The 288,358-nt window shown below is 39.0% G+C and overlaps 3 protein-coding genes across 3 annotated transcripts; all 3 read left to right on the forward strand.

The window, feature by feature from the left end:
* The first annotated feature begins 19,618 nt into the window (after positions 1–19,618).
* FRMPD4 (FERM and PDZ domain containing 4) lies at positions 19,619–140,576 on the forward strand. The gene is made up of 16 exons (XM_026062920.1): positions 19,619–19,728; positions 67,430–67,590; positions 69,826–69,928; positions 108,744–108,789; positions 118,134–118,238; positions 119,424–119,531; positions 123,473–123,604; positions 125,720–125,839; positions 126,553–126,689; positions 127,836–127,962; positions 130,329–130,418; positions 130,996–131,178; positions 134,547–134,685; positions 135,315–136,376; positions 136,691–137,965; positions 139,240–140,576. Exons 1-16 carry the CDS (start codon positions 19,691–19,693, stop codon positions 140,574–140,576), a joined length of 5,163 nt encoding a protein of 1,720 aa, XP_025918705.1. The 5' UTR covers positions 19,619–19,690.
* A 40,249-nt stretch (positions 140,577–180,825) lies between these two features.
* Positions 180,826–206,814, forward strand: PRPS2 (phosphoribosyl pyrophosphate synthetase 2). Its single transcript, XM_026062914.1, has 7 exons — positions 180,826–180,968; positions 192,034–192,217; positions 197,379–197,477; positions 198,582–198,706; positions 202,128–202,301; positions 205,032–205,191; positions 206,143–206,814. The coding sequence occupies exons 1-7, from the start codon at positions 180,847–180,849 to the stop codon at positions 206,233–206,235; spliced, it is 957 nt and encodes a 318-aa protein (XP_025918699.1). The 5' UTR covers positions 180,826–180,846; the 3' UTR covers positions 206,236–206,814.
* A 7,548-nt stretch (positions 206,815–214,362) lies between these two features.
* Positions 214,363–222,077, forward strand: LOC112964611 (toll-like receptor 7). Its single transcript, XM_026062919.1, has 3 exons — positions 214,363–214,379; positions 214,470–214,516; positions 218,823–222,077. The coding sequence occupies exons 2-3, from the start codon at positions 214,514–214,516 to the stop codon at positions 221,961–221,963; spliced, it is 3,144 nt and encodes a 1,047-aa protein (XP_025918704.1). The 5' UTR covers positions 214,363–214,379; positions 214,470–214,513; the 3' UTR covers positions 221,964–222,077.
* Positions 222,078–288,358: the final 66,281 nt, after the last annotated feature.

Below are 288,358 nucleotides of genomic sequence, written 5' to 3' on the forward strand. Positions count from 1 at the left end.
GGGCAATAGAAATAGATTTAAAAAAATGTGATTAATAATAAATACAGAAGGGCAGTTAAAAGCTTGTCTGCTCTCCCACTAGTAAGACTGGTTTAAAAATCATGTGTTTTTCAAATTAAGATTTTTCATTTTTTTATTAATCTGGTTATCCTTTTCTGCCATTGTATTCTTAGTTTAAAATTTTCCTTTTCTGCTTTCAGACCTGAAAACCACTTTTAGTATCCGAATGGAAGTTTTCATTAAAAAAGTGAGATTCTAGGAACTTCAGTTAAAAGACAAAATGATGAAACTTGGAATAAAATTGTAGGTGTTAGTTCTAAAATAATGAAATCAGGAGGAAGAATGCCAGTAGTGGAAAGACACAAGCATGTGGGTGAACTAAAGTGTGATGGGAAAACAAAGTACATTGCAAGATGTGTATTTGCAATACTTCGTTCACATGTAGCATTTTCTTTTTTCTGCATACCTCCCCTTTTTCTTTTTTACATGCAGCTATATATGTTTATTCATCCAGTGGTCATAAAATGAATAAAGAACTTAAAATCTTTGAGCAAACTAAGCATTTGACAGAGCAAGGGATAAATAAATCATGTTTACATATTTTGGCAGGAGTATAATCTCATATGATGCCCTGTAAACCTGTAGGTATTGAAATGTTCCTATTAATGCCACAGTAGATCACAAAGACCAGTCTGAAAAACATTGCTCACTGCCTACTTGCATTTCAAGTATGCCTGTGTGTTTGCCTGCCATGACAGAGCTGATGAAAGGGAAAATTGCCTTGTGGTGACTTTTAAGAAAACAAGTTTATTTTCTGAACAGTATCTTAAATTTTTACTTTTGGAAAGAAGAAAAAAGTATATCCCCTCAAATATATGTCTATTTGCCTGGTTAGGAATGAACATCCTTTTTATGTTTAAGGTAAATCAGCTTCATGGCTTCAGGACTCCGAGTCAACTATGTTTACCCCAGCAGTAGAGCTGATGCAGTTGCAACTCAACTTGACAGTCTGTAAATGTTTACCATCCAAACAGCAATGTATTGTTTCTTTGTGCTGTCAGTTCTGCAGAACTAATTTTACACTGCATGAGATGTTTATGTAGACAGCAATGTTTCTGGGCATGTACTGTGCTCCGAAGCCTACAATCTGAGCATATACCTGTAGTGACATTCAGAGCTCTTCCTGTGGAGCTGGTGTAGAAAATGAAAGGACCGACTGTGTTCTGGATTTGTGCTGTTCTGTGGATGTCAGCAACTTCATTAAGGTTGCACACAGGTGATGGGGATTATCATCAATCATAGTCCAGGGATAAAATCTGTCTCTGTTGAAATCAGTAGTAAAATTTCCTTTGGTTCAGATGGAATTAGAATTTACCCATGACTTTAAAAACAGGGTTGTAAAGCTGTAGTTGCAACATGTAAGTACTGTCCTCCAAGGTGAATTTTTTAAAAACTGTATACTGTCATTTGAGAACAGAATATAATCCATTACATCATGAATAAGAAATAACAATTTTATATTAATTTTAAAAAGCTATGTATATCTAAATTTATTCTACTGGTTGAGTTGGTGCTAAATTGAAGATCTAAATGTGTTAAGGTATGACCTTTGAAAACAGGATTAATGAAGTCAGTTAGCTGTAATGTATTTGCTGATATACTAATTTATTTTAAAATGCTTAATTCAGTCTCAACTTAATTAAACTTAGCAACATGTTTATACAATCTGGGCCTAGGCCATTTTAAACATAGATTCATCTTTCTAAATCATTGCAATGAGATTTTAAAGATACTGAAGCATCTAAAGATTCAGGTGGACTTCAATGGGAATATCAAAAATGCCACAGTAAATAAGACCGGTTACTAGGCACTTTTTTGCCTGGTTTATAAATAACTAGGCACTTACGAATGCATGTAAATCTCTGAATGTCTTTAAAGTAAGTAAGCTGTCAAGTTCTGTGTTGCTTTGTGCCTTGGAAAGTAGGTGGGAGAATTAATACATTGAAGAAATAAAAATAGCTCCGTGAACTATCAGAGAGTTCTCAGTGATAAAAAAAATCCCAGGCCTTCAGCCTGCTATCATGCAATTTGGGCCAACACGTGGCAGGAAAGACTGTTCTTCATGCAATGGCAGCGTTTATGACCCTGCCCGCAGCAGGCTGCGGCACCTTGGTGTGGCCCCGGGCTTTGGGGAGCCCCGTGCCTTGCTGGTAGCAGCAGCTCCCTGAGCTGGCTAGTGCGGCTATTAAATAATACATCCCCACTACCCTGGCAGCGCAGGGCTCAGCGTGTGCCAGATCAGTCGGATTACCAGCCAAGATTTCAGGATAAAAGAATATGTTTGCTTTGTTCTGTCAAGGAAGGAATTAGRAAGAGATTTGCATCGGTGGAGACATCAGTGCAAAAGGATGAGAGTTATTTCTCACACGGTTCTAAAATCAAACTTGGTAAGGGTTTCCTTGGTTTATTCTATGTTTGGAGTAGCCATTTCAAATAGGATATATTAACACAAGAAAAAACTGACAGGATAGCAAGGATGAACTGTTATCTAATGGCTTCTGTAAAAGAAGAGATTAAGTAACTTAGGACCGCTGCTGGGAGAAAAGCTGACTTGAAACGACAGTTATTTCTTTCAAAGTTTTGCAGCTACCTGCTCTAAGAGATGTGATGAGAGAGCCTTACCTTTGGTGTGATCGCCAGCAACCGTTCTCGGACCGGTGTTCCCCATTCCCACGTGGACACTGGTCCCGCAGCCACCTGCATTCGCCGGTGTGGGCAGCCTGACTTTCCTCTAGGCTGATGGGGACTGTCTCCTCTTGCCACTTCTTCCCGGTGAGGGCTTCGCTCTGAGCAACTGGCCACCAGGAGCTGAGCACTTTTGCTTACTCCCTGCATCTGAAGCTTGCTGACTAATGTGTTTGTCATATTTATTTCTACATTTCCCCCCCCCTTTTTTGGCTTTCTTGCAAATCAGAAAGATGGAACAAATTGCATGTTCTCATTGAATAATCTTTAAACCTATACTTTGCTGGCTTTGCAATACCTTTTGTGCTGAGAATGTCTCATGGAAGCCAAACGTGGTACAGCTGATGGTGAGATTGGGACTAACTAGAGCGGACAGTTTCTCTCCCATACCTTCTTGGGTGTATGTCTAAACCCAGTTTAGAGACTATTTTGTGAAGTCAGTGGGATACAATAGTAGCTGGAACAGTGCATGTATCACATAACAAGTATCTAACTAAATAGATATACATACATCATATCTTAACAGCAAAAAGAAAATGCAGTGAAGGGTAGAGCTGGCCAGGTGACTCTGAGCTTTACAGTAGCAGTTGTTATCTAGGCACTGAAAAAAATGTAAAAATTTTCTTTCACATTGGCTGTTAAATATAGTATTTGTATACACTCTTGCTCTGGTTTGCCTCTATTGATATTATGCAGAATTGCATTCCTATTCATAAGACAATTACTAGCAAGCTCCAAGAACTGAAAGTGTAGCAAATATATGGTTTCAGAGAGCTAAATTGCATCTAAATGTGTGTGTGCATACGTACCTCAGTTGGAACATGCAGTTACAAGCTACAACCAGATTCATCTTTATTACTGTAGGAAATCATCCTGCAGCACTACAAGCTAATGGCAGGGAGGAATATTAAATCTGTGTAAATTCCAGAGTCCCTCTAATTTTCTGAGGGCAGGGAAACCTTCGTTTTCTGCTGCAAGATCTTTAGGAACCTTGTTGTCAGTGGTTCTAAGGAGACTAGCTGCATCAGTTTTGTTTCCGCCTGTACCCTTTTCTGTAGCTCTCACTTGCTGAATGTGAGAGGGTGATGGTTTCTGGTAGCTGTCATAGTGGCAGTGCCGTTGCCTGTTGTTCACCAGGACATATTCCTGCCCAAGTGATTGCTCGTTCATACAGCCAAGGATTGGTGTGAATTGGAGGAGGAAGGATTCGGGGATGTGGCCTTTTTTGTTGTTTTTCTGTTTTTAAGACACTGTTATCACAAAAAAGTTATTTACCCAAATACATAACTAGATGGCTTAATATCTGAAGTTATTAAGAATTTAGCTGGCTAGATTCTTAATATCCTAAGAGCTTTGTATGTAACAAGATCTTTCCACTTATATTTTCTCTTCTACAAGTTGTAAAAGCACTATCTACCTTTAGAGTGCTTTACAGATGATATACCTAGGTAAAGGGAGGGAAAAAAACATTTTACATTATAGGTTTTTGGCTTACAAGTTTTGTCTTCAAAAATTGCTAGGTTAAGAAATACCGATGGAAAAAAAACCCAGGGATATATGCCAAAGAACAGCAAAGAATAGAGTAAGCAAGTTTCTCTCTTTCTGTCTTCTGTTTAATGATTAGTAATAGAATTCAAATATATAAGATTAAATCCAGGTAACTTAGTTTGCAGTTTAATACAGGAAAAATGCATTTTTTTCATACTGTTTTACATGAAATGCTTTCAGCAAGAGTTTGTACTAGATGACCTCCTGAGGTCCCTTCTGGTCTGAATTACCTTGTGATTCTATGAAGTGCACCAGTTAGTAGCCTGCTGGATGTACACTGCATTTTTGCTCAGCCATAGCTTTTGCTGTGGACTGTGTAAAGTAAAAATGGACATAGGTTAAAACCTGTTTGTTTTAGGCAGCTGATACCAGAAATGACATTCAAGTTAAACTCTAAACTTGGCTGTTAATATTAAAGATATGTGAGGTAGGTAATAGCCTTGGGACTACATTGAAGAATGCAGCCTGTAAAAAGAGCATGATGGATGCAAATGATGATTGGGGATGAAATCTGCTTATTCTTCAATGGAATAACAATGAAATATTTTTCATTTTCTTACTCCATTTTTGACAGTTACTCTAACTTGTGTCTCTTGTATCCAAGGGTTGGCAGGACAAAGGAGGGAACATAAAAGTAAAGCATATATTGCTAATGTACTGGAATTACTTAAATCTTTGAATGTTGGATCATCAGGGCATGGATAAAATACTGCTTGGCCACTTCTGATAGCCTGGGAGCAAGAGCTTTGGCAGAATTTAGATTTTCTGAGCCTCTGGGCTCTAGAGGGCACAAAAATGTATTTTAACCCAGTTTAAAAGGTATGTAATGAATTGTCAGTTCTAATATGTTCAACTTCTGGATTATCTAGTGAATAAAATGTGATGTAAAATTTTATGTAAATTGTGGGCTAATATCATAAAGAAGCAGAAAAGTTCAGATTTTTAGTATGGCTTTGTTTACTCTAAAATGATATACTCTAGAAAAGTAGCTGTATATAGAGAGAGATAATTATTAAAATATCCCTAGCATTCCTGTTCCAGCTGCAGACTGTTTTATGATATAATGTTTTAAAAGCTTAACACAAAATGATAATATACTTCAATTTTATTTTTTGTAAATCACACAGTACCTCTATTGCCAACCCACGGTAACTTTAAAAGCTGCCTTTTTTGATTCATGTCGAGAACAGTATTCTCCCTGAGATCTGAAATGTTTCAGTTGTTGATAATCTAAAGCCAAAAAATACCTAATATTTAGATTGATGAAGTAGTATCTAAAAAGTAGCAGATTTTAATTCAAAGCAGACAATCTTAGGAATTGGTAAGCTGATTTAATGATTGACTTTCTGGCTGTGTAGTAACAGTGCTATCAATTTACACCATTTGGAATCAGAATTAGAACCAATTTGACAGCATAGCATATATCTTATCTGCTGACAAAAGGTGAGACCAGGTAATGATAGAAGTGGACCAGCAGGAGCTTAAGGGAAGACTATTAATTCTGTGTTCTGCCAAGTTTTTACAGACTCGAATTTGAAGTAAAAAATCGATGAGAATTGTTTCTTACTACAGTGTATTGTAAGCTTAAAATGTGATATAGAGCATTTCACTTGCTCGGCTCACGTAGTATCTGGTGTTGCCTCAAATGATTTATTTCTACTCTACTCAGACTTAGTTGCACAAGATTCTCATCTGTGAACATTATATTTGAAGTTATTTCTAAGGAAGCCTAGAATCCTAAAAATGTAGTGATCTGCTGTGTATGTTGACTATAGCAGGTAAGTGATATTCTGTCACTATACACTGAAGTCAAGGTGTAATTACAAATACTGCTTAATTTAAAAATCACATGCAAGTTTGTAAATGTTTACCTGTTGATGCACATTTGAGATAACTTTTTTCATTCTTTTGAGTAATTTTCTTTGTCCTGTTTTTCCATGTCTTTGTCCATGTCTGCTTTTTTGATTTATTTTGAATTAAAGTGCATTCAGTTTTCCTGTCTTCCCAGGACAGAAGGTTAAACTGGCTTTACTTTCTGTGGGTGTTTTAAAATGGTAATAAGGAAAAGGTGGCAGGAGGAGCGTGCAGCATAAATATTAGCAAAATGTGATCCTAAAATGACAGAAAAGGTTAGTGTTAGTGGTGTTCATTGTGCTGCTATTCTAGGGCTGATGGGGTTCTTGTAAAATGCTGAAGTTTACCCTTTTCTTTTCCTTTTTTTTTCCCAAGACTAGTTGTAAGCAAAAAATTTCATTCTTTGCTTTCTGTCTTTCAGTTGCAATTTTTTCCCTTTTGCAAGCATTTTCATCCCCTAGCCTGGAACCTGGAAGTTTCTGATTTCCGTGGAGCTTCAGGGTACTACAGCTTCTATTGATGTGTGTTGAGGGGTGGAGAATGCAAGAAAAAGAAGGGGGGTTCCTAAAAAACAAAAAATAACAAAAAATAACAAAAACCCTCATATCAAGATAAAGTTTTCTTACAGTGATAAAAAGTTAAATTTTGACTGTCCCTCAAAATGGCCTTTAATTACGTAATTTCTCAATAGGTTCCTATATAAAGCATAACTTCAAATTTTTATTCCCTAATGTAGAACTATAAATAAGCTCAAAAGAAAAGAAAAAAAACCTTCTATCTTGACAGCAATAGAAATGTAGCTTTTTATGCAAATGATTTGAGAATGTAAATGAATTGCCCCCCACAAAATTTATGTGATCCTTTTCCAAAGATTTTTGTATTTTTTTCCCCCAAGTGCAATCTAGAAAAGTAAATGGTACAGTTAGTATTTTAATGGAGGGATGAATATTTTTTTGTATTTTCCACGTTTTGAAAGTTTTGGTTTAAAGCCAAGTGGAATGATGGGATGACTGGCTGGACAGATGAGGGGAGAGCAGTGGATGTTGTCTACCTTGACTTCAGCAAGGCTTTTGACACCGTCTCCCAGAACATCCTCATAGGCAAGCTCAGGAAGTGCGGGATGGATGAGCTGACAATGGGGTGGATTGGGAACTGGCTGAATGGCAGAGCTCAGAGGGTTGTTGTCAGTGGTGCAGAGTCTAGTTGGAGGCCTGTAGCTAGCGCTGTCCCCCAGGGGTCAGTACTGGGTCCAGTCTTGTTCAACTTATTCATTAGTGACCTGGATGAAGGCACAGAGTGCACCCTCAGCAAGTYTGCTGATGCTCCAAAACTGGGAGGAGTGGCTGCCACTCAGAGGGACCTCAACTGGCTGGAGAGCTGGGCAGAGAGGAACCTCATGAAGTTCAACAAAGGCAAGTGCAGGGTCCTGCACCTAGGGAGGAATAACCCCATGCACCAGTACAGGTTGGGGGTTGACCTGCTGGAAAGCAGCTCTGCGGAGAAGGACCTGGGAGTGCTGGTGGACACCAAGTTGACCGTGAGCCAGCAATGCGACCTTGTGGCCAAGAAGGCCCATGGTATCCTGGGGTGCATCAGGAAGAGTGTTGCCAGCAGGTCGAGGGAGGTGATCCTCCCCCTCTCCTCAGCCCTGGTGAGGCCACATCTGGAGTACTGTGTCCAGTTCTGGGCTCCCCAGCACAAGAGGGATGTGGCAGTACTGGAGTGAGTTTAGCAAAGGGCTGCAGAGATGATTAAGGGACTGGAACATCTCTCTTATGAGGAAAGGCTGAGAGAGCTTGGCCTGTTTAGCCTGGAGAAGAGAAGGCTGAGGAGGGGTCTTACCAATGTGTATAAGTATCTGAAGGGAGGGTGTCAAGAGGATGGGGCCAGACTCTTTTCGGTGGTGCCCAGTGGTAGAACGAGAAGCAATGGGCACAACTGAAACACGGGAAGTTCCGTCTGAACATGAGGAAGAACTTTTTTACTGTGAGGGTGACAGAACCCTGAAACAGGTTGCCCCAAGAGGTTGTAGAGTCTCCTTCCTTGGAGATACTCAAAAGCTGTCTGGATGCGATCCTGTGCAACGTGCTCTAGGTGACCCTGCTTGAGCAGGGGGGTTGGACTAGATGATCTCCAGAGGTCCCTTCCAACCTCAGCTGTTCTCTGATTCTGTGAATATTGAGACTTTTTTCATTTATAAAGCAGAACGAAATACCTTGAACTATGATTACGTGTTTAAACATAGTATTTCAAGAAGACTTGTGAAGTCTAGAGTCTAGACAGCAGATTCTGGTTACCTTGGTACTAAAATTTCTGATGAGTGGACCTCTTACAAACTAGTCCCTGTATTTGTTGTTTTATACCTTATTATACTCTTCTGAAAAATTTATACAATTTTTCTAAATAATATTTTAAAGGGTTTACGGGACATGAACTAAGCTAATGATGAGTGGCTATATCTTGATCCAGGTTATCAAATGTATATTTTGAGGAAAAGACTCTTGGGCTTTTGGAGCTGCTCGTTGAATCGCTGAACAGTGACGCTTCATATTATTTACTAATATCTGGATAGTAAGAAGTGATTTAAATAGCATTTTCTTCAATATTAAGAGATAGCATTTATTTGATTTCATTTATAAAATAGGTTTAATGTAGATTGTCATTATTTAATTTTCCAYCATTTCTTTTTTATTTTCAAAGAAATTGAAAGGGAGAAGGGGAAATTCTTTATAGTTGAGATCTGGGGAACTAGTAGATGCGTAAGTGTGTTTTCCCCTTCTGTCTTCCCCATCATGCTTGCTTCTTAACTAAATTGAAGAGTCAGATTTTTTTGTTCTGCTGCTTACTGAAGGAGTTCATTATGAAACCTGATAAGAGTTACTGACAAAATAAAGCATTAGGGATTTTGGCTTTAATTCAACTTTAGAAAAACAATTTTGTCTCCTTTTTGGCAATTACAGGTGTAAGTGGGTCCTTGTTTGCTGCTTCCTCTGATGTGCTTCACTCTCCTACAGGCTAACCTATCACATTAGGGCAGGAACACCCTGGAAGAGTTTTCAGGTGACCCAGAACACTGCAATTTGATACGCATTTGGACCACAGGCTTGAAATAAGGGCAACATCGTTATAGAAATTTGAAGTTTCCATAGAAATCCTGTCCCCAAAAGTGCCTGAACATTTTCTGAGCTGTTTTTTATAGTGTATGATTATTGAAAATTTGTCTGCTCACAGAAAATGTTGTAGAACAACTTGATATCTTTCCACATTTCATTGCTCATTCCAGTGCCAGGTTCTTTCTTCATCTCAAATCTGTGCCTTTTCCTCTCCTATCTACCCCTGCCCTCCCTATGCAGCTGCTCTGTGTAATATTCTGCTTATCTCTAGGTTCCACTCTGAGCTGATGACTTCTTTCATTCTGCCAGACAAGTAAACAGTCTAGTTGATGAATAAGCATTAAACCTTGCCCATTTCAAAAAGCTATTCACTTTGCTGCATACTTTTTTTAAACACTGAATCACTTTGTGCTTGTTTTGATTGCAGTGGGTGTATTCAGATCTCATTTGTTTTGCCCATTCATGCTACTAACAAAAATATAAATTTTTCTGTGTATAAAAATGAAATTCCTATTTGCTTTTCAGAATGCAGTGCGCACAGTCAAATTTTAATGAATACATACACCTCAAATTTTTATAACATAGAAATGGCCAACCATGTAATAGGTGATAAGAAAGTATATGATGTATTGTTACATGTCTTTTATCTAAAATATAGTTAAACTTTACAGTATTGTCTCTCCAGTGACCTACTCTGTACTACCATAAACTGATTATTAGTAACAATACATTCAGTAACCTAGGCAAGCATCTATATTGCAGGTGTATGGCAGAAATGGCAAAGCTCTTGCACTGTTCACTGAAATAGTAGTGCAATAGCACATGGCTGCACTGTAACGGGAATACCGGCAAGGGGACAAAGATTCAGGTAACAACATGGTAACATTAGAGCAAAAAATTCTTATGTAGGGTATAATTCAGCGTCTGGTAATAATTGTCATTTTGTCAGAGATAAGTGCTGAAGATTGCACTGTATGTAAATAAGAATGCTCATAAAGTTTGTTTACCTGCTATAGAAGGATGCCGGCTATGATATGGTAAGGTTTTCCAATGTGCACTAATTTGAGAGAAAACAAACCTATGTTAAAAATGTTTTACAGAAAATCCAGAAAGCAGTACCAATAATCCACCCACTAAGTGAGAAAGAGCCAAATGTTTCATATACTTTTTGTTTTCTTTTTCTTTTTTTGTTTTTGGGTGTTTTTTTCTGAAAAAATGAGTAAACCTAAGAAAGCCTTAGGTCAAAAATCCCATTAAAACATAAAAGCCATCATGCACACCTCAGTTTTTAGAGACTTTTATTTTCTCGTGCATGTCAGCATGAAGCTAAAGCAACCTATGCAACAGAAAGTCAAAAAGCCTTTTACAAACATCCAAGTCCAAACCATTATTTTCTTTTTAAGATACTTCCTGGTTTTTGCAAAACAAGATTCTGAAGAGGAAAGTAATTTCTTCAGCACTGTGAATCTCTAATGGGGTCAGTGTGCTTTAAATGGAAAGTCGTGGCAATTTAAAAGAAAATATAATGGAGATTTTTGTTTTCTGTGCAATGGGGGCACATCTTTAATAATAATGGAAATATGACATAGAGGGAGAGAAGGAGAGGGAAATGAAGATAAGATATGTCAAGAATTTAAAAAAAAAAGTAAAATGAAGTTAGCAGACAGTGGTGATTGTAGGGAATAAGAATGTGAAAACAGTTTTTGTAAAAAGGAAAAACTCAGCTACTGCTGAGCAGGAGAGTGCAAGTAACAACTATCCTGATGGACAGGAGTTTAAAATTTATTGTGGAAGCAGAGAGGAGAAGGGAATTACCGTGGAATAGGCACAGTGCCTCTGGGAGTGATGAGACCTTCACTTTGTCCCTTGCCTGGGGCAAGTGGAGGTTGTTATTCAGGTCTGGAACAGACTGCTGTTGCCACACATGGTTTCTTTCATCCCTTGTCCCAGTTTGTTATTTGTACATTTGTCATCTTGTCATGTAGATTTTTAGTCCTGGGAACATATTGGGAAAGAGTGGCTATTTGGGGCATCACCACGTGGTACTGAGGAGCTGTTTACCTAGCTGAAGGCAAAGCCATGGGCTCTAGCTACTTCTTCACTGCACTGTTTGTGCACTTATATCTGTGGCCACATTAAGTGGAACATCAGGAGAGAAGCAAAAGAACAAGTGTGGAAGATACATAATAGAAATGGTCTAATTATAGACCATTAGCACAAAGCTTGTGACAAAGTGAGGTTATGTTGTTGTAGTTTCAGATTAAGAAGAGCCGTTCTCCATATAGCCAATAGTGTAATTGGTACAGTGTATGCTTTAAACAACCAGTGGTTTTATTCTGCACCACTCTGCCCTGCTTGTGATGCAGGCAGGAGTGTGGAATAGCATTTGTATTGTGTGTGATTGTGCCTCATCTGTGGCAGAAATTCAGGACAAGCCGTAAGATGAAATGCATGGCAACGTTATTCTGCCTTGGCCCAGAATGTGGCTGTATGTTGCAAGATTATCGAGACAGATAGGTGTCACAGGGAAAAAATATTTTTCTAGCACTTTGTTTTCATGTTTTAATAAATAAGAAAAACAGTCTCAGACAGTGGTTCTACCTTTAATATTTGTCTTAATTACAAACTCACAGCTTCAAGCTCGAGTTGTGGGGTAATATTCCTCAGGTTTCTTTTAACTGAAATAGAGTTTCCAGCAGTTCAAAAATAGCGCATGTTTATATGAGAGTTAAAAACCTCTTAATTCCTCATCCAGCAAAAGACTTAAAAGCATGGAGATCTGTAGTATCTGAAGGGTGTCTGAATTTGTCGGTATCTGAAGTCATTAAAGTTCCCTCCCATACGTGGGTGATTTGTTAGTAGAAGTCCCAGTATGAACTTTTTTAATACAGTGTGATGGGTCTGGAGCAGCTCATTTCCATCTGTTGTGCTTCTGGTAGAACTACTTCTGTGAGTGTTCATAGGAGTCAGTGTGTGCAGAGACAGCAACCCTTTCAGTGTCCTTGATCGAGCATCAAAAAATTTTTGTCCATCACACATATCCTATTGTAGGGCCTAGTGCCCCTCAGAAGAGTTTTGATAGCAGGATGCAATGATTGATCTTTATAGTGCAGCTGTGAAGTCCTTTAAAACTTTTTTTTTTCTTCATTTTTCATATTAAAATGGTAGGATTGAGGTAGGATATAGTCTTCTGAGATGAGTGGGTGAGAAGTAGATTAAGAAAGCAGGTTTCTGTTCCTGAGGCAGTGGAAGATTAAAAATCATAGAGATATTATTGAACTCTGCTTGAGTCATGAACATGTTTCTTACTCGCAGATAGGCATGCCCTGCACATACATTAGGTATGGTGTTTTTACTTTTAAAAAATACTAATACAAAATTTTGTTCTCTGGTGTTTCTATTGGTACCTTCCAGGGATCACTGTAACTAGACCATCTACAGGGGAATGCTGTGGAATCCTGCTCCCCTGACAGTGAACTTTTTGAAGTGCAATGTGGCTTTTGTTTTTGTGGCTTTTCCTTTTATGATAGGGTAGAGGGACTGGCTTCTGTACCAGTGTGTGGGGTGCAGAGCAACTGGCTTTTGTACTACTACAGACTTGAGATGAAGCCAAGGTACATTCCAGGACTCAAAATTTAGAAGTTTTTCTCAGTATACCTTGTACCATGAGCATATCAAGATGTTAAAAAAGATGCTTCCAACATATTTAATATCTGAGTGGTAAACAAGGCATTATACTGCAAATCTTTAGAATACAAGTTCTGTAACTTTAGTTGTGCACTGCTGTTTGCAACTGTGTTGTTCAAGAGATTGCTTTAAAAGAAGATTAGAACATAATCCTTCTACTATTTTGATCCAGCAGAAGTCCAAAGTAAATGCTTAAAAATTTACTAATAGCAAAAGATACCAAAAGAGGAAAAATGCAAGGTATTAGTATTTTAAATGATTTGTATGCAGGGAGATTATACATAGTTTCACATACAAAGATTTTTTTCAGTTATGAACATTTCTATCAGAAACTATACATGACTTCAGCCTTTGCTGGAGTTTGTGAACTAACAGATAATCGTTATATATGTATATATAAGCAATACTGGGAGAAAATAACTCCACAGGAGAAAGGAAAAGGTGTATTTTTTGCATCTTTGTGTGTTTGAAGGGGAGCCCGGGGTTCCTATATAGGGAACCCTTCTTTATTGAGAACTGTATGGAAGACCTGCTCCAACTTGAAAAGTTAGAAGTGATGTCAGAGATCAGATCAATGAAGCAAACAGTAACAAATTGATAGTGTTTACCCAAAAATTCTAAACACTCTTAAGGATGAAAAAGGTCATCTGCCAAATGTAGTTTAGAATTTCTCACTAAAACCGTCTAGGTACTAGGAGCTTGGAAGGTATTTGTGCTTGTTTTGGTGCTGTTCTTAGCTGTTTTGGAAAGCAGTATAGAATGGGGAATAAATAATAAAGTAATAACATTTGCCAATGTTAAGTTACACGGGAATTTAAATAAAATTAGTTGCAAAGGGTTCTTGTGAGGGTGATGTAGAATTCATCTCCAGATTCACATGCTTGAAACACAAATTTTAGTATCTACRTGTGAGTGAGGTGTCCGAGCGCCAAATTAGATTCGGTGAAGATGTAGTCAGTACAGGTAGAAAGCTTGCCAAATTTACGTGTCTACTTTAGGGTGAACTGAATCTCTAGCTCTTCACTGACTGAGAGCCTAGACACCAGAGGTGGTCCTCAACTCCTTCATGAGATGCCTGCATCTAGTGTCTACTAAGGAGGTGGCTCATCATGGTAAGCCATATCCCGAGTATTGTGTGAAGCCTGATCTCCCCATCTCAACAGAGGCACAGAAATGGAAGAATTTCAGAGAAGGCAACAAGGATGATCAAGCCTATGAAAACCTTTGTACAAGGAATAGCTGTATAGATCAGAACTCCTTAGGCTGAAGAGGAGACCGTTAGGGTAGGTGGTGGGTTATGTCAGAGATCTATTGAATTGTAAGTGACATGGAGAAGATAAAAAGGGAGAGATTGTTCATCATCTCCATCACTGCAAGAGGGCATCAAACTGAAAGTGACAGGTGGCCATTAGAATATAGATGGATACCCTTGTGTGCTGGTGTCAATCAAGGAAAGTGTTAATCATGGAACTGGCACTACCATGCCTTAAAAATAAACACATAAATGAATAAATGAAATGCCTCCCCTTCCTGCCCAGTAAAGGATTGGGCTAATCAAGGTAAGAGGGATGGAGAGGTGGGGGTCAACTCAGATGCGTCACCACTGCTTTCCACCCTCTGCTTACAGGAAGGAAGAGATGATCAGGCTGTGAAGAGGGAAGGAAGGGTTTATAAACTCCATACAGTACCTTGTCCATTTTATTTCTTCGGACTTCAATCCCAAGGAGTCAGCAAGGACCCATCTATCCAGACCTATGCAGGGGATCGTTCTGCAAGATAGCCAGCCACCTGAGGCTGCGGCAAGCAAGAATGAAGGCCACTATGATCAGGGCTAATCAGGTTTCATATCATTAGAAAACAAACAAAAACAGAGGGTTTCAAGGTTGCTACTACTTTCTGTTGCAGTTTTAAATCTGTCGACAGAGTGCAAGTTGGGGTCCTCAGGCAAGGGAGTGAAGACTACTCTAGTGATAAAGTAGATCTCCTAACTCTTTGTCCAACTTCGTTTCTAAGCAAACAAGAATTTTGGCATCCCCCATCTGTGAAGAAGGACAGACTTAAACATATCCATCCTTGGGGTGGGTAGGCACTCTGTTATTGTGCAATGAGCGTTATGCCCCAGTAGATGCCACATATGCTAAATAAAGTTGGGGCATTCTATTTTAGCCCAGCACTTTCTGTCTTTGCCTGAGGAGTACCTGAAGCAGGCAGTTTCTGTGCTGCCCTTCATTTTTGCTGCCGTATGGCTACCTGTCTTTGTGAGGCCAGAGGTGGAATAGGTGGAGATGGATATGATGAGAAACTAGCCCTTAGTTTTAAGCTGATCCAATTTATTTGTGTTGGCACAAGAGCAACATGATATGAAGTAGGATTGTCAGATATCGGGAGGATAGGAATGCTGCTTTTGGTGTCACTGCCAGTTTATGCTGTTTAAAATTGCTGCCTGGGAGCTTCATTTCCACTTAGTTCAGGGAAGCATTTTATTTGCAACAAAATTTACAGGGTTGAGCTATAGAGGTGATGTAATTAAAGAGTCTGTCAAGATTTCTACAGCAAAGACCTATTCCTGCAGAGAAATCTCTAGTTGCTGTTTAAAAAGATAAGTTTGGAGCAAAACCACATGCTTATTGTCTGAATCTGTAGATGCTATTTTTTATTTCTATTTAATTTTTCAGAAAATTTAATTTTTTATTTTGGAAGCTTTAAAAATCAAATACTGTCGTTTTCCACTTTCAGTTGAAGCATTAAAGCTATCTAAAATCCTCTGGACATTAGGCTATAATAATACACTTTGAAAATTCAAACTGTTCTAGTTTTGATATTGAAAGAGATAGAAACTGTTACTAGACTTTCACCTCTTGTTAGTACAATAGTTTATACTGAATATATTCTGCGTATTGCACAACTCACACTGTGCTTACTCTAAAGAATGGTCTGCCGACATGGAGTACAGGAAACTTGATGCATGAACACACATTATTTTAGTCATGCCTCAAACACAAGGCAGAAAACAGGCTGAGATTAAGATCTTCACTGTGGCACAGCTATTATATTCTCAGTACAAAGGTCCCTTCATATGACATCTTGGTTCCTTACGTGCCGCTTAAATGATTTTCTGAATTTGTTCAACATGAAGCAATTCAGCAGGTCAGTTTTTCTACATTTGCAGCAAGGATGTCAAAAGAAGGTTGTATGGGATATCATAGCTAAACCACCTTGTTTCTAAGGCTCTGCTGGAACGATGCTGACCAAGGCTTTTGGTGTTGAAGTTGGCCACCTAAAAGCTGTACCTTGACGAGCACTTCAGCAGCTGGGCTGACTGCTCTGAGCAGAGGCAGTGGTGGACAGCAATCAGCGAGTTACAGCCACGGTCCGCAGAAAGGCTTGCTGGAGTGAAAGTCGTGCTTCCTTATCCTTCCGGTAGCTGTGCTGGGAATTGTGCAGATCTGTCAGACTTGGGCAGTCCTGTAGTGTGCTCCTCCTCTCAATTTGCCTGTGAGGGAAGGCAATGACGAACAGTGATCAGACAGCTGAGAGATTGTCCAAGATCACCTGGGTGCCTGCAGGACGGTGGGATTTAGACTGGGATCTCTCATGCACGATTAGTTTCCTCACCTCTGAGGCATTTTCTGCATTTAATGCCTGCCAAAATGACTTCGTGCTTCCCCCAGGTGAAATGCCTGATCTGGTCATGGTTTCCTCCTCCTCCTTCCGTGCCATTGTTTGCGTCTTGTAATGTCCTTTGCATAGAATCCTTGCAGCCAAGCAGCATAATATTCAACAAGTGGATGGAAGCGTCTAAAAGAAAATAATGCAGTTCATTCTCTCATTTCTCAGGCTGTACAGGCTGCTGGGAGTCACCAGCGATAATCACCTCTGAGCTTCATTTATGCAGGAGTGTAAAACCTTGTTTTGTTGTTGTAACATGAACATTTATTATTGAATTGTACAAATGACTACTGAAAACATGCTATGGGCATTTGTTTTTCCCCTCTCTGGAACCACCTCATAGATTTTGCACACATCTAATGCCTCATGTGGTGTCTTCGACCTACCCAGTGTCTAAAATGCTACTTGCTCTTCCATTGATTATAAGAAAGTCTGGAAGACTAGATCAGATGTAGAGATATCCATAGTAAGTAAGCCCAAGTAAGGCAGTTACTACCCTGCATTATATGAGGTTCTGTCACCAGCAATTTTTTAAGGGCTCAAAAAAGCTTTCAGATAAATTAAATTTAGCTTAAAGGCCATTGATGTTAGAATCCATACAAGGATAAGCCATTGGTTTGAATACAAAGAAGAATGGTACTGATCATCATCATTGTCCTGGACTCCTACAAATCATTCGATAGTAGAAGTTTGATGTGCTTTACATGGGAAATTAAATGTTGTCGTACCCATTTTACAGATGGAGAAACTGAAGCACAAAGTTGTGAAAGCATATTGAGTCGAAGTGAAAAGTAGATATTAAATGTATGGGTATGTCTTTATAATTCAGATAAAATAGGTTGCTTTCTACCATGATTTAGCTAACTGCAAAGTATTTAAGATCCCAAGTGATCTTAAGTGTAGTTTGAAAACTATGGATATAGTTAAGCTGTGAACTGTGAAAGACACTGCTTGTGGAGCTTGTTTTGTATACAGCTTATTTTCCATTTTAATGTCTTTTACCCTGTCATTCTTAGATTGTAGGGTGGTTCACTTCTTTTATTCTTTCTTCCTCTGTCAAGCATGCAGAGAGACAAAGGAATGCTTAAGCTCCACTTTACATGAATCTGCATGTAAGAAAATGTTAAAAATACTTATTTTAAAACTTGTTTTTCTTCCTTCAAATGCCTTTCTTATGCATTCCTCTGATTAAGAGTGGGTTAGTTGCATTTATCTGGGGTGATGTAGCACATCTGACATTTATTTGTTTAATCATGAGTAACCTTAATTTTATTAAGATTTCTAGCATGTTTAAATGTTAGATTTAAGCCCTTTCTTATGGCAAATACTAGTGTTTGAATATGCTAACAGAAATGTTTTTCTACTCCTTGATGATAGAGTACTTAATGTAATTGGTAAATCAGATGATATCTAGCACTCCATTGTAATTCTCTTACTTTACATGTAATTCATATCTTGAAGCACCATATCTTTTCTCAGTGGTGATTAATCCTTGAAATAAAGGGGAAGGGGAGGTAGCCAGCTTGTTTTACATGATGCATTCCCCCATTGGCAAAGATTAACTATGTACAACTTTGTTAAGGTTAGCAATTTGCAATGAATTGTTGAGTTGTCCGTACAGACCAATTTCTTTTTTCAAAAAAGTGTTCACCAGGTTACATTACTCTCTGTTTCTCTAAAGGAAATAAGTTCTTATTATCTGTTTTCTTAGATAGAGATACAAGTTCCTTGTTAGCATTTGAACTTACATAAATCTAGGAAGTAAAACTCATCAGTAATATGTTCGATAGGCAGAGAAAAGACAGAGGAAAGAGGAGAAGGCTATTTCAAGACACACCCTTAGTCTGTATGTCTTTGTTTTGCATTTCTAAATTTCAGATTGTATGCAGTGTTGTGTGTTGATTCATCTTCGCTTGTTTGTGAAGCACCCCCAGCTGGTCTTTAGCATCTCTGGTTATCCTGCCTCCTTTTCCTGTTCTTTTTCTCTTTTGGACTGTACATTGTAGATATTCATGCCTTGCTTAATTTTGCTGAAAGTACTATTTGTTGCCTTCTGTACCTGCAATTCCCACTGCAGAAGTAGGAATGTATGGTAAGTTCACGCTTAGCTCCTGAAAGCGTGGGGTAAAACATCAGTGCAAAAATTTGGGTTTCCATGTTGGAAACCATGGGGGACTATTGCTAACTGTGTCATTTTTGTATATGGAGGCAGTAGATCACACTTCACAAAATATATCAGGCTTAGTGGGGAAATACTGTAATTTGGAAGTGCTGCTGAATCTCGCTTAGTCAAGTGAATACTGTAAGCTACTCCTTTATTTAGGATGGTGCAACTTGGCCCTTGCTCAGGACTAGGGGTACTAGCAGAGAGTGCTTGAGCAGAGATGTGGTAACAGTGTATGTGCCTTTTTAAAGTTATCTGGAGGAAGAGATAATGAACAAGTGCAATAACATCTGCATGTCGAATCAATTTAGCATTCATATACATAAGTGTGATGGTTTTCCTTCATTCCCACATATGAAACAAACAACCGAAAAAAGAAAACGGTTGCTAATAGTGAGATAGGACATTGATGTTACTTCTTGTGCCAGTTAGAGCACCCACGTGTCTAATGTGTGCAGCAAGGGTGTTTTGCTAAAACTGTACAGAAAACAGGTATTTGAACAGGGAGTGACAATGAATGGAAACACTCCCTATTCTCTTGTGCTGTATACTATTGAAAATGAGGTCTACAACTGGTGGTGTGTGATAGATTCACCTGTCAAAGGTTTGGGTTCAAAGACCATTAGAAATGTGTGCATCTCACCACTTCCTAGATGAATGTTACAAATATGAGTAGACCTGCTAACCTGTTTTTGTTTGCCTTGTTTTTGGCTGTGTATTTCACAGCTTTGAAAGTACTTGAATGCCACAGTGAATGACATGAAATAAGTAAATCAGAAGAACAATTAGAATAGAAAAGTCACTTTTTTTTTTTTCTCCTTGAAATTGCAGCCACAGGAACAAGTCTTCAGGCTGGCCGCATCCTTCAGGGACCTGGAGCTTGAACCAGGGAACACCTTATGGATGGGAGATGACGGCAAACAGAGATGGAAGAGACTACTTCCTCAAGTAAGTGGTAGTGTGAGCTGTTGTGACCACTAGATTCAGGCTGTATCACAGTGCTGCAGCACTGCTACTAACAGTATTTTCCTTGGAATCCTAATATTAGCCTCAGTCTTATAAAGTTAATGTTGATCTGTTTTGGTTTGTTGCACAGGGATAGCTTTGCCTGTACTTTACTGTGCCTTGTTCTTTATAAAACTGTGTTTTGGTCCTTGGTTRTTTCTTCATTTAGCCAAGAAAACACTGATAATATGAGAACCTGTAATTCATTGAGGAATTACCGCAAATGTCATTAACAAAAAAATTACCCATGCTTAAAGAATAAGGCAAAAGGTTGATTCTGACTGGGACTAACAACTTTCATCCGTCTCTGCCATGTAAGCTCTTTTAGTTTGCCTCATAAGTTCATTATATTGGTAAACAGAAACTACATATCTTGATCCTGTACAGCTTTTGTCTGAATTCTTAGGTTTCTCATGGTCCTTTAGCTCAGGAATTAAAAGTTTGTAAAATAAACGTCAATGTGAATGATTTGATTGTAAACAAAACTAGATTTTCTTTTCCCAGTAAAAACGGTGCAGAATTATTCTTATGAGTGACTTAAGTGGCTTGGATAGAATAAAGTTTCCTATCCCAGTAAATATACTCTATTGAGGATGTGAAATCTCTTTGCTGAGAAGGGGTAGTAGTGAGTTAGCAGAACAATTGCTTGATTTTACAGCATTAGTTGCTTTAGCTTACATTTTATTTTAAGGCCAGCATTTTGATTTTGCTCACGTGGAAGGTTGGAGGTTTTCATTATTTCATTTTTTATGTTCATCAGTCTGAATGGAAGCTTGTAGGTGCTTAAAAAGTCCTGGGTGAGAATCACAATCCTTTCTTGTAACATGGAATAAAAGGATCAAAGTTGTTTTAAATTGACCATTAAAAGTCCTGAATTCACCCAAGATCCTTCTTCTGCAAAACTTGAATTGTGCTGTGTAAGAAGGAGGATCCCTTTTCCTCTCCTCTCTGTCCCTTCCCAATTGTACAGGGTGTTTGCCTTGGCTTGCTGGGAGGAGTGTGCTTTTGGAGCCACAGAAGGTAAATCTGGAGCAGTGTGGTGACCTGCAGGCAACCATGGAAAGGCTTTCAGGATTTAGAGAGATTTTAGACCTGTCCATGTTACAGCAAGTTGCCTGGGTTAATGAGAGCTCAAAGGTGACTTTGAAATGTCATATTCTTCCGTGAATACGTGTTTATCATGCTGTGTATGTCTGTAAGACACAGGGTGCAGTGCTGGGCAGTGTGAACCTGAATGCCAGGCACTATGTCACTATATTAGCATAGGTTTTCTGCCTGAACTAATTAGCCTTGTCAAGAAGAATACATGAGCCTCAAAAGTACTGTGTTAATGTGACTATGCTGCTTCTGTTATTCGAGTTAGTGAAGGTATCTCCACCACTAAAAATTATAGAGATAGATTCAGAAGCTAAGCAATGAGGAAGTGCCGGTGATTCCTGCGTGCTCTTTCCCAGGCTGCGGCAGGTCCGTGTCCATATCGGCAGCAACTGCTCAGGGGCGTGCGTTTTCTCTGCAGCATGTCAGTGAATGCAAAAGGTCTATTTTGCAGGGCTGAAAATTATTTGAACAATAACACTAACTTCTGAGGACAGGCACCGCATTTGATTTTTCTTCTTTCTCACTGGTCACATAATGGGATGCTGTACTTCCTGTGCAACTATAAACAGCTGTGGCTTACAGCATGCAGTGCATTAAGAGTCATTAATTTTGTAATTTGAGAACATTTTCTATCTTGCATTGCATTGCAAATGATCATTTCGTTTATTTTTTGGATGGCCTTTTAGTATGCTAAAGTGTCATATCCTCTTGCAGCTCTCCTAGATGCATTAAAATGTATCGAGGAACAAAATTCCGTAACAAACAGTGCCAAATTGTGCCTTAAGTAGTGTTGTGGGGGAAGGGGGGGGTCTGTTTTGTGAAGGGTTTTTCATGTGTGGTTGTTTTTGGTTTGTTTTAACTTTCATGCTCTTATGAAGTGTTTGCTTCTCATTCTCTTTGGGGCCTTAGTCTTCCTTCCATTTGTTTGTATGTAGATTCCTGCAGCTATAACAGATAATTGTCCATCTTTGCTGGGTGCCCCATCAATGTTTTGTGAATATGTTAGAGTGAAGAGATGCATCACTTTTCCATTTGGTCAGATGAAATATATAAATTTGGTCGAATTAAATATATAAATGCAGCTGGAACTGATCAAGACTCAACTCCAGTACTATCTATCTGATTCCTCCCATCAGCTTTGGAAAACATGAGCCTCCCACATTTCACAGTACAAAAGGAGAGGAAGTGTTGGAGCCCTGGGCCACTCTCCCAAGTCAGGTCATATCCAACCAGTTGCTCCATTTCTCTTTCTCAGCAAAAGCTTCCACCAGCTGTACTGGGCCAGTCATTTTAGAGTGGGTCTCTCTAGTGCTTTCTCTCTCTGATGATCCTTTAGAATTTAACAGAGCAAAACCAGCATCTCAGGATTGAGAGACAGCAGAAACGGGTTGTAGAGTTTAATGTGTTGGTGAGATCTTAGCTCTGGCTTGCAAAATGAATTTAATTAAAAAAAAAAAAAGGATTTAGCAAAGCGAGGTTTGTTGTAGTCCATTTTCAAGGTGCCCAAGGTTGGGTGACAGGTAAAAAGCTCTGCCTCTGAACCCACTTTTCACAATCTCCAAATTGTCTATGGGTGGGCAAAAATTATAAGCTTGATGGTAACTGTCACTTGATTAATTTCATGTTTAATGCTTAAAATACCTAATAAAAGCAAAGTAATGAAAACTTTACATGAATTAAATATACAGCAGAGTTTCAGAGATTTAACAATAAGAAGAATCCTGCCTTTTCATAAGTTTCAAGTGTTTAAAAAGCACTAACAGATGTCCAGGGATAAATCTTGCCCAAGCTTCAGATGTTAGACTGTGAGAGAGCAAGTATCTTCTTGCATTTGCACTTGGGCGACCCTCACTGTAAACATGAAGCCTGGTGCCAGAAGAGCACTTTTCCAGGCAGAGCAACTACAAAGCTGCGTTATTACAAATATGACAAGTGTATGTGCCTAGGTTATTACTTTGTCTCCAAGCAGAATGGGTCTGACCAGCAGCCTAGGTTTTATACCCTTTGATTACCTCAACCTGCCTGACCTAGTTCTGAGTCAGCTCTGTCTGTAGGTGTGACAGTTTATTCCTGCCATGGTATCTCACCTAGGACCATTTCCTTTGATTCTTCATATCTTGACATCTCTTTCTGGCCTAATTCAAGCTAAAAACTGTAATTTATAAAGACTAACTTTTATAACAAATACCTACTAAAAGAGGTACACACATTCATTAACGTTAGTGTATTCTAACATCTTCATACATATTTCTTTCTCTTCCTTTCTGTTAGGAGCCATCTTTTACTCTGTATTTGTATATTACTTAGCATAATAGGTGACCTGGGCTCCTAGACGCAACTTTTAATTCTTTGCAAAGCTTAACAGTATCAAAATGATGGAGTGGGAGCTCCCTACTCTCTGCAGGGTAGGATGTGTTATGGAGGCAAGGGGCAGAGGACAGTTTGAACTCCAAGGCATGGGTACAAAATTGCAGTCAGAGCACTCATATGCTTCCTGAGGACATTAATCAAAGGTCATTCAGGTAGCAGATGGATCATGGGATGGATATCATCTACACACTTGGTATCTAGAAAAAGAGCCTCACTGGGTTATGAAGGCCAGGGATCTAGAAATAATTTCTGTACTAGCTTTGCAGTGAGGAGCCCCTTTGCAAAGGGAGATACCCTTTCCTTTTTCTTTGTGTCAGAGGAAGAAGCCAAAGATGTAAAATCTCAGCTTCYGTACTGTAGCATATTTATTTGCAACTCAGTCTCGCTTTTAGCAGTGACCAGAAGCTCCAAGTGTAGCTAATGCAGAGCCAAGAATTTATCAGGCTTGCAGGGTCTCTTGGTTCTACCTGAGGGTTTGGCATCAAGTTTGTACCCACTTAAATTATTTCATCCTGGTATGTTGCAGTTGTCTGTATTGAAAGTTGATGCAAAGTTTTGTTAGTAAGGCTGAGTATATCCAAACTATAATGCTATCATAGTACATGGAAAAATAATAGACTGCTTTAAGGAGTGGAAAGAATGAGGACTCTGAGGAAGCTGGCTTATATAATCCTTTGGTATTTTGTGCCTGACTTTCTTACCCACTGATATCTTTGAGCAGTCTTGGATGCAAGCTGAACAGTGCTACATATGTACACATGGCATGAGAATACTTACAGTACATCTTTTTGTACCAAATGTTTTAAAGGGCAGAACACTGGCTATAAAAACGTACATCAGTCATGTCTCCAGAATAGTAATGCATATTATACAAAATGATAATCCACCTGGATGCATTAAAAAGCAATAACTTAAAAAATGGAATGAAACCATGAAACTATTTGGAACCGTGCACTGCTGTACTGAATCACCAGCTCTAATCTAACCACACTTACTAGTGAATGATGTCCCTGGTAGCTTACAGCATGTATCTGGGTAGTTTTGAGACGTAGATTTTCATTTTAGCAGAAAGACCAAAGATTGAATATGTTTAGTGATTTTATCAGCAATTCCTCTTCGGACACATATAGTAGTTGTCCTTGTAGTGCCTATGATTTGTCCAAGGAAAAGTCCTCCTTAGCTTTCAAAATGGCTTCTTTTGCTAGCACTAATTTCACTCATAAATGAAACCAATACCTAATTTTCTTTCCTTCATTTTTCACCTCTGGATTTTAGAAATGAAATAATGAGATGACTGTTGACAGTTATGTCAATAGAGGAAGAAGAGAGATCAGCAAGATAGCTTGTCATATTGTCTCAGAGGCTTTTTATAGCCATACAGATTAACAAATTGCATCACACTGAAGGAGAAATAGCAATTCAAATCTTTCATTTGCTTTTGATTAAAGATTTATAAACCAGGTATTACCATGATGAAATGTGCACGAGTTCTGTACAAGCAAATAAGATGATTCATAGCAACATTAACTGCTTTCTACTTAAATAATTTACTTAGCGCCATATGTGCATATCCACTCAACTGCAAGCAGACATATTGTAATTTTGAAACTGTGGAATGAATAGAGAAACCAAGAGAATCTTTATGTGAAATGAAAAATAATTATATAGTGTCGGTGCAAGTGCTTTAAGGCATGAATGTGAAGAGATGTTTATTCTTTCTACTGAAGCAAATTTGGTTTCTTTCGAATCTGTGAAWGCCCCTATGGCCTGAACTAATCAGTGGTAGCTTCCATTGCCAGACAGCACTTTTGTAAAACTGTGAGAAGAACCTTTTATCAAAAGGTTTTGAGATGTCACTATCAATTCATTATCTCTTCTGTACATATGACACAACTGGGGTCATTTTGCAAACCTCTGAAATGCTTTTCTTAAGTTTAGGCCATGGTAAATTAAAGTTTCAAAACTTCACCCATTCCCTTTTAGCTTGCCACTTTTACTTGAAATAGCCTTATGAGATAAGTAATACATTTCAGTATAGGAGGATGGCAGTCATCTAGTGTTCTTTCAGCGTATTTCTGTACAGCACAAGCTGTATTAAGCCAGACCTTCAATATAAAATGATTTGCAATCTATATTTAACTGCTTTAAAGGCCTGTTTTCTTCACATTTATTATATACACTGTGTAGTATGTGATTATGTGAAATTTCTATAACACTAATTTGAATACTAACATGAAAGTTTTACTAAAAGTCTATTTGGTGTGGCTGTAGGGTTTCAGGGAGACCAGGCAAAGCAGGAAGATTTTGGCTGATTTTGTCCACAAAGGGTTTAGCTTCATGGTAATTGAAGCTGGTCTAAGTTGCCACTGCCGCAATCTATTTCCGACGTGTACATTTTTGCCCTTTCCCTTGTATCAGCCTTAGTGCTCATCAGACCTGGAAGGGAGTTAATGGAGGGAAATAAACTGGCAAAAGCTAATAAAAAATCAGTCCCACAAGGAAAGAAATGAATTTTCTGTCAGTTTACCTCCCTTAACCAGTTCTCTGCATGGTCAGATAGAGCTGCAGAATAATTTAGGGTGGAAGACAGCTGGTCCAGGCTCTTACTCACAGCAGGACTAATGCCAAATGATGAGCATCAGTGCTATACATGGGAAGGACTGGGAATATGTGACTGGTGTGAGAACAGGGTTGCAAGAGACATATCTTGGCTTAAGCTGCTCTACAGCTGCACCCTAAGGTGCAAGTTGAAGTAACATTTGCTGTTGTGAAAGGCCTATCCTTTTGTGATTCCTATTCCTATTTAATTCCTAAGGTATTAGGAATTAGGCACTTTGGTATTTTTGTGGCTCTGGTTTCTATCATTCAAATAAATGTCAGGGTCTGTGAAATCAGATTAACTGGAACAAAGTGTAGCCCTTCCTATGTGGTCTCAAAACAGCAGTGGTTCCAGTAAGGTGTAGTTAATTATTTTACTCTTAAAATAAATTTTCACAGAGGTCTGTTAAGTCATTGCCATATTTTTGTTTACAGGACATACTGTTGATTATGTTTACTTTTAACTCTTCCTATTGCCTTGGATGGGATGACAGAGTATGTCTGTGCTATCAGTTTGATTTGCTCCCTATTTCACTTCAAGGATCCTGACCATCTGTACTTGATGCATATTAGTTTACATCTGTTCTCCAGTCTGGAACAAACTGAGCAAACTGCAAAAAATCCCAGGCATGAAATAAAAAGAAGCTCATCCAGACATCAAAGTCTACAGCTTTACCGTTTGGCTTGAAACCCCAGGTTGGTCCCTGGAACACACAGCAGAGCTCGTAGAGACCTACTGGTCCAAAGTCTTTCCAAATCTTATTGTGTTATTATGACCTTGTTACTACACTATTTGAAACATGTCGCAGCATATTTTGATACCATGTGCCTGCTGTTGTTTCCTACCTGTGATTTTGTGTTTATTAACACTGAATTCTTCCTGACTTCTTCCAGATGTATATGGCAAACTTAATTCTTTTTTCTCTAAGCTATGTTATCTTGCACATAACATTATCAACTCTGTGACTTTTGGCGTATCAAGTCATTATCTTTTGGTTGGCCTGGCCTGGCTCAGTAACTGCTAATCCCAAATTATGAAACTCTTGAATGCCAGCTTTTGTCCCATACATAAAACAGAGGTAACATATTTGTGTTCATTAGTAGCTAGTGCTGCATCCTAATACCTCAGTGTACAGTATTTCTTTACAAAACAGCAAAGCCGTAACGGAATACTCTCCTGTACTCAAATATTACCTAAATTTTCTTTTAGTAGTCTTCATCTTATTCTTTCACTGGTTGCTCCACTTAGAAGAGGAAACTTATTTATGCTTTCTGAAAGGTGAGGTTCCCCTGTATGTGACAGGATCCTATCTAGCCTTCCACTCCTCCTGCTATCATGTACCTACAGCTCTCAGAGCTGGCTAGCAGTGTGGAAGGACAGAACACAATCATTGATGATATTAATGACATATCAATCAAGCATCCTGCTTATTAAGGGCCACTAATGCATACCAGATGCAAAAATGAGGCTAACAGCATGCTAATCAGTTTATTTCAAAATAAATAAGCACATAAGAGGACCAGAGATTCTCCAAATTTCTATTGGTATCTCTAGCCTGATCCCAGTCTTCTTGTCCATATGTTCTACAGGATGTATACGTCTATTGTTAGCTTAGTCCTTTCTCAGAGTATTTCCCTGGAGTTTGCTTTGTTGGAAGGTTCTGAAAGCAGTCAAAGGATATAAAGGATATAAAGTATAGTGAAAGCCTTGAATGTAATTACAGTGCTGTTCATCTTCCAGGATCCTGAAAAAGCTGCTGCTGTTTGTACCTTAAAGTACATAAGACTGTAATGAAAGTTGGAAGCCACAGGAGCCACCTTTTACCCTGTAGGTATGATGTTACATAGCACTTCACTGAATGCATTAAAATTCCTTCATCTCTACGTACAGCAAAAAAGTGGATTAGGTTCACTGGAGGATTTATATGGCATTCACAAAAATATGAACAGCGCCACTGCTGCTGTTTCATCCTCCTTCAACCAGGAGTGACAGCACTTTTGTAGGATGTTGAAAAAGAGGGTTCAAATCTTTCTGATTCAGAGTAGGGATATGAATGAAGAAGGTGGCTTGTGTCCCAAGATAGTGCCTTAAGCCAAAGGCTCTCTGCAATTTGCTTCTTTGGGCTTCTCCTCTCCCAGGTGGATATCTGAATAAACAGGCAGTGCAGTCGTGCTCTCTGGCCCACTTATTCCACATCCTTAAAAAGGACATCCAATGAAATTGAATGGCAGTCAGTTTAACAATGATAAAAATAGTACAACCTATATAATTAGCAAATATAACTCTGAGCCACAGGTTACAGTAGTGCCTAAAATGCTTAGTAGGGTTCAAAACAGGATGAGAAATGTACATTTGTAATGAGTCTTCCACCATTAAATTGCATAGAATTAAAAGAAATTAGAGCAGATATAAATTCTTATGTTTCAGACAAGTGAGTGAGTCAGCTGCTGAGTGCCTAGGGCTAGGACGAAACTTCCTGTATTAATCAGGTTATTCTATAATTACAAGGTGTCTTGCACCTACCTCTGAAGGGTACTGACTACTGTCAGAGACAGGATACTGGACCAGACGGACAACAGGTCTGATTGGTATGGTGATTTTCGGGTTTTCTGTTTTTCTTTCTCTTTCCCTTTTTTTTTTTTTTTTAACCTGCCTCACTCACACTGTTCATATGAATAATATGGTATTAGAGAAAGGGTGCTACTATGTTTCTTTCTGACTGCATACAAATTTACTTTCTGTTGCTAAGGATTTGACCTGCTCAAGGACAGACTTGTTTGGTGTGGGGGGGAGTGGGGATAGACAGCAAAAGCAGCAACAGGGATGCACAACTGCAGATGAGTGCCTAAAGGAGATCTGAATAATTAGAAAGGAGAATAAGGAAAATTATATAGCAACCTGTTTGTGTCAGTGGTCTGCCTAGGGGCAACTTGGGCATATGCTGAAAAAGTATTGTTAAATCAGTTGAGCCTCCTGAAAAGAGAAGATAATTTAACAATTGTCCTTCACTCACAAAAAACGTTGCTTTAATCATGCATATGACCAAATGATGTTAATATTGACTAGGATAAATCATTTTTATAATGGAGGGAATAATAGCAAGGAGATGTTGGTTTGTGGGGTTCTTTCATTTTAACTAGAGCAAGGAAAAGTGGAGACTTCACTGGAGTATAAGGTAGCTGAACCTAAGCCAGTTTATGTGCACTGACTCGGGAACTAGCCACAGCAGCACAGCTCATTTCATACGTACTGACTTGCCCTTTCCAAGTCAGCTGTGCATGCATGCACAAAGATCACTTGCTGAATGTGATAAGCAAGAGGGTAGTTCATGCTGAAAGGATGAGAAGAGTCGTATGAAAAGGTATGGATGAAGGTATGACTATTCAGAAGAGGAGAAGCTTTTGTTCAGGAATGCCTTAACTGATACTGTGGGTTGCCTTGATGTATTTGTACCAAAGTGGAGTACAGGGAACCGTCGATTTACTTCAGGCCTCTGTTGCAACACTTGGTGTTTGTGATCTAATCCCCAGTGGTTTCTCCAAACACAAACTGGATGGGGACACCATGAAGTTCAGAGAAGTCTTTCATCCTGAAAAAGTGTTACTCCTATGTGTTTGAAGGTGGATTAGGAAGTGGAATAAAACTTCTGGGAGAGAGCCTGGATAGAAGAAATTTCAGGGTATCCTAACCCAGGGTCACAGTGTATGGAGGTGAGAAGATGAAATTCTGGTTACTCTTTGAGTTGCCATGCTTCAGGCTACAGCTTTCATACGGCATAACCTCATCTTGGCATTATGGCATGTGTATGCATCTGTAGGAGAATTATGTTGATATTCCAGCCTGCCCTTCCTGGGAGTGTAGAACAAATTAATTAATGTAAACAGTTTGTATAAGAATGAAACCAGCCCCAGTTGGAGTCTGATTTTCAAGCACCTCTTTTATAAACAGAGTACAGTCCCTACAGAATCTAGATTGAAAGCATCAAGTTCTGGTTCTGCAAAGCCATACAGGTGGTTGGAAGAGAGGCAGTACTTTCTAAGAAACTATTAAGTCTAATCTGAGGTCACCTGCTAATATCCCCACTGATGCAAACATGGAAACTCTGTAAACAAAAAAGAACCAAATTGGTTGTTAGTCTGTAAAAATAAGAGGGCCTTTTCCAATTTTAGAGCCAATAGGTAGACTAAAACATTTTTTCATTTCCAGTTAAGGCAGAAATTTCAAAACTTCTTGGAACTTGTTTCACTGTCAGACCTCAGAAGTGTGTTGTAAGGGTCATCTTGGCATTGTGATAACAAACTGGTAATGTAAAACACTATAAAGGTAGTATGATACTGCAGTCTGTATGTCGTGGCCTTAGTGGCCACAAGCTTGAAAAAGATAAAGTTGTCCAGCACTCTTAGTGGTGGAGCTGGGACCAGTTACAGCAAAGGCTAGGTGATATTTCCCTGCAGGCCTTCAGTTAAGCATAACCTTTAAACTTTGAAGAAAATGTGCTGGTGTTGGGTTATAGAGTGAAAAACGGTGAGAATTATCAGAGTATATTGGTGCTGTTTAAATGGTACAGTTGAAGTAGACCAGTTCTTCATAGCACATATGTAGAATTTAAAGCAAGTTATCTAATACAGGGTGACATGCCAGGAAATATCATATTGATGATGTCTTTCCAACAGTCATTAATATACTTCTAAGAAACTGCATGCTGAGATACATAAATGCTGACACTGAAGAAATTGTATTTTTCCTTTGGTTTTATTTCTGTCATTTTAATATATTTAGTTTTCTATAGAGAAAATCATATCTAATAGAGTAAGCCTACTGTAAAAGGTGCTTATCTGGATTGTTATTGTAGAACAGCAAGGTACTTTGTTTTAATAAGACAAGTTGATATGGCCAACAAAAGCTTACTGAATTTTAATTCTTACTAGTTTTTAATTACCCTTCCTACAATAAAATACTGCTTATTATATTCAAAGTGCTGAATTCCCAAATACATTCCTAAAAATCCTCGTAATATGTATGTATGATGTCATATATGTGTAAGATTAAAAGGAAGAAATAGTTTAGCTGAACTCAAATTAATCTAGTCACTGACAACACTATGACTCACTGCAATCTATTTAAAGTCATTTTTCTAGAGTTCACTGTGCGGTTTTTACAGAAAAACTTCAATTTAAAATAAACCAGTCAAACTGTGTGGCTGTTCAATTAAATATAACCATGGCAACAAGGATTAAACACACAAGGTAAAGACCTGCTGAGAATGCAGAGATTATTTCAAGTTTCTTACTCCTCCAGCAATAGTCGAATGAATTTACATTTTCTGTATTAAAGATTGGGAGACATAAAATGAAAGAGATTGAAGCGCTTGTGTGGCATCTTGGGACTTCAGAGAATATTTTCCTGACAGGGGAAGTAATTAGCTGGAATTACAAATAGGAACTCAGCAGACAGATATGAGTGTTTGCTCATGGGATTTATTTTGAGTTCCATAATTAAAACTTGAAGATGCATATTATTTGGGGTACAAATAGGAAGAACAAACTTTGCCATAATTTAAGAAATTCAACAGAAAAGTAGAGCCATTTTTCTCTTAATTTTTAAATGAACTTTCTAATGACTGTATGTGTAATGAGGAGAGATGGTTATTTGCAGCTCTGCTATGAGGTAACAATTATAATGTGTAATATGCATATAAAGTTGCAGTGCAAGTAGGCACACTGATACTTAGTGAAGATGCATTGATCAGTCTATTCTAATGTATTTCTGCTTGTCCCCAGTCTATTCTTAGCTTCTTATGTGTGTTTATGGAAAAGATTGTATAGGCAAATCTGCTGGTATTTGGAGTTTTCAGCTTTCTGGTGGGGGGGGGGGGGGTAAGGCAGTAGTTCCTCCAGTTTTGCTTTAGATTAGGTTACAGAAGAACTATTCCAGTCATTTTGGAAGGGTCTTTTAATGCTGCAAAAAGCTGAGGTACCTTGTCTTAACTGGGAGTATTAATCTCTACTTTTGGTTTATCAGCAAGTGTTCAGTGTGATGGGGGATGTTATAATTATGGGCTCTCTGTCCAAGAAATGCCTGCCAATGGTCTTGGGCAATGCTTCTTTTGAAGCAATCTTCAAAGCATTCCTCTTTGCTTCAGGAGGACTTCCTCTGTACTCTTTCCCATCAGCCTGTGAGAAGCGCCATTGAACTGCCCTTAATGTGCAAATGATCTGCAGTTGTTTGTCATGTATTAGGCAGGTGTAGCCTCTGTAATGCCTCTGCTTTACGAACGTTTGGTCAGCGTTTCCATCTCACCAGACATCATTGAGAGCAAGCTGTGTGCTTCTAATCAGTACATACTTCTAATCAGTACATACTTCTAATCAGTACATACTTGCCCGAGGTTAGTCATTGGATCATGCTGTTCTTATTCTTCATGTTGGGATGGGCCATCCATCCTTGGATAGCAGACCTGCTGTTTGGAAGCTGTGTTAGGAGACCTAGGGGGAGATGGGCTCATAACTGTATCTTTTCTGGGGGAATCAGAACTTATCAAACATGCCAGAATGCATTTGCCATGTCCTGTTTTGATCATGGGAGTGTATGCATTCTTTGAAGAGTTTGGCTCCCTGCTCATTTCAAGCGTAATTCAGCTTCCTGATTAATATAAAAACTGCATGTGGTATATATCATTAGTATCACAGAACATTCTTCTTTCTACTGCCTGCTCACCTTGAGCTGGATTGCTTAAACTTAGGTCTCTGTGTGTAAACAGTTGTTTTAGCTGTGCTTTTATGAAAAGACTTGCTTCAGTTTTGGTAGTTGTCTGATGGTCCAGATGTGTTGCCTTTAAGTCAAAATATCTTTCCTTGGATGTTGAGATGCAATTTGTTTTACGCATCTTATTTTGAAGAGCCTTTGTTAAAGATTCATGATAAATAGTGCATTTATATCCAACATTGTTGCATCAGGTGAGTTTCTAAAGGGAGAGATTAATATTGAATACATCTGGTAGGAATTAGTGTGGATTATATCTGTTTAAAGTTGCATTCTGTCCTCACACAAAAATGCAGAGACCCTGTAAAAGTTAGCTCCTGGTATAAGTATCCAGCAAATGTAGAAGGAAGAAGTAATAAAATATTAATGAAATATAAGATAAAATCAGTAGGGCAGGGGTACATGTGGAAGTCTCTTAAGAAACAGCTCATGTTATATAGGAGACCGTTTTTTAGGAGTTCTGTATTAAATGGAGTTGTCCCTGGACTTGGTCAGATGGAAAAGCATAATTTTATCTGGAGTCTAAAGAGATACTTCCTGATTTTCATCCTGTTTAAAATCCCTTTTGTTTCAGGGTTTCTTTTTGCTGCTCTTTTTATTGTTCTTTAATCCAGTTAGTGCCTTGAACTGGACAGCAGAAACTTGGAGAAAAGCCATCCTGATAAAAGACGTTTTGTTTTGGGCCATGAGGGGCTGATTCTGGCAGCTCATAGTAATGACATTTAAGGATTTTGTTGTGTGATTCTTATTGCCAGCATCCTATTAAAATGTATGTTCCACCATTTTAACAGTATACTGGGAAAAGATGAGCTAATGGTCTACCTTTGAAAAAGAAATCATACAAAACCTTAACATAGCTTTTGTGCACTGAAAAATCACAACTTTCCATTTAGGAATCTTTTTAGTTAAAATATAGGCATACATAAATGGGGATTTCCAAGCCTTCGAGGTCTTAAAAAGACTTAGCAGAAATAAGGAAGTGGTTGCCCAGTGTCATACTGTTGGTGGCCAGAAATTTCGAAAGGGCATTGACCAGTGCCTGGTCAGAGGGATCAAAACAACAATATCTTCGAACTCTGTTCAAAACCAGTCCTGCTTGTTTCCAGGCTAGAATTAATTAAAGCAAGTGGGAGCTAATGGACAGATCAGAGGACCAGCTGCTTTCATGGCATGAGCCTTCAGGAATACAGTTCCTGAAGGAGGAACCCTCTCACCTGAACATAATGTGTAAAAGCTGCACAGCTGCTTGCCCCGTGTCTTGCATAGGCAATTCGGCTCTGCATGTTGATGGTGTTCAGAAAAGCTGGCGCCCAGCTGGGAGGAGGAACAGGGCAGGATTTTCTGTAGAGCCTCTCAGAGCAGGAAACTTGGTTGGTTGGCTTGTTTCTTGCCAGTAATCTTCTTGTATGAAAGGCAAACCCTTCCACAGTCTATACTTGGAGTCAGCTGGCATTTCCCTGACATCCTTAGGGAGAAAGGATGCCTCAAGTCCCTATGCTCAAGATCTGTCAGCCTAGAACAAATTTGCTAGATAGTGGTTAGCTTACTGTTGCTAAAACTGGGTTTGAATTTCTTTTCTGATTTAGAGAATTGACTAGTTGAACCTCCAGACAAATTTGCCTGATAGATCATTTTTTTGGTTTATTGTATTTCTGTGTGTGTGTGTTTTGTACTACTGGGGCACATGGAATCTGCCACATAATTGGAGTCCTGTTGTGCTTGATGGTTGTGTTTTAATCAGCAAATGGTAGAAAGTAAGTGTCATTGGTCTCTTTTTGATTGCAATGCTGAAATATAGTAAGATTAAACAAATTGTTTCAAGGATAGGCAGACTGTTTCTCTCTCCCCCCCAAATCTGTGTCAGTACTTAAGAACTGCATGCAGATTTTTTTCTTAACTACCATTCAGTGACAAATGAAAAAGCTAATCGGGCCACGTGTTGCCAGGCTGTGTTGTGCCAAGTTAATGTTGGAAAGTCGTAATGATGTTTTCATGTAAATATTAATGATAGAAAAATGATCTTTCTCTAGAGTCTTTGGCTTGTTTTACATAGATGTCAGCACATAGATACTTCTGTTATATGGAAGAGAAATCTAGTATATGTCTGCACTGAAGACCCAGTATAATATACATGCCCTAATGAGCTTGTAAGTTACTTGGACTGCCTGCTATTCTCAGGCTATCCTAAAGTTCAGTGTGGACTATCTTAAGATTAATTTGGCTTCTCAAGCATGTTTTACAACTTGAGCTGATCTCTCTTCTGCTCTGACTACTGCTGCTGGCATTTGACTTTGCTATTTCAAAATTATTTTAGAATATCTATGCAAGACTGCAGGTACAGACTGTCTTAGGGCTGTATTGTAGGCAGGCTACTGCTTTCAGTAACTCTGAAAATTGTTTTTACTGAAGAGCTAAATGTGGATCTATATCAGACTAATGTGGATTCTCAATGAAGAACCTGAGAGGGAGAGGGGAGAGAGGCAGAGAAAGCAAATGTTTAATTCCTTTGTTTATTTTTGAAAGTATCAGATCCAAGCTTGAGCATGATGGCATAGTGTTATGTGTGAGTATAAATAAATATATATATATATATAAATCCTCTACTTGTACAATGATTTTTACTGACAATAAGAAAAGAATTATAAAATGTAGATCATGATTTAAAAACGACAATTTTTAAACATCTGTTTTATGTTCTATGTTGATGTTTTATATGGTCCCAAATCCTACAGTGCTTTTCATACTCCTGGAAATTGGGGGAGAGATGTCATTAGCTAAATAACCACATCAATAAGGACATTGCAGAAAAGCAAAGAATCTGCAAGGAAAGGTTAAAAGGACTGACAGACACAGAAAGCGTCTTGAAAAGACGCTAGAAAAGAAACTAGAGGGCTGAAGCTAGATTTGCACACATTCAGTCTGAGTTGCTTACAGGAGAGTGTTAAAATGCATTGCAAGTGGCTCTTTATAAATGAAAAGAAGCAAAGGAGGAGTGGGGACCTGTGTAGAGAATGTATGTGAATACAATAAAATGTGTACAGATGTGTTTGAGGATTAGTAACAAAATCTTCACTAGTGATCTAGAAGGATGTGTTTAAAATAATGGAGGAGAAGAATCTTGATTTATTAGTTGAATAACTAACTGAGAGGCATCAAAGTGTTGTCATCAGGGCATGTCAATGGCAAATGCCATTTTAGAAATAGGGAAGTATTGTTGGAGTAGTGCAAAGATGCAGAAAATGCTGTTGGGATGATTAGGGGAAAGGCAAGCCCATTATATGAGACGAGACTAGACAACAGATCCGTCTAATATAGCAAAACTAAAAGGAGGGAATAAACACCAGGAAGAGAAGAGAATTGCTTAAACCAAAGAACAATTTGTGCCAAAGAACTAGGGGGACTATACATGTAGGTCGTAAATGAGAAGACCGTTAAATGTTAGAGCAATGGAGGTCATTCCCAACCTTTCAGTCAAAATACTGGGTTGAATAATCCAAAATAGGTTTATGGTAATCCTTGATAATATTTAAAGCTGATGATGCAGTTGATATGATACAGTGTAAAAAACCAAGGGATTGAAGCTGATGGCAGAAGAGATCCTGTCCATTTCTATTTTCTTATGAGTCAAGTGGCACATTACTTGTTACTTTCTTTAGTATGTACATCATGAAATCTGAGCATCAGGTTTGCAAACTGGGCTTTAATCCACAGCATGCCCTTGGAAGTTTTTGCAGATATTAATGAAACACATTTAATTATCTCTGATACACAGATTACTCAAGGCAATTTAGCTTACCATTACCACATAAAAAGTGGAATAAAGATCAATGTTTTTAGTAAGCATATGTTTAATAAAAGTACTTAAAGAAAATGATATTCAGGGTGATGGTATGATTTGGCCGGGCTTTTAGATACAATATAAATACTGTTTTCTAAATGCTCTCACAGAATGCTGAATTATAACTCTGTTTTAAAAAAAAAATGCTTTCATTGAAAGATAGATGAGGAAATATTTTTCCTCAAGTATTTATTAGTATCAACAAAAAGTTTTTCTGGAAAACATGCATTATCTTCAATCTTACTAAAGTGAAAACATTAAAGTGTGCTGCAAATATAAAGACAAGTTCAATGCATCAGCAATATTTCTTGCTGGCATCTTTGAGTTTTATACTGTTGTCCAGATAAGAGCAGGGATGAGTTATTAATTTCATCAGGATATGTTGGCTTTCCTCTTCTGCCTACCTATATAAAAAAAGTAATTGCCAGTATCTGATATCATTTTTGAACTGCCATTTAGGGAATTTGGTTGCTCTTGTGAACTTCTTCATAACTATGGTAAATATACTAAATGATGTAAGGGCTGTGACATTTTTGAATGAGTAGACTTTTAGTGCCAATAATATAAACGCTAGTGCTTTGGAAATGTGCTAGTTTGACAGTTCTTTAGAGACTCAAAAAAAACATTTTGAATTCATTTGGCTTGTAAATGGTGCAAGTTGCCAAAGCCTTTGTAGTTCAGGCATCCTGTGCGATAATAAAGTTCTTTCAGATAAAGCTACAAGTTATCTTTGGACTTTTTTTTTTTTTTTTTGGAAGACTGGCTTTTACCTTCAGTGTTCAATAACAATAAAATACTTTTCTTGACATTTATAGACAATAATTTCCTTAGAGCAGGCCCATCACCAGCTTGAGAGGTCGCGACTCAGGCCCTACAGTGCCTACCACAACTACCCAGGCAAGAGCTTGTCTTAGTGCACGTTTCAAGGAAGTACGGAAAGTAACTGTTGGCTTTGATGCAAAGTAGTGTCAAAGAAGTGATGCTTTGGGTCAAAGCAACAGACCATGAACGGTGATCATGTTTTGGTGTATATATTTCACTCTTTCCTAACTGAGCCATTCTCTTATTTATCTCCTTATCCTAACACAAAAAGTACTAATTCTCCTTATGAATTTTCATACTTTTCCCTTCTTATCCCATATACTTTATATTTTACTGTTTCAACTGAAATAATGCACCTGAAATAATACTAGTCAAATGTAGAAGATGCTGTTAAGGGAAGCCCAATTGGCAAACCTCATGGGGCAGGGAATTCTTCCCACCCTGGTCTGAGTGTGCCAGGCAGCTCCAGTTCTCCATCCCCAGGTCCAGCCCGCAGAGAGGCTGAGCATATATTCCCTGTGCACACACGTGTGCACAAATGCACACCCTGTATGGACACAGCCAGCCGCCAGAGCAACACATACAGCCCGACAGCACCTTTACAGGCACCACATGAACATAAGCAGTTCTCACATAAGTAAGAACAATGCAAATGGCCTGATGCTGTTCTTATGCACCAGCAAATCAGGCTCAAAGCTTGCTAGCAAATTGCATACATACCCCCTGTGCATGCATACAAATGGGCCTCGCCAGCAGCTGGCCCAGACCCGTGGTTTCCCCAGTAGCTGACTCTGAACCCCAGTCTCTCTGCTTTCTGGTCCCCAGACTGGTGGTCTTGGTGGCAGCTGGCGTACAGGCGTCTTTTTCTACTCACTGGCTCGAAGGTTGCTAGTATGTCACACACGCGCGTACACACGCACACGCGCACACAATAGAAGCACACTTGCGCAGAAAATGATTAGGGCTAGAGTGTGCTCAGAAGGTAGGACAGATCAGGGGAATAGCTTGGCCAGGCAAATGTGTTGACCTGCAGCTTGCCTACATGCAACCGGTCCCTTTTATCCCCTCTTCTGTTTTCCCACACTTGTTCTCCCCCCATCCACCTTCTTTCTTCCTTTCTTGCCTTTCTCCAACCTTATTTCTTCCCAATTAAACAATCCACCCCTAATTACTTTCTCACAGTTGTGACGTATGTACCCGAATTGGTATTTCCAATACTGGTATCTAGGTAACTTCAGCCTTACACAGTATTACTGGTACGGTTACTTAGGCACTTTTGGCCTTGTAAGTTCTGCTCCCGAAAGGTCCTCAGTGTTCCCCTCCAGTTATTTGTGGAATTTGGTCATCTTTCACGTCACTCCCCCTTAATCGCCTGTAAAATCTAGCCATCCCTCATGATGCTATCTAACTTTTGTCACTCCTTGCTCTATTAATTGTTATATCCAGTGATTTCTCATGACATGTCCAGCAGCTCTTCATGGTCTCTTAAATTAACTAATCTTCAGGCCAGGACTACTTATCTGTCTGCCAACCAGAACAGTTAGAGTATTATTTTTATTTTTTATTACAGGTTAAAAAAAAATTTGTATTTTAAAAAAATGTTATGGAATATGAAAACTAAGTTATGGAATAAGAAACTAAACTTATTGTGTAGGAAGTGGCAATTCCGAATTCTATGAATACCCAGGAGTATCAGCCCATCAACCTGTGAAAAAAATAGTGACACAATATGTAATAAGTTAGAAGAAAGTTTTGGGCTCCTTTTTTAATGATGTTTAGATTCTGATTTTACATTATCACTATTGTATTTGAATCCTTTCTAATGGTACTTCAGGAACTGTAGTATTTTTGTTATATGTTTCTCTCATCTTCAGCAAGTGTGGATTGCTATCTAAACCAAACTTTTCTGAAAGTATACACTGCTTATGTATGTTAGAGAATCTTAGAAAACTTGAATGAACTTACCAGGCTTTGCTTGGTCCCATTCCCTTTACGTGGGCCGCTGAATATCTCTCACCTACAGAGCCTTTTTAGTTACCTCTAACTTTCCCACACTTTCACTGTTTGAGCAGAAATTTTTGATTCTCCTTGCTTTCCCAAGACCTAATTGGTATTTTGGAAAAAATCAGCCATTTCTTGGAGAAACATAAGTTGTTTCGCCAATATTCTTTACAAAGTGCTGCTCCCAATCTTTGAGACAGATGCTTGAAAGCTGACCCACACATCACCTTTGAGCCAGGGATGTCATTTCTGATGTTCATGTGAAATTCTCCTGTAAGTTTTTTGAAAATTTTAAAAAATGACATGCTGAGTAAAACATAGAGGCTGAAATCTCCAAAAAAGCAAGGATATGCAGCATGTTCAAAAATTACATGGCTAGAAAGAAGTTATTCCAATAACAGCAGCTGGTCATCAGAATTGAGAGCTGATAAGGGAATCTAGGAAAGTGTAGGGACAATAAAATCTGAGGAGGAGCTAGTGTGAATGAGAACATGTAGATTAGCTGAATACCAGACAGTGACTGTGAAATGGGAGAGGCAGAGAATTACATGGAGAGGAACTGATCTGTCAGAGAGCTGCGATGTGGAAAGATAGAGGACAGAGGAAGTAACAAATGACGTCTATATTTTTTTTTGTATTTTTTTTTGTAACACAGCAGAAATGACTCATGATCCAGCTATGATTCACAATAGTCCTTACTACAGTTCAGTAAAATTTCTTTCCTTGAATTTTGGTCTGGATGCTGTCTGGTTTTTATGATAAATTTCTTGTTTATAAATTCTCCATATTTATGTTTGTCCAATGGATGGGAGCATTTGCTCTGTAACATGAATGTTAATGTTTACCTTGTCGAATGCCCAAAACATAGAGTGAGGTGTGATAAGCAGATAGTCAACTTTATTAAAACGTCTGAGAGTTCAGGAGTGGTATTAGATGAGTTAAATATTGCAATTCGTGGTAACTGGATCAAAGTCTGTCTTGTAAAATAATATTATTTAGTTGTCCTGCAATGTGACTGCTAGTAGGTTGTTCTAAAGTATTCATTTCATGCTGTATTGGTACCTTTCACAGAGATTTTATTCATTTTTTAATTATGTATACCAATGCCATTGGCAAGATGAGGCCACAAAATGAAACCAAGAATATGAGTCTCTTACGTAGACTACATGTATATTATCTGTTACTATAGACCTTTAATTATGATTGTATAAATTCTGTTGTGAATTTAGAGATCATCAATCATTGTAACAAATGAAGAGCCAGATACTCTGCCGTAAGTCAACTTAGCTTCATTAATGTCAGCAGAGTTCCACTGATTTACACCAACAAAGATGACACAGAAGCACTTGTTACTTTTTACTGCCTTTCACATGAGCTGTGCTATTGCAGTGTTTAATGACTCCTAGGCTAACAGTTGATTTTTTTCCCCTCTGGTTCTCTCTGTGCTTTCATCATTTTGTCAGCCACTTGAGCTTTCAAATATCCTTAGTCGGAGTAAGTGTAAAAGAGCATTCAGTGTTGTGGTGTTTGTCTGTAGTTATCACTGAGGCATTTTAATTTCTGCTTTCTAATCAGAGCTAACAGTCACAGTGTGTTTTGAGGTTTTGTGAATTGTAAGCTGGCTGCACATAGCCTTTCTGGTTTAGTTCTGTAATAGAACAAACTTAAATGTTTATGAATGTGCATAGATGTCCTTTTGGTGCCATAGGAGAACCCAAACTGCAAATAATTAAACACCTATGTTACTTAATAAGGCCAGCTGAGTTCATCATGGGGACCTTGCTGTACTTCTTTTAGGTACATTTGTTACAGGTTGGGTTTGCAGGATAAGTTGTTACTCATGAAGAGAAAGACCTAGTCAGAAAATAGGTATCTGGAGGTGAACTGGGCTCTGCTTAAAATACCAGTCAGTTAAACTGGCATTTATTGATCTAGTTGGGACACTTTTAAAACAAGAATCACTGGTAAGATCAGAATTATAAAATGAAGTCCTTTTCCCAGCAAAAGCTAGCAGGTTTGTTAGTGTGGTGGCTGCTGCAATTACTGCTAGTATTGTGTTGGGTATTTTGTAAATATAAGGGGAAGGCACAGTTCCTGCTTTGGCATACTTGCAGCCTAGGGACCTGCCTACATTGCAGTCACAGAAATAGTTCCTTTGAATGCTGTGATTGATGTATCCTAGCCAGCTTTAAACTTGGCTACCTCGGGTACCAGTAAAAATCTTGCCACAGCAGCATGAAGTTTAGGCTAATGTGAAGCTGGGCTCTGCTTTGCTCTGCAATGCAGCAGCCAGACTTTCTACAGCTTGCTAGCTGAAAGCTGTATAGGTTTCAGGCTTCTCACAGCTCAGTGCTCACGTTTTCACTTTTATCAATAGTTCTCTTTAATGATGGATTCAGATTTTAGCCTGACCTCTCTTCTGAGGGAAATACTTTCTAGAGATGTAGTAGTCTTTTCTGCATGGCAGAGTCTCATATTTTTTGTTATGGTTTACAGTTTCTGTAAGAACTTACAGCTATGTTCTGTGAATAATTGTTTTTTTCATCTTGGTTGCTGGTTTGAATCAACTGAAATATAATGCGCGTTACTGTTTCATTTCTTTCTGGTTGCTTTGACCCTCACTGAAACAAAAAGTTCTCCAAAATTCACTTTCTTCAGCACAAAATATCCCGTTCAGAGCTAAATTTACAAAACTGCCTAAGGAAACTGCATCTGTTTTTCAAAGTGGTTCATGTCTATGTACCTTCAGCCAATTTTGTCTTCTACCTGGTGAGGTAAACCCATAATTCCTATTTCCCCTGTTAGAATGCTGAGTGCTGGGCTGATCTCAGTCATGGTGTTACTGTTTCATATTGTGTAGACATGAGTGACACTATCACTGAAGCAGAGGCTGGAATCCAATGTGACACTTCAGATGAGTGTTTGATCCACAGGCCATGGTATTCTTCCTTGTCTCAATGGCTACATATTTTATGGTTATGAACTTACCATCAGAAGAGATTGAGAAGAGGTTGTCTCAAACCATGTTCATGCTTAAGAGACTCTTATGATGGTTAGGAAGCCTTGATTGAACTGTCTTTCCTGAATCAAGATCTTCAAGTGTGTCTTGCTAGTTACAGATTGTGTATCAGCGAACAAGTCTTCAAATGGCCTACAATCAGTCAGCTTGTGGCCTAGTCAGAAATTCCCTCCACAGATTATGAGGATCTATGAAACCTGGAGAGATCTTTGTGGTAAGTACCAGACGCTACAATAAAAATGGCAAAGCATGGGGAAAAAATAGATTTACAGGTGTTTTGGAGCTGGACTACTTTTAAATTCATCCCACTATGACTGGGGGAGAAGAAGAGGAAGGAATGATAGATGTCCGGGTTTCAGTCAAGACACAGTCAGTATGTATGTGCAGGGATGCAGAGTGTACTTACATACCCCATAGCAGAGATGTGTCTTTTTGACTCTCCTCAGGACAGAGAGGAGAGCCATTTACCTGGCAAAGTGGATGTGTATCTGATCCAAAACAAAATTTGTTCTTGGGAATTGGCTGCTCTGAAATAAATCCCACTTTAAAACAAAGACTTTTAGATTGTGTTTTTTTCTTATTGTCCTGAACAGGAGTTTTGAGTATGAACTTTCTCTATCCCAGCACTGTACCTCAGCAGCTCCATGCTAAATCAGCAGGAGGACAGGTTTCTGGCCCTTTAATCAAAAGGTTTCTAGAGGAATAGGCTATGCAGTTGGAGTTACTTGGCCATACTTCAGCTTGCCTATGGGTAGCATTTTTTGTCAGACTTATAAGTAGACTTTACAATGCAGCCTTATCCTAAGTAGGTGGCTTCCCCAGGTACTGCAGGAGCTTGCTTGGTGCCCAGACCTTAGGAAGCTAGGGAAAAGGCTGTCCTTTCCAGCCCCCGAGGGATGAGTCCCAGACACCTTTCTCCTTTGATAGTCTTGAATTCTTGGATCCTCTCCTGGAGGATCTCCCCCAGGACAATACTTTGCCAAGATCAAAATCTGTACCAAAACCCGCAGCAGCTAAAGATACTTACAGCAAATTCCTGATAAGTTTCCTTGGATCAGGAGATACCAGAGAGTCCAGCACTCCTCGAAACTGAAGAGACTGTCCCTGTGGGCACCCCTTTCCCCAACCACCTCCTGGACCCCAGCGCTTAAGAACCATGACCAAACGCTGGTCTTCAAACAAGCGGGGCTGGCTCATGGCTTTCCAGGACTTTGGTTTTGTGAGGGAACTGAAGGATTGCATCTCAGTTGTCCTCTCTTTTGTCCTCTCCTGTGGAGAATAATAGGAGGCAGAGAGAACCTGCGTCACTTTTTATGGATGCTGATAAATCAAGCAAAATCAGTGTTGTGCAAATGTGGCGAATATGAAAATGCAGTAAGATCCATTCTGACCTCTAGAGAAACCTCGTTTACTACAGAATAAGCACTGGTCTTCTGCATATTTTTTTGAAGGTTCTTTTGGAGATGGAATAATTACTTTTCCATGCAATGAAGTGGAACAAAAATTACCTTTTAGAGTGAAGGCAAGAGAACAGTCTGAAATGATTAAAGCAAAGTTATAGTGTAAGTTACTACCTTGTAATAGAACATGTTTTTTTAATAAACCTTTTTCTAAGTTGTATTAAAAGGTCTTCAGTTTTTAATTTCTCACGTGAAATTGCTTATAATTCACTGGTTTATTCAAAATTTAGATCCAAAGAACAATTTTTGCTGAATAAATGTTTCATAAGTCTGTTTGACCCCAAATACTTGAGAGGAATTTTAAATAGATTTCACAAGTAATGTATCTGAACAGTGATTCACTAAGGCAGTTGTATTTAGCCTTTCTCTTTACCTTTTTCATTATAGTATGTACGCCCATAATATATTACCTTCTGAACTCCTGCATCAGTTGATTGTAATGTTTCTGAAGTGATGTTTTGCAGACCCCTCCCCTCACCCCCAAAGTCATCTCCCCTCGCTGTAAAGTGTCCACATCTGAGCTATTTATTTTAGGTTGCCTGCAGGGGAGCAAAATAGTTATCTTAAGTTGTTGGTCTATTTTATATATCTACCTTAGGGTGAAGTTGAACATGTCCTAGAATTGTGTGTCCCTTATAAAAGATACAACATGATGTCAATGATGTCTAGTTCAGTCTAGAGTATGTCTGTTTGGTCAAATGAGTTTATTCGGGATTTTTATAATGTTTTGTGTTTCTATCTTTTAAGGCAGACTTAATGTTGCAAAGACTCTGACTAAAAGCTGTAATGTGGAAACACAGTCTCAGTGGAAGTGTTTTTGGAGTGTTCCAATTGAAATTGTTTTTTATCTGATCGTATAATGACCACTTGAGAAAGGTGTCCAGAGACATACAAACATGATTTTACAGAAGTCATTTTTTCATACTTACCAAAAAACAAGTGCACATCACACAGCTAATTTATTTGGGTAATGAATATGGCAGTCGTCTTCTTTGGGGTTCACAGTGAATGAAAGTACTCACCTTGTACAGTGTCTCAAGGTGCTTAGTTTTTAAGTGCCTTTGCCTTATTAAGGTTATACAGCTCAACACTCAAAAATGGAGAAATAACAATGCTGTCTCTTGTCCTACTATACTTCTTTCTGCTTTTAATCATGCACTACAACACAGCTGTGCTTCTCTGAATACTATGTAGCATTATATATTTTGTACATTATTGTATATCATGCATAATATTCTGTTATTATTTCTTCATTTTCCACATTTGCATTTTTTTTTAAAGTAACCATTCATTTTGTATGTGTGCTGTAAAACCTTAAGGAAGGAGGTTCAGAGCTTCTAAAAGTGTTCATAAGTGGTTATCCCAGGAAAAAAAGCACTCATCCCTGGACATCTGAAAAATCTTGACCTGTTGTTAAGCATATCTTTGTTGAGGTAAGTATATATAATGATAATAAGCTTTCCTATTCTGAATCGACGTATATAGCTAATGACTAAATTGCTTATATATGATACTACTTTTTGTTGCCAGCTTCATATCTTTCCTTAGGGGATATAATATTTGGGAAATGAAGTCATATATACTAAATCTGATTTATTTTCATGTATACAAAAAGCATGTCTTTTCTAAGGAAAAATTGTTTGAGGCAGTTAACTGTAAAATTAATTTATCTAAAACCTTATTTGGCCTATAAGCAGCAGCTTATATACTATCTTGTATTTAATCTGTATTACGTGATTTAATGCATTCTGTTCTGTTTATTTTATGAAAGTACTTTGGGTTGTGTTTATTTGACATATAGAGTAATACAAGCTACTTATAAAATGTTTATCTAAGGTTAGAGATGAAAACCTTATTAGATACTGTAGTGCTTGATATATCATTTGCAGAAAAGCTATATTAAAAAATAACATGGGTCAGATTTCTGTGTGGAACCTCAGTACTTCTGTTTTCCAACACCTGTGAGCATAAGCATGGAATCTGTATGTTTTTATGATAGGTTTCTTAAAGACATTTAATAGAATTATTTGTAGTATTCTTTATCTGCTTGTTCCCATGTTTAGCATATATATTGTAAAACCTTATAGGAAAAAGGAATCAGAGTTATAAATTAGTCATTTTTAAATTCAGCATGAGAAATATTTCTGCAGTGCAAACTTCTGGTTTTGTGTAGGAAAAATTACTTCTTTATAATGGTCATCTATGTGGCTAAGTAAGAGTGTAAGTACAATTTGCTGGCTCAGACTAAAAGTCTGTCTAACCCATGTTCTTATCCCTGATGCTGGACAGTGGTTAATAGCAGATGCTTAGGAAAAGAGTAAAAGACAGGAGCAAGTGTATCATGGAAACTTCCCTCGTATACCTCCCTGTCCTCCAGCAGTCTCTTAGTATGAGGCTTCCTATGCAGCAGGTGTGCTTAATAGCCCATGACTGTGGTTGTATTTTGATCAGAAATGGCTTGACTCTTGTCAAAGGTACTTGAAGGGCCGAGTACTACACAGGTCTTTCTACAGATGGTATTTCTAATAGTGTTGTGCATAGAATGATATATGGGATGATGATAGACTTCGAACCCCAAAGCTTTTACTTCTGTTATCAAAGTTTTTATTGCTATTATCATTAATTTGCATTAAGGCTATTATAGTCTTTCGCAACAAGGTCATATTGTTTTAGACACATTTGAGTTGGAAGCCGCTGTAAATTAAATAGCACCAGGCGATGTTTCCAGTGACTAGAACACGATGGGGTGATACAGCTGAATTGTTAGAATGGTCCTTGGCATGCTTTTGCATGTGCCATTTAACACTTTCCCAAATAACTCCTGGCCATGGGTTGGGATTTAACATGAGCTGTGGTCTGCCCCCACAAGGCTTTTGGATGTGGCCCCTTCTGTTGTGGAGGTTAAGAGATAACTACTGTGAGAATTACTGTGCAGTAATAATACTGGCACAGGCCGTTCTGTGCTGCTTGCTCTCAGTGCCAGAGAACAGCCTCTGGCTTAGGTATTTTATTAGTATTGCCATAGTGACAGAAATGTTCTCAGGCCAATATTGCTTGCATATTATCTGGAAATACATAACAGGGAGGTGGGGGTTATTAGGAGTCCTTTTCTTTCAAGGCTTGATAAAGGATACTTTAAACACACGCTGTGTAAAACTGAAAAGATGCACTGTGGCATCATTCAATCTTGCAAAATGTACAACGTGTGATGTTATCACCAAGCTGGTCAAGATTTTATATTGGTTACACATTGCATAGCAGCACATAGCCACTGTAGCCATCTGCAAAGACGTGTCAGTGGCAGGTTTTGGCAGGTAAGAACAACAGTGCTGATAGGGGCAGATATACTTAAAGGAAAGATTTATCATCTGAATGGGAGAGCGAGACAATGAATGGGTTTGTTCTCAAGGTTGATTTATGTGCCATTGTGTTTTGCTTGGCACCTTATTGGTATAATGAATTATTCCTTAAAAGTTGCCTAGAAGACTTAGAAATTTCTCTAAGGGATGCAGACACGTTTATGTCTGTATTTAGTCTCATGATCAGTTATTCTATGTTTTCAATAAGCATGTGCAAGAAATTTTACTCTGAAATTACTAGTTACCATTCGCAGTTACCTGAAGTGCCTTCTGGTTTCATACCGATTGCGTTGAAGAGGAGAGCCAAGCTAGGGCTCTCTGCTTTTGATTTTTCTATTCCCCAGGAGCAAGGCTGTGGCATTTTCTACATTGTGTATGTGGATGTAACCAAACCATTTGTAACACCCCAGGTTGAGAAAGAAAAAGGCTTGTAGAAGCACATATGTTTCATCTATGTCTCATGTCTGATTTATCATGATCGGTAGCTGATTTGCTGAGTAGAGCAGCCAGGCAATACTCTCCAGCTGATATATTCAGATATTTATGGTTGAATTTAATCTGATTTAAGATAAGGCAGGATAAGCCTATACGCTATCCAGGAATTAAAAATTATGTGTCAGAAAGGCCCTTTCTGAGAAACAGTGAATAAATTTGTACTACTAGTTTTTCTCTAACTGTGACAGGTGTAGGAATATAAGGAAGGCAGTGCTTTTTAGTAGAGGTAGTATCTTTCACTGGGGCGACAGAGGTAGTTTTGAAAAAAACAAGCAAGCTTTTGGGCAACAAGATCTTCAGGTTAAAAATTTGCCTGTTTTTCCAGCTATATAAACTGCTCTACTAACAACATGTTATTAGGCAAATTGGTAGTCAAATTAATTTTTGTGCCCAGAAGCATCTTGGTTTTTTTCAGTTGCTGCAGTTCTCTAACAAAAGATACTACTCCTGCCTAAATAAAAAGGTACTTAAAACCGTGTTTTAAAGCAGCGTGCCTTCCAGCATACCTACAACTTGGTTAGAGGGTGATATATTTGTTACAGGCAAAGTCATTCTTTATAGAGCAGCTGTAAAGAGGTTTCTTCACAAGGATCTGAGCACTCTCCAGCAGTGCATTAAGCGCTGGCTGTCGTTCTTGGGTCGGGTTTCCCCCATGCTTCCTCCGGGATGAGCCCACACACTAGAGTCGTGTTCTGCAGTTGTCACTGGCACAGTGCAGATTTGCTTGTGGGGCTCACTGAAATAAGGGCTCATTTTGATGGTCTATAGTCACACAGACATGAAAATCATTTCAGAGGTTTGCAGTTTCCGCTGGTAGAAGACACAGGCAAGTCAGAAGTGGTCTTCTAGCTTCCTCACAGCCCGATGTGCTTCCACACCACTTGAGGCCCCAGCTTCTGTGGAATAGGTTCTGAGCCCTAATTTGAAAGGACTCAGAGAGCTTGCTGCTGAAGCCAAGAACATCAAATAACAGCCATATCAGACTCGCTGTTTGACCTCAGAGGACACTGTGTTTTGTGCATGGTGCCCAGGCCTCAAAACTGAGTAAGGCAGCCCTGAGGGGAGCTGGCTATCAAGCCCTCTTCTGGAAAGAGGGAATAAAACGTTGGCATGGTGCTCTGAACTCATCAGTGTGAGTTTGTTGCCTCCTGCAGGACCACAGCAATACAGTCTATCTGAACATGGTGTAATTGAGATATGTGGAAGTGTGTAGGGAAGAGGTGATTACGAGAGCAGCATTTTGGATTTCTGTTTGCTGTTTGTGGCATTTGTGGATATCCCAGGAAATGAAAATCTTTTCTATATTCTTCTAAGGCTCTACATAATTTGGGATCTAGGTCATTTTCTTTTTTGAGGTCAGGTCAGTTGTCCATGATTTCACTTTTTTAGCACAGAAACTTGTACCTCAGTTGAGCTTTCAGAAGCTAGTCCAAAATTAGGAGAAACAAAGAACTGTATAAAACCTTGTCTCTGTCCATTCCAAGCAAAAAGTGTACTATTAGCAAGATTAATAGGATACAAGAAACCCAGATAGAGCTTTTTGCGCAAGAGATTTAGTAAATGCTGCCCATGTTGCTTTGTGCTCAACCACCAGCATCATAGATATGCTACAATAATTTGAATATAATTTTTATTAATGAGTTCTGATGTATATGATGAATGTCTTTGCTCTGTAGAATCACCTGCTTTGAAGTTTTTTCTGACCAATTGTTAGCTATTTCCATATCTATACCTGTTGATGAGTTCTGCTTTTATCTTTTAAAGGACATGTCTTTCTGGCTCAAAACCCAGCTATTTTACTTATTTATTTTTTTTAGTTTCCCAGTTTTTATGGTACATTCTCTCATCCAATTTAATATTTATCAGTAGCAATAACTGACTGCCAGGATATTTTCAACATTAATTCCGGGTGTCTGTGCACTGGATAGTCCTGCATTCAGAATTATTAAGCAGACCATGCAGACAGACAGTTTGGCTGTAACTTGTTTGCTCATTTATATACAGAAGAATGGAGATGAATAGCTAATTTTGCTGCAGAGAGTTGCCTGCTCTGAATCCCAAACACTCCATATTTTGTAACTCCAAGAGCCTGATCAAGTCATTATACCGGTCTTTCACTGTTGGAATGGATTAGTTGTTCCAAACCTCCCTTTCTCTCTTCCCCCCAACTTCCAGTAAAAGAGAATTTAAATCATGACTTAGAAAGCAAATTAAATATTTCCAGCATGACTAATTTTAATTTCACTAAAGTATTACACTGGAAGTGTAGTCTTGCCTGAAGGAGCAGAAGGGAAAGTACATACAAAGGCCAAGCAGGCAAGCACCAGTAGGGGGGTCTAGATGTGCATTTTTTTCCCCAGTTGGTCATGCCACATTGTTTCAGTCTAAGGGATTGATTTGACCCCAACGACATATAAAATGCAGGTTTCTGCCCAGCTATTTGGCATTGAAGCTATATTACAGCCTTGATTTTACAAGAGCTGTGAAAAATGGGGATGCAAATCCAAAGTTTACAATGATAAACTGTTCATACTTACTGAGTTGCTTTGAGAAATCACCAATGAATCCCAAGTAAGGCTAACTTTGCAAAGCAATCACAAATGTTCTTGATATCTAACATGTTCATTGTGTTAAAGCTGTCAATAAAGGAACTGAAAGAGTTCTGACCAGGGAAGATTCATATGGACATTCATGTCCTGAAACATATGTAATTGAGCTGGATTTTTTAGTGGTGATTGATTTAGTTTATACTGAAAAGACACATAAACAGTTAATATTGAACTAACTTAGTTACCTCTCAGTAAGTAACAGGGTCTCTTCCTTGTCTGAGTCATGCAGTTGCTTTGACTCTACTACTCAAAAAGTATGGCTTTTAAAGTAATGTCAGTTTTATTTTAAAGTAATATCAGTGGGCCTTTACATCAAGACTTTAATATACCCCTTTCTTCTTGAAGAGCAAGTCACACATTCCCTTCTATGCTCTTCTGCATGCAGGGTTCACTTTTGCCACTATTCCTGCTCAGCCTTTCCTTTGCCTTCATCATCTCCTTCTTCTGATTGCTTTTCGTTGCAGCTGTGAGGAAATGCAAGAGGAAGAAACAAGTTTTATTCTTCCCGAAGACATTCAATTTGTGCTCGTTTTTGTTTCATCTGGCAATGTGTTGTATGCAACTTTAGGGTTGGATTAGTGCTGGGTTTTCCTCCGAGGATTTGAGCTCTACTGTAGAAGAATTCCTGTGGAGAGCAACCATGGTAGTCGTGAGAAGAGAGCATCCTAATGGCTATGCACGTTTGTACCTGGGCTTTTGTGTGCTGGAATAATCAGAGCCCTTCAAACTAAGAAGTTATTTCAGTCTTGTTGTGATGAATTTGCAGGGCCTCACCTACACTGTAGCTGAACAGAAGCACCCTTTGAGTTTGACCAGGAGCATGGGGAATGCTGGGAATGGGTTGATTTAACAAACTGAAGACAGGAATATTTGATGGGTGGAGAGATAGATAATACAGGTTGCCAAGGCCTCCAAATGCTTTTCTGTTTCCCACAAACACCACCTTTGTCTTCCTTGGGCTGAGTTTCATTCAGGTGTTGCTGTAAGTCAGACTGCCAGTAGACTCAGAAAGGAATTAAATACTGATTGATGTTTGTACTAAGCTGTAAGAAAGCATTCTGGTCGTAGAAGAACAAGTTGTTCATTGGCAATCTCTGGGAACATGCTGAAAGGAGGTTACGGAAGCCACAAGAAAGTTTTCCTTGTAATTTTGGCTGGACTGAGACTCTAATGTCATGAGTATAGCATGGAGTGTTCCCTATTAGTCCAGAAGTTTGAGTGTGAATTTGCTTTTGGCAGTAGCAATGCTTTTCCCATGCTGTACACAATTAAGAGGGCTTGAGGATTTTGCTGCTGTGTAGCTTCCTTGTTGTTTCACACTCCACCAGCTCTCCTTGCCTTCCCCTACCTCCTCCTGTTGCATGGTATGACTGTGAGAAAAGTCACCTCAGACTTTCTGTCCCCGAGTTCCGTGGATTTCTCTCTCCTAACAATCTTCATATATGGCTGGTAGTTTGGTACTTGGGTTTTCTTTTTTTTTTTCCCAAGACTGTGCTAGTGTATTGGCTTGTTTTGAGGATGGGATTCTTCTTTCTCAACTGAGTACTCTGAATAGTTGCCAGGCAACTATCTGTATTTTAAAGAGAAAGTTTTATGGTGTTGGTTATTTAAAAATGGTTTCTTTTCCTTATCCTTTTGTCTTAGGAGAACAGGAGACGTATCATTGAAGAGATGTAATGGAAAGCTGAATTGCAGAATATTTTATATTTGTGCTGCAGTTGCAATTTTTCTGTTTTTTTTAATGTTTTATATATTTGAATCATAGCAAAATTAGGAGATAGAAATACATTTTCTAAAACTGGCAATATAGTATAAACAATTTTACAGAATGTGGGTGCAGAAACTTGATTGGGACTTCTTCTAAACTATAGGTAATCTTTTGTTACTTGTCCTATAGCAAAACATAATGTCCTCTGAATCACTGGCCCTTTAGGAGATCTTACTTTTCCTCACCAAAGGATGTATTGTAAGCCATGTCCTACAAGGATGTGAATCTGATTGAAGATGTTAAAGGTTTTCAACATCAGTTCCTGATGTTTATGGAGATGTGGATGTAACAGTGAGTAGAATAGTTATCCATCATTGGAGAAGACTTGTCATTTTGTCTTGCCAGATGTTCTGATTCATTTTAGAAAATAATAAAGTAAGCTTGCCTTTTTTAGTTCCGGTTGTTTTAAACTGAGTGTGAGTACGTATGAGTCCGTGAAATTGTGTGTAATGTTTCAAAACAGAAATTAGAGTAATTGTATTTCCAGATGTGACAGATGTTATTTTTACTCCCACCCCCAAATATGAGTAATCAGTTTTTGAAGTTAAACTCCTTGTGAAAACTGGATAAAACTTTTCTAATTAATCTGAGTTCTTCATTTCTGGAATAATAACAATTTGATTTGCATATTTTGTTAAATAAAAATGTTATATAATTAAATGATGAAAATTGGTTCCATTTATAGACGAGACTTTATGTGATCTGAAAATATAAAGGTTGGTTGTCTGAGTAACTAAAGGTGTGAAGGGATTATTTTCTTTTGAGGAATATATGCTTCCTACATACGCTGACCCCTTTTTTTTCTATTAAAAATTGGTGGACTAAATGTCCAGAAAGTGATTTCCTGCTTTCACTTTGTAAGATACAGCCTGACCAAGAAGTACATAATTTCTGGTGACAGCAGCAAAGATATTATTTTTGTATTTGTAGAAGGGGGGATGAGTGTAAAAATGTGCTTTCCTCAACACACAGATTTGCGGACCTGCCTTGCAGTATCGCTTCCTTGAACAGATGGCATTTGGTCATTACTCTGTAGCTTTTTCTTGTAACAATTCTTTGTATGATTGGGACCATAAGGGTTGGGTTTTTTTTTTCCCCCTCTCCTTGTTGCTGAGCTGGTTGTTTTTAATATACCAAAGCTCAAGAAACAGGTGAGCACCGTGAAGTCAGTTTTGTCCCAGAGGCTGTTGGCCAGTGGCTGGTGCTTGGGAAAAGGCCGAAGCCAAGCGGCAAGGGCTGGCCGCACTCGTGGCAAGTTGAAGTGCGTGGTGGTGCAAAGGGGTTAACCCCTGACGCTGGCAACTGAGCTCCGGACACGCTGGATGCGGTCCTGGGCTGGAGTCAGCTCTCCTCTTTAGCTGGCAACTGGTCCCACGAACATTTTCATGTAATGCCTGTTAGAGCCTGCAGGCATAAACCAACTCTTCTGGCAAAGTGTGATTTAAACAGCTTCTTGGAAATACCCAGGGCCTGACTCTCCTTTTAGCTGAAGCAGGTTAGACTGCTCTGACATCAGTTGAGTTTATAAGTCCAAGTAAATGAAAATAAAGGCCTCCGGTCCCCCCTGGAGCAGCAGGCTCAAACCTAAATAGGCAGGTTTGGCTCAGTTTATCATTCCTTGATGAAAATGCTCTTTACATTTACTTTTATAGGGGCATTTAAAACCGAAGTTCAGTGTGCTTCATGTGAATGTTAAAGTGGGGCCACGATATATTTTGTAAGTGTCGAGGGTTTAACTGATATAATTACACAGAGATTCCTCTCTTTTCATTCACGTGCTATGCCATGCAATTCAACTTCTGCCTTAGGTTTCAACGGACACTATGGTTCAGTGATGCTATGTGAAAATTAAAGTGCTTTGGACCAAGAAGTGCAATATAACTATAAAATGTTATTATAGAATATCCTGTTTAATTGAGACATAGTAAATTGAGGACATCTTCACTGGAACGTTTCCTGTGAAATTGATTTATCCTGATGATAATGACTGCTGCTTAATGGGGGGGATAGTATTGACCTAAATTTAGCTACTGCTAGGTAGTCAAATCGTGTCACAGGTGATGCTTAAGCAAGTATGAAATTCTGCGCTCTTATTTTTTCCTATTTTGTGTTTTTGCAAAAAAAGACTTGATGAGCGTAGTAGAGCTGCAGAAGAGCCTGACTGCCTTTTAACCCTGAACCCCAGCACATTGTGAGCCTTGAAGATACCTGATGCGTACAAGCCAGACCAATTTGTATCCATTTCAGATGGCTCAAATCTATCACTGTTTTTTAACCTTGAAAAGATGCATGAGAAATGAAAATATTTCAAAAATTTAGGGTTTCACCCTTCAGTGGCCAAAGTTTTGCTTTAATTGTGCTTGGTTATCTTTAAGTGCTGAAAGTCTTAGTTTCAGCACTGTATTTAATGTTAGAAGTGCACTGTTGTTGTTTTTCATCACACAATAAATCTTCCAAAATATTTTTGGACAGTTTCAGTTCTGAAATTTTAAAGAGATTTTAATGAGATTTTTCATGGGATTGGGCATTGCAGAGTTTAACAGCTTTTAAACTCAAAAAGAGAGTGAAATATATGTCACTTCAGTAAAAAAAAGCAATCTGTAAAACTCCTCTGAACTCAAAAGTGAGGACTGGCATAGGCTTGGAATTAACTGCAAAATACAAATGCGACAGATGTTTGTGATAAGCTCTTACTGATCTGTTGGAAGGCCTGATTTTTTTAGAGCACTGGAACCACTGCAGGTGTCAAGGTTTTAGTTGTCCTCTGTATTTATGTTCATATCAGGCCTGATGAGGCTGAGACACAGACAGGGTTTTCTGGTGGCTTCAGCTGAGATTAAAAGGAAGTGCGAGTTCTCAACACTTTGCAGAATTGTGCATTATTTTTGTAAATGTCCTTTAAGATGTTGATCAGAGTTCAAAGGTGAGGCTTGTAGAAGTTAGTCATCTATCAGTAGAATTAATTATGGGAAGTTCTGACATTTAGCGTATTTATGCAACTTAACTGTCTTACGTTCTTTGTTAAATGTTTGTTACATGTGCAAAGACTGCCTTTTTCATAAGACTGTGCCAATTATAATGTGACGATAATTAAACTTGAGTTTTATGTGCTCTTGTTAAAATGCAAAAATGCTGTATTAAAATCTTCATATGTCTGTCTCATCAAAATTAAATGCTTATTTAGAAACCTTCTAAAACTTCAGTCTGCATTATCTACAGTAGGGAAAAGAAAAAATCATGAACTAAGTAAAGTGTGCTGGATATATTGCAGAATAAGATTCATTCCTCTGTAATTCAGTCTTTTTTTACATTTTTTTCCACGTGGTAAGTTTGTCATTAAAAATGTATAAAATCTTTATGATAGGTGAAGAACAGTAGACAAGGAGCATGCAGTACTAACAAAGGATATATATACTGAAATGTCTTGAAACACCTTTCTTTTCTGGTTTTACCATTTTGCTCTGCAGATGAGGTATTGGTCTGCAATTGTTACTGTGTAGACAAGAGTTATACAGCTTACTGTGCCTGTTCCTTTCTGTTTTTCTTCTAGAAGAGGTAAAGGTGTATTCTCTGTAGGAAGAGAAGACAGTCCCACTGTGTTAAACTTAACAGGAACTTCACCTAAAAATTATGATTGTTGTTAGGAACAGTTAGAAATGAATTGCTGAAGTAAACAAAAAGTTTGGCAGTATTGGCAGATGACATAATAAATAATATATCAATAATATATGTTAGGTATATGAGTAATATTATTAAAGTTAGGTTAGACATTGACTGATACTTCACTGGCTCAATAAATTCTTGTGTTTTACGTGTGGGATTTTGTGGTCAGGTGTTTGTTATTCTGTTGTATCTATTCAGCCACTGTTTTCAGAGTTTCCTGGGACAAAAGGATCCTGACTTCACCTAGATATACACCCTTCTCCTTTTTGAGTCCCTTATTGTAGTATTTTCTTTCCCTTGCATTCTGCTTTCAAATAAGAGCATTTCACCAAAACCGATGACCTTCGTTCCATAATGTCCAAACTCTTATTTTGGTGCCTTTAGTTTACCTGCTTTATAAAGAGTTTTCACTGTGCAATGCCCGATTTCTTTTTATTTACAATGATTTTAAACTGCTGGAGATAGATAGGGGGATTTGATGTCCTGATTTTCATGACTGCAAGTGCCATTATCATTTTCTTTTTAATTTTTTTATTTATTTGAGGTCGGTGTAAATGACGTGGTTGACCTTTTTCTTTACCTGTAATTAGGGATTTTCTGTCTGAATAGGCTTCCCTGAAGCAGCTGTCAATCCAGTTTAACCTACCTGTCCCAAGGGATCTATTTTGAAATGCCTGATATTTGCCTTTTAACTCCCTTACTTTTTGAAGAAGCTTGCCTGCAAGTTATGAACGAAAAGAGACTATATATTTTGTAAGAGGTACATCAGTAGCCTGATCTTTATTATATATAATATCTGTAATGGTATTTACATAGATACTGTCAGATTTAATGGATTATTAGTTGGGCATTTGTTCTTACAGATAGGTAAATAAAAATTTTTCACAGGCATTAGTGAGAGCATCTTAGATGTAATGAAATTGAAATATGATCACCAACACCCCTAATTTTAAGGAATAGAAAATATCATGTGGTTACTCGGAGTGCTGTCCTTTAGAAAGGTTAGCCACTTTGAAATGAAAAAGTAGACTCAGGAAAATCATTCAGCTGTGTTGTGTTGAAGTATGGGGGATAATCTGTCAGGGAAGAAAGGATCAAACATACCTCATCTTTTTCCTTTCTATATCGCAAGTTTAATTTTCACATGACAGCTCTATCTGGCAGCCTCACCTCCCATCAGTGCAATCTGTCATTCAAGATTATTTCAATTAAGTTCTCTTTCTCATTTTGCATTTGCTGAGGAGTCATAATGGCACACTACCAAATTAGCAGTCAAGAAGAGTAATTCTCTCTATTTGTATGTTGTTAGAAGAAAGGGGAAGGAAAGAGATCATTCCTCTTCCCCCCCGCCCCCGTCCTGTAGGCCTTCTCCAGAATACTTACAGAACCAGAGGACTTGAAGCCTCAACATTAAAAACATAGTTAAAGAACACAAAGATTTGATTTGAGGGTTCTGTGAGTTATTATAAAAATCTTTAAAATTTATTCTGTCTGCCGTGGTTGTTTGTAGAACCCTTTTACTTCACACAAGTTCACTTCTGTTTGGTAGCCAAAGGATGAAAAGTTCTTTTCTTCACTCTTTACTCCAGTTCAGTAGTAGGATTTCTTTATAAAAACACCATGTCTGTCTAAGCTTCTCTGCACCTGAGTCTCCAGGGAAAAGAATTCATACCCTGCATGTGAAACTGGAGACAGCTTATTGTACTGTCACACAGACTGCTTCTCTATATGGGCCTTATTGTTACTCACATTCCTAACTGAGTCAAGTCTTCAACCCATTTCTGAGTGCGAAGAGCTGTACCTGTCAGAGTGATAGAATGGTTTATATCCCTGAACTTTTAAAATACATGGTTGTGGATGAGTATTGAGTACCCACCTCCTGTCTACAAATGGAACTGTTGGAGTGAGGGAGGGGACCCCGGAGTAACGATGAGTCTCAATATGAGTATGGTCGTTCTCCCTTTATTACAGCTTACACAAAGTATATATATCGACAAGCAATACGCATGCGCTAGCAATAGTTACATGATTGGTTACAGTTTCTGTCCATACGTATAAAGCGGATACATGATTGGTGCAAAGTTGCTGATTGTGYTCCATCGACATTYATGGACCCTAGTTYCGTCCAGACTTGTTTACCAGTTTCATGAATACCTTCTTTTGTAGTGCTCAAGGCCGCTATACGGCCAGTTCAGCAGGCCTCAGCAGGTTCGCTTGCCTTGGCCTAGATTCCTTCCTCTACCCCGAAGACGGGATTGCTCATCCCAATCAGATCATGCCCGCTCTCAATTAACCATTCCTCCACATGGAACTAACTCTTATGTTGCTATTTTCACCTGAGAAATGCCACATTTTGCTGAAGAAGCAATGGGTGAAATAATCAGTGTATGTGGAACCACCAAAAGGGCTGGCTTTGGTTCAGGAGCACTCCAATGTAAACTGTGAAAAGGAAGGAAATAAGTAGATAATTCAGAGCCCTTTCCAAGACTTGCTCATCAACTGCCTTTCTGATGGAATGAGAAAGATTAATTCAAAGGATAAACAATGGCTTTTGTTTCTGTTGTAAGGGCTTGTTTTGGTACACTCATAACTGTATTGAGCTGCTGCCAGTCTTTGCTCCAGGTGATATTGTCATAGCTGTGACCAGTGGTTAATAGAAAAGAAGGCTTCAGATGGTCACTACCTGCAGGGTCCCTTGGCTTGGGACTTTTCTGCTCCCTTTTATTCCAATGACTTGAATCTTTCAATATCTGAAGAGATCATCTCTTCGCAAGGTCTTTGGAAGGATGGAATAGGTTTAGAGCAGCATGGTGCATCTTCTCCTTTCTTTCTTTTTTTAGATGTTTAAATAACTAGCTAGAAAATTAATTAATGCATTTCTGCTTTCAGAGGGTTGTTTGTGTGGATCATTATTTATTCCTGTACTGCCATCCTTTTATGTTGCTTTCCCTCCTGCATGGGTGTATGCTAACAGGAACTATGCAGATACAGAGGTGGTGAAGCAGGTGCTTTGGTATTTCAGCTGTTCATGCTAAGCCCAACTGTACCAAAGTGTTAAAATGGGCACATTTAAATCTGGATTCTATCTTTTTATCATGTTACCAGGGTATCCTCACTTAGTGTTTACCAAGATTGACATGTGCATGTCAGAACAAGTCTAATTTCATCAGTTTCACCAGACCAGATTTTTTGGTCAGCTTTCATAATCTAATCAGCACATTAAAATCTATTTTAAATCTATTTCTCCTTCCCCTTTCCTTTTTAAACCTTTCAGTTAGACAAATTATTCACATCAGGTTGGACATAGCAGTTCCTTTTCCTCACCGAGTGAGAAATGCTCGCGGGCCTCAGTGAAGGTCTGTTCTGTTTGCTGCGCAGCTAGGCTAGACAGGAGCAGACAAATTACTGTTGATCTAGTTGGAATGAAACCTGTCAAAAGCAGAACAAATAGGAATTGTTCATTCCATTTTTCAGCGGACACTTTCAACCCAAATTAATTTATTGTGTATTTGCAGTTCAGTACATCTTCTCCCTTTTTCCCTTGCTGTGTCTTCAGTTGCAACAGGGTTTATTGGTGCATGTATAGGAGATAATGAGAGGCTACATTTCAGCTCATTTTTGAAGGACTTAACGTAGTTTACTACTCTGAACAGAACTGCTCAGATCACATAAACAGAAATGTCTTTTGTGGAAAAACAAGGTGTACTTCAGTCTTACGCCAGTAAGTGTGAGAAACTGCTACCTTGGAGGAGTGCCAGTAATTCTGATTCCTGACAAAAACAACTAGCACAAATTTCCTTCTTGAAGGACCTAGACCAGGCAGGGGGCCAAACATCATTCCTCCTGGCGCCATGCCACAAGCACATGCCATACGTGAGAGCACAAGCACAAAACATACGTGAGAGCCAAGGAGCTGAAGGGCTGCATTCAGGGAGGAAACGCCAGTGCCTTGGTGGGGTCCTAAGTCTCTCTTCCAGGAAAAGGCAAGGCTGAGCTGGTTGGGCCTTAGTGGTGTAACAGGTGACCTTAGCCCTGGTTGTTTCTGCTGCCTCGTTCCCTCCCACAGTGGGAATACCTGTGCCCACATAGCTCCCAGCACAGGGGTTGCCCTGGAACTGCTAATGAGATGCATTTGGCTCAGTAGCCTAATACAGCCACGCGGTCTACTATATAAGAATAATTTGTGAACTTCTTTCATGTATGAAAACCTGATCAAGCCCACAGAGAGGGGCCCTGAAGCCAGTGAAGCCGCACAGGTGTGAGTGGGATGCCAGGAGAAAAATGGGACGTAGAAATTGCATTCAGTGCGGTGCATAGCAGCATAACCACACCACCAGGAGCTGTCAGAATACAGTCGATACTATCTGCATACAGGGGCAGTTCAGACACAGTCAGCGTAGAGGTGCTGGTTGGGTATTTCAGGTAGCAAGGAAAGCAGAGGCTGGCATCATGCTCTACTTGAGCAGTAGACATTTCCAGCAGTTAGGTGGCCAGTGCTTTGGGAGCTTTGCTTCTCTTTTCTCTTTTCTCTTTTCTCTTTTCTCTTTTCTCTTTTCTCTTTTCTCTTTTCTCTTTTCTCTTTTCTTTTCTTTTTTCTCTTTTCGTTTCGTTTCTTCCCCCCCCCCCCTTATTTTCTTCCTGTGTGAAAGATTCTAGTCTGAGATTTTTGTTAAGGTACTCAAATGCTGAAACCTCCCCCCCCCTTTTTTTTTCCATTGGAGAAAAATGGAATCCTCTTTTGTGTGCTATACCTCATCTTCTGATATTCATAACTCCTCTCTTCAGGGTTCTTTCATATTTTACCTTCCTATCCTCTGTGTCCATTTCTTTGCCATGGCCAATTTTCTCTGAGATGTTTCTGTGTAATTTCTGCTATTTGGCTCATGTCCCAAAAGCCCCATCACAATACAGCAGGCAGGAAACTCAAAATTCATTGTGAATAGAGCTCTAGAAATGTCTGTGGCCATCCTGAGAGAAGAAAAATAAAAGAAAGCCTCTCTGGCAATTTTTGGATGCAGAACTCAAGCAACTGCTAATCCATAGCTGGGGCCTAAGGCTTATTTCCATGTCTTTGTGGGATTCAGGTAGGGAAGTTTGATTTCTTCCCAGTGTATACCATTCATATGTAGTACATGTCTGAGCAGAAGTATTCACATATTGTACATGTAAAACCTCAGGATGAGAGTGCTACCTGTCACTGCAAAATTTATTCTTAAGTATATTTTTCACAGTGCCTGCCTGAAGCCGAGAACGAATCTTTTTATCCCTCTTAAATTTGTATTCATGTCAGTTTTTCACTATGGTTTTACTTCACTTTGCCTTGCTTTAGGTTGCACATCATGCCTGGCAGTGGAAGAGGGGTGTTTTTTGAAATTTTTTATGTGTCAGATTTCCCTCTATCCAATTTTATCAAAAAGCTGTCACCAACTTCTTTTGAAACCAGCAAACCTTTTTCTTTCTAATTACATTTTTACCATATGTTCATCCAGATGGCATATGCCAGCATTTTCTAGGGTGCTATAAAATGACCTGACTTTAGAGAAGTTAACTACTGAAGAAGCTTATGAAAAAATAGAATTGACACTGGCACAGAAGAACAGTCCTAGAAAGAAAAAAAAATCTGATAATACCTTCCAGTTATATTTTGTACCTGTGATACTGACTTCTGAACATATGTACACGCATACATATACAGTGGCAATATAGGGAATAGGTTGTTTTGTTGAAGGGTTAAAAGTTAACTCCTTTCTGAGCAGCTGGAAATAAAACTTTTGTCTGTGGAATATGTGTAAAATGAACTCTCCAGCTGTGAGCGACTATCCAGTTTGCTGCAAAACAGAGCATATAAAGAGTTTGTCAAGGCACCAAATTCTCTATAGGAGCAGCAGTTTTACTTAACAATGCAATAACTATTTGGGCACTTGGTTTCTAAAATGTCATTTCCAAGTAGAAGACAGATACAGTCGATGCATGATTTTGACACCTGTCCTAGTTCTTAATAAATCTGGGATTTCTGGGAGAAAATAAATTAACTTCAGGTATAGTTGAGGGGTGCCGGGAGCTTGAGGAAGGGGGATTATTTTTCATGTTTAGCTACTAGTAAAAATAAATATCACAAGTTACCATCATGTGGAGAGCTTATGTATTAGGTATTCTTTTTAACTGTCATTCTTGTTGTGATAGTCCTTCCAGGTTATCATGGGAAAGACCATAAAATACCCTCATGCTGTTATCAGTTCCCATAATATTGTCTCAAGTCTCAGGCCATTTTACTTGCAGCTAATTCCCAGAGACAAGTGGTGGAGCGAGAATCAAATCTACTTTCTTTTGTTGCTGTAATAACTCCTACAAGTTCCCAGTTGGAAAGGAAATTTTGAGCACACAACCTGAAGCTTTGAATAGAGTATGAACCCAAAATGCAGTTTCTAGGGCAGGATGGGCAGAGAGAGCCTTGTGGTGTTAGTGATCCGGATGGACACTTGCAAGTGAGTGTTTGTGTGGTGCCCTTGACTTCCATAGGTCTTTTTGAAAGTCACAGCTGCAATCAACAAAACAGAACCTCCACCTCCTAATTAATGAGACAGGATTTTAACAGCTAGTGCTCAACAATTTGAAGTGTTTTTGTTGCTTATGAATTAATTCTTTCTATCAGAAAAGTCCTTATCTCCATCCTCCTAGCCAACTTCCACTCATTTAGTCCATGAGTGGTTTGACATTTCCACAAACTCTCTTCTCCATTATTGACCAAGATTACACCTGCCATGAACTCAAACATAATCTCAATTCAAAATAGAGAATATTTTTTAGTTAAATCAATGTGTACAGCACAGATATAGTAACTATTTCAAAGCTAAGTATTATAAACCAACCAAAATTCAGAGCTGGTGTTAACCTTTGAAGTAATTGAAAAAGTTGCAATATGGAAATGCAAAATGAAACACCAAAATGCAGCCTGTCTCCACACTCTGATGATATGATGCAACAACCATGTGATTATGGTTAAGATATTTTAGTGCTTGTGGACATGGAGCTGTATTAAACTTACCTTGAGGGGCCATCTATTCTGTTCCTTTTTTGGATGTTATTGCAGAATGGAGCTGAAGTTGTTTGGATGCCTTTGCTAGATATTTCCAAAATAATGTTTATGATAATCAGTGTCAATCTATTCATGCAGTGGTTTTCAGTCTCTTGCAATAGTTAGACCCATAAACATTTTACTTTGGAAATGCAAACTCCTGCATAACAAATTTCTGCCTGATGAGGATGGACTTTTCTTAGCTGCCATGTACAAACCTCTTAGAATTAGCTCACTAATCCCCAAGTGTCAGGGAATGATGAACTAAAATCCAAAGGTTGAAAAAGCATTGTGCTAAGATGCTTTGCTTTTAATTACTAATATACATTATTAAATCAAGCCATCATTTTGTTTGCAGTCTGTGTTTAGATATTCCTTAGGTTATACAGTGTATAATTTGTAATGAGAAAAACATTAAGAAGATTTTCAAAGAAAACATTGCTAAGTGATAGCTAATCATCTGAAGATTCAAAATGCTAGCTTTAAACAATACCTCAGACTTTTCTGAGCATGAATTCAGTTATGCATTTGTAAGGTTAGGCTCCACACAGTGTCATGGGCAGCTGAATTGTGTTTGCAGTTGCTGGCTACTTTGGATCAGCTGATCAGTGCTTCCCAATTCCTCTTTCCTAATTTTCTTCCTCTTTCACTCACTGTAGGCCCATTTGTAGATGAGTGTGCTTACCAATTTTATTTGACCTTGCTACGCCTCCGTCCTGTTCTGTGTGTAGGTACACACACACTCCAATGCCTTCTCTCTCATTTTCACTCTTGCCCTCTCTCTTGCATGGAATAGCTGCCACGGAAAGTGTTTGAGCAAAAGTACTTTGAATTACACTTTTGCTATGATTTTCCATAGCTGGTAGTTCATCTGTTGGAAGAGGTTGGTGCTGTTCAAGAAATTCTCTAAAAATTACTCACTTGAATAATGGCAGCTGTCTCCCACCATTCACAGTAAGAGTACATCAGAGAAGATAGATTCTTCCAAAGTAGGGACTCATCTCAGTCATTGAAAATGGTAGGAAATAAGGAGCTCTTTTGAAAAGGTGATCTAAGGGCAGTTTGTGTTTGTGTGTGGGAAGAACAGTTCATCCCAGCCTTTTTCCTTTTCTTCCTTTTTTCCTTTACTGAAATAAATCTTTAGGTATGATCTAGTCACAGCACAATCTAAACACATTCTTACTGTGTTTGAAACAAACGGGAAGTTTGCAGTGTTGGAGTTATTCTTTTAAGATCTTCTGCTGTTTAAAACAAACCTCTGATATGTTGTATAAGATTCCCTGGGGTGCCTGTTTTGAAATAATTGCAAGTCCAAGATTACTTGATTCTATTTTAGAATTCTTAGAAAATTAATTCTTTATTTCAGGAGTTAATGTTTTCCACTGGTAAGGTAGAGATCAAATATCTCCTGTTAATGCAAAGCTCAAATTAGTCTTCAACTATGGTGCTACAGCTGACATCTCAATAATGAACTATCCACAGGAGGAAAAGGGTCTGTCAGCCTACTATCACAGCAAGCTTTGAGAGTATTCATCTCATCTCTTCTGGGGTCATATTCATATATCTTGTTGCTCTCTTGAAATACATCTGGCTACAGTTCCAACATACTGAGTGATACAAGAATATGCGATGCAGAAATCTGTGGAAGTGAAAGATGCAAAGCCTTTTTAGGTGATGTATCTGTGGGTGGATAACCTTAAAAAATCAATAAAACCTGCTGTGTCACTCAGAATCGTGATGGACTGTTCCTTATTTAGGCTTTGAATAACTGATACTGCTGCTGCCGCTACTGCAGTCTCAGTACAAGATGATACAGTGGTTGGAGCAAGGCATCTACTAGCAGAGCTGCTATTTTAAGCAAATCTTAGGTCTCTTCTTAGAATTTGTTATCTGAATTATAGCTGTTGACAGGGTTGGGGGGGTCTTTTTTTTTTTTTTCTCTCTCTCTGATTTAGTTTTCGATCCAGACTAAACAAGCGGCTTGAAGAGGGACGATATGCAATGGCAGGAAGGTAGTCCTCAAAGGCTCAAGCAATATTTGCAAGGTGCTCGTAAATACTGCATTTCTTCTTTGGAGACAGCCTCAGCTTATAGTGCCCTAGTTACAAAAATGGAAACAGCTGTTAGAAGGAAATGATTAAACAGAACATTTTAACTTTGTAGGAAGTTTGGCAAGGCTGCTAACTAAAAGAGATGACAAATGCAGAGCCTTGTCTTCTCTACCAAAGCAAAGTTCACAAGTTTAAATAGATAGTTTTTGAAATACCAGTAACACCTCAGAAAGTGTTCCATTTTTAAAGACAAAATACTTGAATATCTAGAAGCCCAAATTGCAATAGGAGTTTCTGGGGAAGGCGAGGGAAAGAGGAAAGGGCTGAGAGGTCTGAAAATAGATTTGGTGAAGATACTGTGTAAAACTCTCTGGATTTTCTAACAGTTCTTTTGAATGAACATAATAGAAAATGATCTAAAATTAGCTGACAAAAACTGTAGGAGCAGAAGGCAGGGAAGAGGGAATTGTCATATGTGATGCTTTACATAGTAAAAGAAAATGGAATTTCTTTGCTGACTCCACCTAATGCAAATCCTAGGACAGCACAGAGATATTTTCTGTCTCTCCTATTTTTGTAAGGAAGTAGCTTCAGCTATCTCTGATCATATGCATAAAAATACAGGATTGTTACTGTTAAGCAGACTGAATCTAGTGATAGGGACAGAGTTTCTTTGAAGAAAAACCCTAGAAAAATCCAACCACAGGAATGAACTCATGCTGAGAGTTTACTGAGATTCTGTGGCTGTTTTGTGGATAAATAATAAAAGCAGTCCATGGAGAGAATGGAGGTTCATGTCGTGCCCAACATGTATGTGTTGGGGAAAGATTAGAGAAGCTTTTGCATGCTATTGATGCTGAAAACAAATCTCTGAATGATGCCTCTTGCTTTATGGACCGTTTGTCTGGAGTTCTTAGGGGAATTGCAGATGGAAAAGGGGCTAGAGATGAGAGCAATGACTCTGCCCCCTGGCATGACTGCTAAGTGCCATATTATGACATGTTATATCCCGTGTAAGGATTTCAGYGATAAAGAACATTACATGATTCTCAGATTATTACAGTTATTTATGGGGAGACCAACTTTCAAACTGACGATACTGCTTACTGCTGTGGGGATATCTGTCTCTCTGATGTCTTCATGGCTTTCTTAGTTTGGGTGTCTGGTTGTCACCTTTCTCAGGGCAGGAGCCCGCACTCTCACTGGTGACAGGGCTAGAACTACGCTCCCACTGCATTTATCCAACGAGAGCCGGATTTTGTTCAACACCTGCAAATTTACGTCTCTTGAATATAAAGAAGAGCTAACTCTTGGCCAGGCAGCTTTCAACAAATGCCATTCGTGCTCCGTCGAGACAGCAGTGGCTTGATGCAGTGAGCCACAGTCTCCATGCCGTGCTGAGCTGTGCCTGTTGCCTGCCTGTAAGCGTGCAAGCTTGTCAGCTCCCTGAAGGCGTCTGCCCCCAGCAGCCAGGCAGAGGAGGCCAGCGGTCGTGAGGCCTGGCTTGTGCTGAGCTACGAAGGTCTTCCGAGGTTTCCTGAAGCACGTGGGATCAGGGAATGGCATTCTGAAGGGCATGAAAGATTGTCTGTGCAAGCAGCCCTGGGAACTGGTAGCAGTGACTGAGCAGGGAACTCCAGGTCACGGAGTGGCAAATATGAGGCATATTCCTGTGCTGAGCAGTGAACTGTTCGGTATGCATACAGCGTTGATCACATTTCAGTGTTTATTAACAGTAATTTAGGAGTCTCTGTGCTTTTAAACCATCACCTCTTTCACAGATAAGTCATATTGGATCTCTTCGGTTTTCTTTTCTGCTTGAAAAATCAAGATCTTTCCTTCCAGTCATGAGAATTCTGTCTTCTAGGTGCAAAAAGGTATCTTAATCATGACACTGTGGCTGAAAGTACTGTATTTTAGTCATTTCTAATAAAGAATTTTTTTTAATATCTTTTTTGCACTGGACTGAAGTTTGGGGGAACTTCGGATAGTTTACTCAAGCAGTATCATCAAAGCAGACAGGGATACTGGTTCTTTTGATTCTTTGTGTTTAAGTGCCCTCTGTTTTGAACTTCCCATTTGGTTGGTTAGAAACATATGGTTATCTATGATTTAGAGGTAAATAAAATAAAAAGATAAAGAGATAAAGAGCTGTTACCTGTGTTTTCAGTCAGTTTGAGAGGACTCTGCTCTGAAACTTGCTTATTATTTTAGAAAAACAAATTTAAGTATATGTTCTCTCTTCTTGAAAAGGTTGATAGAACCTAATTGTAATGTTTTACATAAAGAGTAGGTCACTTATTATTTTTCCCTTTCAACAAATGAAGGATGAAAGATTTAAGCACAGGTGACAAAGCCTTTATTTCTAGGTGGTTATTCTTTCATATATGGAGTATGATTAAAGGTATACTGTCAAAGAGGGACATCTTTTTAGGTTAATCGTATTGATTAGTATTTAAGATCTGTCAACAGCAGTATCATGTTATGCATAAGAAAATCTAATTGAAAATTATTAATTTGGTTTCATTAGTTCTTACAGTGAGAACATTTCAGATATTCATCTCATATCATAGCAGAAATTGCTTGGCTTGAGTAGATACCACAAAATCATGTTTTAATGATTTTTTTCCTTTTTTCATCTTTTTTTTTTCACAGTCACATGACACAATCAGCCACATTTGAAGATCCTCGATTAGAGAGCTGCCAAATCACCCCTCCAACCCCTCGGAAAGTGGAAATGAGGAGGGATCCAGTGCTAGGATTTGGTTTTGTGGCTGGTAGTGAAAAGCCGGTTGTTGTACGCTCAGTAACACCAGGTATGTTTTCTCCACCTGACCCCAAAAGCAGTCTTGGCACTTCTTAGTGTCAAATACTGGCTGGATTGCCAAATGAGAGAATAGGTGTAGTCATATTACTAGAAAATTATAATGACTTCTATTTTCTTCAAAGACAGTGAATTTATTTGTGAGTATTAAAAATAATTCTGTACATATATTGACTGAGGACTTAACCTACTGAGATCAAATATAGTTGTAAATTTGAGTACTGTTAAAATATTCAGGCAGACAAGGTAATCATGAACACCAGGTAGGATTTTAAGTCTTGTATTGCAGAGCAGTTTCCCAGCTTGCACTCATTTTTGAATTTTATATAAATTTGTTAACAAAAAGCGAGTTTTAGCTTATTGCTCTGAGCCATTTCTGTTGTTTGACTGAAAAAAAATCACCCACTTCATTCAGGGAAAGAAGTTTTTCTCCCTGTTATGTTTTACATTGGTTTGATGCCACCTTCATTGCCATTGAAATCAGTGTTTTCAGGGGATGTATTAAGCTGTGAGATTAAAACATATGTATTCGTCATTCTTTTTATCATCAGGTTCCCATGAGGAGATTTGGGTTCTAACTTTTTTTGAAAAAGAGGGTGGTGATGTTGATTCTTCTTGAATGTATACTTCTGTATATCTGTATTAGAAAAAGCCAGTTCAAAATAGTCCTAAACTTCTTATTTGTAGTGAAAATTAGTGAGGTTTGAGTTTATGGGGTACCAGACCTGGGAATGTTCAGTCTCCTGAATAGTGGGCTCTTGCTCTTTATGCTTGAAAGCTCAGATGTTACGTAAAATTGCCTTGGAGCTAAGGACAGGACTTTGACTTTGCTCCTATTCAATATGTTCTATAGAGCCCCCATAGAGAGCAGAGGAGAGCCAAAATTGACTGTGTAAAATTCTGATGTCATTTACCCACGTGTGTGCATTGATTATGTTTGTATTGCTTCCAGATGAAGTGAGTGTTGTAACTAATATTTGAACTAGATTCACGCAGTTCTTTTCTCCCAGGTTAGCATTATTAATGTAGCCTTATGTTAAAGTTCTGTTTGGGAAAGGTGTTTATATCTATTCCAAACAAACAGGAGGAAAGATGTGTTCAGGACAACATTCTTCTACATGGATCTGTATCCGTTTATGCTGGATTTGTGAGTGAAGTAGTTTCCAAACGAAACAGAGGAAAGGAACAGCATTTGCTCAGTTATTGGGTGAATTTTTTCTGACACTGAGACATTTTGTTTTAAGACTTTAACTTCACAATGGTAATAATTCTTTAATATCATCATTGCAAAGTTTAAGGCAAAAGGCTTATGCCCACTTCTGGGCATTTAAACTCATGCTGGGAAGCAAAATATTTTGTACATTTTATAAAGTGTAAACTTAATATGCATTTTAATAGCATCAAACTCCAAAGTGCATGTATCTGATTACCTAGTTAGGCTAATTTGACAATCTATATCTAAGTAGAAGTGGCAATACTTTTGGATGTATCACTTAGAAATTCTTTTCACCAAGTGGAGGGAGTCTAGAGGAAAACAGACTCAATGACTAAGATAGAGAAAACTTTCTGTCTTAAGATTGAAAGAAGGAGGTTTGTTTCTCCTAGACCAGAAAAGTCTGAGGAGAGACCTGCAAATGACTTTCAAATATATAAAGTGATGTTGCAGAGAGGAAGGGAATTGCATGTTCTCCAGTGCTACTTTGGCAAGGACAAGAAGTTATGTGTTACAACAAGGAAGATCAGGTCTAGACACTGGGGAGAAGACTTCCTAATTTTAACAATAGTTAAACAATAGGATCATCTACAGGAAAAGGAGTCTTCCTCAGAGGTGGTCCTACAAGAAGATTAGATGGACATCAACCAGGAATGAGTAAGGTATGGTTGATTATGCCTTAAAGGATGGATTAGGTGACCTTCTATGGGCCTTGCTGGCCTATTTTTTTTTTTTTTTTTGGTAAGTGTGACTAACCCAGAAAATCAAGTCCTTATTTTTAGGTACCTAAACGTGGTTTTAGAACCTAACCTGAGGAACTTTAGTAGAAACACCTAAGCTACTAGCTTTCAAGATTTTGCTAGTGAGGAAGTACTTGCATTGTCAGAAAAAGTATTGTGTTAAATATGTCATTAGTTGAAGGAAAAAAACACACATAGTATATGAACAATAGTGTGTGTCTGTGCATTTACAGTGGTCTACTAACTTGTGCTTTTTTTTTTCATTTGTCTGTAGGCGGCCCCTCTGAAGGAAAGCTTATACCAGGAGATCAGATCATAATGATTAATGATGAGCCAGTCAGCACTGCTCCAAGGGAGAGAGTCATCGACCTTGTCAGGTAGTTGATGTCCTGTCACTTAAACAATGAGCTCAGTGGCTTATTGCCTGTGCAATCATTTGATAATATAGTAGTCTTGCCTTCTCATCGCTGAGAAAATAGAAAATAATGTTACTTTAGTTATAATGAAGAATGGTGAAATACTTCAGTATTGAAATGAGATGTCCTCATAAATGTCCTCTGGGTAGCTGAAAAAAATATGATATCGGAGCAGCTCCAAAATACTTGGGTATCAAAAGAAGAATAATATTTGCCTGATATTCCTTTTTGGTATGGATTGTTGGAGGAATAATTCTTGGAGCAAGGCAGCTCCAGTCACTGTTGCTCTATTGCTTTTTTTTTTTTTTTCCAGAAATAAAGTTGTGTCACAATAGAGAGTCAGGTCTGTCTTACGTGAAGAGGAAGGAAAAGCAGTTGGGATGATTTTGAGAAAGGATAGGTGCATGTAAATGGTATGTGTTTGGTTGGATATGTGGTAGGTGGGTTTGTATCAGAAGAGCAGGAAGGCCTGTGTAGAGATGAGGCAGGAAACAAGACAAAAGAGAGACTGCAGAGGGTGCAGGAATGGAAAAAAATGAGTATCTGTAATGGGATGCAGGAGGAGAAAAAGGATGGGGGACCAGCAAATGCTCAGAACATATGAGAAAAGGTGCAATGTGGTAGACATAAACTTTGCATTTTGAGTAACAGCAGGTGTTAGAAAGCATATTGCATAGAAAAATGATTGGCAATTCAAAATTTAAATATAAAGATGGTTAAAAATGGTTAAATTTCAGGAGCGTGGTCACCAGAGGCCAGTTTGGTTTCTGTATTTTTCTTCTCTGGTGTTAAAGTTTGAATTGGTGGGTCTAGCTGATTCATGGAAGATGATCGAGTTTTAACTGTGCAGGTACTTCTCAGAACTGGTAGCTGTCTATTATCAGTGTTGCCCAGGCAATTTTGAAAAGTCACATTTGCTTTCAGAAATTTAGTTAGGAGGTGCTGCCATGATAGTTGTACTCTTTCAGATCATAATTTGAGTAAACGTGTACTCAGTTTATGGGGCATAAAAAGCCTATTCAGCAGAGCAATGAAGCTGCCAGCAACACCGATGTCTTTATCTGTGTTGTATGAACAAAATCCCATACATTTTCAGATTTAAAAAAAGTGGTAACCAGCAGGTCAGCTAACAGAAACACAACACATTTTAGGAAGGTACTTTGACACTCCTATTTATGTAATAAAGAGCCCCCATGGACTAAAGGACCTGTCCTATTCCTATTAAATTCATATCCTATGCTCTGCATAGAGTAGCAGCATAAGACCCACCAATGGATCTTAAACTTATTTTTGATATCTTTGTTACTTCATAAAGTCATCATATTACAGTCTTCATTCTTTTCCTGATTCTTTGATATGTAAGCGCTCAGAATTAAGATCTCTCTCTCTCATTCCTCTGTTGCCAGCAATGTATAGTAATAACAACAGGAGAATAGACTGTCTGATTAAAACTGAGACAAAGTGGGTTTACTGTGTGCCTGATTCTCTGTCTGCCTGCAAGTGAGATACTGAATAAGAATGTAGTCCTTCCTAACCATGTTAACTCCATAGGTAGTGTCTTAGCCAACCAGCTACAAATAAATCAGTTAGATGTTTACATTCCAGGGGAATATTTTGGTGGCACTTTTCTCACACTGTAATTCTGCCTCTGCTCTCAGAATATATCTGCCTTTGGGACTTTGACAGAGACAGAGTGAAATGTATTGGGACTGTATATTACAGCATTGCAAATGAAGAGCTTTCTTTTAATTCCAGTGGGGACACCTGGAATGATTAGACACTGTAACTATACAGTCCTGAACCACAGCAGAAGCAATTCTTTGCACCAGTGAAGTAATACATCCCTTCTATGTAATAGGTTTACTTATGTGTAGATGCATCCATCACCTTGCAAGTAATGCTCGCTTTCAGTTTGCAATGTGGATGGAAGCAATTTTGAAATCTTGCTTTCCAGCTAGTAGGAAAGTATCTATGATCAGCAATGAGTATGTCTGATGACTGTAATGGGCATTATCAAAGAATCATAGAAAAACTGAGGTGGAAGGGATTTCTGGAATACATCTACTCCAATATCCTGCTCAGAGCAGAGCTACTGTCAAGGTTAGACCTGGTTGTTCAGGGCCTGTCCAGTCAAATTTTGAATATCTCCAAGAACAGAGATCTCACAGCTGTTCTGGGCACCTGTTTCAGTGCTTAACATTAGCATTGTGAGGGTTTGTTTTTTTTTTTATCAAATTGGAATTTCCCTTGATGCAATTTGTGACCTTTACGTCTTGTCCCTTATCTGCCCACCTCTGAGAAGTGTCTGGCTCTGTTCTCTCTAACGCCTGTAGTAGGTAGTGGAAGACTTAGATTCCTCCCTTAGCCTTGTCAGGTTAAACAAGTCCAAATTCCATAGTCTCTTCTCCTATGTCATGTGCTTAAGCCCCACAACCTTCTTAGAGCCTTAGACCCTCTCAAGTTTGTCAATAGCTGACTCACAGTGGCAGAGTCCAAAACTGGAAACACTGGTAAAGCTGCAGCCTCATGAAGAGTGGACAGGAATAATCACTCAACCTGTTGTCTGTGTTCTTGCTAGTGCATCCCAGTACGCAGTTAAGCTTCACCACTGGGAGGGCACACTGTTAACTCATGTTCAATTTACTGTCCACCAACACCCCCACATTTTTCTGTGGAGCTGCTACCTGGCCCAGTCAGGCCTTACTCTGCAGCATTATGAGAGGTTCATTCATCCCAGGTACAAGACTTGGCATTTGTCCTCATGAATCTCATAGGCATTCTGTCAACCATTCCTCCAGCCTGTCTACATCCCCCTGAACAACAGACCTGCCCTCAAGTGTATTGACCGCTCCCCCATTTGATGCCACCTACAAACTTGTTGAAGATGTACTCTGTCCCACCTATCAGGTCACTGATGAAGACGTTAAACAACATTGGCCTCCTGTAACCACTAGTAAGAGTAATGTCACCGGTAACATGCTGCCAGTTGGACTTCAAACTGCTGAACATTGCCCTTTTAGTCTCCAGTCCAGCCAGTTTTCCACCCACTTCATAGTCCACCTATCCAGTCCATAGCTCCTCAAAGTAGCTTTAAGGGTACTATGGGAGACTGTGTTGAAAGCCTTGCTCAAGTCAAAGTAAACAACATCCACTGCTCTTCCCATATCCATGTGGCCAATCATCTCATCTTAGAAGGAAATCAAGTTGCTCAAGCATGATTTGCACTTTGTAAATCCATTCTGGCAGTTTCCAATCATCTTCCTGTCTTTCTTGTACCTCCAAATGGTTTCCAGGGAGATTTGGTCCATAATTTTCCCAGAAATGAGGTAAGCCATGCTAACCTGTAATTTCCAAGATCCTTTTTCTTGCCTTTTTGAAGATGTGCATGACATTTGCCTTTTTCCAGTCATCAGGAACCTCCCCCAGTCACCATGACATTTCAAAGATGATGGAGAGCAGCCTCACAAAGACATCAGTCAGCTCCCTCAGCACCCTTGGATGTGTCCCATCCAGGCCCAGGGACTTGTGTGCATGCATCTTGCTAAGCAATCCCTAATTCATTCTTCCTCTACCATGGGTAGTACGTCTCTCCCCTGAGTCCTGTCACTAAGCACAAGCGCGAGGGAGGCTTGAAAGCCAAACTTACCAGTGAAGACCAAAACAAAGAAGGCATCGGGTACCTCAGCCTTTTCAGTGTCCTTCATTAGGTTGCTCACCCCATTCAGCTGCAAGCCCTTGTTTTCCTTGGTGTTTCTTTCACTAGTGATGTGCCTGTGGAAGCCCTTCTTTTTGCCCGTCGCATCCAGTACCAGTTTTGGCTCCAGGTGAGCTTTGGCTTTGCTCACTGCAACCCTGCATGCCCAGGCAGCGCTTCTGTTTTTCCTGGGTAGCCTGTCTCCACTTCTGTCTCCTGAGCACTGTCTCTTTGTGCTGGGTCTCAGTCAGGAGTTCCCCATGGGGCCAAGCTGGTCTTGTGCTGTGCCTGCGTACTTTCTTGCAGATCAGAGTGGACCATTCTGGCATTTTGAGGAAGCTCTCCTTGGAGAGCAACCAGCTCTACTGGGCTCTCTGGCCTTTCAGAGCTGCCTCCCACAGGATCCTGCCTCCCATGGGATCCTGCCTACCAGTTCTCTGAATGAGCCGAAGCCTGCTCTTTAGCTTAGACCCCCTTTCCTTCTTTCCCTTGGGAACTGACATTGTACCATTTCATGGTCGCTGCAGCAAATAAATAAAAATTGATATTCCAGCGCAATATTTTTTCTGTGATTGTATTACCTCTTGCTGATTAGGTATATTTTATATTCACAACATGAAATGGTGTGGCTATTTTTGTACTGTTTTCTCTCAAAGCTTTTTGTAAAGTCAAGAAATGATTTGTCTTTATAATTGTAGAGAGTGGGGGAGAAAATTAATCTAGTTTCAAAATACAGACACAAAGATCAGAGTATACCAAACAGAGGAAAAAAATGCAAACTGCACGAGAAAAAAAAACAGATTCTGTAAGTGAATGTACATAATGCTTTAACAAGGTGAGCAAGAGTCAAGAATTTCAAACAAAAGTATATACAAATGTTAGATGATAAGCCAGCCTCGAATGTTAAAAATAGTTTTTAGTGTAATGCAATATTTAATTGATTTCCAAGAAAACGTTAGCAGGAAATGTACTTATGAGAACAGTCATGCTGTTAAAGGAAAAGAAAATGGAAAAGAAAATTTCTGCTACACTCTATTTTAAATTCCCCCCCAAACTGATTCATAGAATCAGTTTGAGGAAAAGATTCAGAACTTCACCAAGAAGGGTATCTGAAAAGTGACAATTAAATCTTTTTTCATTAGGAAAGACCATGTCCCTAAGCAGTACGTTTGCTGTATTTTTAAATTTTCCATAAAATAAATAGAAGCAATTTTTTTCAGTCCTACTCCTRTTAGCTCTAAACTCACTTAGAGCTTTTTACTCTTAAGGAGTTAAAAATAATTAGACCAGTCTTTTAAGAAAGTCCCCTTTGTGTAACAACTTTACTACATGAAAATGCCAGAAGATAAAAGGGAACACAAAATACAGAAATTTTCACATTATCTTTTTATTACTTTTTAATATTTTAATTATATAATTAGAGCGTGCCTTTTAAATACTTATTATTGAAAATAAGCTTCCTTAAGTAGAAAACTGTATTAAAGCCACCTTTATTTAGGAAGATATTTTACTGAAATTTTAAGTGATACACAGACACACTGGTTAGTCCCCAAAACAAAGTCTGGATAGGGTACAGTAGTGGTACTTTGCTCATACTCCAATTAAAGTAGTTGTCTAGGCTCCCTGTGCAGCCTGTGGGGAAAGACTGGCACTTGAAAATGGTGATGCCTCTGTTTTAGATGCCCCTTGTCTTATTTTGGAGTAAACCTCTCCTTTTCATAAGCCTGTGTCTTTGCATTGACTAAAGAAGGAGCATAGTAAACTTACTTAGAATAGTAACCTGACTTCTAGGTTGCTAAATTAGGATAGAGTAATCCCATTCCTTGAAACTGTTACAGCAGTAAATTAGTATTTGGCTTCCTGTGGAATTCCACTAAAAGACTTTAATTGCAAAACTTGAACTGAAAATGGTGAAATTCACTAAGCAGTATTCTTTCTGTTGGCTCTATTTTCTGTTTAAGAGAAGTGACTCAAAAAACTTTCTGAAATAACTCTTGCTTTGGCAAGTTAACATCTTTTTGTCATGAAGATGGAGGATTCTTTCAGTTTTACAGGAGCATTTCTGTTTTAATTTTATATTTCCATAAGACTGGAGAGAAAGAACCCTCCAGGGTTTCAGGCTGCGTGTTGCGTTGTAAGTGCTAACGTGGATTTAATCAATACTGACCCTTCTCACCATCGCCATGGAGTGGATGAGGATTCAGTTGCTGCCACTGGACTCCATGCTGTTCCTGTATCATCAGAGCTAAATGTAGAGCAAAAATGAGCTCAGTGGTGGTGCCTTTCATCTTCCTCTTCTCATAGAAGCTGTAAATGTCAGTTTTCAAATGTAATTTCTACCTCCAGACTTAGACTATTTCATATATTGGATCAAGCAATTTTGGTGAATTTAATATTAAAGACATTCTTTCTTCATCAACATCGTAGAGGAAGAAGCAAGTATATTAAACTATTAGCCATGAAACTGCTTAGCAACCGAGAATCTTGAAAACTGCTTTCCCTGAAACGGCGCTCATGCAGACATTTTCATCTGAAGGTACTCGAATTTACTTCCAGTTCAGTATATAAATCCAGAGGCTATAGCTTTCAGGCCTTGACACTGTGAATTAGTAGTGTTTTGTTGTTTAGATACATTTTGCTGAACCGAGAGACTAAATTCTCTGTAGCTGGTAGGATTTTTACCAGTGACATCAATAGCTACCTAATCAACTGGCCCAAGCATAGAGCTAGGAGTCAGGGTGTGAGAACTCAGTCCCTTGCTGATTCAAGGAATGTTGTTGAATATATATCTTCTACTTTTTGGGGTGTTTGTGCAACATATTTTAGAGACAACTTAGGTAGTTTAAACCAACTGCTGTAATCTAACTGTGATAGCACAGACTCAGCCTTATCTAATTTACCCTTTTTCTTGGCTGCGATGGTGAGGTGCTTCCAGTACTTGAGCTAGTTTATTTAGAGCTAAATCAGATCTCTCTAAATTTTAGTTATTAATCTGTAATATGGTTTCAAAAGTGTTTGCCCACCTTGTCAGAGTTCTGTAAGAGTTAAATTGAGGTAAAAACTATATAGAAATAATACTTGTTATTGTTAAAAGCAGTACCAACTATGGAAATTGTTTTCTTTTAAATCCATTGTATTTGTGAAAGCATGCAGTTTCATATCCTTGCTGCGTTCTTAGCAAAGAGTTGGCTGACATGATTGAGGCAGATTTGGGCTCAATAGTTCAAATGTTAAGAATGCTCAGAACTTAATTTATAAGTTTCTTTTTGTGTTTACCAAGGTGGATACCCCCTAATGTTAGCAAGTTTGTGGTCTTTGAAATTCCACAGCTTGAAGTGTCATCCAGTGGAAGTGTTATGTCATCATCCTACCATGTTACCCTCTGGAAAGAGAAGTCGCTCATGCTGAATTTCAGGTCAGCTGTTCCATAACAAGTTGCTTCATGGTAACTGAGCACAGTGCTAAAGACAGAAATGTGGAGCAGCTGTGCCCAAAACCCAAGCAGCTGTATGAAATGCCTTCTTCAGATGTGAACCAGCAAATGTAGCTCTCATTAGCTTGTTCTGACAAGCAAGCTTACCGCTTCTCATAAAACTAAATGAAAGTATAGGCTTGTCTGCATGGGGGATTTACTTTGAGGTCAGATGCACTGATGTGAAAGTTTCAAAGTAACTGTTTCCTTATAAAAGCATATACAAATGAACATCCAGCTTTTATTTTATTATGAATTAACCCTTCCACATGATGGATTTCCTCTGTATTGCATACTCTGCAATAGATGTTGATCTGTCTTTGTGCTGTGGCTACAAGTAGTGTACATCACAGGATTGTTTCCTGTTGGGATGGTAGCAGAAGGTACCTAAAAACATCATGTCCTGTGTTTGAGGAGGGGAAGGGGAAAGAAGAGGTGTCAAACTACAAACATCTCATGGTTTCTCTCTCCTGACCCCATTATCAGTCTCTTTTTGCACACTTTTCCAAATCAATAAACAATTATTTTGGAGAAGACAGCCTTCCGCATCATACTGTTGGTACTTGAATATTCTGTGGCTTGCATGAATGCCTTGAGCATGTTACCACAGGACAGCTACACCTATACAAGACAAGCACTGTGATATGGAGCAGTTTAATCAACAGAAAGAAGAAAACAAGGAGGAAAACAAAAGGACTGCAAGGGCTTCAGGAGCTTGCTTGGGAAGTGTTGCCTTGTGCAGAATGGTTTCTGGGCTGGGAGGAGAAATACGGACTGATGGGAGAGGATCGTGCTGTGAAATTAGGATTGTCAGCAAAGAGTGACTGTAAAGGGTGAAGATGACAACGGTGCCTTCACCATGATATGCACAGGAGTCACAGAGCACGTTTGTCCTTGCAGGAGCGTGTGGCTGTCCTCATTGGGAAGTTTGCAGCTCCCTCATCCAGCCAGTCGGTTGCCAACTGATTCAGCATATACACATCAGCTGCTGAAGCTATTGTTGTGGAAAGCATTGTCATTATTGAGAAGATATGATATTTGCATGGGTATAAGGCCTGCAATGCTTGTGTTACACCCAAGACATTTCCCAATACCTTTGTCTGCAAGCAGAGGCTGTATTCTTGCTATTTATATTTGTACACAAGATCTTAGCTACAAATGGGTGTTTCTTTGGAAATGGACACATTGTTAGGATTTTCAGCTATTCTTACCTGTTTTCCTTAATGAAATATGGACAATGGTGTCATCAGCATTCCCTTTTATCCTGAGACACGGCTGGACATTAGTATCATAGGAATTAACTTGGTATCTGTTGCCTAAATAGCTTCAGGTTGACAGTGAAATGTGTCTTTAGAAGACTGAAAGGTAGATGGTAGTATCAAGCAGAAGGCAAGTAGTTACTATGAATTATACCCAAACACGTATTTTCTGAAAGATAGCAAAGGTGGTGTCATGAGCTAGGAGGCATACGTGAGGGTTTGATTGTTTTGCAGGTTGTCCCTTGGAGAGCTGTGTCTGCTGCAGGCACCTGGTGTCAGGGAAGGTCAGAAAGATTGTTATCTCCTGTTTAAGGAATGCTGTTTTGGGGGTGGCAGTTTTATATGCACCAGTGCTTGTAGGAACTTTAAAAGATAACTTCAAATATTGTGAGAAAAGGGGGAAAAGATTGTGACCAATTTGCAGCGTGTTGTGTAGCTTCATGAATTTGAAATATTCTTAGACTTTAGCTGTTAGTTGTATAGTAGCTCCTGGCAGCGCCTGTATTCGAAGGGTTTTGTCCATTTCACAAAAATCCATTTCTTTGTCAAATTGGAGAAGACAAAATTAGCCATGTCTTCTTTAAGGCACAAGGAGAATGAATGAGGTGAAAATGAATAGCTTTTAAAATATCTTAACCCATGCAATTGGAAAAGATGAAAGGAATAAATGGCGGTCCAAGCCTTTCTCGGTGCAGATCAAAAAATATTGGGACTTGGCATGTTGAGTGTTGTTGTAATCCCATGTTTGGAGTCAAGAGAGCAGTGTTTTCCCTGTCAAGGTAGGTGTCTGAAGTGGGAAGCAGTGTCTGGGGTGGGAAGGAAATAGGGAGAATATCTAACTGGGAAACAGGTAAAACCCCCTTAGAGAAAAAAGTGTCATGGAGAGGTAGTGGTAACTTATAGTCCCATTGGTATAGTGTCTTGTGTAGTGGTAAGAGGGGCTTTTCTGCCAACTCTCTACTTAATGCGGTGTCTTCTGTCTTGGCCTCCTGGCTTACTTACTCCTCCTCTGCATATTATTTCTTGTCTTGTCTCCAGATATCCCCTCTCTTTTGAGCAAGTTCACCATGTTGTGAAGGTGATTTTAGGAATTCTGTAATGGGAAGTCAGAATTCTTCCCATTACTCTCAGGAGTTCTTGAAGGCAGCAGGACCTTTCTGCTGCTCTCTGGCATGCTGAGGCTATGTCTTCCTGCCTTCCTGAAACTCAGAGTTACTTTTTAGTAACATACATCCTATTTACCTGCCAGGCTCCATTTACTTTATTCAGTACAATGTAATTAAGAATAGTGCCTCCTGAGCTCTATGTGCCCAGAAGGGCATGACCAGCTGTTTGAGGTGGCCCTCCCTCCTAACGTGAGGGTCCAGCTACAGTGATTTCTTTAGAACTTCTGTGTCGTCTCCCTGCTCTGACATTAATATCTGTTAGTCAGTTTGCCCGCATGTAGGGGTGACAGTGCTTGCCATCAGTAACTTATAGTTTGCCTATGCGGCTGAGAAATCACAAAAATACTACAGAGGTGAGAAGCACCTGCATAAATCCTACTCTGACAAAACTTTCCCAGTCCAAACCTTTTTTTGATTCAAATTGAGTGAGATGTCTAGACTTACTACCCAATCAGAAGGGTAGTTAAAATAGAAGGTGAACAGTTTTATGTAGGCTAAATCACTCTCATTAGTCCCCAAACTTACATTCCTCAGTCAAATATTACACTGATTGGGATGACTTTGGGCCACAGTGAAAGGTCAAAGGCTGGAAAAAAAAAACAATTTCTCCTTAAAGAAAAGATCTGAAACTGGTAGAAAATTAAATGGCTAAAATAAATTTACCTTTAAAAAAATACCAAATACTTCAAACGACAGTTTAACATGGTAGTTTTTTGTGGGATTTATTGGTCAGCTCTGCCTTGTTTGATCTCCAGTGTGATGATTGACCAGTGCTAGTTTATTGCAAGCAAGTGTGTGAAAGAAAGCGTGAGAGAAGCATGATTTTAGCTTCAGTTTCAGTTTTGTTTGGTTTGGTTTTTTTAAACTTTTTCCCCAAAGATACTGTTCTCTATTKGGCTTTTTTCTTGACTTGAAACATCCAAGTCTTCACTGACCTACTGGAAGCAGCAATAATAACAGGGGAAAGGTTCATTATGTGTATTTCACAGCAGGTGACTTTCCAAGAATGTTGGTCTTGGTCTTACTTTGTTTTGGTCTTGTTCTGAGAAAACAAGAATAACAAAGAATACCAAAATATCAAAATACAGACTTCAGAGATGAACACAGAATGCAATAAACTCTGACCCCTGTCTCCCTCATAACTCCCATATGCATTTCTTGCATAGTATGTGCTGAAACGGTAATTGTTGTTAGCTTTTACTCCTCTCTAGGCAGGCTAAAGCTTAATGTACTTTACTTACTGTACAAGAGAAAAGTCCTGTAGTCCAGTGTCTTTACTGTTAAATTAAGTAGGTCAGCTTAGCTGCAGGTTTAGTTAAAACCAAATTTGTACAGTTTATGGGTCAAACAAGACTCCAAGAGAGGCAAAGGTCTTCTCGTCTTATACTGTAGAACTTGTCCATTTTATGATGATCACTTGAAACTTTTCATCAGGTCCGTTACTCAGGAAGCAATGTGCAAAAAGACATTTTGTTTTCTAGAGAAGTAAATCAGTTGCTCACACAGTGTATATTTCATAAAAACTGTAGGAGTCATGAGATTTAATCACTGTACTGAAATCTTCATTCCATACGTTGCCTTCCTGCTTTGTATTCTTTTCTGTGCATCTTTACAATGTACCTGAAATTTGAAAGGAAAATATCATATTCCTAACAGTTTAACAAAAATAATAACAACAACTCTCGATTTTAGAGGAGAGCAAAAAATTTAAAACTGCTCAGTAGTTGAGTTTACAGTCCAGTTTCTCTTTAATTCTTTATCTTGTGTCATTGTCTACACTACTCCAATTTTACGTGGAAATTACAGTTTTGCAACTAAAAATATGCCTTTGTTCTGCATTTTATCTGAAATTCTGTTTGTGTTCAAAGCCTTTAATTAAATATTAGAACAAACGCTTTAGTAAAGATAGCATTTTTTTCTTATAAAGTATTGAAGCAATTTCTTAGTGTTCTACACCAATTATAATCATGTTACACTGTCCAGCAGGCTTGTTGAGTTCATTAAAAATTCATACAAACTGGCATGGGTTTAAAGGAGGAAATGTATCACATAATGACATATGACAGTGAAGGAAAACTCAACACACATTTTTGCCGCAATATTTTTCTTGGAGAAAGAAAAGATTGTATTATTTATGCTCTTAAATATGTAGACTATACTGAGAATATGTAATTCTTAGGGCCATTTATTAGACAAACCGTATATCATAAGCATACAATATGTCTTCTGCAAACATGTATATGCGTTTGCATATGTCTGCATATATATGAAGAGAGAGGGGAATGTGCTACATAAAGCTGTTAGAGTCATGGATTTGGGATGTATGCATTACTTAGAAATGAGAGCCTGAAGTTGTGCATCTCATTTTAATCAAAACCTTCTTATCATGGCATTATGTGCAGTTTGTACATCCTATCTGCTACAAGAAAAGTTGCTTTAGAGAGTTTTAAAATATTTATTTGAAATATTTCCTTTATCTCTTCCTAAAACGGTGATAAATAAAATGCCAATTCTGCAATGTCATTGTGATTCTCTCCACTATTAGAAACTCGCTTCTCATTTCCACTTTACTAGGAAAATACATATTAAAATAGTGAATGATGTGAACATAGATTTTTTTTAAACCCTTATCATTTGACTAGTTTTACATTTTTTAGAATGTCAGTGTTCATAGAATATACAAGTCTAGCTATTCATATATGTATATATAATGCTTATGTTTTTGTAAAAATACCAAATATAGTTGATTTAATCACTTTGGGCTGTAACATAATGAGGTTTCATGGACATTTTCCATGAGGGGAAGTAGATGTCAGTGGTATTTTCCATGGGAAATGCAGAAATAAGATCTCCTTGGAGGCAGTGGTCCCCAAGAGAGGCCGTGGGTGTCACCTGCCTTTTAGAAGTCAGGCAGCAACAGCTAGAGCTACAACTCTTGTGAGATGCTGGGGAGTTCAGGAAGACAGAGTTAGGATGCTAGCATGATTCAAAGCAAAGTTGATATTTCAGGCTGACAAACTGAAAGTTTCAGTATTTCACAATATATTGTTTGAATTGGAGCAAAAATAATATTAGGGCAGGTCCCTGTACTCCAATACCATGAAGCAAAACCTTCTCTCAGCTTTCTGGCATTATGATGGTGTACGTGGGGGTGCGGTGGACTCCCTTGTACTCCTAGGGGTTTACTAGGGAACAACTTTGGAGGTTGTATGCCTTGGTAAGCTTCTGCTGAGGGGTTATGAAGCCCAGACCTCGACCCACTGAGGCTTTCTCACAGTCCAAATACGTTGATCTCCATGAAGGACTTCCTGGGCAGTTTCTGAGCTGAGCGCTGCTCTTTCTGTGCATGCCACTGTGGGCTGGAGCGAGGTGAGGATGAGCATGTGGCCCCTGTCAAGGGACAGATGCAGTGTGCGGCACCAGCTCTCCAGGCCAAAAACAAGCACCGTAACAAGTAGCAGCACTGCCTAGCATTGCCTCAGCATGTTTTCTCCAATGACATTTGGGGCCACTGAGGGCTGTAGAAATCCTGTGCTTGCTACGTAGACCTGTTCTGATTCAGCAGCCGTGTAAACTCACTGTGCTGGAAGCTTTGCCTAGTAACAGATTGCTTCATGGCATGGGCTGCTGTAGCCAGCTGAGCAGTTCTGGGCAACGCACTTTGAAGCATTTGGCCATGGCAAAACTCAAATGTAAAAAGGAAGCATACAGAATATGGAAGCAGGGAAAGGTAATCTGGGAGGAATATAGGGACACTGTCCGAGCATGCAGGGATGGGGCTAGGAAGGCCAAAGCCCATCTGGAGTTTAATCTGGCAAGGGATGTCAAGGACAACTAGAAGGGCTTCGACAAGTACATCAGTAACAAAAGGAAGACTAGGGGAAATGTAGGCCACTGTTAAACAGGGCAGGGGCCCTGGTGTATTCAATGCCTTCCTTGCCTCAGTCTTTATTGGTAAGACTGGCTACAGGAATCCCAAATCCCTGAGAGCAGAGAGGAAGTCTGGAGCAAGGAAGACTTACCCTTGGTGAAGGGGAATCAGGTTAGGGATCACTTAAGCAAACTGGACCTACACAAGTCCATGGGCCCTGATGGGATGCACCCATGAGCGCTGAGGGGCTGCCTGATGTCTTTGCAAGGCACCTCTCAATCATTTTTGAAAAGTCATGGCAACTGGGAGAGGTGCCTGACTGGAAGAAAGCAAATGTCACTCCGGTCTCCAAAAATGGCAAGAAGGAGGATCCAGGGAAGTACAAGCTGGTCAGCCTCATCGTGATCCCTGAAAAGGTGATGGAGCAGCTAGGCCTAGAAACCACTTCTAGGCACATGAAGGGCAAGAAACTGATCAGGAATAGTCAGCATGGATTCATAAAGGGGAAATCAGGCTTAACCAACCTGATAGCATTCTATGATGGAATGACTGGCTGGTTGAGCTGCTGGGCTCAGAGGGTTGTGATCAGTGGCACAAAATTGAGTTGGAGGCCATAAACTAGTGATGTACCTCAGAGGCCAATACTGGGTACAATCCTGTTGAACTTATTCATTACTAATCTGGATGATGGGACCGAATGCACCTTCAGCAAGTTTGCAGCCAATACAAAACTGGGAGAAGTTTCTGTTACACCAGAGGGTTGTGCTGCCATTCAGAGGGACCTTGACAAGGTGGAGAAAAGGGCAGAGGGGAACCACGTGAAGTTCAAAAAAGGCAAGTGCAGGATCCTGCACCTAGGGAGGAATAACCCCATGCACCAGTACAGGCTGGGGGCTGACCTGCTGGAGAGCAGCTCTGCGGAGAAGGCCCTGGGAGTCCTGGTGGACAAGTTGAAATTGGGCCAGCAACGCGCCCTCGTGCCAAAGATTGCCAATAGTATCCTGGACTGTATTAGAGCATTGCCAGCAGGTAGAGGGAGGTGCTCCTTCTCCTCAGCCCTGATGAGGCTGTGCCCCAAGTGCTGCATCCAGGTCTGGATTCTCCAGTACAGGAGAGATATGGGCCTACTGGCGCAAGTCTAGCAAAGGACCACAAAGATGATGAAGGGCCTGGAGCATCTCTCGTACGAGGAAAGGCTGAGAGAGCTGGGTCTGTTCAGCCTGGAGAAGAGAAGGAGCAGGGCTCAATGTGTATAAATATCTGACAGGAGGGTGTAAAGAGGATGGGGCCAGACTGTTCTCAGTGGTGCCCAGTGATAGGACAAGAGGCAACAGGCACAACTGAAACACAGGAAGTTCCGTCTGAACATAAAGAAAAACTCTTTTACTGTGAGGGTGACTGAGCACTGGAGCAGGTTGTGCAGAGAGAGGTTGTAGAGTCTCTATCCTTGGGAACCATCAAAAGCCATCTGAACATGGTCCTGGGTAGCCTGCTCTAATAGGCCCTGCTTGAGCAGGTGGGTTGGACTAGATGATCTCCAGAGGTCCCTTCCAACCCCATTCATTCTTTGATTCTGTGGCTGGAGAAAGTTTGCCTGCATCTGGCATCTGTAGGTCTATTGCCAGCTTCGCCCATGTACTTTTCCATGACACTCACTCTTCTGCCAGCCTGTTTAGAGCTCTCTTGCAAATGATCTTGCTGGGGAGAAGAAATCCAGTCTGGGGCTGAGTTTGCTGAGTCTGACTTTGGGGACAGCGATCATAGCCAGTAACAAGGATAAAACCAGTAGGCTTGGGGAGAGCACAGACCCTATGGAAAAATGGCATAGCTGCTGTTTTTCCACAGCAGTACCTTGGCCAAGGTGGGTAGTGGAGCCCAGGACTTGTGAGATCACATTCTCCAGCCTCTGAGCTGAAGGGCTGTGTGAACAGGGGGGGAGGAGCCTTTGGGGAATGGGACTCTAAGATCAGGCAAGACTGGCCAACTCTGGTAAAGGGGGAGATACCTGAGGAGATCGTGCAAGAAAGGTATATTTTGAAACATACAGGGGCATCAAGACTTATATACATGGTCTCTGCATCTCAGGATTAGTCCTGTTGTCCGTTATGCATTTTTTATGGGGGAAGGTAGTCCTTTGTGGTCCAGTATGCTCAGAGAGTAAAGCATGCAGCAAGCTGTTGAGAATGCATGGTGTTTTGTAAACCAGCCTCAAAGAAATCATACAGACCCTGTACGTTGTTGTTAACTGCCTAAATAGATAGGGCTACTCATCAGGGAGGATGTGCAGTGTGATGTGGCAATAACACTGGATCTTCCCACCTCTAGCTGATTGCACTACTATCATGTGGCAATAGCTGGGGTAATAGCTGCCAAATTCCAGAAATTCTTATATTTAGGGTAGGGAATCTAGAAGCCATGTGCTGGCACTGCAAGGCAGGTGCTATTTCCCAGCACAGTGTGCTGAATATGGCCTCTGGTAAGTAAAAGTTTTGCTCCAGAATAAGTGTGGCCCAACTGAAGTGCAGCATGGATGTGCCATTGCTCTTCTGGATGTGCCATTGCTCTTCTGAATTAGAGCTGTTACTGTGGCTGTTCCTGTCTTGATCTGCTTGACTCACACAACTGAAGCTCGGCCTAGGGTAAAACTACCAGTAGCAGTCAAGAGGTAGCATTTCATGCCTCAGCTTGCCACAAGTTAAATAATTCATTAAATCTGACCTTTCAAAATAGTGTGGTGTGTAACTGACAGAATGAGTTGGATATAAAAAGAAAGAGAATATCAAGTGGGAGTAGGTGGACAATGTAAATTTGATATAAACCCACACAATGTCTGCAGTGTCGTCCACTTGTATAGGTATGCTAATAATTGGAGGTCCTTCAGGAAAAGCAGCAAAAATGAGCCAGAAATTGTCCCCTTATGTGAGAGACATAAGAAGCTCTATCTAATTGGTTTATCCAAAATAAGAGCAAGATGGCTCTGTCTGAATGGGAACACCTGAATGAGGAAGAGCTTTGATAGCAGACACCTGTTTGGGTTGGCAGAAAAATACAGTCCAGCCCTGAGAAACTGTAGCTAGAAAAACTGAGGCAGAGGACAGAGACAGTACGTGTTTGGGGGAGAGGCAAATGTCCCCTGGCACAGTCTCTGGAGGACTGCAGTCATTCTCCATTGTTGCAAGTCTTTGAATGAAGACCTTGTACGTATTTGGAAAGATGTGCTGTAGCTCAAGCAGAAGTTAAGGCCTTCACAAAGTACCTCCTATCTAAGGTTAGGAGGCTTGTGTTTTGCAGGAAGTCAGATGTAGATAATGTTTTGCCCTTGGGATTTTTGAATGCGTAGGAGTGATAACTGTCCTATCTCTTTGCAAAATTCTGATTGTAAGTAGCTTAAAAAGCTAAGTGTATCTTTTATTGTGATATGGCTGATTTTCTACAGTTAGAAACCATTCAAAATCTCATCAGCATTCGGATTTACCAGCGTGAAGAGTCTATGCATGTGTGTAAAACCAGTATGCCTCATTCCCAATGCCCTGACCAGACTGTGTGCTTAGTACCTGTGGAATTAGTAGCCCTTAGTGGAAGTGTTTGACTTTTCCAATAAGCTGGCAAAATCGGTAGCCCTATCTTACAGTGGTAACTTTCTGCTTTTAGACTCTTATTCAATGTCACCCCTGCCCATCTTCTGTCTGCATGTGTTTATCATCATGCGGAGCATCTTCCAGAGCCTTGCTCATAGCTGGTGGTGAGGCGTAGTGATATTCTGTCCGTCTGTGCTCTCTTGAGGCTATGCAGGACTCTTGACTTTTGTTGTTGTTGTTGTTGTTAGTTGTGCACTTGGGCTAGTAAGCCATTTACTGAGTGGAAGTGAAATGCAGCATTATTAGCACTTACTCTTCTGATACAGAGTGCTGAGCACATCCAGTTTTGTTGTGTCCATGTGTTTCCTTCAGTTTTTAGTATTAGTTGTTGTTCTGCACTGACATTTGGGAAATCTCTGTGTTGGCAATTAAAGTTCTGAATGTCAGAAACAGGAGAAAAGAAAATTGTGGTAAAGACTGTCAGAAGTGTCATAATCTGATTAGGATTTACTAATTTAAGATTTAGTTTTTAATTGAGTAGCAGTTTATTTACAGTAGGGGTTACTCTTAATGTCTAGATTAAAAAGACAACATGTTACAAAAATATATAGTGTAGTACATTCACTAGCTCCTTTACAGTCCGTTTGTAAAACATTCTAATGATACACTTCATAGATTGCATAGAATTCATAGTCTATTGAGTAAACAGTAAACTTTTAAAAAAACGTTCCAGTAAGTGCTTGTATAAGTCTTTGGTAGATGCTTCTGAACAGTTAAATTGTCTCAAGCAAAAAATATTGGAATTTTGAATTGTCTGCATAGTACTGCCTTCGTGATGGATTACCTATGATCTCCATGAGAGCTTTTCCTTCAGCTGCTGCTTTAGAATAATTACAGTGCTTTTGCATATATGTCATTAACAATGAGGGGAAAAAAAGACTCTTGTGAAGACTGTTCATTTAGATATCTGATACATAAGGCAGCATGATATGAGTTTCCCAGTAGGATACTGGTTGCTGCTCAGTACTGCAGCAGTGATGCACAGGTTTGTTATTTCAGAGAAGGGAATATCATTGTAAACATGGATTTTTTTGTCTAATTTAATTTCTAGAGGCAAACATCAGTGGCTCTTTGGTCAAAAATGAATTTGTCATTGGTAGCTTTTAAACAGTACTGTTATTGTAAGCAGAGTAACAAAAAGTAGCATTTTACAATTATTAAAACATGATACAGTGGTAGTAATAGTGTTGTTTCCTTACTCTGCCAGTGCCTGAGTTATTTAAACAGTCAAGTGAAAATAAAGCAATTCTACAGCTTTGTAAATTAATTATTTTTATTTATTTGAGAAAGATGATGGACTTGTTTTTGTAGACATGAATAAAAATGTCCATTTGATTTTTAGCTCAGAGGCAGCTCTGAATTTACAGTGTGATTGATATTCTACATGTTGACTCTATAAACAACGTGTCCATAACCTTAAAATACTAAAATGCTTACTGACTGCATTCTAGAAATATTTAACTTTTGTTATCTGGCAAGGGGTGCCTGCTTCTTTAAGGCTTTGTAAGGCTCTCTTAATTGCTTTCAGAGGGTTCAGGCTGCTTATGGATTACCTCATGCATTATTTGTAGCAACTGTACCTGTAGTCTGCCAATTTATGGAAGATATAGCTGTCAGATGACAATATAACAGACTTTAAGAAAGCTTTTACCTATTTGATCTAGGGCAGTCCAAGGAGTGGTTTGTGACATGGCATTCCCAGTGGCTACCCACTGCAACCGTTACAGGTCCGGTTCCCATCACTCTACCTCATTCTCCCCAGCTTGTGTCCCCTTCTCGTGAACTGGGTGCCTGCTAAGAACTTTATAAAACACCAGATGAAAATTAGGTATTTCAAATAGGACAAACCTGATTTTAAGGTTAACATTGATGCTATGTGTTCCAGCATTTGGAACTTTGAGGCTATATGTTCCAAAACAAAACATGGGCAAGACACTGCAAGAGTGTTTTATTGCGCTATGTTTTATGGACCCGTACAGATGAAAATAAATGACAAGTGGAAATAAATGAAATCAAGCACAGCTTTTAGAAAGTTTTGTGGAAGTAGACTTTCCCTCAGTAGGATGGTCTATGCACATGCTTACTACCATTTTTTCATTGCATCACGGTCTGGCTGTCCTATTTCCACATTAGCATCTCTGGGCAGGGTGCAAAATATCATGGAGGGCAGCGGAAATGCATAGCTTGCAGCAGCAGCCTTCAACTTTGCTTTTTAGATACAAGAGAAAAAAAACAGTCACTATGTTTGATATGATTACTGAAAGACCATTGGGATTTCTTTCCCTGTATTTCTGTCATGTCCAAGTTAAACCATTAGGCAGTTTTATTATGACTGGTGGCATTCATATGATTTTTTGAAAAGCCCAGACATGCTTAGAAGTAAGAGCCCAGTCCTGTTGGTCGCAGAAAGTGTGTACAGTCATGAACTCTGAAAGGCCAAAAATGATAAAACCAATTAAAAGATCCCCAATTTATCGTATCTGGATTAATGAATTTTAAGTCATGGTGGACTTTGATGCACCATTATTTAATGCATAAGTTTGACAGTACTGAGGTAAAGTTTCCAATATAAATCAGTTCATGTGCTCTTTCCTGAGGCAGTCTTACCATGAAAAGAGGTTTAAGGAGACCATGGAAAACCATGCCCAGGAGAGCCCCTCTTGCCACATCTCTTCTGCTACCTTTGTCCTCATCCCCTTTCTCACAAGTGGCACACATAGTTTAACCATTTACCTGCTGGATTGTAAGAAGTACCTTTATATGCATCATCAATACCTTTTCTTATAATAATAATAGGAAAGTTTTTAAAATCAAGTTTCATTAATTCTCATGTTCCTGTTTTTACTCCCCTTAAGTACATTGGTTTAATTTTCTAGTCCTCCTCTGCCATTACAATGTTAGATCTGGAAACCTGAAGCAGACTGAATCAGAAGTGTTTCCCTATTTAAAACACTGATCTATTAAAATAGAGATTACACAGGAAAACAAAATATGTAGTTACTTGATAGCACTCTTCTCTACAACATATATGGTACTGTGTTTTTCAGTGAAATCATCTTCCTTCCTGGGCTAAGCATTTTATACAGACAAATTTATTAGATTCAGCACTTACAGTTACATTCCATTTAATGAATACTCCGGTGGTGATTGCTGAAGTTCAAGAACTTTGATGAAAAGCAAATGTCAACCAAAAATGTCAGTACTGTGTACTGTGCAACATCAGAACGTGAGCATTATCAAAAGCTTTTATAAAATGAATTACTCACTTGGAAAGGAACAAAGAAATTCAGGAATCACCAGACCAAATCAGATCCGAAGTCCATTTATTCCAGCATTTTGTATCTGATAGGACCAGCTCCAATTGTTTCGCAGAAAGGTCAGAGAGACCACACAAGGACTTATAAACAGAATATTTTCTCTTGGGGAAGATTTATCTATACAATCCCTTTAGTTAGAAAAGGCATTACTCTCCTTTTTCCTCCCTTCCTTTTCTGAACATCCCATAGCAGCTCTGAGTACTCTTGATTGCTTCTGGTCTTTTACTCCCTTACAGTGCAGTGCATCTTCCTACTGGTTCCTCTCCCTGACACACCATGGCCCATAACACCATCTTCCCTTTGCTGGCTGTACATATAGTCAAAGATCTCCTTAATAATATATATGGATCCTTCAAGTGGAGATCAGAGTTAAACTTATCATTTTCTTCCCCTTTCCCTTCTAGGTTCCCCTCTGCAGTGCATGGAAATGACTCTGCATGCAGATCTCACTTGCACTATGCAAAGGGGAAGAAGTCCTCCATTTTCAGAGCATTATAATTTCCGACATGACTTCTTAGTAGATGGGCTGGTGGCAGGCATCATGGGAAGGAGCAGGAACATTTCCCAGCCCCGGACACGGTGAAAAAAGACTACGGGTGTGCAAGGTGCAGCCTCTGCTGCCCTTGCTCCTCCCGAGCAGGGCAGTGTGGAGCCAGGCACCAGGAAGGCAAGAGGAGCTGGAGGCTGAGGGTCAGCCTAGTGGAGCTGCACTTTCCCATGGGGATCCATAAATCCATAAGCCTCTCCGATGGCTGCCTTTGTATAACCAATCGATTTGCATGCAGTCAGCCAAAATAGGTGGTCACCTTTGGAGCACGTGGAATTTTTTGCCCAGGTCGAGGAAAGAAAGAGGTCCTGAGGCCTCTGCGCAGACTGGGAGCTCCCTGCAGTTGCAGTGAGACAGCAGCAGCGGTGTGAATAAAGTGAAAAGTCACTTTACCTCCAAAGCATTTTGCAGAACTTTCAAGTGCATCAGGCTGACTAAATAGGTTAATGATATTGGCAACTGTGGCATGCAGAACAGCTAAGCAAAAGTTAGACATTTGGTCTCACAGGATGAAGCAAAGAACTAGGAGAGTCTATTGTTTTTAATTGATTTTCTAGATGCTGATAGTACATCATTCAAATGTGGAGCTGCTGGATTTTGACAGGCAAGATCCCCTCTTTACATGGCCTTCCTAAAACTTCCCTTTTGGAAATCGGATTTGTATTCTGCAGAAGAGCCACAGGGAAGATACGGACTTGGAAAATTTTCTGGGAAGCTGCAGTTGGGAGGAGGGTGGGGGAAAGACAGGCAGCAAACAGAAATCCCCCCAAACTGTCAGTTTTTTTCCCTCCTCACTTTTTTTTGATGCAGAATATGCTTAATTTTGAGAATCTGATTCTATAAGGAAACTTCTCTCCCCTATCTCTTTCCTTTATATAATTTTGTGGCTGTCGCTCCTTTGTAGACTGAGAGCTCATGTACTGAGCACATCTTTTAGCATCACTGAAATGCAAAAAGATTGGTTTGCAAGATTTAAAAGAGATTTTTAATAGTGAGATCATTCGCTAGAGAATCAGGGATTATTAATTTTCAATTCCTAACTCGTTTTTTTATTCTTCTGTTGCCGTACATACTATGAGGAATTAATGAGAAGCACCTGGCCAGTTTTGTGTCTAGGCTGGGTTGCAAGTGATTAAAATTTGTTATCGCTGATCTGTGACCTTTCTGTTCAGATCTTGTATCCATTCTGTTCTAGCGGACAGCACCAACCTAAAGGCCAAAATTATGCATGAGGGTAGACTTTAACTGTTCTCCTTTCTTACGCTTCAGCCACAAACTACTGACCTGTAGTTCTGGAGAAACTTCATAAGCCAGTGCTCCTAATCTAGCACTTTGCATCAGCACTAAATGTAATTTTAAAATAATGGTTTAATTTGCGTTTTAAAATCACATTCACAGTTAATTAGACTCCAGAGAAATCTCCAGGTTGATCAGAAAAATTACTATGTGAGCACATAGTGAAGAATGTTATGTCCATTGGAACATAGGGGATTTTACCATGATTTCTGTCAGACTGCATTTTGAAAAGTCTATTTTTAATCTTGCAGTTTGACGTATAGCTGTTAAATAACATATATCCTTTGCATGCTAAGTCTTCTGTTGTGCCCCCTTTGAGAATTAAATTTTAATGCATGTCCTTGGAACAAGGAATTTAGTCTTTCACAGATAGATCATTTTCAGTGTGTACAAATGAGCAGATAAGACTTTTGAAGCTATTTTGCTTATCTCATGATTGCAGCTAAGGTGAGGGATAGCTGTGCTGCCTAATGACTTCATCAACTAGCTTTAAATGAAAGTCCTCAACATAAAAACAATGAAATAACAGTATCAACTGTTCAATAAAAGAATGGAATGTGTACCTAAGAGAAAAATTTGCAAGCCCCTGAGCTTGTCCATCATAGGAGTTTTTTATAGGAGAAAAGACTTACTATCTCATTTTTTTCAGATTCACTGAAGATATTTTGTCTGCTTATATGTGAGATGCATGTTTTTATGCATCATACTTGAGTTGGACTTCAAGAGCCAGCCCCACAGTGTCCATAGTGGAGTGTAGATGCCTAAAACCCTGCATGCAAAGCACAGAACTGACTGCTGATCTACTTCTGCATGTGACAGGCCAGGGTAATTTTTCAATAGTAAAATTGCTCACCTACCTGGCTGAAAATTTGTAATATCTAGGGGTTTGAAGTCAGGCCTTTAGCCTGAGCTAGTTGCCTGTAGCTGTTCCAAAGACTGGAGAAACTAATCTGTTTCCAGCTGTCTCTCTTCTCTGATTATAGAAGGTGTGTAGAGAAATATTTTAAGCCATGATACCTCATGCCTTTAAATAGCTACAGGTATGTGGGATGAATCTCACCACTGAAATCCTGCTAGTATGAGTGCCCGGAGTTGTTAGTTATGCTGGCTGGACTGAGCATCTCAGCTGTAGTCTGTCACCTAAATGCATCTGCAATTCAAGGAGTGAGCTTCTCTGCCCTCAGTCCCAGGAACATGCCTGGAATAAGTGCAGCCCATGCTGACAGCACTGGATTCTGCACAGAGAAGATGGTTATTGACAGTTTTATTCACAACTGCAGCCAGAGGCAGCCACAGTGGTGTGCTCTCACCCCTTTATATAATAGCCTGTGCTTAGAGCACTTGCGTAAGACTCTACATCTGCTTCAGCATTTTGTGTCAAATAGTCATTATATAAAATACAACAGCTATGTTGGGAGCAAAGGCTGTGGCCATTCCAGGGGAGCCTCTGTCAGGGTATTGCTCTCTCTCCAGCACCATGAATTGCAAATTCCTCTTTAGCGAGTGGCACAGCTTCAGCAGTTCCTGCCTTTTGGACAGGTGGCTCAGCACTCTCTTGGGAAATAAAAGAACCTTCTCAAGCCCTAGAGGACATAAATGCCAGATCTCCAACTTTCTGGAAAAGTGGTGTAACCAGCTGGCACCATTCTCTTTTTCTCCTGTTTTCCTGGTAAACACAATGTCTAAGGTACTCTGCACTTCTAACATGGATAGCATGCATGCCTAAGGGAAGGTGTTTGAGTCTGTAGATCTGTCTGTAGTTGTCAAAGCCTCCCTATGCATGGCCAGGAGTGAATGGCCAGGGGTCCTTCCAGGCTTGACCTGTGCTGCGTGGTAGCCTGGCTGCCGCAGGGGCCTGAGCACAGTGGCTCAGGCGTTTCTTTCCAACACTGCCCTTCAAGTCATAGGAACAACCTGTGGATTATTTAGGAAACCTGAGAATTTTTTTAAGCTCACTTTGCCTTAATGTGTAAATGTTTTTCAGCATATATTTTATCTACTCTGTGTTCAGCCATCAAAATAAGTCAAAACAAGTTTCAAAATGAAATATCATAATTTTTTATGCAGGAAAGTGGTGATGGTATCTCTGTCTTGATACAAACTTTGTAGGGCAATTGTCTTCAGCTTCGGAGAGGAGATCATCAGTTATGAAGCAGAGATTCTTTTTTTCTCATCAGCCTGCTGCTAAACTGTAAAGTATGCAGACAGTTCTACATTTAAGTTTCATCCTAGAAGAGAGAACACAAACTGCCTTTGTCTTTGAGAAAATCTGACTCTGATGTGAAGCAATTCCTATAAGAGAAGCAATTACTATGGAAAAGATTCAGCCATCCGTGGGCTCTTGTTTCATTATGTAGACAAAATTATTGAGTGCTTCAAGTTCCATGTGGGAGATTTTGGTGACTGGCTTCATAATTTTAAATCTATTTTGAAATAAGAACATCTACTGTTTCGTTGCCAGCTCTGAAGGTACAGCAAGGCAGTTGTACACAAAGGCGTTACTTAAATTACCTGTAAGAAACTTCTTATAATTGTTATGATGTCTGAAGCCCAGGAGGACTTTGAAGCACATGTAATTACCTTGTACAGGTGATAAACTAATGCATTCACCAAACTATATCTTGTTACTAGATCTGGCTGAGATTCCTCTTTTTCTCTGTGTGCATTAGTAAAGCATAAAATGAGATTAGGAGAAATGTTTTGCTCTTGAAGTTATTTTGACTGTGGAGTGAAAACCTTTAAGAACAAGACTAGTGGTGAGTATCCGTTTTATCCCAGAGGACAAAAACCTACTTTTAAGCTGAATTTCTTTCTCCGGTAAGTGTGTATAAACTAAACCTCTCTATCTTTTATGCACCTCCTTCCCTGTTTATTTTAGATTCAGAAAGCAGAGATCTGTTTGTAATGAGATTATTTTATTCAGCTGTAATGTTGATAAAGAAGTGTCTTTTCTCTGAATGAAAGTTATTCTTGAACTGAATAAGTTTCTCTGAGTGATAATGCAGCTATTTATGGCATGCAGCTAAGGAAAGGGTAGGAAAAGAGATGTGAGGAATGGGAACTAAAATCATGCTGTTAGGATGTCCGTACAGTTTACCTGAGCAGCAAATGCATCCTCCATCCTTAGCCAGATTCCCTGTCAGGATATTCTGCCTTTTTCCTGCCAGCTCCTTGGATAGGTAGGGTGCCCGTCCTGTGGTGCCACCAGCCTGTGATGCCTAGCATTGTTACTATTAGAGGGATTAGTTATAAGTAATGTAGGTTCATTTAGGTCTGTTGATAAAAAATAATTCTTCTCAGGACCAACTCCTTTAACAAATTACTCTAGCAGATTAATTTTATGGGTGTATCCACTTGGAAAGCTGATTAAGTGGTTGCTCTGTGAAAAGACGTGTTTTATACTCATAAGGACGACATCAACAGGGTTACCTTTCAGCTGCCATTGTATTAACTAGCAGTAATAAGCTCAAGAAGAACTCTGGCAATATTAGTTCCTAATCTTCATCAGCATTAATATTCATTCAGGAAATTATGTGCATTATTGTGTATTTTGTTCATGTGGAAGCACTCAGTGCAATACGTACTGGAAGCCATTCAAAGCGAAAAGGGGGACAGGCCTGAAATGCCTCCCAGCCAGGATGAGAGATGTCCCTGCTTTCATTTCCCCCACTGAAACTCCACAATGAAAAGGGTAAAATAAGTGAATTCATTTCACTGGGAATTAAATTATGCTAGTCTAAATCTAGTATTAGTACTGTCATTAATTTTACTCTGCTGCTTGGAAAAGCAGCACTGCTGCACACATTGGGTCCCACAGAAGAAAGAAAAGGCTGAGGCCCAGTGGAGGGTAGAGGTAGCAGCCTTGCTCCGCACAGCAGCTGGCGTAGCTCTGGGGTTAGCTTTTCGATTTGACGCTTTGCCACGATCACAAAAGATTTAATATCTCCATACAGCACATAATCTTTGACAAATGATTTTTACATATAACTCTCTTTAGGGCAACAAATGTATGTGTTCAGCAAGTGGTAACTGATCAGCTACAAAGGTTAGCGGAAAAATACAAGTGTATCAAATAAATTATTTAGAAAATACCTGCAAAATCCGTTTAGCAAGTCACCTATTTCAGTCCTTTTTTCTTTTTTCCCTATACCAATATCCATCTTTCCTCCTACCACCTTCTGGCTTGAGTTCTTTGGAGAGTTATGTATTTGCCTCCTCCCGCCTCCAGGAGCAGCTTCAGTACCAGCTCCCGCTCACTGCTTTCCTGAAGAAGAGACACATGTTTCAATGCCCTTCTCTTTGGTCCTGACTGTTGCCCACAGCTTCTGAGGAGCGAGAGAGGACAATGATGAAACTGGTTAATTTTCCCATTTTCGCAGCGTGGCGAAGCTCTACGCTCTAGCAGCAGCGGCCAGCTGGGGCTGCCTGCCTCTACCGCAGAGCAGGGAGGGCTTGCAGCACGTGTGCCTCTACCCAAGTGAATTTTAATTGTGCTGCTATGGATAGCAAAGTACGGACTTGGCTTGACAAGTGTGGGTGTTTTCTTGGGGGATAACCGATGCTGAACAGAGCGGCATCACGTTTTTACTGCTATTGTTACCCGTAGTATCTGGATTAACGTTAACATCGATATGTCTAACTGCACTGCAATTATCTCTTCATCTTCTATGCGGATATAAAAATGGGCCCGTTCATCATTTTCTACTTGGTTCATGTTTGCAGGGTAATTTTCTTTTCCCATTTTCAAACACTCCTTCACCCTTTAGATTTTGCAGTATTGTTGCATTTATCAAGGAAGGATTTCTGCTTAAGTGAAATTTAAGTTATCCCTTAAGTATCACATTTATGTGCACTGTGCATTCACTTTTTAATTTTTCAGTGAGGCTTTTGTTATTGATACTTTGTCCCAATGAAAACGTAAACCAGGTTAAGTACTTCTACTGATACAAAAGGGAAACAAATTGAAGGGTATGAGAGCATAAATACATTATTAAGTGAACTAGCACAAACTTTTAGATTTATTCACTGAAAATTAACAAAATATGCAGCTTTGAAAGCTTGGACAGAGTTTTAAACAGAATAGATTTTTAAAGACATACTTTATTATTGATTTTAACACAATAAATAACTGGGCCTTTGTTTAAAATGAAAGGGGGAGAAAAACCTTTGAATTTTACACATTCTGGATATATTGTATATATTTATGGTGGGGGGGTTCAATAAATAGTGTAATTTAATACAAACAAGTGGTTAACTGGCTGACAACAATTCTGAATCAGTTTCTCCTTGTATCAGTCTACTTTTTAAATATTCTTGTAGTTGAAAAGAAAATTGCAGTGAGTATGTCTTTTTGTGGGGACATAAATGCGACCAAAGAGTTTACATGTGCAGTCTGCTCTTGTCCAAATTACTGTGCCACGTGCTTGGTAGCTTAAAAGGAGTCGCCTGTTCGGCTGCTCATCCAAATCATTATAAAATCACATTTGCTGTGATTTACACTGCTTCACTGGCACATGGATATGTCTTTGGCATCTGACCAACCAATTTTCTATTCCGGGCTCAGTAAGCAAAAATCATTCTGCATTAGTCTCTGCAGCTCAGTGTCCACCAATTGTCTAACTTTACAGATACAATAATAATAAACCCACAAAAACCCAGCCACTGACGACTGAAACTTTACTTAATGAGAAACTGAATGAATCTTTTTTTGTTGGAATATTTATTCTTAAAACTATTTCCGTCAGTCCATAATTATTTAAAATATACTCAATAATAACTTGTTCCATAGCAAAGAATAGAGATAATCTTAGATTGGATCAGATAGCCTGGTTCTGAAAAAGCAGATAGAGTTAAAAGCAACATGAATAGCATTCAGGCATCTGAAAGGAAAATATCATTTTCTCTTTGAATGAATGTATTTTTTTCTTAAGGAACAATAATAAAGCCAATAATATTGAACAGAGAAAAGTATATAATACAGTGCTTGAAAATACAATATGCTTCCAAATTCAAGAGCTTTATCTCGTTTCTGAATTTGTCTTCCTCTTCTTAATTTCTTTTTCTTCATTAGCCTTATTACTTAGAGCTAATAAAATGCTTGTGAAGTACTTCAGACATAAAAATCACTATATGATTGTTACGTATTACTAATAAAAGCCCAAATAACTCTCTAAAACAAGATGCTTCTAAACTATTCAATAGATTCAGGTTAGCATTTAATCAGCCAAATGTATCTGATTTTCTTCTGCTTTTTAAAAAGCATTAAATAAAAGAAAAAAATGAAGAGCTGCAGGAATGAAGGACGTGTATGAACACCTGACTATACATTACTACAAACACAGTGCCCTAACCTCAAAGTGCAAATATCAGTGAAGTACAGATTATGAATAGCAGCAGCAAGGATTTCTGTTGCTTTCAGAACAAATGAAAATGAAGCTCTGACTGTAAAAGATTATGGTTAATCTGTCACATAAAAAAATAAGGTTTTTTCATCATTTTTAGTGATCTTTCCTCTTTAATATGTAATTTTTATAGATCTCTTTTGCAATGTTTTGATATAGGAGTCTCTTCTGTGCAGTTTCTGCCTTCTTCGGCTGTCTTCTGTTTCACTTCCTTATTTCCAAATTCATTTTAAAACGTGTTTTTAGAGTACATGGTTTCCTTGTTTCTCAGCTTTTGTTTTGTAACTAGGCATAAACAACAAAGTTATACCATTGTTTATTTTAGTTCATAGTCTTAATTATTCGTTCAAAGTATTTGGCATTAGGTGGTGCGTTTTATTGAATTACTTGTTTTGTTGTTCTTCTGCTATCTCGATTGATCAAGACTTCACTGTGCAAAATGCTGCTGTAAAGCAAGCCTGTCCAAAGTATGTCCAAGTATGACAAAATCAGAATAGAGGGAGACTCTTGGGAGAGTAGAAGCAATAATGAAACAATATTTGCATTGTATTAATACCGGTGTATCGACGGCCTTACTCTTGCCAAGCCTTTGCAGGCAAAGGAGGGCACCGCTAGAGGCAGGGAGGTTGTTGTCAAAAGCAGCAGCTCCTTGTTCAGTCACCAGTACAGTTTTAAGCTGAGTATGAGCTAGGCATACAGTCACATTTCTGTGAAATTAGCCATTACACATGTCGTGAAGGTTATGCTGGCTTCTTTGCTAACTTTATGGCATTTGCTAAGGAGAGAGAATAACCTGATCCAATGTAAATCTGCTTCATTAAAGCCTAAGCAAAGCGAGTTTCTGAGAATGCTGGAGCTGCTGGACCGTGTTGGCACACTGGCCCAGAGCTTCGCAGTGTACGGCCACAGTGTTTTTCATCTGGCACTGACAGCCTTGAAAGCCTGATTTAGTGTCTCGTCAAACCGTAATCATAGCTGTTGGTCTTTTGCTGCTGATTTTTTCCTGATGCTGTTTGACTAGTCAAAGAATTGTTATTTCTCTTTTAGTCTCTTTTCCCTATTGTCAAGATGTCCTCATCTTAAGTGGACTCCATGCTGCTCTGCCAGTTATAATGAGGAGCAGTAGCCCGGCTTTGATGAAATTGAAACTTTCACTTCCAATGGTGCATGAGAGGTCAGCTGTAGTGAGACTAGAGAAACCAAATTATTAAATAAAAGGGATGATTATTACTTTGTAACATATTGCCAACAGAAAGAGGGACATAAAACTATTAGCAAAGAGAATTTCTTTCTTAAGTGAAAATTTACATTGTCTCTTTTTCAAAGAAAAAAACAATACAAAACCAACAAGCTTTCAGTATGTGGGCATCAGAGTTAGGTTTACTCTCTGAAACATCCCTTTCAGTTACTAGATCAAACTATTAATTGAGTCTCTCTTTTGCACTAAGGTAAATGAATGGCATAACACCAATTTTCAGGGTTTGGAAAGTTCAGCATTTCCCTGAGTTCTGCAAATTTCATTATTTTGTTTTTTTTTACTATTAAGGTAAATATTCAAATGGCTACATGACTGCATCAAGATGTCTAAGCAGCCGCTGAAAATTCAGTAATTCACAAGAAAGCCTCTGTTAATCTAATTCAGATTATTTAGAGAAACATCTGAGAACTGTCCAGGAAAGCATTCAAGGTGTTCTAGCTTTTTTATCTCCCAGTCCCAGTAAAATGAATTCTGAATCCAATTGGAACATCAGAAGCATCTCAAAAAATTTAGAATATTAAAGGAGTTTTGTAATGCCATTTAACGTTTTTCAAATGCCATTTTGCTGTGACTACATACGCAGCCGTAACAGATTCATGGTGGCTCCAGTTTTGAAAGTTAAAATTAAGAAATGACTGTGTAATCAAGATAGATTTTGTAGGCATCTCCACATCTCTGGTGGATGACCTGAGAATCAGTACATGAGGTCATTCCAGTGTTTCAAAGCATGATCTTTCATGTCAGCATTGGATCAAATTTTCTAGAATATTATTTTTTGCCTTTTGCTCTGAAACCTCAGAGCAAAGAGTTTTGGTAAAGTCCAAGTTTCTGGAAGTCCTGGGTAAGTACATCAGTACAAAACATAAGTGTTACCAAGTTAATTGCATGGGTTTAACTTACTTGAGTAGTGTATGCAGTGGGCAGCATTTGTGCGCCTACCAGTTTATGCACATATGCGGTTGCAGAATGTAAAAATAGAATTGCACTTATCTCACTTAGAAGCCCTATCTAAAAGGGATTATTCAAAACACCCACAGAAATGCTGTCTGAAAGTCATTACTGTCTGATGGAAACAACATGATCTGACAAATAAGGATGAGATATTTTCAAGGGAGAGGAACTGCCCCTTTTAAAGTGAGACCACCCTGTTCTGTAAATACTTTATGTTGATAGTATTGTACAGTATCTCTGTAACACCATTCTTAAAGATGTCTCATAAATAGCCTTCTTGGGTCTTGCTTATATTGTGCTTATGTATTACACTTTGAGAAATAACTCTTCCTCAGAGCTACTGAAGCTTTCACAGTTAATAGTAGGAAAACTAGTACTGAAACTTTGGCCTGGATGAGTGGCCTGAGAGACCCATATTATTGCACTTTATCTGCCTTTGATCCTTTAAAACTAATGTGCAGAAAGTCTAATTAGAAGAGGACAGCTGAACAATTAATTAATAGGGGAGTAAGCTCTACACTTAACACATCCATTTTTCTCTGTGGGAGTATAGCATCTTCGTGCAGCATGAAGTCATTTACGCTATGATAGAGTGGCTGAAACATGCTAACGGTTTGACTTGATGAAAGTCTCATTTGATCGGATGCACATCCATGCCCATCTGGCTCTCTTTTTTTGTGCTGGCCAAAGTGAGCAAATAATGATTCTTTTGAAATAAAGGGCTCCAGAGCTAATAACTCTTTATCTGTTATCTACTCCATCTTGCGGCTTAAATACGGGTCCTGTCAGAGGCTGACTGAGAGCTGTCGGATCTATATAAGTAGGAAAATGGTTGCTTAAGAAAAGCCCAATCAATATAGTGTTTTCTGTATATTGCTGACATTCAGAATTGCACTCCACAATGGACCGATGAAATAACGAGGCACTCGTAGGACACAATCTGGTAATGGACTGCAGGTAACGTTGCTAGACAGCAACATAATGCTGCTGTTGATGTTTCTAAACAGTCTTATCAAGATAGTCTTGCACAGTGCACATAGGTATTTATTGTTTGACTAGCATTTTAGTAACTCAGTTACAAAAACTATAACCTTATAGTTGAGAATATAAAGCAACTTGGGGTACTTTTGGAGGGGAAAATTATTTTGGCTGGAGGGGAATGTAGGTCTTAATGAACTACTGAAATTCAGGAACTTCATAGGGTACTTCTGGCCACAGTGCTAATAAAAGAGAAAACAGAGTGAATTTGGTACATGTGCAAGCGTGACAGATGGGCTGCCTTAGAGAATGGAAGGCCTTTTTATTCTCAAAGCCTTTACGGCAGAGGCATCTGAAATGGCATCCCCTGTATGTACCCCTGCAAAAATGCCACAGACCTGATCTGAAGGGACCACTTCTACCAGAGGAAGAGGCAGTAATTCAGCCTGCATACACACTCACTTGTTGGCCCCTTACTGAGACTGCCGACAAGGGCTCCAATTAGTGCCAGTTGCAGACTGTGACGATTTTAAAGATTGACTATGACACCATGCCAGACCTTTAAAAGAAAGAACATTTATAAAAAACACAGTTTGCTTGGACAGTAATTTTCTGTATGCTGTTATTGAAATTATTTGTGTTAGAGTCAGAAGATCTTTTCTCTCAGCTGTGTTTCTGCTTCTGTTTGATCCTGCAGAGCAGTAATAATCTTGCACTTGTATCTTTCTATTTTATGTGGCAGTGGTCATTTTCAACATCCATTACTTGCACAGTTTTTAGGGCTCGGACATTCAATAGGAATCCTGTAAAATTCCCAGATTCTTGTGCAGATTGCCTCCGCCGCTGAAAACCTTCTCATCTTTAATGGTAGACTTAAATTTTACGGACTTTGTGAAGCAGCACAGCTATTCAAATTAATCTGTGAGGTTCAGGAGTTCACAAGTTTAAGTTGCTTGGATGTCACAAGTATTTCACTGCATTGACAGTGAGGCTAAGGGCAGGTACCACCATTAAGAGTAGCGGAAGCAGCAGTTGCCAGTTTTCCAAGCCATGAGTGTCATCCTTCTGCCTTCCAAAATCAGAGACTACAACACAGCCTTCCTATCTCCAAAAATAAGACCTGAAGCCCATGGTCTTTATGTTCTGTACTCTCTCACCCCGGGAAAAAACAGCCCCAGCCTGATGCTCCCATCATTTTCCTTGGTGTTACTCATGTGTCCACCCACAAAGCAAGACCTTGGCCTCACATCCTATCTCCTCTATCTATATACCATGCAATATTATCCCTCCTCCCCAAACTAGGACCCCCCCCCCTTGGAGATCGCATACCTGATTTCATCAACAACTGGCTGATTATCTTGCCTGCTTCGCTCCTGCATCTGTGTCCTGAGATGGAGCTGGAGATGTAAAACCATGCAGAGCATATCCAGTCTTACCTGTGTGGCGTGATGGCAGGATCACCCATCTCTGCCTGTGCACAGGATCTTCCAAGAGACTCACAGAAAAGACTCACTACAAACAGCTGCACAGGCACAGACTGAAATACCACTGCCACTCCGAAGCAGTCCTTGTACTATGCATGGGCAGTGTTTTGACAAAGTTTATTTTTCTGTATTTTCCTAGAATTTACTGGAAAGTATCATCTTCCTAAGGTTGGAAAGATGAGATTCTCCACCTGCTACTAAAATAAACAATGCTTGTCTATAGGTGCATGGAATTCAGAGACCAGAAGCAATCTGCCTTCAGTAACATGGCTTTCAGCCTAGTTTAATTTATTGTACTTCTCACTTAAAAGCCATTGAATTCTAGAAACATTGCCTGTACTTTGTGTGCTGCAGTGTTTCCTTTGGAAAAAGTGTGTGTGTTTTTTTCCCTCCGTGGTTTTTGCTGGAGAAATTCTCCTATACAGAGAAGTTGGACTTCTTAGGGGTCCTTTACACAACCCTAGATCTTTTCATTGCATCAAAGACCTGAGCTAATATTGAGGTCTCATCGGTAACTTTGTACTTACGCAGATTTAAGCCTGGTGAGCATCGGTGTTTAGCTTATACCCATGTGTTTGCACAGCACCACTTCTGTGACAGAAATAGCCTCAGGGAATGTCATAGTCTTCCTGAGAAGTCCCTCTCCACCTGCCCCCTCTGCATTGCCCCCATGTCATGGGCTTAAGTGAATCCTGAGTTTGTTTACCAACTTATCAGGGTTCCCCCTCCACTCAGCAGTGCAGATCTACCCAGATGGGTTCGCATCACTGCAAGGCTTAGAGACACGCAAACGGGAGCTGCATGCTATCAGCAGAGCAGGCAATACAAGTTAAGACAGTCCTACTCTGTCCCACCAAGGTCTCTGCAGCCTCAGAGGTAAATCCAGGCAGATCTCTGGGGCAAGCTCTTCTTCTCCCAGGAGCTGTCACAAATGATAGAAGTCTAGAGAAGTGAAATTCAGAGTTCCCTTAGGTGAAGATAACTACTGTAGAAGAGTGCGGATGTTATGTAAAAATGTATATACAGCTCAAATCAAAATGATCCTTTTGAAATCATTCTTAATGTACTACAATAGAGTGACTTTTGTTTTCTCATGCAAAATCTTTGTTCATTATTGTCTTAATCTTTATAATAATGAAAGACATTCAAATGCTGAATGATTTTTCTTAGCCTGGGTGCTAGAATTTGAAGATGAGTTCTGCTTTGCTTTGCTTTGAATATGGTATTTGAGCTAACCTATTACATTTTGCAGTTAGTTTTTGACTGAGTTCCATTTCCTTATTTCAAAAATGTAGTCTGAATTATAGCTCAAATCATGGCATCTAACCCTATAACTATGAAATTCAGGTTCTTGTTACTTATAGGGAGACCCAAAATGCAATAGATGGCCCTGAAATAGCAGAGAACAAAGCATAGCATTTCCAAGCAGGAGTTTTAGAATTTGATGTCTAGTGTCAGTGAAACAGAGAAAAGTCAGGGTTAAAAGAAAGGTTTGCCTTGACTGTATTCCCTGTGAACGGTATTATCTATTATACATCAGTTTCTAATTAATTATGGAACCTAGGTCTTCTGAGTAAGGGCTGTTATTCTTTTCACCTTCACTGGGAGAGATACTTAGTATGCTTCCTTGTTAAAGGCTTAATAATATGCTATAAATAATAATTTTCCTTTCTCAAGTCTTAAGAGTGAATGCAGGTACTATATCTCCTTCCTCTTTCCTCATGTATTGTGTTTGCGGTAGGACACGTATGAAGAACAGAGCCACCTCGTCCCGTTGTTCGAGGTACTGGAGGTTCCCCCACTCCTCCCACGTAGTCCTCAGCTGCCCCCACATCCCTTGCTCACTTCCAGCTAAAATGGAAGCAAAAGAGAGACAGCAATTTCCAGTTGCAAGTTCACAGACAAAGTCAATGACCGGTATTGTAGCAGAATGTTAACGCCTCATGTAGTCCAAGACCCATAATACTTAGTAACACAACTTTAACCTTTACAATGTTCTGTAATTTGATTCTCAAACCATCTATATTCTCTCCTTGTTACAGCTTAAGTAGCTGTAAGGAGCAGGGAGAATGGACAAATATAATCACAGTGCAGGGTGCTGGAAAGGACAAATACATGAATCACTGAAATTCCCATTGCACTTCTGAGATTTTAGTCTTGTTCTCACCATTTGATTATAATGCTAGGAAATGAAAGAAATGTGGTGATATTTTATTTTGTTGTCGCTGTTAGCTGAGCACCTGAAAAGTCTGCAAGCGTTGTCAAAGCTTAGAATTGTGTATGTTTGATCTTGAGTGAGGTTTGGCCTCTAAAAGGAAGTAAAGACGGTAGTTAAATTTGAAAGAAAAATGTTTAGATCGTGGTCAAATGAGTACAAAAGATAATTAAATGTCTACAACTTATGTATATCTAATTTTTTTACTTTAGTTGTATTCTTACAGGAGGAAAAGACATTTCAGTGGGAAGGTAAATGATTGTTGTTTTGGCCTTTGCCATCTTTCTGAAGTTTGTTAAAAGAACGTAGCTCACGTTTAAGTGTGGTGATGTGCCTAGCTCACGTAATCTGATATCATACATCGACTTACATAGGTAGACATATATTTAAGCTACAAAACTTACAGATTACAGTATACAGTACAGCTCACAGTACACAGTACACTTCATTATTTTTCCATTACTGTGGTAGATGTAATATATGACACAATTGGCATTCTCCAGTGCTGTGCAAGGCTTATCTTTTAAATATATATGGTTTTATAACAGTATTGGAAGTAAAAAGTGATTTGCTATGGTATGAAGTTTTGTCATCGTGAGTTAAGTTTTAATGTGAGTGGTGGAGTCATGAGTGAGTACCGCAGATCAAACAGCTGCTGGTTAAATATTTATTTCCCTTGTAACTGTGCTGTGTTTTGTATGTAGCATGTGTTTTAGAGAAAATGTTTTCTCTAATGATGAGGGGACTATAAATTGTGCTTGACACCTGCTTTGTAAATGTGTATCATGCATGAATTCAAATACTCTAAATGGCATTATTATAGCCTCAAATGCTGAATAAATAGTCCTGGGTCTAAGGTCTTTCCAAAGCAAGTGATTTTCCTGTAAGAAAGTCTCATCCCTAAAATATCTCTTAAAATTAGTGACCTTTTTGATTTAAAACAAAGCTCTTGTTAGTCTAGAATGAATCTTGCCTATACTGGCACTTGGACAGATTTTATCTGAGAATAGTGAAGAGGTGAAAAACATTTCCATGAGAAGTTGATTTTCCTTTTTTAAAGGTAACTCTTTAAGGTAGCTGCACAGCAGGAGGTAAGAATGGTTGTAAAGTTAGAGCAAGTCCATGAAAAACATAAATTAGTGGGCTTAAAGTAATTGAAGAGGTCAGTTGGGCATGGAGTACTTGTCTCAAGGCTGCAGTTTATCCCATAGCTAACAGCTCTGCAGCCTTTTCTGTCTACTCCTATACCTAGATTGATATGGCAATGATATATTGGATATAGCATAGGTATGACTGTGAGAGTCTTGAGATAAATTACATTCATTATTGTATATTTTCAGATTCCCCCAAATATGGTAGGTAGAATAGGAGGAAGTAGAGTGAATCCAGTTATTAGTCAAAAGTAATAACTAAAGAATGGAAATTTCCTTTTTAAAACTATAAACAGTAAAGTCTTCAAGAATAAAAATGAAGAATAATATGGAATAATACAACAGTGGAGATTTCCAGAAATGCTTTCTATAACTTATAGATCTTAAAAATGCACTCTAGGTTTTCACAAAAATCAACACTGTGAATAGAGGTGTAAATATTGTTTCATGATTGAATAAATCACTTCTGGAGTTTAGGTTTGGAACATGATTTCTTAAAATGAAAAAGTAATCATGGGAAGCTCCTTACAGTATTTATAATATTACATAATGGGGATACAATTATGCTGCTTTGTGGAAGAATATTTCATTTTCACAATGTGTAGCTCCTCATTCATTTTTTTAAGCTTTCTAATCTGACTTTATTTCTGTTCTTCCAAACACAAACAAAAATCAAAGCCTTTAATCCCTCCTTTTGAAAAGTCTACCTACCCTCTTTTAGTGTAATGATACAAATATTTTATCTAATAAGAAACAGGTAAAAATTGAAGTTTTACAAATTTTACTGTAGGTAGGGGATAGTGTCCCCTACCCAAATCTTTGACCCCCAACTCTGGTCTCTTGCACAGCTGATGGCTTTGGCAGAAGTAGAATTTGTTAGCCCAGTTGGCCTGCAGGGAGACACCAAGTACAGCCTGATATTCCAGATCAATTTTCTTACGAGTCTGTCAGTCTCTCCTCTATTTTCTTTGCTTGTTGGCTTTTAAATGGCATTCAGTGATGTGAATATGCCATATAAGATGATAATGTATAAGACCAATACAGTGTGATTTATTTTAGTTTGTACTGCTGAACAGTGCAGGCATGCTAAATCAGTTGCACTTCAGTTAGCCAGGCAATATATCAGATAAATAAGCAATTAATTGTGTTTGAAATTAGTAAAACCAACAGAAAATCAACTCTATCTCAACAAAATGGCAACCGACCTTTTCTTACCTAATACTGCCCTCAGAAGCTGTCAAACAGCATAATACAATGAATATTGACTGATTGCTATTTTCCTTCTTCTTCCACTTTCCTGTAATTCTTCCCCAGTCATCCACCACCACCAACTACCCACCAATAGTGAAAAATCTGCATTTATTTGTCATTCAAGTTGCCTAAACCACTTGATCATATTAAGTTTCCCATTTATTTCTTCTCTTTGTCTTGTAAGCCAGTTTGTTTAGAGCTGCTTATATGTTCTGTTTTCACTAGTTTCATCCTAAAGAGCTATACGATTTTAAAGAAGAACCTTTCTTTAGTAATATCATAAAAAAAAAATTTCTAACTAGGCTGTTCCTCAAATATTAATCTTTCTCCACCCACTGGAAAAAGTGAGCTAGAGAAGATTCGGGGGACTAAATTTTGTCCTCATTTTTGCTTTGAAAATACTGCTGTCTTCAGATAAATTTGGCCTTACATTTACAAGAGCTAGGTGGTGTAAAAATTATCTGCATTTGTTAAGTAGGCAACAGAAATATGTAGTTTATAAATGTTGAACCCATGGAATTAATCAGATGTTATTCCATTCTCATTAGAGAAAATCATCATTGCAGTATGTGAGCCTCTCTGACAGCAAATATTTCTGTAGAAACTGTAAAGTTAGGTCAATTCACTTTGTTATGTTGGAAAAAATGTAATTTTTAATATTCATTGTTATTTTGGCATATTATTCATCTCTGTAATTTTCTGTTATGTGATTGTAATAAACATTTTGCCATAGGACCGCACTTTCCTCCTTTAAAAAGAAAAGCTGTTTATCTGTAGTGCATAAAAGTATGAATATTTACTGTTTTACTTTTTTATCTTTTTTGCAGAAGCTGCAAAGAATCAATCCTCCTTACTGTTGTTCAACCTTACCCTGTAAGTATCCTTGGTGTTTTCCGAATTGCCTTCCTAGCAACATAGTGGCTTTTGTCTGCCTATATGCGGTCTGCATCTCTACCTTATCTGTGTAATAAAAGAAAAAAAAAGTGAGATAAGGGCTGTGTCTTTTAAAGGCAATATTTAAGACTGTGTGTTACCATGTACTGCGCTCAGTGTAATACTAACTTAAATAATAACGGTATGTTTTAACTCCTGCCGCTGGAGGCGCGTGGGTGCGCAGGCATCCTGCCCAGTACTCGTGCTGGCACCATCCCCCTGCAGCCCCCAAGGGTTCAAGGTTTGGTCTGTCGCAGCTCCTGGGTTTCCCGGGGGTCCGCCTCGTCGCCGCTGAGTTGCACTAGCATATCAAGCTAGTTTTCCCTGTGTGCGAGGGGAGTCTGTCTCTCTCTCTAGGGCAGCGCGTTTGGCGACTGGGGGAGAGGCGTGGAGGGGAGGCCACTGCAGCGAGGCAGTCTGGGTCGCAGCGGGGTCCAGCACTGGGCCCCACCATGCTGACTGGGGCTACAGAGCCCTTTGCACCACCATTAGTGCTGCGGGGAGGGGGCTTGTGAGCTCTCAGGCCAGTCCCTGGTTGAGGAGGGACAGATGAGAAAGGGGAGAGGCTAAACCAGGGGAGCGAACACATCCCTCTCTCCCCTTGTGCCTGTGCACAGCCGTATGCACCTTGCAGGCTGCTGAGGGGCCTCAACCGTGGGTCAGGAGTGAGTCCGGTTATGTCCCTTACAATGTAACATGTCCATTCACCTCCCTGTTTGCTAGCCTGATATGTGACAGTTTTGATCAATAAGGGATAATTGTGTCTTTTTCTTCCAAGAATAAGGGGTAAGGTGGATTTGATGCAAAGATGTGAAAACACATGCATCTGCTGAAGCAGCCAAAATGTAAATCCTGCAAATGCAACTTTGTCACTGCTGTGTTGCTTCCCTACTACTTACTAGCCCTTCTGACTAGTTTAGAGGTGGCCACATAGGTAAGCAGTAAGTAAGCAGGGATCCGGTAGACCTCAGCCTTCTTAAATGAAGATGCAGACATGATCTGACTAAATAAAGAAACCCAAATGCCTTTAAAGCTAACTGGATTATAGACAGTGATTTTGATCACAGGAAATGTGTATAATATGGAAAAGGTTCCTGAAAGGCTTCTCTTTTTATACAGTTTGGCTTATTTCATCAGTTGATGGGCTTCATTCTTTTCTTTAAATGTCAGGTGAAAAAAGGGCATGTGCTTTAGTGCAGGTACATGTGGCTCAGTGGTTACTTGCTGAATTAAAAGGCAACCATAAACTGTAGTACTGAATGCTTTTGAGGTGTTGTGGCCTGTTATTGCTGTGCTGCTGGTAGGAGAGCAAGCTTGTCTATGCTGAACATAAGGCAAGTTGTAAACCTAAATGAACTGTGCACAACATGTCCAGTGGGAGACATTTCCAGCACAGGTACTGTCTTCCTCCAGCAGTTGCTCTGAAGAAGAAGGTAAGTTGTGACCTGATATCTTTGCTGTTTGTTTGTATCCAACCCCTGTTCGAGGCCTTACAAGGCAGAAGCTGCTTTTCTCCTTATATTGCACCAAAATCTTCTTAGTAACTAAACTATATCTAGATGTCACTAAGCCATAAATGGTATTGAAGCACTGTGCTTCCTGTGAGGAACTGTGTAGGCTGACATGCCCAGTTTATGCATGATATTGGGTTGCCCCCCCTCTGGCGTGCCTGTTGGAGTATAGGAGCCCAATGCTACCTCAGCAGACAAAGCACCCATGTTTTGGGGGTAATGGGAGTTGTAACTCATATAGGCATGAAGATTTTCTCCCTGAGTATGTCCGCAGAGCAGTCAGAAGATGTGATAGTTGTGTGCATATTAGCACCAGCTTTAATTACCCATTTTCATCACAAAGTAGGAATGCTTAGGTGGCATGAACTTAGTGGCTGAGTCTGAACTGTTGCACCCTGCAGATCTCTGATTTTTCTGCTCGTATCGTGCTTCCCTATCGCTGTCTAGACCAAGGGTGTCCTGGATCATAGTTTCCCTCCCTCACCACTTTCAAGCCCAGGTTTTCTTGCAGTGGAAACAAAGGTGTGCATAGGGTTGAGGAGCAGTGGGGATGTTGCCAGTGTGTGAACCCAAATTTAGACCCTGACACAGCGCAGGGTCCCTCAGTTCATGTGAACCCTGTGCTGTGAAGTCTGCTGGGACTCTGAGTTATTCTTCAACATTTGGCTCAAGCTGGACTTCATCCTGCCATAACCTGACTGTTAGTAGTACCTGTGCCGATTAGGTGGCATTCATCTCAGATCTGCCATCCCGCATGTTTTTTCTCATATTGAGATGGAACTTCTTGTGTTTCAGTTTGTGCCCATTGCCTCGCATCCTGTTGCTGGGTTCCACTGAAAAGAGTCTGGCTCCATCCTCTTGACACCCTCCCTTCAGATATTTGATGTTATGCCAGCATGGCCATGCCTGCTGTCTTCTTCCATTCAGTGAGAAGCAGATGTACTTCTGAGCGCACTGGGTCCCTTGACAAATGCATTTTGTTTCAATTTTGAACAATATTTATGTCTTCAAAAGTTATGATGCTTATGTGTTTCCTCTTTTCTTTAGTTTTGCCTCCTCCTTTTTCGCTTTTACCATTTTGCTTATAAAACTGGAAAGATGAAATACAAACCAGACAAAGGAAAACTAAGAACTTTTAAATAAAGACTGAACCCTCTTTTCCATTCCTGGGAGAAATACATCATTAGAAACATTTCATCTAGCTTTCTTCTTGATGGTGAACCTTTTTGCTTCTATATCTGCCAAGATGGATTACAGAGTGCTGTTTCTTAATTGTTTTTATTTATACTATTTAGAGCTTGTATTGTTTTCATGTTTTCAAGTAACCACTCTTTATGATTGCAGGTGAAAGTCAAAGTAATCTAGATATATAGTACTCTGTACTTCACATAGTACTTTCTGAAAGCTTTTGCAGATCATTTTTGCTTAAGTGCATTCATTTTTGTTTAATGGTTAAACTCATTAAAAATTCATTTTAATTATGACCACACCAAAGCATTATACTCTCTTTTTCTTTCCATCAATCTAATAAATCTCTGCTAGGTTAATATCACCACTGCTCATAAGAAAGTGACTGAATAGCTAAAGCACTCGAAGCAGTTTAAAGTTTTGATTTCTAGAATTACAGCATTTGATTATCATTTCTGACCATTTTATTCTGTAAATGGACTATCATTCAGTTTGGTGCCTTATTAAGTTTTAAGCGTTACTCAAATCAAATAACATGCCTGTTTTGCTATCTGTTCAGATTTTATATGTAGAGATCATTTGATACGTTGCTTTCATGATTAATCTCTTAAGATCCTTGGATATAATCCAGGCCCAGTAGAGATCTATGGCAATTTTGCTGTGCGTAAGTTCTGTGATGGAAAAAGGATAAGGTTTTTTTTTTTATTTTACATCCATTTGAAAGAGATATCATAATACAGTTAATGTGTCTGAGAAACAATTATTACAGAGAAACTTCAGTAAATAACAGTCATTTATAAATTGTAATGATTGTGGCTAAACCTGACTTTATTGACAGTCTCTCACTGTCTATTTTTCACTCTGCTTAACCTTCTGGAGTTGTGCAATTAATAGCTAAGCGCACTATATCTAGACTTGGTTGTAAACAAGGGTATGAAAAAGAAACAGGTTTGTTCCAAAGACTTAGAAACCTGAAGTGAAAAAGAATATCAAACTGTACTTTTAAAAATCATTTTGAAGCCAGGCATACGAGCCTTTTGAACAGGATGGTTTTTGACTACTTGGAGTTGAGAAGTTGATGTAGAATGATGACAGTTTTTTCTTTGAATATATACATAACAGCATTTTTCCCAATTCTGTTTAGGCCCTTTGCCACTACATAACTTCCATATGAGCTTTTTGGCATGCTTAATTCCATACGTGGCTATAGTTCTACACACAGCATGATTATAATGTGGTTACTAACGAACATACTAAGTGTGTTGCCTCCTAGAAGTGCAGGCTGGTACATGGCCACTTTCCAACAACCCTTTTGCTGTTTGGACAGGACTCCTCTTATATAAGAACTATGTCGAACAGCCTTTCCTCGTTCATCGGTGTGTGGTATAAATCCCCGTGTGCGCTGCTGCACCTGTCCTTTCTTTCTGGAGGCCCCTTCTTAGGCTGTATCAATTTTTCTAGAGTGTACTTGTACAAAATACACAGTCTGTTCAGCAGGAAAGAATATGTGAAAATCCTGCGTAAAATTTCGTGTTAATTGTTTTAGCAAAGTGTTTCAGGCTCTCCACCCTTCACCCTGTCTGCCTTTTTCTCATTCTAGTTCTTTCTTCCTCTCTTCTGCCCCCACAGTTCCTGTTAGGTCTCTTTTCCCTCTTTGTTAGCCTTTCTCCCACCTCAGGTGCATTATCATTCATATATTCCTTCCTTTTTGGTGCCRGGGTTTGTCTGGGCCGAAGGTTGCTTCATTCCCAGAGGTCCTCCTTCTCGCAGAATTTGCTCAGTAGGGCTTCAACTAGTACAGCAAGGCTGTCTTTTTATGTACTTCTCTGCACTTAAGAGACATCACTGATCTATGAGAAGCAGCCATGAATGTAAAGGAGTAATCCAGAAATATAAAGGATTGGAGCTTGACGAGGAGGATCTCAAGAGGCCAGTGAAGAGGATATCATGGAGGACCTCCACATTTTATAAACGTAGAGGTAGATGGTGCAGGCCCATCTAGTCAGAAGACAAGGTGACATGTCCACACATTCCACAAAGTCTGAAACAGATCTGTGGTTTCACTCACGGCACTTGGAACAGTCACAATAAACCTGTCGTTTACTGTGGATGGAACTGATTGAATTTTTGCAGTTCCTGGATTAAAATAAGGTTTGGCAATTTCCCACCTTGGAGGCATGTGTTATACGTGTATGTGACTAATAATTTGACTGTGATTACCCTCTGGCAATAACAAAATATAATCGTGTCTGGTAGATCACATTGTTTAGGAAAAAAAAATGATTTTTTAAGAATGATCAGAAATCTGATCACTACTTCAACAATTAAACTTGTGCCAAGAGTTTAACAAAGGAACACTACTGATGCCGATCTGTCAGTGCACTGTGGTGATAACAAATTACTGCATGGTAAAATTTCTCAACATCATTACTTCCCTGTCTCTACCTGCTCTTCTGCAGTGCTCTTGTGAGCCAGTCTAGTTGTTTCAGCCTTGCTCACAGACATGAATGACAATATTTAGTTTGCCTTTGGGCATTATGTACTGTTCCACTTAATAAATTTAATTCTTCCTCTTGTTCATGTTTTATTTGCTTGCTAAATTTTGCCTCACATAATTGCCTTTAGGGATGGCCCAAAAAATCAACACATTTTTGCAGTCATACAATTTTTCCCTGTTTCCTAACAAATATAATATTTCATAGCTAACTAAAGACTAGTTTTAGGTAACAAGGTTTAAACTGATTGCGTATATACAGTCTGTGGCTACCTAAAACTACCTTATTTTAGTCTGATTTGACACTCATTTTTAGAAAGCAGGTTTTCCTTACACCTTTATGACTGTCCCATACTGCTGCCTTGTTTTACTTCTTTATGTCAACTCAGTAGTATGCTATCCTCTTCTAAGCTGCTAAATCCTTCTTTTTCTTGAGCGTGAGGAATGATTTGGTTGTTGCAACAGCCCTACCAGTGAGAGGACTCAGAGGGGCTTTTGCAGCAATATAAACACCATTTCACTTGGAATCGCCTCAAATTGCAGCTGACCTGCAAAAGTGGGCAAAATACTGAATGTTCTTGTTTTCACTGTAAAAACAGTTTCCCTCAAAATAAAGCATATAATTTCAAACAACTATCTGAAAATGGTCTGCTATAATGCTGCTGACAAAAGTTAGATCCAATTTTGAGAAGTCCAAAAAAATGAGAAAAATACCGTTTTCCAGAAAGCCTCCCCTTGTTGCTAGCAATCTCTCATGCTCTGACCCTGCTGATGGGATGCCCATAGATTATGATTACAAGTAGGGTTCAAAGAAGGATCTCAGTTTTCACTGTCATTTCCTCCAAACAAATCTCTGTGCAATGCTTCATGTCTCTTGTTAGAAGTTTCTCTAAGTAGTGCTGAAACGATCAGCTGAAGTTTTACTTAATTCTGTGTAAACTAGTAAAAATTATTCAAATTCCTGATAAATTTGAGTTTTAGCAGAAAACACTATGTAGGTCACACATTGTAAAGTTTGTATTTTTTAAGTATTTTGACTTGTTATCAAAATGTGTTCCCTCATTTTGCAAAAGTCACTCTAATTAAGCTGCTTTTATCTGTGACAATGCAAATACTTTACCTGCAGTGATAAACGTACTGCATTACTGTAAACACCTCCCGTTTAAGGTCGTCAGCTGAGAACAATGGCTTCCTTTTGCCTAAAAGATGGCATATCAGAAACAAATGAACCTGCCGCTTGGAGAATAATGTATTGATAGCATTCTTAGCCTAGAAATGATAAGACATTCAAATATAATAGAGCAGCAGATGATTTTGCTGATGTTTTGTTAGATAGACAAGTAAGTTTTGATAAACAAAAATAAATATTTTGCTTAGGTTTTTTCCCCGCTCTTTGGAAATAGTTCCTTTCTCAAAGAGAAAACGTCAAGTGCCAAGTTAATGCAGATATAGAAACAACGGAGATTGTGTAGTTAAATGTTAAAGCTGTGATATTATTCAAACCTTTAGTCAGCAGAGACTATTCTCCCCAAAACTTGGCACAGCTGTTCTAGTTTTTGTTATATCCCTGGTTTTTTAGAAAGCAATTTACTTTCAGGTGTACCCAGAGTGTCTTGAAAGATGCCTAACTCCTATCCACTTTCCCTTGTGCAGGCAGGCAGGGGTAGGAGAAGTGAGGAGGTAGGGAACCTGCACATTTTATCACAGGTGATGGCATACTCCTCTTGCTATGCAATAATGTTAAACCTTGTTGCTCAAGGAGGTTCCAGGGACCTCATGTACGTTTAAGCTTTTAAGTTGTGCTGGACTCCGATATCACATTTTGGGGATAATTTAAGTGTTTATTCCCCCCACACACTGACTTTTGAGGTTCTAGAGAGCAAACGACAAAGCTATATAGCGGTCCACCAAATTTACTGTATGGGAAAAACCTTACCAGAATCCAGAAGAAAATTTGGCAGTCTACCTCTAAAGAGAGGCCAGGCTGGTGACTCATCTGTGACAAGAGCAAACAGCTGTAAGAAGCCCCTTCCAGCAAGAAGAGTACCTGAAAGATACTCCTCTTTTCACCTGCCCTTGCCAGTGAGAGCCAGTCAGCCTATTCCTGTAGCTGTGCTGTCCCATGGCAGCAGGAATAGAGAGATTGCAGTCTGTTATTTGGATATCAGATCGAATATGCCCCTTACACACTGCAGAAAGGGAGCACCATGTGGAGAGGGGGGAAATCAGAAAGGGCATGTGTGCAATGATCTTAATCATGGTGTTACCGCAGACTATCTCTTTCTAGGTATTCATCTCCAAAGTTCCGTATGTAAGCATGCTGCATTACCATATCCTTGTTGTACCTTCTCACTGAAGAAGAACTTTTGTTTTTCTATTTTAGTTTTTTTCTTTTCTGCCATTTTTTCTGATCTTTTGGGGCCCTTCTGTGTTTTTCATCACTAGTTTTGGAAACTCAGCTTGGTTTGATCCCATATTTGAATTTTCTTTCATATACTGTTACTGGTTAAAAAAAAAAAGCACCATATGGTCGTAGCTGTTAGAGAAAAGATAAATAAGAATGAACTGGAAAACTGAGGAAGCATTCACTTCTATTTCTTGGTTCTGTTTTGAAGTCCAGGAATTATCAGATGACTCTAATATTTCCTGGAGTGTGGCACCTTGCGTTCCTTGTTTATTGGTTGATATTGAGCCCATTGTAATAGTTACCACATTTTCCATGTGATGATAAATCAGTGGCATATAAAAACAAGCTAGACTTCATCCTTCCAGTTTCTAAAAACTAGACTTCTCCATCGCAGAAAAGTAACTTTTTACACAGTCTCAGCAGAGATCAGAGACTACAAGAGCACATGGCCTGAACTACTCCTTCACTCCTTCAGATTGTTAGTCATGTCCAAATTTTAGTGATGATGACCAGACTTGCTGTGTTGACAAGAATTGCCATCATGCTGCATTGATAATAGCAGGTTGTTGCAGGATTGCCATTGATGCCTGCACCAATTTCTCACAGACAAACAAACCAACGCAAGTTGGTACTTGCAGTATCCAAAACTACTGAGGCCACTCCTCAGGAGTTAGGGTAAGATTCTGAAAATCCTAATTCACGTCTTACTGAAATAAATGGACCAAAACCCGGTCCAGAGGAACCCAGTGATTTTCAGTGAAGCCAGAATTTCTTCCATTGCCCATTATCATGGCTGTGGAGTTAGGTGATGCCAAGAGTTCTGTATTTGTAAATGACCTGAGAATAAAACCACCTTGCTTCTGCTGCTGAAAATGGAAATCCTTTTGACTGTGTATATTTAATTTGTTACTTAAAATAGCTTCATTATCCCAGTTGTTAGTCAAACTCCCCATGGGGGGAGAGATTTTCTTCCAAGGGCAGAGCACTTGATCATGGATCAATCCAATGAATAACGTAGTAGGTAAAAGTCAGCTAAGTCCCAGAAGAAAATCAGGAATGATTCTGGTTGTCTAATCCTTGAAGTCCCACAGGTGTCTGATCGGTTGTAACCAAGCCTTTCACAGGACTTGTGTAGAGAATGGAGGACAACCTTGCTAGTCTGCACGGTCCTTTTGGTGGTTATAACCTGTGCTTGGAAGTGAACTGATATAATGAGATGCCACTGTACTTGGAGAGCTCTCAGACACTTTTTTTGCAAAAACTGTGTGTATATGTATATGTAGTGGATCATGGATCATGCCAAAATTTTCCATTTGAAGTTTGAAGAAAGGGTCACTGGCTGGTCACTGATCAATGTTCATTCATGCAAGCAAGTATGGTTGACAGCAGTCATTGACAAAGCACTGTAAGGAATTTGTATGTATACTGAGAGCCCTTCTCATTGCTCCAGTCTGACTGTGGGATAAGTTTCAGTATGTGCCATATGCATCAGTGGTTACCTCTATGTATATGTTTGTGTATATATATTATCTCAAGGAGCATTCTTCTCATTGAACAGTATGCAGAGTATTGCTCTATATGTGGAGTACCCAATGTGTGAGAAACAGGGTAACTAATTGAAAAAGGAAAGATATGTTTTAACTTGAAATTATGTGATATATCTTGTCATCATTTCTCCTTCCAGTCTCCTAAATCAGCATTTATTAGTGCTGCAAAAAAGGCAAGATTGAAGTCCAATCCTGTCAAAGTGCGCTTCTCAGAAGAAGTAATTATCAATGGCCAGGTGTCGGTGAGTATTCAACTTTTTAACCTCAGGAAGGACTGAGCATTTCATCCAAAGGTAAGCTTCAAGGCTGGAAAGTAAGGAAGATATATGGTAGGAACAATGGTGATAGGCTTGCGAAAAACAGAAAAGGATATTTCTATTTCTGAAGTTTTAGAAAGGTCCATTTTTTAAATCTTACAAATTGGGCCCCTAATATTGTTAAAAAAAATTGTCCCTTTTTTAAAAAAAAATTAAAATGCTAGTGAATATGCATTTTGTGGAGATAGCACACATATATCTTTCCTTATAGTCTTGATAATGCTTGCTTGTTTTCTCAGGGCATTTTTGTAAATGGAAAATCCATCAACTCAAGAGAAGTAGCATGTCAGGAAAACGGATTAACTCTACCTTACAGACATCTTTAAAATTTGGTTTATCTACTTGAACTTGTTCTTTCCAGCTCTCGGAAAAGTCAGCCTTGTTATGAGAGCCACTGAACTCCTCCTTAAACATGAACTTCTTTCTTGTTTTCATAATTTGCCAGAAAATCATTCTGCACTGATGCCTTTGTTCAACTCTTTCAGACATGAAATGATACTGTATTTTTTTCAAAAACAGATTTTGCTCTTTTTGAAATACCAAAGCCTTATTTGTTTCCCTTCCTTTCTGGGTATATTTTACTATTTTTTTTGAATTGTCACAATTAAGTAGCAATATTATACATTAGTCTTCTTAAATTATGCCAGATTTAACATCCAGCATTAAGGAAAATGTATAACATCTTGATTTTAATTTTTACTAATGATTCTGATGTTCCAGTTTTGTAGATTAAAGACACTAGATAGCTCACTGTATTGCAGAGGCACAGTAATCCATTTTTCTATTTTATTGAAAATGTTTCAACTTTAGGGGTAGAATCTATTGTCAGAGGAACAGTATTTAAGGAAAGAAAATATTCCAAGTCAGTAATAAAATGTATACAAAGAGTTATTTATTCCAAGTAAAAGACAGGTGGTAGATGCAGCTGTAATGAGCATGGCTAGAATATTATAGGGCATAGCTAATTCTGCTTTAAATTTGAGTCAACAAACTCATTTTCAGATGTTACCTTTTCATCTGTATGATGCCCTTCTCTATAGAACGCAATTTCAATTTCCCTTGTAACATGTAAAGTGGAGTTGTAATCTGATTCACTGATTTGCTTGGCAGGAAACAGTTAAGGACAATTCACTTCTTTTCATGCCAAATGTTCTGAAGGTGTATCTTGAAAATGGACAAACCAAGTCTTTCCGTTTTGACTGCAGCACTTCAATAAAGGTAGGCTAAATCTACCAAATCCCATAATATGCAATGCTCAGGATGCCAATTAAATATTTTGCAAGACCTTTTGATAATTGTAATGTATTTTGAACCCTTTAAGATCAGAATGACTAGTGTGTTCAATTATGGCTGGATTCATAGTTAAGAAATAATGTTTCATTCTATTTCTCTGATGGTAGCATGCATTGTATTGTGAATGAAGAAAAAGTAGGAGTGATCATTTTAATGTGCCTGGAACACAATTAAAATTGCATGGACCTATCATTTTGATATGCTGCCAAATGATAGCATGATTTGTCAGCAAAAGTGAGAAGCTAAGAAGATTAAGATGTTGGTTGCTAATTGACTGTCATCTAACTTGTCATCCAGTGAACTTGGGATGGGATATTGTAGGGTGATGCTGGTGATAAATTGCTCATCTCAGTGTATTGTCCTCTATACTTTCCCTAACACATTTCACGTAGCGATTAAACAAAGCGGTGAAGCTCTGACCCACTGCTAAGGCTACTAGGGTGGTATCTGTGATATTCTGTTCCATTTAGGTTCCTAAATCAAAGTCGTCGTTGACGTGTGTGAGTGCCTTGGAGTAGTACAGTAAGCATACGACTAGCACTGTTGGGCATGTTTTTATTCTCTCAAGCATTTTTGTTTGAGTGAGTTAGTTTTAACCCAGATCAGTTACCAAATCTAGTTCACCACATGGCAGTGTGCACGCTTGTGACTATGAGAGAAGAGAGATACATGGGTGGGAATGAGCAGCAAAGGCTGGGGGATGCAATTTTCAGCTGCAGTGCCAACTTTTGCTGGCTTTAAGGGATTGTAAAACTATGCATATTTCAAGAAATCTTGCTTTTCTGCTCACTGTGATTATGTCATATGCTCAACCAGTTGGAACAGCAAGGAGAGCAATTCACTAAAGTAGAAATGGGGAAATTTACTCCTGTCTGTAGGTGAAGGAACAAAACAGATATTAAAGTTAGACTGAAAAAGAGGCTGCAAATTTGGTTTGTAATTCATACATACACCTTAGGCATAAATTGAGCCCAAGGAATGGATACAAGCCTCCACACTAGAGCCATGGGATACCRAAGTCCTTCAGTCCATTTGGGAATTTGGTTGGGTGAAGAATTAGGAGACATGCTTCACACAGAGGTTGAGGTCTCCATCCCCTTCTAAGGCCCCTGAGTGCACTTCCCAGTATTTTATTTTATGAGTGTATAACCAACCAATCTGTTCCAGGATATTTTTCCTTGGGGGGCTATTCTGTGGCCATCACATTGTACTAGTTGTCAGTAGTTCTGTCATGGGTGTGTCGTGTGCTGTATAGCCACATATCTAACCTATAGTCATTTGCAAAGAAACCCATGCAGCTCACCAACTCAGTTTTACTAATGTTGTAAGCCTCCTTTGGCCTTAATCATTCTCACTTTTTGCAGAAACAATTTTCTGTTCATCTAATTCAAACTATTACATATTCCATAGCTTGCACAGCTCTATATCACATATATGTGTGTATGTGTGTCTGTATATCCCCAATCATGGATGGGTGGGTGCGCATTTTTGCTTTTTCTTCTAAACCTGAGCAAACTAGGCATGCCCCAATTGAGTAAAGGCAAATAGTTTTTCCCTGCCCCTAACTGTCCGGTCATTCACCACTTAAAAACAAGGGTGCAACCAGTGGCTTACCTGCAGTCCACATGAGAAGCAACACCTGAACTGGTTGATTATAAGTTATTGGATGAGAAGATAGGTTGGGGCTGTATGCAGCCCCAGGGGGTCAGTCCCCCATGCACCAGGACAGGCTGGGGGCTGGCCTGCTGGAGAATAGTTTTGCAGAGGAGGCCCTGGGGGTCCCAGTGGACAACAAGTTGAACGCAGGCAGGCAATGTGCCCTCATGCCAAAGACTGCCAATAGTATCCGGGGCTGCATTAGACAGAGCGTTACCAGCAGGTCAAGGGAGGGGATCCTTCCCTTCTTCTCAGCCCTGGTGAGGCCGCATCTGGAGTGCTGCATCCAGGTCTGGATTCTCCAGTACAGGAGAGATATGGGCCTACTGGAGCAAGTCTAGCAAAGGACCACAAAGATGATGAAGGGCCTGGAGCATCTCTCGTATGAGGAAAGGCTGAGAGAGTTGGGTCTGTTCAGCCTGGAGAAGAGAAGGCTCAGGGCTCAATGTGTATAAATATCTGACAGGAGGGTGTAAAGAGGATGGGGCCAGACTGTTCTCAGTGGTGCCCAGTGATAGAACAAGAGGCAATAGGCACATACTGAAACACAGGAATTACACTTGAACATAAGAAATCACGTCTTCACTGTGAGGGGGCTCATCACTGGCACAGGTTTCTCAGAGAGTTTGTGGAGTCTCCATCCTTGGAGATACTCAAAACCCAACTGGACACAGCCCTGGGCAACCTGCTCTAACAGACCCTGCTTGAGCAGAGGGCTGGACCGGATGATCTCCAGAGGTGCCCTCCAACCCCAACTATTCTGTCATTTTGTGATTCTGTGTTAGCAAAAAATTAATCTGTTTGGGTAATTCAGTGCCTATGTATTTTAGCAACATATTTAAAAGGTCCAAGATAGCTAGCAACAAATAGTGCCTTTTATAGTGCCTTATTACTTCCTCTTCAAAAATTCCTTTTAATACCATATTTCTTCATGTTACTGTTATACCCCTTGTCTTTGAACAATAGTTTAGGAGTATAAATAAAAGTAGATTTAATGCATAAGCAATAAATTCACCATTAGTCAGAACAGTGTAATATTAACCTCCATTATTTAGAGTGGTTGCTTGCAATCCATTAATGCTTTTATTTTTTACAGCATACAGACTTATCCCCATCCCCCTACACGTCTTTCATCCTTCCACCAATTTGATGTTGATTTTCCATAAACACACTGTAATTGTTCAATTAATCTTCCTAACTTATGTTAAAACACTTAGATTACTATTCATCATGATCTCCTTAGTAAATCTTATCCATCTGGATCCTTATGTATATCTAACATTCTCTTGGATGGATAGAAATGCTTTAATCTTTCACCATAGTGTGATACTATTTTTAAATGATGGGTTATTATACATTTCTATCTGCTACAGCATTCAGCAAAACAAAAGATAATGGCCAGATGATATTAATACTCTACATATATATTTACAGAGCAGTATATGAAAGTAAAGTATGGATTGGTTGAATGTTTTTGTGAGAAGATTTGTTCAGCTGTTATTTTAGAAACAATTGTTCCTGAATTGATTACTCTTAGACGTAAGCCAATGGGAAAAAGCCTAATTAAAATTCTCTAAAAATAGGCTTTATAGTGTAAATTAAAATGGTTCCTGAATTTAAAGCTGCTGTGTGGCATAGGTATCATAATTGTTGACTTTTTATCAGCATTTTAAATGCAAGTGTGTTAATAAATAAAAGATCAAAGTGTGTTTTTAAAAAAACCTTGCTGTAAGAATGAATAAAGGCCATCCGTTTAATATTTTTTTGGCCCATCTTAATCTGGGGATGGCTTTGTCCTTATTGCTTGGTGGCCCTCCCTCAGAAATAAGTGGATAGAGGAAAGGCAAGACCCTCTCTCCCTTGCTGATGGATAGGTTTCATTTCCAGGCGGACTGAGGGGTATCATTTACAGCTCACATAGTATAATTTGCATGTTAAATTGCACTGAGAACTGTCCGTTCACAGTAATTCCATGTATGTATTTTTCACATGCACGTTTGATACCAACTCCGAGATGTTTGAATATAAAGGTGCTGATTCTCCCCTGGGTGAATGTGTGTGATGTCCTTTACGCTTGTGCAGAACAAGTGCGAAACAGTACCATCCTGACCTTTAACCACTGGGCTTTCACCATGTGCTGTGTATGTGCAGGGTGTGTGGCAATGAAGAAACTGGGTTTAATCACATTTTATAAATCCTTTGTTAATTAGGATGTCATCTTAACACTCCAAGAAAAGCTTTCCATCAAGTGTATCGAACACTTTTCACTGATGCTGGAGCAGAGGGTTGAAGGATCTGGAACGAAACTCCTTTTGCTGCATGAACAGGAGACTCTAACTCAGGTTTGTGTAATGATATGTGAAAACAGATATTAATGAGACTGGTTAATCAGTAAATTATGCAACCTTTTAATTACTTAAGTGAGTTAATTGCAAGATTTATCATTCAATACGGTGAATGAAAGACTTAGTACCAATACATAGATGTGGTTGTAAGAATCAGGTCCTCACAGAATGATCATTTTCCTGTTACATAAGTATCATATTTCATGGCTTCATTGAGCCATTAAAAAGTGTTTAAAAGTTCATTAAAGATCATACTTAAAGCTAGGAAATATTTATTAATGCCTTTTTCATATCTTATGTGGTACACCTAATAAACGTTCTGAACAGCTCAAAAATCCATTATAACAATTCTTAAACCATAGTCTATCAAAATTCCTTAAAAAATGTATTTTGATCTTTGATTCCTATCTGATTATACAAATGTGTATCTGGATAACAGGAAATAATACTCTTTCTGATGAAGCCAAGTTTGGCGTGTTTACGCAGTGAGACATTATGTCAGTTCTGTGATGATGAGTTGTGATACACAAAACGTTTGTTGTGACTTTCCTCCTCAGATCAGGGAGGAGAATTAGGCTGCTGACAGCCCAGCTCTGACTAGAGTTAAGTCACTTCACTCTTCCCAACAGAGGACCCTGATTTTAGCTGCTTATCATTATGCCAAACTGTTTAGCCTGTAATTTTCCATGATGTTTCTGTATTACAGGAGAATGTTAGTATTTTTTACATTTCACCTAAATTTTCCAAAGAAGAGAAATGAATTCTTAGATGAGATGGAGAACAATAATTAAATTTAAATGTCAGAATTCCTTTGATCGTGTAACTAGAGTCTGTGTAACAGTATGAAAGAACTTAGTTTATCAACTAGCAGTCTTTCGAGCATTTTCCAACTTTTGAACATTTGACTTTGCCATCATAACATTCTTTTCTTGTGGTTATAAGCTATGTATTGAATGTACAATATTGAGAAGTACTCAATACTGGCTCCCCTGGCCTAGCTCTCTCTCTTTGAAGTAATTGGTAAAATTCCCATTGAAATCAAAAGGATCAGAATAAGCCAACACAGAGAGCTTTTGAAAATCCCATCCTGAGCTGTTATTTATGCATACAGAGTATGCCTAGATACTTAGGAAGGAAGATAAAGACGATGTGGGATAAGCATACATTCTGAAAACTGTGGGTACAAGACAGTCACTTCATTGAAGATTTTAAAACGTATAGTTTTATAAGTTAAAGACATTGATTATAAAGTATACTAACTCTCTAACTACATTAGTCTAATTAAATAAACTGCATAAACTATATTAATTCTGAGGGTTTCTTCCTTGAAGTTCCTGTACAATCAGCAATACTTTAATTTGCTATTATAATGTTGCTGCTGACCATGACTTACGTTAGTGTTATTGGATTGCCGCCCTTTCATCCAATTATTCATTAGCTATGTGGTGGTCCCCTGTGAATATACCCAGATTATTGTATTACATTTTTAACAAAGATTTTTGCTGACCAACAAGCAAAGAAGTCTTTTTCATTCCTTAAAGCACTGGGAGAGGTTTGTATCGGTCAGAAGGCTAGGGGCAAATATCTTAATCCAGAACAACCCAGGAAAACTGAAAAGACAAAATTTCTCACAAATTGCATAATGGATTAATACAATCAAGAGAAAGTGAGAATAATAGCTGCCAACCTGTCCTTCACCTCCATTATCAGTTAGTTTGAGAAATAAAATGTGACCTCTCCCCAAAAACTTTGTCACCCTTCTAGCTCATGAGAATCTTGATCCTGCTGAAGTACACCTCATTTGTTGGATAACTTTCATTAAGGTCTGTGTCATCTGTCCTTTTGTTCTGGTTTTGAGTAAGTGAATTCCATTGCTTGGAGAATGAGTTGTGTTGGGCAGTTATGACTATATAAGTCTTAAATTCTTTCCACAAGATTATATATATATGATGTTTTTATGTGTAATACTTAATAAAGCGCCCATTGCAAAGGTCTGTTGGACAAAATTGTTTTCCTTGCTATCAGTGCCTCTGGAGCAGGGTCAGAAAGTTTAGAAGTACAGATTGCATTGCAGTATGACCAAGCTCTGATGTGATTACTGTACAATCCTAGGTGACTCAGAGGCCAAGCTCCCATAAGATGAGATGTCTTTTCAGGATTAGCTTTGTCCCAAAGGATCCCATTGATCTTTTAAGAAGAGATCCAGTCGCTTTTGAATATCTCTATGTACAGGTGAGTGAAAGTGCAGCCATTGGTAACGTAAAGGCTAATAAAAAGATGGTTGTAACTGAGTGTATATATAGATTTATATCTTCACGTAGAAAAATGTGGCTGTAGTAAGTCCTCGTTTTTGTTTCTGCTGTATAAAACTTGGGGAATGTGCAGATCTTTATTATCAGGAAAGTCCCCTTCCTTCCATAGCAATGCTTTGATATCCCTCCAAAATATATTTGGCTTTCAAAGATAGTAAAGCCAAAATAATTACTAATACTTATTTCTGCTACTATAATATCAGGCAGAAATGATGTCTGAGAAGTAACTTCCAGTAAAATGGATGAGAAAGCTGGTGTACGAGCAATGTAATTCTCCTTTTCTTGGGTGTTTGAGCAGGCAGAATCCTGCTATCCTGAATCCAGATACCCTAACACCCTCCCAACAGTCACTGTGAAAGAGGATTACTATTCTCCTCAGGAAGGATGAAGAGAGAGAGAACTTAGATCAAAATGTTCGTGCCTTCTGCCCTTTAGCAGAAGTTCTTGTGTTCCTTAGACATATCCATCTCCTGTGAGCATCTGACATCTCTAAGAGCTGCAGTCTTAACTTCAGCATGGTCCTGCTATTTAGGGTTTGGGTTTACTCTTCATGTTCCTTTAAAAAATGGATTATAATATACTTTTAGTGCAAGATTTTTGAACTTGATGCTCCCTCTACTGGTTCTTTGGCAGAGCTGTAACGATGTGGTTCAGGAAAGATTTGGACCAGAACTGAAATACGACATTGCCCTGAGGCTGGCTGCATTACAAATGTATATTGCAACTGTGACCACCAAGCAAACTCAGAAAATCTCCCTCAAATATATAGAGTAAGTTGAGAATAAAGTATGTTCTTTAGAAGTGAAGCATTAGGAGTAACTTATAGATTCTCTAAGGTTGGTTCCTTAATATATCTACATGTATGCACCAGCTTTAGGTTCCTTCTTTGTCACTGGAAGTGATTCAGGTGTGTTAAGAGCTGTAAGTATGTACTATATGTCTACCTTTGGCCATCTGTTTAGGCATGTGAAATAGCCTGTAAGTGTAAATAAGTTTAACCCACTTGCTGTCAAGAATTTAATAGTCATATCTAAGTTTAAATGGTCTGAATTGTAAGGTTTTAGTACAGAGATGGTTATAGTATGATTCAGATGATTTCTTGGTTTAGAAGACCTCAGGTTCTTAGATTCCGTCTTTATCAAAGAGGATTTCTTAGATACAGAAATATCCGGTAATCAACTGTTTTATGTTTTCCTTATAATTTGCTAGAAGATCCTAAAGGGCAAACATATGTGTATATCTGCTTGGATTAAAAAAAATACCTTTTCATTGTTACTTAGTGCTTAATTCAATTGCAGAATGGAAATAATAACTTTAAACACTCAGCCTTGTAGTTCATCCACCTTACTGAGTATCATGTTATATTGTTTCCTACTAATGAATCAGCAGAAATAATTACTTATTAGTGAAGAGTCATTCTTCTATCAAAAGGGGTTCTTAAAGCAGAACCAATTTGGATTAAAAGGTGGGGACTGGTTTTTTTTTGAGGAGCAAAAAGAAATGCAAGTGACAAAGACCATGTTTGGCTTGCTCTAAGAAACTAGAAAATTAAATGAAGTCTGGCATTATGTTGTTAGATCTTCTGCAATTTTAATTTTATAATGGTACTTGCGTATGTAATGATTAAGTGGTGCTTAACAATAAAGCCTAGATTTTAAACAGGCAAACTTTAAGCTTCTTTTCCGAGTGATAGGATTGGGAGAGAAGAGAGATAATATATACACATTTTAAAGCATCTTCTTCATAACTAATGTATAGTTTGAATATGGAAAATATTGCATTATTGCAACACCCTGGACTTCTTCAACTCTCCCTGTGCTTTCAGAAGTTCATTCACTTGGCATCACGGCCACCATAATCTTTAGATAAATAATCATCACAGGAATGTGAAATTAAATATATGCCTTTTATTGCAGAAAAGAATGGGGATTAGAGACTTTTCTTCCATCTGCTGTGCTGCAAAGCATGAAAGAAAAGAACATAAAGAAAGCACTTTCACACCTTGTCAAAGCAAATCAAAACCTAGTTCCTCCGGGTAAAAAGGTATTACATTTACATCTTAATGGAAAATATGTTTTAAAGACCAGAGAGGGTGGTATGCATGGGAAACATTTAAAATTAGTCCTTTGGAAAAACACCTAGCCATTATGTTTTTGGAGAATGTAGACAACTTAACTTTTGGTGCTCATTACGACGTAGCCAAGAACAATTAAAATAATTAATTATACCCCAGCTAAACCATCTTATCTAGAGAATGACAGAAAACTGGTTATTAGCACTCCACGTATGATAAAGATTATATTTTTTAAATTCATTTCATGCTTCCTATTAATGGGAGACTTGTTAGGAAAGTTATCGTTCTCTCTCTGATGCTCTGATCTGAGCCACACTGACTTATGAGCCTAACATGAATGCTGTTTTTCAGGATTGTTTTCAGTTATGTTGTAGATAGACACCTTGTGCTGGCCCAGATCTAACTGGATAGATGATGTTCATTACAGTAATTGACCTTCCTTGTTGTTGTAAAATGCTTTTCTTAGCACTGAGCTTTCACAGATGGAAGAAAATGTAGAAGACAGCATCTCTGAGAAATGCCTTGGTTACATGCGTACAGCTGAGGCTTGTTTTAGACACCATATTGAAATTCCTTTATGCAAACCACCGAGACTCTCTTTGCAGTCCGTGGAGAGAAACAGGCACTTCGAGGGAGCAATTCATCCCATCCCACATTAGTCACCAAAAATAGGTCAGATGACTTGTGTCCTAGAAATGCCTATTTCTCTCCTTTGGCTATAAAAAGAATCTAGAGTGACTAGTTGAGACATAAAATGAGCTGAATCCTGCTCCATGCCACTTTCTTTCTGAATGGCAAACACCCAAAATACGTAGTGCCCGATCTAAGGTTCACTGTGATCAGCAGAAAACCTGCTTGGAGTTGGTGAGTTTCCAGTTGCCTCCACCTGGGAGCATAGATCTGTGTGTTTAGGGAAGGAATGCCACCTTTTTGACCCAAACGACACTTGTCTCTTGTACTGCTGAAGCTAAAGCTAAGTAATGTCAATTACTTATTGTTTATCCTGGCACTGTAAGTTTGGTTTTACTTTGGAAACCATCACTGCTGCAGAATTCTCAACGGATGCCAGTGGCCTACAATATTGATTCTTGGTTAGAACAGACATTGCAACAGTCCCTTCCTGCAGCACACTTTGTTATTTTTGTTTTCTTCTTTTTGATTTGAGCTTTTGAAATACATCGTGTGCTTTCCTGCCTTGTTAGCAGGTAGGCCTCAGAAACAAAGCATCTGGTCTCATCGTTACCTTTTAGTTCACCTGTAGGTATTAATCTGGGAACCAGTTTCCTTCTAGAGTCTTGTTTTCCTCCACAAGAAGGAGAAACCTGTCATTCTTAGGATTCTCCCTTTTTTACAACCTCTATGTATTTCTGCACCAGCTGAACACCTATCGAAGGTCTAGGCAAGGCATTCTCCGTAGGCTCTCTCCTTTGGATTCATTTCTTCCTTGGAGTCTAGAAGAACCTAAATTTAGGGGCTATTAAAATGCTGTTCAAGGCCAAATACATTCTTGGATTGGAAGTCTAGTGGCTGAAGAGAGAATAGCAGATGAGATGAGCTTGATTTATCAAATCATTTAGAAATCAACATTTAAAGGTTTAGCCCAGCAACATAAAAGTTTTGCATCCAAATTGTTTGGCTGAAATGAACTGTTTGTTTGTTTCCATTCAGTCTGATAAAATATTTTGCAGTTCTTGCTTTTTAAGTAGGTGATTTAAACTAGGAGGAGAAAAAGGAAATAAGTTATGGCATGTATTGCATGATATGATTATCTGTATTCGTATACTGTATTTGGCTTTCAGATTTATTCCCTCTTAAGTATAGTGGAAGAGCTTTATTTTGAGAAATGAAAAATGCAGTAATGAGGTGGAATAATACACCATATGCCACAAGTACCTAGCAAGATGAAATACACACTGCTGGCAAATGCAAATTCTTTGTTCCCTTTTTCTGTATTGGTACATAAAATGTTAAAGAAATGGTAGTAATTATGAATGGAAAGCTGCTGTCTACTCTTTAAATCCCTCAATGAACAGATGTTTAATCTGAGTAGTTTAACATTTTCCATTCATTGGAGCAGTTATGATGTTCTTGCAGGCCTTGTCTCAGCCCATACTGAAGTCCTGAGTGTGTTTTAACTAAACAAATAAGATCTTAGTTTTAAGGATGAAACTGTCTCTCCTATCTGGAACTCAAGCTTCTAATGATTTAGTTTCAGACTCTGAAGAGCTCTTATTGCAGTCCATTCACCTTACACTACATAAATATGTTTTCCTTATGAATTCAGTAATGTGTTGGTTTCCCCCACTACATCTTACCCCTGGTTCTCTTTCCTCAGCTCTCCGCTCTGCAAGCCAAGGTGCATTATCTCAAGTTCCTCAGTGATCTACGATTATATGGAGGACGTGTTTTCAAGGCAACATTAGTGGTAATATTTCTCTTGAAATATTTTCTCTGTTCTCTTGATTATTTTCTCTAAATGCCTTTCTGCAAAAGCTGGACCATGACATTTTCTTTAGAAGCTTAAGTTCTATTCATACACTGAAAAAATAGTTGCTAAACTGAACTAAATCACTTCCTTTTTCTTTTCATCTTGAAAATAAGACTCCTGGTACGATTTGTATTTTGACTGGGGATGTGGAGATAAGTAGCATCTATTCAGCAAATACTGCCCTCCAATTAACTATAAAATACTAAAATTATTAATCTGGGAAACTCCTGAAGACAAAGATTTTCTTTTAACAGAAGCAGCCTTTATGCGTCCGTCCATTCATCCATCTAAAAACTACAGTACTGCCAATATCCAAGAGCAGATTCCTTTATTTTCTGAATTTAATTATGTACACTCTTGTATATTTGATCTTCTTAGAAAACATGTAATAATCTTTAGTGTAGAAATACCATGCAAATGAAGCCTCATGAAAATGAAGGAAGGCAGTGGTAATTGTTGTTCCTACGCAGTGCCTAGCATGTTTTTACTTTTGTTTTTTCTTTTTATGCTAAAGCAGGGAGAAAAGCGTTCAGAAGTGACTTTGTTAGTAGGGCCACGATACGGAATCAGCCATGTGATAAACACCAAAACAAACCTGGTGGCTCTCTTAGCAGACTTCAGTCACGTGAACAGGATTGAGATGTTTACAGAAGATGAAAGCAGTGTTAGAGTTGAGCTGCATGTCTTAGATGTAAAAGTAAGTTTGGTGTTGATTTATACTTATGTAATGTCAAAGACAAAGTAACATTTTTGTCATTTTTATTTAAGTATTTGATCAAGCTATACTAACTGTTCTGAAGATTTTCATGCCAGTGATATTCTAGAGGTGCATTTTTAGCCCTTTTTTGGTCAGAGTGCATACAGAGTATTCCTTAGGCATTTGTGAGGCCTATGGTGTAAAAGACTGGTGCTGTACAGGACTTGTATTCTGTTTCTGGTTTTTCTGTTGGCTGATCTAGGGCAACTAGCTTTGCTGTTGTGTTCCTTGATGTCCATGGTGGTAAGAGGTGATGATGAGACTGACCTCCTTTTGAAGCTCTTTGAGCTGTATAATAGACTATATTATTGCTGTTAGAGAATGCCAGCTACATCAGACCGGTAACACTGCAAGCAACCACATAGTGGTTACCAAAGAAATAACCTGTAAGGAGGCAAATTTTTTTCTTAGTCCCTGTAATTCCAATTAAGTTCTCTACCCTACATAATGTATTCATGGATGTTCTCCTTCTGCCTATAAGCATTTAATTTCTCTTGAATCCTACCTCTTTGCCTCTGTGGTATCTTGTGGCAGTGAGTGAAATTTTGTTTATTACATTGCCCTGGTTCTTCTTGGTGTACTTCCTGTTAGGTCCTGTAGCCTAAAGTGAAAGGTCTCATAGACTATCTAGAGAATTAATCCTGATAATTAGAGATTGAAGGAAGATGTCTCATTATACTTGAAACTGCTAAAATAAATACAGCCTAACTGTTCTATTTGCTTACCCAAATACATATAAAACATACACAAGGAATATTTACTAAGCTTTTGCTTTCATTGCTTTAGCTTTATTGACCTAGAACTGTTTGCCTGTGTTTAAGTTAATGAAAAACATCTCTGTAAATTAACCTAGATGCTCTTTGACAGCAATTTAAGAAAAATTTACAAGCTGGTGAATACTGCATCTCTGTCACCTTCCTTAACAACAACAACATCTGAGGATCTCAAGCAACCGTAGACCTATTACGGTGCTAAGCTCATAGCCCTCTTGAGAGAAAACTGAATTTTATCCCCTTTTTTCTGATGGAGAAAGTAATATAGAAATTAAATACTTTCCATCTGCTTGTGTGTTGAAGGCAATATTGTGTGCCACTCTATTTTATATTACCATGATATTATCTTATTTTATAACATTATTACTATCTTATTGCAGACCACATATATTCCTGTCTCCTTACCTTTCAACACATACAATCTTAAACCCAGAGAAACTGGCCTAATGTTAAAATTGCAGGGATAGGAGGATGTGGATGGAATTCGATAAAAAATTCTATCTATGGGGGGAACAAGTAGGGAATGTCACTGTTTTCTGTGGAGAAAATGTGGGCACACACAGGTAGTTATTCTCAAAGAGATGATACTTTTACATCTTGGATTACTGTAAGGTACCAGGTTTACATATCCAGATTCTGAATATGTCAATACATGTCTGTTTCTTAATGAATAAATGGGAATAAGAAGTCACTAAGTACTGTGAGGTACGTTTAGTCAACTTTGAAGCATTTTAAAATCCTTGAAATTGAAGGTCTTCAGAAACGTAAACTGTTTTTCTCTTTTATTTTTTATTCTTTTCAATGCCTTCTCAAGCATACGTCACTTTGGAGAAGCAGACAATAAAGGTTTATCTGTCACAGGACTGTTCAGCAGATGAGCAGTACTTCACAGCACTGTTTTGAGCAATCTAAGATTTCTGTGGAGATCATCCATTTCTATTAATCTTTGCATAAAATTTGAGATCAACATAACATTTCAAATGTTAGTTCGTAGTAGTTACTTGAAAGAACAAAGATCAATTAGCCCATTATAGTTTTAATAATTTATGTTAATTTTTATATCTATAGTTGAATGGTTTGAAAGAAGCATGTATTAAATAGAACATCAAATTGTGCTGGCACAAAGTACTTTAAAGAAAGAATAATGCATAGAATTTTCCCATGTTGTTGAAAACTGCTCTTAAAACATTCAGGGTATTTTGCCTAAGATCCTGTAGCACAGGCAATTGAAACATGACCAGACCTGTTGTGGGTTTGGTAGTAAACTGCGATCTTAAATTATTCTTTGACCACAACCACCATCGGCATCAGTTGCCTTTTCACTAGTAAGAAGCTGAATAAGATGGAGAGCCATCCCTGTTCCATGTTATACTCCCTCTGGAAGAAATTATGCAGGTACCCTGCATCTGGCTTATGAGAGTGGTCTTTATGTTAAACTAGGATAACTTGTAGCTGATGTCCACATGGCCATGAGTCACCATAACTTGTGTGAGCAATAAAATAGGTTGTCTGTGGTGTCTATCTATGTATCATGGTAAGGAATTTGCAATTTTTATTACTTATTAAGGAATTCTAGAGGCTAGTCATCTTAAGATGTGTTTGAGAATAGCAGCTTTTGGTATTTAAAGCTACAGAGACATAAAAAAAGGTTTAGGCAAAGAAATTTATATATTGTGGCAAAAGAAAAGGAGATTAAAGAAAGTACGTCTCACATGGATCCTCACGGTCGATGTTGTCTAGTCTGGCAGCTATAATCTTTCAAAGCTCTATGGTCTCTCACTTTTCTGCGTAGGTTCGACTATTTTTTTTTTTAACCCAGGCCAGTGTCTATCTTTTATGGATCCTTCCCTGTTGATGCTGTGAGTTTGCTGATCTCCCTTCTGAAGCTCTTTTTGTCTGTGTTCTCTTTGTCTTTGTTTATTTGTCTGCTTATTTTTTCATCACTTGTCTTTTTAATAATGACAGGCCACAAACACTCTTAAATTCTCATTTTGAATATTCRCTGCTCCTGTCTTGTAATGATAGCTTTAACCTCACTGCCATATCTTTTCAACCTTCACTTTCCCCATCTCTCTGACTGCTTTGCCTGTTTTGTTTCTTTAAATGTGCTTATGGCACCTGATTTTCTGGCAAGCTGCAGTGATTCCCATACTACTGCAATATTCCAACTCCTGATGTACCAGGTTCTTAGGTCTGGCAGTTTGAGAATAGCAACAAACCGTGCTTTGGTGAGAGAAATGTGTCGGTGCAAGAAAAAGATGGAGCAAGAGTCTTAAAATGGTTAGCTTCATTCAGAAACGGAGCAAGATCAGCTGTTAAAATGTCTGGCTGGGTGTCTACCTTACTACAGCTCCAGTCTTTTCTAAATGTTTGATATTGTTTCATATTGGAAGTGAGGAAAATAAGTTCACTTGTATATTTTTCAGTGTGGCATTTGTGATGTAATTCCTTTTGCTTCCATGTAGTAGTATTTTCAGCAGGTAAACTTATTGAGAAAGAACAGCCTTAACCAAGACTCAATTTTGTTCTTCTTAGCCTATTATTCTACTGATGGAGTCATCAGACGCAATGAACCTTGCTTGCCTAGCAGCTGGATACTATAGACTGCTAGTTGACTCAAGGCGCTCAATATTTAACATGGCCAACAAGAAAAATACAGGGAGCCGAGAAACAGGTATTCATTGGACAGTATGTTAATGATGGTCACATGTATAAAGCAGAAGTCTGCTTCTGCCACAGACAGTATCCAGCTGAAACCGGTGGAACTGCACATAAATACAAGACTATGCCAAATGAGATTTGATTGCTGGCTCAGACCCAACACTACAGTATACCATTTCAGCTTTGTGATGTTCTAGTATTCAGGTTTAGATAGCATCTTAATTGTCAAGTAAAACAGGTCATGAATTTTTTTCATAACATAGTGCAACAAATGCATGCTAATTTATTTATCTATGAGTGTTATTACTTATATGCATATATCTTTTGTAAGAATACATATCGTGTTGGGGGCACTGGTTGGAGATTTGGTTTTGTGTTACTCTTTCTGGAATATCATTTGTACCTAGCTGTAGTTTAGTTTTGTGCTGCACTATAAAAGTACCAGTTAAACTTGAGGTCATTAAACCAACAGCTATTTAACTTAGAGTAGAGGTGATTTTGAAAGTGTTTTTGAAGTGTTTGATGGCCTAGCTGTTTTATTTAAAATGCTTACTGCTCACTGTTAACAAGTTGTTGTTTTAAAAAATTGCATGCATTTGCTCTGTGATTTCACAATGTTGCTTTTATTTCACCACATTATAGGAACTGAAAATAGAGGGAAGCATAATCTCCTTGCTTCTGAGTGGAACTGTGTACCAAAAACTACCACATTTCTGGCTGAAGGAGATCAAGAGACTCAAATATCCTTTGGTGATCCGAAACAGAAGACTATAGATGTTTCTGAAAGTCTGTTATGTCAAAAAGAACATAGACATCTATACATAGAAAACACCTATAATTCAGGTGGATTTGATCAGCATTTGGCCAAGCAAAGTGACTCCACTGAAGCAGAAGAAAATAGAAATTTTAATCAGCCTTCACTGCTGTCACTCTCAGGATTGGAATCTAGCAAGAAAGCACAGGATTCCCCCAGGGGAGCAAAAGTTTCCTTTATATTTGGAGATCACAACTTGGATGGTATCAATCCCCAAACTCTTGGCTATGAAAGGCTTTTGGATGAAAGTCCAGAAGTACTAGAAAAACAAAGAGCCATTTATATTAGTAATGCCAATGACATTAAAGGCCTGGAATTGTCACCAGATGCTGAAAGCATTCAGTTTGCTGCAAATTCTGTTTACGCAACTATAAATGAAAGTAAAATATTTGGAGCTGCAGAAGGGATAGAAGAGCCTTTGTTACATGATATTTGTTATGCAGAAAACACAGATGATGCCGAAGACGAAGATGAAGTAAGCTGTGAAGAAGACATTATGGTAGGAGAAATCAATAGGCCAGATCTTCTCAGCCTTTCTGGGTCTAGTGATGACATTATTGATTTGACTTCACTTCCACCTCCAGAAGGTGATGATAATGAAGATGATTTCTTATTGCATACCTTAAATATGGCCATTGCTGCTCCTCCACCTGGCTTCAGGGACAGTTCAGATGAGGAAGACTCTCAGAATCAAGCAACTCAGCCTAGAGAAGACAAGGAGCAATCTAGTAATCTAGGCAATGATGACATTCCAGTGTCGCTTATCGATGCTGTCCCTACTAATACGGAGGGGAAGTGTGAAAAGGGGCTAGATGATGCTGTAGTCTCTACACTTCAAGCACTAGAAGCTTTGGCTGCTTCAGAGGAACAGCAGACGAATGACAATTCAGGTTCTTTCACCATAGTTACATTTATTCATTGAAAATCATTCCATTTCATCCATTTAGCTTTGGAAATAGTCCATTTCCTGAGGTGGTTTTTTTGGTTTCCCTTTTTTTTGCCATCATTTTGCATACATCATATTCCATATTATGTAGTGGAACTACCATTATGTTATTAAGTTACCTGTCCCGGGAACTGTGCAATAAAGTCAGAGTATTCTTACAGAGCGTATTTTTGTATCTAACACACCCCATTTGCTTGTCACTTATCTAGGTGCTTCAGCTGCTGTCATTAATTGACTCTTATTTTTTGTGGCTTGCAGGTGTAGCTATCTTGCGAGCATATAGCCCTGAGTCATCTTCAGATTCTGGCAATGAAACAAATTCCTCTGAAATGACTGAAAGTTCTGAACTAGCCACGGCACAGAAACAATCAGAAAACACTGCACGTATGTTTTTGACCACAAGTGAAGGCTACCAACCCCTTGTGGAAGAGCAGACTGAATTTCCCATTGCTAAGAGTCAGGCTGGAGGCCCAGGCATGAAGTCCTCACAGCCTTTGGCTGGTCGTCAGGCTGCAGAACTACAATCAAAAGTTGTGCCTTCAAAGCAGATTCTTCATTCAGATAACATGGAAATGGAGCCAGAGACCATGGAAACAAAATCCGTCACTGATTATTTTAGCAAATTGCATATGGGATCCTTGGTATATTCTTGCACTAGTAAAAGGAAAAACAAGATGACTGACAGTGAAGTAAAAGCACCCTCTGATGGCAATGCTACTATGAAAAAGCAACAGGGAACTAAAAAAGCAGAGACTGATGAAGACCTAAAAGTTAAGTTCGGAACTCTTTCAGCAAGAGACACTCAGCGCATAAGCACTTTTAATGTGGAGAGAACTGCCTTTCGCCAAAGATGGTACACTGCTACTGATGATGGGGCAGCAGAGAAGCCAAGTCCAGAAACAGTGAACGGGAAGACTTTTCCAAGAGTTCCTGTCCTTGGTAAAACAGAAACTGACTGTAAGGATGTGGTGGATCCTGAGGTTGATCAGGATGATACCTCAGGGCTTAGCCAAGGTGAAACCTTTATGTCAGATATGACTCCTGTCTCTTCAGCCAAAGACCTAAATGACATGGAAGATACTGATTTATCTGCAGATGACCATCCTTCAAAGCTTCCAGAAGCTGAGCAGAGTGTAGCTAGACTCTGTGAATACCATTTGGCTAAGCGCATGTCGTCTTTGCAAAGTGAAGGCCATTTCTCACTGCAAAGCTCTCAGTGCTCTTCAGTGGATGCAGGATGCAGCACAGGCAGTAGCACGTGCGCTACCCCAGTTGAATCTCCTCTTTGTACCTCTGATGTTAAGCACATTATCTCTGACCCATTAGTGAAGGGCATTGCCTATATTCCAGCAGATGAAAGAGCTGCCATTCTTCCAAACCATGGAACAACATACAAGGACCTGCATCAGCAGCCTGAAGCTGTGTGTCACAGAATGACAGTGCCTGTCGTGCATTCAGCAATTAATGCTGAACCACTTTTTGGCACTTTGAGAGAAGGATGTCATCGGATCCCCAAGATAAAAGAAACTACAGGTACAGCAGTAATAAAGGATTTGTTTTGTTTGCTTTTAAAGCTGTGTGTTAAGATTGAGAACTAAGTATCACATTTGCATTATCTTTACCTAAAAATATAGCAGCAAACTATAGCAGGCAGTCAAATTAAGCTTTCAGCATATCTATTCATTTTAGTTATAAGGTATTGAGGTGTTCTGATGGGCTGCTTACAAAGATTAATTTTTTTAAAATCTCTCATTACTGTTAAAAAATGAGTTTTAAGCATATTTTCCCTACATTTTAGATTTACTATTTTGGGGACATTGATGGAGAGGCCTATAGGAGAAAGTATTCTTTGGAAGCTTCTCCAAAATTCATCTAGTATGTTTTGTTTGAGTTTCTGAGTACTTGTCAGATTATAAGATGACTTCACAAGGTATATCAATGTGGGAGAGAAAAACCTGTGATTAATTTATTGTGTATATTATATGGTATTTTAGTAGACTGCCAAAAACATGCCAATGTGAATAAAAATCACTAACTGTAAAGATGAGAATATGTCACTATCTTGTTAAGCACGTGTTTACTTTGGCATCTGATTGTAGATGTTTCCTTAAAGAATAATTTACATCCAGAACCATTACCACATTTTAAGTTCCAGCTTTAAGAGATTTTATGAACTTAATGTTATAAAAAATGAACAGTTTTTCAGAGAGAGCATTGGGAATGCTTTCAGTTGGGTTTTAAACATTTCCCTTTTTCCTGGGTTGCAACCCACATGTACCAGTAGTGCATGAATGCATGAAAATCAAAAAGTGGAATGGAGTAGGAGCAAGAATGAGAAATGTGTTTTCTCTGCCAAAGAAACACATAACCAGAACAAAAATTACCATGAGTGCAGTTTTCCATGTGTTCTCAGGTATAGTTACGTAAGGACTTTTTAATCTGAAAATATTCCTCTAATTATATAGTAGGAAACCTCCAATCCATATAATGGGAGATATTTAGGAAGTTTAGTAGATGTTTTTCTACTTCCTTTCTTTTTAAATGAGTGTGTTGTAAGGGAAGGAACAGTTGACTATTCATAAGTTATAATTGGTTGATTGATTTTAAAAGGCATCTTAGTGAAATGCAAAAGACACAAGAAAGTAGCAATGAATTTTTTTGTGAAATATTTTGCGGAATGGAGACCATTGGAAAATACCATGAATCCATTTGGCCTGACCATTAAAGATATTTAAAAGTTCAGTCTCTGAATATTATCAGGGTAATGCTTAATTATTCTGTCTGCTCTTCTACTACCCCTAGTGTAGCTTTCACAGAACCTGAAAAGGGAAGACAAGGAGGCATTCCTACAGCTTTTCCTAGACAACCTCTAGCTGACTCCATCATGCTATCATCCATGCTAACAGAATCAAAGGTGCCAAGTCAAAATCAAGACTCTTGTGACATTCCCAAAGTAAATCAGGCTTGTGGGGCAACAGTTAGTTTACGGCCATATGACATGATAGGAGGAAGCCTCAGGATGCCGCACAACAGGAAAGTGTTGAGGCACAGCAGCAGCAGCATTGGAGGATCTGCAGGCATCGAGATGTTTGAAAAGAAGGCAGCTGCAGTCAGCTTAAAATGTCTCGACATCACCCAAAGAGAGGAATCCAAATCAGAGAGAAGGGTGGAACTTCCCCTGGGCAAAAAGCTGTCAAAAAGTTATTCCCAGAGTTGTGTGTACGTCAGCACTGATAGGAAGGACAGTAAGAGGTGTTCCAGCACAGGTGCCAGTCAGAAGGACTCCAAGCAGTATCGGACGTTGCCATTGCGAAAGCTGGATACTAGCACCTGGAGGTGTCGTGGCCCCTTCAGCTACTGTTTCCTAAGCAGAGGAAACGATGACAACGATGATGAAGATGACAGAGACAGCAGTCAGCTCTCATGTCTCTTCAAACCGCAGGTCCCATGTAAGCTCGCAGAACCAGTCAGGCAGTCATTTTCCACTGAAAGTGAGCAGGAAGTCTTTGATTCCCCTAAAGCTGCTGAGCCTCTGCAAGATGATGCACGTGAGAGCAGTGCTRATGTCCAAGGTGGCCAAATTGATGTGAATCTCAACGATGTGGCATTTGATGCACGAATCACAAGAATAAATGTGATGAAAGAGAAGACATATGCAATGCCTGATGGATTTATTGCAGCACAAAAGGATGCCAATGAGCTACTCTCACTGGTCCGAGCAAGTATGGGCAAGAGAGAAGATTTACATCCAGAAACATATGACCTTAAACTTTCTAAGTACAAACAACTGTTATCTATGGAATCGAGACAGTTGGGAAGTGCCTGCAGGAAAATGGCCATGGCTGATAAAAGCCCTGAGGAAATGCTTTTAGCTATGACTTCCAGCTTTCAAGTACTCTGTTGCTTAACAGAAGCCTGCATGCGTTTAGTTAAAGTTATGAACTCTGAAACACAGCAGCAGGAAATTATAGCTAAGATAGACGAGGTTGTAATAAACTACATTTGTCTTCTGAAAGCTGCAGAGGCAGTGTCAGGCAAAACCTCCAGTGATCCTAGCATTAAACTCTTGGCTCGACATTCAACTACCGTGGCCGCTATTGTAAGCACACTAACACATTCTCTTAAAATGCTTTTAAACAAATAAAATACAAAAGTCACTTCATAATCTACCTTTGCAAAGCCATACATAAAAACTTTTATTTACTGTATGTGTATGAACTAATGTAACAAACTCAGCTTTCTCTGTATATTTTGTTATTTTATATAAAACAGGTATGAGATTAAAAAAAAAGTTATAGTACTGAACACTGACAAAAGTACCAACCAGATCTGTCCTTCTGTTTATACAAAAACAAAAGCCAAAAAAACCCTCTCCCCAACACCAGAGAAACAAACAAACAAAAAAAAACATAGAGGAGCAAATTAATGTTTGGCTATTTTTCATATAGTCAAATTTATGGTTGTATGAAGTGAACTTTTAAAGCCTGTTATGTCAAAGGAGTTGTTTTCAGTTTCATCCAAGTTTTCACTTGGAGAAGGCTCCATGTTTAGAAATAGGAAATGAAATCATAATGTATATAACACAATATTTAATGTTTTAAAATTATAATTTTTAAGCATTGAAAATAGTAAAGACATTTAAAATCCAAGAGACTATTATAACTTACTAGAGAATATATATATAATAAATTACTCTTTTGTTCATATTGCCTGAATTACCTGATTCTTCTTTTCTAGGAAGTTCTCTACAAAAAAAAAAAAGTATTGAAAATACCAACTTCAGAGAGTATCTGATGTATTGAATGTTACAATGTTGCATTTCAGACAGTAATGGTATCTTTGGGAGACAGAATGAGGACATAAAAACCAGAGTGACAATGTTCTTTCTGTAATGAAAGGTCGATGGCATACAGGTCAGATCAGAATGTATAGGGCAGGTCTACAAACTCCTTTCCTTGTTAAACAAGAGAGAGGACCATCAGGAAATTCCTATGCTGTTTACTGTTTCATCATATATTTATGGTGCATCTGAACAACATGAACTGCAACTATTTTGTTAAATATTTTATACTTCCTATTTTACGATTCTGAATGTTTAACTGTAAATAAGTTAGAAATAAAATGAAGTTTTCAGAATACATAAATATCTCTGAAATGTTTCCAGCCAGAGACAATACTTCTGTGAGTAACAACAAAGCAATTTGTGAATAATCTACCCCATCTGAACCTTTCTGAAAAACATTTTGTGGCCTTGTGTTTGAGAGACAGCCAAAGCAAAAGCTCTCAGTTTCACCTGGGAAATAGGCTTTAACAAGGGCATCTTTTAAGCTTCTGAGTCATTTAAGAACAGCAGCCCTTTGAAAAGTGCAGACGCACTTGAATACCATTCTCCAAATTGATGTAGGTAATTTTCATCTGTTTCTCATTATGTCATATGTAAAGAATATAACAGCTCAGTTTTGAAAACTTATCCACTCAGCTGAAGCAAGTGTGAAGCTTTCTCTGCTGAACTAGAAAGAATAAAACAACAAAATTAAAGTTTTTGCTAAGGAAATATTTTGTTACATAGAGTGATGTGCTTTACTGTGAAACCAACACATTGACTGCAGAGAAACATCTCCAGAAACTCAATATCAGAAGCTCAATTTGTTGTCTGTAGGAGCAGACTCTGGTTTCCTAGACCAGTTCATTTAACATGTGGACCCATTCCTGAGGGCAGCTCAGAGGTAGGCTGCGGGTTGAATTATTTTGGTGGTGGGTGACAACAGCCTGCTCTCAAATAGTGCTCATATTCAATGCCCTTGTTCTGGCAGCCTGAGAGTGGGTCTCACTGTGCTGTTCATTGCTGTGTGCATGACTGAAATTCTTTCTGTAGTATCTGAGTATTTCGTGCTGGGAAAAAATCGATGAATTGATGTATTGGTACATATTCCTTTATTTCTTTGTGAGTTTCTGTAAAAATTTCATCAGGGATTTGGAAATACTAAGTTTCAAAAACAGATTTGGAAGTGTCACAACTAAACATCAACAGAGATCATAGGGATGTGGCACTTTCTAGGTTGCTAGTCTAGTTCTTGCCATTCCACAACAATGCATCATACTCCATTTTATAAATCGATCTAGTTTCATTTTAAATTTAGCTAGATTTTTCTTGTCCCTAGTGTTTTAGAACTTTTCTGATTAGAGATCTCCTGCTAGTTTTGCTCCCTAAAGGCAATTGTGGTCAGGGTTTTTTGTGGCAATATTTTCTTTCAGTTTAACTAGGATTTTTTCTTTCCTTTTTAATTCACTTTCATAGAATCACAGAATAATTTAGGTTGGAATGGCCCTCATTTAGTCCATGTAGTCCAACCCCTGCTCAAAGCAGGTCTAATCAGGTCAGGTTGATTAGGGCCATGGCCAGCTGAGCCTTGAACATCTTCAAGGATGGAGATTCCACAACCTCTCTGGACACCTGTTCCAATATTTGATCACCCTCATGATAAAAAAAATCATCCTGATGTCTAATTGGAATTTTCCGTGTTCCTATGGTGGCTGTTGCCTCTTCTCCTATCGCTGTGCACCTCTGAGAAGAGTCTTGCTACATCTTCTCTGTATCCTCCCATCAGGTAGCTGTAGGCAGAAATAAGGTCTCCCATGAGCCTTGTCTTTCCCAGGCTGAACAAACCCAGTTCCCTCAGCCTCTCCTCATACGTCAACCAGCCCCAGCCCAGCTGGATGACCCTCCGCTGGACTTGCTGGAGTGGCTTCACCATGTTCCCTTCTCTGCTTTTGATAAATATCAAATATCATCTAGCCAAGCTCTTCTAGTCTTCTCTTAGCAGACAGGCTCACTCTTTCCCCCAGTATCTGAAATATCACCTATCTGGTACCACGTGAATATCTCTTTTCTAAGCATTCCACACAGAATTTTATGCAGTCTTTTATATGCTACCTTTTGTACTTTGTACAATAGCATAGATAATCCCCAATATCTCCTGGAAATATTTTTTCTGAGGTCTTCTAGAATCATATATGTTCACAGGCATGTTAGGTTGATGGCTCAAAATCATTCTTGGTCAGTCAGTATCTCCATCTTTCTTCATCTTGTCCTGTCCAGCTAAGGAGATCCTCAGATAATAATAACAATAACTGTTTCTAGTTCTGAAGGGCATGACCTTGCACATCATTTGCTGCCGAATCATAACCCACTTCTGTTAATCTTCAGCATTAAGGGGTCCTCTTCTTCCTCTGTGGTATCCTAATTGATTCCTGCATTAACAGTATGTCTCGACTTTGTGTCATCAGGAAAATTTCATCACTATGTCTTGCACAAGGTCAGTAATGAAATATTAAATAAGATACTTTTGTCTGCTGTATACTGTACTTGTATATGTTTTTATATACACACTATATTTTTAGTTATTTTTAGCTTGACAAAATTACAAGCATTTTCATGTTTAAGTCCCTGAGTTAAGACTGTTTTCTTCAATAACTTTTGACAAAGTTTGCGCTTTTAAAATTGAGAAACAAATCACAGAATCACAGAATGGTTGAGGTTGAAAGGTACCTCTGGAGATCATCTAGTTCAACTCCCCCCCTCAAGCAGGGTCACCTGTACCAGTGCTCTGTCAGTCACCCTCACACTGAAGAAGTTTTTCCTGATGTTCAGACGGAGCTTCCCATGTTTCAGTTTGTGCCTGTTGCCYCKYGTCCTATTGCTGGGCACCACTGAAAAAGAGTCTGGCCCCATCCTCTTTACTCCCTCCCTTTAGATATTTGTATACATTGATAAGATCCCCCCTCAGTCTTCTCTCCTCCATGCTGAACAGTCCCAGTTCTCTCAGCCTTTCCTCATATGAGAGATGCTCTAGTCCCTTAATCATCTTAGTAGCCCTAAAAAAAAGCTGCATGCCTCCATTTCTTCTCCTTCCATTTAATAGAAACTTAATCAATTCATCATCACTGGAAGATCCAGAATGCTCCATACTTCTCTGCATACCAAAAAAAGTAAAATAATCTGTCTTATACTAATATATTGTTTGAAGGTGGGAAACGGGCTCTTGAGTCATTCATTCGATTTGTATCTAAGTGAGTCCCTATGACCACCCTGAAATCCAGTTAAAGTTAATGGTATTTTACCAAGGATGAATTTGGCTCTATAGGCTATAACTGTAGCATTGTAGCAGCATATGTTAAAAGCTAGAGCCTCATTGCACTAAGCATTAAACTAGTACAAAATGAAAATGTGGTTTACGTCACAATAGCTTATTGCTGAGATGTGGCACTGACATTAACCAGTGTTTATCATTTGCCATTTCAAGTTCAGATGTAGTTGTTTTGCATAAAAAGAAAGTGAAATATTACAGCACAGTGATCACAAGCTTCTCCTGTGTTACCTATGGAATGTCCCCAGTTTGTTTTCAGAACTAGATTTGGCCAAAGAAGTGGCATTCACTCTTTTAAAAAATGAAAAAATGGATAATTCCATTTTCCTTTAGTCTTCTCAAGGCAAAATGTGAACTTTTCTGTCAGTGCTGATAGTATTTGAGAAATGCTGATAGGTGAAAATTCATGAGACTCAATAGTAACACTGTTTGGAGACTTAAACATGAGAGCAAATGTAGACTTGCAAAATCTGGGAGCTATTCTGTGATTTAATAAGGCAAAAAAAAAAAAAAAAAACTAAAAACTAAAAGCAAACTAACCTAGCAGCCTGTTTTACCATAGTAAATAAAAAGAAGCATTCAGTATTGGTTTTGAAATGCACTTCTGTTCTGAAGAAAGACTGTGCTATTCATGGCACAATTTTATGCAATAGACCTTAGTTAGTCACATTTTAAAGTCACTTTGTACATGTTCAAACTGTACGTTCATTTTGTCATTCTGACAAAATAAGTATTTATTGCATGTTAGCACTTCTCAGCGTAAAGAGTTATGTAAGAGTAAAAAGGAGCATGTTCTGCTGCCTACTTCACTAATAAAATCTTCCAAGTTCTTTCTTTAAATGATTGTCCATTTACACTGGGCTTACGTGCACCCTGTTGCTCAAGTTTGGAGCATGTTTGCTGTTTATGAGGCCTGCACTTGCACCCATTTCTTATTCTCAGCACATGGTATATAAGACAGAAGATACCTAGAGCTATTTCAGTGTTTCTCAAGTGCTGAAGCAAGTTATTTCTTGCTTGTTTAATCTACATCAGTGCCTTCTTTAAGCTTACTTTTTTGCCCTTTTCTGATCTGTGAGAGTTGAATTATAACTTGTCACCTGTATCAAATGTGTCTTCATTGCCTCAGAATGAGCCATGTTCCTGTGTGCTCCCTTTGCCATACTTTTAAAAATGGGATGGGAAGGTGTCAGGAGCTTAGTTGATAGCCTCAGAAGCCACAAAAGCTTCTTCTGATCCAGGAGCCTGAAATTGCCAAACACTAATATTGACCAAACTGTACTATTTGCCACTGTCCGTGGCATCGGTCGAAGCCTCCAGAAATGGAAGCAACCAGAAATAGTTCTCCTAAGACACATGCCTCAGGGAGGTACTTCCTCCCCAACCTTTCCATCACAGTAAGATGGAGTCAGGACCTTTCAGTCTAAGTAATCAAGGGATTACTGCCACGACAAAGTTCCTAAGTTAACATTGTTCCTCAAAGTATGAAAGCTTTCTCTTGTGGTGGCAGCCTCAAGGTTATTTCCACTGGAGCATAACCCTCAGATCTTCTCTACTTTTCCAAGTGCTAATGTTAGATTTGTTCCCTCTGCATTTGATCAGTCCCTTTGGGCAACAGGTTCAAACAGGGGCTGGCCAGAGGACTGGAAGTTTCACACTAGTATCGTGGAGTTCCAGCTCGTCTGAACTGCATGCAGGGCTTTCCATCATATCTAAAGGTGTTTGCTCAAGTGATGACACAACTATTCTGTTTTATACCTGTTAACTTTCAGAGAGTGTGCAGAGTTTTCTTTCCTCTGCCAGAATTCAACTGGCTCTTGGCAGATGTGCACAGAGAATTGGACTCATTTATTAGCCATTCATCTACTGACTGCCCCCCCCCCCCCCCCAACTTTCTCAGCAAGCTTGTTTGAGGTTTCCAAGAGGATCTATGAGGAGTGGTGTCACTGACATAGATCTGTTTGTGTCCCACAGCATCAGGAAGTGCCAGCACTCTTCCATGAGAGCAGTGCTGTGGTCAGACTGCCTCTTGGACCATTCCTTGAAAGTGTGGCAAGGGCATTTACTCCAGGCCCTTTGTTGCCAGAGTTTCAGTCAAGGTAAAGCACTCATGTTTCATTCACGTGGCAGATCCAGTGGTTAGCTAAATGGATGGTGGGGTCTTTCAGTATTTGCTGTAAAACTTTGAAGTTGATACTTCCAGCTGAGATTACACAATTTCTGTGAGGCTGTTGTTAGTGTACCATTGTGTATCTGCCATTCTTTCCCCAGGCACCTCTGAGGCATCTCTGAGGCCTCAAGACCTGTCACAGCACTTTGTAGAGCCCTTCTACAATTGCTGTTTGCATGAGGGACTTCAAGATCCTCTGCTAGATAGCTTATGGCAGGCAATTGCGTAAAGTTGCACAGTGGGAACAAACACATGGATATTAATTTAAGAAAGAAAGAAAGAAAGAGAAGACATTTCTCCTGAACTCTATTAGTATGATTTCCTTCAGTGTTTTAGACTCTATCTCTGTGACTGAGAAAGAATCAAAATGGCTTAGGACATGCTTTATTTTCTGTGCCAATGTGCCAAAGGTGATGACAGCAGTGTGAATACATCCTCCGTGGTTGCTGTAAAGGGAAAAAGCTGTGCAGTCTGGAGTGATAAGGTGTAGGTGTACCCACAGAACAAATTTATATATAGACCATGCATCTTGGAGAAGACGAATTACTGTTAAGTTATGTTTCTTTTCTGAAGGCCAAATGCTATTCTCTGTTGCACCTGTGAATTGCTATTGAGGATCATGGGAAAGCAGTCAGTATCTGCAAAGATGGAATTAAGCTTACAATAATAAACAATATTCCTGCTGTTTCTTACTATTAACAAGATGACAAAGGAAGATAATTACCCCTAATGCAGAATTCTCAGAAAAGAGGTAACAACAGGTAACAGAAAAAAGCAACTTTTAGTATCATAATTTAATACAGGAGACACTGAGATGTTACACAATCGTTTTACAGTGCAGTTTTTCAAGTGGCTCTTCAGAGAGAAAGGATGTTTTGTAAATCCTTCTTTTGCAGTGCATTGCAAGATTCCTTTTTATTGCTTATGTCATTAAAATGGCAACATGGGGTGACAGTAAATGTCACCAGTAAATTTATCCTTGAAAGCCTGATTCCTTTTTGGGCACTAAACTTTAATCCTAATTTAACAAAGTTTTTATCTAGGAGACATTTGAGATCAGCATATTTAGATGTTAATACTGATAACCTGAACTCCAGGCTTTGGTTTCCCTAGAAGTGCTGAGTTCCTTAATACAGGGCTCTTCCTGCTAAAAGAGGTGCCAAAGGATATAATTTTATTTTGAATTTTCTGTCTCTGGTGAAACGGCCATAAATTCAATTGAAGGTCTAGTCTGTCCCTGAGTCTGCAATACAGAGGACATGGATGCCTGAAGAATTTGCTAGTCTGTAGTTTTGCTGAGCATGGTTATGCTGTTGTCATGTCTGCAGTTTCTGATATCTCCTGAATCTGCAAGGACAGCCCAAAGGACTGATGCCATCAATCACTTCTGGTACATAAAACCATGCTTACTTCTTCCCCTTATCTTCAGCTTCTTTCTGCAGTATGAATAGAAAACTGCTTGTACTCTGTTAGTTCTAGTCCAAAGTCAGCATGTTTCAGTGGAAAGTTATTAAGTTTCCCAGCCCAATCTGAATACTTATTTTAGGGCTTCTGCTGTAGGTCAGTTCTACAAGTAAGTACATTTATAGGTACTAATTGTACAGCTGACTTTCTCCTTAATCATGCTGAACCATCACTGCTTGAAGCAACCAGATGTTATTCCAGTTTCAACAGATTTAGTGTCCCTGAAGCATATTTACCTATGCAGGACACTACTTGACTACTTATATACAAGCTATTTATCATACTGGCTTTTTATAACTATGACTTCAAATTTCTTTCATACATTGCAGTTATTTACTTTTAATTGTTCTTGGTTTAAGAGTGTATTTTTTGGCCAGATTTTATTATTTCCTATTTTATTCCCCCCTTTCATTTTTAACTTTTTAGCACTTGAAAAACATGTCTTACCGCACAGTAAGAGAGATGAACCGGGTATGTTTCTCAACAAAGATGCTTCACAGGATTTTGCTTTTAAAAGTAGTTCCTGCCTTCTAAAAAGAAAACACTCACTGCAGTATTTTCTTCTTTAAATCATTGAAACAAAATAGTAAAAAGAAAATCTAAATATATGGAAGAACAATGTGAGCAAGGCAGCAATGCATTCTTCGAGAGGTAAGTAATGACAGATATTCAACAGAACAAATGAGGTTATGCTTTCCAGTTGCTTCATTTGTACAATGCTTGGACTTCATGTAAAATACAGTGGCAAATCAGTTCCTTCCATAGAATAAAAATGAAGAACTTCACCTTGGAGATGCCATGTGGAGTTTCCTGCCACCATGCCCTCCAGGAGGAAAAAGTTGCATCTGGAGCGAAAGTTTCAGGGATCTACACTGAAACTCAGAGAATATCATGAAGAACATTGAGAAGCTCTAGTGTCTCTGTGGAGGCAGTCTGCTCAGCCCTCACCACTGGTAAGATTGCAAATCAAATCCTTTTTTATATTTTATAAAGTAGTTTTCAATGCTATCATCCTTACTGAGTTCTTGTCATACTGATTTTAAAAAAAGAATAGTTTTGAAGGGTTTTTCTCTCCTCTCTTGCTATATGAAAGACCTACATAAACAAGGTAAATTGACTACTACATGATAAAAAGGAAACTGATTCTGCACAAAGGCTCCCAAAACAATTTTAGTATTATGAGTAAAAATCATTAAAAGAAATGTGATTCTGTTTAATTGAGTTACCCACTGACAACCTATTTTTTAAAAATCTGAAAATATTACTGTGGTGCATATTGTTTATTTTGGCTTTCTATTTTTTTTCTGAAACTCTGGAAATTGCAATTTTCTTTGCAAAGCTTATTTCAGAGGAATCTCATTTAAAATTGTGGTATTCTTCCTGAGCGTACCTATCTGTACTTGTCAAGTTAGACATGAATATTGTGGGAGCCTTTTTGACTTGCAGAATAATTTGCATCATTTATATCCCTTTATGTCCATAAGACTTTTGGATTAAAAGGTGTCTTCTGCTCTCTGAGTCTACCTGTGTGTTCTCAGTGCAGACAGGCAGCATCAGGACCCATCTTAAAAGCATTTGGGTTTTTGATGGTATCTTTCTTATTAGAAGGCTATTCCAGAACATCACTGATCTAAGGTTTAGGGACCTGTTTTTAATTTCTAACTGAAACCTAGGACAAAAGGCCTAGTTCTAATGCTATATTTTTGGTTTAAATAGTTCTCTTCTCTCACTGATGCTTGTACATCAAATTCCAGATGAGGTCTTACTTATGTTTGTATAATTGGGTTATTACTTCTCTATCCATGGAGAACTTCTTGTCTTGCACATCACAGGACCCCATTTGCTTTTCATGCCTGAAGCACGCTGGTGGCTTATAGTCATTCTGTGAATAACTAGCAAGTTCAATTCTTTCTCCTCGGTCAATTAAAAATGATAAAGTCCTAAGTTATGGCAGACCTGTTTGTTATTAGTCCCCAGGGTAGAATTCATCTTGCTTGACTTTAGTTGTCTAAATGGTGGGTATCAGGTATAAATCACCTAAACACTCTTTACAGTCAGTGCAGGGAGAGAAAGAGTCATCTCCTGAGGCACATTCAAAAATGGGTGAGATAAATCACTTTCTGCACATGCCTTATTTTCTCTTTGCATTGATGATATAGAGAGCCTAGACAACCAGCTCAGTTTCAGTGGTGGATATAGGGAGATGAATCTCCCCTCATTTATCTTCACGCTTTGTACTGTTCTGAATTTTAATTCACATCAATTGCACTGTTTGTGAAGGTTGCCTGCTCTTCACTTTTGCTAGTAACATCTGATCCCCTCTGAATTGACAATGGCTCCCATCTTCGATTCAACAAACTGCCATGAAAGGCAGTAGGCACATTGTTTCTCCAGAAGAAATGCATTCAAATCAAGTGATGTGTGGCTATTAATATCTATTCGAGGTTGTCATTTCACCAGTTAGGCCATATATCCCTGCTTTTCAGGCTTTTCCCATGGCTAATTGTTTGCTTTGTTTGTGCTCACATTTCTTAATTAATGCTTTGCTTATAAAGTTTTAATACACTCTGAGAATGTATAGGAAAGTTTTGTCAAAGTTGCTGTGACTGGAAAAATTTGCATGGACACTTTTCGTGGTTTTTATGCTGTATACTTCCAAACTCAATTTCTTTTCTTTGCTCTCTCCACTGATTTGAGACTGAAGAGAGTATGTATCTTCCAAAGGTTGGTAAAAAATGAAATTACAGCTCAATGTGGCAGTGAACAGTAAGCAACAGTTCCAGAACTCCCAATAATATGAAAGGTTTTCTTTGAGTTTCTAGGGCTGAATATCACTTGCTGAAGTGCATTCAAAGTTCTTGAATTTCATAAATTTCTCTTACTGAATAGTTAGTGGAACTATTTTCACTATGATTAGTGAAACAGGAAAATTCATCTATACGAATGTAGATACTTTCAGTAGAGTTGTTCAAACCTGAACTAGTCATGCTAGGCTCCCTTCATACTGGAGAGAAAGAGGGACTACTAGATGCAACTCACATCACTCTAAAGTAGACATCAAAACAGGTAAATTGATTCACACCTTGGAAGTGCCCGTTCCTCTCTAATGAATTCTTAAGGGAGCCAGAGATAACTAGCTCATGCTTGGCTTGTGGATGTTTGAAGTCTATGTTGTTATGCAAATGAAAGAACTCAGAAAATCATGAGGCTATTGAAATGCATTGATTCAGAAGATCTATGAAGTTTTATACTTTTTTTTTCTTTTTTTAAAGTTCTAGCATTGTTTTCATGGAGTTTTCCCTCCCTCCTTTTATCTTATGGAATGACATTAGCCCTTCTGAAAAGCATAATCAAGCCAGTAGGGGACAGCACTGACAAATAACTTTGATAATACTCTACAGCTTGGTGGTGGTGATTTTATTTTGTCACTGTCATGCCAATGCCCAACTCGAATTAGTGTGTGCCAGCTTTCTCACCATCTCTTAGCGAGTCCCAGCACTGGAAACATAGGCACTGCCTGCCAGAGCTCCTTGTATGCATACAATACACTGCCTTCCTAAGCATAGCATATAAGTCAGCTCTTGAGATAAACCAAAGAAGTTTTGGTAGCCTGAAAGAGAATATTTAGATTCTGTACAAATCTCAACATTACTTTAGCACCAAACTTAAACAGAAGTGATCAACAGCACTTCATAATTGTTCACAGTTTAACGACAGTTATTTCTGAATTCTCATCGGTATTTGTATAAAGCTTAAATAAATTGTATTTTTGCAAAATTCAGAGTGGGCAGGATTCCCACCTGGAAAAGAATACCTTTTCTTATATTTCTAACCCCGGCATCAAATAAATTGCAGATCAGTAATAGTAAATTATATCAGAAACAAATCAACCAGTAGAAGAAAGGCAAATGAGAATGTGAGACTATTTCAAAAATAATGCCATGGTTTCAAATGAGAAGTCAAACAACTATTTCTCCTTTCATTGGCAAATGCTGTCTTTTTTTTTAAACATATGTTGATAATTTGGTAGAGGGTCACAAAACTGTTGTGGTACTCACATTCTGATTCAAATGCTCAGGTTTTGTTCAAATGAATCTCACAATCTCATATGGGCCATTTTATAAGATTGTAACAGCCATTCACTTACATTCATTGTTCAGGATGCACATCAATTTCCATGAAGCTACTCAATTTGCATATGGTAACTTTGTTAAATCTTTTTTTCACTTAAAAATGTCCAGTCATGGTCTCTTCCTGAAGATTAAATTTTTGAAAAGCTTTGAATTTGTTGACAGAGAGCAAAGTACATTTTGATGGTTTTAAAATATTCCACCTGCACTTCAGAAAAGGACTACATCAAAAGCAATCCAGTTATGTTCATTCTTTACTTTGAACATGCATCATCAATGATGTCAGTAGAACTCTAGTAAGACAGTTGCTAATTAACTTATGTTCCCTCTTTTGGCTCTGCAGCACAAAAGCACAAAATGTTGTAGGAGCAGTCTGAAGAACAAACATTATTTTGTTTGTTTCTTTATTAATAATTTATCTAGAAATGTTAAAGATATTTAAAGTCATCAAATTCTGCCAACCTATGACAACATTTCTACGACCAGACCCCATCAGTCTTGCTCCATCCGGACCATTATTATGTAAGAGTTACTGTAGAACTTGCTCCTGCAAACTCTTCTTGACCTAGCACAAATTCAGTTTTGGCTGGCAGTTAAGAATGACAGTACTCTTGTGAATTATACTTTTTGCAAACAGAAAAAGAAGAGAGAAGGCTGCAACCCTGAAATGAAATGAATTAGTCTTGAAAGTTTTTTTATGTGACACCCTGCAAATAGACCACCAGAGTATAATGTTGTCTCTTATATGAAGATCCAAAAGTAAAACTTACAAAAGAAATAGACTCCACTTATTTTTCTTGTCCAATTTTCAAGAAATCTGTACAGAATAAACATTGAAAAGTAAATAGTATTTCAACATCCTTCACTCATTAAGACCAACTCTGTAGCATGTGGATAATTTTTCCTTTAATTTAAAGCAGTGGCACTGCTTGCTTGTTTGGATTTTACTGTTTGCTCATTTGACTTAGTGAAAAGTGCTGAAGAGTCAGAATTGAGATTTGTTTTACATGGGGAAAAAACAGAGGCTTTTTGAATTTGTGTGTGCTTCAAGGGGAAAACTATAGGTAATGCTGGTATAAGCCATCGTGGAAACAGCAACATGTTGGATTTCTTTGACAGAGATGCATAGAATCCCATTCGCTACAGCTGTATCTGGTTATTACCTTTTTTCATGTTTCCTTTCCTTCTGCATTTCTTGATCCATATGCTGCAGGCATCCCAGAGCCTGTGCATTGGAGTAAGTTAAGAGTTCGGTGGAACCCATGCATATGGCTAAGGACAATATAAATTTTGCAGAGGCAGGTTTAATTCTGACATTTCCTAACTTGTGGGTGCTTGACTTACTACTTTTAATGATCTTTTAATGTCATTTTGTTTCAGTGATATTCTAGAGTTAAAAAGAAAAAAATCTGTTACATGCGGTAGTGATATTCACATAGGTTTGGTACCTGCTACTCCTGGATAGTTGTCATACAACCTCACTCCTTCCATAACTAGAAACTTCATTTTAATTTCCAGATTAAAATAACACTCATCTTTTTGTTGCAACAGGGACCTTTAAACAGTTCTCTTCTAACTTTTTTGACAACCTCTTCCCACCTCCCATAAAGAGTCAGGTTGCCTCTTTTTTTTGTTTAGCTAAATTTGACAAGCCAAGCTCTTTTACTCCTTTGATACAGTAGACTTCAGAATCAACTTAATCAGGCCATTGATAGTCATCTATCTCTACTGACAGTACCTTATATGTGCATAATATGATCTCATTTACATTTTTCAGTATCAGCATATCAGTAGCTCCTAATCATTCTGGCATTGATTAGTGCCAGCAGTTAAGGTTGTTATCCCTATCTGTTGACACTGCATATTTATCCCACTTCTATTATATCTAGTCCTTGAGGATGTCTGATTCTTCATGAATTTTATCCTGATCCTCCTCTCCAAAAAAACAAAGCAAAACAAATCAAAACAAAAAAATAACCTCACTGAAAAAAAGCTGTGGAATACATACTTCAGTACCTCAGAAGTGATTTCACCTAATGAAAAGAATTGAGGGAAGAAAATTTCGCTTAGTGAAAAGTGTGGAGGAGTCAGAACTGAGGCCTGTGTTTCTCGTTATGGCTGTATCACTGAATGGACAATACTGTATAACATAAAACTGAGCAAGATATTTTCACGCTTTTCAAAACTTCCATCAGAAACACTGGAGAGTTGCAGTAATATAAAAACAGGCAAACAAGTTAGGGAAGAGTAATGATCAGTATAATTTTCTACTATGAAAATGAGGCACAGAATTCCTGTGGTGAAAGTGATAGTCATAAAAAGCGATGGATGTCACAGAAGATTGTTTCCTAGTCATGCGAGGTTGTCACTCAAAATATGTATACTACAGACTAGTAGGTATTATGCATTCTGAAACTGAAGAACGAGAAAAATATGGTGGTTTCAGCCATAGGGTCTTACTCCTGTAATATCTGAGACAACACAGTCATAGAATCGTTCATATTGGAAGGTCAAGGTGCTCTGAGACCAGCTGAGTTTTGAGTATCTCCATGGATGAAGATTTCATAGCCTTTCTGGGCTATCTATTCCAGTGTTTGATCACCCTCCAGGTGAAAAAATTTTTCCTGTCTCCAATCAGAATTCCCCATGTTCCAGCTTGCATCCATTGCCTCTCATCCTTTCACCACGCACCTTTGAGAAGAGTCTGGCTCCATCATCCCATGAGTCCAGGCCCCACACAACAAGCAGAGGTGGGGGAGGAATGGTGAAGTAGATTAGAAGATACCTGAAATCTCAAGATTTAGTTCACAGATGAGGGAGAAAAAGAAATCTAGCATTGTACTAGCAGGGAAAGCTGCTGTTAGCCTTTCATTTGTAAAAATAGCACAGACTAGGAGCCTCAGTGAGCGTATTGAATACAGAAGTATTGAATACAAAGATGACTTTTTTCAAACAAAACAGATAAAACAGTGGCAAAGCTGGAAGGTGGGAAAAAGCAAGCAAAACTAAAAGGTAGGATGAGAGGCTCAGACTTGAGGATAAGGACTCAGAGGAATTGGAGTGTCTTTGCAGCGTTTAATTTTGTGACCTGTCCAAGTAGAATAGCCCATTTTCCAAGCAGGACAAGAAAGAAAGTGACTAGAAATGACTTCAGTATTAGGAAAAAACTCACACTTTTTTTTTCATGAAAAGGACTGAACCAGGGATAGGGGCAGTGACGGGTATGTGTTCAGATTGAAAGATGTAGGGAACTTCAAGATCTGTAATGTGTCACAGCAGTTCCACCAGCAAGCATAGACACTGAATGGTGTTTCTCACAAGTATTTCTGAAGAGAGGCAAGATCTTTTTTTACTCATTATAAAGTTTCTGATTTTTCCAGGATTCAGTGAAAAAACAAGTTATTCTACAGTGATATGGAATCTTTGATTTTAATTTTCATAGCCAAACCCTTATATACTTTAACCCCCTTACACAATAAACATCTGACTAGGTGGAAGTGGGAAGAGAGAAAATTTATATTCTAAAAATGATTTAATTTGTTACTGTCATATTATTGCAAAGATGATTGTGTGAAATTCTACAAAAGAAAAAAATCTTTTACATTTATGCATCTGAGCAAGGTACATGTCAGAGCACTAAATCAAAAACTTGTTTTATTTTTGGCTGCTGGATCAGGTAATATGAAAGCTAGATACCTTCTTATTACAGTCTGTCTACTATGTTTAGGTTTTAATTTGGAAAAAAAAAGAGAAACACTGCAGCTGTTTAGAAATATTTTTAACACGACCTCAAGTCCTCCAGTGGCTAAAGCAGCCATCATAATGAATTCAAGCATTTGAGTACAGGCATTTTTCTCTCTTCTGCATTTTTGTTTGGAACAAGAGAAGAAATGAAATGAAGATGGGAACAAAGAATAAAAGATAATACAAAGTATAAAATGATCAATACAAAAACAGCAAGAGCTAGATTGCCTTGGCTCCAACTTGAGATATCCTGTGTTCTTTGCTGTAAAAATGAATAGATATTTGCATTTAAGTGCATGCATGTAGTTGCAAATGAGTTTGTCCAAGGCTGTAATTCCAAAGGTATGCTATTCTCCAGTCTCCATAGATTGTGTAGGTCCATTAGGCTCAGGACTAAAGAAACAGAAGAAGGGGAAAGAAAAATATTTTAATATGAAGTAAAAAGAAAAGTTGTATTTTATTTAAATATTTGTTTCTTATTTGGTATTCACATACTAGATCAGACCTGCCAGTTTCACAGCATAGGAAACCATTTAGCCTTTATGGTTATTATCTTCTCTAGATGCAGTTCACTTTGATGGATTGTGACAATATCACTCTGACCTCAGAACATGATTTCCAAAGATTAAACACCATCAGCTCAGTAGAAGAATTTTTTAGGTCACTGTAGATAGCAAAGAAATAGTTATAGATGAAAAAATTACAAACTTAGTTTTATTAAGACCTTTTATTATGTAAGGAAGATTCACTCAAACAAGTAAATAAATATCATCTCCGGTATTTCAGTCTTGATACTTAGACCACTACACAGCTCTTTTAACAAAAGCACACAGAAACTATGAAAATTAAAAATTTTAAATTATTTCATTTTTAATTGCATAAAAAACCTCTGGTTACAGAAGCAATGGAGATGACGTTCTTAAAAGAATCAAAAAATATGAAGTTAAATTGAGGTGCAACTTTGAATGGTCTTTTCTCATTCAACATTTTTTAACCCAGGAAATGTAGATGCTACCACAGTTTGAACAGGTTAACAGGTAAGCAGCAGCATCTGTGCTTGTTAGATGCATTTCATGGCTGCGCTGAGGTCTTATGTACCAAGTGAGAAAACACAGCTGATTATTCTGGAATATATTGTAATTAATTTTGAAACACACATTCACTTCTGATTTTTCTCTGCAAACACTTAATCGATATGTGATAGTCATATCAGCAATCTGGTATTTTTAATTGCTTGCAGTCTTGGTTACATTAGAATAGTCTTGATAGCTTTAACTTGTAACCTTATTAGAATAGTCCTGTGTCAGTCTGTCACCTTAAGCTTTTCAATTATTTTCAGTCTCAGATAAGCTTGACTAAAAGACTCCATCTTTTTGTTCATGTAGTCATTAACGATGGAATCAAAATCAGTCCTTCATTAAGATCTGCTGAACAAGTCCAGTGCTGCTAGCAAAATTCAAAGCTACATCTCTATAAGATGTGAATCAAATGCTTAATGGGAATATCTTGTGATTAGCAATGTCTTCTTATTTGCAAATGTATGAAAGGAAAATTAATTTAGTAGACCCCTATCAAGTTAAACAAGCAAATCAAAAGACTATTATGGGGCATATTCGTCATTCTTTCTAAGAGCTAAAACAACCACTAGAAAAACCACAGAAACCATTTAAGGAAAATCCTAGAAATAGTATCATGCATGCAGATTTTGAGAGCAATGGGCAGATCTGAACTTTCTCAAAGCTCACAGCTGTTCAGATACTGATTTTAGCATCTGTTTCATATCAGTCTAAATGGAGATGAAGTGGAAAGCAAATATTTAATATGTGCCTCTGAATCTAACAGTAAAATAAAAAAGTTTTGTACAGATTATTTTTAACTGTATTTACCTTTGAAAATGTGGGATTAACTAGATGCTTCTTATTCATTTTATTAGTTATTCTCCTGCCACTTCTGCACCAGAAAGCCTCACTCCAAATTTATGGGACGCACCTTTTGGCACAGTGAAAAGAAAGGAAAGTTGGTTGTTGCATCTGTTTATTTTCACACGAAACTCCAGTTGGGATTTTTTGCATTAGCACACAGGATGGAATTTGTCAGACCAAATGGGATGTCCACATTTGAGCTAATTATTCCAACTTCACTTTATAGTCAACAGAAAGACAAGTGGCATTTCTGGGCTGTAATTCATCTCATCTTAATGAAGATATCTAAGAGGGGCCAGATAAACTGGTCACTAGAAATACTCTTTCTCTTCAAAATGCTTCTTTCTCTCCACTGACTAAATGGGAGCTGGAGGGGGATGGGGAGGCTAGTGCAAATACACAGGTCTAGTTTGTAAATGTGTAAAGGCTGATGAGAAGAATCCTACCACTAATCGCAGTATGCAATTTGCAATTTGCGGAAATTTCCCTGTGCTATAGCCCAGCATTATTTGAGCATTATTATTAGGCAAGTTGAAATTTTTGCCTGCAGCCCAGTTTTTGGAGAATTTTCAGATCTAGAAAGACAGGGGGAAAAAGACATTACTGTGAAGGTTACATATTGTAGGAAAGATTTTTTTCTTTGTCTTGAAGTCTGAACTGTGTAATGTTCATTGGTGTTACCACAGGCATCACACGCACATCTGCTTTGCACACTTATATTACAGTTCACAGAAGAAATTATCAATTTTACTGCTGTGGATGACTTTGAAAGGAGAAAAGCATAAAAAGCAAAACAAAAGAAGACAGCAGGATTTTTGAGTAAAATTTTGCATGTTGTTACAGGCCATTACACAGGTGTTACTTCCTGTGTTCAGCATACATTACATTTGTGAGATTAAATGTTGAAGTTACACAGACCTAAACATAGGTTAGATGCAACCCATGAATAACTCTACTGACTTAAAGAATTCAAATAATTCTTTGATTTCAGTGCCTCACCTGAAACGCTGTTTCAGCTCATACTCTGAAGTGTCCTTGAATAAGTTCACAAGGCCCATTTCATTAGAAAATAACTAAGTTCAAGCACTCTCCAGCCTGTTCTTTCGTATTTTAGTCAGAAGTAGCACCTGTTGTTAGTCATTAGCTGTGGTAAACATCTCATCACAGTTGTCTTTTAGTAAAAGCTGAGGCAAAAATGCACTGAACACTTTGGCCTTCTAGCCGTTACCTACAATAGCTTTCCCCCTCCTTGAGGCACAGACCGGTATTGTCCTGGTCTTCCACTTAGCATTAATGTGCTTTCAGAAGTATTTCATGTCATCCTTGATAATATTTTGCTAATTGAACCTCATTTCATATGAATATAAGTAGTTTCATAATACAACTGTTCAGCTCTGTGAAGTCAGACTCTGCTACATTTATTTTCACTGAATGTTCCTTTCAAGCCATATTATCTCAATTAGGTGGACGGTGTTTACGTAAGCCCAGATTTTGCCTGTGTATTTAATTCCTTTAAGAAGCTTACTTTGTTTGAGGACTTTAGCTCACCTCAACATCTCTTATTACAAGTTTCTTTACTGGGGGACACAGTTATTTCCCCCCAATCCTGAAGCTGGCAGTCCACTGGCACTTAGGTGCAGACAGTGCAGAACTGGCCTTCTCTGCGGCGAGCAGAGGTGTGCGGCTGCACGCCCATGTCTTCAGTGTGCCGGGCTGCGCACTGGGCAGGAGCCCTTACAGACACCATCAAAAGCGCTCATGTTTGGCCTCATCCGTCCTCAGTTTCACATCACGAGGGAGAGGCGGCCCGGGACATTCAGCCGCCTTCTCCCCCACTGAACTCCAGAAAGGGGTTTTAGAGAGCTTCCTTTCAAAAGCCTGAAGTGCAGGGCAGGTCCCGAGCCACCATTCGGCAAAGAGGAGCTGTGTCTGAAATACCTGCCCTGCTTTGCCAATGGCCCTTGCACCCCGGCCCGTGCTCAGCGCTTCTCCATGACAAGGCATTGCCTAGCCACTGCACGGCACAGCGACACCAGACCCAATAGGAAAACCCAATAATTGCCAAAGAACTGAGGGAAACAGACTGCGATTTCGTCCTGGGCTCCATTTGGGTGCTGCAGCCAGCCCGGCCCCAGCCCCCCAGCAGCGTCCCTTGTCGGTGGYGCGGGCCTGGGGAGGGAGTCGCCTTCCTGCCCGAGCACAAAATGCTGCAGAGGTTGCAGGAGCCTTGTTGCTCTGGTTTGTTCTGTTCTCCAGACATCACTGATACTGGAAAAAAAATATTTCCATCCACTCACTCTTGAGAGCTGCTATTCAGAGCGCTGGTCTTTGGGTGGAGTGCCTGAATCTAAGCTCTTTGACAGGCATCAAAATCACACACCCAACCAAGAGTGGAAAATAACAGTATGTTCTCATCCCTAGAGAAAGAAAAGAGCCAAACAATGCAAAGAGTTTAAGCAAATCCCTCCTAACCGAAAGCACAGAGAAATGCCATCTTCAAAGTATGCCCTAAAAGTTAAAAAAAAATAATAGTAGCCATTTTTAAAACAATATTTGGGTGTGAATTCCAGAGAGAGGAAAAGTCTTCTTTTTTACCTGTTGAAGCTGAGCACCTTTGCTAAAATTGGCTGTTTGGTATTGCAAAAAAAACCAAAAACAGACTGTCCAAAAAAAGTCCAAAATGTATTTCTAGGTGAAGATCAACATCCTTCATTCTATATGCAAACTCCCAGGCAGACAACAAAAACCATGGAGCTCCAGTGTCACCTCATGTCACCTAGTTAGGATGATGCTGCATCTTGCGTCAGTCCTCTTGACCCTTGAATTTGAGGAACACCCTGAATGAAATCAGTCTAGAGACCGCTTGTATACAAAAATGTTGAAACCTCCTAGCTAGAAAAGGAAATTGTCCTGGTTACTATTGCTACCATGTGTATTTCATAACAGCTGAAGACCCCTGACTGGGGACTGAATTAATGAGAAAAAAAAACTCACACAAATAAGCCTGCAAATAGAAAGATGTTACTCTTGTCATATCCTCTGTTGCTAGCTTGATTAGGCAGGACTTGCCTATTTCAGCAAATTTGTTCATGTCCCAGTGTCAGAGGATGTATATGGAAAGTCACTGTATTATCGGGGCTGAGTGAGAGTGATGTAGGAGAAGGGCTCACAGGCACTGTGCCCTGTGTTTCTCACTACTCACATGAGGTCCCTGTGGTAGCTCTTCTGGGAGTAAGGAACAACCATCCTTTGGAAAACAGGAGAAGTTTTGACCCATGGTGTATCTCTCTGCTGCTGCTGCAGGCAAGTTACCACCATCTCATCAGCATTATTGAAAGCAGAGGGTGGATTTTACATCAGCAGAAGTAGAGGCATGGAGCCCAGGCCTCTCCAAAGTCAGTAGAAACTGTGCCATTGATTTTAGAAGTGCAGGATATCACCTTTAATCTTTATCTATCCTTAACCATGTCTCAAGCAGTGAGTGTAGTGTCATATCCAAAGTTTAAAAAGATACTGTGAATCCTGGCATGTGGTTTGCATAAACTCATTTAAATTCAAATTTCAAATGAATAACTAGCTTAGAAGAAAAATGCATTATTCTGCAGTGCATTGTGTGGCAATAATAATTATTTATGTGACAAATTTCAAGTTACAAAGTGTAAACATTTTTGCTTGAGAACTGTGAGGAAATGCTAGTATTTCATAACAGTGTTGTTTCTTTTACCACCATCTGACTTGGAAGCAGTTAATGGAATTTGTTCAAACTTTTCTGGGTAAAAATTGAATCCGAGCAGATATCAAACCATAAAAGTGCATCTATCAAAACCTAGAGGTAGTCTTGAGACAAGTTCTTTCACAACCTGCCCTCCAGCTTTCTCCAGCCAGGTCAAATGTTAATTATTTAAAAAACAAGCAGTGGTGGAGCAGGGAAGAGAGAATGTGTGCATGTGCAGGAACTCGTTATCAGAGATATTAGGATAGGAAGCCAAAAAACCTCAGATACTGTTGGTGACCATTCCTGATTTTGCCACAGACAGATTTTTTGATCTTGAATAACTTACTTAAGTAGAAAAAATTAACAGGCTTAAAAATAGATCTTTTTCAGTCAGTGCATAAACGTCCAAATTGAAGTCTCATCAGAGATTTGGGGTTGCCTGTTGAGATACATGTGAAGGAAAACAATACTAAATAAATAGTTCTGTGACCTCTCTATATTCATTTGGGCTGGATTACTTCTTCACTCTAGAAAACCGTATTTACAAAGGATTTGATGACCTTTTATTAAGCAAGGTACAGCATGTAAATGATGTAATTTTATTTACTGAAAATTCCTTTCAAACTCCAAGAAAAGATATGTGTGTAGTGGAAATGGATGTGGGAAAAATACTTTATTCTGGAGAAACATTTTAAGCAATGGGAAAGAAAAGGGAAGCATGGCATTCAAAAATAGTTTTCTTCTAGTTGCATTTAATTTCCCACAGAATACTTCTTAGACAAATGACTGGGGTCATAACCTAAATTGTTCAAAACTATTAAGCAAATTAATCTGTGAATTTATTTAGAAGTACATCAGGTTCTCTCTTACAGTACTGGGCTTTGAAACTGCACAATAGGTTTCGCATGAGAAGCATGAGACTGATGCTGGCAGTCAGTTTATTTGCTCATGTTGGGGACGGGAGCAAAAAGAGACATGCTGCAACTGTTGACTCTGCCTAAAATAACTTAATCACATCCATTAAGTCTGTAAGACTGAATCAAATCACAAGCTTTTAATGCTGGTGAACTGCTAGCTATTCTCTCCAGGATTAGGGAGAGACATTAATGATAGTAACATTTTATTAATGTTGTTAATTTAACAACTTAAAAAAATTTTTAAAGGTCAATAAGAATTACCACTTGTAACACGTAGAGGCAAATTAGATTGAAATTGTTGTGTGTGATTCATGCTTTTTTCATTAATGTTTTCAATCTCCTGTAAATTCTATACAGATGTAAAAGCTGTGGGTGATCATTCCATACATCAGCAAAGCATCTTGGATGGGAATTTAAACAGTAAAACCATCTTAGCGTGCACTCCCTGCAATATTATGTTGGTCTCTCAGCCTGGGAAGTGCAGACAATTCAGTAAGTGGTCCCATACCTGGCCAAGAAAAAGGCTTTAGGGACTAAGCCATGTTGTTTTACTGCTTCATTTCTTAGAACTGTCAGTTTCATTCTGCCAATTTTTATGCTGTTAAAGTATCACTGCTAAAAATACTATTTTATGAAAATCTTTTAATTCTAATCTTCAAAGGCATGTATATTTTCCCTTCTGAGATTCTAGGCCTCTTTTTCTTTTTTTCCTGTGGTGTAATTATGAAGCAGAATTATATTAAAAAAAATACAGAAAAACAGAAGAACAGAAAGAACAAGATAGACTTTCCACCCACCCCATCATACTTTATTTTCTTGGAGGAATAGAAAGAATCAGAAGAGGTACCTTTCTGTATTGAGATGGGAAGGGGGGGAGGTTTGTTTTTTAATTCTGAAATTCAAAAGAGTGTGCACATTTTCTTTGTTCTGACAGTGAAAATGCACACAAGCATGCATCAGTGTGTATAAGGCTCAGTGAATATTTGCAAAAAAGTAGCAAACTTGCTGTCTGCACCATTGGTTACCATTTTGGTAAGAAAAGTGTTCAAGTTTAGAAGCACCAGACACAACTGACTGGGAGGAAAGTATACTTGTCTTTATATTTCCCACATTTCCCATCTAACCACTTTGGCTATAACCATGACATGCCCCCTAAAGTTCCTCCTGTGACAGCTGTTCTATTTTACACAGCATGCTTGAACAGGAAACTGTAGCGTCCTGGATGGGACACTACATCATCTCCATCCTTATGTAATGTTATTTACATAATGAATTTGCTCCATTTGCATGTGAATTTTTTCCCCTCCTATCCCATAGGGTATGTCACTTGGAGACGTAGCTGGCTTTTTCCATAATATGCTAGAAAAATCACACTCCAGAATACTTGTGTTCTCCGCTCTCTTTATCAGGAACTGTAAATGGTAGGGTCATTTGAAAACATTATGGGTGTAGATGAGGGCACAGATGAGGGCTTCAGAAACAATACTACAGAGTAGGAAAGAACTTAACTTGGTTGTGGGAGCCCAGCTGGAATCTGTCAGATCTGAAATTAATAAACATGTGGAAACTTGTGAGAGAATCAGACTAGATTCTTAAGAACCTGTTGTTATCTTGAAGAAGAGATCCAGCAGAGTGCATTCTGCATGTCTGTCACTGATTCCAGATAAAACTCACAGTTGATAGGGAAAATTTTCACTGCTTTTTCTGCTTATCCTGCAAATAAAGTGGTTCATATTTCACTTACTACAATAAATAAGTTTGCTGACTAATTTTGCCTTTAACAATCCCTTTAGTGTCTCAGAAACAGACATAATTTGACCTGCTAAATCTCTGTGACTGGAGAAGATATATAAAACAGGCGACTTAAAAGGGCTTAGTCATGCAGGGCTTTCTGTTATATTGTAATCTGAGCAAATGGTCTGCAAGTCATTTCTGAGAATTAGACATATTTTTTTTCCTTGAAACCTAGGAACGTAGGTTTCAGCAGTGTTTCTCTTTCCATTTTTGACTCCATTTTTCTCTTCATGTATTTTAACAGAATCTCTTTTTCTTTGTTTTTTTTTTTTAATTCCTTTTCTGTCTCTGCTCTATTTTTCAAGGTTAACAGAACTACTTAAATATTACGCTTTTTTCTGCTAAATACGATGTGAACTGAGTACTGCATTAATCTGAAATGACCTTTGGAGCATATAACAGCTGAGAAGTCTGAAATGGGCCTAAATGTATCCTCTTTTTCTTGGAGATCATCCAGAGTTTTATCATCTGAATCCTAAATATTGCTTGTTTTTACAGTATCACAAACTACAGTGCCAGAACTCACAGAATGACAATGAAATACAAAGTAATTGGGCCATTCTAATTTGATTGCAGTCTAATTTTGTGTATATATATATATATATATATATATATATAAATAAAATCAAATTTACATATTTCCACAAAATAAAAAGTTAAGATGATACAGTGCCTGAAACTGCCTTTGGAAAACCACTGAAGAACTTCTCTGTGGTTCCCAACAAGCTGAATTAAGCTACTCCCAGCAGGAAAATTGGATTGACATTTTTCTATGTGAATCTGAGCCTATTTCCAGGTACAGGCCTGTTTGCAAACTAACAATAACCAATAGTATTTTGTTCTTATCGATTCCAGAAGCTCTTGAAGGCTTTATGAATGCTCTTCTGATAATATTAGAGTGTTTGCAAAGAGTAAAAAAGAAATACAAGTTAGACTCCCTTCTTGACAGATCCTCTGCCACATTTCACAGTTCATGCCTAGCCTCTGTGCACTTCATCTCTACAGGAGAAGGGAGTCAAATGGCAGCATCTCCATATACTTTTTGCCCAGTGCCCTTTTGCCAAGTGGTCTGGTGACTGGAGACAGAGTGGGCAGGTTGTGCAGGAGAAGGAAGGGAAGGGATGCATCACCTTCCACTGCTTTTAGGGATATCAGGGAAAATAAGTAATACCGTCTGGAACCACAACTTTTCTTCAGCATTCCAAGGATTCCCTGTCCTTGTTCTGCAAGGATGAAACCTTGAAGTAAAGCAAGCAGATTCAGAAAGCTGTGTGGTGGCCATGATCTTCCAAACTTTCTTCAGGATCTGTAAAATGGAGAGACCAATTCCTCCTCATAGAAAGGCAAGGCAAGTACCAGCCTCAGCTGAAACAGTAAAAGAAAATAGACGTGTCCTTTTTATAAGAACACAAGTGCACTCTCCCTAATAAGACAATTGTTCTGTGTACATTCATTTGAGGAACTGTTGCATTTGATTTTCTTTCTAGGGGAAGGGGTGATTTGAAGACCTTAGCCTTCAAAGACACATAACTTTTTGCATGAAATTCCATATTTACTCCAGAAGAAAATCAGGTTTAGATCTCCATGCCTTATTCTAGTAATGCTACAAAGTGCATAGATTATAGATCTTTGTGAAGTATTTATGGGTCTCAAAAGTCTGCTGTGAAACTATAATTTTAAATTTTTATATTCATAGTTGAACACAGGCAAGCTAGTATGGTTTTATAATTTAATATCTTCATAGTTAATTGAAAGGGACTAAGACATCAGTTAACAGATAATGTCCATAACGTACAATTTTTGTACTAAAAATAAGAGGAAAACAGTGTCCCAGTCCCATAGACCTTGCACTCAAGAATTTAGCTCTGAAATTGTGAAAAGGGGAAAGGCTACCAAAGCGTTACATAAGATTGCAATTTATTAATTTATTTATTTTTTTTAAGAAAAAAGATCATGTAATGCCTCGGTGAATTCACATGTATACTCACCTTCATCTTCCCAGTTCCTCTTCTTGAGTGAATTCTACCCAAAGCTACTGAAATGCAGTATCCATGCAGCTGAGATCAGACCCAGACTCTGTAGAGCACCTGGGTATTACGTGAAGGGAAAGTGATAAAATGAAGGAATACTGTGAAAGTGAGAATAACTGAGAATATAAAGGCATACACAAAATCCTCAGAGTGGCTATTACATTGCCCAGTCTTCCCAAAGCAACTTAAAGCCTGACTCTTCCATTACATGGTTGTAATTAATTCCAGACAACCCAGTACTTCCACTGGGTTTTTTCATGGAATAACATACAGGAGTGTAATGTGTTTTCTCATAAATTACAAGTAGAGATTATGTTCTGCCTTTTACAAGAATGTTTAACCCAAACAATAAGAATAATAGAGCAGAAATGTATAAAGTCACCTTACATGGAAGAAAACCATTTAAAGTTTATTTTTGTTCTGTTCGTTAGGAACAGGAGAAAGACTGACAAATGAAATCAGAATCAGTTAGTTATTGGAACTGTATTAGACTTGATGGCAGGAAATTAAACCTTGTGGTACCCAAGCAATTACACCCAGGTCTAGAAAGAAAAAAAAAATCAATCCTTTTTTCCATAGGCTTACTGTAGATTTTCAGTACTGGCTGAAAGTTAACATTTTTATACCTAGAGAAATAGACCAGACTTAGCAGCAGGTTTGTTTTATCTTCACTATTGACCTTTGGTTTGCTGGAGAGAACTGTCTGCATTTTTTGCATCCTGGGCAAGCCTGTAGGGAGCAAATAAACATTAACGGGTTCTCCCCCATGCAAAATGTAGTCTTGGGATTACTGCAGTCTAGTGTTAAGAGGTGCTCATGATTAAGTAATTCTGAAGCACCTGTCACTGACAAAATACTTACATGCAGAACATTAATCCTATAATTAATGGAAAATCTAAATTAATGGACCAATTTTAATTCCTCAGCACAGAGATCCCCCCATGCTGCACAGATGAGCAGAACTACTGGAAATGGGTAAAAGACTCCTAATGAAGTGTAGAATAGTGACAAAAGATTTCTAAACAGAGAAACTCCTTTGGATGCTTTTAGGACAAGAATAATTTCAAGGGGTGGCAACGAGGACCTCTAATCTTCAAGCTGCTGGAAAAGGTGATTTGGCCTCTTGTACACGTAAGGCTGGCCACAGCTTCACCTTTATTGCCATTATGTTTTGTCAGGTAGGGACGAGTCAGGTCATAGGAACACCTCAGTTTTTCCGCATGGAAGGAATACTTTTAGATTACTATTTCATGTGAAATCTAGTTGGAATCGGTAAGTATAATGAGTTTCTAGTGCAGGCAGGTTAATAGGTATCAGAGGAAACAGTTTCTAAGAGGAAAGGGATGGTTCCCCTCAGGTATCCAGCATACCCAGGTCTTGACTGTCTTCAAAAGCAATCAGCATTTTTTCATAGTCATAGAATCATACATGTTTTAAGGGAACTTTGTAGGTCATCCAGTTCAATCTCCTGTTCAAAGTAGGTCCAATTAGTTTGGGTTGCTCAGGCACTTGTTGAGTTTTGAACATCTCCGCAGCTGAATATTTCATAGCCTCTCTGTGGACCTGTTCAAGTGTCTGACCACTCTCCAGGTGAAAAGTTTCTCCTGTCTCTAATTAGAATTCTGCATGTTCCAGCTTGCATCAGTTGCTTCTTTGTCCTATCACTGTGCACCTTTGAGAAGAGTCTGGCTCCATTGTTTCTATAACCTCCCATTAGGTTATCTTCCCTGTTCTTAAGTCTAAACAAGCCCAAATCTCTCAGCCTCTCCTCTAATCAGCTTGGTGAATCTCTGCTGGACTCATTCCACGGTGCCAAAGTCTTTGTTGTACTAGAGAGCCCAAACCTGGGCACAGCCCTCTGGATGGGGTCTCACAAGTGCTGAGTGGGGGGAGGGAATTGCCTCCCTTGATCTGCTGGCAACACTCTTGCTAATGCAGCCCAGGATGCTGCTGGCCTTTGCCGCAAAGGTGCATTGCTGGCTCATGTTCAACTTAGTGTCCACCAGATCCCCAAGTCCTTTTCCTGCAATGCTGCTGTCTCACCCATTGGCCCAGAGTGAGTGCTGGTGCATGGGGTTATTCTTCCCCAGGACTTTGCACTTGCCTTTGTTGAACTTCATGAAGTTCCTGTCTGCCCATTTCTACAGCCTGTTGAGGTCCTTCTGAATAGCAGCCCTGCTCTCTAGTATATCGACCACTACACCCATTTGGTATTGTTTGTGAACTTACCGAGTGTGTACTTCTGTCCCATTGTTCAGGTTGTTAATAAGGAAATTAAACAGTATTGACCCAAGTATTGATCTCTGAGGGACACAAATCGTAACCAGCTGCCAGCTGGACTTTGTACTGTTTATCACAACACTTTGAGCCTGATGAGCCAGCCAATTTTCCACCCAACTTATCACCTACTTCTGTAGTCCACATGTCACTAATTTGGCTATAAGGATACTGTGGAAGACTCTGTCAAAAAGTGTTTTACTTTCTAGGAATTTTTACATTTGACTATTTGAATTTGCCATTCTTCTCCCCCACTCCCTTTTCTGTTCCTTCTGTGAAGAGCAATCCTTTTTGACCACTGAAAATAAACTGTCATCCAGAATCCCACTTACCTCCAGACACTGAACAGAGATGCCTAATATTGCCTTTGACTTCCTTGAGAGTCAGTGGAGATAGGGACTTCCAGAGTTAAATCAGCTTTGTCAAAATCTGAATTAACTCCAGGAGAGTTTTTTCTTTCTTGGTAAGCAATTGAGCTTGTAGTTCCCTTTTCCTGACCCTTGCAATGCCCTTTAACACTTCTGATTTTAAGCCTATGTTAATCTTTTATATTGATTCCTTCATATTTATGGATGGATGGCTATGTGCCTTGCATGATTTCTCTTTGATTCTCAGGTTGTTGAAAAACTCTTGGTACAGCCACAGTGATTTCTTATCTTTGCTTTCTGTCTTGCATCAGAGCAGTTTGCTGTTGTCCATTTATAGCCCTTTTCAGTTACTGCTACCTTCCTGGCAGCCTTCTGTCATTTAAATTAAGCTCCCAGAAGACTCCATCTGCCAGATCCTTGAGTTTGTTACCGTTTGCTTTATTTTTATTCTGATCCTCTGACACCTACCTCTCCTTATAATAACAAAGTCTTCTCATTCACTTTCCCCAAGCTTGCTTCCCACCTTTATATTTGCAGTCATTTTCTGGTGACAACAAAATCAAAAATAGCCACTTCACCAGTAGCTTCTTCTAGATTTTGGGAAAGGGGGGATCAGGGAGTGGGGATCATTGCCCTAAAAGCTTACTGGGCTAGCTGTCTGTGCATATACTAGGAGATTTGAGCACATCTAAGCGTACCACTGTTCTTTGGAGCATGATCCTTTGTGCTAATAAACTGTTAGAACGTTCCCTGATAGGAGCTTGGCCCTTCCAAATACTGCTTTCCCTGAGTATTTCTTGGGGACAGTTCAGCAGAGAGCCATTGCAGGGCTTGTTCCCACTACACAGTTTGCAGTTTGCATGCAGACACTCTTTTGGAAAATAAGAAATTTTTACTTCATTACATGCCACTTTGCCTTGGTACCAAGGAACATTCTTGGATATGGTTAATTTACTAGTATAGATGATGCCTCTGTATTTTGTACATTTGCTTTTCCAATAGATTTGAAGACTCCATGTACCACTAGGTTCTGTCTTTTGTAGGGTTCTGCTGACAGTTTGAAAAATCTCTCTTCCTTTTGCTGATTAATACTTTGCTGATTTTTGTGGTTAAACAGACCTGCATCTCATCTCTTCTTGAATTTCACAGAAAGTATATACATTCTTGACATGAACATTAGCAGTCTTTCCATTGTGTCTTGCATTTTTGCTCCTCAGTCAACAGGTCACACCTAAGTCTTTCCTAAAAGGAGCTTTTAATCATCACAACCTTGACTTCTGCCTTTACCTTTTCCTAGTGGTAATGGTGGCCATGACCTGTCCAGGCTTAATGAATTTTATCTCTTCCTACCCACAGCTAAGAAGATTAAAAGTTAACCAATGACCACAACAGGTTCCAAGACACAATGCTGGAAGGAAAAAAGGAACATAAGAGCATCTGACGACTATGATACTGATATCTCAAGAGAGGGCTGAGTCCACAACACCTCAGAGGTTAGTTGAACAGAAGTTGTTCAATGAGTTAATTGGTTTAAATATTTGAAATGATCTGTTCTTTGTGGCTTTAACTATAAATATTGTCGACTTTTCACTGAGAAAAGAAGATAAGCTATGAGAATGGTACTTTCAAATGCTACAGTATTTCAGACATGGTAAATCTGTGAACAGAGTTCTACAGAAGATATGTCAGGTTAAGAAAATGCAATTGAAGCTTTATCACCAAATAAAGATTTTTTTCCAAACTTTTGCACAGAAGGATTTTATAACACTATACTGAGTAGACAAATGGGTCTTATACCTCCATATAATGAGTCTGACCAAGAGCTGGCTCAGTTTATTTCACAGCAACTGGGTGAAATCCAGTTTTGGCTGAGCTGGCATTCAGAAGGGTTTGGAGTGTGAAGGGGAAGGCTGGGATATGCTGTTGGAGATACTGGAGCCCAGGAAAGCTGGTCAGGCTCTAGGATTTAGGAATTTTTCAGGAGTTAAGGTGTTGGTTGGGTGGATGGAGGACAAGAATAAGTTAGGATCAGTGGGATGTCAAAATGTGGAGATTTCAGAAGGCTAGTTGGAGAGGGTGTGTGTGTGGGGGGGCATTTCTCCTGCTTCTGTTTCTCTCTTCCACCCAATTTTCAGCTGCTCTCTTGCTCTTGTGGGCCCTTCCTTCTTTCTCGGTCCCTTGGTTATATAGATTTCATCAGTATCACCTTGCCCTTTAGTGAGCTGAAACAAATATCCCTTTTTCCCTGCCTAACTCACCTGGTTCCTGTAGTATCTCGCATTAATCATTCTGAACTTCACTCCCATTGGGGAGGGGTCAGCGATAAGATGTAGAGATGGGGAGAGCATGGCTTTCTGCTCCTATTGCTGCTGTGACAAAGGAAGGGGAACAGACTGATGCTGCTAGAAGGAACTGCTTCATGCACAAGTGCCTTTCACATCAAAGCCTCTTCCTTACTGGTATCAAGAACAGCAGAGGAAACAGAGGACTGTGCAAGCAGGAGGTGAAGATTCAGTCTATACATGCTGCTATAACAGCTGATTCTTGTCTCTTTTAGCACAGGCAAAGCAGAAAATCTCTTCCCTGAAGTTCAGGGACAGCACTAGGCAGCTGCCTAATTCATCTACTCTGAGCTCTCGTCAGATCTGCTGTGAATAGCAGAAAGAAGGTTATGATTCAGAAAGGAATAAAAATATATCTTTTTTTATATGTGTTTATTTCAGTCTGGAACCCAGCTTCACCACTTTTAGAAATGTTTAGAAAAATACTCATTCTAAGCAGCAAATGTCCTTTTCGCTTTTCTAACAAAATCAAATATTAGGTTGTTGCCACTAGATTGCTAAGGCTGCTGGTACAGAAAATTTGATTGCAGAAAAAAATTGACTTCACCTTTTCTATTGAGAAAGAAACACTGCCCTTGCATTAGCATTGAGTATCCACTGGCAAAAGTTGTGGTGTCATTCTGTCCATAGGTATAACGATAGAATTTATGAAGATCTGTGGAGGCTCCAACATAGCTACTTCAGAGAAACATATAGGAATATGATAGGTAAAGGGGCAGAGCACAGATACTTTACTCTCTTACTTCTTGCAGATCCCAGAAGATCTCTGTTACTGTGAATTTCATCTTGGCAAGAAATGGCTCAGTGTTTTTTGTTCTTTTCAACCACATAGGTATACTTTATTTTTCTGTTCCTTTGAAAGATGGTTCCATAAATATGAGCAGGTGGCAGGAAATAAGCTGTCAGATCTTGCATAGGGAAAATTACAATGAAAGAGATTTAAAAAGATAGTGTCCTCTTTTGATATAAAGAATTCATGAACCCTGGAGACTGATTCTGTAAAAAGGAGCGCTTTGAACACAGTATATATACATATACAGTTTTAACCTTCATGCAAATCACAAAGTTCCTCAGCTAATTCATTATTATGTATTTTATTTATGAGTGATTTTATTCATTGATATGCTTCATAGAGTATTAGAGCAGAGCCTCATGAGTAATTTGAAGTCAGGATACACAAGATGAGAAAACAAAGCTGTGTGGTACTCTTGCGATCTCCTATTATGATACCATAAGGTTGAAACAAAAATTACTGAGAAATTTATAGTTTTTAAAACTAATTTCAGAAAAAAATGGGCACAATCATATCATGCTTCTTCAATATTTATTTCTATGCTTAGCCTCATAATAGAAGTGAACATTAATATGTGGATTGTTTGAAGCACTTTTGTATACATATTTTTTCCCCATTTTTATTTCTTTTTTTTTCTTGGTTAAAGGCTCCAGATGTTTTTTAGCATCTCAAAGTATCAAAAGTCTTTGCAGGATCTCATTCCTGTGGAAATGTTTCTTGGACGTGTATGACCAATGCTCTCAGCTTTTGCAAAGCCAATTTTTGGTATATTTTCTTGAAAGATTCTTGTCCCTTCTGATCTTGAAGAAAACTTTTATAATGTGAAGCAGAAGCAACTGTACCCAGTGGTACAATTGCCAAGCTGTGTGGGAATAATGGCTATATTTTTAGGTCAGTTTTAAAAATTCCATTGTGAACAGGTATTAATTTTTTGAAACAGTCTGCAGGTGTCTCATAGCAATTGTGGTATAACACTCAAAATTTAAGCAGGCCTGCTTATAAGAATAATGTTCTGTACATATATTTCTTCTTTACAAGTCAATGACCCTTTTACTAAAGAGATTAACAGTCCAACTGGCAGCAGGCCATGGCAGTTCCTACTTTACATGACTTGGGAACACATGCACCACAGTAGGCAGTGCTGTGAATGGATATATATGCTTTTCACTCTCCTTCCTTCCACTTCATAGTAAGTCTGCATCTGATTATGGGGATGAAAGAATTTATTTTAATGAGAATTAAGCTAATAAACACAGACAAACCACTGTAATTTCTCTTTGGAATAAGAATGTTATAAAACCCAATGCCCCCAATCCTGACTATAACTAATGAAACTATCATTGAAATCAGCCCAGAATAATCAAGAAGAATCAAGTATTGGTGATGTAGTTTTCATTTGTTTTGATTTGCATATGAAGATAGGCAATATGAAGAAATGTTTTGAAGGTGGAGTCATTTGTGGTGGACTAGAGGTACCAAGTTTGAGTTATGTGTACCTGTTAATATTTCATCTAATTTCTCTTTCTTGGTACTTGTTATGCCATTGTTAGTGAAACTTGATAAAAAAGGGAAGGGAAGGGAAGGGAAGGGAAGGGTAAACTTTGGGAAATAAACAGACTATTTTGTCGTCCTGGTTTGTTTTTGGAGTGCACTTCAGGTGTCTTCCTTTTGGTGTGCTTGGGTTGCCTATCAGGAGGTAGTTGATAATTAATGGTCCATTTGCAGATCTTGTCCTGACATGGAGCAATCACTCAGCTGTGGGAGCAAGGGAATGCTCTTGAGTCTCACTGCATAACCACAGCCAGAGAAACAGCAGGAGAGCTCCTAAAACTTTCCCTTAGTGAGTTTTACCCAGTGCTGATGGAATGTATATGTATATGTAATCTGAATATGTGTTCTTCCCTTTGAAGCAGTAGTAATGCAATAGTGATAGAAGAATGAGAATCAGAGGCATCACTGAGACTTCTGTACTAGACTTGGGGCTATCTGCCTTCAGGGAATCTTTTCTTTACTTTGATTTGACCCTTAGGATTTCTATGCTGTCAAAACATAAGACTGTAATGCAACAACATGAGAAAAGCTATACTGGGTCAGATCAAATCTGACCCAGATATCTGCTATTCTGCCTCTGACCACAGCCAAAAGCAAGTGCCTGTGGTTGTGAAAGTATGGTGTGTTAAAAAGAGTGCAGTCTCAGATCATGATCTCTTTTCTTTTTTGCTTCTCATTTCTTCCCTTATGCCAGTCAAAAATGTCTATGCAGAATGGTATTCTTTTGGAAAATTTGGTTTAACAGAATTAAGACACTGCATGGAGACATGTTGATTTAGTAGAAGATTAGAGAGGAGAACAAGCAGACAGTCTGGCAGGCTGGCTGGAGTCCTAAGGCTCCCAGAGATAGAACCAAGATGCATAAAAGACAAACTAAAACTTTCCAAATCAGCCTGAAGCAGAATTCACAGGCATTTGCCTTGCAAAAGAAATTGAAATCTTTAATCTTTTATCTTGAACTAGGCTATTTTTCTCCAAATTTTTAAAAGGGGTAGAAAACAGTTTTATAGACAGCTTTGGTTTTTGACTTTGAGATCTTGAAAGGATGATGTGTATTGATCTGCCCTCTCTTTCCACCTCAGTTTGCTGATATACTTCTTTTTGCAGTAGTGTAGTTCCTAGAGCTTGTGTTCTGTAAAGTAACACTTTGATGCAATCCTGTTTATACAAAGATATTACAAAGAAATATTTAGTTCCAAGATTAGTCTGCTGTCTTGTGTTTACCTACTCATACAAGTGATAGCACAGAAGATGATGAAGACTGGCTGTTGACTAACTGGGGGAATCAAAGGTAAAAGCCCTGTTATTCAAAGTGAGAATCAGTTTTCAAGGAATAAGATTATGAGCTAATGTTCCTTTTGAGCTCCAATGGGCAAAATCATGGTTGAAAGAAAAAAAAAAGTAAAAAAGGAATTAAAGTAAGAGATAAAATAGGAACTGAAAGTTCTGTAAACACTTGAAAAAAGACTTAAAACAAGAAAGGAATTAAAACAGCATATGAATGTTTTCCTAGAAAGAGTAGAGACATGACCTACTGGTAGGAACTAAATCTTTGTGCAAAAAATAAAATGTTTCATGATTCACTTAGAAACCCAAATTGGAGGATCTCAGTCTAAACTGTTAGGACTAAACAAGGGGAATTAGATTGCTTTTTACTAAGTAAAAGACTTCCTTCAACTTGGAGCTTCCTAACAGGGATAAACTGCACCAAAGGTTTGAGGAACTGTGACCTCATCTTTAGAAGGAAGCAAATGTGTAACAAAGCTGGCTGGACAAGAAGAATTTAATACATGGCAGGTTTTGAGTTTTTAAATTTTTTTCTACTGTATGAGAATCCACTACTGGTTTGTCATGAGAAACCACTTCAACAGTGAGCCAAGGGCAATGTAACAGTTGAACAGGGATGTTGCAGCAGAAAATGAAAAAAAAGATGCTTTAACTTACCTGATCAACAGAACCCTTCCATAATGGACATAAAAGCTAGTACTTACAGTCTGAGAGAAGCGCTGACACATTGAACACAAAATCATGAGTATATGATGGCTTAACATGGAAAAGTCTAAATGATCAGGAATTATATTATTGCACAACCCATGAGAAACTCCTAGCAGTGATAAAATCCAGAATAGTAGTAGCATTATAGAAAAAAAAGACTTTAAAAGGATCTTAAGAAAACACCTAGTGTGGCCCCTTGCCCCATAGCAATATCTACAGAATCTACAAAAAAATCTTCAGTAGATCATTTTCACCACTATAATGTGGCAAACAATTTGTGCTCAGGACAAACCATGTATCACAGGTAGTAGCTTTTTAGATATGAGAGCTTTGAAAGGCAGCTTGTAAGCCATTTGGGGAAACTGCATTATGATGTGACATATATTCATTCATTCTGTTATAACTACAAGAATAAGGAAATGATTTCTTACTGCATTTGGGACCTCAAAGCTGAGATTAGAAAAACAGTGACAAGTTTTCCAGGAGAAAAAGGTTTCTCAGCCCGAACAGATATTTCCTGTTGTTCAGTTAAAGGCAGTTTAAGAGAAAATCTGTAAGAGAGGAAAGAGAACATCACTAGGGAGATAAGGATGGGGCTAAGAACAGTTAAGGCCACTGATGTGAAAATGTCCTGACATAAAAAGCATACAGTGAATAGTTAATATAACTTGTAGTTTGAAAATTATTTCTTTTCTCCCCACTGCTCATGGGTTGTATTAGATACCATTTGTTAGGTCATGGGTAGATCTGTGAAAGGGGTGTTATGATGGGCATAAGGAGAAATTTATGAAAGCTCTTTGGTTTAGCATCTTCATTCAGAATAAATATAAGAAGGGCATTAAGCTTCTTTATAGAATAAAGTAGATGAAACAATAGGAGCTGTACATCCTCACAAAGTGGAGCTAAGTGATCAAAGAGATTTCATGAGCAGCTGAATTGTATATGATAGAGCAGTGGATCTGAAAGAGAAGCAGCAGCTGAAATATTCAGTCTTCATAAAATATCCGGAGGTAATATTAGAAACAATTAGGGAAACCAGAAGCCAAAGATCAAAGTAGGGAAGCAATGGGGATTTGGAAGACTGCTGGGAGTACAACAGAGATGACTGGAGATATGTGGAAGCTAGGAACATCTGGGGCAATTTGGGAGGAGTAGGGGGCCAGGATCATGAAGAACAGGCTAGGTTATTGGGAGGTAGGAATAGCTAGAGAGGTCTGATGACAAAACCTTACGCCCTCTCAGTGGCATTATTTATTTAACATCTTTTTCTATATTTATACTCGCAGGATAGAACAAGCTCTGGAAGAACTAGATCAGCATTTGAAGATAACAGAATTATGGGTCACAAAATGTAGAGATAATAGATTTGGACAGATGTGACTGTAACGTTGTCAGCTACTGCTATTCTGTATCAAGGTCTTCAGTATTTGCTGTTTATTTTTCAAGCCAAAGCCCTTGGAGACAAGTGATTAGAGGCAAACATTAGCTTTCATTTTTTAAAGAAGATTCTGAGAAAATCTTGAAATCATGACCCAAATGTTAACAGTTAAAAATCCACAAGACAAATAAAAAAACCCTGCAACCATTTCTTTTAAATCTCGGATTTTCAAGATTAACTCTTTTGAGACCTGAGCCATGATTTGTTAACATTTGACAATGAAATGATGTAACTGAGGGCAAAAATTGGCCAATGGAAACTTTTGCAAACTATGACTGTGAAAGGAAGGAATGAAACAGTTTGCTATTCAGGTTGTATTTCTGGGGACCCAACAGGGATTTTGTCTGTGTTTTTTTAAATTGCTGGATTTTGTGTTTTTTTTTTCCAACTAGAATAAAGATATTTTGTAATGTGAAAAAAAAAAAGGATCAGAAGTAATTGTGATACAAAAACTACAAAAAGCCTGTGTTACGTTGCGTGATCTTTTTTCAGAGTATTGGAAATATCAGAACTGAAAGGAGAATCCTAGAGTGAGCTATATGGGAAGATCTGCAAACCTGTGTACCAGAAATAAAACTAAGATGGGTGAAACATCACAGTTTTCTGTAAACTGGAGTCCCAGGTTGTTTGATTTCTGGTTCTGATATTTTAAGTTCTGTTGTTTTTATTTTGCTCTCATACATTTGCTCGAAGGGCTTTCTGCTGCAGCAGCAGAATTACATCTGCTTTCTTGGTTCCAGTTGACTGGTAATTGATGCACCTGCAAGTCTTTGTCATGGCTAAACTGACCAATATTTACTAGCATCTAGTTACCAGGAAATAACATTTTCTTGTTCTCGGCTGATCGGGGGTCAAGAAAAAAAAAACAAAAAACCCAACACTCAAAACCAAAGAAAATACCTTATATTAGATCAGGTAACACTACTTCTACCAACAACGTGAWGACAAAAAGAAGACAGAAAGTTTTACTTTCTACTGTTAGGTGGGTAGTTACCTTATAGTTCTCATTCATTTAATCAAAAGAGAAAGGGGGAAGATACTGATTTTTGCTCTAAAACAGTGCAAAGCAAACACTCAGCTTCAAGCAGTGATGATATCATTTTTTGAATTCTGGTCCACTATTTTAGTCTCTTACAATCACAGAAAAGATAGCCATACTCTGCATGTCAGCCAGAACGTTTCTTTTGTACATCAGCCTCCACAGCTAGTTTAATTGACTGCTGTTTATATATTGTAGCTATAGGATAAACAGTAATTAGCACAAGAATTTTAGTGTTTTTGCTAACCAAGCTGAAAAGTAGTGTTTGAGTATCCAGTTAARCCAGCAAGTAGAGAAGTATATAATAACTTCCATGTGACAAGAGTTGTAATTAGATACCCTAGAAAAAAGAAAGCAGATAAGGATATGCACCAAGTGAGCTAGCTCACTGTATACTGTAGGGTTCAGTGCTGCTAAACTTACATATAAAACACAGAAATCCAGATCTATTAATACATGTAAAAAATTATTATTTTTAACTTAAAAGAATTCTCATTTCATATATTTAGCCTCTGATTTCTGAGAACTAAGCTAAAAATCTCTCAAGGATTTTTTTTGCTTCTATTGCTTTTTTCCTCAGAATTTGTTAAAAAACAATTAAAAGTTTTTCTGAAGATGATTTGACTTTGACAAAGATTGAATAAGTTGAATGTGAGATGCCAGTAGACCCCTGCCCAGAAAGTATATTTTCCTGCCAATTCACTTTTCCAGCCTCTTGGTAGCCTGTCCTCAACAGTTTGCTTGGCTGGCTGATATGGAGATTTCTGTGCTTGCAGCTTCTTCGGTCAGTCAGAGATGCTCAGTTCTGGGCAGCTCTATTTCTTTTCTTGTCTTCTGCAGGCAATTTCAAATGTTCTGGTGTTAGTTTGAGTCCATAGTGAAGGTTGGTTTTCCTTTATTTCATTATTTTGAAGTTAAATTACCCTTTTCTGCCTGGCACGGTTTATAGTTCTGATAATCCGTGGGTCATATCTGCGAGTATTCTTTTTCACACATTAGAAACATGCAATCTTAATGAAAGCTGAGATCTCCTGTCATGGAAGTGAACGATTTTAGAACAACAGCTATTAAAAAGCACAATGAAATCCCAGCAGCTGGCAAAACTAGTAGTAGTAGAACAAAATGTGGCCTACAAAATTAGTTGTTGAAGAAGAGGTATGAACTGGAAAAAACATAGGTTTGACTTTCAGATGCTATCATGTTTAGAGTGTTCACAGTTAAAGCCATTTTTTTATTGCATAGAGAGAAAACACAAAGAAAGGTGCAGAAGGGTGAAGGGGCCATATAATTACACCTCATATGTTGAGGTTTTGGCAAGGTACCAAATACGTGTCCTCTGTTTATATTGTATCTGCAGTGATGCAAGACTTAGCAACAAGTATCCGTGATTTGTGGAAATATCTGGTGGGCTGGCTTAGATCACAGAGAATAGGAGCACAAGCAACCAAAACTATTAACCCATAACTCCCTAACCCAAACTATTTATTACTCAGCTGTTGGCCAAAACATTCAGGTTTGGAAATAAAATTATTCCCTTTTTTTTTTTTGATGGAGAAATTTCTGTTCTAAAAAAAGCTCTTTTTCAAGAAAAGTTTGCTTTGTTGAAAATCCAGTATTCAGCTGAAAAAACACTTTTATAGGACTTTCTGACCAGCTCTAAAACTGTCATTAAATCTGGACTATGGAACATTGGAGTTCAACTGATCATGAATAATCCCACTGATAGAGCATTAGTAAGCAACCGTTCAAGACCCTGCTCAGCTTTTAACACTGGAAAACTGAGGTGGTTCTTTAGTCATTTACCCAATGCAATTTTTATTATTTTTATATATAAGCCTACAATTACTTTAGCTAAAAGCTAAAGCTTTTTTTGCCTTTGATCAATTTTCTGACAGTAATTTGTACACAGAGCCAATTTCTAAGCAACATTAAAGAAAAATACTGTAATGGAAAATGAAYGGTGTATATATATATAGAATTGACTGTAGGGTATTCAGGGACAGCTGCAGCAGCTAAAACTAATTAGATATCCATGTAATTAAGTATATACCTAGCTATAGCTGTATTTTGTGATTGCTTTCAAGGTGATAGTGTCACCTGAACGATAAATACCCAAACAGCTAAAACGCTGTGGAGAGCTGCCATTTGTGCATCTCTAGGAAGCACGTAAGAGAAGTAGAGGCAGGGCCGTGCTCGCCTGAGGGAAAAACCTAGCCTAAACCTGGCTGCCCAAACCCAGGACCTGCACCTTCGCAAGGGGGCTCGGCCGGGGGAGGGCTGACAGGGCAGGGGGCAGGCGTTGCGGGTGCTGCCCGTCTCCCGGCCCGGCTCTGCCGCCTCCTAACGTCACCTCTCGGCCACGTAAGGGCCCCCCCGCGCTACTTGGGCCCCCAACGGCCCCCCGCCAACGGCCGCCCCCCGGCGCCCCGCCCCTCCCCCCTCCTCCCGGCGGGGACGGGGCGGGCCCGCTGCGCCGCGCCGCTTATTTGACCCCGCGCCGGGGTGGCCACGCTCTCTCTCGCCCTCACTCCGCGCCCTGCCCTGCCCTGCCCGCTCTCACCCGTCCGCCCCGCCCGCCATGCCCAACATCGTGCTCTTCAGCGGCAGCTCCCACCAGGACCTGTCCCAGCGCGTGGCGGACCGGCTCGGGCTGGAGCTGGGCAAGGTGGTGACCAAGAAATTCAGCAACCAGGAGACCAGGTGGGTGGGCGGGAGAGGGGGGCGCGCGCGGGGCGGCAGCCGTTGGGGACGGGCGCGGCCTCGAGCCGCGGGCTCCTCGTCCCGCCCCGCCTCGCCTCGCCTCGCGCGGGCGGAGGGGGCGGTGCTAGGAGGGGCGCTACCTGCGCTCGCGCCCCGCTAACGTCACGGCGCGCCCTCGCCACACCCCCGGCGGCCCCGGTGCCCCGCCTGCTGCCCTGCCCGCGGCATCGGCCGCCGCTCCCGAACGGCGGCCCGCGCATCTCCCGCGGCCTCTTCCCGGGTCCTGCGCCGCGGCCTGCCTTAAAAACAAACAAACAAATAAATAAAAATAGGCGTGAGGCGCCCCAGGCGTTGCTTAACGTTTCTTTGGAGCGTTTGCCCAACGCCGGAGAAACGCCCAGGGGCTCCGCTGGGGAGAGAGGCAGGGCTGTGCTGGGGCGGCGCAGCTGATAGGAGTGCGGTCAGGCTGGTGGCCCTGCTGATAGGTGCCCGCACCCCCCCCCCCCCCCCCCCCCCCACACAAACCCCCACACACCCCTCTCGCCCCCCGGTTTTGTGCGTGCTGTGTTTCAGGGGCACGCGAGTCGCTTTTAGGGCCTCCGCAGCCCTGTCTCGGGGCTGGCCCTAGCAGCGCTGGCAGTGGCGGCAGCGGCGATGCCGCCTGAGGCAGGGCTGTTCAGAAATGGTTAATTTCACAGTTGGTCAGCTGTGGCAGAGCCTTCTTAAATTAAAGATGTGATCCTCTGGATTTTATGAAATACAGTAGATTATGAAGTTTCATAAGTAGGTCTGTATGTGAGTGCATATAAGAACAGGATGTTAGTGATGGGTTAGACACTTGAAAGAGTCTAGATCAAATCACATTTCAGGATTCGTTTTGACCAGTCTTTATTGTTCAGCAGCAGTCGGTTATGCATGTGGAACTGTTGGTTATGTTGGCATTGTTGTTATGTTGGCCTTGGCTTACTGTTTGAAAAGAAAAGCATATGAGGTTACTGGCCAGCCAGATGCAGAAAATTACTCTGGTAACAATGCTGAGGATCTTGTGTTAAACCATGTGGACTGCTTTGCTATACTGTCTGAGAATGCATTCAAGACTTGCCAGTTCTTTTTCCACCAATATTGCCCATCTTTACTAGTTTTGTTGTCTTTGTTTTTGACCTACCTATTACTCAGGCAAGCAGCAGGAGTACATAAATCTAGTTATTTTCCCTATTCTTCAATTTGCAATTTTTTTTTTTTTTTGAAGTGGCAACTGCATGTTCATCACATGAGCTGGTAAGGCTGTGCTACTGCTTTTCAGTATGGGTGTATAAGACTACCATCTGGTTCTGAAACTGAGGTTCCTGAATATAAATTGCTCACTAATCCCTGAGATTATTGTATGTTTGCTCTTATCTGCTCTTGTTCTGAATCTCCCAAACCAGCATGTTTTCATAGCCTCCTTTGAAAGATTAATATGCTGTATACTAAAACTGCGCTAGGAAAGTTTTTCCTTCTATTCAGTCTACCTTTTCATGTTCTTAATTTAACTGCTCTTGTTCTAGTTATGCTTACTGGTGTTACTATGAACCCTCTTCAATTAGTGTTTATGCCATCAAGTGTTTGCACACTCTTACTCTCTTCTATTCGTGCCTGATTAACTGAAGGTTTAAATCTTCCCTCAAGTCTTTCCAGCCATATAATCACTTTATTACTCTTTGATCTTTTTTCTGCATAATAAAATTTAATTTGCATATTTGGTTGCATGATTGTCTTGCAAACTTGTGTCAGGTCTCTTTTTTTTTGGTTTGTTTGTTTTCAAGAGACACTGATTTTTAACACTGCTGTTTGCTGTGTTTTAAACAGAGGTTCTTTGATTTAGATTTCTTCCAAGGCAGAGACTTATCTCCAAAAGTTTGTGTATTTATTTTATGATGTAAATTAATTAAATTCTAGACTTCAGGATAGAATATTTTCTACTCTTATCACTCTACCTATCTGCAGAATGTCAGTCAATGGTTTAGCTAACCTAGTAGTGACAGTTTACTTTCTTAGGCAAGTATGGATGTCGTGTGGTATAGATATCATGAGGGAAGTATGTAATCTAAAAATTATTTCTGGTTACTTCTGTTACAACACTGCTAGGCTGACATTTCAGTTTTCCCTCCTCTCCCTTCTCCCCCCCCCCCCAACTTAAAATACCTTAACACTTAAATCCTTAAGTGTTTTTTCTTTTGTACAACTTTATTTTAGAATCTCAAAACCATGCAGTTCTTCTTGTTTCCCCTTTAGCAAGTAAAATTGGCCCCACTTTATTCTAAGCTTTAAGTGGGTAGTCTTTTTAATATCCTCAGCAACTTATTTCGGGATGGTGCCCTTTCAGTTTTGTAGACTGATTTTTTCTTAATATAAAATTCAGCAATACTAATGAGAGATTTCCTGAAATTTGAAATTAAAGTATAGATAAACTTGRTAAGATATTTAAGCTGCAATGATCCTTTTCTGCAGCATCTGGATCTTCAGTATGTCTTTCTATAGCAAAGTTTCTTCATGTGTATATAAGCAAAATTTCATTTTGTCATGTGTAAAGATAATCCAGTGCAGTGTTTTCTTATTTTTGTTGCGTTTTTAAGTTTATAAATAAATGTATTGGCGTTATGAAATATATTTGCAGTATTGCAGAATACTAGAACTCAATAGTTAAAATACTCAAAGAACCTTAAACCTTCCCAATGGCACTCGGGCAAAACCCTGTGCAAACAGATAAGCCTGGGCCTGAGGGTCAACAAACTCTTGCTTTGTCAGATCTGTTAAGTTAGCAAGTCGCAGAGAAGATTCACCTCTTGTTTAAAAACTCAGTTTTGCTGTTTGCTTCATTCTCTTGAACATAAATGTGAATTATGTGTAAATTGATAAATATGTGCAACACCAGGCTTAAATATTTGTCAGAAAAGTCCTAACTGGAAGTCGCTTACCTGACAGTAGCAATTAATCTTGCTTGCAGAATAAAATGGCAAAGAGTCATTAAATATTTTGTATTATATTTCAACTGAAATGGGCTTTAGGCTTCAATCTCAATCCTTAGCAAATCTAAGTGTTCCTGAAGAACTGGAATTATTCCCTGAGATTAGCTAGGGGTAGGAATACTCCTGACGAAATGACGTTAAATGGACTGGTATGTTCTAAATTCCTGAAAACTTAGAATTGGAAATGCTTCTCATTTTAATTTGTACTGAGACTAGAGTATCTGGCAGTATCCCAGTTCTCTTGTGATTTAGGCATTCAGTGTCTAGTAGGTTTGTAACTGAGAAATACTATGTCTGGGCTAGATGAAATGAGGGGAAATTGTTGCTAGGCTTGACTCCCCCCCACCCACTATTTTTTTCTTTAAAGAATATGGAAGTACTTTCCTTCAGCTGACTACTGGAGCCAACCTACCTATACTAAAGTAGTATGAGAGCTCCTAAATGTCTGGTTGTAGAAGGTAACTGTTTAATATTATAAACTAGTGTGTCAGTTGAGAATGCATGCTGACCACAGAGTTACAGTAAGAACTTGGGTGGCATCACCTTCTGTGTGTGTGTGTATGTGTATATATATAGAATGAAATGTTTTGCTTATGAAGTGTTTCACAAAATTGTCTCCAAATACCCCTAGGTATTTTACTGAATCAGCTGATGAAGAAAAAATTAACACTGTTCAAAAAATTAACATGTTCATTACTTCTTAAGTAAATGTATTTTCTTACACTATCTGGTATGCTTTCTTTTCTAAAGGCTATTTATTTTAGCTCTGTACTTGAAGTAATTGTTACTCTTGAAATGGAGAAGCTGAAGTCACAGATGATATCCTCATACACACCTCTGTACCAATGAGAGAACTTACTGCTCTCAGCCCTTCATGGAAGCTCCCTTTTTCCTAGTCAGATTCACTGTTTTTTACCTGCAATAAGCTGTCGGAGCAAGTCATCTTGACAGATTCATGAGAAGAGGAATTGAAGTTTTGTCTGGCACATGTGATTTTGAAGGCAGTTTATCTGTAGCCTTTTTTAACTGCTGAAGCTGGGTTATTTCAGAATCACCAATGTAAGTGTATGCAGTACAGCTCTTATAGAGGAAAATGTGTTGGCTGTAAAGAGACATTGCCTGCTCTATGGGAAAAGTTGTGCTGTTGATATGAGGGGCATTTGTGTTTTAAAAAAGAGGAAAAAACAGTAACAACAACAAACAAAAAGATCAAACATTAGTATCTTAGACTGAACTTTAATCTTGGAAGTTAGGAAAAAATAGCTGATTCTTACAGGAATGCATGTGACTGTTTCATAGAAAGTAGGATAATGAAAATAATTTGTTCTAAAAAATAATGGAAAAAATAAACAAACCTAAAAACTTTGATATCAGTGCTATATAGCAGGGAAAATGAGGAAGTTTTTCATCACTGAGCTGTAACATTTTACCCCCAACTCCCCTACAGTGCCCTCCAACTCCACGCTTTTACTGCAGCTGCCTCATCTCTAAGACAAGACCTTGCTGCTTTTCCTCTGCCTCCTTCTTTTGGGCTCCAGGGCCGTGGAGGCCCTGGGTTGTATCCTTACTGAAGTAGGTTATTGTGGTGTTTGCAAGCCTAGTCTTGGAGTAAGCAAGCTCAAGTGGTCAGCTGATGTTAAATCGGCTGAAGCTGATGGGGATACAGGACACACTGGCATGTGAGGACTCTCTTTATATTGCCCAACCACTCAGCAGATGATTCATATCTGTGGTTGTCATGCTCTGCCTGGGGCAGCAGAGTTGCCTCTTTCCCTCACTCACTGCTCGCTTATGCTGTGGTGAGCAAAATGAGGTTGGAGAAACAGATTTTACCAGTATGGTCATGTAGGACAAATGCCTGTAGTGGGGGTTTCTTTCACATAGTGAATTCCAGCTATGACAAATATGGTCATTTATCATATTGTTAATAGATCTGAATTCTAAAAGGCCTAAAAATATTTCAGTGCTTTTGTTTTGACTTGCACTTTATTGACCTTACTGTGTACTGCTTATCTTTAGATAAATGCCAAGCACTTGAAATATGTCAATAAACCAGACCTGTGTGAAGAATTTCTGATGATCCTGTATGTACTTAGATGTAGGTTTTAGTGCTAAGTCTTTGAAGAATCCCTGCACATGCTCAGACTTGTTAGACCTTTGTTTCCAAATTTCTGAGTGTTCCTTCTCGATCAAACATGTTTCAGCCCGGAGCTGCTGAAGTGATGGTGTCTTCCTGTTGCAGTGGCAGGCTGTGTGCCAGAATTGAGGGCAAGAAGATTATTTCCTGTGCTCGTGGTTCTTGCTTTGTTGGTGCCCAGCATAGGACAGCCGGAGTTGTAAATGAAGATCTAGTTGGGCTCTAGTTGGGGCTTTGCCTTGGAGCTATTAATCAAAGTGAAAGTGCCTAGAGTTGAGGAGAGAACATGGGTGCCAGGAGATATGGGATACCTAGAAACCTGCAGTAAAAATGCCACCGTTGGTGGTTGTGTGGTGTGTGTGTGTGTTTTGTTTTTTTGTTTGTTTTTGTTTTTTAATCATTGTGCATAGTACAGGTGATGGAAAGGAGCAGCAAAATTGCTAGGAAGGAGGACAGACTGGGATCCCCCTTTCCCTGCCCTAGCACACCCTGGCAATTGGAACTTAAAAGCATATTAATCTACAGCTTAAATGACTTTTAGATGCTATTTTCAAGGGTGATCTCAGCATTCAGGAGCCTAGGATTTCTTCCTGAAATCCAGGCTGGTGTCCTGTGGGAGAATAACTCACTACAACCTCTACCAAAACCAGCCAGACTAAACTAAACCCCATGGAGCTCTACAGTTCTGTAGTTGCTTTTAGCATCCAAACAATTCAAGTTTCTCTGCTGTACTCTGTGGTGTAGTCACATTCTCCACTAGTCTTAAAAATAGAACTTAAGGACCAGGTTAGACCAAGTAAATATTTGTGGGTGTTAGTATTGAGGGAGATGTACTGTGAAAGGTTGCTTGTGGCCATACTCCTTCCTGACCTTCCCTCACCGAAATTTCTACAGTTGCTCAGGGACCACTTAAACTTGCCATAAGTAGGTTCACTGTGCTTCTGCAGTTCTGTATACAGCTTCCTGAGCTCAGCTGAAGTCTACTAATAGATCAAGCAGCCTCTGCATCTCTTGAGGGGCTGAGGTTAGTTGGAGACTCATAGAACATACCTAAAATATATTTCATGAAACTGCTTTTTTCTTGTGCTTGTAACCACTTTGTTATATAACGTCATGGTAGTTGAAATATTTGCCCAGTAAGYTGGAGGCCTTAAGTTAAATACATACCTTACTCTGCAAAAATTTGTTCCCAAGGGTAAGAGTTCAAACACACCCCTCTGCTTAGCACTTTCTATTGGCTGTTTTTTGATGATTTGCAAATTCAGCATGTGGGGTTTTTTGGATCATTTTTGAGATATTGATTGTCTTTGCACACTATGTGAGGACTCTAGACTCTAAGTTTTGGCTTCTTCTCTGGGTACTGAAAGTGCCTAAAATAAAGATCTACTTTACTGGCACCTCAATGGCTTCATAAAGCTTACTTCCTGTAAGCACGGCTAGAAACTTCATCCATTATCCTTATTTTTAAAAAAAGGTTCATAGAGCCTTTTAAATGCATGATTTGAACTGGATCCTAGTCATGGACTTAGATAATTCACTATTTTAGTGTGTTTCTGCATACTTATTTCCCTGCTTTCCCACACCTTTTTTTTCCTAAGTTAAGATATACTTATTTAGAATTCCCCTTGCTATTAATTCTGTTAGGAATGTGCTATAAATTTAGTATCAAAAGAGGCTAAGACTACTGTTGTTCCTGACTTTGAATTTTGCCTAATGATTGTATGCTTCAGCCATTTAAGTGTGTTTGTAATGTAAGTGGTTCTTGAGCCTTATCTTTAATTGATGATAATTAGTCTATCTAAGGTTCTAGATATTTAAACTCTTCAATCGGTCTTTGCAAGACGAAGGCAAAAACCAACACTCAAACTTGTATTTCATTATGTTCTGTCTTGCTCATCTTTCCCAGCCAGCGTCACATGGACCACAGATTCCAAGTAAATGGGTGAAATGTAAAGCTGATTACTTTCGCGTACCGTGAATTTCTATAATGCTTACTTTAAAAGTTACATGGTTTGGGGGCTTTTAATGTACAGGTTCTGTTGACTCTTCCTGAGCAAGAAGTTTATTTAAACTGAGTGTTACCCAATAGCTGAATTTGATTAAATTGCATAAAACAAACAGAGCTTGTAATCTTGAAGCAAGAGCTTGTTCCTGTGTCCTTCCTCTGTGTCCTCACTATGCAAAGTTGTTTAAACAAAAAACTCAAATGGATTGATTAGTTAATTAGGCCATGATATAGATGGCCTAAATTGTATCTTAGTAGTAATATAGAACTTTGAACAGGTAAATGATGGGAGATACTAATCTGTTGCATGGCCATCACTAGCTGATTGTAAGAAGATCTTTGTGCAATAATTACATTATGTTCTTCTCAGGCACCTTTAATTAGGTTACTCTAGAGTGCTATGCAAATATTAATTTAAGCTTGATTCATTTCAGTTTGCACATAACGTCTGCGTTCACTAGATCAGGTACTTGCATATACATAGTATGTATTATTCACATTTATGTGCACCAGAGATGTATGTCATTCTGGCCTGAAAAGCAAGACTATGAAATTTTAAAACACACCAAGGGAGAAAGGGGTAGCATTTTCATTTTCTAAGGTGCTTGCAAGATGGAAAAAATAACTGTTAGCCCAAGGGCATTGAAAAGGCAATAGTTAATGGACATGCAAGAAGAATCGCTTCATGTCTATTGTATTAACCAGAACTATATTCATCTCAAAATATATTTCTTGACCTTTTGAAACCTGTTATTTCTTAGCTGGGTGCTTAGAAATGGCAGTTTTAAAAGAGGAAAACAAATCAGGGTGTTATAATTCAATATTCTTTGTGTATGTAATGAATGTTAAGATCATGTATTCCTGTCATTCATCAAAGCTCTTTCCTATTACATAATGCATCTGTGAAACTAATGATCTCTTTTTTCAAGTACTAAAATCTTATACTGCCCTCCTGTGTCACTCCAATAATACTCTCCCCTAGAAATTGGCAGTATTTCCTTTTTAGTCTTCGATTTCCCTTTTCTTTTTAATGGTTCCTAGATTAATTTCAAGAACAGAAGTGTAACTTCACAGTCCTGGGTTGAAAGAAATGCCACAGAGCTTTTGCATGTGTTCCTGGTCTCCTTTGGACGCATTCCAAAGGTTGGGTATATGACAATACTTGTTGTTATTAAGCTGTTCTGTGCAAGTGCTGAGTCAAGCTGTGATTATCATTCTTCAAAGTGCTCATAATAATAACTATCAATCAACAATTGTTAACTCAGCATAAGAGACTGTCTGTAATCTAATGGGTAGATGTCTTACACAGAGCCGGATTTATATGTTCAGGAAAAAAATGACAGATTTCTCAATTTATTTTGTTTGTTTGTTTTTTATTTTTTGTTTTTTTTCCTGGGAAGCAGAACTCTGATACTTCAGTATGAGAGCTATTTTTTGTAGGGCTTCTAATTAAGGTTGACAAATTCTTCCTGTTATGGAACATGCTTAGAGCTTTGCTGAACTGCGGTTGTGTTGACCAAAATTTCTTTTCAGCTCCAAAAAGAAAAATAAACTAGAAAAATATTTTGAATTTGATAAAAGTAATTATGAACAGTCTTCTCTGAATAGCTTTATTGCTTTGATCAAAAAATCGGACAGGGAAGTAACAGTTGTGTAACCACAGAAATGTATCTTTCTGCCTTAATAGAAGTCTCAAAGATTTGTTAGAATTAACACTCTGATATCTGAAGATGACACTGTCCCTGACCATGTCAGTCTTCATAGAGGTCCTTGTGTTTACTAGGTATTTTGCTTTAGCTTAGGAAATCCTGCCGGTAACTTTCTCAGGCAAAAATATACATTTATTTAAGGAGGGAAAACCTAAGACAATATTTTTTGCTTTGAGGCTCAAGTGGAGCTGAATAGGGGAGCTGAGAGCACAGGGACGCTCTTCTCCCTTCTGTTTTGTTGGTGACCTTTCGGATGGTTATGTATGTAATGTAAAAATGAGAGTACATTAATCCGAAGGAAAAAAGTCCGATAAGGCACAAATGGGGAGGTGAAAGAGGTGTGTTGGTTTAGACAATGAGGCTGAGACCAAGTGTGAGGAGGAGAGATGGGGAAGTTGAATAAGGGCCTGGAGGGAGAAAAGGATTAAACAAGGAGGCAGGTGCTACTAATATGAGAAGAAGGAGTCAGAGCCTGGAAGTGAACATGCGTGGGTGGTAGGGCAAGTTCAAGTAGCCAGGAGAAAGATGAAACAAATTCAGTTAGAACTATTAAGGTTGCAAAGTGAAGCACGCAGGTTGTACTAGTGCTCAGAGAAGAGCACTAGTAAAAGAAAGTGAAGAAAGGTTGCTTATCTATTGCCTTGTGCATCTGGCTTTCAATATTGTCTTTAATTGCATGCTCACACGTATATTTTCCACCAGATGCATTCTTTCACTGCTCAGCATGAAACTGCACATTGCTCAATGAGGGGGAAACAAAATAATGGCTGCTCATTAAATTGGCACAGTCCGTTCTATGTAATTTAATTTTGTTCTGGTTTGCACACCTTCAAAGGGACAAACATTCTTTCTGGGACAGGTACATCTTTACAGTTTTCAAAATGTAACCGGTGGTACTGCCCTCAACTGTCATGATGGGACTGTCTCTAATGTTTGCATATCATTAAGATGTACGTAAGGAATAAATTCCTTTCCGTGTTTTGTAGCTACACAAAACTACTGCCTCTTACACAGTGCCCTGGAAGCTGATAAACTAAAGCTTTTTGGACTATGTTTGACTAGAAGAAGCCTCGGTGTTGAAGGAGTGTCAGAGAAACTATTTTCTCCCCCATCTGGGCCACATGGGTGGTTTCCAGCTAGAACCTTTGGCTTATTTGTGGCTTGGATGAAGGTGCAACCTTTCACATAAGAACTGAAGATATTTTAGCCTGATTTAATAGAGCATGGGTTTTAATGCTCAAATTGCCTCATTAAGTCGGGTGGTGGGGGGTTGTACATTTTACTAACCTTCATTTTTTTCCTGAATCCGTGTCTGTAGCTTCTATGAGTAAGTTTTGAGCTAATAGGTGTGGGTGTGACTCAACAGTGGATTTCTCGCACTTGGATTTAGAATGGAAAAAAATCAATATTCCACTTATTTGCTTTAATTTTCCTATTTATTCTGAGCTACATGTTGTTTTGAATTCTGTAGTGGTGTCATTAATGTGTAATGCACAAGTGTCGTGATGTGATGCAGCAATCAGTGCCAAAATTTACTTTGAAGTCTGTGGAAGAATAAAGTAATTCTTGRAAACTATCTTAAAGGACCAAAGTATGTAAGCTCAGTTAGGACAAATAGCACAGCATGTGAGAAACCTTGGGTGAACTGTTGAACTTTTTTTTTAACTGTACATAGACATCATGGTTTCAATTTTAACCAGACTGCTGTCTTCTTAAATGCAGTAGCTTCTTGATAATTAGGACATTGTTAAATTCACAGGAAATGAATTGCACTTTTTGCAGAGGTATTTTGATGCAATTATTAATAAAATGCTCTGGAAGTTGTCTCTTACTTGTTTCTGTAATTATTTAGGTTGATTTTTTTTTTTAAGTGCTTATCCTAACTCTCCTTGGGACATAGAATACCTAAACTAAAACAAAAAAGCAGCATTAAACTTAATAACCACATGAGCTGCATCTGTGCTACAGCCATAATTATACATTGGTTGGTACAGACCTTTCAAAAGCTGTATTTAGGCTGAAGTAAACTTTAGACTGGTTTGTATTGAAGTAAGCTATGTATCAAGGGGAGAGTTACCAAATCACAGTAAAAGTGTCCTAAATGAGGATAAACCTATGAAAGTTTGTTAGAACAGTCTTGTTCTATTCTTTAATAGTGTTCTTCCAATAACTAATGTGATTAAATGGCTATCTCCTACTCTTTCAGTGTGGAGATTGGTGAAAGTGTGAGAGGAGAAGATGTGTATATCATCCAGAGTGGCTGTGGAGAAATAAATGACAACTTAATGGAACTACTCATCATGATCAATGCTTGCAAGATTGCATCATCCTCCAGAGTGACTGCAGTAATTCCATGTTTTCCATATGCCAGGCAAGATAAGAAAGACAAGGTAAGATGTGTTTTATTATAAAAAGCGTATGTTTTTTAAAATCTCTTTTCAGCTTGTTCCCTTGAAGTTTTTGGAGATAAAGCGTGTTTACATAAACGTTTAAAAGAGAATTAAGATTTTTTTTTAGCATATTTGTCTCTTTATGTTCAAATGTTGAATTATATCATCTGTAAGTAAATGGAGACAATAAATGATTTTTCACTTATTTTGATTTTTATAAGTAGGTACATGCTGTGTGTGGTATATTTCAGAGTACCTTGTTAGCAAACCTGACTTTGTGGAACTCTTTCTTGCTTTTGCCATCTTAATTTTTTTACTGTATATATCAGGAGAATACACCTGTTCTGCCATTTTTAATTAGTGTAATTGCACTGAATTAAATCCTTATACTGATACTTTATTTAATAAAAATGAAGTAGCAATATTCAAAATTTATGAGAAGGACTTAGTAGAAGTAAAGGGCAGGAATTGCCTGGGACAATTTGAAGTGCTCGAACCACTATGCAGGTGGTTTTTACCCTATATGTTAAAACTGAGAGCCAGATGGAAGGAACTGATTAAATCTGCAATACATTAACAGTAATGAATGAATACATTATTCCATTCTGTAGGGCAGATTCCAGAAAAGTACATTTGGAATAACCTATTTGTATTGATGCAGACCAAAAATTGTAGAAAAAAACCTAGATCACTTCTGTCCTTTCAGTGCTCTTTCTCTAAATTTGGGCTGCTGTAGATGATAAATGCAACAGTTCTGCTGAACTGATAACACAGTAACAACTCCTCATTGGCATTTAAGTTTGATTAAAAAATTCAGAACTAAAATTTTCTGTCTCTGGTACATATGTGCAAAAGCCTTATGTTACATGAGTGTTACTTCTGCCAAGACTCACTTGAAAAGAACTGACAAGAATAAATGTGACATATAGCTTTTAATATTGGATTGCAATTGTTGTCTTTTGGGGAAATTGCCCCACTCTGGTACTTCCCATAAATTGACTGCCCCCTGCCTTGCACTTTGAGCACTGAGCAAACCATCCTCAAAGCCCTGTGAGTGTTGTTTTTTTTTTTTTTCCCTCTTATTCTTTTATATAAAATATAACAGGATTGATAAGGGATGTAGAATCTTAAAAATAATCGAAGACACTACAAAATAGGCCATTATCATTATGTAATCGAGGAGAACAAAATTGAATACACCAAAATTTTTCTTTTAAGGAGTGTAGCCTCCCTAACAGTATTATTATTGAGACTTTCAAACACTCAATTCAGGAGTTAAATAGTAGCTCCCTATCTTTGCCTACATCTTCTGGAACTTCAGTTTACTGTATTTCTGTATTGAACAATGCTCTTTCTTGACTAGCGAGCTGAAAGGGTTTTATCAAAAGAGCTTGAAAAGAGAGCAATAAACATTTTGTTGGAAAAGGAAAAGGAAAGGGAAAGCATCTCACTCCTGAAGATGTTTTGTTTTCCAAATTCATATTTGAAGATTCTGCTGGACCGTAATATAAGTTCTTGGTGTGGGAAAAGGATGAGTATGTCCCAAGTTTACTGTGCATCTAGGGAATGCCTTATCAAGTGTACCAAAAATCAAGATGGTAGGCTTCCAAGAGACACTTGAAACCTATAGGATGGTGGCCCAGCATGTTGCCCAGGAACATTTTTGTCTTTTGGAAATGCCATCTGAAGGTGGATAGCACAGGAAAGTAACTAAGACACTGACTTAGACTTTAAGCATTGTTCCAGACTTTTCTTTGGGTGCTGCTGTGTTCTGCAATTCTAGGCAAGCCATTTCAATTTTTTTTTTTTCTTTTAACCTCTGTTTTGCAATTGCAAAAATGTTTGCCATCTTTGGAAAATAACCTTGGTAGTTGACCTCCATGTTGCAAAATAAACTATAATGTAGCTGTTGACATTGGGCAGCTCATTGACAGGGAGATCCTTACTCTCACTGTTTGGTTGCATCACATCATTTGGTCTTTGACCCATGTTGAATGCATAAGATTTGTGTGGTGCCTGAAATGTCAGAACAGTGCCAGCCATTTTCTTACTATGAATGTATGCAGATTTTCTTCTTTCTGCTAAAAGATCTGGCTGCAGTTGCTTGAATATGAAGTGAAGCAGCATAATCTGCTGTTTACTAGTTTAAGTTGTTGACTTTCAGCCCATGTAGTTCTTTATAGATGAGTCCTTGCTGCTGGAGATGTCACCTTATTCATGCCTCTGTTGCAGTAATGATCACTGAAAACTGTGAAAGTGTTCTTGATTTAAGTAAAAGGTGCTTTCAGTAAAACGTCATATTCTGAATAAGCCTTATGTAATCTACTCTGGGCATTTTAGCATTAAACTTAGACTAGCTTTAAATGAGTTAGGTTTGGGTATTAGCAACAGTTCTATCAGGACAATATAGAGATCCATGCAAGCTGTTCTCCCAGTTATAAAGGCAGGGAAACAGAGGTTTAAAAAAAAAAAAAAAAAAAAAACTTGCCAAGAATCCTAGGAAAGTTGGTAAATTGACTTGGGCATAATCAATTGCTGTCATAAGCTAGAATAATTCTGATACACAAGCTAGCTAATTTAAAATTAGCTCAAGTATCTGTGCTTTGGCTATGTTTGCAAGTTTATGCATCCTCTAATTATGCTTACCTTCAAAGCCTTGGGCAAGATACATTTATGTAGGATGCTGTAGAGATGTCTTTGAGATAAGTTAGAAGTATAGCGACAGGTGAGGTTTGGTGTTCCACAGCTTATGTAACTTTGTTTTTTTGATTTGTAGAAGGGGGCCGTGGAGCGTTGGGTAGGTATCCTTTTTTTTTTTTTAATTTAATTTTTTTTAATTTAACAGTAAGCATTTCCATTAAGATGGCCTTAAAGGGTGAGACTTACTGGGTTACATCATATATAACTGGGAACACTTTCAGTTTCACTTCTAGATTTCCATTGTTTTTTTACCTAGGCCATGACAGTAATCCTGTGGAATAATTTGCTAATAAAAAACTCCTTGATTTTAGCTGAAAATTTATTTGGACATTCAAGATAATGGCTGTCAATTTCTGAGGCTTCAAAGCATATCTCATTTTCAAAATAATAAATTTAGGTAATAAATTAGTGAATATTCAGTATCAATAAATTTCACAACTGGCTTTCTTGGAAGTGAAAGTTCCAGTCAAATGTTTGTGGTTTCTTGGATGATTTTTTTTTTGTTGTTGTTCAGTATGCATGTGATGCATTTTGAGCAAAACAATATAATAAAATGATTAAAGGCATTCCCACCTTTTGCTTTCAGCTATGTATCCTTTGCATAGTTGTTCTTATGAGGTCATTTTTATTAGCTTTGTGGATTCCTTCCCTGCCCCTAGTAATTTTAAGAATTGCTAATAACTTTGTAACACATCATAAAAGAAGAAATCTTTATATAATTGTCGCTATAAGTGAGCGGGGAATTTGTTTAGGAACTAAAAACCTCAGTGATTACTTCAATTTAGTTTCTGTACATAATCTAATGTTGTATTTCACACTAATAATTCTGCATAATCTCAAATTGTGTCAAAGAATGGAACAATGAATATAGTGAGTCTTCTTGCATTCTTGCCTCTGATAAGCAAACATCACAAAGTCAAAGAAAACCTTCAGTTCTCGTCTGCCTTTGTGATCTGAGTTTCTCAAATTGAGGCCAGATTGTTTGAGGTTTTCTTGAAGTTTATTTTAAATCAACTTGGATTATGTTGTAGTAGAAAACTTTTCTCACTTTCTTTGTAAGCAATCAAATATTAAATTTTTTTTAACATGATTATTTATTTAAATGCACAATTTTGTGTAGAGGAAACTCAGATAGCTGAAAACTTCATTTGTCTTAATTTCCTATTAGCCCATTCTTGAGAAACAGGTATTGGTGTTTGGCTATCTTTTCTTCCAAGACCCTCTGTCCACCAGCATGTAGGCAATCTGTGATGTGCATGTCTGCTAAAACAAGTTACGTAGTGGTAAAACCTTCAAGTTTTTCCTTCTGGGAAGTCAGCCTGCAAGGCCAGCAGCTGAAAGAAGTATCAACTGGTAATGTATACATTAGTACCTGATGCAGGAAAGTGTTTTGGGGTTTTTTGTTTGTTTGTTTTGTGACGGTGATACTCATGATATGGAAGCATGAGACAAGCTAACTGGTATTTTTGTTGAACAGAAATGGGGGGGAAAAAAAACAAAACAGTGCAATTCATTAGGCCAGAAGGAGTGAAAATACAAACCACATTCTGGAAAGAATCTTATTTACCATGACAGCAAGGCTGAACTTGTTACTGCTTTCTACCAGAAGAGGTTGTCTTGGTTAGCAGTCTTATTTCCCCCCACCTTCCATTTTGGCTTTGTTAGCTGACTGCTATGGGTTCAGACAGGTATCAGTGTGAGCCCAAGAGAAGTGGTGGAAGTGTAGACTGGAAGCAAGGGATGGGACAAGAAGGTGAGCAAACCTCTGCCTCCAGCTGCATTTGTTAGTTTAGCTTAACTAACATCAAATCAGATCTTCGCAAACTGCTGATAAAAGAACATGATGGTAAAGTCAAAAGATTAGGAACTAAATCTTTGTTTTGCTGGATGTTACCAGAGACTTGAATATCTTGAAGCCTAGCCCAGTCCAGTTTGGACTGCTGAAATGACTTGAAGTGACCAGGATTTTGAAAAGGACAAATCACAAGTTTACTAAAAAGAACAGAAGTATCCAGAAAGCTTTGGTTACTTGAACCTTACAGAAATGAGCATAAATGAGGACCAGTGTAGTCCTCAGTAACTGGGAAATAGCCTTCTCTGATTAGGCTGTAGGGACTGCAAAATCTTATGGAAGTTGTCTGCATGTGAATAGGAGATCTAGCTAATTGCAAACTGCTGTATACATCTTCTATGGATCTTATATCCCCAATCTTCTCTGCTTGTTAGGCATTATTAGCCAGGCTGTGCAAGCTGATTCAGATGCTCCAAAATGTTTTGCTGAGTTTCAAAACCCTAGTAGCAAGATTTGCTATTGACAGGCTAGTTTGGCCAAAGTTTTTGGAGCTCTTCGTATCTAAATTGCAAATATGCTAAAGGAAGATATGTAAACATAGCAAATTTTCTGACTCCTTGTATCTAGTCAGTCTTCTTAAAATTTGAACACTTGTGCTTTATTCCTCAGAGCCGTGCTCCAATCTCTGCAAAACTTGTTGCCAACATGCTGTCAGTTGCAGGGGCTGACCATATCATCACTATGGACTTGCATGCTTCTCAGATACAGGTAATTGGAAGTTCTTACTAACTGTAGGTAACTGTAAGTTCTTACTAACTGTAGGTAGAAGGTCTACTGAATTAATATGAAAGGCTAATACTAATTCTCTGTTTTTTCCTCATTGTTTTGAAAGGCAATGTTCAGAAGTGTAATTCTCAGGGTTTAGAGAAAGCTTTGATTGGCTCACTACTGGTTTCTAATTAAATTCTCTTTTGAAAGAGATCAGCCTTGATCTTATGGAGTGATTTTGCAGGCACTTCAGACACTTCTGAGCGTTTCTCCTCTTCCGCCCCACCAAGGATTTGCCAAACCTGAGTGTATTAGAGCTCCTGGAATATATAGCATGGCCTCTGGGGGGAAGTTCTATTTTTAGTCTTGGTCTTGATAGAGTTTTGTTGGTGCAGCTAAGGGGACAATATTCTCTCAAGAGAATTGAAGGTGGAGGCTGGAAACCCTTAGCTGGCTTCACTGATGAATCCAGCAAATGAGAGCAGACGTTGGTTGTGGTTCTCACATACACCTCTTTCAAGATACATTGCTTTTTCTAGAAAATACCTTCTCTTCCAGTTCTGGCATTCTGTTTAATCAGAATTTCAAATTATGCTAGATTGCTCTCATCTGCGTAAAAAGCAGCTTCGTTTGTGGTCACAGGTTTCTTCTCATTACAACKTGTACAAAGAAGAGAGAGATTCCATTCTGCTGCTCAAGTAATGCTAACTTGAATCTTCCCCAGACTGAAATACTAGTGTTCATATCAAGCAGTTAGTCTTAAGAATTAAAATTTATGGAAGTTAAGTTATTTTTTGAGACTTTTTCACAAGCATCAATTCACTTAGGTGTCTGAGCCTGGTCTTTTTTGGGTTTCATATAATGGCAACAGTTGTTCTTCATTTCATTTGTGTGAGAATTTGAGAGACCTTAGTATTTGTCCAACTCTACTTCCACTGATTTGATAGAAATAGCAGAGGGTAGAATTAGGCCAGTGTAGAATACTAGTTAAAGTCCTACCCTACATGAGAGGCAAAGGCTTGACTTTCCCTAATGTCTTCCAAGTAAATTCCAGGTAAAAATATAAATGTATATTTATGAAACTATCTTTTTCTTTTGGACTAGGGTTTCTTTGACATTCCAGTAGATAACCTGTATGCAGAACCTGCAGTGCTGCAGTGGATAAAAGAGAACATTATGGAGTGGAGAAACTGTATCATAGTCTCACCTGATGCAGGTGGTGCAAAAAGGTACTATTCAAGCCATTAGTTCTGCATATAGTTAGTGATCAATGAATTACTTGGTGTATTCTTTTTCTCCCCCTTCCTGCCTCCTCCGCCCCCTTGAATTGTATGAGATATAGGGCACATCATTGATGCCAGCTGCGTTGTAAAAAAACAGCATAACTAGTTCTTCTAAGTGTTGTTCATGCCTGAAAACATCCAGGAGCTTTCTGTACTCTAAAGAAAATGTTTTTCTCTCTCCCTGGTTATGACCTCATTAGCTGAATCCCTCCATGGGGGGGAAAGATTTTTCCTGCTGCTTGCTTCTTTAGTCCAATTGCTGCACCTTTTCCTGCTTCACTCTGGACTTGCCTAAATTTCATTTCTCTGTTAAAGCATCTGGCCTGTCCTCACTGTACCTGCTGGCATTTAGGTAAGACCTTGCTTGAGTCATGTTTCTTTTTTCTTTAAGTTACTGCATTCTAGTTGTAAATCTATTGACTCAAGTTATGTACTATGAATATTAGAAAAAGAGAATGAAGTTTTGCTTTGAGTGGCAGATGGTAAAAGTAGAAAACTTAGTTCACTGTAATGATTCTCTATTCACAGCATGCATTACTTGTTTAGGAGGCCATCTTTTATGTGATACCTATAGAGTATAAACTAATGCAAAAGTTCAGAAACACAAAGTCAGTGAAGTGACAAAGGATGCCACTGAGGTGAAATGCTCATTCTGAAGTTATTGATCATTCTGCTGTTAGAAACTGAAAAGGAACAAAGACAAATGAAATAAGAAGCCTGTAAGTCCATAGTAGTTTAAATATTTGGAATGTAGCATGGGGAAAACAGTGAAAGACTACCATATTATGACTTTGATTAAAGTCTTTGGGTCCATCATGAATCTTTGTTTTAAAAATTAACAGGGAAGTAAGACTGATTAGGATTCCAGAGTTGTTCCTGTTTAGATTGCTGGAGTTAAAGATATGAAGAATGGAAACTAGAAGGCATTCTAAAATTGAGATGACTCAGTCCATTAAATTTCTTTTTGTTCCTATCTAGATCCTGTCTTTTTTATTTCCTTCAAAAGACAGTCTTTGGTTGGAATCCAAGTTGGGATACAGGGGTTTTTGTTTTGTTTGGGATGTGAGGGGACAGTGGGGTTCCCCCTCTCCCCTAGCAAATATTTGTGTATTAGAGATTGATCATGAGAGTTTATTTCTGATGACCACTTTCATTCTATTTAATATGGATAGAATTTGTCTTGATACCTTTCTATTGAAACGCACTCAAACATTTGCTGTTGAAGTAAGATAGAATGTTGCTTACCATAAATTTACAACTTCTCCTTTGCCTCCAGTAATATAATGTAAAGAAGATGCTTTTGGCTTGTTCATTTAAAACATGTAGACCTTCAAATTAATACTTGGGTTAATGAAAGTGAATAAAATATGAAGAATGTCTTAAAAATAAATCGGAAGTATTAAATATATATATGTTTTGATTGCTAAATATTTTAAACATCTGAATACTTCTCTGTTTTTTACCATTTGTTTGGTGGCTTTCCAGCTCATTACATTTTGTGATTGAAGTAAGGCATGCAGGTTCTATTGATATCTTAATGCCTCTGAGGTATTGAGATTTGCTTTGAAATTACACTGTTGTGCACAAAAATGTGAAAACACTAACATTTTTTTGTTCATCAGCCTGGTTTTGGAAAGCTGTAACAAACAAACATATTTTTCATATATAAGTACTAAAGAAACTGAACCATATTCTCTATTAAATGTGAATGTTAACTTTGTTAACAACGTTCTAAAAATATTCTAAAAAGGACAGGCTTCAAGACGGTGCCAGCATGGACAAAGCATAGTAGTGATTATTTTTATGAATATGCCTGACAGCTCTAGTATATTCAAAAAATCTGAATAAAGCAATCTATTTAATTAGAAGTTTGTAACAAATTAAGCTTGTTGGTGGAGTTCAGTCTGGCCACCAGAGGTCATCCTGAGGAGTTCTAAAAAAAAATCTTTGCCAAATCAAAAGCATTGCTAACAGAATTATTAAGTAAACTACTTGATTACTAGACAAATGTTGCTAAATAAGTTACTAATCACCACTAACTTGCTTGTTTTTCCCATTGGTCTGTTTTTCACATTCCTGGCAATAGTATTTTCAGTTAGGATTTTAAAGTAAAGCTGTTGTATGCTTAGAATTGAGGCTATCTCTTTTTTTTTTTTTTTTTTTAAACTATCTAGTGTGACTAGGTTTTGCAGCAGTTCAATAAAAGCTTGTGAATAGCTGAAATGTTTTGTGTATATGTTCTGCATACTAGTAAGAGTCCAACAAATCTTAGGTGACCTGCATACATTTTTCTGAGCTACTAGTAGCTCTGTAGCTACTTTCGAAATGATTTAAAAAACTATATTTATTTAAACATTTTCTTAAATAATTTAATTTTGAATTAACTATTTTATCTAATGCAGTGGCTTTCACAACTGAACATTATTCTTTAATTTTCCCCATGCCCAAACCTTCTCCTGAGTTCTTCCATAGCAGTCCCAAAGGGAAAGATTTTCCTTGAAGAATGAGGCTTTAAATCGCCACATATTTTCAGACAGCAGCTTTTCTTCTACTAGCAGTGACCCTCCTCTACACAGGTATTCAAAATTTCTATTTATAGTGTAGGTGCAGAGATTAAGCTACTGGGCCTGTAATTCTTCTACCCTCTATTCTGAAGAGGGAGAGACCGATACTAGAAGGACCAGAATCTACAACAGTAGGCTCTAAGCACCTACCCAGTTCTTTTCTATGAGAGACTAACTGTCTCTGATTTACAGAAAATTGCTACTTCAGAAACTAGTTCTACTTTATAGTAAATTTCTACTTCAGTATATCTGTGTTATAAAAAGCAGATTGTGTACAGAGCTGTATTTCATAAACTTATTGGAACAATGCAGCTAAACTCCTCTTAGGGTTGGATGAAGAAAAGTAACCACTGCTTTGGGGTGTTCCCCCCCCCCCCCCCCCAGTTTAACAGTCTTATGCTGTGAAGTGAACCTGAGAAAGTGTGTGTATATGTCCTCTTTTCTCCAGCCAATGACCAGCATTGCTGGATTGCTGCTTCTATTAAATGCCCTAAACACACTAACTTAGTTATATTATTAATTGTATTTGCCTAATAACCTTTTCAAAGACAGGAGTTTAGTGCCAGAAAACTAAAGTCAATTAAAAAAAAATCTATTTCTGGAGTATTGGTTAAGACACTGTGGTTGTATTTATTAACAAAGAATTAAGATTGTTTCTGCCCTGTCTCATGACTTGCAAATGTTTGTGCTACAGTGATTTTTAATAAACAAATACACAGTTTTATGACAAATAGGCAAGTAGGCTTTCTTCTTTCTTTTAAAATAACTTTCTGAAATGTGTTTTATTTCTTCCTCCAACTTAGGGTTACTTCAATTGCTGACAGACTGAATGTGGAATTTGCTCTCATTCATAAGGAACGGAAGAAAGCAAATGAAGTAGACAGAATGGTCTTGGTTGGTGATGTGAAAGACAGAGTAGCTATTCTTGTTGATGATATGGCTGACACATGTGGCACGATCTGTCATGCAGCAGACAAGTAAGTATTAGGAACTAGCCCAATGTCTCCTTGTAATGTGACCTGCATATAGCAGATGAACTCAGTTGCTGTGTCTGCATGCTTATAAGTCAACCTGATCTCTGTAGAGTGAAGTCGCTCTGATTCTTCAGTCTATAGATCACAGTCCTGTGATCAGACTGTCCTTCTTTAGTAGTGGAAGTAAAAATATTTACAGAAATATATAATCTGTATTTAGAAAGAAGAAAGAATAAAAACAGACTCATCAAACTTGGAAGAGATGTGGGGGCCATCTGATGTGTTTTCCAGTTCCAAGGCAGAAATGACCGATCATTCTGTTCTTAAACCTTACCATGGAGCTTTTCCACTCTCCCTTGGCAATCTTTTGCAGAGATTTGCTAGATTCACCATTAGAAAGTTTTTCTCCTCAGTGTTTAATGCAAGTTTAATCTTAATCTTTAATATAAATCTTCAATATAAAACTACATACTTGTCTTCTGTGTCCTGGACAGTGAAAATAATTTATTTTATTTTATTAATTTTTTTTAATCCTCTTTTGTCTAGAATGTAGTTGAACGCTGTTTTCATCTCCCTCTAGACTAAACAACTTCAGTTTGTTCAGTCTTTCTTTCCACATGGTTTCTAGACCTCTGCTCTGCTGTTGATGCCGTCTGAACTCTTTTCAGTTCGTCCATTTACTTCTTGAAGTGCAGCATGTGAAAGTAGGCCCAATATCCTGACTGAGGCCCTAACATTGCTGAGTAGAAAGGATTAATCTGTGGGGTTCTTTTTCAGCATGACCTTATGCTTGTACACTTCAGGGTGGTGGTAATTTTTTTTCCACAGAGGTTGACAGTGTTGACTGCCCTGATCTTTGTTCATGTCTATACCCTTTTCTAAAAAATTGCTAGCTGGGAGTCCCCAGTCTGTGTAAATTCAAATGATTAATTCTTCCTATTGCCGTAGCTTCACAACTGAAAATGGATGGCAGCAATTCTAGCTTCAAAAATCATTTTGACAAATTGGAGAAATGGACTGAAATTCATTAAGAACAGACGTGAGATATTACAGTTGAGCAATACTGGACTGAAGTGCTCCTACCCTTCCGCTCATATCCCAATGTATGCTGTCAGCTCTGTTTTGGAAGGTCAAGGGCTTCAATCTAAAATTGTTTGGAGACCTGAGGTTTAATTTTCCCATCCACAGATTATTTTCAAATCTTATGTTATGATCTGGTTTACAGCAAAGCCCCCCCCAAATGGTTGTGCTTGCAGCAAAATAGAAGTGGGAACAAACTGCTGGGGAACAAGGCACTGGAATGTCTTAAACAGATCTTGTTGCCAAACACTTACTACAGTATTGTTTCTCCTGCACTTAATCCTTTCTAAAGCTTATATCTCTGAGTTGAGATCACTTTGAATTTATATTCCTGCCCAATATACTTGCAGACCATTTGAAAGTATTAAATAGCATCAGATCCAATATAGGTCCCCATGATACTTCCTACCTAAACCTACTTCATGTTCTGTTGAAGTAATAGGGTGGTACTTCAGTGAGCTAGACATTTCCACTGGTGGTCTGAAGTAAAGATCATCCCACAAGTTTACAGGATTTAGTTGCAGGTTTGCTGTTTGCTTCTRGATGATCAGGATGTCAAAAACTTGAGGTAGAAGAATTCATATAGTCTTGTTTCCTTTTCTATCATGCTTGATGGAATTCTGCAGTTGGATACTATGCAGTTGTTTGCTGTCCACGTAGTAATCTGTATCAAACGCCAGCATGGGCCTGAGTTTGCTGTGCCCTTTGCTGGCCAAAACCATAAATTGTCTAGCCAATGATTTTTTGACACCTCTGTGCACAGAGGAAACTAACTGCTGTCAAAAAGGAGGCCTTTATTTTTTTCTGCTATGAAAGAAACACTTTGCTCTATAAAAATCTACTGTGGATAAATTTTAAAAGCATCAGAAACCTGCAGTGTACCTCGAGTGTTCACTAGAAGATGCTTTTGCTTGAACAGTGCTGCCTATTATCATTCCTGTGTTCTTGGCATGAATGTGTGCTTTTCATTAATGCCAAAGCTAGATAAGATGCAGTTTCTGCTTAGACTTATCTAAATTACTTTTTAAGTCTCTCTTTACCCTAGCGACCTAAAGGCATATCTAGCAGATTATGTCAGACGTGTATTTCGATACTGCAGATCAACTTGCTGAAGGCTTTTTTTTTTTCTTTTCACTCGTAATACATACTCACACTGTAATAATGTGCCCTCCTTTTAGGTTGCACATACTAATGATTGGAATTCTTTGATTCTAGTGAGTCATTCAAAACAATATGATATTTCTGTATTTTTGTCTCTTCCTTTCTTTCTTTCTGTGATGATCTAATAAAGTACCAGCTGTTCAAGGCTGCTTTTTGTCCTAGTCCCAGTTGTAGTCTCGCATAGCTTTGAGTAACTGGAGGTGGAGAGGCCAGTCAAAACCAAATTAAGATAATCTGACTTATTCACAAGTTGTTCTAGTTCTTTTATTTATACAGGTTTTTTGTGTGCCGCATCATCTCACTGTCTTCTGAATCAGCAGCATGTCTTCCTCAACCTTGCAGTAAGCTAGGCTTTTGATCATTAAATTATTATTTTTTTTTAACCTCAGAAACCTCTGTCCAAGCACAATTCACTTGCAATTTAAAGAAGTTCCGTCTAGAACTGTGCAGTTAAACATGCATCACAGCATGTTCTTCCTTTATGTTCTGCAGGTTAGTGTCTGCTGGAGCCACTAAAGTTTATGCTATTCTTACTCATGGAATCTTTTCTGGTCCTGCTATTTCTCGGATTAATAATGCAGCATTTGAGGCTGTTGTGGTAACAAATACAATCCCTCAAGAAGAGAAAATGAAACACTGCCCCAAAATTCAGGTACTGTATTTTTTTGTGTCATCTGTTCAAACTCTGGATTTGTAATTTACCATTCTCTGATGCTAGAGTTTTGTGCCTGAAGATGAAAATAATATTCTCAAACACATTGTGCAGCTAGGTTGTTTGCAGAACATACTGCTAAATCATGCTGAAGAACTCTTTTAAGGAAATTCAATTAGTATGATTAAAATGCTGGAAAAAAATATTTGATACTGCAGCAGATTGAGTATGCATGACAGTGAAAGAATAATGGGTTTAAAGCTGGCTGTGATGCTTTTTTAAAATTTGTTCTATAGTCATCGTACAATACTTGTATGTGGGAACCCAAGCTAGTTATATTATTGTGAATGCCACAGAGACCTTAGATTTCTTTGTTGTATTTGAAAATACACTAATGAAAATGCCCAAGATAACGATAATATGTTTCTAAAATCAAACTGAAAATACAAAGCTGACTTATTTCAGTAGCTTTTACATGAGATTATTCTTGGAAGTCATGTGTCCCTTTAGCAGGCTTTTTTTTTTTTTCATTCATGCAAAGAGGGGAAGTATAAAATGGTGCTTTTTTTCTTTTTTATGCTACATTGAATTAAAACAACTTAAAACTTATCTGGTATTATGTTTGTGTCAAGTGGACACTGCCATCTGATGGCTGGAATAAACTGTTTCTTGTGACAACATGGCCTGTGCTAGCAGTCCTCAGCAGTAAGCCTGTACAGAAATCGGTTACTGTTTTCTCATTCGATTTTCAGTCTGTAATTGTATTAATACAGTCCTCATGTTAGGCTTACTTAATGCTTTAAAGTTATTTTCCTTCCTAGGTGGGGTAAGAGGGCAGAATAGTAAACTGAATGTACAGTTCATATGCTTATAAATATGTGCTTATAAACTGAATTTTTTATAGGATATCAAAACAATAAACTATGATCTCTCTTCTTTCTTTCCTCTTAGGTTATTGACATTTCTATGATCCTGGCTGAGGCAATTCGAAGAACACACAATGGTGAATCTGTGTCTTACCTGTTCAGTCATGTTCCCTTATAACTGCAAGAGGCTATGTTGTATCTTTGCAAGGGCTGTGTCAACTAGCCCTGTTCTTAACAGTGCATCTCAACCACAAGAGATGAATATCTTTGTAGAAACCCAGAGCTTGCATGTTTAATTATTATATTTGTCTCCTAATTACCATTTGTTCCTTGTAAATTGGCAATAAATCTCCATCCTGCAGAAACCTTTTATGAATTTCCTTGAGAGTTTGGGATCTTACCTGTTGCTAAGTTCTTTTGTGTGCTCATGCTGTCTTTCTACTAAATTGCTGCTTCAGATCTGTTTTCTATTCAGAATTACTAAACAAGTTTATAGAACTTAATGGAATTCATGCATATGAAATTGTTTTTCTGTGTTAAGCTAAATGCTACAGATTTAAGCATCTGGAATTTAGTCATCTGTCAGGCAAGCAGTTTGTTGTTTTTTTCTCCTCCTTGTTCTGCTTAAGTCCAATGAAAATTATTTTGTAAGCCCTAGCAGAATTTAAACCTCATGTTAGTTTTAAGGAACTGTTGACACATCCATAATATTACCTGTGTTTCATAAACTTGGTGTTCTTTTTCTTCACAAGGTATATATGGTTACAAGTTTTCTTCTGTAAAGCTCTCGCTTGTTCATTATGTTGTATCATTTTGTTGAAATCTATTGTGCAGATGATATAGTCAGTTATAAGATTGATGTTTCAATATTGTTGGGATTATTTATTAATTTCCTGTATTTCAACAATAAGGACCAATTTTAAATCACAAGAGCAATTTTGTTTTGCATGTCATTTTTCCCGTAGTTTTTAGCATTCTGTGATTCTGATCATATGAATAATTTCATAATAGTTTTGCTGCTAATATTGTAAAACTTTACTATGCATAGTCCAAACAGCAAATATAAACACACATATATTTGTAAAAGATGGTCTCTACCCACATTTATTTGACTGAAAATATCAGAAAATACTTTCCATTTTTAACTGCATAGTTAATAGAGCTTCAGCTTTCTATTATGAACTACCACAGTACTTCACTGTGTAGGCAGTGAACTATGGTAAACTAACCAGTCTTGAATACTTTAATATTAGAGAACTAAAACCACTGGGAAAACAGATTGTATTCTGAGAAGCTTATGGTTAGGTCCTGGTAAGTGCAGTCAATAATGGATTCTGGGGAAAAAACAAAATTTCTGTCACTGTACTTTTAGGTCTTCACATTCTTTTACAGAGTTCTCAGCCTTCCTGCTAAAAAGGAAGAGTTCAGCTGTGTTAAGATAGTGTTCCTGCACCTAAATCATAGGAAAACTCAGCTTTTCACCTGAAATTGCTGTTTTTAATTATAAAAGCACTTGCCATGCTTGAGAAATGTTTCATTACTGTGGAACCACACAGAATAGCCTTATTTCATCCTACCTTGCTTATTCTGGGATATATTTATCATGATACACTGTGTTATAAAATGGATTTTTCCATTCAATTGAACCTGGTCTAATGTTCTGTTAGTTTCTCTGAGGAAAAAATGTGGCTATTTTGCCCTTACATTTTTTTTAATAATTTGCTATTTCTTCTGTGGGTTTCTTTGTATATTGAAGATGAAGAAAACAATTTCACCTGTACTGCTTTATATAATGAGTGTAGAAATGGGTTCATAAGATACTGCAATCAGAATTCAGTTCATCCATCAGTCCTCTGAGGAATTCCTCATTATAGTTTAATTTTTGAAATACTTTATAACACAATGGAATGAATCTACATTATTATCTGAATCAGAAAGCAATTTTTTAATGTATGATTATTTAACCTACTGTATTAAACAGGTGTTTGAAATATTACTTTGTAGTTACATGGCTACAGTTTTGGTGTTAACAACTTAATTATATCACCAAAATTTAGACCTTATTATACATACAAGGTATACAATAAACTTAATACCCGATATTAATTCAATTTTATAGATCAGATCTTTGTTACAAACAAAATGCTAAATTGTTTGCCTTTATTATGCACAAGTATTGTAAATAAATCTTAAAAATTACATGTGCCAAGAGACTGCTTGTGTTTTTATTCTTTTGTTGCTCTATTTATGAAGACAATGTCCTGCACAGTTCAAGTAGGGAAGAATGTAGGCACTGATACTCATGCAAACCTTACTAATAAATTATGTACGAGCTGTCCTGGACATAAGAATGGACTGTTAATCACACCAGACTAGTACACATCTTCAAGATGATCATCCTCCTCCTTTATCTGGTCTGACAACAATGACACAATGTTTAAATTTCATTGGAAATTTGAGTTAAGACTTCATGAGCGGTTGAAGTTCTTGCTTAGTTTGTTGTAAGCAAAACAATTCAGCTGTATTTAACAAGATTAGATAGGGGAAAGAGCAGAAGTAAGTTCAGAAGTAAGCTTACTGTCTGTACTGCATTTTGGGCACTTGAAATGCTTGTGAAGTTAGAGGTGAAAATCCTATCAATCTTTGACAAAATTAAGGCATAGAAGCAGCTTTTTCCTGTATGCGTAAAATTGAGGTGTGTTTTTTTTTTTTTTGTTTTTGTTTTTTGTTTTTTTTTAATGACATATGCTCCCTGGCCCACTCTGGGATTCTGATTTGAAGATTACTTGGCAGAGTTTGGACTGAATGGAAACTTTCTTCTCAAAGCAGAATTATTTTGAACTCAAGGGAAAAAATACTGGATTGCATGTGTTCTGTGTCAAGAGGTACAGGTTCTTTGGAATCCTACAAGAAAGGCACAAGCTTTCTTTCAAGAAAGACAACTATTTTATTAGCAGCGCAGGGTGGGTGATGGCAAGTTATAAATTCTTATGTCCCTTCTGATGCTGGGAACCCCAAATTCATACGGTATCACAGACCTCTACTCAGGCCACAGCACACTGCTCAGATCCTGTCCATGGTGAGGTTCATCAGTATTGTGGCCTTTAGAGGTTTTTATAGGATTTTCTTAGTATTGTGGTGTAGATGGAAAATACATTGCTTCATTTCAAGCTAAGGACATGCTGATGGTGTCATCACTGGTGCCAAGTAGGTGCTGCCTCCATGGTCTTCCATTACAATTAGCTGGCTAAGTTCATCCTGTGTCAAGGGCTATGTGCAGCACTGCACAGTCCTGAAGGTCAAGTGATGTGCAGTACAGTACGTGCCTGTGTTTACTCAGGTCAACTTGTGTGGATCACTAACTTCTCAATGTACAATAGTCTTCCTGTTAGGATCACTACAGCATGCCAGAAGTTAGGCATAGATGAACTGAACCCCTACAAAACCTAATTTGACTAATCCTATCCTACAGTCATAATGGAAATACAAATTTTTGACTTTCTACTGTAAAAGGACTTGAAGTTTGCAGCCTTTTTGAAAGGTGGTGTTATGGACTCCAGGGTTTTCAATGTCAAAAGCTCAGACTCTTTTCCTGAGGCAGGGTTGTTGTCTGCAGTAAAACCTGAGCATGGGTATAACCTTACATTTTCACTGCACAAGTCCCTCTCCAAGTTGTCAGTCAATCAGTATACTATGAATCCTGATTCTCTACCTTCTGTTGTATGTTGTCATGACTGACAAACGAGGTGTGATTGTCAAATGTGGCTGGTTCTGACAGTCATTTACTTCTTACTCCAAGCTTGTGTCATGCTGTACTTAAAAGGTGAAAGAGGGAAAAGAGAATAAAAGACACCACAGAGAGCAAGCAAGAGAGCATGGGTGCTGCCTGCATTCTTTGCTCAAGCTAGATGTTGCCCACATATACACATGTGTGTGTAAATATGCGTATGTATGTATGTTGTTGGCACAAAGGATGTTGAGATAGGTTCACATGCACAAATATTTACTAGTGGGGTAGCAGGTGAACACATCAATTCTAATGGTTAATTACTTTTGGGGACAAATAAAAGGAGAGAGAAAAAAGGGGCATATGCTCCCCCGTGGCCAGATTTGGTTTATAGGGGAAAGGCCCTAGAGAATCATGGTGTGAGGGAGAAGGAAAAATACTGCCCCAGAGGCTCTGGGAAACAATGCCACAGTGCCTTGGGTGGTGGGTACCGAGCTGCCAGGGGAAGGCAGGCTGCAGAATTGCAGGTGGGGGCCTTCAGCACTACACAGGTTAAGGCAGTTAAGGCCTGGGCAACTATGTGTATATACACATATTATATATGCCTGTATAACATATATGGAGGTAGAAAATAAATCAGTCTGTATCAACTGTGATCTATGAAATTAGCAGCATCAAAATACCCTCTGTGGAGTAGTAGCCCTCTCCCCATAAAAAATTAATGTGCAATTTTTTTGAAAGGCAATAGTAAGCCCTATAATAAAAGAGAAAATCATGTTTTGTGGTCTCTGAAAACCTATAAAGTGACACATCGTGTGTTTAAGCATCCCTATTATTCCTTGCCTGCCCTAATCTTGGGCCACTATTTTATATGGACCTATATGGTTCCTTGCTATGAGAGCTTGAGTTCATCAGTGTCTTGGTTCCRCTTTCATTTTGCAAAGGCTAATCCAGTGGTCCTTCAGTGCTCTTACCTGAGAATAACCTCATAAGCCATGTCAGGATTGTTTATATGAAGCTCCTGAAATCATGGTGCTCCTACAGGCTAGTCATTTCTTCAATAAGAAATAGGACTTTAGGTTATCTGAGTCATAAATGCCAATTTGCCTCCAAACCTGTCAGCTGTATGATTTGCCAGCACTTCCTGCATTAGTGCTTAAGCATTCCCCCCCCCCCTCCAAAAGACAGCAGGGGTGCCCTTAAGGCTACCTATCTCTGATGCCTTAGGGAGGGGGAAATAGGAAAAGAAGAATTGCATCACTAAGCCTGGACAGCTTGGAAACTAACTGCATTTTATTTTAGACATTTCTGGATGCCTACCCCCTTGAAGGTAACTCACTGTCAGTAATAGGAGCAGCCTTTGCTGTCAGCAAATGGATAGTTGACTGGTAAACACCAAATGGTTGTTTTTGGCATTGTGGTAGCCTGGGGTAATTAGTTTTCAAAACCTGGAAACAGTCTATTTCTGTGATGATAGGGGCTCCCTCAGTCATGTGCTGCAGCACTGGATGGTTGGGCAAGCTCTTAACGCAGAACTGGGAGCATCGCTTTTCTCACACAGCGATCCAAGAGCAACCGGTCACCACCCTCTGCCTTTGTTGTAGGCTGATCTTGGCAACTGTTGCCTTTTGTTTATTGTTTTGGTTCTTTTTAGTGCCCCCCCCACAATTTCTGCAACAGTTATCAGCAGGGATGCTACATTTTTACAGCCCTTAAGGCTTCTGCAGATGGTTTCGTTATCATTTCCTCAATTTTCCTATCCATTTCTCTTGTGGTTCTCTTTGTACATCTGTCTACATCAGTTTAGAGAGTCATCTCATGTATTTCAAAAATTGAGCAACTTATCTCTGTGATAATTTCCTGGTTAAATTATGCAATGTTACACTCCGAACACGATACTAACAGTGAATATTTGGGTGCTAAGATAATTATTGGTGTGCAGGTTACCACAGAGAGAAAAGACATTATGTAAGATTTTAACTAAACTACCCACTTTAAGTTAAACACAGTAGAACCCTGATTTTGATAAACGAAGGAAGTGACTTGATGTAAGTTTTCATTTAGAAGGAAAAAAAAATGTTTAATGTTCACTAGTATGATTTCATTCTAACTGAAGACAAAACTTGTAGATGAAGGATTAAGGAGATTAAATTAAAGACTTTTGCTCTATGGCAAATGATATTCTTCCTCTACAGAGGCAGACGAATACATGTGTTTGTTGTTACCAGTGTGTTTTTTCCTGGCACATGGTGCAGTAGAAAGTACTTTTCTGCTTTCATTTGCTGTGTGTTTCACAGCAGGCAAGAGAGATTTTTGCACAATGTCTGGGGCAAACCTGAGCTTTTAAGATCAGTAAGGCAGTGATTTCCTAGTGCCTCTAAAAATAAAATTATAGCTCTGAAGTTTTGGACTGCTGAGCTCCCCTGCATTTACCCCCACCTTCTGAAGGGAACTATTGCTGTACTCTGCTTCCCACAGTTCTTAGATTTAAAAAAACAAAAAAACCCCCAAAACCCAAACTCTGCATTTCTATTAGCATTCAGTTAAGTTGCAGTTTCACTCTGCACGGAATTGAAACTCAAATGCTCTTGGCTGAATGATGATTTGTTCCTAATTAGGAAAAAAAATAAAAAGAAAATCCACCTTAGTCCAAAAGAAAAGGCAAAATTTTTGTAGAGTTATTAAAGCTTCTGAAGTTTGTAGCTATAGCCTGCAAGGGAGATTTCCAAAAGCATTGAGCACCTATTGAAAATTAGCAAGGTTGGGTGGCGACAGTGTCTTCGAAAACCTGCTTAAAACCAAAGTGAGGGGGCATCATGTTTAATCTGCGTTCCAATGTGATACGCTGGGGATGTGTTTAGGTGCCTGTAGGAATCAACCTTCAAAATGCAATTGGTGCTGAGCCATTTTCTTAGGTACCGCTATACAATTAAACACATTTGTTTTATAATGATGTGAATAACTATAAATGAGTTCAACCTAACTCTCTGCTCTGGTGGTTCACAGTCTGAAATGTTTGAGTGGAACAGCTAAAAGTACACTGCTTGCAATGAATATTTTCCTCCTACCAAAAATATGTTGAATAGTCTTGCAGAACTCAGCAGGATTTTAGTGAGATGTCTGCATTATTTATAATAGCCCCAACTGAAAAGCTCAATGCCACTTACATGAAAAGAAAAATCCAGTTATCAGTCAATAGCGGAAGACTCATATTTTATTACAGTATTTTTAGTATCCAAGCACAAAGTTTTAGAAATAGAGTCCTGAACCTATAGTGAGTTAATGAGCCCTTTCATAGTCCTTGATTGAAATGTTAATGATGCTAAATGTTTTTCTTCTGTGAACTTTTTTGTTTTTATGTTTACATGACACAGCCACGAACAACAGAAAGTTTTAAAGAATGATTGCAAATCCTTTCTCTCTTCATTGTTCAAGTTTTAGTCTTTTGAAATGAGTTCTTCAGCTCCGCAACAGTTAGAGAAACCATGAACTGCTGTTTAAAATGTAGAGAAAAATGTGCAGGGAAAGAAGAAATGAAAAAAACCCTTTCAAATATCATAACCATTGAACTGGCATGTCCTGCTAAGCCTAGAAACTACCAAGGAAGAAACTCTCAGAGAAGCACCATGTTCATGAAATGCTTAATTGTCACTGACTTATGTCTGTCCATGTCATCTTCAAGTTGTTCCTTTCTACATTCTCTTCCATGCATTTTTTCACCTTATTACATGGTGTTTCCTCTGCTCTTACCGCTATCCTTTTTTTCTGGTTTGTTTTGGTTTCCTCCCCCAAAGTCCCCTTCACTTAATAAATAAACATTTCTTCCACAAAGTATTCAAGCTAAGAAATTTGTCAGCTTATGTTAGTCATGCAACTGATGATTGATTTTTTAGTAAGGGCCCAGTTCTTGACCCTATCAGCAGCAGGAATGAACCCCAGATAATAATAATAAAAATGATTAAACTTTCAGCTCTAAAATATTGTGCATATCAGGGTTTCTCTCTCTCTCTCTCTCTCTCTCTCTTTCTTTCTGTTCATGTAGCTTACACTAAAAAAAGGGCGGAAAAAAAGGAACTTGACTTCTGCAAATCTTGGTTGTCTCAAGTGAATGTTATGCTTATGTAGCACATTCGCCTCCTTTCTGATTAATCTTTTGTTCTCCTTCTAAATATTTTGCAATTGGTTTCCAGTGGGGTTCCCTGTCTGTTCACCTTCTTGGGGTAGACCCTAATACAGTCGCTGAAGGTATGAGACTGTAGCTGGTAAAATATGCAACTTAAAACGAAAACCACGTTCAAATGTAGCAAAGAAGGGAACAAATCACTGCATATGAGACCAAAAGGAATGAAATCCTTTGCCACAGCAACACGTGGATTTATGAGTAATGTGTGAATTTGTGTAGAAGGGGAAAAAAAATAAGAGTACTCTCAGCTATTTTTATGGGGGATGGAGGACTAAATGAGGTACTGCTGTTTCAATTTTAAAGACAAGTATTTGAGGAAGTGGGTTGCAGCAGTTGTTTCACATTTGATTATTTCTCCAAGTTGCAGATGAAGAGAAGAAACATAGAGTAGTGGTTACTGCTGTTGTCTTGTGTGAGTTATGTCATGTTTTACTCTCCTCTGTACCTGAGCTGAACCAGTGGGGACCCCTTTTATGCTGTTTTCTTCTGCTCTGATTTACAGTGTCCTCTAACAACAAATCTTACAGACCTGGAAGAGGACAGAAAATGGTAGGTTAAACTTTCATTTTAAACTTGTTCTTAAAACTCTTTAACTGGAACAGTTGTGAAAGATTTTTAAGAATGTAGTCTCCTCTTTCTTTCTTTCTTTCTTTCTTTCTTTCTTTCTACATGTCTGAATTAGCTGTTGTGGTTATAGTTGCAATACATAATGACATGGATAAGGGAAGGATAGCATTTCTTCCTACTAATGTGTTACAGGCTGAGTATAATAATGTCTTCTATAATATCTATAACTTTTGAGAAGCTGTTTTCTCTCAAACCTTTCACCCTCTCACCTTTTAGAGTATGTATGGACTATCTACAGAAAAACTACATTAAGAAACACCTAGCTGTATTGTTTCTGAATATTTGATGAATACTATAAATCAGATGTAAATTCAGCTTTGGCTTTATGCATATGCTCAGTTAATATGAAAATATTAGTACTTTTTGAACTTCTTATAAAACCAAACATGATCACAGAGAAAATGATAGTTCACATGGCTAATCTAGCTTTTCTTTTATACTTGTTTCTCATTCCAGAGACTTTGAACAATTTATTTATTTCTTCTAATTTCTACAGTCCTTTTTTTTTGTTGAAGTATCACTACATATTATGCATGAAAATAGTTAGACAGCGTCATAATGTAACAGTTTACAATTTAAATAGATACTACATTAAAAGGGTTTTGGAAACAGAAGCACATAAAACAGAAATGAAGCACAAAGATATTAAGAGCTCGGTTAGCTCTACAAAGACACTTCGGTTCCTAAAAATATAGCAATTGCTGAGAGTTCAGAATCTGAGCATTTTGAAAAATCTGAATAGGTATTTTTTGATGTCTTAAGGGACTTACTTACAAATATATTTGTGAAGGTGTATAAGGCCCAGATTCTTTGCACCTAATTTCAGGCATGTAACTGAAGAGTCTGTGTTAGAAGTGAGGTCACGCAGAGCTCCCTCCATATTCAGAGATCTGAACAGCGCCTGAGGGGGGGCCTCTCTCCTCTCTCTCCTTCTCTCTTGAATGTCAGTGCCCAGGGTGACGGCACTGAGGGGAGGAACTGCAGGTAAGCGCCTAAAATTAGGTGGCTCAGCGCGGTGTCTGAGTACGAGTTCATGTAGAAGGCTTGCGATGATCTAGACAGCAATTCCACATTGCCTAAGTTCTAATCTAGTACTTGGACAGGCTACAGAGGATTTTAATTCGGTTTAGCAAATTTTTTTGAAAGGTTGATTCTGATCAGCTTTTCTTCAAAAGCAGCAAATCTGTGGTTTGGCTCCCAAGCTGGCAGCATCCTTCCTTATTTTAACATTGCCATTAAACATATATTTTAGCTATAAGTAGCCCATTTTTTTCCAAGACTGGTGACTAAAAAGTGTCAAAGCATGGACTTGAATGAATAGCAGTAATAAATAAAATGAAATACACTATTGTAGTAATAATAAATAAAGCAGTTACAATGCTGGCTACTATTACCATTACAGCAAAAAATCTTTCAGCACTTTTCATAATGGCAGTGCAAGACAGACTGTTAAAGTCTGATCCATCGCAGCTGTCAGAATTTCGCTTGGTAGGTACAGGTACTGTGTGCGTGGCTGATGGATCTGTACTTTGCRTGCTGCTGTGGTGTGCATCAATAGATAAAGGTAAAAGGCATCCGTGTGACTGCCTGACATGTCTTGCTGTTCGGGGAGGGTCTGTGGTTTCCCTATCAACTCTCTGCCACGTTTTATGGGCATCTGCCTTGGTTCACAACAACTGTGGACCCTGGGGTGCGTTGCGCCTGGAAGGGGAAGAGAGTCAGTCACGTGGAAATGTGGAACCAAGGCCAGTTAAGTTAGGATAGGCTCTCTCAGGGTTTCATTATTCTAATAAACAGCCATTTACATGCACGATTCAATGAGTCCTTTGGAAAAGGAGGAAGGAAAATATTTACAAGAACCTATCCAAATTTTTCTTCTGGAATGTCTTTCAAAGATCTTTATTTTTCTGTATAATTAATTTCAATTATATTGCCCCTCCTGCCTCCCAATTACCTGACCATATTAATGGAGAAGAAAGAGTTCTATAAAAAACTAGGATAATGGGAGAAGTTTAATGCATTTTATCTTCTCCAGATTAGCTCTCCACTTACTCTGATTGTTCTTATTCACCATTTTCATCCAAATGCTTGTCTACATCAGGAAATCAGAAAAATTAATCATCCTCTAAAGTGGATTGGTTAGACCACACTGAAGACCCTGGTGAGCTCTCTTATCCAGTGGCCTCAGTCTGGGTGAGTTTCCAAAGTGAATTACTATAAGCCAAATTAAGGTTATTTTAATTCTTAACAAATGCCCTCACAAGAGTTGATAGTAATGAAATATGGCTCAGTGCCTTGGAATTCATGGTCATGGTCCTGCTCTAGTTAGTCCAGATTAGCTTTCCCTGAGTATGTGTATAACAATAGTCATGGGTACCATCCTGGATATTTAAATACCTTTCCCTTTTCTGTGGATCTGTTGAAGAGAGCACTGTAACACTTCCTGCCAACGTAAAAGGAAGTCATGCCAGAGGAAAGGCATGTTACAGAGTACCAGGTTACCGATATGAATTTTATATGACAATATGTTGAATTCAAGGTTTGCAGCAGGCTTTTACATTTTTCTTTCTTTACTGAAGCTTTGTATTCAAAAGCTGATTGAATGAATCTCCAAAGTGACCTCATTTGGTTGTTGAATCCACAGAGCAGAAGTGCAGTGCTGTATGAGAGTTGATCTAGCTTCTCTTACATTTGTTGCCCTACTAGTCACTCATCTAAATAGACATATAGATGAATAGATCAATTTAACATTGTTATATGGAGTAAAGCAAAAAACATAACTGAGGAGATGATACAGTAGTCTAAGTAAACAGAGGATACAACAGGAAGCCCTATTTAATATCTGTATCTGTGTTACCTACAAAGCATGTTTCAGGTAACACTCAGGTGTTTTCACCTACTGTCGATGTAATGAGAAGCTCTTAGTATCTTGACGTATCCCAGCTGAAGAGAAAAAACATTTTCATATATCTTGGAAACTTTACCTAATCATTTTATTTTCAGCTGCTTACCTGGGTATTATACTGGATCAGTATAACTCCATGCAGAAGTAATTCTGGTTATTAAACAGCATTCTGATGCCGTGTGTTGCTTTCCAGTCCTTAAAAACTGAGTTATCCAGGGAGAAATGTTGATTTTGATTATTGTGCTTTTGATCGTGTTTAAATGTCTTGACTGATCCAAGACTGGTACTACACGCAGGCAGTTAAGGAGCTGTGTAAGGCAGCAAAATGCTCACAGCCCCTCTGCCTGGGTTGTGCAAGCCACGGCCTGGACTGCCTGCTTGCCTGGCCGGCTGCCTCCCCTCAAAGGGCCAAGGGTTCTTTGACATTGGCTGCTGCTGAGGAAAAAACTAGTATGTTGTGAAACATTAACAGCCCATTGCTCTCCCATAGTGAATACCCATCTATAAAGTAGGCAAGGTTGCAAAGACTTACGACTTATTTTGGCAGGTTCTTTACATGCCTGCGGGATTTTGGCTCTCATTTTATTATTATTATTCTTTTAAGGGACATGCTCAGTTTGAATCTTTCCTTGATTTTTATTTTTACACATATCTTTGATACAGTGTCCTCTTGGCCCTCTGTCCTTACTGGACAATGAAAACACATACTGGTATGAAAAGCATTTGGAAGCATAACCATAAACTGATTTTAGTCATCCTTATGTCTGTCCTGACACCTTGTGGAGGAAGAACCCTCATGATAATGTGAAATTTAAATTAAGCATGAAGTTGTTAGTCACTGGGATTTTGATAATTTAGATTAGATTTTAGCTGATTTTAGATTTTCATTAAGTTTCATATGCCTCTAAAAACTAGCTTTGTTCATTTTTGCATATTATACAATTTCAGTCTGTTGCATTTTTAATACCTTTTGTTTCTCCTTAAATAAAGACTATTCACAGGAACATAGCCTTTAATCACCTGCCTTGTAATTTTTAGTAGATTCTTTAATGTTTTCTATGATTCACTATGTAGAGAGTGATATTTTGTTCCACAATATTTAGTGATAAGAGAGGAAAGAAAGCAGCTGAGGAAATACCAATACATGAATTTCCCAGACTTACAATCCTTCCTGCACATCCACTGATAGTCAGTGTGGGAGACAGGACCCTGGCTTAGATGTATCTTTGGTCTGATACATATACAAAATATGGTTGATGTGATATCCTATGCCATATGTTCCCATTGCATTAAATTAATACCTTACTGTTTTCTTATTTTTAGGTGCCTCATGCAAAGATCCCAAATGCATTGCCATATGTCTTGCTCTTCGTGTTTCCAAAGTTGCTGTCAGGAGTTTGGTTTCCCAAAAGCTTACCCTGTGATGTAGAAGTCTCCAAAGCTACTGTGACAGTGGACTGCAGCGATCGTCGCCTCACGGAAATCCCCCGAGGAATCCCTACAAATGCTACCAATCTTACCCTGACTATTAACCATATCCCACATGTCTATCCAACATCCTTTGCTCATCTCGAAAACCTCATGGAGATTGACTTCAGATGCAACTGTGTGCCTGTCAGACTGGGGCCCAAAGATCATGTCTGCACCAGGACACCTCAGATTGAGAATGGCAGTTTTGCTGCATTGGCAAGATTGAGGTCATTGTATTTGGATGCAAATCAGCTGTTAGAAATACCACGGGGTCTTCCCACTACTTTACGTCTGCTGAGCCTGGAGGCAAATAGTATCTTTTCTATCACAAGAGCAAATTTGTCAGAGCTAAGAAACATAGAGGTATTGTATCTGGGACAGAACTGTTACTACCGTAATCCCTGCAATGTTTCATTTGAAATTGAAGAAACAGCCTTTCTGGACCTGAAAAATTTAACAATACTGTCCTTGAAGTCTAACAACTTAACTTATATTCCACCCAATTTGTCATCGACTTTAAAGGAATTGTATATTTACAATAACATGATTCAAGTGATTCAAGAACATGACTTAATCGCCCTTCACAATTTAGAAATCCTTGATCTAAGTGGTAATTGCCCACGTTGCTATAATGCCCCATATCCTTGTACTCCCTGCCCCAAAGGCACAATTGAGATACATCCAAAGGCTTTTCAGTCCTTGAAACAATTAAAAATTCTGCGACTTCACAGTAACTCTCTTCAGAGAATACTCAGCAGCTGGTTTGAAAACACCAGGAATCTCAAAGAGCTTGACCTCTCCCAAAATTTCCTTGCAAAGGAGATTGGAGATGCTCAGTTTTTGAAGCTTATTCCTAGCCTTGTAGAGCTGGATCTGTCCTTTAATTTTCAACTGCAGATGTATTCTCCATCCTTGAACCTATCTAAGACATTTTCCTCCCTTGTTAACCTAGAAATCCTGAGGCTCAGGGGTTATGTCTTTAAAGAACTGAAGCAAGAAAATCTAGACCCATTGCTCCATCTTAGAAATCTAACAGTGTTGGATCTTGGGACGAATTTTATCAAAGTTGCTGACCTGAAAGCGTTCAAAAAATTCCCAGCTCTGAAATTCATTGACCTCTCAGTGAATAAAATTTCTCCTTCTTCAGGTGAAAGCAACTGTTACAGATTTTGCCCTAATCCCAGAATTTCAGTAGAGCAGTACAATAGGCAAATATTACAAGATATGCATTATTTCAGGTATGATGAGTATGGGCGAAGTTGCAAGTCCAAAGACAAAGAGGCTGCTTCCTACCGACCTTTAGTTAATGAGGATTGCCTGAAATATGGAGAAACTTTGGACTTAAGCAGAAATAACATATTTTTTATTAGCCCCTCAGATTTCCAGGATCTTGGTTTTCTCAGATGCCTCAACTTGTCAGGTAATGCCATAAGCCAAACTTTAAATGGAAGTGAATTCTACTACCTGTCTGAACTGAAATATCTGGATTTTTCTAACAATCGGATCGATTTGCTATACTCAACTGCTTTCAAAGAGCTGAAACTTCTAGAAGTTCTAGATCTAAGCTATAACAAACATTACTTTCTTGCAGAAGGCGTTACACATGTGCTAAATTTTATGAAAAACTTGACTTATCTGAAGAAGTTGATGATGAATGAGAATGAGATTTCTACCTCTATTAGCACAGGGATGGAAAGCCAATCTCTTCAAGTTTTAGAATTCAAAGGAAATCGTTTAGATGTTTTATGGATGGATGGAAATGCTAGATACCTGTCATTCTTCAAGAATCTGACCAGTCTAGAGAAACTGGATATTTCCTTCAATTCTCTCAGTTTTTTGCCTCCTGGTGTTTTTGAAGCTATGCCTCCAGAACTCAGGATACTCAACTTAACCAGTAACAAGCTGAAGAGTTTCAGCTGGGGAAAACTCCAGTTACTGGAGAAACTAATAACGTTGGACCTTAGCAATAACCTTCTGCTTACAGTTCCCCGAGAACTGTCTAATTGCTCTTCAACCATCCAAGAACTGATACTCCGAAACAATCGCATTCAACGGCTAACTAGACATTTTCTCAGAGGTGCTTTTAATTTGAAATACTTGGACCTCAGCTCAAACAAGATTCAAATAATTAAGAAATCTAGTTTTCCTGAAAATGTCATCAACAATCTGAAGATGTTGCTTTTGCATGGAAATCCTTTCAAATGCAATTGTGATGCAGTATGGTTTGTTTGGTGGATCAATCAGACCCAAGTGACTATTCCACTCCTGGCCACAGATGTGACCTGTGCTGGCCCGGGGGCACATAAAGGAAAGAGCGTGGTTTTCTTAGATCTCTATACCTGTGAGCTGGACACCTCCTATTTGATCCTGTATGCTGTGTCAGCTTCAGCTGTCCTAGGTTTTATGGTGTTCACAGTTATGAGCCATCTCTATTTCTGGGATGTGTGGTATAGTTACCATTACTGTACTGCCAAGTTGAAGGGCTATCGCCGTTTACCTTTACTGGAAACTTGCTATGATGCTTTTATTGCCTATGACAATAAAGATCCAGCTGTGAATGAGTGGGTGCTGACAGAATTGGTTGAAAAATTGGAAGATCAAAAAGTCAGACAGTTCAACCTATGCCTGGAAGAAAGGGAYTGGCTCCCAGGACAGCCAGTCTTTGACAACCTTTCCCAGAGTATTCAGCTGAGCAAAAAGACCATATTTGTCCTGACCAACAAATATATGAAAAGTGGAAGCTTCAAGACAACATTTTACATGGCCCACCAGCGACTTATAGATGAAAAAATGGATGTAATTATTTTGATATTTCTTGAGAAGGTTTTGCAGAAGTCCCGGTATGTCCGGTTGAGGAAGAGGCTGTGCAGAAGTTCTGTCCTGGAATGGCCAACTAACCCTCGATCTCAGCCTTACTTCTGGCAGTGCCTGAAAAATGCAATAACTATGAACAATACCCTGGCTTACAACAAACTTCTCCAAGAAACCGTTTAGCCCTACCACTCCATGTAAAATATTGTTATGATGGATGGTGAGGAAAAAATCCCAAACTTTGTTTGGAGAAAATGTCAAAGCATGGAGGATAAATTTAATTTTGATATTATACCCCAAAATGAAATGCACAATTAGTCCCAAAGTTGATAATTTCCTTGTTTCGCTGTGACAAGATTCAACATAAGCCGTTGCCAGCACAGATCTCTAATTGACATGCACCTTGCTTGGTATTTCCTGTTGCACAGCAAAATAGGATGCACTACTCACTGGAAGTCCCTGGTTTAGAAGAGAATCACCACTTCCAGCTTTCAGTTCACTGGAGGCCTCCAGCATTTCCTGTGGTTGGGCCAAATTTTGGTGAGACACTTGCTCAGCTTACTCTAGTACACAGACTGCCAGGAGGAGTTCGGCTGTGCCTAAAGTTGCTGCTGTTTGGATCACTGTTTGAGTAAATATGATTTTAATAGAAAATTATAGTTTCTATATGTGTGTGTATATGTAAAACAGGAAAAGCGTTTACTGATACATTCTTGTCAGGAAATACTCTAAGCAAAGTTCATGCTTTACTTTTAGGAGTCATAGAAATTTGAGCGCTACTATTTTTTCATCTTGGGCTTACAGCTGCTGAGCCGACCTGCTCTGTCTGACCAGGCAACATGCCTCATCTCTGGAAAGGACGTGCTGGTGGGACTGCTGTCAGGGGTTTGCATGCTGTATAGGAGCTCTCCCATGGCTGCATTGTCAAAATGCTCATAAATCTGAAGACTGGAAGAACTTTTATGGGCCAAAATGAGAATGTATGAGAGGAACAATTTCAGAAGGGCTTGCAGACTGTTGGTAGGAGGAAGTTACAAGATAGAGGGAGCCCTGTGCATGGGGGTGTTGCACAAGAATAAGGAGGGGGAGCAGGACAGCAGATAGACTGAAGGAAGCCTTTGCACAAGGCAGATGAAGAAAATCAAGGAAAACAAAGAGGAAATCAAAAGAGATAAGGAAAGGAAGGTAAAAGAAAAAAAAAAGAGAGAACACAGAAAAGGCAGGAAAAAATAAAGAGAGAAAAGCAATAGCTAAATTATGACCTAAAGAAAGATTTGCTGATAATTTCTAATAGCCTCTTCACTTTGCATTTCACCTATCTTCCTGACTGCTTGTTGAGCTGGCTTCTCTCTGAGGACTCAGAGCTCCTTTTCAGTGTCAGGCCTTCAGTTTTCACCTCTGCCCAGGAGGAGCTCAGCTTTTCTGTTTTGGTTCAGGCCCTGTGTTACCATCCCTTGTATATCACCTGGGGTGGTGTCAGCGGGTCCAGGAAGGGTTGGCCCCTAAGGAGATGCTAAGCTGGCTGAATCACTTGCCTCTGCCTGCCTAGACTTTCTTCAAAGCAAAACATACTCATTTAAAATCACCAAACATGTAAGACCTAGTCATACAACAAAAGCGTCCTGCTGACTATTTCTTTAGCTAGGCTGTGGCTGCTCTAGAAGGCTCAGTTTCAGTGCCAGCCTAAAGCCCTCCTTGATCCCTGGACAGGCCTCTCTTCCACAGCAGCTCTTGGGGTTCCGCTGAAAAACAGAGCTGGGAACCAGTCTGGCTTTAGAAACACCCTGAAAAAGAAAAGAAACTTCAGAGAAAATGAATGCTTAAGCCTGTTCCCTAGTCTGGTTCATAGCACATCCTCATAAAACACATCATAGTGTTTCAGCTGAAGTCTTTGTAATGGCAGCATAAATCTCACTGTGCATTGCACAAGAAGGTTCTGCTTGTTGTAATTATCTCTGATTTGGGAGGAACAGCGTGCTCTCTCTTCTCGCCTGGCACTTTTGTCCACAGCCAAGCTGAGCAGCTTCTCTTCTCTCTCTCAAAACCCTTTTTCTTTTCTGCTGACTAGTCTCTGTGACTGCTCTGGCCCAGAGGGAGCCGACACTGTTAACTACTTGGAATCTGCATATCTAAACTGCCTGTTTCTGTTACTAGTCTACCTATTCTGCTTGGTTCTTTCTTTGAATGACCCCTTTTTCATTTAACTCTAGGCATCCAGGCAGACAAGAACATGAACAAGAAAGACAAACTGCATTAATAACAGGTTTCTTTTCTCAGTTTGTCACAGCATTTTTATTGATTAACAACAGAAGCAGGAGAACGGGAAGCCCTGGTTAGAAGAGGGGGTGTTTAGTGGTTATTTTTTAAAGAATACCTTTCTAACAACTGTTGTGTTTATGAGCCTAAATAATCTGTATCTCTAAACAGAATAACATGAGCTGTAATACCAGTCTCTTCATAAGGTAATGCTAATATAAATACTTCTGCTCCTCAAGTACTTTCACATCATCTTCCTCCCTCTCCCCACATCACTACTTCTGTCTGGAATAACTTCTTACTCCTGGGTCCAGGTGGTTAAGGCAGGGGCAAAAGGTCTCTTGGCCTATCAGATATTAAGGGGAGAAGTATTTTCTCCTCTTCCATCGAGCAGAAGCCAAAGGAGCAGTGTGGGGAGAGTAGGTAAGTGTTAGCTAAGGCTGTGAAGTGGCCTTAAATATAAGCAATGGGTATATCAACAAAAACCTGAGATGGTGGTATGGCGAGGAGATTATTCACACTATAGTGCAAGTATGGAGAGAGGCCAGGGAGACTGCATGAACCAGTTTGTGAGTATCCAAGAGAAATGGTAAACTCCATCTGCAGTGCGCTCTGCAGTGGGAAGCAAGCAGTCTTCTGCACGGCACTGCCCACCACCTTGGCCAGTGCTCTCTGCCTGCACCTGCTTCACTGGGTGAAGCACCAACAGCAGTTTTCACATGGCAAAACCCTTTCTGATGCCTTTCTATTTCCCCTGCAATAAACACACAGCCACGGGAATAAGAAGGGATCAAGGAAGACTGAAACACCAAGTGTTCCTCTAGCTATTGATAGGTTGGGGCGGGGAGGGGGAGAAAATTCTCCCCCTCCCCCAATTGCTTTTGTTTCCTGTGATATACCTGGATAGGTACAGTGCTTTGGGGAAGAGGTGCCATCCCAATTAGAAGAGGCAGGCATACAACCTTCTCTCTGAATGCTTCAGGGTATCCTAGAAGAGGACCTGCATACTGTACTGGCCTATGTAGGTTTCACAGGCTGAAGATGACCTCTGTAAGCACAGACTGACTAGGTTCGGGGGGGGGTTAGGTGTAGTTTCATAACTGGCAGCTAAGAGCTTTGCACTGGTGGGCACAAGCTCAATCTAAGCCTTTCTTCAGGAGGAAAAAAAATTAATTGAATTTATATTCAATAAACTTATACCTAAGAAATGTCTTAAATGGGCATGCCCTCCATTCTTCCTGGAACCTTTTTTATAATGGAGCACAACTGAAAAGGTAGAAGTTATTTGACAGATTCAAACTAATAATTTACACTTAAACTGTGTGAGGATTTTTAACTTTGGGGCGTGCTTGCCTAGTTGGTGTCGCAGTGTCTGAATTTATTTAGATCCAAATAACACTGAGGAGTCCTGAGATTTCTATGGCTCAGGGTTTCAGGGTGGTATAGCTTGTGACCTTGTGTGAAATTAAAGAGGATGTGGCAGTAAGGACATTCAACTGACTTAAATGTAGATATCTACAGCTGTGTTAACTGGCCTAAGTTTTTTTCTCCCTTCAAAAGTGAGATGCAGATGTTTTGAGGATATGACTTATCTACTACAGAAGTTTAAGATAGGTCAAAGGAATTGCACTCCAAAAGTACTATTTCTATCCATTAATTGTAAAGGATTCCTATGCTGGCTAGTTCAGATGTAGGTGGCTACACGGCAGATGTCTTTAGTTAGATGAGGCGAATGCTGCTCCAGGCTACATGTGCAATTAGTAGCAAGTTGGTCCTGAACGACTATGTCATGTGGATGGGAAAACATCTGGAGTGCTATCAACACCAGCTCTGATGACTGAAACTGTTCTACTTCAGGCACTATTTCCTTAGAAAGATTTTACCAGACACTAGCTAGACATGTTATTTAGCCTACATGACCTGGAAAGCCCACACATAGAGAGGAGGAAGGAAGAAGAAGAGAAGGGAAGGAAAATGTTGCTGGATTTATCAAGTTTTTACAGTCATTGTGAAATCAGCAGAAAAATGTCCTGTTTACATTACTGATGATATCACTATTTTGCCACAAGAAGAATATCAAATGAAAACTGGTAAGAAACATTCTTATTTACAGCATAGATTTATATGAATATAACAATCTCTTCACCCTCATTTTTTAAGAACTGACATATGAGGAACTTCAGGTGACTCCGCGTGAGAATAATTTAGTTTGGAAAGGACCTCTAGGGGTCAAAGCAGGTCTAATTTCAAAGTTACATTAGATTGCCTAGGGCCTTTTCCTGATGCAAAGTTGGGGTACTGTATAACAAACGTTACCCTGTAAAGGAACTTCATAGTAGCATCTTTAAAAAATATATAAAAAGCAGGAGCCTTTGGTCCGCAGTAGATCACTTGTTTGGACGACAGGCACTCCAAAATAGAGAATATATTTTTTTACGTACTGAACACTTCTTATCTCTTCATTTCCTAAATCTTCATCTGTAAAGTATCTGCCTGTAGAAATAAGCTGTGTGATAGGCTGCTCATCTGAAAAATTTAGCACTTTCTCCATTTACTTTGAACAAGAGATTGAGATCATTTAGGTTATAATTCTGCTCAGTTGCCTCTATAGGAGCTTAACTTCATTGACTACATATAGAAGTTAACCTCCTAATTTGGAAACATAAATTGTGTAACTAAATGCAAAAGACATACATATTAATCCACCATTATCTCCAGGGTCTATAAATGGGAAAACTAGAGCACCAGAAGTTGAATGATTTCCTACTGTGTCCATCCATTGATGGCAAAACTAAAAAGGAAACCTAGATTTCCAACCTTTAAAAGCAACCTGAATATATTTCTTGGTTACTAGGCACATTAAGGTTATTGTAAATGAGGTTCTTTACTTAGATAAATAGGCAATCTGAGAATCAAATGTGTACATGGGGAGAAATTCTGAATTTGGGAGTGCAGAGTATTGAAGCTGTTTGTGAGGCAGTAGGAAGCCCTATTAAGTTCTTTAAAACTGTTTTTTTCTTTCTGTGGGAGAATATCTTTGTTCAAGACATACATTATTGAGCCAAAGAAGTGGTATCAGAATAGTCACCAATCTAAAACCAAGGCTTTATCTCCCTGCCATTTGTTTTCCTTCCTTTGCTGTTACTGAGGTGAACTGCTAATGACAAACTTCTGAGAAAAGCAGTTCTAGATAACTGAGCTTTTTTTGAGAGAAAATGAAAACACCCACAAAATCAAACCCATCCTTGCCTGTACAAATTCAGAAACATTTGAGGAAATAAAGTTTCAGTCTTTTTGGTAGCAAATGCATTATTAAAGCACTGACAACAAATTCTTGTAGTGATGGAAAAGGTGGCAGGCTTGCAAAACTGAAGGTGTCAAATTTCAATCTCTAAATCTTTTTCTGAATGTTTCTTTTATTTTTAGAAGTGAATTTCCAGTCCCACTGCCTTGGCTCTCTGATTTATCTATGCCACAGTCCTCACAGTAATATATGCAAGCCTGACCTTATGCATTCTCTTGGTTTATTTTACTAAGACTCCACAAGAGTGAGAGGTTCTGGAAGTACATATTGCTTAAAAACACATAAGCTCAGTCTTGTATTTTCCTATAGACATAGTACTTTTCAAGTGAAAAGGGAAGCTGTCAATTAGACCCTTTTTGTCAATACATCTGTTTCTTTTCCTGTCCTAAGTTGCTTCTGCTTTTGCTTCCCTAACTGAATAACTCAAAATCTGAGTTTTAACTGACATTCCCCAATGAGGAATTGTTCTAAGAGTACAAGAACAAAGGAAAATTTCCTGAAACATAAAACAAGTGAATTTTTATCTTATATCCTTGTTTTCTGGCTGGCAGATGATTCTTCCCCATCGCATACCTGTAATATTTCAGATCCACAAGTTTGTATGGAAGAACATTTATACAAGAACATGCTCTCGGTTAAAAGCTGCATTCTGTTCATAATAAAATCTTTTAACCTAATTATCTAATTATCTTAGGCTATGACTTATCTTATTTTTAATTCCAGTATTACCTAAGAGAAACTCAATCACTAAACTGTGCTCTTGTTTATCTATTCTGAAGTCAAGTTTGTGATGCAAAAGCAGCAACTACCAAAGAAAAATTTTTGTGACCCTTGCACTTTGGAAAAACAAATCTCAAAGCCCTTGTGTAATTTCCTCTGTTTTCTCACCTCACATAGTCTTCTCAGATGTTCCACAGTGTCACCATGTTAGAAGCTATTATGTCCTAGACCCCATCTCATGCAACACTGGCACAAAATTTCCCACTGGTTCACCAAAACCCAGAGCTGGATTATTCATCTTTGTAAGCCAATCAGCAATTTGGGCTGCTGCAAGAAAAAGAAAGAAGAAGAAGAAGAAGAAGAAGGAGAAGGAGAAGAAGAAGAAGAAGAAGAAGAAGAAGAAGAAGAAGAAGAAGAAGAAGAAGTGATGTGTAGCCTATTCTTATGAATAAATCAAACACTGACTAAAGACTCCCTCTTAGTATTACTCCCTCCCAGTGGCTCTACTTCGGCTTCCCATAGCTGCCCCTGAGAAAAACCCTGCTTCGAGGTGAGACCTAATCACAGAAAGTACCTGGCAGGAAAGTTAATGCTTTGGGCTACAGACATTTGGGTTTTGGATTTCCTTGGGACTGTTACGCTGTATGCTTGCTTATGTGTGGACTCTGGGGGCTGATGTGCACCCTTTTCAGCTCCAGAGCACCTGCCAGCATGGGGGCAACTCTAGAGGTGACAGAGAAAGACCAGCTGCCTCTGCAAAGAGCAGCCATGGCAGTATTCAGCTTTGCAGCAGCTAAGACCTTCTGAGGTTCTTGCCCTTTGACCAAAGACACTTAGAGCAGTTAAAAAATCAACTCTGAGTGATCCTGAAATCCTGAAAAAAACACCTCTTAGCCAAAATTTAAATCAGTAATTTATAATGTCAGGGACCACAGCAAGAATTCTTCAGACAACCCCAAATCTTCATTACATTGTCAACAGCAGACCAAAATCAGCTGAGAAATCTCACAGTAATGTAAGAAATGATGTGATTTACATATTAAAGGAGAAAAAAAAACAAAAAACAAGAAACAGTACTTTTAAGGGAAACTAAATAATAAATAGCTCTAAAGAAAGAGGAAGCGAAGAGTACAAAACAAACATATTTTCTCAAGGCAGAAGTCTCAGGAAAGAAAAAGTTAACTGACAGTCTGAGTCTGGCACTGTTCTCAAGTATTTTCTTATAATAGTAATTTTACATGCAAGGAGTGACTTATTAATATATATTGAGAATGTAGGTTCTTATGTAGTTTCCTTTATTATGTATTTTTATACAGTAGTTATACATGTCTTTTAAAGCACTGAACTAATTTTGCAACTGCATATTTTAATCAAAATTAATATGAAAAAATACTGCAATATCTGCTATGGAAATACATTCATTAGTTATCAGCATCCAATAATCCAAATGGTTATACAGTGATGTTATTACTTCCTTGGAAATTAGAGACTATAAAAGCACAAGTAGATACTTCATATATATATTCATATATATATTCATATATATATATATTCATATATATATTGATATATATATTGATATATATATTTCATTTAGCAATTATGTCAAATTACTTTATTGTGGAAGATTCCCACAGTGGTGCAAAGCTAAAACAAATACATTAAACTCACATCAATGGCAATGAATATCTTTGTTGCACAAAATGGTTAACAATAACAGTGACCAAAGTTTATTTAGCACTCAATGACTATTCACTGTATAACTGACTTCCTGTATAACAGTATATTGTCCAACAAGAAGTCTAGAACCTGCTCTAAAAACTTTAAATTATAGTTGTTTCTTTCAACATGAAAACATGCTCACTGTTTCAGAAAAAAGAAAAACATATTTCTCTTGTGTATTTCCCCAGAGACAACCTTCAGACATTTTTCTGTCCCTTTGTCTGCTAAACTGGGGAACACTGTGCTTGCACATGCTTTCCCCTATTTTAGTATCCCCAGGCTACGACCAAATTAATTCCTCACCTTCTAACTATCTCTTGGATATGATAACTATGTTCTTCTTCTCAAGTCTCTCATGATAAGGCACTTCGAACTAGTGCCCCTTGCCCACCTTGTCCTGCTGTGAGCTGCTGGCCAGCGTGCCGAAGTCAGGAGGCTGCTTTTCCTGAGGGGTTCAAGGCCTGAGAGCAGCTTGTCATGCCCTGGCCCTACTCCTGCCCCAAGCACCCCTCAGAGGGGCCAGGCTGTCCCCAGATTGCCCAGGGGAGCTTTCTTCCAACTGTAGGAACCTGTGCTGGGGGGCTAAAATGGAGTAGTGTCAATGTCCCGAGGGGTCAAACTCTGCCATCTGGACTGTCATTTCCTGAGACAACCTGATCAAAACTTCCAAGTGCTCCTTTTTTTATATCCATCTACGTAGCCTGTCTTGACTCTGTTGTAGAGCAGAGAGCTCAGCCGGGAGTTTAGAGGTGAACATGGCACAACAGGGCCTAATCCTCTTTGGCTAATCCTCCTATTTAGTCCTCTTTGACTGGAGATAGGGTTGCCGTTGGGCTGAGAGTGAGCTTGCGAGGGTGAGCAGGTATGGAGTGCGAAGGATGAGGGGAATTCTGCAGACTCAAAGAATCCCTAAATGAAAGAGGAACTAAACAACATATCATGCAAAGAACACTCAGTAACTTGGTCCTTTGTGAATTAATTATGATGTCCTTTCCTGCTCATTTCCCAGTCTTCTATGTGTAGCTAGTTGTGATTTGTTATTTTTATATTGTGTAATGTGGGAAATCCCCCCAAAACCCCATTTGTTTAAAATTAAATTCCTGATAACTAAAAGATTTCTGTTAACTTTACTCTCCTTCTCTCTCTCTCTCTCTCACTCTCTCTCTTTCTTCTTCCCTAAAGAAAGATTGTAATATGTTGTCAAGACTACAGCAGAGCACAGTAGCTCTTGTGCCTTGGTAACATGATACAGCATTTTTTCATGGACAGAAGTGAAAATTTTCTTGTAGTATAACTGAATGGAAAATGCATGTTGGCAGAATGAAACGATCCAAGCTGGAGTATGACCTGGATGTAATTTCAGTATATTTCTGTTCCTGAGAAAGAATATCATGAGATGGTTATTTCTCATCTAGTGCTCACATTCCTCTGCCTGCTGATCACCACATGCCCTCTCCATCCCATCAGATAGATAGACACACTGGTTCTGCTTCCTATTTTTCTTTTCACTTTTTATTGATCTTCCTTCTCACCTCACTTTTACCTCCTGTTTTATGGGGGCTCTTCCTGCAGAGAGAACAAATTGATTCAACATTAATCTTAATTGCTTGCATTCTCTCTAGTCATAATGTTTTTGACTTCATTAGAGATGATAAAATATCTCATGCTAACAATTCAGTATGAGATATTTTATATGCATGTAGATACTAACTAAAAGAATATCTAGGTTATCCTTCACATCATTTTACAGTGATGAAGACGACACATGCCTGCACTGTATTTTGACAGACATTTCTCTTCATCTTACTGCAGAACCATTAAATTAGTTGACAGCATCTGTGCTTCATTCTACAAGTAAACAGTTAACTCTTTCAGGATAAATCTGTATTCAATATTTTTTTGTTTATCATGAAAGCATTTGGGGTTATTTTTACTTTGTGTGATTGTGTGTGACAGTATTTTCTAGGAACAGCTATACCAGAGAATTGCACAGCATTTCAAGTTTGTTGCTGCATGTGATCCAGCTGTAAATATAAATTTTTGAATTTTCAGGATAGAGGACAACTTCATAACATTTTTCATAACTAAAGCTTTTCCTTCAGTTTGATTTCTAACTAACTGGAGGGTCTTTGCAGACTTATAATGGCTGATGTGAATGCTTCCTGTATGTTTTCCTTGTGAGTGGTGCTTTCTTGACCTCAAGTCTATGGCCAGAGTACAACCAAGCTCCGCCTTGATCATTTTAACACAGATTATGGGCATACTGCCTGGTCTGTACTAGACTATTAACACCTTTTTTTTAGTATGTGAAAAGTAGCATGATCAAGCTTTGAGTTTAAATGAGGCCTGGGAAAATTAGAGAAGCAGTGCATCTGATACTTTGTCTTGACATCAGTTATCATGACATTTTAAGAGTACTGAAGAGATTTCTCTGGAGGATTTTTACAATTTTAAGCACCTTCAGACTTTGATACTGGACTGGAATTAGCATATTAAGGCCAAAAAAATCTGATTACGATAGGTCTCCAACCTTTGTTTACAGCAAATGCAATTGCCTCAAGTTTAAAAAGGTTAAAGGAACTGCGCTCTTAATGGTGATCAGCTGAAGACAGTACCCAGAGGCATTCCACCTGCTATTGCCTTGATATGGCTCATGTCCAGCAACATCGTCTCCATCACAACAGACACTTTCTCGGCATCCCAGACTTCAGGGAACTGTGTAGGGACAAGAACCATTATTTTGCTAACTCTCGTGGGAAATGATTTTCCATAGAATATGGGGTTCTCTCTGCTCTTGCCAACCTGACTGTGCTGTCACTCTCACACTATAACCTGACCTAGGTGCCATCCTGCCTACCCGTATCTCTCCAGAAGCTTGACCTAAGTCATACTAACATAAGGAACATCTTGTTCATCTAATAGTTCTTGATGCAAGTTTGAGCTGTCCCAGATGCCTCAATGCTCCTCTTCCACGTGAAGCTTGCTCTGGAAACTCTCCCATTCAAATACATCTTTAAACATAGCTTTCCAAAATCTTAACAAATTAAAGACTTTAACTCTGACTAGCGCTGTGCTTACTGAAGTACTTGTCTGGTTTCAGAACGAGCCACAGCTGTGGGTGCTTCATTTGGTGTCCAACTTCTTCACACAGGCGACGGACTCTGGAGAGCTCTTGCAGAGTTTGTCTGCTCTGGAGGGGCTGGATTTATCTTTCAATTACCAGAAGCAAGTCTACTCCTGGTATCTAAAACTTCCTCAACACTTTTCAGTTCTAATATCATTGGAGCAATTAGATATTAAAGAGTATGTCTTCAAAGAACTAGACAAAGTGCATTTAAACCTCTTTTTATCATTAAAAAGCTAAATATTCTCAATTTTGGTCCAAACTTTATTAAAAAAGCTGTTATGTCTGTCTTCCAGGAATTTAAGAACCACACAGACTTATCGCTGAAAGAAAGTAAAATAGTCCCACAAACAAAGGAAATCAATATATTTCTTGTTTGAGAAAAAAAAAGACAACTTGACAGATTACTCTTACAGCTAATAGTGAAAACCCAAGTCATATGCAGCATATTCTGATTATGAAAAAGAGCAAATATACTATTTAGATAATCAGCACTGTAAATCATGTAGAAAAGTCTTGGATTTGAGTCTAAAAATATTTTCTTCATTAATGCAAGTCAGTTTAAAGATCTTAAGGGCATAGTTTGTTTGAATTTGTCTTCAAATGCCCTTGGTGAAGCTTTCAATGGCACTGAATTAATCTTTTCTCCTAATCTGAAATATTTAGCTCTCTCTTTTAACAAATTGGGTTTCACCACTTATTTGCATTTAAAGAATTACGTAACCTTGAGGTATTAGACCTCAGCTATAACAAACATTACTTTTGGTGGCAGGTTTGGAGCAGAACCTCCTATTTGTTGAAAACATTCCTAAATTAAAAGTTTTAAATTTAAGTTTTCTCTATTGATAATATCTGAACTAAGAAGTTCACCCCTTCAAAAATTAGAATAGCTTGTTCTATAATCAGGAAATAGAGACATGCATTATATTGGATTGTTTAAGTACCTTAAAAATCTGACACGTCTTGATTTTTCTTTTAATGGTGTTTGATAAATCTCTCTGATGGCATTTGAATATCTGCCAAGGAGCTTAACTGTATCTGAATAATAACAAAGTACATACTCTCAGCTGGGAAAAACTTAATTACTTTAAATCCATGAAGATTCTTGGTTTAAGTCAGAACTATTTAAAGCTAGCTAATATACTTTACAATTACACACAGTCCTTACAAACTGTGATTCTGAGACAGAACAAAATTGCTAAGGTTTCTGTTGAATTAGCTAATGGAGTCAGCAGCCTGCTGTACCTAGATTTGAGTTGTAAAGAACTGTGAGTCTTAGACAAGTCAACATTCCTGTGTGATATTATACAGAATATAAAATCCTTTAATTAAAAGGGAATTGCTTTCGCTACACTTGAAAAAACAGCAACTTCATTGGATGCATCCAGAAAACCTAAATTCCCATCTTGTAACTGGCAACAATGTCATCTGCATGAATCCTGTTGATTAAAGACGACACTGTTATTTTGACAGGTACGCATGCTTGTGTTATGGACAAATGTCTCTGCTGTATTAGTTGGTGCTTCAGTCTTTACAGTTATTAGCACTGTTGTGACAGAAATTACAAGACACTGATTGTACTGGGATGCCTGGTACACCTACCGCTCCTGTTGGCCAAAGTGCTTGGCTGTACATCCAGGGCCACACAAAATGCTCTCTACGACACATGCACTGCATATGACACCTGAGAGGCAGCGGTGACTGACCAGGTAATCACTGAGCTCGATTTCTTCTGGAGGGAACTGGGGAGACACAAGTCCAGCTGTGCCTGGAGGAAAGGGCCTGGGAGCCGGGCAAGGCTGCTACCAACAGCTTGGCACAGTGCGTCGGAGCATCAGAAAGGCAATATTTGTGCTGACAGCAAAGGGTGCAAAAGGGGCCCTGTGTGAGCCGCTTTGCCATGGCCCCACAGAGCCTGCTGGATGTGCCCCAGCCTGGGAGGGAGTTTCTCCTCCCAGCACAGAGGCTGCTGTGCTCATGGCTGTTGGGGCATCCAAGGGTGGCTCTGGCTGAAGAGCCACTGGGCTGAGGGTCTTTTCTGGCAGAGTCCAGAAAAAGTAGGGCTCACAGGTGACACCTTGCAATATGATGGGTTATATGCTCTTTAGAGAGCAGCCAGAGCAGAATGATTTAATTTTTCAAAAATATCAATAAATTTCAGAAACTTATTATATAAGTACCAGATTTAAAGGATCTTGAAAGAGTCCTAATTTTCAGACTCAAGGTGCTCACCTTTTTTCTAAAAATCAGGTTGCTAAAGCATTTTTAATTGACCACTCTCAATCCTATAGACTGCTATTAAAAAAAAAAAAGCAGAAATGTAGTAAATTCCTGTTTTGTTGAAGTTTTATTCTGCCATTTTCAGATAGGTGCCTATTTTGCTGCTGTGTTTCACCCAGTGCAATGGGCACTTTGTTTTCCATTCTGGGCTTCAGTTTTTTTCTCATTTGCTAATATGACCATTTATATTCATATTTTTGTTCATATTTTTTGTATATTGTTCATACATGTTTTCTGTACGTTTGTATACTGACGTTTTAATAAGAACAGCTGTATACCTTGAATACGTGTCCAGTTCCCATATTACAAAGTTAACATTTAAAAAATATGTGTCTTTATGTCTGGAGTGTGTGGGGAAAGAGACCCTATTGCAAGTCTGACATTTAATAAACCAATGTTTATTATGTATATTTATTATACGTATTATCAGTGAAGAAAATTTCATGGATTTGATCTAATTTTTATACTTGATGTCATTCAGAAGTCTGTTACTGGCTGTAATCTGATAGATTACCAGGAAAACATGATTTTTCGTTTATTTATTTTCATTTTTCGGCAGTGTTTGGTAGACCTCATCAGTTTATGAACAGCTTTTGGGACTGGTCCAATTCATGTTTTCAGTGCTGAGTCAGCATGATGCCTCTCCACACATTTCCTCATTCTGAACTAGCTAAGCTCAGGTTAGGGAGTGAGCTCACACTGCAAAGCCAGCCTGAGCATGCTCAGGGAGATTTGGGATTCATCTCACTTGATGTAGTTGTATGTGGTGTAGTCACCGTAGTTTTATGTGGCATAGCCACCACAGTCATCCTACCTTTTTCTGGCACCTACTTGAGAAAGGGATGACTTGCACTTTAGAAGTGCCTTTTTCTCTCCACCCATTGCAAAGGGAGTAGTGAAAAGGTCAGATGTAGACATCGCCTGCACTGTAACAGACAAATCCTACCTGCATTAGCTGTAAACCATAGGCAGCTAAGGTTAACTGCTAAGCTTACTCACAGCCCACAGTTAGCAAACACCTATAGTGTAAATCTTCACCCTGTTGCTGGCAGCCATGCAGTGCCCTGTGGTGGATTTCCCAAACACATGCAGCACGCACGCAGTCAGTCTAACACTTTTGTGGTGGGTCAGGCTTACTGTTCGTGGGCTGATTGGCTATTGAGTGATTTTGCAGAAGATCTGATGCTTCCTGGCAATGATGGAGCTGTTGCACACTGGTGACATGCATGGTGCATGCATGTGGTGTAAACTTGCCTGGGACTTCTGGGCACTTGGCTGGCTGCCTGGCACAACTGCATACATGCAGCTGAGAGTGACTGGCTAGTGATACCATGCATCCAGAAGATCAAAACAGTTACAGAAAATCCTCAGTGTTCATATATTTAAGACTGGGAAGGTAGACCAAAGAGAACAAATCTATCCATGACAGCCATACTTTCTTCCAGTGGATCCTTCCCCCACTTATTGTCAGTCTCTGCCTTCTCTGCACCGTTCTGGGATATACCCACAAACAGCAGTTTTCCATTCCTAAGATCAGCCTTACTGTGTCTGGTTCCTCTCTTTGTCATCCACAAGTAGAGATGATGTTGGAAATTGCTCTTCAGCCAGGCTGGTTAGCTTGTGGGTAAGAGCTCTTAACAAAGAGCTTGGGACTAATACTAGGATTGATGCAGAGCAGTTCTGCATGAAGCTTTCTTCTTTATCAGTCACAGGTTTAAGCTTTCTTAAATTCAAAATTTTATCTTTAACACTGCAGACTAATTGTATGCCACTGTATTTATGTTTTCAGTTTATCTTCCTTCTCTTCTTGCCAATGATATAAAACTGTAATATAACTGGTTCCTGTTTCTTAGGTTTTGATTCCATCAGAAGTCTAAGACTTCCCTTTTATCCATCTTTCATTTCCTGATTATGAAAGCATCCAATCACATACTCTAAAACAATTGTCCTCGTATATATTCTGCAGGTAGCTTGATACTGTGTGTATTTTAATTAATATTTTTGGCTTGGTGTCTGGATACGTCTGGAGAAGGAGTTTTTAACATGAAATGCTTGTCATTAGACATTTTTATATCTTAGAAAGGATTTATTGAAGGCAGATTTTATATACTCTACAATGATGTAGAAGTCAAATTCTTGCACTTGATTTCCATGGACATGATGTTTACTGCAAGAACATGGGGTGGTTTTTCAGTGAGCCCCTTCCAAATAGTGAGAACTCATCATTTCTGCAAGTAAGTAGCATACAAGTTTATTCTTCTTGAAAAAAAAGTTGAAATGCTTCACTTTTGGATTAGATAAAATTTTTGAAGATATAATGAGCTTCTAAAAATGTGAATGTAGATATTCTATTAATATTTAAAATTATTCTTTTTTTCCTTTCATATTGAAAAGACACTGATTAAACCAGGAGGACCAGTATTTGATTTCCCATTAATTACTTCTAACATTTCCATCATTTTTTTGCAACACCATGAGGGAACAATTCAAGTCACAGGACCAGAGACAGCAAAAGACAGCAAAGTGTGCAACATTAATCTAAACTGAATCCTAATGAAGTCAATGGTAATTTCTCCATGACTACAATGGCTTTGAATCAGGCCCTAAAGGCAACTTTATACAATAATGTAGGTGCCAGCATTTTTGTAAATCCCACTTGGTACCTATCTGCATGTTTAGATAGCTGAACAGCAGTGAATTTCTGCACTATCGGATATCCTTATATCTCAGACAAGGTCATATGTGTCTGCTACAGCAAGCTACATTAAACCTTCTTGAAGCTGTTGGGCATCAACACTTTATCTAAAGTGATTAGGAGGAGTCATTAAACTGTTCTCCGAAAGTCTGTAGGTAAATACTGCGCTCCAAATCCTGATCACTGATTCACACAAGAAAGGCAAAGGCAGCCCAGGAATTTCAAACTAGTCGGGAGCAGGCAGTTGCCTGAGTATGGGACTAGGTAGGTAGGTGTCCCTGTGTGCATGTGTGCATGATGGGCAGAACCAGAGCTGAGCAGTGCGAGGCAGCTCGCAGGAGGAGTCCGAAAAGGCAGCAAGGCCTCAGCAGGCAGTGCCAAGTGATGGGGGGTAGCCAGCAAGAGCCTTTGCATGTCCTGGCCAAGAGGACAGTTGGTACTGAGAAGAGGAAGATTTTCTACAGTGACTGGAAACATCCTTCTTGCAGCCAAGGAAAAAAGACTTTGTTCTTATAAATAAACTAAATTGCAGAGCAATCAGGATAAGAAAATGCCTGATTCAATCATCAGGTTCTCCTGTTAGCTGGAGTAACTACAAAATCTTACTTTTTGGCTAGTTGATTAGATTAAGAGGAATTGCATATGTTTTACCAATGTACTGTCTAGTAAAGGCTTTATTTTTCCAGTCAGTTACTTTTCTAGCAGCTGCTGCAGCTTCATCTGCAATGGAATTATAATACACTTCTTTCCTTTTTCTTTTCTGGATAACTTTGGAGATCAGTTGTTGATATTTCCTTTGAGTCTTGATGTTCATTATACAGTTAATCTGTTTAACCGCCAGATCTTTCCTGAGGCATTTTCTTTCAAGGTTATTTAGTGATCTGGTTCTGCCTTCAGTGTGTTTCCAACATTTGTAGAATGGGGGACATGTAGGCAGTATCTATTCTGTAAACTACTGTGTACTCTGCTCCATTGCAGATCCCTGACCACGTACTCTGCCCCACCACCTCGAAGCTGGTCCCCACGGAAGCTCCATGGCCATATCCTGACTGCACAGGGGGAGACAAGACATCTGTGCACGCCTGGGTTCCCACTGGAAGGACACCCAGAACTGCAACCAGAAAGGGAAGTGTGATGCCCTCCAGCAGCTCCCCAGGCCTGGAGAGAGGAGGTACGCAATACACTATGGAGCATGCCTGCCCTTGTAGGGGTGTAGGCAGGGCCAACATGGGGCACATACCTTCTAGATTATTAGCGATGAAAATTTGTTTAAGCTGCTGAAGGCCAGGTGCTGCTTTGGTACTTGATGACATTCTTTTCTCCTGATGGCCAGCCTTGGTTGGCATCCTCCTGCGCATTAGAGTGGACTCACCTCTTGCATGTCCTGCTTGCAGTGGGAGCAGCTGAATTTCTCAGTAAATCCATTTTTGGAGGACTTTTTCCCCTGGCTGATCGCAATCTTTGTCTATTTTTGTGGAGAGGGACAGTCTTTAAGGTTTTTGCCTGCACTTGTATTTAAAAGAGTTGAGCTGTCAACACCGATTTAATATTCTGGTACAGGGCTCTTCTGGTTTGCCATGCCTGATCCATACCCTTTTACCTTTTTTTTTGTAATGAGTCAATGTCTGACAAAAGACATCTTGAGTGAATGAGCCTGTGTTTGACAGGCAAGTTTGATTAACCCATTTGTGCAAGTTCCATTTACCTTAACTCTTCAAGCAGAACCTTGATATAAAGCCTTGATGAGGCTCATGATTTTTGTTGGCATGCAATAGACCTTCAAGATGTTCCAGCATGAATTGCACTGGCAGCTGTCAAATGCTTCTATAAGCCTGAATAAATTTAAGTTTCTAAATACTTTTAGAAATATGCCTCTAATCGAAGTAGGCTTCAGAATTTCTGGATTTAAAACTTGCTATTGACCTATTTAGGGTTATATGATGACTGCACTCTTCAGACCATCTTTTCAAGTTCCATCCCATAGCTCATGTCTATGAAACCCAGGATCATCTGTAAATTACAGCTTCATGGGACACATGAAAGCACAGGCATTTCCTGCTTTAGCCTGGAAACTGAAGTCCTCAAGGCACATGCCTTTCCCACACCAAATGATGAGAACTTACCTGTACCGGAAGTAGAAAACAAGCTGACAAATATTATTAATGACACCTTATATTGTAGCAGGTTTGGTCATATTAATTCAAAGCCAGAAAAAATGCAAAAATAATCTCAAGAGAAAAATCTTCTACATTTCCTTCTACTTTCTTCTTGGCTAGAGCATGTTGCTGAATCACTCCTGTTGTCATAAACCTTCCCCTCCCACCTCTAGCATGTACTGCAAAGTGATTCTTACCTTAGTTTCATCAGACTTTACCTCATGTTCAAACCTGTGTGATGACATCAACAACACATAATATCTTCTAATAGTATGAGAAGTATTCGTTCAGGTGTGCCCACAGAAAGCAGATAACTGCTCCCGTGCTCCCATCAGAATGCTAATCTGGTAGAGCTGCTTTTGTTGTTGCATCAAGTTTATAATTAGAAGCATGACTTTATTATTGTTGGCCAAACTGAACAGATACAGTAGTGAAACTGGCTACTATAGCAACTGAATATTTGCTTAAGCATTCAGAATACCTATTTACACATCAGCTTTACTGGCCTTATTCAACAACCAAAAAATGTTGAAGATAAAAATCAAAACGAGTGAAAGCATGTTGATCTGGCGATTTTGCAATCAAGTATACTAGTTTTTCATTTTGAAAAATTTTCTACAGAACAGGAAAACAAACAACCCCAAAACTGCTGTTGAATTGAATATGACTTGTACCAAAAAACAGATCCATAGATTTTTCACTGTGGTAGATTCCAGTAGAACCTCTGCATATTCCCTGACTTTTTAAAATTTCAGTAATGAAGCAAAATTCAGTCCAGCTTAATACTGGAGGTGTTCCTGGCATCGCAATATATGGCTCAGCACATCAGGTATTTACCACTGGCAAATTGTTCTTTGAGGGCTAGAGTTACAGTTTAAAGCAGGGCTACGCTAACTCTATCTGAAAACAAAATGACCCCTGACATATTCAAGGCCCAGGCCCTGCAAATGCAGTCACCTTCCTCAGCTTGTAAATAGTAAATTTAGTGGGAGAGATGCGGTTATTTTCTGACTTTCTAATATGTAGAACAGCATTAATTTCAGCTTCTGGTTCATCCATTTAAATTATGAGATGATGATATTCAAGGAACTTTCTTCCTAGCGTATGATACTAACCCAGACATTGGTCAATACTTGCTAGGCTCCCCACTAAGGATGGCGAAATGTATAAAGTAGCAATTCCCTGTAGTCTGTCACATTTTTATTGAGATATAAAGTTTTCTACAGTATTTTGTGAATTTAAGCCAGCAGCAAAGGTTGAGAAAGGTCAGGGAGAAAGGATGGTTCCAGTTCCTGTTCCAGTAAATATTTAATATTTAATTACTCAGTGCAAAGGTGAGCAGAAGAAGCTATTCAGGAACAGTTCAGAAAATCTTGTAGCCTTCCTGCGTCTGAGAGCTTCTATGGACATATTCGTATGCAGAGGAGGGAACAAATCCTGATGTCCACAACTGGAGTATCCTATCAGTTCAGCTCACTGGCTTTGAAAATTGAGCCTAAACCAATTAGCAAACTTGGATTAACCAAAATGTCTTTTTAAATGAATAAACCCATTGCTGAAATAATTAACCCTGTCCCTTTACATGAAAAAATTGAATGGCTCTATATATAATGAGTTTTTTAGGTGCCTGGTTTTTCATTTTCTTTTTTTAGGAAAAAGCTATCCCACAAAGAACGTCTTCCTGACCTATGTGGAGTCTGGAATTGTCTACCATCTTTTATGAACCACCACAGGAAGTATTTGCCCAGAATAACACTTTCTCCTTAAAATAGAGCTTTGGCTATCAAATGGGGAAAAAATGGTGCAGCTAGAAACAAAGTAAAAAAGTTTCCACTTTGCTGTGTTCCTAAAATGCAGTCAAAATGCACCAAGTGAATAGAAGCCAGAAGACTTAAAGTGACACTGCTGAAATTCTGAATCTCCAGTAGCCTCAGAGAGGAGTCAGGCACTGAAATGGTCTGTCCAGCCAAGGTGACATGCCTGGGTGTTTTAGGTACTGACATGCAGAAACTGAGATGCCAGTGATGCGTCTGAAGGTGAGAAGAGATTTTTTTTGGATCACTCGCCTGAATTTGCTGCTTACATCACGCCTATACTGCAGCTTAAGTGCCTAAGAACTTGCTCCTGGATTTCACTCAACATGCTGTTCTCTGAAATGTAAATGTGAGTCCCTCAGTACTTTTATGGATTTGAGCACAAAGAGTGTTCTTTTAAATAGCCTCTGAGCTTCCCCTGCTTTAGGAGTGAGCCAGTAGGTATGCAACAAGGTCTTCCACACTGTGACTACTGAATAATCACAGCGACATGCACTCCATAGGCTTATGCAGTCTTTTTATGCTGTTGGCACCCGATGTAGTGAAAGATGCACCAAGGAGTGGGAGTATGCAGTGACAAAATTCTCTGCCTTCACAGTGGTTTGATGCTTTATCTTCTGAGCAGTTTACCAGGGTATTCATTTCTGACATGGACTTTCCTTCCCCAGTTTAGAGCTACCCTGTCTTTTCTTGTCACAAGTCAGGAAGTCCCGATATCGCGGCCCGTATGGCTGCTGGATTGCCCCAGGCAGATGGCAGTAAACCACAGACCAGCTGCCGCTGGCACCGCTTCGACCCAGGCAGGGAGATACATCAGTGCACGCCTGTGCCTATCTGGTCTGCTGGCTTTGAGGGTGCCTGAGCCTCTTCTTCTCCTTTCAAAAAGCTTCGCTGGGACACCACCAACAGCAGCGGCTCAAGGGAAGTATTTCTATTTTCTCAAAGTGCGCACAGTGATGCCAGGAACTTGAGAAAGTGGAGAGGCTAATAGTGACCTCACTTACAAGGGATTTTACCGCTGGGTAAGTGTCATCTACATCATCACCACTAAATATATTTTGAAAAGCCTTCACCTCAATGGGCAAACAGCTTAGAATAATTTATACTGCTTAGTATTGTGCAAGCTAGGACTGTACTTTAAGGAGTTATCCAGGTCACTCAGTGGTAATGAAAAGAATAAGATTTGTCTGTATGCAGTTTTCTTAATGGCTTGATTAGGCAGCTTTATACTTAGATTGAACATTGATCTTTCGCTTTTCTGAGATTTATACAGATTTGTCACCTATCCTGTCAGTAGAACACATTTACTCACCTTTTCTGATGTGTTAAATGCACTTTTTTGCTAGCCTTCATAGGATTTGGAGCATAGATTATATTCTTTCACCAGTGCATTCTTGCTGAATACATATCTAGAACAAAATAAAAAAAAAATCTTTTTGCCTATTACACCTTGGCTTCCTTTCTCTTTCTCCTCAGCCACTCATAGTATTCATTTATTTCCCAAATCTGGAAGAATTTTACCATCAACATCTGAAGAGCTTAGGATTTTAGGAATTGTTCTTTTCATTTTCTGTATCTTTTCTGTTAATTTTCACCTTAAGAGGAAATCCTTGGAGTCTGTTTTAATAAATACAGCTCTTATTTATTAATATGAACCCACTTCCCTTTTTAGAGTAAATCCAAAAAAACCAGATAAAGCATATTATGATTCTACAGACACATAAGTGTATAATTTATTTACATGAAGATAGTTTAGCTGTTCTCACAGAGACTTGTACTGTTTGAAATGCTACTCAGTTTCTCTATCCGTTACAGGAAAAAGCTGTAATTTATATTCCAAAAAGAACTAAATAAAGTTCAGTTCTCTACCTCTTTAACAAATTAAGCTATTTGATTTTTGATGTTTTTGCTGAAGGCATGGGTTGTCATCCATTTCCAATTATTTAATTCAGTCATTAAGGCTTTTTAAACCTCTGACTTTAGCGTGGACAAAACCAAGGGTTCAGAACGTATTCCAGTGTTACAGGTGTTTCTAACTGTGGTATGAACAACTATCACAGAGAATTTTCTTGCCATTTCTACTGGAGCAGATAGCACAATGGGGAAGTCCCTTATGCATTTAGTTCTAGAGGTTTGTGCACTTCTGTAAAAGGCTTTGGAGGAAGTCCTAACAAAATATTTCTGGCTAGCGTCCAGTGCAGCTAGCTGCTACACTGTGCCCTTGAAAACGAAGGAATAAGGTCATGCTGAAGATACTCCTGTGGAGTGGAAACCTAACGTACTTCTCTGCTTCAGCAACTCATGTCCAGCAGATAGATGTCATTCCTCAGATTAGACACGCTACGTGCAGCTGAACATAAATCATGTCAGGAAGCCACAAATATGCCTGTTTCCTGTCACAGGCTGCATCCACAGCAGCATATGCACTTAGATACAGAGTAAATGCACTTTGGAAGCAAATCTCCCTCTTGTTCATCCTCACTGTGCTTTGGTTCACGTTGTGGAATGGTCTTGAAACACGTGCTCTCGTTTCCTTTCAGATTAAATGACACTGGAAGACATTCTCCAGAAGCTCATCTAATGAGCATTCAGTCTAAGGACCAGACTAGAGCTTCTCTAAAATAAACCTCCCTAAAATGCATATGATGTAGACAGTGGGTCCTCACTGCCAATTATTTTACTCTCCAAAACTACTCCTGTTTTGCTGGACTACTTGCTGATGTCGACAACTGGGACAGTCAGTACAAGCAATGTTAAATACTGCCTACTAAAACAGCCCAAGATAATATTCATTGCCTTAATGCAATCATTTTAACCTTGGGAGGGAAAAAAACTTATTAAAACCATAAAGAACATATATCCATGATATTTATAATGTAGCTAACAGTTTTTCTTGTGATATTTGTAAAATGCATGTTTTATATAATTAAAGATGATCTAGAATGTAAATATTAGAACTATAGAACAGAGTTTTCATATTATTGCTTTTATTAATGAGCCATTCATGCAGCTGTTTGGTTTCTCTTGAAAAAAACCACAGCTGCATCCAATACTACCTATTTTGCATGTTTTTCATGGTCCTTGTGGACCCAGAAGTCTTCTATTTTCTATCACGGAAAACTGCCATGTACTGTAGATGTGGAAATCATCAGTTCCTTCACAGTCTTTCACTGCAGCCTGAAGGTTTAAATGATAAATGGAAACAAATGATAATGCTGTCACTCTGATATTTGCCTATAATCATATCAAAGCAGTTTCTGATGGCATCTTTCAAAAAGTTTACAAATCTTAAAAAATACCTTGAACCATAATGTAACAGGTCATTGTTATCCTATTCCTTTTGGGGAGCTTAACAGAATAAGAGAAATTATGTCTCAGTAGCAATCTGCACAAAGTAGCCAAGGACCTTTCATCTCCAATTACTGCACTGGAATGAAATGTCAGCAATATTGTTTGTATTATCAGGAGTTTGTTCAGGGAATTCTATTTACAGAAGCTGTGTATGAACCAGAATTATTGTCAGAATGGTACAGCAATACCCATGGAAAGTTTTGGATATAGGAGAGGGGACTTTTGCAGGTCTCACTGATTTGATGATTCTTTTTCTATTGCAATAGCCTTCCCAGTGTACACTCTGCCCTCCTCTATACCAGAACTTTAATTTTGTTTTAACAAAATAAAGCATGTGTATCAGTGGATTTTAATACACTGATTAATACAGAAACTTTTGTTCTAAGCAGGCATTGACCAAGGTGCTATAATGCTCAGTTTATATATATTTCCATTCAAAGAATCGCTCATTTCCAAAACCTTTACACCTCAGTTCTTACCAGCCCTTCTCTAACTGTTGTACATGCTATCTGGCTTCAGAACATGTCACAGCAAATTGCTTTATGCTGCACACTGAATTATTTAAGGAATGAAATAGCTTTTGAAGAATTCTTACAGTTTGCCCTCTCTGGAGGAAGTTTTCTTTAAATTTTGAGGAAAAAATATATTTACAGTATCTAAACCTTACACAGTCTTTTTCTTCTCTACTGTCTTCAAAATGATTAAATCTTACAGGCTACGTTTTCAAAGACCTATCTGAACATCATTCAAAACTTCTGTTTCCCTAAAAAACTCAGGGTTTTGATCTTGAAATCATCTTTATTAAACAAATCAATTTCACTAGCTTTCGAAGCATTAATAGCCTCAAAAAATTAACTTACAGAATTTAGCAAGGGACCAGACTACTCCCTAGTCTGTTAAAATTTTTGAAAAAAAAAAAATCTATTTAACTGTATGAAAGGATGACCAGCTGAGCCTTTCATGCACTTATGGGGACAAAATCATGGGCTATTTCTTTTATCTGTTCTCAGACCACAGCATACCTGACATAGCAAAGCACTGGATTGGAGCTTCAGAAGCCTCACATTCATTACCTCAGATCAGCTTACACTCAGATTGGTTAATAAGCTTTTGGGAAACAGCCTGATTGAATTTGTCTGCAAATTGCATTAGCCAGGCTTTGAATGGCACTGAACTTAATCTAAATATATCCAAATATTTACAGCTCCCTATCAAATAATATACTGGATTTGGCCATGTTTGCATTTCAAGAACTTTGAAATCTAGAAGTATTAGATTTGAGCCACAATAGGCAGGAATCACACTTCAGCTGGCATTTACTGAAAATCTCCCTTGGCTAAAGGTTTTTAGCTTGTGTTGGAATGTATTTTCTACGTGTACAGACAGCCATGTGAGGAATCAGTGTTCAAAGGAAACCACTTCAAAGTTTAATGGGGCAACAGACACCAGAAAGATATGCATTTTTAAAGAATCTCAGTAATCTAACCTATCTTGATATATTCTACAATAAACAGGTAAAAACCCTCACTGAAGCATTTCTGAGCCTTCCCTGGAAACGTAACTTGCTATTATGAAAAGCAACGAGCTAAAAGCTTTTGACTTAGCACCCTTCAGTGCATTTACTTGTGGGAAGGCAACTGACCACAGCCTTGGCCTTATCATGATGCTTTGTTGATGCTTCCTCAGAGACTCTAGCTGACTGCTGATAAGGCCTAGCACGATTTCAGAGATTTTTGTGGAAGATTTCATTGAAAAAGGCCGCCTTCAGTACATTGATCTGAGTAGGCTGTAAGGCTTGAAAAGACTTTGGTTATAGTTAAAAGGCAGACTGCCCCCCCTTGAGTAGCCCTGGCAAAATAATGACTTCACAACATGGATAGTCTGCCAACATTTTTACACCACAGACAGCAACAACAGTCAGTTGTGCGAGTCCCAATAACCATGTAAACAATAACACTGCCTGTGCTGCTCTGCAGAGCTGTAGATGTCTTATTTCGTATTTCACTCTTTACAGTTATTAGCATTGCTGTGACAGCAGGTGCAAGACACTGATTGTACCAGGATGCCTGGTACACCTACCGCTCCTGTCTGCCAAAGTGTTTGTCTGTACATCCATGGCCACACAAAACACTCTCTATAATACACACACTGCGTACAACACCCGAGAGGCAGCAGTGACCGACCAGGTAATCACCAAGCTCGATTTCTTCTGGAGGAAATGGGCCTTTTCTGGCAGGGGCCAAAACCAGCAGGGCTCACAGGTAACATCATGCAACATGATGGGGTATTCAGGAAGTGAGTGATGTATTTTACACCTGGTGATGTCTTCTGTCACTTTGCTGTTGTGGATGGGGCTTTTTTCCTGGGAAACCCTTGCCTACATGTTTGTGACAATGATGCCAGATGCTACTTATGAGATATGAAGGGAAACTCATCACCTTACAGTTCAAAGAAATTTTTGCTTTTAAGGGTGTTTACTGCTTATATGCAAGGCATTTGTTTGCTAGTTCTGAGTGACCCAGGGGTACTCTCTAAGCCTCTCTACTCTTTTCTTTAATCATCTGTGCAATGTAGATAACGAGGATTGCTTTGTAAATCATTTGGTATCTGTAAAGTGCTTTGAGATACCAAGATGAAAGGCCCAGAGACCCTCATCCTGCCAATGGGAGTCCTGTCAGGATCTTTAACAGTGCCCAGTCAATATTCAAGCTACTATTATTACTTTTGAGATAGTGTTATTGAACATCTCAGGTCATCCTGCCCCTCTCACACTGATTATATGCAATAATGAGGATCATTTTCCCAGATTTAGTCCCCCTGTGGACCTCAGTATTCAGCCATTTCAGCTATGGCCTTATCTGGCTCTCCTCCCTGTGTGGAACTAGTGTAGAAGTTGGTTGACCAGACACTCAGATGCAATAAAATTAATTACTTTCATCCCAGCTGAAGGCCTAGACATATAAGCCACAAAGGACAACTATCTTCAAGTCAGCAGCCATTTTTGAGGGCTGAATTCACAGTCTCCAGATAGGTTTCTTCTACAGTGTATGGTGGAAGAGAAAAGCACAGAATCACAGAATCACAGAATCGCTGAGGTTGGAAGGGACCTCTGGAGATCATCTAGTCCAACCCCCCTGCTCAAGCAGGGTCACCTAGAGCACATTGCACAGGATTGCATCCAGGCGCATTTTGAATATCTCCAGAGAAGGAGACTCCACCACCTCTCGGGGCAACCTGTTCCAGTGCTCTGTCACCCTCACAGTGAAGAAGTTTTTCCTCATGTTCAGATGGAAGTGTCTGTGTTTCAGTTTGTGCCCATTGCCTCACGTCCTGTCACTGGGCACCACTGAAAAGAGTCTGGTCCCATCCTCTCGACACCCTCCCTTCAGATACTTGTACACGTTGATAAGATCTCCTCTCAGCCTTCTCTTCTCCAAGCTAAACAGGCCCAGCTCTCTCAGCCTTTCCTCATAAGAGAGATGCTCCAGTCCCCTAATCATCTTTGTAGCCCTTCACTGGACTTGCTCCAGTAGTGCCACATCCCTCTTGTACTGGGGAGCCCAGAACTGGACACAGTACTCCAGATGGGGCCTCACCAGGGCTGAGGAGAGGGGGAGGATCACCTCCCTCGACCTGCTGGCAACACTCTTCCTGATGCACCCCAGGATACCATTGGCCTTCTTGGCCACAAGGGCACATTGCTGCCTCATGCTTAACTTGGTGTCCACCAGCACTCCCAGGTCCTTCTCCGCAGAGCTGCTTTCCAGCAGGTCAACCCCCAACCTGTACTGGTGCATGGGGTTGTTCCTCCCTAGGTGCAGGACCCTGCACTTGCCTTTGTTGAACTTCATGAGGTTCCTCTCTGCCCACCTCTCCAGCCTGTCCAGGTCTCTCTGAGTGGCAGCACAGCCCTCTGGCATATCAGCCACTCCTCCCAGTTTTGTATCGTCAGCAAACTTGCTGAGGGTGCACTCTGTCCCTTCATCCAGGTCATTGATGAAGAACTTGAACAAGACTGGACCCAGTACTGACCCCTGGGGGACACCGCTWGCTACAGGCCTCCAACTAGACTCTGTGCCACTGATCACAACCCTCTGAGCTCTGCCATTCAGCCAGTTCTCAATCCACCTCACTGTCCACTCATCTACCCACACTTCCTGAGCTTACCTATGAGGATGTTCTGGGAGACAGTGTCAAAAGCCTTGCTGAAGTCAAGGTAGACAACATCCACTGCTCTCCCCTCATCTACCCAGCCAGGCATTCCATCATAGAAGGCTATCAGATTGGTTAAGCATGATTTCCCCTTGGTGAAGCCATGCTGACTACTCCTGATCACCTTCTTTTCCTCCACATGCTTGGAGATGGCCTCCAGGATGAGCTGCTCCATCACCTTTCCAGGGATGSAGGTGAGGCTGACTGGCCTGTAGTTCCCTGGGTCCTCCTTCTTGCCCTTTTTGAAGACTGGGGTGACATTGGCTTTCTTCCAGTCCTCAGGCACCTCTCCTGTTCTCCATGACCTTTCAAAGATGATGGAGAGTGGCTTAGCAATGACATCCGCCAGCTCCCTCAGCAAAGGGAGGCACCCCTCTGGCACCTTATGCCAGAGTTCAAAACAGGCAGTACTTTGAGTAGAGGCATGCTTATGCCAAGCCATAGGAAATGCCTACTGGGAGACAGGCAAGTTTGCAATCCTGCCCATCTCCTGGGATTTTTGCATCTAACTGCCTGACTGAGCAGATGCTGGTGTGTCTTTGTCTGTGTGGTGGAATAAAGCAGGGACAGGTCTGAACCCTGACCTCAGGCAAAGAGGCAATGCCTGGCAGCATTCACACTCCTTACAGCCAGTCTCCTCTTGAGAAGCTTTGTTTTGGAGAGAACTAGTTAAAGCAGTCCAAAACAGTGCCAGGAAACGAACTAACAACTTAGGAGGGTGGCTGGTCAGGTACCTAGTGCCCCATTCACTCCCAGTCCTCTTTTATTTAGTGGTGTGGATGTACTGGGGGGCTGAAATTCAGGGCCCAGAATGGCTTCCTGCACTCAGATGAGGTGCATCAACTAGGTAGTGGTCATCCCTATCTTTTGTACAGCAGCTCAGTGGCTATAGCACTTTCACAGAAGAGGAGCACCTGGTTTCTAAACCCTTTGGCTGAAGAGATTGAAATGCAGTTCTCACCTTCCAGGAAATCCCCCAAGCTCTATTTTATAAGGAAGGCTGGGGTGAGGATAGCTTTTGTCCTCCCCTTCAAACCGGGCTGCTGTGAGAAGAAGGAATGTGAGAGCCAGGGAGCCTAGGACATGATGGTAAGGAGTGGAAAGCCCTGTGACTCTCGAACTTTTGGCTAGGATGCTTCCTGAGGAGAATGGTGATCCAAGAAATAGGGATTGTCCCAGTGCCTTGTCAGCATTATGAAGAGGGAACCTAGCCAAGGCACTCCCATCTCCTGAGGATCTGCCCTTATCAGAGGTACTCAGCTATTTTATCAGTGGCAACCTCTTACTCCTTTCTGAAAGTGGCTGAGACCACTAGATTTTGTGCTGGACTCAATGCTGCTGGTGTTCTCCTAACAGACTTTGTGAGGACTCTCAGGGTCCTTAGACATGGGTATTCTGAGGCTGTGAATCCAGAGTGGGCAGAGCTGTAAGATAGGTGCCTGCTGGAAGTCTATTTGGGAGATGACTGCAGCTTCTGTGGGCATGTAAATAGCAGTCAGATGCATGTGCATACCCTATGTATTTTCCCTGGGCCTATGTACATATTTGTGCAGAAATGAGTGCTGATGAACTCATAGACAGTTAAGCATAGAAGAGAGTTTTTTGTGGAATACAATCTCGGACTTGGTTGCCCATGTTCTCTCCTACTTGTGCTTTCAGTACCTGTCTTCTTTCCTAAGCCTCTAATGAAGCGGCCTGTCTGCAAGACCAAATCTCCTGCAGTGCTCTTGGTAGTCTCCTTCCTTAGCTTCAATGAAAATGCGATCAGCTTGAACTAGCATAATGTATTTTGTATAGCAAGGTAGATTCATCATACCATGAGCTGTTGAGATGTGGAACCCAGCTGGCTCCTCTGGAAAGATGGATCAGAAAAGAAGTTTGCCCTAGGAATGGCTTGTATGATGATAAGATTGCTGAAGTCATGCCAGTGGCAAAAATAATAACCCTACCTCCTCCCCCCCTTTTTTTTGTTTCTTTTCTGATTAGAGGGTGGGGCTATGCAAATTTAGTGGGTTGCAGTTAATCATTTTAATTTTTTTTTCATCCTCAGTTTTCTGGCTTCTTTCCCTACTTAGGATCTACTGCACATCCAAAGAGTTGTGAATTTGTCCTTAAGTTTACAATTGTGTCTAAGAGAGTGGAAGAGAGGCTCAGAGGTTTCATTCAAACTCCTGCTGAAATCTTGATGCAGTGGGAATAGCTTGCCTCACATCGGAGCAAGATACTGCCCAGATTATCAGCAAGAGAGAGAAAAAAAGTTAGTCTCTGTCGCTCAGCCAGAATTCAAAGACTTCCACTTCTTGAGGGCTCTGAATACATTTCCATGGTGCAGATTCTCTGTTTCAAACTTCCTTCTGAAAGCTAGAGTCTGCTTCTCTCTTACTGCTCTCCTGGGTCCAATATTGACTCCTCAGGCTCATGAGTAGCTTAAGCATCTCTGTTCTTTGAATCTCACTGAAGCTGTGATCCTCCTGGCTCTGCAGGTAGGTAACACACCATGTTCCCAGCAATAGTAGAACACCTCTCTCTTTCACTAAAAAAGAATAATAAAAAAAGGCAAATGGAAAATAGGATACGTCACTAGAAATCATCCAACTCCCAGAGCATGAGATCCCTCTTTCTTGTTCATACTTCTTTTAGATGTCTGACAGTCTGTTACTGTTCAGGTGAGTACATAGAAGTCGTATGGACTGTCCTGTCTATACCTTACAATGAAGGAGTCTGCCACTGCTCTAAAAGCCTTCCTGCTTCTCACTCTCTCCTGTCTTATGTGTCTCTCTCTTTTATGAGGCTTTTATAAATGTCTCAGTGAGCTGCATCCACACTGATGGGCTCATTAATGATACAGCCATTTTCAGAGTAAATGTTATGAAAATAACTTCATAACATCAAATGTAATCATAAGAAATATAATTTCCCAAATGCCACCAAAACTGAGCCTGGAACAATTTAGCACATGATATGCTGACTAACTGACCCCAACTATTCAGCCAAAAGAACTTTTATGGTTCTTCTGACTTTTAAGCATCTGGGCACTTTTCTTTCTCTAAATAGACTGTGCAAGGGAAGGAAAAAGAAGGAGCTGTTAAAGCTGTCTGAGGCTGGTGGGAATAAATTATGCAGCTATAATTATGTACAAAGCTACAGGCACACTGCAAATACTTTCACTTATAATATTTGGCATGAGCATATCGAAGTCATTCTTATCATATTTGTTAGAGCTTCACTAAAATTCTCAGCATTGCTCTGGAAAATAATATGACTTTAAATAATTTGCAAAGCCTCTAGTGATGCCCACTGTGTTCTGTATTTTTAAGACCTATAAGAGCAATAGACATAAATACAAACACATGTAAGCTTTGCCTTTTAAACAAAAAATACACTTAGGAAGCATGGGGCTGACCTGCATTGACCCTTATAGTATGTATAAGGCTTAAAGTACTAAGCAGGCAAGTGTGGAGTGTTGTGGAGCAATGCACAGATCATGTTCTCTTGTTTGTGCCTTATCTTCTGAATGGGACACCAGTTTTGTGGGCTTCCCTGACTTAAAAACTCATTGCTCTGCTATGGCCCACTTTGCCATATTTTGGCATTAGAATTAACCAGTGTACTCCTACACCAGGCAAATATAGAAATGACACTATCAAAGACAGTATGACTTCAAGCTACACCAGGACAGACAATAGAAAACCACAGGTCACTTCTGTCTGGACCCTCTGGGTCAGTTGATCAGTAGATAACTGCTTCCAGTTTTGCCACTATAATGCATATATCTTTTGTTAAATTTTATTGGAATTACATCATTTCTGTCAGAAAAATAAAGAGAATGTTTATTTTTATTTTTAAAGCACATACAATGCTGCCAAAAATTTGAGAAATCAGAGGCTGAGTCTGATCTTTCTTAACACTGATTTTGATTCCCACATAGCTTTGTGTATGTGTTGTTGGAATCACAACCTCACAGCTCCCATTTGGAAAATCATTATACTTCGTGAAAAAAGAATTTTATAAAAATGTGTGCTTTTTAGTATTAAGCAAGCTGAGATTGTCTTTAGAAAGTAATCCAGCTAACCTTGTCATGGTGAAAATCATAAGAACTTTCCAATACTTCCTAAAAGTGTTTAAATGTTTGATTATACAACATTATATTTTAATTAAATATTGACTCTTATTGCCACTGAATCATAGTAATGCTGCTTTATAGATATTTTGCATCATCATTTCAGACTATTCTAAAATTCAAATGCTTTTATTCATCATTTTGATATGTTTGGCTGTTCTTGATTTATAGAAATCCAGTCTTATTGTATTTTGTTGTATTCCAGTAGCAGAGAGCATAATCTTCCCCATGGTTTCTAGTCAGTGGAATAGCTATTGTATTACCACTTAATCACAATATTAATGACTTTCCTCTGATGATAGTCATTTCACCTCTTCTATCTCTTCAACTTCTTCCTCGATTTTCTTCTTCTTTGTTCCCCTATCTGAATCTTATTTGTAACATTTTAAAGGCTTCTCTTCTCATGATCTGCATGTATTTTCTGTATAGTAATGCTCTTTAACATTTCCTAAATTTTTGGCTTTTTTCTTTCCTTGTAAATATTATTGTGTTCAAACTATTATAGTTTTGAAACTGATGTATCCCTCTTTCCATGATACTTAACCTTCCTTCCACAAAAGTGGAAGGAATTAAGCTGATCAGGGAAATAAAGATGACTGAATGCTGGTACTATAATCCTGATCCTACAGTGTAACAAGAGACTTTTTACTGAGTTCAGTTGTTTTTGGATCATGATAATAGCAATACAAACACATTCCTATATGCTGTCTGTAACAAAAGTCTGATCAGCCCGTCTAAGGGATGAAAGATTTCCAGCTTTTTCATCTTCCATTAGCAATAAATCCTCTTTCTGTTTAGTAGGCTCTATTGTCGGTGCTGTTGGTATATATTTAGAGAGGCACCTAATTTCTTTGCAATAGCAACGAAAACCCAGGTGAACCCTGCAATTCTTGTTCTAAAAAGATCCTCAGTGAATTTGGATTCATTTGCCTAGCTTGCATCCTTCACCCAGAAGTTTTCTAGCTTGATACATGACTCTAAAGGTTAATTTGGTACATACATTTCAGCTTATATCTCACCAAACGCAACCAAGAGTAAGCATGTGTAACTCGGGATATACAAGCTATTCTTCCGAAACACAGGGCTCTTCATCTTAGAGTCCTATTTTCATGAACAGTAACCATTGCACAGAGAAAACAAGCTGTATCCCAAGGTGTTGACCCAGTGCTCTGGTGTTGAAATACCTCCTGTCTCCCGGGTTGGTGTAGATTGCCCCCAAGCTCTGTTTCAAATGACCTGTGACTTCTGCTGTCTTGCAGGCCACATATTTCCTCCCTGTTTTGCCTTTCTCTGTAGTGTGGCACATGATTTTTTTCTTAGGGTCATCTGGACATTTTCATTTCGGAAAAATCCCACTATTGCAGGAGCCTAGGATGCACTTGAGCACTGTGAGTTTCTTCCAATGGTGTAAAGTGATCTTCCAGGATTTTGCTCTTTTTTTTCCAAAAGAATGTGAGATTGTTAGAGGTATTTTGAGATATGATGGCATGCTTTGTGGACCTTACTGAACAAAAAGTCTTTTCCATCAACAACTTAAAAGGGACTATAACTGAGGGATGCTGGAGTAGACTGGAAATTGTTGATGGTTCCACCACTTCCCCTCTTCTCAGGTGACTTGTTAGTAGGATGAATAAGTGCTAATCAACCACTAGAAACCATGCTGGTCTGTGGCAGATGAATGGCACAGACTCAGGAGGGTTTGTGTCCTGAGACATTTATTGTTTATTTCTGAGCATATTTAAAAAGTTAGCTGCTTCAGTGGTTTCACAGATACACTTTGCCAGGCCAATCATCATGCAGATTATGTCACAGGGAGCCAGTCATTACACCGATCACGCACGCAGCGGTCATGCCTTGTACCTTGCTACTTGTTTAGAAAAGCTGTCTTGCCCTTAACCTTGGTTCCCACTGGCTTCTGCTGGTTTATCTGTACTTTCTCAGGATGTATCATTCCCAGCTGCACCAGTGTCCTTGGGTATGTTTGTCTGAGGCTCCTGTTGCTTGCTACTTGCAACTTTCCACCAGTTTAACCCTGTCATGACCCTCCACACTGGTCCTCTGTATTTTCCTAGTTTTGTCCAGGCAGCTGTAAGAAAAAAGAAGGTGCAGGGAGGTAGGCAGTGCTGGGAGCACACAGTTTTGGGAAAATGGGAACAAAAGTTAACAGAAGCAGGGCACTTGGGAAGAACAAACTACAAAGGGAATAAAAAACAGTAAATACAAAGAGAAAAGAAGCAAAGAAGTTTCTTTCCACTGAATGCCCTGTTTTGAACTAGGAATAGGGCTGTGTTCTCTCTCCCTATATAAGCCACAGATACAAAATTTACCCACAAAGAAACTTCCTCTAATGTCCAGCCTGAAAGAGAGGACAAGAACCTACCAATTCTGCCATGTCTTTCTTTAGCTCAGACATTTGAGATTTGTGCTGTGGTCTACAGTATGCAACTCTCCTGCTCCCACAATATAGTGCTCTAATCTAGACATTTCTGTTTTTTTTCAGGTTACTTAAAAAAAAATAAAACAATAACCCCTCCAGTCTGCAAACTAGAAAATTACAGAGAAAAGTACATCAATCCTACCAACAAATGTCAACCAGCCCCCCCCCCCATATATATATATATATATATATGTGTATATCTGGTGTATATAAATGTGTGAGTGTGTGTGTGTGTGTGTGTGCGTGCATACATAGGCTTCAATGCAAAGTAGCTTTGAATTAGAAAAGATAGAAATCATGCAGCTTTTGTTCAGTGTCTTCCTGTCTAAGATGACACATTATTTTATTTGCTAGATATATGCCTCTTTCAGAGCTGGTTAGCTGATGTTAAACCACTGCTAATGCCTCCATGAATGATTTATATGCCTTCTACCTACAGTGCAACTAACATTTGGAGACAATGAGAAAAATATGTTCTTCACAGTTTTCTTTAAAATGTCCCAAAAATAGATATTTTCAGATGGATATGTATAAATACATGCAAGACAGACTCCAAGGTTTCTCCTAGCTTCCAAGGTAGGAGGAAAATTGGGAAAGCATGCCTAAGGTATCTCTAGTCCTTGGAAGCTTGGGCATAGGGCCCATGCTAATATGTTGAAAGGGTCTGGTTTATGTCCCACCACTTTAGAAAAAAAGATGTTAATGGCTTGCATTTGTCTGTGAGCAGTGACTGTCATGGAAGAAGGTTATATGGCTCCTTTYAGGATACCCAAATTAATATCTGGATGAGATCTCATTTTTATGGACCATTATAAAACTGTTAAACAACTGACCTGTTTTAAATTGTTTGTACGGAATAGCCAAAACAGGTGTTACAAACGTCTTGGAAAAATCTCAGTCCATGAATAGGTATACCTATGATATGACTTTTTTGAAGTGTTGTGCTAATGCTAAGTACCTATTAATGGTAAAATCACATTCTCTTTTTTTTAAAGGAAACTTGAATGACTCCATCACAAGTCTGGTATGTCTCCTACTTCGGTATTTCAGAAATTCTGGCTGTCCCCAAGTATCCAAAACCTTGCCATGAACAATTCTTCTGTCATTCTTGGCTGTAGTATGCCATCACCTGAAAAGAGTGAAGCTGAACTGAAACTCTCAGATGACTTTAACAAGAAACTTTTAAAATATTCTTTTCAGGGCCTGAATATGCTGATGAAAATATATCTAAACAGGAACCACTACCCAAAGGCAATGGAAATGCCTCATGATTTATGCAAGAAAGGGATGGCAAGTGAAGATGAAGCTTTTGCTTAGCTTAGCAAATCCTAGGGAATTGCTGGTTGATGAAAACTGTTTATGTAAAGTACCAGCTGTGTTTCCATTTCCTTTAACTACTCTGAGCTTGAGAAATAATTGCATATTTTCTGTCAGCAACATTTTTTCTGCACTTGCACAGTGGAAGAACTTTACTTTCAGGAATTGCTTTTACAACAGTCCCTGTGAAAAACCTTTCCTCGCAGCGTATTGCTTTTTCCTTGCCTCACGACCGTGCCTGTGCTGTCATGCTGGGCGAACAATCCGACCAGAGTCTCAAGGAAACCGCCCTCACCCCCTAGGGACACTGTCTCTGGGGTTCAGGATAAGACCTGTCCCTGAGGGGCGGCCCCAGGGCCACAGGGTGGGAGAGGCCTGCAGGCAGGTGAGCACTGTCCAAGGTCCCTACTTCCCTGTCTCTTTGGGCTGCCCCAAGGACTCCACCACCCAAACGTGGTCTCTTGCTCCCCAGTGTAGGGGAAATTTAAGTCTCTCTCCTACTACACCTCCCAGCTAGCTTTATGGCTAAAAAGTGCTGCTCTTGAATTTAACTTCCTAGCAAAGGAGCTCATAGCTTCTTGATTCATCTTTTAATTGCAGAAGAAAAGTGTAATCCCAGGTATACAAATGCCTAACAAGTTCTGTAACCTGCTTCCCTCCAGCAACTGTAGTTAAGAGGTTTGGTGCTCAAGGACTTAATTATGAACAGCTAAAGCCCTTCAGAGATCTTACAAATCTACCTACGCTCAGTTTTTGAGTCCTGTTTACCTAGCATGTTGATCTCAGTCCTTTCCTAGGCTGAATACAATTTCCTTGTTGGCAACAGAATATCACCTATATCACAGAGCAGAAACAACAGTACTATTTGTAGGAAATCAGTGAAAAAACATGGAGTTAAAAGTTGTTCAACAGAAATAGGTCTGGAGCTTTCAGTAAATAATATGTCCCTGCCAGAAGGTAAGTCCAGTGATGATATGTCTTTGGTCAAAGCCCAGTGCAACATATGTGATAAATCCTGCAAACTTGAAACAGTGTTTTTCTTGTTTAGGGGATGTTGTGTTTGAATTTGTCTTTTAATCACATTAGCAAGCTTTGAATGGCACCAGTTTTATCTTCCAACCTAAACTGAAATATTTAGCTTTGTCTAGTAATAAACTGGCCTTAATTTGTCATTATGCTTTTCATGAAGTATCCATTTTAGGAGCATTGGACCACAGTGAAAACAAACACAACTTTACTGTGGCAGGAATAATATATAAGTTGAGTTTTATTTATCTCTTTTTTTGAGACCTCCAAAACAACAAAAAAGGGCTAAAGGGGACCTACCTCAAATATATCAACACAAATAAGGAAGCGCCGAGAGAGCAGCACAATGGCAGAAGCTCTCACACTTTTTCTGGAAAATTAGCACGACTGGGTGCATTTCTGAAGTTCCTGTAAACTAACGCATGCAGCATGGGGAACAAACAGGAGGAATCAGAGGTCCGTGTGCAGTTGCAGGGCTATGATCTTACCAGGATCACAGACACATGGTGGGATAGCTCACATGACTAAAGCGGTGCCATGGATGGACACAGGCTCTTTAGGAAGGACAAGTGAGGATGGTGAGGGTGGGGAGTCACCCTGTGTGTGAGAGAACAGCAGGAATGCATGGAGCTCTGCTTGGGGATGGGTCAGGGGCCAGTTGAGAGCTTGTGGGTAGGATTAATGGGCAGACCAACATGGATGATGTTGCATTTGGTGTCTGCTACAGACTGCCTGGTCAGGAAAGAGAAGTAGACGAAGCTTTCTCCAGACAACTGGAAGAAGCCTCTTTTTTTCAAGCCTTGGTCCCATGGGGGACTTGAACCATGCTGATATCTGCTGGAGGACAACACAGCAGGGCACAAGCACACCAGGAGGTTTCTGGACTGTATTAATGACCACTGCCTGAGAAAGGTGATTGAAGAGCTGACGAGGGGAGTTGCTCTGCTGGACTTGATACTTACAAACAAGGAAGAACTGGTCAGGGATGTGAAGGTCAGGGGCAACCTTGGCTGCAGTGACCATGAGATGGTGGAGTTCAGGATCCTGAGAGGAGGGAACAGGGCAAAAAATAGGATCACAACCCTGGACTTCAGGAGAACAGACTTTGGCTTCTTCAGGGATCTGCTTGGAAGAACCCCATAAGAAACAGCCCTGGAGAGAAGAGGGATCCATGAGAACTGGTTGATTTTCAAGGATCACCTCCTCAAAGCTCTCGAATGGTCCATCCTGACAAGCAGAAAATCAAGCAAAGGCAACAGGCAGCCTGCATGGATGAACAAGGAGTTCCAGACAAAACTCAAATATAAAAAGTAAGTGTAAAAGAGGTGGAAGCTGGGGCAGGTCACCCAGAAGGTATACAGAGACTCTGTCTGAGTGTGTACAGATGGATTAGGAAAGCTAAAGCCCATCTGGAGTTGAATCTGGTGAAACGCAACACAAAAGACTTCTACAGCTGTATCATCAGCAAAAGGAAGATGAGGGAAAATGTGGGCACACTGCTAAATGGGTCAGGGGACCTGGTGACAAAAGACATAGAAAAGATTGAGGTATTCAATGCCTTCTTTGTTTTGATCTTTACTGGTAAGACTAGCCTTCAGAAATCCCAGGCTTTTCAGACCAGTGGGAATGCCTGGAGCAAGAAAGACTTACCCTTGGTGGAGAAAGATCAGGTTAGGGAACACCTAAACAAACTGGACATGGAACCTAATGATATGCATCCATGAGTGCTTAAGAAGCAGGCCAATGTCATTGTGAGGCCACTCTTGATAATCTTTGCAAGGTTGTTCATGGCAATTGACTTTCATAAGGCTTTTAGCACTGTCTCCAGTGACATCACCATAGACAGTATGGGTTGATAAACGGAAGGTGAGGAAAATTTGCTGAACTGCTGGGCTCAAAGGTTTGTGATCCATGGCTCAAAGTCCAGATGGAGGCCAGTCTAGTGGTGTACCCTAGTGGTTTAAAACCTTCATTAGTGACCTGGATAATAGGACAGTGTGCAGCTCAGCAAGTTAGCAGATGATGCAAAACTGGGAGGAGTGGCTGACATACCAGAGAGCTGTGCTGTCATTTGGAGAAACCTCAACAGACTGGAGAAATGGACTGATGGAAATTTCATGATGTTCAACAAAGGGAAGTACAAAGTCCTTCACCTGGGGAAGAATAACTCCAAGCATCTCCACATGCTGGGGGCTGACTGCCTGGAAAGCAGCTTGGCAGAAAAGGACCTGGGGTCCAGGTGAACACCATGTTGGCCATGAGGCAGCAATGCACCCTTGTGGCAAAGAAAGCCAGAGGCATCCTGGGCTGCATTAGGAAGAGCATTGTCACCAGGTCAAGGGAGGTGGCACTTCTCTACCCAGCCCTGGTGAGACCACATCTGGAGTGCTATGTCCAGGTCTGGGCTTCCCAGTACAGGAAAGACATGGACATACTGGAACGAGTCCAGCAAAGATGATTAAGGGACTGAAGCATCTGTCATGGGAGAAGAGGTTGAGAGAACTGGGACTCTTCAACCTGGAGAAGAGAAGGGTCAGGGGGGATCTGATCAATGTTTATAAATATCTTACGGGAGGATGTAAAGAAGATGGAGCCAGACTCTTCTCAGTGGTGCCTAGTGACAAGATGAGAAGCATGGCACACAAACTGAAACACGGGAAATTTCATTTAAACACAAGAAAAAGTTTTCTTTACTGTAAGGGTGGTCAAACAGGTCAGGAATGGGTCAGGGAGGTTGTGGAGTAGCCACCCTTGGAGTATTCAAAACTGACTGGACACAGTGCTGAGCAACCTGCTCTAGCTGACCCTACTTTGAGTAGAGGGCTTGGGCCAGATGATCTCTTGAGGTGCCTTCCGGTCTCAGCTGCACCGTGATTCTATGATCTGAAAGTTTAAAACTTAAGTTACAATGACATTTTACACCCACAGAGATTACTAGTCAACAGCTCTCTGGAAAAGTTACTGTTTGATGTAAACCATCTTAGCTATTCATGGAAAGATGGAGATAATACTTATGTAATCAGTTTAAAAACCTTTACAGTTTGGTGCTTCTTGTCATATCCCACAACAAACTTCATGATACTCCCAGCCAGGCACTCCTTGGTGGTCCACAGCATTTATCCAAATTAAATTAATTACTTATAAACAACAATGAACTACAGTACTTTGAATGGAGAGCACAGCAGCAGTTACAAAACTCAAAATACAACATCTGAGCTAAAAATGCAAAATCTTGTGTATAATAAATAATAAATCTAATATATAACATATAATAATGGTGATAATAATCTTGCCAACAGCATTCCCTCCTTTCAGATACTTTTGCTTCAACATAACAAGTTATCCTAGCTTACTGATGAACTTTTTCATGAGGCCAACAACCTCATTTATCTCAGTTTCTTCATCACATAAAGCAAGCAACCTTTCTGTCTAAAGATTTAAATTATTTAGTGCAACTGGACTTTAAAGGGGATCCTTCTGAATGTGCCCGTGCGATTACTGATTTCTTAAAATAGCTGTATGTAAATGCTAATGTAAGCATCCCATGACTGGTAACTGATTTTATCTGTACAACAGTAGGAGATTAAACAGGACAGAGCATAGTGAATCTAGATCTTTAGAGTTTCCTCTTCTGGATCCAGGGCTGCTGCACTCATGACCACTGAGGCGTCAGGGGCGGCTCTGGCTGAAGAGCCCCTGGGGTTAAGGGCCCTTTCTGGCAGAGTCCAGAAACAGCAGGGCTCATGGAAAATTGCAGGTAGAGCTGCAGGTTGTACACAGATTTCATTAAATGATGGGACAGAAAGAAGAATCTTTGTCTAAGAAACCGCTATATCAGCATGGGAAATTACCTGCTTTGTGAAGGTAGTTGTAATTTCATTGGAAAATGGTTTTTGTACTGAAAAGTCTGTGGAAATTTGGAAGAGACAGAAACTATAAGGCCTGATTTTATGAGATATGTGATAATATACAAATGGAAGATCATCTCCATAAATGTTATAATATATGGGTGGTTTGGGGAAAAGTTTTCTTAACACTTTTCAGTTAATATTACTAAACATAATTATGGTTTTAAACAGCTTGAATAATTATGCCCTCACTTTCCAGTGGAATTTCTGAAGGTTTCTTGCTTATCTTTCACACCAGGATTTTTTTCTTCTACTTTCATTGTTCATTTTTGAAGTAGTTTTTTACGACTCAAATAATAGTTTCCTGTCCACCAAAGTACTCAGCCACTTGCTTGCCTTTCCTGTGTGGTGGAAATTGGATTTATACATTCTCTTAATTAATTTACTGAAGGTACAAAGGCAGTGGTTGAAATCTAAATTTTCATTGCTCATATCACTAGCTAAACATCATTTATTTAAGGTGACTGAAATAGAACTGTTTAATAACAGACAAGAAACCCAGAGCAAGCACACAAGGAGGTACTTAGGCATTTCACCAGAGCAGAGCAGACGTAGGGTTGCTCCTTAGAATATTAATTGTGTTACAGGAATACAATGTTTCTTTTGTAAGGGAGACACTTCTGTTCTCCTCAGAGAACATATTAATATTCCTAAAATTAATCTTTCTTTTCCTCCTTTCTTGGTAATAGTCTTATTGACTTCAAAACTCAATTTGTGAAAATAAAAAAATCATTTCCATGGGAAACCAACTTCCTTTGTGCTTGCCTTTTCTGAACTTATAGAAAATCTGCCTTCAGTTGTAGTGGCACAAGCAGGGTAGCTGGGACATCATTAATTATGGGCATATGCTTATGGAGTCATTTTTAATTCAATGATATGTAACACAGGCTGCTGCTAAACTGCTAGGCTTTCAAGGGACTTTCTTGTGCTTCTCCAGGCATTCTAGTTTGGGGCTAATAAGACAGTTTTCTTTACACTTGTTTTGGTTTTGATTCTTTAAAAATCATTCTTTCATTTTTCTTTCGCATGCAGAAAATGTTCTAACATGCCATTAAAAATGCTTATGTTGGCCACCTTGGATCGTCTATAGTTAGAGAGAGATAGGCTTTTCCAAAAGCGGCCATACTCTAATGTTTGGGAGCACCCTCCTCTCCACTGACTAAAGGGGAACCTGAGGATCTGGGCATCTATCTAGATCCTAAAAGCAGCAAGTATGAATATTCCTGCTGCAACCTTGCTGCCTGCTTCAGCTTGTTTGTTTGTTCCTTCCACCTTGATCATCTGTGACTTGTTCCCAAACTATCCAAAAGGCAGGAGATTTTCAAAGTTTTCTACATCCCCAAGGCTCCCTGGAAAATCTGAACCAGACTGTTTGAACAGGGAAAATTAAATTAAGATTTGAAGAGGAACAACAGTAATTTTAGCAGTGTTTTAAGAGAGATGAAATAAGGCACTGAATCCATACCTCTCTCAGCTACACAGAATTGGAGCCATGCAATTGGAATTTTATTTGATCCAATCCAAATTTGTTAAAAGAATTAATAAAGTAGTTTTCCCACTACTTTGCTTCTTTTAATTCAAGCTGTACAGAAGCAGGTTTTTACCTTGCAAAAAACATCTGAAAAATTAAGCAATTAATTTCAAACAAATATGGAAAGCATGTCAAATGTTGAAACTCTTCATAAACTGAAAAATCTAGAACAACAAAATTTGCAGGTCTTAGAAACAATTCATCTCTATAATTTGAACTGCTTAGTTTTAAAGTCAATCTTTAAAAAGCCTTCAGTAACCAAATTAATGAAATATTTTAAAATAAAAAATAAATTTGATGCCAGAATGTGAAACCAGTTAGTCTTGAAAATTTCAAATGTGTCACATTTACAAGATCAAGGTTTATTTCTAAAAATTGTCTGTAACAGGATTTGTGAAAAAAGCATTTTTACCATCTAGTATTCACTATCCGTCTAAATTTAACAAAGCATGTGTTTTAGTGATGCAGTTAATTTTCTAGATTCAGGAGTTTCTGCAAGTAGTTTCACATTTTATTTTCATTTCCTTGCCATTAAAAAGGTGGCAAAAATAGACCAAGTATCATTATTTACATACACTTTCTGTTTTTCATGGTGCTGATGTTTAATGAAAGTTTCTGATGCTAATCAGAAACTTTCTGATGAACATTTGCTCTTAGCTGTCACTACTGGTAGCTGGTAGAGAGAGAGAATTCCTTAGCAGTTAGCTGCGCATTTGCAAATCACAAAGAGATCAGATCTTTTTTTACTTCAGTGTTGACGTTTGCAGCCAAATGAGTTTGAATTAACATGATCACATATCTTTGTTTAACTATTGGCCAGAATCAAGCAGAAACATTTCTAAAGGGGAAGCTAATAGGGTCTGTATATAACAAAGCTCTTTATATTTTCAGTAATTGTTCATGCTTCTACAGAGACCAGAGTCAGGTCATCTGACAAACCAGAGCAGGACCAAGTACCTATCATCATCTGCATATGCAGTATGTGGCCACAGGTCTGCAAAATGAAGCAAGGCTGATGCCTCACGCCCTTAGCATACGAATCACCAAGAAAGGGGATCCTTGAACAGGATTTGTGCCAGGGTGCCATTAGTTGCAGCAGAGTAGGAATTAGTAATATGTTTACCTCAAGTGAGTTTGTTTCCATTTCAGTGCAGATTCCTTCCCTCTGGCAGACTTTTTGGAGCTAGACCTTTCCACAGGCTTCTGCCACAAAATCCATGTTCCTGTGACCGACAGAAAGTTCTTTTTATAACTGATTCTTTCCATTTCTTATTTTTATGGTTATAGGACAGCTCAATAAAGTGCAGTACTTTAAGCATACATTAGTCTTGTGATGCTTAAGATGTAAAACCTATTTTTATAAGCATTGCTGATCACAAACGGGTAATGAAACAGATAATGTGAAGATCTGTAAAGATTTTCTGGAAAGACCTGTACTGTTAGTTTAGTCCTAAAAACGAGGAACTCTGCTGCATACTCTTCAGTACCATCAACTGGCACCATGTCTTAAATAACAGTTTTCATACATACATTTCTCTTAAAAAGCCAACAAGACTTTTTTTCTTCTTTTTAAACAGCCTTCTTACAAACAACAGCTTGGGAAAAATTACAAACTTGAAACACGCAGAAAGAGTTCTCATGTACAAAGCACTATGCTCATAATTTCCAGCCCTTAATGATAATATGTTTACATTGCAGGGCAAATGACCTGTTCCAATGTTGTATTTACTGTCTGATGATGCTTTTACAGAGAGAGACTCACAAGGAAAGTATTCTTGGACTAGGCAACCTAAACAATTATCTTCAGGTGAAAGAAAATACGGATTTTTTCAGATATTACTATTTCCAACTTGCCTTGCCTGTGTTTTACTTGCCTCCTAAGCAGAGCTTTTCCTTCTTTGAAAGGCTGTTTTGACTATCAGCTTTGTTAATTCCATGTAGCTTCCTCAGCAGCTCAGGAGAAAAAACAGATATCATGTGAAAGGCCATCAAAAAGCAGGAACACTCCATAACAATGTAGATTGCAAGTTTTTCAGAATTCAACATAAAGTCTTCATCATCAATGGCAAAAGCAAAAAGTGAGTAAAATACATCAACAGCTTATGAAGACCTTTTTTTCCCCAACAATTATATTACCAACCAGTCAAATATAACATTATTTTCGCTTATGTTTTACTCAGATGAACTCCCATCAAAACAAGCTAAGTCACTCAGCGGAAATTCCCTCTAGAAATGGTCTAAAGTTGACTAATTTCATTGCAATCTGAGCCTAAAAATATATATCTAGATATACTGCAAAGAAACAAACGTAGAAGATGGAGGTTAAGTTTTCAAAATTTTGAGAATGCTAAAATTAGAAATGTCTTTAGAGTTTCAGCTTGACTCGTTGCACCAGATAATATCTTTGCTAAGTCATGACATTCTTTTTTTTCCCCACACCTCCCAGGCTCAGTCATCCTGTTCAACCAAATGCTGTTGCACCTTTCAGACTCAGGTTCTTTTCCCAAGCCCAGCCCTAACTTCACCCAAATCCTAGGTAGCTCGTGGTTTTGATGGGCGCATTATCCAGTGTAGCTCTGGTGGATGTCAGTGATTTAACGGCAGCACCATGTGAACAGATCTGTTCTGGAAGCACTATTTGCACAGTGTGTAACCCGCTGCACTAAAGCCCACCTACAATTAGAGACTTGCAGTCTGGCTATCCGACCTCTCCTTTGCCAGAGTAGCTAACAGCAACGGAAACTGCTGTTTCTCAAAGGCTGCTTATACGGTTAACTTTCAGCATATTTTTATGAGAAGGAGAAAAGTTACATATTTGGAACCACATGAGTATTGAAATCTTTGCAACAAAGCTAGGAGACAGAGGAAAGATATTAGTATTTCTCAACACAGGCAAAAAACACCAAACAAACAAACAAAAAAAGCAAAATGCTTTCTAGAAATGACTGTGCATGTGCTATGAACAGCTTGTCATGTCATGTTGGTGCCGCAAGAGGAAGGCACTTATTCCAGCTAGCACATATAGCTATTTTGGTTAAGCATGCTCATGAGCTTTGCATGTCTCTAGTACGTGCCAGACCAGAGAGGTGGCATTATCTTCTACTGAAGGACCTCTTCTGGCTGATGGAAGAGGTTAACATGAGGTGGTCGTTCAGAGAGGAAAAAAAAAAAGAAAAAGGAGGATTTTAGGGCAAATGTGCCTGGTTTTTTTGGATTTGGAGGGTATTAGAGCCATTTCAGACTGCAAAGACATAAATTGATTGCTGCCCCTTCTGCATATGTAAAGCAGTCTTTGTGGAGCAGGGGAACAAGCACAGCCTGATAGGATCTCACATTTCAACAGTGGGTGGCTAGCAGTGACTGCAGAACTGTCAAAAGAAGGAGGAGATGTTTAGGAAGCATCTCAGCCTTTCAACACCACAACATAAAAATGATGGAGCTCCTGCTGATGTAGTTGTGGATTATTAAAACTAGCTGGAAATTTCCTATCTGACATGTTCCATGTCCTGAGCTAACCAGCATGTTATCAGTAACAAGTTCTTGAGCAGAGGTGATAGATATTTATGATGGGCTATAAAAGTAGTTTTCAGATTGCTGCCCTGAGGAACAGACCTGAACAAAAGCTCTTTTCTTCAGAGTACAGGGTATCCAGTCTGCTTTGGGGCCCCTTAGGGAGCAGGTGTACCCAGAAGTTGAACCCTCTGGAGCCATGAAGATGAGCACTGTCTTGGGTACCACGTCAGCCAGCTCCCATTGAACAATGGGACGGATCCATGAGCACAAAGCTGGACAAGCTCACTCCCTCTCAGTTAAACTGCTGTTAACATGGTGATGATGTTCACTATTAGCTTCTCATTTCCTGTGGTGACTGGAGCCAGACACAAGAGAGATCCTGCAAATCATTTGCTTCCTCTATCAGCAAATTTCCCCGAGCATCTGGAAGATTGTACACATCACTTCCTCCAATATCATTTGAATGCCTCTTGCTGCTGGTGTTTTCACCAGTGGCCATATGGTTGCAGCATGTGAATTTGGACTGCATCTGTAAAGCTAGCATTTTACACTGAGTAGCTCTGGAGCAGTGGTAAATATCTAACCATACAAATAACAGGGGAGAGCTTCCATAAGGAATTCAGACCCAGGTGAAAGGAGCACAGGGGTGCAACATGGATACCCTTTCCTGTCCCAGGAAGGCTGGCCAGAACTGAGTGCAAACCCATGAACTGCTTTGTGACTGTTGAACTGCCATGTGATGTGCTGTACTGATACAGGCCTGCTGTGCTTGTATTTTTTTTAATGCCTGTGGTGAGGGACTGACACTGAGATAAGGATACATTGTGCTTAATGAATTTTATGGCTTGTGTTGGTAAGAGTTGGTTTGTTTGCCAAATACAAATACTAGCTGAAACTTAACTCTATCTCCCTAAACAAGGGTCATGAGACACCTCTTATGGATTTTTGTCAACTGCTGTTTGTTTTTAATGCTTTGATAATACTTACAGATGCTTACTGCATTTCCCAGTTCTTCTGAAGTAAACAAGCAGCAAAAAACATTTTAACAAGCACTGGATATTATTAAACTTCCAGGTATATGCAAGACAAAGTTTAAGAACCACACAGAGATCTGCTCCCTGTAGCTAAGAAGTAAATGTATTTGTTTAGATACAAGGCATGGTGTAAGTCAGAAAATGAATGTGCAAACTAAAATCATAGTGCAACCCTAATGCTGAAGCAGAAAAAGAAAGAACCCCCCCGCACTTCATCAACAATACTTGCTGCTGCCTTTGGGATCCCTCTTCTTGTCCTCTTTGCTCTTATCTCTCCTTATTAATGCAGCATTGTGCAGGGACTTGGGGACGGTTTGCCTCCTACAGCAAGTCTCAGGGAAGTGTTAAAAAAATCCCTCTCTTACTGGTTATGTTGGCCTATTGCAGAGAATAAGGAACTGGCATGGCAGAAGTCCTTCTACCTGGTCAAATGCTTACTGAGAAACTAGTTTTGCAAGAGGCTATGTACACTTGTTTCTCTTCTTCCAGCTCCCACCTAGCAGCCTTTTCCTGTGCAGAAATCCCCCCAGCATCCGTCTGCAGACAGGACCCACAGGCAGTCCTGAAAAGGGTCTGGGGGAGGCAAGGATGTCAGGGGTGTGTTCGGTCCATCCTGAGCAGGCCCTTCATAATTTCACTGTGTTCTTCTGTCAGACTAAAGTGTTCTGTGAATATCTTTAATTTATGTATTTCTGGACTCTCTTTCAATCATAGTGTTTGCACAGAGGACTTTCTTTCTGCCCTCAGAAGCAACAGCCACAAAAGATGCTGGCATAGCTGGCCTTTCAGGTCTCAGAGGAAGAAAATGAGCAGCCATACATTATTTTTTAGAAGTGTAATTGATGAGTTGTCCTACATTACAGGACATCATAACATTGCCTGCAAGTACACTGTTTGCCCACACCTTTAATTTTGCATGCTGTTCTGGTCCCCTCATTTCAGAATAGGCAGTCGTATGAGAAATGGACAAGGCTCAGAAAAGGCAACAGGGAGGATTGTGAGTGGAAGCCGCCTCTATACAGGAACGATTAAGGTGGCTAGGACTCAGCCCAACAAAGAGACTGACTTTTCACCCTTCTTTCAGTTCCAGAAATCAGGGTTATCAAACAAGGCTAGTAGGAGAACAGAAAAAAAGGGGTAGGTCTTCACATTACGGGTAGTAAACCTGTGGAAAACCTTGCCAAAGGAAGCTGCTGACACCAAAAGTTTTCATGATTTCAAGGGGAGGCTGAACAAATATTTGGACATATTCGTTTAGGTTTACTGGACAGACAAAACACGTCAGATTCAGGAGACTCCTTGAACTGAAAATAGTCATAGGCCAGAGGAGCACTTGAGGAAGTATCAAGTATGTTGGTCCATGTGTTCGTTTATGGCCCCTGTTTTGTTTTTTTTTTTACTTTTGCCATCACAGAATTTATTTAATGGAGAACTATGCTGGCAAGGGGAAACAGAAGTTTACAAACTAGCTGAGTTAGTTTAACCACAGTGTTAAGCAGAAAGTTTCACTGGTTCTGCACTTTTCCCAAGATTTCCAAAGTAATGATGATGTTTCCTAACCTGTTTTCAACCTTGTTGTTCTGTTTTCCTCCTGGAACCATCCTTCTACATTCATCTATAACTAGATTCATGAAGAAATCAAATTCTTGATCAAACTAACAACAACTAGCATCTAACCATCAATGACTGCACCTTGTCTAGAAGCTTTACCGAGGTTGGACAGCTGTGTTTTACTCACGGTGTCTTCTCAGCACAACTAACCTCAGACTGCCTCCCTGCATAGGAGTCCTGACTGGTCAAACCTAGGATATAAGCCAGTAGGGCTGTTTGCATGCATATCTTCATGACAAGGCCAGTTTGCATCTTCTATTGTTTCACTGTGTAAAAACTTGGCTGCCCAAAATTATTGAGTAAAGAAATTTTTTGAACATTCAGTAGCTTAACAGTGACATCAAGGGTCCTCTTGGCGATACAAGTTGGTACTGTGCTTTCATAGCAGTCTCTTTGACCAGCATATGCTCCCTGATTTCTCCCTGCATAGAACAAGTCACTGAAAACAGAAAAACTTTAGAGATTCTTAATGGAAGAGAGGTAGAGGTGACATACCAGGCCAGTGGATGGATACTTTCACTGCATAAAGAAGATTTTTAAAAACTGGTAAGAGCACAGAACAGCATCTAATGGGGGGGTCTAAACAGTGACAGACCTGAGCTAGTCCTGTCTTGCCTTACCAGCCAGACCTGCTGGCAAAATGAAATGCAAATATCACCTCACATGGGAGAGGTTTGGGAGGGTATACCTTTGAATATAGAGTATATGCTTTTAAGTAAGTATTAGTTTTTGATGGCCAGCTTACTGATGGCTCTTGAACACACACAGCAAGAAAAATGGAGGACATTTATAACCAACTGATATTCATAAAAACTGCAGTTGGTCACTGATAAAGCACTAAAAGCATAAGTTTGCTCCTCTCCCTGATGATGGGATGTGTTGCTGGAAAGGGTGTTTGAGCTGATCTCTGGTGCATTTTAATACTGGTAAATACCATCTACAAGAAAGGCCACAGAGTTCAAAAGCAAAGGTCCTTCTTGGTACTCAAGAATATTCCTGTGACTGGCGTGTTAGGAGTTCTCCCTCCAGTTATTCAGCCAAAACCAAGTTCCTGCCTCCCAATTGCTAGCTGTACATTGGAACCCAAGAGCTGGGTGGGCAGAACAGGGACGTGTCTAGGGCCATTTGAAAGGAAAATTAAGGATTAAACAGTGCACAGGGAGTAACAAAATACCATCCAGCTTCCTCATGATGAGAGCGGTTAGAGGCAGGGAATGAAAATATCAGATCGCTGCAGAGGGTGTCCTGTCTCTGCAAGCAGGCTGAAAATCCGACCATGTCCAGAGACAAGTAACAACAGCTGACACCAGTATAAACCCAGAAGCTGCCAAAAGGGGTAAGAAGTACAGAGCACCAGGAAATGCTGCTGACAAATGCTCACTAGTCTCTACCAGCACTTACAGACTTTTTTAGGAGCCATAGTATGAACAAAGTCAGCGATATAGTTCAGGATGCTTCATCTGGCAAGCTTCAAGTCTCTGCCAAAAGGGAGGCTGGCAACAAAGATTCTCAACAAGAAATGAAAAGCTTTTGAATAATATATCTGCCTTAACCCTGCTCTTGGGAATGAACAGATTTACCTGAAACTTAAAATCCACAATCACAAAACTATTGTATGCCTAGAAAATACGAGCCAGAGACCCACGAGTTGACAGAATTAGAAAGTAAGTCATACAGTGGAAAGTTCCCAGCAGCCTTAGCATACAGTATCACTTTTTTTCGCTTAAGTACATATTACTTGTACCAAGACAACACTGTCTTCCTGAACACAAACAATTCCTTTTTCCCAGCATAACTACTGCTGGTATAAATGAAAAAGGCAGAGTGATGAAAAAAGCTTTCCTTAGGAGCAGGCTTGCCATCAGGGGACTTGAATAGAGGCAGCAGGTGACAGATGACAGTCAAGACTGCCATCTAATGGCCAGAAATTAGAAAATAGGGAATAGGAACTGGTGACATGACTGAAAGGCAGTGATGAGGGAGGGTAAATAGGCAAAGGATTCACGTTAGAAGTGCAGGCTTGGCTCTGAGGTTTACTGACCCTACTCCTAATTGGAAATTCAACTTATGGAACTACCATACAGGAAATAGCAAAGATCGCTTAGATTTTGCACTGTACTTTCTATTGAACCCTACAAATTATTGGAACAACCAACCAATGTCTACTACATAATTATATACTCTTTACTGCAGTAAATGTTACAAAACATCTATAAATTTCCTTTAATACTTTTGCCTACTCTTTAGAAAGTAAGTAAAGGAGAATGAAAGAAATAAGACTTATTTGTTTCTAAGGGTGCTGCAGGCCATGCCCTTCCATGGTTCAAAAGTTTTAATTGTTCTCCATATAGAATCTATTTTTTCTTTCCTGAGACCTTTTCAAGCTGTTTCATGATTGGGGGAACAGTTTTAACCTCTAGAGTGCAGTGTTTCCCTAAAAATATAATAGTGGTAATGACCATCAACAACATAGTAAAGGTCACTCTCCCATGCTATGCAAGAGCTATTATTTTTTAAAGACAGCATTTAAAAAAACTATTATATTCCCTGAAATAAGATGCCCTTTATAATGATCTTGCTAATTAGGGAAATTATGCTGTAAGGTTCATATATGCATTGCTGTAACAATCTAATTACAGCAACACTTTCTTGACAGCATATCTATGTCTAACAAAGTGCATAAGTACTACATTTAGCATGTGAATAGTCAGTGAAACTAATCATATGCTTAAAGCTGAGCAAATTATTAAGTTCTTTTGTAAATCATGGTAATACTTAATATCTAAATTATTACCTTAAAAAAAATCTATTATTTGTTTTTAAAAAAAAATCCTGATCATTTTGAAACAGATGCCCACTTCCTTGAAGGAGTTTCTTTTCACCATTTTATCTGGAACACCAGCAGTTTGCTGTCAAAGTTTTCTCAGAAGTGTTATGTTGAGGTTATTCCTTTTTTTTTTTTTTTTAGCTGGAGGGGGAAAAAACATTAAAAATTTTGTTTTGAAAAGAAATATCACCTACAAATAATGGCATCTGTTCTACAAACAAAGAGCATGGTTCAAATATGCAGGCTAAAAACCTTGTGAGCAATCCTTCAGGCATAAGTAGTAGCAAAGGGAATGAGTAAATACAGTCAAGCAAATGGAAGAAAAACACAATTGGCCTCCACTCTTGCCATGAATTCAATACCCACTTAACCTGTCATGATGTAATTTGGGAAGAATTCTGCTCTCACCAGATCTGTACTTTTGCCCCTTGCAAATGCATGTATGACTATATCGCTTAAGAAAGTGAGACACAAAGAATATCATCAGCCACATTCACCATAAGGTCAACCACTTTATTTCTGGCAACCCTCCACCCACAACAGAACGGGACTACATTTGTCCCTGGTGTATCAAGTGGGGGGTGCATCTCCCCCAACTGTAATGAGTAGATTGGGCTCCAGTTATAGTCAGTGGCGAGAAATAGATACTTCCATACAGGATTCATCTGACATATTTCAGACACCTACCTTCATCGTAGGGGCATTGGAAGGTGCATATGTCCCTTTATGGCTATAAAGAGACTCTGGGTGACTCTCTCAGATTTAGATGACTGACTTTTTAGACAACAAGCTTAAAGAAAATAAATCCCAACCTTATCTTTAAGTGTGTTTTTTTTTTCAGGAATGATTTGGCTTAGTATGTATGACATCCCTAAATGGGAAAAAGCTCTTTTGCCTGCTGTATTTCTCTTTCGGTTTCTATCTTAAAACTGACAGAGGAGCCATGAATGGCAACTCAGACACCCTCACTCAGAGCCTTACTGAGACAAGGTCTTGTAGAGATACTAAATGAATATGATGAGTTCAGCAGAATGCTGTTGGCTGACATTATTCTGAACGGGTAATACAAGCAGAGAAAGTAAGAGGAATCCAGACTTTCTGTTGAGAAATGGAAAGAAATAGATGTATTTGTGCGTGATATTTTCAAGTGTTTGTCGCTAATATTTTTTAGCATCTTTATGCTTTCAAATCCAGTCTCATGTTATTGTTAGAGAACTAGGAACCAAGTAAGAATAGTTATTCTGGCGACTGTATAAGCAGAGTGATAGATGTACCAGAAATTTTCTGCAGGCAGAGAAACAATCTGGTAGGTATGCAATTGAAAACAAGATGGGACAGCTGGGAATGTGTGAGAAGGCCTGAACAAGAAAGGGGATAGAGGCAATCAGAAGTATCTACAAGAAAAGATAAACTGTTGTTTATTTTATTTTGCACCAAAACACACACACATATGCACATGAACATACACTCATACACTCATGAAACTGGATGGCATGGTGATAACTTATTAAATTGAAACTTCTGGCTTTTGATAGCCTGAAGAAGGTATATTCTGACCTCCAAAATAAACTCAGGATTCACTTTTTCCTCATGGGACCATAAGAGTTAAAGCAACTGCTTTTAGTAGAAGTAGGCATCCATGAAATAATCATAATTACAATAATTGAAATTATCCTGCAATAATTGTACAAAGAAAGAATGAATATAATAATATGCTTTAAAAAAAAAAGAGTTCTAAAGCTCACAGTGTCTTACAATGCATCACATAATATTCAAACAACCGTGAGGGGACTGAGGTAAGATGATGCACTCTGTGTCCTGCCTGGGAATCACTTATTCTGTTCACAATAAGAAATTCACCCTATAAAAATTAAACACTGGTTTCCATCATATTAATCTGCTTTTCTGCAGCAGGAAATTCCTGGATGACACCATGGGGCAAATGTGCTAATTTTAACTGTAAGTTCAATCAGGATGTGGAGCCTTTCAAGGATCTAACCAGCAGGCAGTCTGCTTGAGAGAGTAATTTCTTCCTACAGCTGGGTAGAGAAAATACAGGAATATGTTTAAGCATTTGCCTTTGTATTCTATGAGCACAGAGGGCTCAACTCTTTTGAAATGGAACAACTCATTTCCTGTTTCTTTCAAACACCTCATTTTCTGCACTGTCAAAATCCCTCCTGAAATGCACAGGAGAAGGTATATTGTCCTGTGAGATTTTGCAAGCATTAAAATATGGATTAGGGAAGAAAACATGCAAGCAAATATCTGTTGCTTCATCTGTCTTGTTTATAATGCTCCTGTCATACTGGCATCTGTTAACAAAATCCTTATTCAGACTGTGTAGATTTCTGACCATTCTCTTATCCATATGATCAAGTTAATGCTAAGTAAACAGCTTTATGTTCTGAAGCATTTCAGGCCAATCTTGCTCAACAGCAGCTGCTCCTGTGGTTATTCACCATCCTGCGGTTATTTCATCACAGCAGCAACCTTTGACATTCCCCTGTAGGAGGATCTGGTACTTCAGCTAAGGAGCAGAGTGACAACGCAAACTGCAGAGTCCTCCATTGCAAAAACAGGGCTGAAATTTGGAAACGTGTTTGGATCTCAGCAGTGCGGAGTTTCCCCCTTAGTCTGGGTGATCCTTGCAGCATGCTGTGGTTTGAATCTCCATCGCGGGGAGAGAATCATATCAGTCCCCATAAACCAACTCAGAGAGCTATTTGTACCTAAAAGTCACTCTGGTTACATCAAACCTAAGAAACATCCTCTGTCGGTATTGAACAATCTGCTGATTTTCAGTGATGGCTTTGAGGGAAACAAGCCCTCCAGCTGTGGCCAGGTGCCATGAGCAGGGTAAGGACTAGGTACCTGTTGCTGCTGCTTTCATAGAGACTCATGGGCTCAGCGGAGGGAGGGCAGCAGAGGGGGATGTGTAGAGTATCACTATGGCCCAAACTAATGTCTTCAAACGAGCAGAAAAGGCTTTCCTTATTCCTGTCGCTAGTGAAGATGAGCCACAGAAAATGAACACAAGATCTCATTCCACTTCCTGTGAGTGCTGCAGTTTAAGTCTAGGTTGTGCTCAGAGTTAAGATGTTGCAGAAAAGTTTAAAAGTCTTAAAAGACAGAACAGAGTTTGCACTAAAAAGCTGCATGGAAAATTCTTCCTATGAGCCCTCAAAGAGGTAGCAGAGCTCTGCTTGGCTGTTGATGCAGAAAGGTCTACATTTCCTCCTTCTTTTTTCGCACTAAGAGGAGAATTATCAATATAATTCTTCAGTAGAAGTATCAATATTTGTGGAGTCACTACCCCTCCTGAACATCCTTTTAGTAAAGGACCAGGTCTAAGGCATATAAAAGTCTTTTCACACAAGGGTTTTTCAATTAAGCTCTAATTTGTGGCTATGTATTTCACAGGAAAGACTTCCATTAACATCAGCGCGGCTTCAGTCAGGGCCTGTGCAGGAAGAGGATATTTGGAGTGGAGGATTAGTGTTAGCTCCATTGATTTTTCTGTGCAAATTGTGCTCCTTCTACTCCAGTAATACTGCACAGCCTGTGACCTAGGCTTACACCCTAGGTTTTGTACTTCCTCCCAAGCAGCTGATAACCAAAACTGTCAGATGACAACATGATCCTGTCTCCCTAGCATGTTCAGAGATTTCTGCCTCCCTAGCGTGTTCAGTGATCTATCGGGAAAATGCAGCAATAGGCAAGAGTCTTGTTATCTTTCAACAACCTGTTTCATCTGGTAGCCTCATCAGTCAGTCGACGGATCCCAGGACAAGTTATCAGACCCGCTTAATGTCTACTTTAAGGGGAATTAAGCACACAAATATCTTTGAGAATCTGGATCTAGGTGACTTAGTGGCTACTAAAGGTGGGATTCAGCTCACCTAATGTTGGCAATTTAAAAGTTAAGTGTCTACTGTCAGGTAGTCCCTTTATACTCCCCTAAGCCAATGGGAGGGGGTGGCAGGGAGGGGAAACTCCAGGAAGTGATTCATTCCCCTTATCCTAAACATCTTTCCTTGGATGGGATGAATCACTCTACAGATGCCTTTGTACTGATCCCAGAAAGAGCCTGGACTACAGCTGCATACTGGCTTTAGGTAGGATGACTCTCACCCCCTGTGACCCCTTCAAAAGCAGCTTGGGCAATCAGGGAACATCAGTGGAGCTCAGGGGGATGTACATTCCTGTCCTTTATTTCTGCAAATGAGACTAAGGTTTCCAAGCCACCTCCATTTTTTTAAAACTTTACCTCACCTCTTCAGCAGGAGAGATGCTAGACTTCCTCAGAGAGCTCAGTGAGTAGAAAAACAGAATCATGAAAGCACAGAGCTGGAAGGCATCAGCTAAACCAATGAGTTGACCAACCCACTGAAACCAAGTATGTCCAGAGGACACCAGGCAGAGATGTTTGTCTAACCTGTTATTTAAAAAAATATATACCCCAATGTCCTCAACTGATCTTTTTCACCTCTCTAACAACTTAGAAAATCCTTAACCTTTATCTAATTTACTGATCTATATCTTTTGCTGTACTGCAAGTTGGGTTTTTTTCTGTCTTTCCCCTGATAGGCAAGGAGAGTGGTTGATCAGAACAATCTTTACACACACACACGAGGAAAGTAGTGTCATGTTCCTCCCTGACCTTCTCTTCTTTGACCTAGACAAATTCAGTTTATTCAGCCTGCCCCCAAAGATTATATTTTCTGTGATAATTCTTGCTACTTGCTGCTGAAACCCTCCCTTTGGTATATCTTTCTTTACACACTACACCCATACACAGTAGTGCAGCTGAAGTCTTTCTGGTGTAGAATGGGTGTAGGATATCATGTCTTACATAAGGAAGTCATGCTAAAACTGTTCTCTGTGCCTTTTTGTCCCAGTGTTACAGTGTCAACTTCAGATCCATTTGTAATCCACCATAACCTTCTTATCCCTCTCCGCTGTACTGCTTTTACCTTGTCATATCCCAGCTTACATGCATGTTTCTTCTTCCTAATAGCACTTCACCAAGCTTCACTGTGGTTATCTCAGACTTTAATCCCAGTTCTTCATAACCATTTGCAGATCTGGTCCTCTTCTACAAACTGTTTCAGAGCCCTCCCATTTGATGTGATCTCTGCATGTGGTGAGCACACATGTCATTGTGTCCTCCAAGACGATAAAAAACAACCCTCTCAGAACACCTCTCAGCTTGGTAGAGAACCAACTGCTGATTCTTTCTTGTGTTGGACACTTTTTCTATGGGTTTCTCACCCTGGCCTATTTCCTCAGTTTGCGTATGTGAATATCACAGTTTTCAGAGGCCCTAGTATTGTCAGGAAGCTTTATACCTACTTCTTTCGCCTTATCCAAAAATAAAAAATTGGACTGGCTTGAATCCCAGTTGACAGATTTTTATTATCACATTATCTTCTGGGTATTTGAAAATTTTCCAAGGTTTAAAGTTAGGCTGTCAGGTCTATCATTTTGTATTTTTCTGTATCCCACTGTTTAAAAATGGGTACTGTCTTTGACCTTTCCTGCTTTTCAGAAACCTATCCTGTCTTCTCTACCTTCTTTGAAGAATCCCCTGTGCATAAAAGATTACTTTGATTTGCTCCATAAATATTTTAAGTCAAATTTCATCAGAATGAGTCAGCTTGAATACGTTTATCTTACCCACACTGTTTAACCTGATCTTCACTTAGCTTGAACTTCAGTCCTGTCTTCATTTGTCTAAATTAATGTGATTAAGTCCTTGGCACAGTTCACCTTTTGGGAAGACTAAAACTGAAAGATGCCTCAGCCTTCTCTACTCCATCTGCTATTCACTTTCTTTCCTTATTTAGCAATGGCCTGTGATATTCCTGTTACATGTCTTTCATAGAAAATATTAGGGGAACATGAGGGTGAAATTATGAAATATAAGATGAAAACATCTGCATTGTGTTGTAGCTTTCTTCCTAATTAGCTGATTTTTACCATGCTTTATAGTTAAAACAGCAGTGTTAGTAGCTGATGGAAAAAAAAGTATCTTTCATATATCAGAACAAACCAACCAGGACAAATGAGTGGAAAGATCAAAAGTATATTTTCAAAATCCAGTTCATGTAAATCCCAAATAATGAGCCAGCCCACCTATTTTCATGGACTGCTTTATTCCATAGGTCCCCAAAGGCATACAGTGTTTCCTCTTTTAGCTTAAATTTTTTTGGGGGCCCTAAGCTTTAGCCCTTCATATTTTCTCAGGAGTGCCTGTTCCATGAATGCAGGTACTTAATACTCTGTCGTGCTCCATAATTAGGTGAACGGGCCTCTGCACTTCAACTAAATGAGGTGGTGGTAGGCAGTGAGATCAATGACCTTCTGAGAAAAATTCCAGAATGTGRTTTAGAATCAGGCTCCTTCTTGTCCCCTGTTCCAACTCTTGCATTCATGTCTGTGCAACATTTCCATCCCACCAGCGTGGTGGTGGTGGTGGTGGGCTGCACTTCAGGTTTCAAATGCTCTCCTGAGAAGTCAGAAGAAAGGTATAACCCCTCAGGGGCTGAATAGACCTTTTTACCGGCAGCTCCCTCTGTCCCTGGAGACCACAGTGCAGAGAACAAGCAGCAGCGCCTGCTCCTCCTCTGCTCCACAGACGGCTGGGGGAATTGCTTACCAGGGACGGAGGTGCTCAGCATCCCCCAAGCACCAGCAGAAGAGCTGGGGGAATGAGATCACCTGCAGGAAATGCCGCATTCCCTCTGCGTCAACAGATGGAAACACTGATCACAAGCAGACTGCATCTTCCCCTGCAGGTTTCTCTGGTCACCCATGGTGGACTTCAGAAGTGTAGCAGTGCATTAGGGCAGACTTGATTTTCCCCTGCTCTCAGGCTTGTGTACATAAATGTTCAGTGAAGCATTGCCTATGCTGGTCATCTGAATTCTGGCAGACTAGATTTCATTCATCTAATGCTGCTGATGTATTTGTAAAATCTCAGCAGAGTATGGATATTAAGCAACTACATCATTTGAAATACATAATTTGAAAAGTGGCAGATTTATATAAACTTTTTAAGCTGCTGAGAGAAAAGTTATCCTAAATTCCCATTTATACCAAGTCATTTTACAGTGTCTCTTGAATTCTTGCTCCCCACCAAAAAATGCTTGGGCCAAAAATTTGTGTCTGAAAAGTATTAATCCATTCTCTGAGGCAGGCTGATCAGTCTCACTTTATACTTCATTCTTTCTCCATTACCAGCACCTCCTTTATCTTTCATTCCTTTCCTTTACACATTAATTGAAAACATACAGTAGCTTTCTCTCCCAAATACAGTTTTGACTGGAAGTGCCAAAAGTTATCTCTGATTCCTCCCATCTCAGCTAATTTCAGACTCCCTCAGCACTCTTGATACCATGGTGGAAATAGGGGGATGGGCAAAAGATTTACCTATTTTGGCACGGAACTACAGGACAAAGGTGAATGCTAATGGAATACTGATTTAGATATTATCAATAGCATATCTTTGCATGTGTAAAGGAAATAATGGATGCTATTAAGGTTTTAAATTCAAGGTAGGTTACTATGGAAGGTAGGTGCAGATGGGCAACTATCCAGATTAATAAGCAAAACGACTTTTTATGCAGGCTGACTTTTCTTCTGATCTTTCACTGATTTCAAAATGGACTTTGGATCACAAAAAAGATTGATACAGTCAATGGCTGACACAAAAAGCAGTCACATATGTGACTTCTTTATCCATGGCTATTTCCAGATATAAAAGGAAAAGGGCTAATCAAACTGCTGAGGTCCAAAAAATTGCCAAAAGCAGTTCATAATGGCATAGGAAAACTCATTTTGAGGAGTACATTCATCAATGCATTAATACAATTCATGTGCAGCTCCACATGGCCTTACCTCAGCAAAATTGCACCCCCTGCAAATACCCACTCGCCCAGTCTGTATTTCATGAAATTATTTCTTCTCTCCCTAGTGCTTTTTCCTTCTTTAGTTGTTACTGTTGGAAGCACAATTTTATGGCAGGAAAAAAGCAAATGCAGTTGTATGCAAAGAGAAAGGAGTAGTTTGAACTGCTCCTCCACTTCAACATCTTCAAAGTTGCTGAACTGACCCTCGGTGAAGGAGAGGGAGAGGGAGAGGCAAGGTGAGGTGAAGCCAGGTGAGGCGAGGCAACATGGGGTTTTTGAAGCCTGACTTGCACCACATAGCCTGCAATAAAAAAGACTGTTTGCTTCCTTTCTCCACCTCAGTCAGGAGCTCTGCTCTGTCACACTCCAAAAAGGGAAAGAATACACTGGAGTGTACGAATAATACAAGAGAAGATAATCCTGATAATGTTAGCATGCCATGAAATGAATGACTAGTTTGTCCTCATCTGGGATAACTGTCTCAGTATTCAATAACAATACTATCACTTTGACTAGATAAATAAATCTTGGGTGATGCCATAGGTATGACTGAATTCTGGTCACTGTGCTTTGTTCTGTTCTCTGCCTAGCAAGTATGCAGAAAGGGAAGCAGTCTTGAAAGTCATGAAAAAATGTCCATCTGAAGGGAACCTGATAGGACTGGGAGTGGTTACTCTCAAAAGAGGATAAGAAAAGGGATCCTGGCAGAAATTTAAAAAAGGAATGAATGACACGTAGGGGAAAGAACAATTGGAGATACCTATTTGCCATTCATCCTCATGTAAGACAAGAGGATCCCCAGTGAGAGTTAGAAACAGCACATTTGCAGTTGGTAAAATGATTTATCTTATGCAACTAAAAATCAGCTTTGGGAGAAGCTGCCACAAGATATTGAAGAGAAGAGCTTGGTAGGACTCACAAAAAAGGTTACAAAGATAATGTATAGTTGCATTAACCTGTTCTCTTGAAGCAATATAAAACTTCATGCTTCTTTCCAAAGGATAGTGGGGCTTCCACATCAATAATGGACATAAATGGCAATAGTGGTCTTTGTATTGATCCTTGCAACTCTCCCATGTTGATCACTTACTGTACTTGAATCTGAATATTCATCTCCACTCTGTTTTTCCTCCTGTTTCTGATCTATGGCAGTATTTTTGTCTCACTATCTCAGTTCTGAGTCTCCTTAAGAGATTTTTTCCCATGTTTTTTTTTAAACATAAGGTAGTTACTGATTCTCTTTTATCTGCTACTCTACTGACTCTCTTATTCTAACGTTAGGATCTTAATATTTTCCAGAAGCAATACTAACTCATCATAGTACATTTTATGAGCATATTTTAAAACTCTAATTATAATTCAGCTAGTGAATTCCTATATACCTTCAATTAAAAAAGAATCATGAAACACTATCTATCCACCAGCCCACTTACCCAGCAGTTGACTGTGATGAGACAGTGTATATTTCTATATACACAGCTCTGCTTCTTCACAGCTTTTAGGGTGACTTACTATCACTTTGTCATAATAGTTTGCTTTTCAGCTGTGGTACATTTTCAGTACTCCAGCTCAGTGGTTGTTAACCTGCAAGCCATGGATCACTGGGGCTGAGGACAACTCTGAAGAGGCTTGTGAAAAATTGTAAGAAATAATTTTTAGTCAGTAAACTTAAACTTAACTTAGCAGGGGGCTTGTTTTGTTTTCCTCCAGAAAACTTCTAGGTGTTCACAGAAGAAAAGAAAGTTAAAACCCACTTATTAATACCGATGCATATAATTATCCCTCTTTTGGAAGAATGTACATTTTGGAGCTGCTTCCCAACTGCAGTGTAGTTGAGAGAGAGAGGACTACTGTCCTGCACCTAATGTGTGCTTGAGTTCAGGTCTGTGACTTTCTCTCCAACGTCTGGTTAGTCTGACAAACATTTTTACTGTAGCCACTACCAAGTGAGTGCCCCTCTCGGTTACTGTAGGTTCCCCATCATTGGGTTCCCAATTCTTGCTAAAAATAGAAAACTGAAAAGCCTCAGCATTTCCTCTTGACTGATTCCCTTCACACTCCTTGCTTTCCTCTCTCCCGTGAGGAAGAAAAAATCCATAAATGGTAGGGTTTCATCTCTGGTTTTGTTTTTTATTTAAAAAATGGACAAAGTTAGTCCTCAAAATCTTTATTTCACCTTTTAAATAAGTTATCTTATTTTCCAAATATTGTATAAACAGTAAATGTCAGTGAAGTCAGGAAATATAAAGAAAATTAGTTATGGAGCACTTAACTATGAAGTTGGAAGTCTGTATATGGTAGATGGTTAGGGGATGCTGAAGCAATTGTGCCCAGTAGTATGGGCTGAATAAAGATATTTGATCAAACACTGACAAAATCTTTTGTTTCTTATTAAAGTTTTCTATGGATTTATTCAGACAGCTAGCAGAATATCCACCTGATAGTATTAATAAAATTCATATACTTTTGAAATATGGTATATAATATATATAATATAATATAATATTTTGAAATGGTATATAATTTTAGTTTCCTCATATTAGGGAATTTTTAAAAAGGAGCATACAATCTATCCATTAGCTGGATTCCCTCAATGCTCAGAGCCCTCCTCATGGCAGTGTGCTGGAGCTGCAAATCCAGAACAGAATGATGGGTTTAGAATCAATGCAGGAATCTGGGCAGCCGTTTTTCTCACCAATAAATGATGAATGAAGTTCTTGCTAGGACTTTGCCCAAGCATAAACAAGAGGGATTCTCTTGGGACCAACATGAAGCTTTTTCTCTCTCAGCAAGAAAACCATCCCACATCTACAGAGACCCTGATTGCCTAGAAAAAATTGAAGTAAATTTGAGATATTTCAACTTTGTAGCAAAAACCATCTGCAGTAGAAAACTGAATTTGAATATTAAATTTGTGCATGAACCAATTGTGTTATATGCTTCAGTTCAGTCTCATCTTTTAACACAGCTTTTGACAGAAATGTGTCTCTAATAAACTGCTGGCTCCTGTGAATCTACTCATTAAAAAGAATTGGAAGTTGCATGGATTTGATCCAAAAAAGGTTACCTTCAAGGAAACAACAGGCTGCAGTTTCTACCTAAAAAATTAGGGAAAATGGAAATTGCTTTGAGAGCAGCTCATCACRGCTAGTGATCTTCTGATTGAGAGAAACCATCTTTGCCCTCTTTCAAAATTCTGAAAAAAAACCCCAAAGAGCAGGAGGTCACATTCAGGTGCTGTTTTATTTTCTGAATGTATCTCAACTGGATTCTGGCAAAATTAATAACAGTAGATTCAAAGGAACCCTGCTACTCTGTGTACAGTACACATTTGTCCAAAGGGGGAAACTTTGTGGAAGGGTGGATGCTTCTAGGACATGGATGGGAGGGTTGAGCAGACAAAAGGCTGCTCCTTTGTCATGCACCTGGCAGCCCATACTGTACCCATCAGTGTTTAGGAGGGATGGCATACTATATATAGGTTGATGAATCTTTCCAGGAAATCCATTTGGGCTAAAGAGCCTGAATTTGTCCTCTTAAATAATTCTGTCTGAATCAGTAATCCTTCCAAACAGGTATGATTCTGCATTGCCCCTCCCCTTTGTATTCATTTTAGTGGTGTATAAACTGGACGTACTGCGTTAACCATTACTGCATAGGTAGGGTATTCTCCAGCAAGACAAAAACTGTTGGTCTGAATCTCCTTCAGGCTGAGTAGCATAACTAAATCCCTGGAGCTAATACAATATAATATTATATTTGTGTGTGTGTGCATGTATATATATGGATTATTGTCACCCCAGTCTCCGGCTATATTTTCAGAGAAATTGGTGTAGACAATCACATTTTTGAGGAATCAGGCTTCCTACTGTGTCTAAGCATGTACTAAGGGATTCTCACGGGATTTAGTTTCTGGATCTTTGATGAACTTAGTAACGAGTGGGGCACTGGTTACTCCAAGGTGCTGTGAGTCATGTGTCCTCTTTCAGGACACACATGTTGTGAGTATGTCTAAACCAGCAAAGTAACTTCCTATACGTTCAGTGTGTAGGAACAGCCATTAAATTTTTCATCCGGTACATGGCTCTCTGCAACTATCTTATGGAGGCATGGATTCATTTTAGACCTGAAGTCTTGAGTATTTAGGCTATTACTACAAGTATCCTAGACATCTAGTATTAAAAGTGTGTGTCAATACAAATCGCAGCCCAGTGGTGGCAGCAGTTCGTTACCAGTGGACAAAACTCTGCTTGAATAGCACAGGCTCTTCCTACACAGATTTATGGGGAGAGGCATTGAACTTTCACATCTAATTCAATCTATAGAGTTGTTAATCTTTCTCATCCCATAATTCTGATTTTATCAAAAACGCAGCTGTGAAATAAACTCAAATTATGTGTGTAGGACACTAATCAGCAGAAGATAAAGAGATTATACATTTAAGTTAAGACATGTTCCATTTGGGAAGTTTGATATGATTCCTGGTTTCACATGCATTCTGTTAAAGGCACATTTGATAACTGAACTAAATTAAATTTGGGCTCCACCCCGTTTTCATTGATATCAGCAGCAAAAAACCCATTGACTGAAAAAATGGAGCCCACATATTTTTGTTCTCTCTGCTACTATGTGACAGTTTGCATTGAGGTGCAAAGTAGCTGTGTACCTCCATACAGAAATGAGCTCTCTGCCTTCCTGTAGTAACATGTTTTGGCAGTAACCCCACTACATCAATACGTACTAATGTTGGGATGTTGTTATTATTCTTGCTGGTTTTCCTGTGCATGTGTGCCGTATCTTCCGACCAAGCTTAAAACATGCCAGGAAATGCTTTTGTTTCTGTCAGATATAAACAAACCTGCACTTAGTGATAATGACTGACAGAGGATGGACAAGGTGGCCCTTAAGCAAGCAGGCACAACAGACCTTGCTACATCCAGAAACTGTAGGTCACTCTGAGAGCTCCTCTTCCTATGAGGAAAAATGAACTCAGCTCCCTTTTTCTCTGCCACTACTTTTTTTCCTGCCAGTGACAGCGTCCTTGCGTGCATTTCTCTAAGCCTGACACTTTAAACATAAAAATCACCAGCTTTATCAATCTTTAACCCCTAGCACTGGTCCATACTGTGCGGAATAAGCTGAAAACTCCTGAGTAGTTGAAAAAGCAGTGCTTTCCAAAGCCCCCTGCCTGCCTGTCTGAATTCCCCAATAGAAATAATAATTAAGGAGAGACATAGACAAGCCTGGGACAATCCTAAGTGCTGAGCAAGCGTGGGGCCTTTTCAACCCACAGCCAAGAGCACATGACTTTGCATCAGCCAATGTCCCTCCCAGTACCCATCTGTGTTTGCACTCAGATATTGTAACTCCCCTCTGCCCCAAAAGGGAAATGTGAGGACAAAAGCACTGAGAGTTTCAAGAGCCGTACAGATGCCAGGACTAACTTTCCTGTCACACATGTTGGTGGGGTGATGAAGTCTTCACACTGCGATAGCTGTGCTTTTCACTTTCAAGAAGGAAACCCCCCACACTCCAAATCCAGGCTGCTTCTGCCAGAGACAACTAAAATTCATGGCTGTGTCAGTGGAAATGCTGCTTCTCCCTTGCTCTTTACAAACTGTTACTGTGCAAAAAAGCATCATCTCAATAAAGTTTAAATGACCAGATGTGTTTTACTTCAACAGCTCCATCCGATACTCCTCAGACTGGTGAAAGCTCAAATGACAGGGAGGTGAGTCAGGTTTTGAGTAGACCTCATTGTCAGTTCTGAATCTGGTTTTGCAACAAGCTTGGTTCCTAATTTTTCTTGCTAGAAATAAATTAATCTAAGTAAGGAATAGTGGAGGATATGTAGGTACAGAGATAGATAGACAGACAGACACAAAGATACACAGACAGACAGACAGCTATACCTACACAAATAGCTATACCTACACCTAAACTGAAAAGTCTTACCTGCCTAGGATCTTATAAGAGAGAGGAGAAAGTTTGTAGCAGTTGTATGTGTTTGAGAAGCCAGAAACACAAGGGAGCTGATGGCTAAATATGCTTAGGATAGTTTTAAAGTAAATTCCTTAGATACGGCTAGCAGCAGTCAGCATGGGTGGCAAAATCCACCCAAGAAAATCAACACAAGGCAGTAAACCCAGGGTGAGCTCCAAGTTGCCACGAGTTTAAAGGTAGCGCAGAGGCAGCTAYATATGAAGGAGTGCCCAGAATAGGTGTGCCCTCACGGGCAGTGATATTTTCCAAACTAAATAAACTAACCCCAGTATAGTGCATACATAGTGGTTTATGAAAATTATGTTTTTAGAATGTCAGCTTTTTGGGGCAGAAACCCCACTGTTGGCTCGACATAATTCACAGTATCAGGTATGCTTTGTTACTCTGCAGCTGATCGATGAGTACTGCTTGCAGTACTGGGCACAGTATGCAGCGCACTTTGGAGAAGTTCACTGAGCAGTATTTCCCCATCTCTGTGCTGTCTCTTAGGAGCCAGTAAAATGACAGTCCCCACAGGGTTTAGCCCGCAAGATAGCCTGGGCAGTTTAATGCCGTTAGCCATTGTTTCATTCATTGTGTTTATTTTGGTCATCCTTTTTTTCAATGGAATTGTGATAAGAATAGCCTTCTTGTCTTTCGTATATATGGATTTGTTTGTATGTTGAATAAAGAGACCACAGTATTTGGAATGCATATCTAGCTTTATCTTTGCATTGAAAGAAACTCAAATTCAATAGTAACATAAAAAAATCCAGTCTCCCCACTTGCCTGAGATTTCTCTTTGTACTCTCTGTTGACACTCATGCACATGCCATATAATTAGCCATTTTACTTAGGAGAAGTCTAACACTGGAGAATCAAGGGGATGCTGGATAAGGCTGAGTTGCACTAGGAGAACTAGGGTGGTGATGCTTTTGTGATGTGTTATGCTGATGCTGTTACTTATGCACTTTCAAAATTACTACTTTCACTCATGTAAACTGCAGGAAATAAAATAAAAGTTGCTGCAAAAGGCAGGAAGTGATGACAAATACTTGTTGAACTTTGGCACAGAAATGCCTTCTTCAGACAAGAGATGTGCTAGGGTATTGTTCTCAGTTCTCTCAAATACTTTGTAAATCAATCAGTAACTATTTCTAGAGATGGCGTTTAAACTTAGTGTTTGCACATACAGCTGGCAGCAAAGAACTCCGGCCAAAAAGAGTGGTTTAGACACTTTTAGTCCAGAGACCTTTGTAATATATCCCCTGTGTGCAACACATAAGGCAAATAATTAAGGGCTCAGGGGTTCCCTGCAGATTTGCAGAAATCTGTCTGAAGGCTGGAACATACTTCTTTTGCTTTCTCTCCATGTTTTAAAAATTTCAGAACATGACTGAGTAAATTCTTAGCTTCCATCAAAAGCTGGAAGCCAGAGCTGAACACCTCCTCATCTTGCACGTTTTGTTATTGACTGTATGCAGGCAGCCTTCCACTTAGAGCATCAAATAGCCTATCTTCCAAACTGTTGCTTTGCAATAGCTTTTGCATGCATTAAAAGAAAGGCTCAATGCTCTTCTTGTTCGTGGGTTAAGGGCAGGCAGGAAAACCAGAGTCAGACAGACTGGTGTGGGAGAGGAGCATCTGCTACTCTAGAGTATATAGCTTCCTGTGCGGCAATCTGAGCTTCCCAAACCAGCCTCCCCTCTCCCACAGGCACTACCT

This window comes from Apteryx rowi, unplaced genomic scaffold (genome assembly GCF_003343035.1).
Source record: "Apteryx rowi isolate R43461 unplaced genomic scaffold, aptRow1 scaffold_196, whole genome shotgun sequence".
In the NCBI taxonomy this organism is placed as follows: Eukaryota; Metazoa; Chordata; class Aves; order Apterygiformes; family Apterygidae; genus Apteryx; species Apteryx rowi.

Excerpts from the sequence above, each read along its gene's own strand:
- PRPS2 (XM_026062914.1), top strand. The coding sequence starts at position 180,847 with ATGCCCAACATCGTGCTCTTCAGCGGCAGCTCCCACCAGGACCTGTCC. Across the intron at positions 192,218-197,378 it reads GGCAAGATAAGAAAGACAAG|AGCCGTGCTCCAATCTCTGC; the intron begins GTAAGATGTGTT and ends TTTATTCCTCAG. Across the intron at positions 202,302-205,031 it reads ATCTGTCATGCAGCAGACAA|GTTAGTGTCTGCTGGAGCCA; the intron begins GTAAGTATTAGG and ends TATGTTCTGCAG.